Source organism: Crocodylus siamensis, chromosome 7 (genome assembly GCF_052110815.1).
Source record: "Crocodylus siamensis isolate JL-2025a chromosome 7, ASM5211081v1, whole genome shotgun sequence".
NCBI lineage: Eukaryota > Metazoa > Chordata > Crocodylia > Crocodylidae > Crocodylus > Crocodylus siamensis.
The window spans coordinates 16,664,380-16,950,660 of record NC_143401.1 but is presented as its reverse complement, the minus strand read 5'-3'; the positions used below and the strand labels follow the sequence as shown (position 1 = coordinate 16,950,660).

At 46.9% G+C, this 286,281-nt stretch overlaps 6 protein-coding genes across 13 annotated transcripts; 3 read left to right on the top strand and 3 right to left on the bottom strand.

Annotated features, from left to right (window-relative positions):
* Positions 1 to 13,828: 13,828 nt before the first annotated feature.
* On the bottom strand, positions 13,829 to 30,938 carry TMEM72 (transmembrane protein 72). Of its 2 annotated transcripts, none has more exons than XM_090058275.1 (5): positions 30,749 to 30,938; positions 16,685 to 16,751; positions 15,675 to 15,746; positions 15,072 to 15,211; positions 13,829 to 14,710 (listed from the first exon to the last, which is right to left on the bottom strand). In XM_090058275.1, exons 1-5 carry the CDS (start codon positions 30,816 to 30,818, stop codon positions 14,223 to 14,225), a joined length of 837 nt encoding a protein of 278 aa, XP_089914401.1. In that variant the 5' UTR covers positions 30,819 to 30,938; the 3' UTR covers positions 13,829 to 14,222. The 2 variants fall into 2 exon arrangements, with proteins under 2 accessions (XP_089914401.1, XP_089914402.1); XM_090058276.1 differs by having other exon boundaries at positions 13,829 to 14,689; positions 30,749 to 30,934.
* An 8,514-nt stretch (positions 30,939 to 39,452) lies between these two features.
* On the top strand, positions 39,453 to 58,807 carry LOC149859525 (uncharacterized). 3 transcript variants are annotated; one of them, XM_090056699.1, is made up of 5 exons: positions 39,453 to 39,853; positions 40,246 to 40,387; positions 40,903 to 41,029; positions 49,173 to 49,289; positions 51,868 to 58,807. In XM_090056699.1, exons 2-5 carry the CDS (start codon positions 40,364 to 40,366, stop codon positions 53,340 to 53,342), a joined length of 1,743 nt encoding a protein of 580 aa, XP_089912825.1. In that variant the 5' UTR covers positions 39,453 to 39,853; positions 40,246 to 40,363; the 3' UTR covers positions 53,343 to 58,807. The 3 variants fall into 3 exon arrangements, with proteins under 3 accessions (XP_089912825.1, XP_089912824.1, XP_089912823.1); XM_090056698.1 differs by having other exon boundaries at positions 40,205 to 40,387; XM_090056697.1 differs by lacking the exon at positions 39,453 to 39,853 and having other exon boundaries at positions 39,861 to 40,387.
* A 15,648-nt stretch (positions 58,808 to 74,455) lies between these two features.
* On the top strand, positions 74,456 to 114,077 carry PTAFR (platelet activating factor receptor). 2 transcript variants are annotated; one of them, XM_090056701.1, is made up of 3 exons: positions 74,456 to 74,797; positions 104,162 to 104,336; positions 111,618 to 114,077. In XM_090056701.1, exons 2-3 carry the CDS (start codon positions 104,322 to 104,324, stop codon positions 112,764 to 112,766), a joined length of 1,164 nt encoding a protein of 387 aa, XP_089912827.1. In that variant the 5' UTR covers positions 74,456 to 74,797; positions 104,162 to 104,321; the 3' UTR covers positions 112,767 to 114,077. The 2 variants fall into 2 exon arrangements, with proteins under 2 accessions (XP_089912827.1, XP_089912828.1); XM_090056702.1 differs by lacking the exons at positions 74,456 to 74,797; positions 104,162 to 104,336 and adding an exon at positions 110,067 to 110,198.
* Positions 114,078 to 123,604: 9,527 nt separating this feature from the next.
* On the top strand, positions 123,605 to 242,264 carry EYA3 (EYA transcriptional coactivator and phosphatase 3). 4 transcript variants are annotated; one of them, XM_090056749.1, is made up of 18 exons: positions 123,605 to 123,756; positions 167,722 to 167,820; positions 178,328 to 178,371; positions 179,587 to 179,666; positions 183,943 to 184,009; positions 185,165 to 185,307; positions 199,112 to 199,249; positions 209,078 to 209,163; positions 211,572 to 211,755; positions 214,021 to 214,160; positions 214,800 to 214,883; positions 216,146 to 216,235; positions 217,237 to 217,295; positions 224,418 to 224,578; positions 235,151 to 235,265; positions 236,982 to 237,103; positions 240,222 to 240,322; positions 241,040 to 242,264. In XM_090056749.1, the coding sequence occupies exons 2-18, from the start codon at positions 167,788 to 167,790 to the stop codon at positions 241,118 to 241,120; spliced, it is 1,728 nt and encodes a 575-aa protein (XP_089912875.1). In that variant the 5' UTR covers positions 123,605 to 123,756; positions 167,722 to 167,787; the 3' UTR covers positions 241,121 to 242,264. The 4 variants fall into 4 exon arrangements, with proteins under 4 accessions (XP_089912875.1, XP_089912877.1, XP_089912874.1 ...); XM_090056748.1 differs by having other exon boundaries at positions 123,614 to 123,858; XM_090056751.1 differs by lacking the exon at positions 199,112 to 199,249 and having other exon boundaries at positions 123,612 to 123,858.
* Positions 242,265 to 251,484: 9,220 nt separating this feature from the next.
* On the bottom strand, positions 251,485 to 262,899 carry XKR8 (XK related 8). Its single transcript, XM_090058327.1, has 3 exons — positions 261,823 to 262,899; positions 255,853 to 256,046; positions 251,485 to 253,365 (listed from the first exon to the last, which is right to left on the bottom strand). The coding sequence occupies exons 1-3, from the start codon at positions 262,122 to 262,124 to the stop codon at positions 252,629 to 252,631; spliced, it is 1,233 nt and encodes a 410-aa protein (XP_089914453.1). The 5' UTR covers positions 262,125 to 262,899; the 3' UTR covers positions 251,485 to 252,628.
* A 5,416-nt stretch (positions 262,900 to 268,315) lies between these two features.
* SMPDL3B (sphingomyelin phosphodiesterase acid like 3B) lies at positions 268,316 to 284,733 on the bottom strand. Its single transcript, XM_090058074.1, has 8 exons — positions 284,522 to 284,733; positions 278,652 to 278,865; positions 278,138 to 278,235; positions 277,398 to 277,541; positions 274,279 to 274,451; positions 273,946 to 274,126; positions 273,055 to 273,188; positions 268,316 to 272,559 (listed from the first exon to the last, which is right to left on the bottom strand). Exons 1-8 carry the CDS (start codon positions 284,580 to 284,582, stop codon positions 272,182 to 272,184), a joined length of 1,383 nt encoding a protein of 460 aa, XP_089914200.1. The 5' UTR covers positions 284,583 to 284,733; the 3' UTR covers positions 268,316 to 272,181.
* Between the last annotated feature and the right edge of the window lie 1,548 nt (positions 284,734 to 286,281).

The window sequence follows — 286,281 nt, the reverse complement described above, 5'->3', positions numbered from 1 at the left end:
CTCAAAGAAATTGTCCCCGCGCCGAAGTATACCAACCAGCCCACTCAAATGAGACTGCCCCCTCCTTGGAGCCTGGTCAGATAATCGCTGGCCTTTCAGCCTCCTCAGCCACTGGTTTTGACACTGAGCAAGGGGTCTGTGGCTTCGCTCCCTGCCCGTCGTCACTGTGGGCAGTCCCTCGAGACAAGGATGTTCTCTACCATGGCTCATTGATGGATCTTGAAGTGTCGGGGAAATTCATTTCAACATTTTGCCCATACGCTATAATGGGGAAGCTTGAAACAGCCTATAACTTTGTGATTTCTGGCCTGATTTGGATGAAACTTGCAGGAATGGTAGCCCCTTCTGAGGGCATGAAGCCTGCCATGTTTCAAGGAGATAGGTGCAGGGGTTTCAGGGAAACTGGACTTCCAATGCATGAAAGCAAAAAACTCATGTCATGTGTATGTGTTAATTTCATAGACATTCGGGCTGGAAGGGACCCCAGAGGATCATCGAGTCCAGCCCCCTGCCCCAAGGGCAGGAAGTCAGCAGGGATCACAGGATCCCAGCAAGATAAACATCCAAAAGTGTCCTGAAGGCATTCAGAGTGGGTGCTTGAACCACCTCCAGCGGCAGTCTATTCCAAACCTTGGGGGCTCAGTAAAGAAGTTCTTCCTTATGTCCAGCCTGAAACAGTCATGGAGGAGTTTGTGACCATTCAACCTTGTCATCCCTTGGAGCGCTCTGGTGAGCAAATGTTCCCCCAGATCCTGGTGGTCACCCCTGGTAAACTTATAGGTGGCCATCAGATTGCCTCTGGGCCTGCACTTTTCCAGGCTGAAGAGTCCCATGGCTCTCAGCTTCTCGTCATAAGGTCTGTTTTCCTGACCTCTGATCATGCGCATGGCTCTTCTCTGCACTCTCTCAAGCTTCTCCACATCCTTTTTGAATTGTGGAGCCCAAACCTGGACACAGTGCTCCAGCTGCGGCCTCACCAAGGCCGAGTACAGCGGGAGAATGATGTTCTGGGATTTGCTCGAGAAGCATCTATGGATGCAAGCCAGCGTTTTGGTCGCTTTACTAGCCGCAGCATCACACTGAAGGGTCATGTTCATCTTGTGGTCAATGATAACCCCCAAGTCCCTTTCATCTGTAGTGTTAGACAGCGTAGCACTGCTGAGCCTATAAGCACGCTACAGGTTTTTCCTCCCAAGGTGGAGAACCTTGCATTTTTCAGTGTTGAACACCATCAGGTTCTCATCCGCCCATTTGCTGAGCCTGTCCAGGTCAGCCTGGATCACCCGCCTGTCTTCTGGCATAGATGCTTTGCCCCAAAGTTTGGTGTCATTGGCAAACTTGGCCAGTCTGCTTCTGACAGCAATATCTACATCATTGATGAAGACGTTAAAAAGTAAAGGCGCTAGGACACAGCCTTGAGGGACCCCACTGGTCACAGCGCACCACAACAATTGACTTCCGTCAACCACCACTCTCTGGGTCCTGCTGCAGACCCAGTTCCCCAGCCAACAGATCGTGGTGAGGTTGAGGCTGCAGTTAGCCAGTTTTGCCAAACAGTGATCATGGGATACCAGATCGAAGGCTTTTTTTCAAGTCAAGGTATAAGACATCAATCTCTTTCCCCTTGTTCAGGTGATAGGTCACCTGGTTGTAAAAGGAAATGAGATTGGTCAAGCAAGACCTACCCGCAACAAACCCATGCTGGTTATCCCCCAGGATATTGCTGTCAGCTAGACTGTATAGGATGGCCTCTTTGATAATCTTTTCCAAGACCTTCCCCAGGATAGAGGTCAGGCTGATAGGTCCGTAATTTGCTGGATCCACTTTCCTCCGTTTTTTGAAGATAGGCACCACATAGGCTTTCTTTAAATTGTCAGGCACTTCAAAGCACCAGGAGCAAGTTTGCTTTTTCCTGGGCATTGGTTGTCAGTTGTCCCATCTGGTTTAGCAGGGGTCCAACATTGCCCTTGCTTTTCCTCAGGCTCCCCACATATCTAAAAAAGGACTATTTTATTGTCCTTAATATTTGTAGCTAGCTGGAGTTGCATTGCAGCCTTGGCTTTCCTGGTTTGCTCTCTGCTGGTCCTGACCAGAGCAGAGTATTCCTCCTTGGTGGTGTATCCAGTCCTTCATCCTTTGTAGGTCTTCCTTTTAAAACGCAGGAGGTCCACTAGTTCCCTGGAGAGCCAAGGGGGATACTGTGCCCTTTGCTGCCGTTCCTCCGAGATGGGATGGACTTTGCTTGCACATCCAGGATCGCTCCCTTGAGGAGCAACCACTCATCCTGAACTCCCCTCCGCTTTGGGTTGTGGCGCTTTAGGGCCTCACTGGCAAGCCTCCTGAGCTTGTCAAAGTCAGCTTTCCTGAAGTCGAGGACTTCTGTATTACTGACTGACTTGCCAGCTTTACGGCGGATGGTGAAGGTGATCAGCTCACTGTCACTGTCACGCAGATTCCCTTCAATCATTAGGTCTCTGATTAGGTCGTCCCTGGTTGCTAGTACCAGGTCAAGCAGTGCTTTACCTCTTGTTGGCCCGTAGACTTCCTGCATCAGATAGAGGTCATCCACGCAAGATAGAGGTTAAGACACAGCAGAATCAAAACTGCAGGCTTGCTAGGCCCTGCTGAGGCAACAAAGCCTGCCAGCTTTCAAGGAAATAGATGCAGGGTTTGGGGGGAAACTGCACCTCAAGCTGCTGACAAGCAAAACTCATGACATGGGTGATACTGTGTGTGTGTTAAGGTGCAGCAGGGTGAAAGCTGCAGGCATGCTAGCCCCTGCTGAGGCCACGAAGCCTGCCAGCTGTCGAGGAGATCGGTGCAGGGGTTCTGGGGCCCTGCACCTCTAGCTGCTGACAGGCAAAGCTCATGACACGGGTGTTTGTGGGACTGTCTGTCTTGGTGCACGGGGGGTGAAAACTGCAGGCCTGCTAGGCACTGCTGTGGCCACGAAGCCTGCCAGCTGTCGAGGAGATCGGTGCAGAGGTTCTGGGTTCTGGGGCCCTGCACCTCTAGCTGCTGACAGGCAACATTCATGACATGGGTGGGTGACACTGTGTTTGTTAAGGTGCGCCCTCACCCAACTGACACCAAGGCAGAAAGCAGGGCAGTTCAAACAATGCTGCCTTCTTTGCAGTTTTTTCATCCCTCCCCCAGAGCACTGGGATTAGAGGGGACCTCAGAAAAGGATGACAGTTACTGCCCAGCTACGCAGTTAATAATGAGAGCAGTCCTTCCCCCCACCCTTCCCCGCTCTTCCCCCTCCCTCCCTTTACTTTAGTTTCTGTTTCCCTGTAGTCAAGCCCTTGAGCTTCAAAACTTGAAACATTTTGAAAATTTCAAAACATTTCGACTTGCATCATTTTGTTTCAAGGCTGTTTTCATTTCGATTTTGCTGTTTTGAGCTCAAAACAAGTTGAAACAGCTTCGAAACGAAACTGCAGGTGAAATTCACACAGCCCTATAACTTAAGACTCTAATGCTTGAGCCACAGATCTGTCTACAGACGTTGCAGGTATTTCCACAAGGGAGAGTAGGCTGTAGGCCAGGAATGCTCTCCTTTTCCTTCCTCTGCTCTCTTTTCTATGCTTCAATTGCAAGACGCTTTCCCTTGAAATGGGCTGCTGCTTGGTTGAGCTTGCAGCACCATTGGAGTCCAATGGCAGCCAGCTTTCCCAGCTCTTGATGTTGCATTTGGTTTTTTGAGGTATGCCTTCAATGTGTCCTTGTAGCTTCACCACAAAATCTCAGCCCATTCCTAAGATGGGAGTAGAGTACTTGATTTGGGAGTTGAGGTTTGAGCATCTGCATATAATGTCTGGTCCAGTGAAATTGGTGCCTGAGGATCATCGACTCAATGCTGGTATCATTGGCTTCAGCAAGGATGCTGGCATTTGTGTGGCTATCGTCCCATTTGATGTGGAGGATTTTCCAGAGGCATTGTTGGTGATATTTCTCCAGGCTCTTGAGATGATGGTAGGTCACCCATGTTTCCATAGAGGAGAGTAGGAATGATGACTACATTGCAGACCTGGGTCTTGGTGTCTTTCTGCAGATTGCTATGAATAAAAACAAGCCAAAGCAATTTCTCAAAGGAGGTACTTGCACTCTGTGTCCTGTGCTGGATCTCTTCATCAGTGTTCACTTTCTGAGAGGGAGAGGGGTGGCTACCAAGGTTGGGGAAGTACTCGACTACCTCCAGGGGTCTTTCCCTTGATGGTAATTTGGGGAGGGGAGAGTTACATTCATGGTCCAGGACAGGCTTATAGAGAACTTTAGTCTTCTTACCATTGAGAGAGGCCCCAAGTTTTGCTCCCTCCAGAGCAGCAGGAACCAAGCCAGAACTAAGGTGGGGGGAGAAGGGGAGAAATCTTGAAAAACTGTTTGAAGTGAAGGTTGGGTGGGCAGAGAAGTTATGTAAAGCATTTTTACATAATTACTAAACCATTTTTATTTGAAATGAAATAAAAGAACTGAAAAAATAAAGATCCTCTCAGTTGTTGGTAGAGGGCTGGGCCATTGGAAGCCGCCAGCCCAACCCAGCCAGCTGACCTTGCACCAGCCTGCTCCTATGAGCCCCTAGGCACTGCTCTCTTTGGGGAAGGCTGCGGGGCTGGGATCAAGTCAGGGGTAGGGAAGTCGTGCAGGCTGGGAAGGGGGTTATGTGTTCCTGTCCTGGCTGGAGAGGGTGGTGGTGACAGGCAGCTGGCAAGCACCAGTCACTTGTGACAAACCCCACTGAGCTTCCATCGTCCCATCCCAGGTGAGGGAGTTAGGGGGCCCCAGCTTTCTTCCCTGAGACTTCCACAGTCCTGTCCCAGCCTAGGAGGGATGAGGCTGGTGAGGATAGCTCAAGTAGCTGGCTCCACACCAGCTGCCTGCAAACAGCCATGCCTTATTGGACCTATGTTGGATGAAGTTTAGGGTCCAAGAAGCCACAACGATTGAATCAGGGGTGAGGGCCTAAAGAAGTTCCTCTAACCTCTGGAGGAAGCCTCCCTTATATAATTACCTGAACACAAAGGCTATCTAGAGGGTGCCATGGCCAACCTGGAAGGTCAGGTGCTGTCACAACTGAGTACATGTCTATCCAGAGCACAAGCGCGGAAGGCATTAGGTGGGGATTTTCACAAGTGTATTTGCACTGGTGTTTGCAGATCTAGAAACACCTATGACTAGTAGGAAGGAACAAGGCTGATCTCAAATGTTTGCATATAGTAGGATGAAAAAATTATCTCACCACTCCTCAGAATATCCCTTATCTGGGGACGCTTTCTCATTCTCAGAAGAGGGCTTGGTGTTGGTATAAGGATATACACATGAAGGATGTGCACATAACCACTTGTGGTAACATAGATACAGCTTCTGAATATTTCTTTGTGTATGAACCGCTGCTATGGCCAGGCCCCAGTATGCCAGGCACTGTCCAAGCACAAAGCAAAGAGACAGGTTGGGTGATTTGGGCAGTGGTATTTGTATCTGAAACTGCTTGTTGATCCTGAAGGCTTGGGGACACCACAAGTGCCTGATCTGGGCTTGTACCCAGTTTTAGTTAGTGCACTGAAACAATAAAACATCCAGTGTGAAAGCCTGCAGTGAGATTCCTGCAGGTGACTGCCCTTCCTCCTCTCATCACATCAGGACCCAAAGCCAGCTAGGAGAGCACTGCACCCTGGGTCAGGGCAGTTCAATGGGAGGGGATGTTAAAAGAGTCTGGGACAGAAGTGAGTCAAGTATGTATTTGGGGTTGAGAGGAGAAGGCATTCAGGTTTAACATTGTTTATTTTAGGCCAAAGCAGGCCCCAGCACCTCCCTGTACTGAGCACCAGGGGCTTGCGTGCCATACACAGCCGTTGCCCATGTCACTCCATTTGTGGGTTGGTCACTCCTCTTCTAATGTAAAGGAAAATCAGAGTGCCATACAAGAAGTCTGTGGATGTTGCTGCCCTCAGCCTTGTGGCCTAAAAGTACTTGGTTTATGGCTGTAGGTGTGTAGCTGTGAGTCCCATACCAGTGGGAGTTTGGCCAGGGAACCCAGCTCAGTAGCAGGGGAAAAGGGCCCTGGCCACTGCAGGAGCCATTAAACCTCTTCCCAGGCCCACTGGGTGGCTTGGCGCAGGGCAGAAGCCAGCTGGGCATTGGGCAGCATGAAGGTAACTGCCAGGACCAAGATGGTGTCCAGCATCCAGCGGTCCTCCTCCAAGGCCTACACTGCCCTGGCCACCACGGTGACCTGCTGCTCCTGTGCCTCTCAAGGAAGGCCATGTGCCTCTTCTCAAGGGCGAGGAAACTATCCTGGCAGGTGCGGTCCTCCTTGTACCTCTCCCGCTCAAGCTCCACGTCCTGGGTGTGCCAGACCTATAAGTCCGCCAGCTGCTCCTCTGCCACACTGATCCGCCAGTTCAGCAGGAGGGTGTGGTCTTGCATGCACTGCTGGCAGAGGTGGCACATGCGGAGGGCACTGGCCAATGGCTGTGGTGTCCCTGAAGGCATATCCCCAGCAGTGGCTAGTGTCTTTCCCCCATGGGCAGCTGCTGAACCTGCAGAGCTAGGACAGAGAGGCTCTTTGTGACAGTTTGCAACATTTCAGAGATAACATGCACTGTACCAGGGGCTGTGTGCTACCCAACTTCAGATTGGGATTTGTGTACACACAGGTGCCCAAGGACCATGATAAGTTGGCCGGACAGCCCCTGATACAGGCAGCCGGCAGCCAAGACTTCTGTCCTCTCTCCCTCCATGACAGCAGGCGGCCTGCTTGGTGCTTGCCACAGGCAGCTTGCTTTCCCAATCCCCTACCCAGGCCAGCCCAGGGTTGGCTCCTGGCAGCAGCTGCCATGGCAGCTCTGGATCAATTCCCAGCAGCCAGTTTGCTGCTGTGGTGCGAGGCCTGTGCCAGCCAGGGCCATGGGATGAGACGCTCCCACCTGGCTGAGACATGGAGCTGGTTATGCCCCTGTCCTTGCCCTGTTAGGCCTCTCCAGAGAGGCGGCCAAGACAAGAACCACTGCTGTGTGTGGCCTGCACCTCAAGTGTGCCCCTGCTGAGAGTCCCCCAGGTATGCCGTGACAAGCTGTTCGAGTGCAGTAAGGGGTGCCTGACCCACTACGCCCTGCTGATGATGATTGCCATGGTGCCCCAGGCACAGCGGAGAACCTGGTGCAGGGCCCTGAGCTTTGACAGTGCCCCAGGCAAGCCCACGCTTCTCCACAACATGCGCCATCACCTGGAGGGGAACCTCTGCCCTTGTTCCCTAGTCTCACCTCCGCTCTCTCACTTGCCATGCCCTGCTGGAATTAACTTGGGAAAGGGAGACTGCTAAGGCCTCCAGAGAGACCCCTGGTCTTCCTTGTGCCTTCCTGGCACTATTGGGATCTCCATCTCTCTTCACAAGTCCCAACCCAGCCCACTGGTTATAACTCAAACTAGAAGCGTCCGGGCTACCCATTGCAATATGGCTCTTTGCAAATCTTTAGCGCCATACTTGCTGTACTCCAGTGGGGTTCCTCAGCAGTGTCTCAGCCACAGAAACTTCTATACAAAGATCTTTCCCTGGCCACTTGCAGGGACAGCCCCCTTTCTCCAGACTCAGCCTGGGTTATATATCCACCAGGCCATGCCCCTGGGAGTCATGTGCCTTCCTTTGGTCCACTGCAGATGTCCTCCATTAAGTCCACAGACCAGCCAAACTGCAGTGGCAGTTTCCAACTCCTCCAAGCTGAACTCTGTCCTACGATACTACTCCTGTGCTACCCGCACTGCAGTAAGTACTCTACTGCCCCGGCTACTCTTCCCAATCACCTTACTACTGAGCATCTTGTTCAGCCCTAGATACCTGCAGCTTATCAATCCCCCACTGGCCCAGCTTTCCTAGCTGCTGGGCAGTACTTCCCTGCACCTGGGCTCCCTGTGGCTGTTTGCCAATCTTAAAGTAACAGGGAGTCCCCAGCTCCCTGCTACAGCAAGTCTCCCATGGGACCAGAGAATTCATCTTCCCAGGACTGGGCAGCCACCAGATTCCACACGGTGGTAGACATTTCCCTCCCCCAGCAGGTCATTTTTGCAGCCTAAAGACAATCCCAGAGCACAAGAGACCAGGTGCTCCTGGCCAGGTTGCTTAGAAGAGCTGTGACATGCAAACACGGAGTTTCTTCTGTTCCTACCCAAGGATGGGTTTCTTGTTGCTGATCTTCACATATGGCCTGAGTTGACCCTCCATCATTCAGGCAGGTCATCCAGACACCCGGGAGCAGAAAAAAATCATTGCTTCATCCAACAGGGCACATCACTGCAGTTTCATCTGTGTTAATCCCTCAGAACTGTTCCAGCAGGTGTGAGCCAGGAACCCCCAGAGCCTAGAGAAGGAGCTTTGGCTATTTGCATGAAAGTGGGGGCCCCATTTTGGGGGTACCAGCTGATTTGTATACATCTTGGACACATCTGCATGTGCAAATTAATGCTATATGGGTTTATTCTGCAGTAATTCAGAATGAATGAAAAGGGAACCTTCTGAACAGGGGACCTTCTGTCCCTGAGGAGGTGCTAGGAAAGAACTTCAGTCACATGTACTATTGCTACCCTGGGAGGGGGGTCTTCCTTCTTACTGGGGCTTTTCTCCTACAGTAGCATTTGGGTTCTATTGTATGGCCAGGACTCTGGTGAAGGTGGTGGCTGTGATCACTCTAAAAAGTTTCCTTGGGTCATCAGAGCTTGGTGCCCTCCTGTTGCTGGCGCATGGATTTAACTCTCTCTGGGAGGAATCATGGCTTGGGCCAGACATTGTCTGGAGAATAGACAGGCACAGACACTGCTCCACAGTGATTCTGAGGCTGATATTCATGCCCCAAGCCTCACAGAAGCCCTCCACAGCCAGGCCTGTGAAGGCATTTAGCAGTGCCTGCCTTCTGCTCCTCCATCCAGAGACTAATAAGCTGGGATTTTTTGACCATAGCTGACTTCCTGCCCCTTGGGCAAGGGGATGGACCCAATGATCTTACGAGGTCCCTTCCATCCCTAATGTCTATGAAACTTATGAAATCTATAATAGTGTAATGAAGGTGGGGGCTACTGGGGCACCTGCCCCAGGCAGAGACACTTGGGAAGGGTACAAAATTAGCAGCAGCTGAGCTGCTGGAGCACCCTGCCACCAAACTGTTGGCAGTGTTGCAGTCAGTGATGCTGCCATGTGCACCACTGCCACCCAGGGTACCCAGGTGTCCCATTATACCTCTGCTGGAGACACACCTCACTACTAGAGCAAGCAGCATGCCACACAAACAGCACCCCCCTTTTCTCTGTACCATGGCAGGGCTGGCCAGCTTGCAATCCCTGCCCCACCCAACTATGACACAAATGCCCCAAACTTCCTCCTCCTCTCTGTCCTAAACATTCCCCTTGTCTGGGTAAACCAGTGTCATGAAAAAAGCAGGGTTAAGATCACGGAAGACTGTGTGGTGGCCCTAGTGATAAGATGTGTGTTGGTGGGGAGGAAGGGGGAAAGTAGGCAAGGTACCATTAGCTGGCTTCATTTCTCATGTCCTAGGTTGATGGGATTATGTTGGATAGGTTATGTACAGGGCAACTCACTCCTCTAACTCACACCCCTCATAGTAAATGTGCAGGGGAGGGGTTGGGGAAAGGAGGGGAAAAGCAGACTGAGCAGAGATTGGGGGTCTACAGGGGGATCTGGGGGCAAGCATCATCTGTGGGGGAGATTGGGGGTGCAGGAGGCATTCATGGAGGGTTGGGGGGCAGGCAGGAACCACAGGAGTCATGGGGGATAGGTGGGATTCACAGGAAGGATCAGGAGGATTGGGGGGGGGCAGGTGGGAACTGCGGGAGGGATTGCGGCCAGGTGGGATCTGTAGGAGCGATGGGGAGCTAATGGGATTGGCGGCAGGAACTGGGGGGCAGGTGGTCTCTGCAAGAGGCATCAGGAGGATCAGGGAGGGCAGGCAGGATCCATGGGAGTCATCAGAAGAAAAGGTGGGATCCACAGAAGGGATCAGAGGGATGGGGCAAGGGCAGGGGCAGGTGGGATCTGCTGGAGTGACTGTGGGTAGGTGGGGTCTGTAGAGGGTTGCTGGGGTCTGGGAGGGTTTGGTGGGATCAGCGGGGTTGCAGGGCCTGTGGAGAGGCTTGGGGGGTGGGACCAGAGACTGTTTTAGCACCCCAGTGCCCCCTCAACAAACCTATCCTCCATCCCTCCGCCCTCCAGGACATAATTCCTTGGCTCCTGGCATCTGCGATCACTGATAAAACCAGCTCTCAGAACAGCTTGAGGGATTGGGGGAGGGGTCATGCTGGCTAGTCCATGCAGGGGGTAAGGGGCTGGGGGGATAAAAATAGCCTAGGGTCTATTCCAGGAACAGAGCCACATCCACTTCTCAGGGAGATAGGGGGCTGGGTAAGATGACTCTCCCTGCTGTGCCCCGGCCCCTTGGCATCATTTGCGGGCACTATCCCTGCACTGGAGCTGGGGCCACATTAGGAACCCTCTGCATGACTCTGCAGCATCCTGGTGAGACAAGGGATTGCACAGCAAACTCCACAGGGCTCGTACCCCAACCAAAGAGGGTGCTGGAAATGTTGGATGCAGAGTTTTGATGGAGGAAAGTACTCTCCTCGGAGGGGACCATGGAAAAGTTTCCCCCTCCCTCATCCACACAAGCACTAACCCATGTAAAGGGCAGAACCTCATGGAGTCTGAGGGCTTCCACAAGCCAGCCAGACTCCAGCAGGGAAAGAGTCAACACCAGAAGAGGTCTGTGGCCCTGATGTGTAGGCCTGCCCAGGGACTGGGGCAGTGGTACAGGAGATTGATCTGGGCTCAGCTCACTTGGAGGAGAAACAAAAACCATGCAGCTGAGAGGTCTTCAAGTCCTGGGCACCTGGCTGAGCTCAGGAAAAGAGCCAAGTGTCCACACCTTCACTGCCCAGCTGGTCTAGCTGGCTGCAGGACCTGAGGAGATGGGGGGTTGTGATACCCTTGTGGGGGTAACAATGTGGTTCCTGATGGGCAGAATAGGTCCCTCTCAAGGGCAGCCAGCCATTTGTGGTAAAAGACAGAGGACCCTTTGCATTCTTGTAACAACCAAAAGAGGCACCTGCCCTTGTGCTTGTGGTCTGCCCTGCTGCGACTCCATGGTATCTCTCAGCCTTGCTGATAATTCTCCATGCCATTCCCAGAGCCACGAGCTCTGGGTTTCAGCCTGTCCCAAAAAGGCAGGAGAGCTGGCCCATATGTCAGATGCTGTCCTGAATAAAGGTCCAACCCTTTGGCTGCAGGGAGCCAGCATGGTGTGCTGTGGGGAGTGTGGCAGAATGCCACCTTGGTTTCTCTCCAAAATCTCTGCCCTGTGACTATGTGATTAGATGGGCCAGCACAGAGGATTCACACCTCAGCCTGTGCAAGGGTGGGGGAGAGGGATTTGGGTTTCTAGGGACTAACCAGCTCTTTCTGTGCTGCATGATGGAGACAGGAAGGCCATTCCAGCCACTGGCAGTAGAAGCTCCCTCTTCTGTGAAGGAGGTCCATGTTTTAGCCAAGTTGTATCACAGTGTTCCTCCTACCCTCAGGCTCAGATACCCAATGTCAGCTGGCTCCAGGTAGGCAGGCTGGAGGAGGGGGCAGGTTGGGGGGTTTTATGGGCAAAAGAGAAGAATTGCTCACAAGCAATCAGAGACTTGGCTAGGTATCACTTCTCCAGGCCCCATATATCTGGGTTGGCAGGGAAGAGAAACCAGATGTTGTCACCATCCTACAGATACCAGGTGAGTTGAAGTGGACCTAGCATGAAAGCAGGGAGAAGGCGGAAGCCATGCATGGCTCTGACCTGTGCCACACTTCTGTGCCCCCATTGGTCATGCCCTGCAAGTCCTAGGAACGTACTTGGCCCAGCACACCCCACTGACTCCAATCATGGGTGCATCACATTTTAAAGTTCTGGGCCCATGTGGGCAAGAGTCCTGCCAGGAGTGTCAGGTTGGGCTAGGTCTGGCGAGACTAGGTGAGTGGGTCAGGCTGGGCCAGGCAGGGACAACCAAGCATATGGGGGAGGGAGGGGAGGCATGTTAAGCCAGGTGAGACTTGACATGGGATTGGCAGTATGGCAGCCTGGGTTCTATTTTCCCCATCACTCTGGTTTGGACTGGGGAGCTAAGGGGCCTAGTGTCGCTATGAAGCATAAGGGTGGCTTTGATGTAGCTACCTGTGGAAGTTGTGCCCAGCCTGGGCTTATAGTGGAGGAAGTGACTACTGCCAGGGCACATAGCCATTTACTCCAAGTGGCACCCTGATCTTATGGAGCTGGGCGTTGGAGCTTGGGAATCAGGTCTCAAGAGGTGCAAACTCTTATGCCATCTGTTGGCCCTGGGTAACACACCATAAATCACAGTACTTCTGGGTGAGTGGTTATTGGTGGATAACATTTCAAATGTTTAGAATTTTAGTGCTTATTTAGTGTTTAGTGCTTATCATTCAATATAAGTGTGGCTAACCAGTGTGCTAGAAAGCAAAACCAGGCTCTCATGGCCTACCAGGGGAGAAGCTTTGTAACAAGGCAGTTATCACACATTTCAGAGATTTTTTTTTTATGGGACAAGAGGGTGTCTAACAAACCCTGAAAAGAGAAACAGTCCCATCTCCCATGCATTCAAAAGATAAGAGCACAGCTGCAGGAATGAACCTGTCCTGGTACCTAAAAGTCCCAATTAGGGATGGAAAATTCCAACTATATGATCACATCTTACCAGATACCTGGTACATAAAACACACATGGATAGTACCTCCATTGGCTGTACAAAGTAGGTCAGACTGGCCACCAATGAATGAACACCAGCTAGGTACACAGTGAATGGACTAAAGGTATAACACTTGAAGAGAACAAAGAGATTGTGTATTAATCGCTCAGCAACTTCCTCCAGGCGAGACCACTGCAAACTGAAGCAAGAAACCCAGAGAAGACAATTGCATGCTGGCCAGATGTCCATTTTCCTTTCTGGGCACAGCGTATGGTGAAAGCCTTTGCTTGCTTGCTAATTGTCATATGCTGCTACCGTGTATCAATAAAGGTCTTCAAGTTATCAACCGGATGTGTTGTGGTTGGTCATTTTAGGGATATTGCATCCTGCCCACAATTGAGTATCAGCAGCTGATCCTTAAAATCAGGCCAACAGTTATACCCCCTTGCTATCCAAGGAGGAGAATCTCCTACCACCCTTATAGAGTGAGGACTTACCCTGATGGTGCCCTGGCTACTCCTCCAAGGACTCTGGTCTCTAGGCACCAACAACTCTTATTCCTTCTTCAGAGTCAACAATTTCCCCCTTAGTTCTCGGCCTATAGCCTCTCCTGCCAGCAGCTGCCCATGAAAACCTGCAAACTATCCCCCAGACAGGAAGCTCATCAAATGTCTATGCACCAAACCTATGCTCATGGTCAGTGTGTGATGACTTTTATATGCCCCTGGGACTGGTTTTTGATTGTGATTTCTGGGGCACACTCCTGCTAGGAGCAACTGCAGTCCCTAGGATGTGTGTGTGTGTGGGGTGGGGGCACGCAGGGGAGTTAGAGGGCACCAGCCTGTGACCATAAGCAGCACAACAAGTGGTGTAGTGGGCAACAAGGAGCAGATGGGCACCAGGGGCTGGTTAGCACCAAAGGCTCATACTGTTGGGAACCTCCCCCCCGACTGCAGATCAGCCCCTGAATTTTCCATCCAAGGCCTGCAGCAGGGGGAGGGGAAAGCCATGCACAGGGTCTCAGACACCCTGTGCCACCATGCCAGTATCATTGGACTGGGAGAAATAACTGAGATGATCTGAGGGCTTAGAGCAAAGACTTTACTGTTCTGGAAATACAGTGTGGAAATACAGATGGGCTATGCCATTTCCTGGGCACAGCCCACCAGGGTCTTACAGGGCTCAGGATGCACTGACACATAGCTGGGGTTTCACCAGAACATCTAGATGCCAGTGGTTCATGACACCAGCATCAAGGTTGGAGCCAGCAGTGGGAATTGCAGCCCTGTGCATTCTGTGATAGTAGTGGTCTCTCTGCCAAGTTGTGGGGCAGCTACAGAAACCCAAGTTCTGTGGTCTGTCCCGGCAGGGCTCATGGCAGTCTGCCCAGGTCATTGGGACATTAGGTGTAGCATGTCTGAACCCTGTATTCAGGGCTCATGGCTCACAGGCTGCTGTTACTTCATCATTCCCTGGTTCCCTTAGACGAGCCTTGTGGTATTGAAGGGGGTGAGGAAGATCTGAGTGTTGGGGGGAATGAGGATGGGGGCTGTGTCTGTTGTGGTCTCCTCAGTCTCATTGTCCTCTTCATCCAGGCTCTCATTGACGGAGGGGATGATTTGCACCACCTTCTTCTGGAAATGCACCTGCTTGTGTGGTGCTAGTATGTTGGGCAGGGTCAGGGTTGGCTCAGCAGTCTGGGCAATGCCCCCATCCACGCCACCCTTCAGAATGTTCTTCATGTGTCTGAACAAGGAGGTGTGCTGCTTCTGGAGTGCCCCGCTGAAGGTGTAGGTTTGCTCAGTTTCTCTAGTGCCTGTGGTGGCTGCAGCCATGGCACAGGGGTCAATGTACTGCTCTGGCTGGGCAAATGCTTTCTTGCAGGCTGGGCTCTTCTGTCTCTTGCTTAGCAGGAAGTAGGCCAGGCCAGTGAGCACGAGCATGGAGCCTGGGAAGAGGGGCACATCTACTACGAGAGCCAGAAGGAAAAGGGTTCCTTCCTTTCTTGTGTCCTTGTGACAAGGTATTTAGCAGAATTGGCAGATTCATTGGAATCTGACAGGGACGCACCACGAGTGCTGCTTCTATGGCCTTTCTGGACCTCTGGGCTTCCAGCCACTCACCCCAGTGTTCACACCACCAGAGTGGAGTAGGCAAAAAGTTTGCCAGACCAACTGCCAACAGCCAGTGAGCTTAGCATGCATCAGTGAAGCCAAATAAATGGCGCAGGGGGCCCCTACCGCACCCCTTGCCTCTGGACTGTCCCCCCTGGACATGCTCATGTTCCTCTTTCACCTACATAGTGTCCATGGGACCCACGTGCTACTTACCAGGAATGGTGACATGCCAGATGAGGACAGGGTGCAAGAAGCAGGCCACAGAGAGCAGCACATAACCCAGGAACTTCTGGAAGCTGCCTGGTTGTCTGACTCGCTTCCAGCAGGCATGTGCCAGGGAGCTTGGTCGGCATCTGGGAAGAAAGGGATCTCATGGGCTTGGGTACTCAATTGTATTCCAGGCAGATCCAGATGTCAGATTTCTTCCAACCCCCAGCTTCATAGCTGTGTATCTACTAATGTTTGCCTGAATCCCCTGGGATTCAACACCAGCCAGGGTTTGGAATTGGTTCAAGATAAGGCCTAAGCCACTCCTTAGGGAAGGGAGCCCAGGGCTGTGCCTTCTAGGTGCCAAGTCCTCTCTCATTTCATTTCTTCTGCCTCACAGGACATATGCTAGTACCTGGTGCACTGGGGTCAGGGCAGCAACCTGGTCCTCAAAGCCTGGTCAAAGGATAGGGAAGGTGTTGCCTGAAAGGCCTAGGCTACCCCAGGGGGGGTCTGTGGTTGCAGATACCCTGGTGCGACCAGCCCTGTGCTGTTCCCACCAAGTGTGTAATAGGTGCATGGGGAATGTTTTAGGTGGTGTTTACTCACATGAAACAGGTTTCCAAAAGCAGGCTAACAAAGAAGGAGGCTTCACAGACAGTCACTGCTGCCCCTGAAAAACTGAAGGAGTGAGTCATCAGGCTGCAGAGTCCTCTGATAGCAACGGTGGAGGTCAAAGGGCCAGTTCAGGGCCACAGTGCCAGAAATGAACTCCACCATCTCAGATCTAATTGCCAGGGCACCACACAAGAAAGACCAGCTCTTCCATTTAGGCAGGTCCCCTTCAAATGTGGCCCACACTACCCCGCAGATGAGTGATCTGCCTGGGTTTGCAGGTAGCACGGAATGGCACAGGGGTGACCTACCTCCTGGAGGCCCATCAGGCTGTTGACTCTGAAATCTAAAGGCAGCAACTCTCCATGCCATGCCACATGCTTCTGAATAAAACATGCACTTTTTTTTGTGGAAGGCAGAGTGGGAAAAAAAAGATTTTCCTTCAAAGTGCCATCAGGTATTTTTTCAGGGAAACACGGGCTAGTGCAATGGTAGTGAGGAAAGTGGGGGAAAAGGAGGGAGGAGGAGCAAAAACTTGTGGCTCTGTTAATCCTTCATCTGCAGGATGGGGCAGGTACTTCTCCAAAGAGGAGCTGGGCAATTCAGCTACAGCAGGATCACTCTCAGCTGACTTGGGAGGCACTGATAGCTGAGCTAAAGTGCCTGCCCTTCCATTCGAAACAGATGGACCCCTCAGCTGACTTACAGGTGCTGCTGGCAACCACCCAGCTTGAAAAGGGACCAGGCACTTTGGCTTCTGCATGATAAGGCCATCTATTCCCCACATTGTTTCATTTAAGACATACACCCCAAATTCCAGTAGCTAATTTTCAGGGGGGAGGATGCATGTAATGTGTGAGTAAATACAATACATTCACACAGTTAAGGAGGTCTCTGAGGATTGCTGTGTGGGAAGAAAGGCTATCATGCTATGGAGATCTATGTGTGACATCTCACCTGGGTGCCACCCTTCCCAGTTCCTATCTTTGGGCAGGCATACTCACAGCAGGTAGAAAGCCAGGCTCTTGAACCGTCCTTGCTGCAGAGTCTCTGCTCCCACTCCAAGCAGCACTGGGGAGAGAGAGCAGGACAAGTGATCGCATTGGGGCAGGATTCAGGTTACATCAGCAAGGAGACAGTGACTTCAGTGCACAGCCATAGCATACCATGCGTTGCTCACCACTGCATCTTCATGGCCTGGTCTACAGAAGAATTCATAAATTTCATAGACATTTGGGCTGGAAGAGACCCTGGAGGATCATTGAGTCCAGCCCCCTGCCCAGGGGCAGGAAGTCAGCAGGGATCATAGGATCCCAGCAAGATAAGCATCCAAAAGTGTCTTGAAGGTGTTCAAAGTAGGTGCTTGAACCACCTCTGGCGGCAGTCTATTCCAAACCTTGGGGGCTCAGACAGTAAAGAAGTTCTTCCTTATGTCCAGCCTGAAACGGTTGCAGAGGAGTTTGTGACCATTTGATCTTGTCATCCTTTGGGGCGCTCTGGTGAACAGATGTTCCTTCAGATACTGGTGAACACCCCTAATAAACTTATAGGTGGCCACCAGATTGCCTCTGAGCCTGCGCTTTTCCAGGCTGAAGAGTCCCATGGCTCTCAGCCTCTCGTCATAAGGTCTGTTTTCCTGACCTCTGATCATGTGCATGGCTCTTCTCTGGACTCTCTCAAGCTTTTCAACATCCTGTTTGAATTGTGGAGCCTAAAACTGGATGCAGTACTCCAGCTATGGCTTCACCAAGGCCGAGTACCACGGGAGAATGACATCCCATGGATTTGCTTGAGAACCATCTATGGAGGCAAGCCAGCGTTTTGCTCACTTTACTAGCCACAGCATCACATTGAAGGCTCAAGTTCATCTTGTGGTCAATCATGACCCCCAAGTCCCTTTCGTCTGTAGCGCTAACCAGCATAGCACTGCCGAGCCTATAAGGATGCTGCAGGTTTTTCCTCCCAAGGTGGAGAACCTTGTATTTTTTGGTGTTAAACACCACCAGATTCTCGTCCGCCCATTTCACGAGCCTGTCAAGATCTGCCTGGATCGCTGTCTGTCCTCAGCTGTGGATGCTTTACCCCAGGGTTTGGTGTCATCGGCAAACTTGGCCAGTCCGTGTCTGACACCATGGTCTACATCCCTGATGAAGATGTTAAAAAGTAAGGGCCCTAGGAGAGAGCCTTGAGGGACCCCACTGGTCACAGCGCGCCACGACGATTGACTTCTGTCAATCTCCACCCTCTGGGTCCTGCCGCAGAGCCAATTCCCCAGCCAGCGGATTGTGGTAGACCCAAGGCCACAGTTGGCCAGTTTTGCCAAGAAATGATAATGGGATACCAAATCGAAGGCTTTTTTAAAGTCAAGGTATATGACATCAATCTCTTCCCCCTTTTCCAGGTCACCTGGCCGTAAAAGGAAATGAGATTGGTCAAGCAAGACCTACCCGCAACAAACCTGTGCTGGGTATCCCTCAGGATATTGCCATCAGCTAGACTGTATAGGATGGCCTCTTTGATAATCTTTTCCAAGACCTTTGCCAGGATAGAGGTCAGGCTGATAGGTCTATAGTTTGCTGGATCCACTTTCCTCCTTTTCTTGTTCAGATAGGCACCACCTTCACCTTCTTTCAATCGTCAGGCACTTCACCAAAGCACCAGGAGTTCTCGAAGATCTGTGCCAGGGGCTGAGCTATGATGCCTGCCAGCTCTTTGAGTACCTTCAGGGCTGGCAGCCTATCAAGGTGTTCCTTTACAAGGTCAGCTTTGATGGATGGTAAGGAATCTCCCTCAGCCAAGCCTCCCTGTCCCGCAGTGGGCAGGGGCGTCCCATGGGATTGGTGAAAAACTATGCAAAATACCCATTTAGCAAGTTTGCTTTTTCCTGGGCATTAGTTGTCAGTTGTCCCATCTGGTTTAGCAGGGGTCCAATGTTCCCCCTGCTTTTCCTCCAGCTCCCCATATATCTAAAAAAGGACTTTTTATTGTCCTTATCATTTGTAGGTGGCTGGAGTTGCATTGCAGCCTTGGCTTTCCTGGTTTGCTCTCTGCAGATCCGGTCCAGAGCAGAGTATTCCTCCTTGGCGCTGGTTCCAGTCCTCCATCCTTTGTAGGTCTTCCTTTTAAGATGCAGGAGGTCTGCTAGTTCCCAGGAGAGCCAAGGGGGATGCTGTGCCCTTTGCTGCCGTTCCTCCGAGATGGGATGGACTTTGCTTGCACATCCAGGATCACTCCCTTGAGGAGCAACCACTCATCCCGAACTCTCCTCCCCTTTGGGTTGTGGCCCTTTAGGGCCCCACTGACAAGCCTCCTGAGCTTGTCAAAGTCAGCTTTCCTGACGTCAAGGACTTCTGTATTACTGACTGATTTGCCAGCTTTACAGCGGATGGTGAAGGTGATCAGTTCGTGGTCACTGACACCCAGCTTCCCTTCAATCACCAGGTTGCCGATTAGATCATCCCTGGTTGCCGGTACAAGGCTTTACCTCTCATCAGCCCGTAGACTTCCTTCATCAGATAGAGGTCATCCACGGATGACAGACAGCTTTGTGCCCACTCAGATTTGGCTGAGCACTCCTCCCATGAGATAGTTTCATAGTTTCTAGGGTCGGAAGGGACCTGAGTAGATCATCAAGTCCGACCCCCTGCCACGGCAGGAAAGAGTACCGGGATCAAACGACCCCAGCAAAGTGTACATCTAGCCTCCTCTTAAAGACCCCCAGGGTAGGAGCCAGCACCACTTCTCTTGGAAGTTGGCTCCAGATCCTAGCTGCCCTGACAGTGAAGTAGCGCCTCCTGATGTCTAACCTGAATCTACCCCCTGCCAGCTTGTGACCGTTATTCCTGGTCACTCCTGGTAGTGCTCGGGGGAACAGGGACTCCCCCAGTGCCTGCTGATCCCCCCTGACTAGTTTATAACAGGCCACCAGATCCCCCCTCAGCCTTCTCTTGTGGAGACTGAACAGGTTCAGGTCCCGTAGCCTCTCCTCATAGGGCCTGCCCTGCTGCCCCCTGATCATGCAAGTGGCCCTCCTCTGGACCCTCTCCATGCTGTCCACATCCCTCTTGAAGTGCGGCACCCAGAACTGGACGCAGTACTCCAGCTGCGGCCTGACCAGTGCCGCGTAGAGGGGGAGGATCTCCTCCTTGGACCTGCTTGAGATGCATTTGTGGATGTATAATAAGGTACGGTTGGCCTTCCTGACTGCATCCCCACACTGCCGGCCCATGTTCACGTTGGAGTCAATAATGACTCCAAGATCCTTTTCCGCCTCTGTACTGACAAAAGTGGAGTTCCCCAACCTGTAGGTATGGTGCTAGTTGTTCCTCCCCAGGTGTATCACTTTGCACTTTTTGGTGTTGAATCCCATCCTATTCTCATCCGCCCATCCTTGTAACCTGTCTAGGTCCGACTGCAGCCTATTCCTCCCTTCTAGTGTGCCCACATCCCCCCACATCTTAGTGTCATCAGCAAATTTGAACAGGTTGCTTTTCACCCCCTTGTCCAAGTCACTGATGAAGATGTTGAACAGTGCGGGCCTGAGGACTGAGCCCTGGGGGACCCCACTGCCTACATCCCTCCTGGTCGAAAATGACCCGTCCACCACCACTCTCTGGGTGCGACCCTCCAGCCAGTAGGCGACAAAATTGACTGTGTGGGTGTCAGCACCACAGTCCCCCAGTTCCTTGATGAGAACAGGGTGAGTGACAGTGTTGAAGGCCTTCCTAAAGTCCAGGAAGACTGTGTCCACTGCTACCCCTGCATCTAATGATTTGGTGATCTGATCATAGAAGGCCACCAGGTTGGTCTGACAGATGTCTGGGTAGTTAAAGTCTCCCATAACACCAGGAATGCGTGGCTTCAGCCAATTCCCTGGCAAACTCCTGGTCAAGATCTTGACCCTGGGTAGGGGGTCTGTATTACACTCCCACCATAGTATCCCCTGTGCTGTGTTCTCCACAGATTTTAACCCAAAGGGGCTCAAGTCTACTTCCAGGGATGCATAGCTTTCCTTGCCATAGAGAGCTACGCCCCTGACCCTTTCGTCTACTTGATCCCTCCTGTACAGGGTATAACTGTCTATACCTGTAGCCCAGTCATGAGTGGAGTCCCACCAGGTCTCCGTTATCCCTATGACATCATAGTTATTTGTGTTTAGCTGGAGGACAAGTTTCTCCTGTTTGTTCCCCAAGATCCTGGCACTTGTGTATAGGCATGCAAGTGTCCCCTCGAGGACCCTTTTCTTGCCTACAGTTTGTTGCAGGGCTGGGGCAGGGGTGGGCTCCCTTAAATGCCTTGGCCTGCTGGCTTTGCAAGGGTTGCTCAGAGGGCCAGCAGTGGTGGTATTCCCCACATCTCCCAGCAGGCTTAGTTTAAAGCCCGGTGGGGCAGGTCAGCCAGTCTGGCTGAGAAGAGCCTCCTCCCCAGCGGAGAGAGGTAGGGGCTGTCCCTTCCCAGCAGCTCGCTGCCTCTCTCGCCAAAGAGCGGGCTGTGGTCATGGAAGCCAAAGCCTTCCTGATGACACCAGCGCCACAGTCTTTGGTTGACTACCTGGATCCTCCTCTCTCTCCTCAGCCCATAGCCTGAGACTGGGAGGATCGAAGAAAACACCACCTGTGTCCCCAGACCTTTTAGCCCTGCTCCCAAATCCCTGTAGCGCCTCATGACCTGGCTCGCTGTGCTCCAAGCCGTGTCTTTGGTGCCCACATGGATGAGGAGCACAGGGTAGTGGTCAGTGGGCTGGAGGAGCTTAGGGATCTTCTCCTCAATGTCCCACATACGGACTCCTGGGAAGCAGCAAACTTCCCAGGATAAGGGGTTGGGGTGGCAGATTACTCCTCAGCATGGAAGGTGTGGGGTCCAGTACTCAGAGGGGAAGATCAAGTGCCACAAGTTCTGGCCTCTGTCCCTTACTTTGCCACCAACCTTCATGCTTCTTCTCTTTGCTTCAGTTTTCCCAATGTCCTAAGCCATCCTGTTCCCTCCACCTGGTACAGTGCATTGAGACTCCCAGAGGTCATAGGGCTTCCCTGAGAGCAGAGCAATCTTAGTTCTGTTCACTGGGCACAGATACAGCCCCTGGGCGATCTTCACTGGGGATACCCTATGTGCAAGAGAGGCTCTGCCCTTGTCACACCTGCCCCACATCTGAGCATCTACCTTCTGGATGGGTGGACACCTGACTGGCCACAAACTACTCCTCTGTGGGCAGGGACTTGTCCTGTTGTACCATACCTGGGATTCCAGCTCAAGGCACCAGAGCCCAGTGCCCTGTCACAAGCTCAGCAGTGCTAGGGTGAGGTCCCTCTCTGCAGCCTGGTCTATCTCTGCCCTGCATGCTCACTCTGTCTCCTTCCTCCCTGGCTGCCTCTTCTCCATTGAGTCATTACTAGGTGCGGTAATATGGCAGTTGTGAGAAGTGGGTGACCTGAAGGAAGAGCAAGCTGGGGGGGCACGGAACAGGAGAGGTGTTCTCTTTCTTCTTGCGAAATCAGGGCATTCAACTAGTTACCTCAAATGTCTGTACACAAACACATGGAGCCTGGAAAACAAGCAGGAAGAATTGGAAGTCCTAGCATGGTCAAGGAACTATGATGGGATTGGAATAACAGAGACTTGGTGGGAGCTCACATGCCTGGAGCACTGTGATGGATAGGTAAAAACTATTCAGGAAGGACAGGAAGGGGAGAAGAGGAGGAGGAGGAGGAGGAGGAGGAGGCGTTGCGCTGTATGTAAAAGACCCATATGATTTCTCAGAGCTCCAGTATGAAACTGGAGATAGGCCTGTTGCAAGTCTCTGGCTTAGGGTCAGAGGAAAGAGCAACAAGGATGATGCCATGGCTGGGGTCTGCTATAGACTACCAGAACAGGAGTAAATGGTAGATGAGGCTTTTTTCAAATACCTAGCTCAGTTTTCTCAATCATAGGCCCTGGCTCTCATGGGGGATTTCAATCACCCCAACATCTGCCGGGAGGGCAATAGAGCAGTGCACAGGCAATCCAGCAAGTTTTTGGAGAGTGTTGGGGACGACTTCCTGGTGCAAGTGCTGGAGCACCCAACTGGGGGCTGTGCTCTTCTTAACCTGCTGCTCAAAAATGGGGAAGAATTGGTGGCAAATCTACTAGTGAATGGCAACTTGGGCAGCAATAACCATTAGATGATTGAGTTCAGGAACCTGAGGAAAAGAAGGATAGAGAGCAGCAGAGTAAGGACCTTGAATTTCAGGTAACCAGACTTAGACTTCCTCAGGGAACTGATGGGCAGGATCCCCTGGGAAGCCAGACTGAGGGGGAGAGGAGTCCAAGACAGCTGGCTGTACTTTAAGGAAGCCTTACTGAGAGTGCAGGGACAAACCATCCTAAGAAGAAAGGCTAGCAACTATGGCTGAAGACTAGCTTGGCTTAGCATGGAACTCTTCAGTAAATTAAATCACAAAAAGGAAGCTTATAATCACAAAAAGGGAGTGGAAACTAGGACAAACAACTAGGGAGGAGTATAAGAGTACTGCTAGGGCATGCAGGGATGAAGTCAGGAAGGCCAAAGCACAACTGGAGTTGCAGCTAGCAAGGGATGTGAAGGGCAACAAGAAGGGTTTCTACAAGTATGTCAGCAGCAAGAGGAAGATCAGGGAAAGTGTGGGTGCCTTACTGAATGAGGGAGGCAACCTAGTGACTGAATGGGGGATGCAGAAAAGGCTGAAGTATTCAATGCCTTTTTCACCTCAGGCTTCACAGGCAAGGGCAGCTCCGAAACTACTCCCAAATGGTGGGGGGAGATGTCCCACAGCCAATTGTGCTGACCAGGGGGAGGTGGGTGTCCCCAGCAGCTGATCTCACTGACCAGGGGGAAGAGGGGTCCCCCGTGGCCAATTTCACTCACCAAAAAGCAGCCGCACTGCTTCCAGAAGTCCTGCCACCACTTCTGGAAGCAACGCAGCCGCTTTTGCTAACAGCCCCACTCACTGGCTGGCACTCACAGCAGGGGCATCAGTGCTCCCCCCTGCCCCCCTGCCTGTCACCTAAACAGGGAGTGCGGCCTGACAGGGGGTGCACCAGCACTCTCAGGAGGTGCACGGGCACCCTCAATATGTTGCCACTGTCACTGGGCAGCACGGTTTGGAGAGAAGGTAAGCAGCCAACAGTGGCAGAAGAACAGGTTAGGGGTTATTTAGAAAAGCTGAATTTATACAGATCCATGAGGCCGGATGTGATGCACCTGAAGGTGCTGAGGGAGTTGGCTGATGTGATTGAAGAGCCATTGGCCATCATCTTTGAAAACTCAAGGCGATCAGGAGAGGTTCCAGATGATTGGAAAAGGGCAAACATAGTACCCATGTTTAAGAAAGGGAAGAAGGAGGATCCAGGGAACTACAGACCAGTCAGCCTCACCTCAGTCCCTGGAAAAATCAAGAAGCAGGTCTGCAAGGAATCAATTTTAAAGTATTTGGAGAAGAAGGTGGCAATTAGGAACAGTCAACATGGGTTCACCAGGGGCAAGTCATGTCCGGCCAACCTGATTGCCTTCTATGATAAGATGACTTGCTCCATGGATGCAGGGAGACTGGTGGATGTAGTATACCTTGATTTTAGCAAGGCTTTTGATACAGTCTTCCACAACATTCTTGCAGGCAAGCTACAGAAGTACAGGTTGGATGAATAGACTGTAAGGTGGGTTGAAAACTGGCTGGAGCATCAGGCTCAGAATATAGTAATTAATGGTTTGATGTCTATTTGGGAGGTGGTATCAAGTGGAGTGCCCCAGGGGTCTGTCCTGGGGCAGGTTTTGTTCAATATCTTCATCAGTGACCTGGAAGATGGCATAGAGTGCACCCTCAGTAAGTCTGCAGATGACACCAGACTGGGGGGAGTAGTAGATACACTAGAGGGTAGGGCTAGGATTCAGTGCCCTAGACCAATTGGAGGGTTGGGTCAAAAGGAATCTCATGAGGTTCAACAAGGTCAAGTGCAAAGCCCTGCACTTAGGATGAAACAATCCCATGCACCACTACAGGCTGGGGCTGACTGGCCAAGCAACAGCTCTGCAGAAAAGGACCTGAAGGTTACAGTGGACAACAAGAAGAATATGTGCCAATAGTGTGCTGTTGTTGCCAGGTAGTAGGGGTGTGTGAAGTGGGCACTATTAGATTCAGATTCGGCCCAAATCAGGGACAGGGATTCAATTTGGTGATTCGGATCACTGTCCCTGATTCAATTCAGCTGAATCCAAACCTGAAGATTCGATGCCAATTCAGAGAATCAGTGATTCAGACACAGTTACAGCTTTCAAAGCTTTTTCTACATACCTTGAGGTAGCAGGAGTGGCTCATGATCGTTACGATGCTGGGGCACATGGGACATCCCACAGGAGCATGAAGGTGCCCTCCATGTGCTCAGCGGTGAACCTAGAAGTGGACTGGAAGTATTTCTGGTCCACTTCCGAGTCTGCTGGGGAGTGCGCAGGAGGCCCCACCATGCCCCCCCAACTTGGCATTTGGCTGTGGGGGGACCCTGAGTCCCCCCGCCCACGAGGCACCAGTCATCAAGCTGGAGGGACCCCGGGGGCTCCAGCACACTCCCTGGCAGACCCAAAAATGGACTGGAAGTGCTTCTGGTACATTTCTGGGTCTGCTGCCGAGTGCTCTGGGGACCACCCCCCCCACTCCTGTGGGACACTCCATGCACCCCAGCATCGCAGTCTGCTACCTAGAGGTAAGTAGAAAAAATATTTAAAGCTGTGTCTATGTCCAAATCACTGAATCTCTCCAAATCAATTCATAGGGTTCTGATTCAATTCAGAGAGATTAAAGGGTCCTCTGATTCAATTCAGATTTGGAAATTCGGCAACCAAATCAGGCCAAATCTTCACCAAATCGAATCAGGGATCAAAGCTTTGCACAGCCCTAACTGGTAGGTGTGTTGCCAGCAAGTCAAGGGAAGTGATTATTCCCCTGTACTCAGCACTGGTGAGGCTACGTCTAGAGTACTGTGTTCAGTTTTGGGCCCCCACTACAGAAAGGATGTGGACAAATTGCAGAGTCCAGTGGAGGGCAACAAAAATGGTTAGGGGGCTGGGGCAGATGAGTTGTGAGGAGAGGCTGACAGAACTGGGTTTATTCAGTCTAGAGAAGAGAAGACTGAGAGGGGATTTAATTGCAGCCTTCAACTACCTGAAGGGGGGGTCAAAAGAGGATGAACCTGACCCTGACCCTGCTTGAGCCTTTAACCTGACCCCCTGTGCAAGAATGAGGCTTCTGTACCTCCCCTTCCAGCCTCATCCCACACTGCCTCCACTGCTGCACCTGCGCATGGAGGACACATTGCCTGGGCAGCGCGAAGCTCACAGTGGCAAGGAGATCCTTGCATGGCTCCGCTTTTCTTTGCCGCACCAGGTCTCACACGCTGAGCTGTGGAGACCCTGGGGGAGGGCAGCAGGGCAGGAGCCTGAGTCAGCAGTGGGCAGCCTGCCCCCACCCCTGCCCTGGGCACAGATTTAGGGTGAAACCCCCCCCACCCCATGGGAGTGCACATGGCAGCAGGAAGCTACTCCCACCCCCACCCCCTGAACAAGCTACTCGTGGCCCCATCCCACTCCCCACCAGGGCCCTGTGTCCATGCATTACAGCCCAGGCCCCAAGCCCTATGCACTGCCTGGCTGGGCAGCAGCCCCAGCCCTGCCCAACTGCCCCTGTCCCTCCCTATGGGGGCCTCAATTCCTCCCCCCTCCTCCCCTCCTCCCAGCTTATGTGTGGGAGCTGATCTCCAGGCTGCCTGGGGCCAGGCTGCCTTCAGTACTTTTTTAATGCAATGCATAGTTAACCGGTAGAATTTATTGCCACAGGAGGTGGCAGAGACAGATAGTATGGCCAGGTTCAAAAAGGGAGTAGATCAGTTAACACGTGATACATCTATTAATAGCTCTCATTAACTGTTGGACAGAATGGTTGGAAATGTTTCCTCCAGCACGTCTAAACCAAAACCAGAGAAAGCCAGGAAGGATAGTGAATAGGGGATAAATCACTTTAGATTTATCTGGTTCAATACTCTCTCTCTAAAACATCCACTGTCAGAGACAAGCCTATTTTCTATGATGAGGGGAAACATGGCTCAGACCCACCAGGAGAACTATAAACCTCTCTTATGGGAGGTCACTGGAGGCATAGCAACCGACTACTTGGGACAACTGAAAAAAAAATAGGGATGGGAATGACAGTCACAGGTTTATAACAAGGCTTCCAAGGGGGGACACCAAGTAGAGCACACTGACCAGTGCCCACTGCACCCTGAATGAGTTGAAAGAGCCTGTTGATGCTTACCAGTGAAAATCTGACTAGACACATGAGCAGAGGAATAAAAGGAAAATAGTTCTACAGTTGCCTGGGTTTCCCCTAGACAGAGCCTCTTCCCTGTTCTGGTAGCTGAACAGCTTGGTCAAAGACAGGAGGAAGTTGACCAGGAGGTCATGGGACTTGGTGGGGCCATGGATGGGGAGTGCATGAAAAAAAGGTGCAGCCATAACTTCAGGAAGAGATTTCTGAGGAGGTGGTGGAGGGCCTACAACCTCATGCACTCAAGGTAGGTATACGCAGGGTCTCCTGATGGAAGAAGATGTCAGGGGTGTCCAATAAAAATGCCAGATGCCCAAGGAGGTGGCCCCATGCAAACATGCCAGCTTAGGTCTCCAGTGGCTTGTAGGATTGGTGAAATACAGACTGGTCCACCAGAGACTTGCTCTTGTGCTGTTGGAGAGGCCTATTTGCTATAGCATGAGGGAAAATGTATACCTGCCTTGAGTGCATGAGGTTAAAGGCCAGGGCTGGGGGTTTCCCACCCTTTTTGCAATTGGCTCTTGTAGGCTGGAGCTGTGCCAAACTGCAAGAGCTCTTTGCAAAAGCGGAGAATCCACGGATTTCTCTGCTGAAATCAGAAATCCGCATGTTCTCCGCTAAAAACAGGGAATCCGTGGTTTTCTCTGTTTTTCCATGGGAAACGGAAAACCGGAATCCCTGGTGATTATCGCCTCCTTTTGAAGCCTGCAGTCGTTCCCTACCCTCCAGAGTGTGCACTTCACCCCACAATTTGGTATCCTCCTCAAACTTAGACATCGTACACTTCACACCCGCATCCAAGTCACTGATGAAGTCATTGAAGAGTACAGGTCTAAGGACCGAACCCTGCGGGACCCCACTGCCCACATCCTTCCAGGTCAATACTGACCCCCTACTACCACTTTCTGGGTGCAACAGCTATGCCAATTTGCCACCCACCGGACTGTGTAAACATCTATGTCACAGCCTCTTAATTTATTTATGAGATTTATATATAAATAAGTACTAAATGACTGTGCCGCAACAGGAGCTATTATACAGTAGTGCTGATGAATGGCTTTTTTGTGATGTTGATGGCACAGTAGCCCAAGACTACTACATAGCAGCATCCCATCATGGTTTCTGCCATGTGATGCTACTGCTCAGTAGAATTGGTGCAGTCAGTTTGACTATCACTGCATGGATGGGGCTGAGTGAGAGAGAGGTTTGCGTAGACTTTGACAGCTTCTCTCCATTTGTTTCATAAGGAGCCTCACTGAATGTCTATCTGTCCCAAGGTCTCAAAGAGCACGTAGACTCTTTTCCCTGTAGTTTTTTTCACTGGCACCTTTGTAGCATGGTTCACTGCTGTGAGAATATTTCAGGGCTTTGCATCCAGCCTCAACCTGGGCTTGGCTTTTCACAACGCTCAGCCCTGTGGCTGGGCTCTGCTTTCTTGAGGTGCTTGCTATATGTTTTCCTCTTGGCTTGGACAAGCAGTATCTCATAACCGGCTTCAGAGAATCATACAATAATGAAAAAGTAGGGCTGGAAGGGACTTCTGGAGGCCATCTAGTCTATCCCCTGCTCAAGACAGAATCATCCTTATCCAAACTGCCTCATACAAGTTCTTGGCTAACATATTCTTAAAATGAAATGATCAACCCTACTACACAACTACAAGGCACAGTGCCCAAAGGCACCAAAAGCACCCTAAAGCACTCTAACCTGTCACAGGTAAAGCAGGGGGATGAGAGATATCAGTCACCCATTGTTGCAAGAGTTGTTAAACTGCACTTGAGATCCAAGGAAGAGCGCCTTTCAGGAAGACAAAACCCGCCACAGCCCATACCACTCTGACTATGGGGTAAAATTCCTTCCTGAATCCAAATGTGATAATCAATCTGATCCTGAGTATAGGGGCAAGACCCTCTCACCAGGAACCTCCGGGTTTTAATCCCAGCAGGACCATAGGCACACCCCAGTCAAAATCCCCAGCCTTGGCTGCAGCCAACACCCAGTGCTTCTAAGGTAAGTGAAAAAACCCTGACCCATCCAGCAACTGGAAGGGAAAAAATTCCTTCCACTCTCATGTGGCAACCAGCACGACCCAGAAACGTGGGAAGAACCAAATCCCACATCCTGCTCTGCAACTTGTGGACAGCAGGCACATCTCCATACATCACAACCTTCAACTGGACAGCCAGAACTCCTCTTTCTGTATCACCTTCATAAACCTATCCCTGCTGTTTTAAATTTCTTTCATAACTAAGTTGGTTGGAGCAGAGGTGAGCGGTGCCTCCTGAGTCTGGGTGGGCACAGTTTGTAGGCAGGCCTGGGAGCAGGCCAAAAGCCCCACGTCCACTCCTATACTTCTGAGCTGTGGCTTAGTGCTTCACCCCTCCCCCCCGCCCCCCCAATATGCCACTGGCCTGATGGCAATAAAACTGCCCCATCCTGAGCAATGCCAAGTTGGGGGCCAATGGGGCGGGGGGGAGAATGGGACACACGTATCCCTGTGCCCTCGTCCCCCTACCCCTACCAGTTGCCTGTGGTTGGAGACTTCTGCATTTTTCTCCTGCTGCTGAGCATGGTCCTCTCCAGTATCTACCTGCTCAATGCTACAGAGCTCTTTTTGTTATTTGCCAGTGATCTGTGTGTAGAGGAGATCCTGGGCTTCCAAATAATGATCTTTACAGAGCACTCCAGGCATAGTTACTCCTATACAAATGACAAGGGCATGCAATGACCTAGTCCAGGGGTGCCTAACCTGCAGCACACAGACCACAAGTGGCATGGACGGCCGCTGTGTGTGGCACACAGCAGACTGGGGAGGGAATAGGCAGCGAATTGACAGATAGGGCAGGAAGCAGAAAGCAAATCAGGCACAGAGCGCAGGGCAGGGAGTAGAGCACCAAATTGGGCAGGAGAAGGGAATCAAGGTGGCACTTGGGAAATGTATGAAGCTAATTTGTGGCACACCTGGCAAAAAGACTGGCCACCACTGACCTACTTTTAGACCAGTAGAGTTTTGTGAGGGAGATTTCAGGTTGGGACTGCTGGCTCTAGTGGCCCATTTTCTACTCGCTGCTGACATTTCACTAAGAGCCAAAGGCAGCACCCCCCAGATGGGACAGAGATTTTATTCCCATTTGGTCTCTGGCACTCAGGGAGAAAAGCCAGGTAAACAGATTGGTGTTTGATGTTTGTACTGAGGCTCCAGAGTTAAACGCTCCCTGAGTCCTCTGCTTAGTTGCTTATGAAGGATGCAGAGTTGCAACTCTGGAGTAGCTGCAGCTCTCAGTCCTACTCAGTATACAACACCTTTTCAATAGCACTTTCTATCTTTACATAGGGCTTGGAAACGCTTCCCACTTTCACAAACCTTTTAGCCCAACATATGCTCTCTCCATCCATAAAGGCTTCTTTACCCTTCTCCCCATCCCTGCTGATTCAGATCTACTAACAATGGAAACTCAACCCCGCTCCTGTGAATCTGCCATCTCTGAGAAGAGGAGCCCAGTTTCTAAGTTCTGCCGAGCCCCATCTAAATTTGAGGTGGCCCCAATCTACCACCTGCAACGGTCACAGAATTATAAATCAGAGCCTGTCCAGGCACCAACAGGACTAAGTTGCATATTCCCTATTTGGCAGACGGGAAATGGAAGCACAGAAAAACACAATCAGAAGCAGGAATAAAACCCAAGAGTCTGAGGACCTATTCACTACCTATTTCTTGTCACAAAAGCAGGCCCTCACTCTTACCTGCTGCTGTGGAGATCCCCAGCAGTCTGCAGGTGTACTCCAGTGTCTTCCAGAGCCCTTTGTGCTCCATGGCAGAGAAAGACAAGAAACTTCAACCCACTGGTAGGAGTGCCTTCCCCCACTGCAACACCTACATGGCTTTGTGGCAAGGCCTATCCAGAGGTGGAACTCAGTTCTCCTTCAAAGGGTCCAATGACCTTCCCTAGGGGAATGGCTGTCTCCAAACCACTTGACTTCCAAAGCAAAGCCCTTGAGGGTGCAACTGAAGTGAAACAGGTTGCCACCAAACAGAACCGGCCAATGCTGCTCCTTCCAGTTCCCTGAAGAACTGAGAAGTCTGGTCTCCTGCCAGCTGTTTGTTTCCTGTGCTGTTTGGAGAGCTCTGATGAATGATTGGCAAGGCAGAGCAGCCTGGGATTGTGAAGGAATATGCAGCAGGGAGCATTTTTTTTTCTGCCGGTGGCTGTGGGAGAGCAAGCTGATTAAATGCACACAAAGCTTTTAATTCTCAACAGCTCTCAGCAGATTAACCAGGGATGAGGGGGAGGTGCAGGGACTTGCTCTTCTTTTGGGAAAAGCACAAACCAGCTTTATAGAGTCCCAGGACAGTCTGCAGAGGACAATGGGGAGGGAAGTCTTTGTCTTACAAGCCTTTTGTTCAGGTGATGCTGCACCACTACAAAAGCCTTCAGTTTTGCACTCTGAGGCTGGTCATGGTGGCTGGAGTGCTGAGAAGATGGTAGAATGTGATTATCTAAAGGAAGGCAAGTCGTGACAAGGCTTCCATAGATGAACCTGCAGAAGGATCATTAACAGGGTCTCGTATGCTGTCTTGGGGCGTAGGGTGGGGCCAGATACCCTCATCCCCACCTCCAGCAGCTGCATGCACAGCAGTCACGTCCAGGCCCAGACCCACATAGCCTTGGTTGCTGCTCTGCATGCAGGATAGGTCCCTGGCAGTGGGAGCTTGGTGCTGAGGGGCCCTGGGGTACACCCTTTTTACCCTGAATCCCTTGCCTTGACTCTGAGGGGAGATAAGGAACAGGGTCCAGAGAGATGCTGAATGGGGTTTTCCTCTGTCAGCGCTGGTCCATCACCAGGCTGCCCTCCACATTTTGGCACCCTCTTCCACAACCACATTGCCTCAGTCTCCTCTGGGCTGCCTGTCCTGGCCAGCCCCACCCTTCACACACATCCCTGGGTCTCCTTCTCCCTATCCCTGCTGAGCGGGTAGGAAAAAAGACCTGGGTCTAGTGGTAGGGTGCGGCTGACAGTGGCCACTATGGGTGGGTACTGGATGACAGGGACTGCAGAGCTAGGCAGCTGTGTGGAGAAGGCTTGTCTTGGGGCAGCCAGAAATGTGTCAGCCTCCAGGGAAACATCCAGAAACCCAAGGGAAACCCCAGCATTCCCAATGGGAAGGTGCTGGCTATGGCAGTGAGTCCCCTCCAAGTGAATGCTTCCCCCGCTGAGGGATGCAGAGAGGGCAAGTGCTGCTGGGTCAGTTCCAGCATAAATGGTCTCTCATGGAGGGGAAAGCACTGAGAAGGGTGATCATCTCAGATGCCAAAAACCAAAAGCTTTGTGGGTGCTGGGTCCAGGGAATACCAGGCTGTATTGATGCCCTCCACACACATGCATGCAAAATCACCCCAAACTGAATACAGCTACACTCTGCACCACTGGACAGGGTCTGGGGGAAGAGGACACTCCACATGCCTGAGACCCCAATTTCACAGGAAAGTATGAGGGGAATATACAGAGACGTGCCTTGCAGCTGGAGACAAGGCACTTTCCTGCCCATTATACACAGAATTGTCCTCCATATGTAAGGTGTGCAGAGAGAAGCCCCAGGTCACAAGACAACAGCATTCAGGGTGCCTGCATGTGTGAATGTGTATAAAACAGGGGTGCTCAGCCCCCAGCCCCAGACCAGATCTGGCACCTGGTACCATGTAATCCATACAGTGAGGCTCCCTGAAGATCCTGTGGGGAGTCCCACTGGCTGTGGCCCTGCAAGTTAGATAGGGCACACAGGGCAGTGCAAGGCCCAATCCTAATTTACAGGGACTGGATGGGAGCAATGCAGAGCCACAGGAGCCCAATCCCTGTTGGATGAGGGTGGCAGAAAGTCCCTAGAGCCTGATCATAAGTGGACAATGCCTCCACCTGGCTGCGGTAGCCTCTGGGGCTCTGTGTCACCTCCGCCTGTCATCCTGCATGTGTCATCCCGCATGCCAGGATCAGGCTCCAGCCACATCATAGTGGCTGTTGTCATTGCTATCCTCTTTGGGTTTTACTGTGCTGTTCAGCGCTGAACTACAGTGACAGCAAAAAGTCACAGCCAGGAGATCCCAACACCAGTCTTGTCTTAAAGAATGACCACAGGCTCAGTTCAGTGGCAAAGGCTCTGCCAGGTTTACTGAGTACAAGGCATGGCTGCAACACACTTGTGATCTGACAGACAAGGTGATAATGCATGTATGCCCATGACAGGGTATTGGCACAACACCATGTAGGCTCCCCTAGGATAATACAAAGTTTCCATCATTTCTAATTCTTCTTTTATAAAGGGGTCAAAACAAATTATGTTTGACATTCCACCTGTATTTTGAATATCCTAAACCATCATGTACCATGGGCTTGTTTCACAGCCTGATCTTGGTATTCCCATTCCAAGATTATTATCTTGGTACTGGACTATCCTACGTCCTGTACAGCCATCTCTCCCTCCCATCTTCTGGCAGGAGTGCACATTGAGAGTTTATGTAAGGAGTTCATGCATCAGTCAGGTTTGCCTACTCTGGCATATGCTCTAGCGAAGCCTTTGTGTGAGCAGCATATATATATTTATCAATGCCTTAATGAGACCTATGGTGACTTGAGGCCCCAGGGCTCAATCCTGGCATGTGGGGGTGGTGTTGGGACAGATTTAGCCTGCAGACTGACCCTGAACCATTCATGTGGCCTGTGGAGCCAGTATTGTGAATACCACTGATCTGAGACTCCTAGGTACCCCACCAGCTTTCACAAAATTATTAGATGGGAGCACTGAGGCCTGTGAGAAAGAACCAAGTGGTATTCCCAGGCACTGGGTGATTTCACCTCCCCCCTGAGAGTGCAGTGCAGATGTCAGAGGTCTCTTTTATTCCCTACTGCTGCCTGGCGGGGGGGGGGTGACAAATTTTACTGTTGCAAATTAGTCATTATGGTAACTCCAGGGCAATTTCCACTAGAAAGACCTGTGTGAACATAGTTTCCACCAGAAATACCCATCATCAGTTCTTTATGCTATTTGTGAGTGGGCAGGCTTATGATCTTCAGCCAAGGTAAGTGCTTCCTGGTCAGGACTGCTGAGCTGCAGGTCTGGCTCCCCACATCTTGGCAGGTGAACCATTTCAACTCTCTGTTCATCAGTTTGGAGCGAGTGCTCCAGTGGTGGTTGGGAAGGAGCTGAGTAAACAGATCCGAAGGCAGGAATCATATTGCCGTGTGCAGCATTGCAGGAAAACAGAGCAATGAGCCGAGACTTATGGGGTTTATTTTCTAGGTTGCTAAGAGACCACAGAGCTTAGTCTGGCAGGAGCACATATGCTCTGCTCTGGAGACCAGCACCAGACCCAGTGCCAGTGTCCAGAAATGGTGGCTGTTACCAAGAGTGTTTATTTTCCAGGCTGTGTTATTCCTAGGAGCACAAGGGAACTGAATGCCCAAATCCTGCTGAAAAATGCTGGGCACCTGTAGGCAGTACCACAGCCACAATGTGTCAGAGGAGTAGGTCAGAGGACTAACTTTTCTTTTCTTGGGAATCTTGCAGTTCAGGGGAGGAAAAATGTGTTTAGCACATTTGAAATATGTCTACCATAGAGATCTGTCATTCTGACCAGATTCAGGAGATCAGGCCAGATCAATGAAGCTCAGTTAGTGGGGCGGGAGTGGGGAGAAGGGGAGGCAGGGAGCCAGAGTTATACTCTAAGGCCTCTTCAAACATCTCTATGAGAGTTGTTTTTTACAAACCCACCAATCATTCAAGAGATACTGCCAGGTGAATATTTTCCCAGGGAAATTTTCTGAGGAATCTCTTTGTTTTGGTCCCTGAAAATCATATTTATGAAAGAGATTTGCTAGATGATTAAGTTTTTCATCCACAGGAATTTCACAATGGGGGGGTCTATATTCCATAGAGCCTGCAAAATATATCTATCAAGAAGATTTGATTGTCTATACCCCACAATTTAGAAGATATGGCTAAAGGACTGACTTCTTTTTCTAAGAAATGCAGAAAGGATTTGTACACATTTGTATAGCTGCTGCTAAAAACTTCCATCAGAGAAGCTTGACAATATGAAATAAGACACAAGAGATAGACCATCAGGACTAATTTCCACCCCCACACGCACACATACACACACACCACCCCCCAGGAATCTCACAGTTCAGGCAAGGAATACATTCAGATCAGTGGTCACGAACGAGTCAATCGTGATCGACTGCATTTATCTGCCAATTTCTGATACGCTCAATTTTCTTTATATCAGTGGCAATCTGATTTTGGGCTGATGTATCAGTGCACCTCTAATAACAAGTATGCTTCCTTGGGAGTGACCATTTACCTCCGTCTGCTTCACTTCCCATCCAGTTTAACAAAAAAGTTTGTTTTCATCCAGGGTTCATACCAGCTCTGTCAGATGTAGATCTTTTGTCATTTCCAGGGTCTTGTGGAGGAGTTCTGGTGATTAACTGTATAATAGGCAGTTGCTAGGCTGATGAACACAGCTCTGATGATTTGCCTTCTTTCAAAACCATCCTTTACTGAAAACTGTCTACTGAGAAGCACCTAGAGGAAAACATCACCAGGGAGAGCCAGCATAGATTCACTAAAGAACCTGCCTAATCAACTTTATTTCCTTCTACGATAAGGTGACAGGCAGGTTCTGTGTATGGGGGAGAGCACTGGAAGTGATTTACCATGACTTTAGAAGGCTTTTGACATTCTCCGACAACATTCTCATTAACAAGCTAAGGAAATACAGACTAGATAAAAATACGATAAGGTGGATACATAACTGGTTGGATCATCATACTCAATGATTAGTCCTCAGTGGCTCAATGTCTAGTTGGAAGGAGGTATCAAGTGGGGTTAGAATATAAGAAGTGACATACCTGGTCAGACCAATGCTCCACCTAGCCCAGTATCCTGTCTCTGACAGTGACAGAAGTGGATACCATACAGGGAGAATATTAAACTGGATCTCTCTGGAATGACCTATCTCCTTTTCAATACCCTCCCTGGCATACACCATTTATTGAGTTTAAGAATGCTAGAGAAAACATCTCTGACTATTCTGTTCATTAATAGATCTATCATCCATTAATTTATTCAGCCCCCTATATAATCTTATGGATTAGACCTTTCTTTCTGTAGAAAGGTTGATAGTTCCTTCCTTTATCATGAAGAAGCTGTCTGCAGTTAAAGTGTAGCATTGATTTGAATACTATCTTGGTTTTGCTTTAAAATTGACATTTAACCTTGCTGAAATATTATTTGCTAGAGCAATAATTTGCCAAGGTACCAAATATGACCTGGGTATAGTTGCCCTCCTCCGTACCTCAGGTCTAATACTAAGACATGTTGTCTATAGTACTGGTCCTGTCTCCTCTAACCTGAGAACAGTGTGGTAAAAAATTGTAGCACTTCTGTGGGTGGTGCATTTGCAGAGAACTTCTAGAGAAACATAGTTGTGATCCATTGGTCTGTCAGTTATAAATTGCCTACATTCCATAAATATTTGTGTAATACCGTAAGGTTATTGGCTTACAAGGGCATATTAAGTAGCATAAACAACCCCTTTTTAAAGCTGTTCAGCTTTGTTATGAAAGTGCATGGTGTTCTAAAAGAGATGGGAGTATATTAGAGGTTTTCTTTTACCTAATCTGGATAGTATGTGAAGGAAGAAAGGGAGAGGTTGGTTGTTTTCTTCCTGCCCACCCCCAGGGTCTTTCCAAATTTGGGACAGGGACTGCTTAGTCAAAGAAGACATTTTTCAGCTAGACATTTTTCCTTCTGGCAGAAAATGAGGGTGTTGTAAAAACTTTCAGTGTCTTAACCTTGGAGCAATGACCAAGTGGTGCTATGGATATTAGAAAACTAAAATTTATTGTCATGTATCTTGATAGATGATAATGGTTACATTCAGAAACATACTGCAGCTAGTGATTCGTGATGCATTATTAAACCCCAATCTTAACAATGAACAATACCTACTATATTTCAGTACGAGACCAACTGTTTATCCAGTAGGATTGTTGCTGACTGTACACAGTTATACTTTTCCTATGAAAAGACAAAGCACCCAAGTGCTGAAGCTCTTTCTTTGCCTGGTGGTTCTCAAAAGCACTGATCGGGACATGCCCCATCTTAACACCAGTGGCATTAGGTAAAACTTGGATAATGGTGAAGTTCCAAATTTTTGCTTTCATGGTAACTCTTAGTAGGTGCAAGCTGAATTAGGGCTTCATATTCATCACTGAAGCAAATAGCTCCAGTCCTCAGTGTACAAATAGCCTTGCTAGGAGTAAGCAGAGCCTACAGAGGGGCTCATCAGCAAAGAAAGGTGTATCCTGGTAATGGAGAGGTGTGTGGCACAGTAAGAGCTGACACAAATCAAGCCAAGACAAAAGTTACAAAGGAAATGACAGCAAAGAGCTAAGGACCCAAGAAACAGAAGAAACGGAACCACAATGTAGTGAGGATGGGACAGAGGTGAAAGATGATCTAGGGAAAGCCCAAGAGCTAAGTAGATGCTTTACCTCTGTGCTCAGCACTGATGTTGATATGAATATTGGAGGCAATGGTAGGATGGGCAACAGAGATAAAGTCGCAGATGTTGAAATAGCCAAAACCAGCTGATCAGTCTGAGGTTGACTGACCCCACTATTCTGGGCTCAGTCAGACTCCAGAATGGTTGGGTCCTACCTGACAATCCGAGAGTCAGTTGGACCAAGCTGATCACATGAAAATCAGTCAGTCAGGCAGACTCAACCACCATGGAGTTGGCTGGGCCAACCCAAACACCCTGGAGTCAGCTTGACTGTCAGTTGGACCCTAGTGTCATTCAGGATGGACCTTCTTCCAGTGACCAGCTCTCAGTCCCCTCCTGGACACACTCTGCATAGCCCCTCTGAACCCTGGGTTCAGAGGACCAGATCCCAGCCCTGGATGCAGCCAGCTCAGGGGCAGGACACCTGGGGAGGGGCTACATATAACATAGCACAGGGAGGTTTTGCCCAGTGCTGAGATGCAGCCTCCTCTAGAATAGGATGCACTGGGAAAAGCCACACAGTGATGCCACAGGGGGAGGGCTCACCCAGCACCAAGATTCATCCAGCTCTGGGATGGGGCAACTGAGGATTGGCTGCCTATTATGTCAAACAGGGATGAGATTGCAATAGAATTGCAATACCCAATCTCATTAGAATCCAATAGAGTGCAATACCCAATAAGAGTTGCCTAAGATGTATCCAACTCTCAAGTGCAGTGGTGGGAGTGTGTGTGAACATAAGACTGTATGGGGAGGGCTTCTCTTGTTCCAAAATGCAGTCAGCTCTGGAGTGAAGCAGCTGAGAATAAATAAAATGATGCAGGTGTGGAGGAAATGTAGGGGGACAACGGGGCTGGCTGGGCCAAGTGGACTGTGCTGCTCTGCAAAGATGAGTGATGCGCTCTCTGGGACAGATCATCTGGATATAGTGACCCATAAGCCTTAGCAGAATGTGTGTGGATGGCAACGTGCAACCCTACAGGGAAGGGTCCTGGCTAGGCTGGCATCAATTGAGAGCTGTTTATATAGATGTGCAACAACTGTGACCAGTCCTTTGTAACAAATCAGTGTCTGAAACACCTGCAATTGATGTATTTTATATAATACACGATGTATACGTAGTTGTCACCGTTTTATCATGTGTATAAGTCTGCATTACAAATCATATATCTACCACCAATGTAGATATTGCTAATTATACCTCTCCTGGTAACGTGTATACCTGTTATTGGTAAGATCTTGATTGGCAATAGACATGCTATCTGTAATGTCCTACGTACAAGGCTGTGAGAGATGGGCTGAAGTGGGCTGGGATAAGACAGCTCCAGGAAGTGCCCACATGGAAGGAAGAAGGCAGGGGGAGGGGTCTGTGCAACCAAGACCCGCAGGGCCCCTCCAGCCCATAGTACTGGGGCAGTCTCTGGACCAGATGGTGGCAACTTTTGATCCTCCTGGATCATGGTGTATGCATGAGGGCCACCCAGGCCTTGAATGCATATAGTTGGACAGAAATTTTTGGAGGAGTGCAGGCTGCCCAGCCCTGCCACCCTCCCTTTAGGCCACTGAAACAGAATCCAAAGACCAGACTGAGTCCAGACGTTTGGTGCTTCCATGGCAATAGTTGTAGAAGTGTCTGGGAATCAAACCCAGGTGTAGACAAACCACTGAACCACAACTGACTCCTTCAGGACCAGATCCTGGGCTAGTAGGAATCATCATCGGCCCCCATATATCACCCCTTGATGCATCCAGGCATCATCCCTTGCAGCTGAGGATGATTCCTCTCCCACGACTGCCTTACGTGTGGCTGCATCTACACAAGGTGCCAAGTGCACCGTTGGTACTGCGCCGTCCTTTAGTATTTGCGTTACTGCGCAGTCCCGTCGCCGCACGGTTATGTTCGGCTGCTCCTGCAGCGCTGTTACCGCCGCGCAGTAGCGTCGCCGTCACGTCCGCGTCTCGTTTAGACGCACCCAAAGACTGCTGACCAGGCCGCTCCGGGATGCAGGGGCTCTTCTGCAACTCGGGCACGTGTGTTCGCCCCGACCCCTCTGCCACAGGCTGGTGCCCGCGTTGTCTCCCCTTGCCCCCAAGAGACCCCTGCACTGGGCGGGGGCGGGGCGGTGCCGGGCCGCGGGCTCCCCGCACTTGGCGTCCATGTGTTTTTTCTAGCCGTCCTTGAAGAGCCTCGCCGAGCAACCATAGAGTCGCGGTCCTCCAGGGCCACCAGAGAGGACGCGGCGGGGTCCGGGGAGGACGCGGCGGGGCTGGGCCGCGCTCTCAGGTGAGGGGCCGCGGGCGGGGGTCGCTCCGCCGGGGGCCGTGACTGGAGGCGCTCGCATGTGGCGAGCCCTGGGAGCTTCCCGGGCCCTCCCCGAGCGCCGCCGCCGGCGGGGGCTGCTGCGGCCGGGCCGGGACAGGCCGGGGCTTGTGGGGCGGTGCCCGGGCAGACGGCTTGCTAGGAGCGTGATGGGTTGCTGGAGGAAACGTTGCTGTGTGAATGACCCCCAGGCAGTGAAACGACTCCCAGTCCCGGGCCTCAGTATCGGACTGGCATAACGGATCTCCCTGGCGTCCCACCCCCTGGAGCTGCGACTGTGATGGCAGGAGCCGTGACACTGTTGTTCCTGTGCAGGGAGGTGCACGGTTGCACTCCCCTCTCTCTCCCCTTTCCAGGTTGACTTGCCCGTGCCCCGTGTCCAGCTGCACTGCTCCACAGAAACCCGTGTTCTTCCTTCCCCCACCTCGCCTCGCCTCGCCTCGCCTTCCTGCTCCTCTGTGGGACACAGTGGGGATGGCGACAGCAGTCCCGGCTCAGGTAGGACCTCAGCGGAGATCCCGCATGTCCGGCAGGGACAGCAAACCCCAGAACGGTATAGGCCCTTCAGAGCTCCTGGCCCTCGAGCCATGTGGGAAACAAAGGGGACACTGCTCTGCAAGGCCCCTGGGTTTCCTAAGGAGGTGTTTTGTAGGGAAAAATAATTTTTGGGGGTTGCTCATCCAGGCAGGGGGTTGTCCACTTTCATCACACTTTCTCTTGGTGCAATGGCAATGGGAATGCCCCCAGTGTAGAGGCAATCTGTGACAACAGAGAGAGTAGCTGCACCACCTCCCTGGGATGAAGTGGACAAATGCACTCCTTTGTCAGCAGAGCCCACCCCCCACACTTTGCTGGAACAGCTGTGTTATCTGAGGGATACACAACTTCCCACCTCTGTCCAGGGTAGCCACACTGGTACATCTGTCTAATACAAAGTAAGCCTTCAAGCGAGTTGTGGGGGGTGGAAGAGAATAGAGCAGAAGGGGCTAAGTGGGTAATGCTTGTCATTACAGCTCTGGGAGGCCTTTGAGGATGTGGCAGTATACTTCACCCGTAAGGAATGGGAGCAACTGCAAGATGGAGACAAGATGCTTTACCGAGACCAGATGCTGAGGAATTACCAAGCTCTTGTTTCCTTGGGTAAAGTCCTGTTTCTTGCTTCTCAGCAGAGCTGCGAGCTCAAAAATGTCCCCTTCCTCTTCCTCCCCTTGTTCCTCTCCATACTTCTTTTGAAAGTTGGGCTGGTGGTATAAATCTGCTTTCTTCCCACTGTTTTGTCACGGATCAGCCCTGTGTTCCATTTCATATTTTCAATGCAAGATGGAGCCCAAGTGCATCTAACAAGGAATTGCTGTAAGGTTCTGCCCACGTGCCTTTGTAACATCTCCTTTTGCCACAGATCACGAATTGTGTCTTCACTGTATTTACTTTAAAACTAACGCCCTCAAGTTCACTCTGCTGTTCTATAAATTTTATTATGGTGTGGCTAAGTAACACTGTGCTTCCTTCAATGCCATATTGGTGGTTACTAAATTCAACATCAATATTCTTGTTAACACTAAAAGTTAGTAACCAGGGACGTTTGTACACATGCTTGTGCTGCAGCACCAGGCAGTTTTAAAACACTGCCATGCATGCATTTGTATAAATGGTGAAATGTGTGTCAGTGCTGGAAAAATGGCCGTGGCACACTTTTTGAACTAAAACGCATCAAAGCTGTTTTAGTTCAAAAGTGCACTGCTGCCATTTTCTGCATGCTGGCACGCATTTTCACCGCTTACACAACTGCACACAACACAACGCAGTGCACATCAGCTCACTTGCAGTGTAGACTCAATTAATCTCGCAGCATAAAAATGTATGTGTATAAATGCTCCTGTTGTCTGGAATCTCTTCTTAAAGGATCACTGCATTTAATTTGGAGAACTCTACATTTCCTTATGCTTTGGGAACTTCTTCGCATTGGGCATATGACCTGGCCATTTTTTTTCTATTTTTCATCTTGCTTTCATCTTTCCTGATTTCCTCTGCACCGCCAACTGGAACTTCAACTTCATTTTTCAGTGTCAGTGGATACAAAATTCTTCTGGGATATTCTCCTTTCAAGAAAATCAAAATTCATTCAGGTGTGGAAAATTTCTTTCAAGGAAGATGTTAATCCAGCTTTAGTATCAGGATATTATCCAAGCCCTTTGTTTGCACCTAGTGGATTTTAGTCAGCATATCGGTAGTTTCTCATCCTATCTACTATTTGTTTTTTTATGTATGTCACTTAATGCTGCTTTTCATATGACGGCCCCTTTTATGCAGAAGACAAGAGTGGTGAAATTACTTGGTCCAAATCCATTTTTGGTGCATATTAAGATTGTGATTGTGATTTCATGGAAACCATGAAACTTGTGATTTCATGGAAACCGCAACATTGGGCATTGTCCACGAAAGTGAGCATTGTCTGTGGAATTCACAAAATAAAAGTAGTGCTGGCTCCCTGGTGGGGTGGGAGCCAATCAGCAGTGAGGGGTGGGGCCGCATGACAGACAGCCCCCTCGGCTAATCAGCAGTGACGGGGGGGCCTCACTGTGATAAGTCCTGAAAATAGAAGCTGGCCCCATGATCAGCCCACAAAATTGGCTGCCTGCCTCCTTGATTTTGGTAGGTCCATAGTTAAAGGAAAGCCGCTTTCCCTATATCCCACAGTGTATCTGCATCCAGCTCTTTATTACAAGGAGACTGTAGTTTGACTTTGAGAAGAAGCCAGGCTTTTGGTTATGAAGTAACTTTCATCGTTTCATCTTTTCTCTTGACATTCCTTTTCTTTTCTGCGGGGAAAAACTTAGCAAGTAGGACACTGTGTTAGAGTACTTTGCTCTAACAGGATATCAACCCTTCCATTATATTTCCCCTTTTAGTCCTTGTGAAATCTGTCTTTATTGAATGGCCTTCTCTCTTTTGTCAGTGGTTCTGTACTGGCCAATTCCATGCTTTGAAATGTCTTGCTAATCTTTTTTCCATACCCATAACTCCAGTGAATTGTATCCTACATACTGCATTATTAACTAACCTGTGTTTTCATGTGCATTGTTGTGATGATTCTCCCATTGGGTGAAAAGACTGCAAATTGTAGAACTGAGGAAGCATTATGCTGCTTAATAGAAGTAGACTAGGCTAAGTCATGTTAAGCAAGGAGGCTAAGGGAAACAGAACTAGAAACAGTCTTGGAAATTTCATAGGTGAGAAATCTGTGGAGCTAGGAAAAATCAAGACTGGGTACAAGGACAGGGAAAGATGTTTAGTTTAGTCTAACCTGGTTGTACATAGCCTAACTGCAAAATAATAGAATAGTACATAGAAGGCCTGCTTTCAGATTGGCATTAAGACCACTTTATATTATCAACTGGCTAATGAAAGGTTAATATCCATGTTGTTTCTTACCTTTCCAGGCTTTTAACCATTCTCCTTATTTGCAAACATTTATTTTCTTTCTTTACTGTGTCTGATTCCATTCAATCTTGAACAAACAAAGAAAACAGTTTAAAAAAATTCTTATTGTGTATGACAGCAATAGCAAGAGTTTGAAGGAGTTTCCTATTGTAGATTACAAATTAAGAACTTTATTAAAGCCTTCATATAATCATCTGTTTAAATTACTGTATTTCCTCACATAGAATATGCAATGCACTCAGATTTTCAGCACCTTTTTGGGGAGAAAGATGTGGGTTATATTCAAGAAAAAAATATATAATGTCATTCAGCTGCCTGCCAAGGCAGAGTTTGTTTAGCAGACTACTAGCCCTGGGTGCTCCTGGGGAACCTGCAGCCCATGGCTTCTTCAAGGGAGTCTGTCCCCAACTGAAGTTAGAGAGCAGACTGGCTGGCCTTGGCTTACCAGCTGAAGTAAATAAGATTCTGCCCTCAATAGCTATCACATGGTGCTTTATTTCCTCCCTCCTGCTCTGTCTAGGGCACCAGAGGAGGTCACTTCATCTCTGATTCTTGCCTACTCCTACCCCTGCACTTTGAGTTTAAAGAGCCACTGCTTCTGTCAAGCAGAGCCTGCTGCTATGTAAGTAGCAGTATCTAGGGCAGGGGTGGGCAAAACACACCCCACCAGGTGATTTCTTTTTTTTTTCCAGCCTGCCGGTGGTGCATATCAGTTCACTATATCCAGTCTGTCCCTGAGCTGTTCCTGCTGTGCTCGCATGGGGCTGAGCCCTGTTCACTCCCATGGGGGCAGCGCTTGCTGCGCTCCCACCCTTACCTGCAGTGAAGAGGGGGGAGTGGTGGTGGCGGCTGTGCTGGGCAGGTGAGGGCAAAGTGGCAGCTGGGCAGGAGCATGGGGCCTGTACCAGTGCCCTGGGGTAGGGGCCGGAGCCAGCAGGGACCAGGGTGGGGCAACAGGAGCACAGAGGAACTGCAGGGAGCTCTGCGCTATAGAGACAAGCCAGCTGTGCCCCTCTCCCTACCACCCTGGCCAAGCCCCATAACCTCCACCACTGGTTTCATTGCACAGGACTCCCCTGGCAGCGTGCGTCTCGCGTATGTGAGCCTTGTGCAATGGAGTCAGAGACCCGGTCACACTTAGTCCTGGGGCTTACCAGGACCACGTGCCACCTGCTGCTGCTGCTGGCAGCAGGGGCAGTGCGCAACGCAGGGGGAGTATGCTACAGGGAGAGGCCCACACACACCCGCCCCCACACACACACACATACCCACAGCCCCCCCACACTATACAAGAATAAGACTTCATTTTGAGCTATTATGCAATCACCTCTATATACACGATGCAAACATGCACAAATAAGGACAAAAATATTTTTAAAGTAAAATTTAAAATATCTTATTGTAGATGTTTGATTTTTATTTTTTTTTTAGTATATAATTTGTGTGTGGGGTTGGGGGGTTCTGGTTCCAAGATGACAAATCCCCCTTCCCCAAAAGGAGTACTTCCAGGGGCAAGGGGAGGGACTTCCAGTGCCGACCGGGTGGCAGGGCTATCCTTGTGGCTGTCAACATCACACCAAAACTTGTTAAGTGGCCTTCCAACTGAAATAATTGCCCACCCCTGAACTAGGGGATAATGAAGCAATGATAGGCTCTCCCGTCCTTTTTGCCACTACCAGTGTTTTACTGCTGGCTACAGTAGGGGTGTTCAGGAGTGCAGCTGCCCTGTTAAATCTGCAAGCATGTGCAAAAATGAGGAGGAAAAGGTGGTGTTCTTTCATTGTTGTTGAGAAACTTAAAGTTCCGAGAGAAGCAGAAAAAAGCTGGAAACTATGCTGCTGGAAGAAAGTATGGCATCAACAAAACGCATAGACGGAAAGAAGAAGAAAGAGAAACTACATTTTAAGCAGTGATGATAAGAAAACATCCAGAACTTAACTATTTTGCGGCATATGTGTGAGTGAGATTGCATATCTGAATTGCCATGTCCACAGGAACGTGCTAGTTAAAAAGCAAGTGAAATCTGCAGGGAACTTGAATTAGGTCTTCAGTTCAAGGCAAGCAGAGGTTGGATGCAGAGAACTTTATAGTAGAAATGGACTTTCAATAAGAGCATGCACAGTAATTTCCCCAGCATTTACCTGAAGTATATGAGGAGTTGATAGCAATGATATGTTATCAGTGTGCAAAAGCAGAATTCATAGTTACCATCACAAATAGGGAATGCAGATGAGACACCAGTGCATTTTGAAATACCATCTGATACCACAATAGATGAGTGGAACAAAATCTGTTCATGTAAGAACAGCCAGATATAAAAAGTTGCACTGCACTGTTAAGATTTTCTAATGGAACTAAGTTGCAAGCCTTTGTCTTTTTTTTTTTTAAAAGAAGATGCTCCTTAAGGAGAAGTTGCCACAAGAGATAATTGTCCATCCACCCTTTTCCTTGTGCCCTCTCAACATACTAGTGATGGGCTAGATTAAGTATGTATAGGAATACCAACGTGGTGTTCTTTTGAAATTAAAATCATGCTTGTATAGGATAGTACAGCGTTCCCTAAACAGAGGAAGTGAAGAAACAGCTAAAAGATGGAAACATTGACCAGATAACAATATTAGGAACCATAATATCCATAATTCAGCCCTTTAATGTTAGCATTAATCATCCTTTCAAACCAAAACATGAAAACAGCTATATACAAAATTGATGGTGAGTAATGACCACATTTTGGTGCCAGCTGGAAAGCTCAAGTGGCTGGAAATAGGGCAACTATCTAAGTGGATCAAGGCTATGTGGAATCTAACCCCAGCAGACTTGATAGTTAACAATGCTTCATTTTTAGCTGTCTGGATGATAGTTAGGATTGTGCCATGATGTATGGTAATACAGATGACTGAGGTACTTGGGAGGCAGCAGCAACAAAGAGTAAAGATAAGTACCAGAATATTTTTCATCTTCCTTGTTTTAATCTTCTTATCTCTTGTTATATTTGGTGTTCTTTTTTTTTCTTTTTTAACTTTATCAGCTTCTAATATTTCACTGACATTTCATAGACATTAGGGGCTAGAAGGGGCCTCATGAGATCATGGAGTCCAGCCCCCCTGCCAGTGGCAGGAAGTCTACAGGGATTAGATGATCCCAGCAAGATAAACATCCAAATGCCTTTTCAGTGAGTCCAGAGTAGGTGATTACACCACCTCTGCGGGGAATCTGTTCCAGACCTTGGACACTTGGACTATAAAAAAGTTCTTTTTTAAATTGAGTCTGAGTCGGCCTTCTAGAAGTTTGTGGCAGTTGGACCTACTTATCCCTTGGGGACCCCTGGTGAACAACGGTTTTCCCAGATCCTGATGTACGCCTCTTACATACTTATAGGCAGCCACCAAGTCCCCCCTGAGCCTTCTCTTTGCCAGGCTGAAGAGTCCTATGTCCCTCAGCCTCTCCTCATAAGGCTTGCTCTCTTGGCCTTTGATCAGACAGGTGGCTCTCCTCTGGGCTTTCTGGAGCTTATCCACATCCCTTCTGAAGTGGAGGGCCCAAAACTGGACACTACTCCGGCTGCAGCCTCACTAAGGCCAAGTAAAGTGGGAGGATGACATCCCTGGTTTTGCTCGAGATGCATTGGTAGATGTATACCAGAGTTTGGTTTGCTCTGCCATGGCATCACACTGGGGGTTCATGTTCATCTTGTGGTCAACCAAGAGCTGCAGGTCCCTTTCGGTTGCAGTGCTAGCGAGTGTAGCACCATCAAGCCTATAAATATGATGCTATTTTTTTCTCCCAAGGTGAAGTACCCTGCAATTCTCTACATAGAATGCTATCAGATTTTGGTCTGCCCACTTTGCAAGCGTGTCCAGGTCAGCCTCTATCTCCAGCCTGTCCTCCAGTGTGACTCTTTCCCCATAGTTTAGTGTCATCCACGAACTTTGTCAGTTTGCATCTGACGCCCGAGTCAAGGTCATTAATGAAGGTATTGAAGAGTACTGGCCTGAGCATTGAACCCTAGGGGACTCCACTGGTAACCTCGCACCATGTTGATTTGTTCCCATCAACTAGTACCCTTTTGATCCAACCCCAGAGCCAGTTCCCCAGCCAGCGGACAGTGAGATAGTTGTGGGCATAGTTCCCTAGCTTGGTTGTGAGGACAACATAGGAGACCAAGTCAAAGGCCTTCTTATAGTCCAGATAAATGGCATCAACCTCCTCTCCCTTGTCCAGGCAATGCGTCACCTGGTCATAGAAGGAGATGAGATTCGTCAGGCAAGACCTTCTAGTAATAAAACCATGTTGGCTGGCATTCAGTTGGTTGCCTTCTGTTAACCTGTTGCAGATGGATCCCTTGATCGTTTTCTCCAAGATCTTTCCAGGGATGGACATCAGACTGATAGGTCTGTAATTCCCTGGAATTGTTTTTTGTTCTGTTGTAGAGACATGACACAATCTGGAATAAAGGGAAGTGAGGTGTGTGCAAAGCTCACGTGGATTTTTGTATTTTATAATTTGTTATATTACTGTTATATTCAATTTTTTTTTTCATTCTGCCATCATAAAATTGTGTGTGTGTTTGTTTGTTTTTTGGGGGCATGTTAAACGTGAGAGAAGAGTGTCATTTTTTCTGAGGTAGATCCTTGGAACAATCTTGGTTCCTCAGGCTGTTTGTGGGGGGTCTGTATATAGTTTCTTTACAGTATTATAAAATCCTCCTTTTTGTGTACCTACAATTGTGAATTACTCCCTTCCCCCATACAAAGCTCCATTGTTATCCAATTTTCATTGACTTTCTTTATTTCCAAAACTTGTCAGTGCAAAAATTCATCAAGAATACGTACAGTTCAAGTTCTCTGCCTGGAATTACCCTAATAACATAAGTTGTATCTATCCATTAGTGTTTCTGCTCTTTCTTTTCAATTTTGTATCTTGAATGTAAAAAGAAGGGTAAGAAAGTTTTTATACTACATAAAAGCATAGGAAGTTAGGGTTGGAAGGGACCTTAGAAGGTCACATCTAGTCCCATCCCCCCTGCTCAAAACAGGACCAGCCCCAACTAGATTGTCCCAGCCAAAGTGGGGTTTGTCTAGCCAGGTTTTAAACCTGCAAGGATGGAGATTTCACCACCTCTCTGGGTAAATTGTTCCAATGTTTTACTACCCTCCTAGTGAGAAAATTCTTCCTAACATCCAACCTAAACTTCCCTTGCTTTAACTTGAGACTGTTGCTCGTTGTTCTGTCATCTGCCACCACTGAAAATAGCCTAGTTCCATCCTCTTTTGAACACCCCTTAGGTTGTTGAAGACTGCTATTAAGTCTCCTCTCAGTCTCCTCTTTAGACTAAATAAGCCCAGCTCCTCCAGTCTTTCCCCATAAGTAATGACCCCCAGTCCACTCACCGTTTTTGTCACCCTCTGCTGGAGTCTCTCTAATTTGTCCACATCTTTTTTGTTTTGGGCCCCCCACTACTGAACACAGTACTCCCAGATGTGGCCTCACCAGTGCTGAATAGAGGCGAATAATTACTCCCTTCTACCTCACAAATCACTGCACGTCTACCTAACTTCCATGCTTCCAACTGGAGTTGTATACCATTTACATACTTCTTAGTGGCTGATGCTTTATTTTTCATAGAAACATACTTCTGTTTACCTTGGTGAAAAGGGCTATTATCAGTACAAGGTTTCTGCCTACAGTGTCCTCTTCTTGTTGCTATATGTCCACATTCCCTTTTCCTTCATGATCCCCTTGAAATGTTTTGAGTCCTTTGTATCTGTTCTCTAAATCCCAAATGGGTACTGGTTGGAGAGTAACCAAACAAAACTGCCCTCTTTGCATTTTTTCCAAACAGGATATCAAGGTCCCACACCAGACTTAATCGGCCGCATTCAGCAAGGGGAGGTGGAGCTCTGGGTCTATGATGATGAGGAACCTGGAGAATGTATATGTTCTAAGGGCCTGTCTCCAGGTGAGTCATGGCAGTTCCCTCTACCCCACATCCTCACATATCTTAGTACCCACAGTGACAGGAGGAGCTGGAACTGCAGACTTGCCCTGAACTGCTGCCCCAAGATACTGACCTCAAACAGTTACCTTGATCTGTGTTGTCCAGGCAGGTGTATGTTACCATTCTGTGTAATTTAATGATGCAGACACAGGTAACTGTCCCCTTCTTCCTCTCTTTGGGCTATTGGGATACAAAAAATAAAATCACCCCTTAAGCAATGTCTTCTGTTGCCTTCACCTTCTGGAGCTTGAGCCTCAGTCACCTTAGCAAGAAGTTCTGTCATAGAAAAGGGAGACTTCCCACAGGAAAGCACTACAAAACCCTAGCATGATGTCTCAATATTAATGTAACAGAGAGCCTGGGGTTCCTATTACTTTAAGGAGATAAATGACAGCAGATAGAGCCCAGACAGCTGAGCAGGGCCTAGCCACAAGAAGGAAGACAGCAAAGAAACATCACTGTCAAGGCAGAGAGCTGCCCATGAGAGTGAAAGGGTGCACCTACAGCCAGTCAGGAGAACTCTGATTGCAGGGAGCTGGTTGTAAGGGAATAGGCAACTGAGGAAATAGCCCAGTAGGCCAGAGCCTCACTTGTACATCAGGGAGGCTGCTAAAGCAGCAGTCATCAGCTGCCATGGCTACCAGCCTTCAGGCCCTAATGAGAAACTCCTGTTCAGCTGGAGTGCCACCTGTCTGGAAGGGACAGGGCTTAGGCAGCATATATGCCTAAGTCTGATCCAGATCAAGTAATCTGGCCTAGCAAGATGTAGATTGAAGGCTAAGGCTAGTACGCTCAGCTAGAGGAGAAGGCTGGAGGCCAAGAAGGCTGAGGTCCCAACAAGGGAGAGATGGTATAGTAACACCTGTGAGCTATGAGCATGGCTGTAGAGGAGGTCAAAGGCCATGAGCAGCCCTTAAGGCTACAGGTACCCTGAAGGGCACAGACAGGTCAGGAAGGCCTACTCAGCCCAAGAAGGGCAGAACTGAGACCAATGGAGTCCAGGAAGGACCTGCTGGCAGCCAGAAGAACTGCAGTTTGCTCTAGGACCCTTAGGTAACTTCCCTTTCAATCAAACAAATACATCAAGGTGTGGCAGGTGAGTGCAAAAGGAAGGGTACTCTAGAGCTGGAACAGGACAAGGTTTGCATGGTCACCAGGGGGCATCGTGACTGCCCTGATGCACCGAACGTGCTACATTTAGATGCAGATAGGGGTCCTATGGGCTAGAATTTCCATTCTTATTCAGTAGTGTAAGAATTGATACCTCAGGCCAAAGTGGTCATACCTCTATAAAACTCTCTGGCAGGGCATGATGAGACCTGTATTGCTCTATGGCAGTTCTTATGGTGAGAAGTTATCTTGGGACCTATCAGGGACTGTGCTATAGCAAGACTGGACCTCTCCTATTTACTGTTGTTAGTTCCTCTTGCTTAGTTGGAACTGGAAATTCCCTTCATAATAGAGAGTGGAATAAAGGCAGTTTTTAATCAGTACCTTGGGCTGTATTATAGAGCTTTCAGGTGAGGGTGAGATTCACATCCTCTCTACTTTGAGAGATATAAACTTATAATTGTGTATACCGGTATCTTCCTCTTTCTGCAGCCCTGGCCCTGAGACCTGGGGTCTGTGTGTAGGTTAACCCAAAAGCCTTTGTCCTGGTACAGGTTCCACTGACATCTAGGACTTGTCACCAGAGGAAAGCCCTGTGGGCTCATTCCCCAGACCAGAAAATTCTCTGCCATCAGGTAGGAAGCAGAGTTCTGCTCCTTCCAGAAAAGATTAATAGACAGCGAACGAAAGAAAAGAAAGTTGGAGGGCTCATTTCAGGCCTGGTTCATCAGCTGCAAATTGTCCTCTCCCAGAACTTTTCCTTGAGGCACAAGGTCTGGCAAACTTTAGCTCTTTTTTTTTCTATTTCTAGCAGCCCTTATGCCTTGCTTATGCCAGAGCTGTGATCTGGCCCAGTGAGCGCAGTGCTTGACAGCCCCATATACCCATACTAGCCAACACACACTCCAGACCTGGAAATTGGCCAGTGAGGCTGTTTTAATCTTGTCCTCGGGTGCTGTTCTCAGAACTGCTAGAGATGGAGAGCTTGAGAACAAATATTGGGGATGAAGCCCAAACAGTCTCTCTGGTAAAGCTGTAGGTCTATAATACAACAGTGACCTTGGGAGAGGGAATGCTCAGTGGTGGCTGGGGCCAGGCTGGCTGCAACCTCTGGGCTGCCCCCTCTAAATGAACTGGTGGGCACAGACCTTGGCTGTTATACCTCTGAGTTCTCCCTGGTCAGATGAGACTTGGATTTGGAACAGAACCATTGGGAATCTGAATCTGAAATTTGTTAGGGAATGCACAGTACACTGACCTCCATCCCCAGCTTTGAGACCAGTTGGAATTAGGCTTCTTATACGCACAGTGTACCCAGGTGCCAAGATCTGGCCCTGCTCTGGGGCCTATCTGAGCTGGGTGGAATAGCAGTGCTTCCCTTTTGCCAGTGGCACAAGAACTAATTTCTGGGTTCCTTTTATCCATCCAGCACATACTGGGATGGTGAACAGAGCTGACCAGTGGCCTCCTGGGGAAGATCCTGCAAATCTGGAGGTGGTTTCAACCAGGAACCAGCTACCTATGCCATGGGAACAGACAGCAGCTGAGTTCCAAAAGAGTCTGATATGTAGGGAAGGATTCAAGAGACAGAGAGACTCCAGGAGCTATGAGAGCAGGACTCACAGAGGGGAGGTGTTGTATATATGTGGAGAGTGTGGTGAGAGCTTTGGGGACCAACAGGAGCTCAGGGCGCACCGGGAGACCCACAAGAGGGAGACAGTCCACCCCTGCACAGAGTGTGGGAAGAGCTTCCGTTATAAATCCTGTCTCATCAAGCACCAGAGAATGCACTCGGGGGAGGGCCCCCACCTCTGCCTCCACTGTGGGAAGAGCTTCATCCAGCTGTCCTGCTTCCAAGTGCACTGTCATATGCACTCTGGGGAAAAGATGTACCAATGTACCAATTGTGGGAAGCGCTTCAACAACCCATCCCACCTCCAAGTACACCAGCGTATCCACACTGGGGAGAAGCCATACCGCTGTGGCGACTGTGGGAGGAGCTTCACACAGAGCTCTGCTCTCACCACACACCAGCGCGTCCACACTGGGGAAAAGCCATATCATTGCCCTGAGTGTGGAAAAAGCTTCCGGCAGAGCTCTGCTCTAGCCCAGCACCAGTATGTCCACACCGGAGAGAAGCCCTACTGTTGCCCTGAGTGTGGGAAAAGCTTCAACCACCCATCCCACCTGCGAGTCCACCGGCGCCTCCACACGGGGGAGAAACCGCACCTCTGCCCTGCGTGTGGGAGGAGTTTCAGTGATCCATCCTATCTCCGAGTCCACCTGCGCACGCACACAGGGGAGAAACCCTACCACTGCCCTGAGTGTGGGAAGAGCTTTGCTCGCCCGGATCTCCTCCGTGTCCATGTGCTCACACACACAGGGAAGAAGCCATATAGCTGTGCCCAGTGTGGAAAAAGCTTCACCCGCCCAGCCTTCCTCCGAGCCCACTTGCATGTCCACAGTGGAGAGAAGCCATACCGGTGTGCCGAGTGTGGGAAGAGCTTCCATGATCCATCTCACCTCCGGCTCCATGGGCGCATACACACAGGGGAGAAGCCATATCACTGTGTAGAGTGTGGGAAGAGCTTCAACAGCCCATCCCACCTCCGTGTCCACCAGTATGTTCACACTGGGGAGAAGCCATACAGCTGTGCTGAGTGTGGGAAGAACTTTGGCAGCCCGTCCTATCTCCGTGTCCACCAGCGCATCCACACAGGAGAGAAGCCATGCCACTGTGCCAAATGTGGGATGAGCTTCAGGGATCACTCAGCTCTCAACAAGCACCAGCGAACCCACAGACCAGACCCTGGCCCTTCGACAGGGGCCAGTTTCTGCCAGCTCTTGCCTCATCCTCTTCCCCACAGCCTGTGCCCTGAACTGGGGGTGGGAGAAATGTCCTGAAATGTCCCCCACCTCCCCATTCACCAAACACTGGGTTTCCATGGCCCTGGGCACAGGGATGTTCTCTCAGAAATTGAGGACCCAATAGTGGGGTTAATGGGCTGAAGCTGGGATACAGGAGATGACTGGACTCAAGGATACACTTCAGGAGCTCTGGTTTCTCCCAGTTCTGTTATCCATATTGCAACATCCAAGGACCCTTCAAGTCCCACTACTGCAGGGTTGAGGAAGAGGAGGAACAAGAAAGACTTTATTCACTTTCTTTGGCTGATCAGGCCACTACTGTTCAAGTTGTGTCCATAGTAATGCTATGGTCCTTTTCACTGTGTAGTAGTCCTCCTCTCAGTGGTCTGTTACTGTGTGTAATGCCGTGCTGTATTCAGGCTTTCTTGTGGAAGGATCTCAGGTGGGCACCATAGGATTAAAGTATGGGTGATCTTTCTTACCCAATTTAATTTCACTGCAAGATAGATTAAGGGGGAGGTGGGGGTAAGGCTGCATTGAGGCTGAAGTAAGAGAAGGAGAAAACTTTCCCACAGTAACTATGTTCTGCCAGAGCGTGAGAATCTCTCCAGCAAACACCATCCCAGGAGCCAACTGCAAAGAGCATGGAGCCATTCATATAGTAGCATGCACAGCCCACACATCTCTTTCCCCCTCCCCGCCCCAAAGGGTTCAAGGTGATGTAGTTCTCCCAACAGACTTTGTGGGGGAGGGGGACATGAACATAAATAAGAGCCATTGCCACTGATGTATTTGGGATAATTGCTGGTTTTGTGGACATAAGTATGGTAGTCTGGGAAGGTTTGGCATATGGTGGTTTGTAGGGTGCCATCCGAAATATGAACTGCGATTATCTAGAAAGTTAATATTAGTGTAAAAATATTCTGGTGAAAGTTTGATCAAGGGGTGTTAGTTGTTGAACCTATAGTGGAAGTCAGTGAGTCCAACTGTTCAATTCAGGTGATGAAAATCATGTTTACCTGGTTAGAGTGCAGGTTTGATAGTTATAAATGAAGCTGCTCTGGGTGAGGATTAAATGGACATGATGTTGCAGATCTAACTGTAGTCTGTTTTCTTGTAGATCTTTCAGGCAGGCAGCTCTGTGTCTTCATGGTGTGGGATATTAGTGTACAGGGTGCTGACATCCATGGGTGCAGATATGGCCAGGAAGGTAGTTGATAATCTCGGTTTTGTTGAGGAAGTCTTGTCTTGCAGAAATATGGTCTTTGGGCGACAAGTGGTTTTAGGATAGTTTCTGTGAACCCGGCTACTCTTCAGTGCGGGTATCACGGTTGGATCATATAATGGTCTACCAGAGTCATCTTATTCGTGGATCTTTAGGAGTATATAGAAAGCTCGTGGAGTAGGGGATAAGTGGAAGTAGTTTTTCCTTAAACTGGTACAGAAAGGGTTTAATAATACTTTTCAGTTCCAGAGTAAATACTGGTGGGAGAACCTCCTGAAGTTCTTCATAGTAGCTGGTGTTACAGCTCTGTTGTCCAGTGGTTTGATTTACTATTTCAGTGATGGATCTTAGGAACTGTATAACCTTTCTCTGAGAGAGAGAGAGAGAGGTTATCATTATCCTGGCTTTTCTTCAGAATTTGCTGTTAGCTTTCTTCCAGAAACAGTCAATTAAATTGTCCAGCATGTGATTCTCTCTGCTGGGAAGTGTCCAGTCCAATGTGATGTTATTGTTGTTGTTTGTTTTTATCTGTTGTGGCAAGAAGGTTTTCAGAGGTGGTTCTGTCCTAGTTGTAGAAGTATTTTCAGGCAAAGTCTGCAGAACAATTCTTCTAATTCTCCAAATATTAGTATCTTGTCAAGTTGTTCCTTTGGGCAGAAGTTCAAGGCCTTTGAAGAGCACAGGTATTTCCAAGTGAGATGAGGGTGTTAATGATGTAGGTGTTCTAGGTGACACAGTTTTGATTCTTCCCTGCTTTGCTGGTGTGGTGCCTATAAGGGCTTCTTTTGTGGTAGCCAGTTCGCCTTTTTTCTTCTTATGCTGGATGGCTGTCATCAGGTATTTTTGGTGGTATGTTTGGGTCTGGGTCTGCTGTACAGTAATCATTTATGTCTCTAGGTTGATCTCTCTTAAGTAGCATAAGTAAGTATTGTTACCAGACTTAATGTTAGACTTCATAAGAAATCCTAAAATGCTTAGACAGCAATAGTTTGTTCTCTGAAGAGAGTTTGAGCACAGCGATTTACAATTTCAAACATGCAACAAACAACAGAAAAAAATCTCCCTAAGCTAAGATACAGCCTAATAAGACACAGAAACAACATACAGCTCAGCCTAACTTCAAATGTAACATAAGCCAAAAAGACAACAGAAAGCCTTGCATAGATCTTATATAATCCTGAGGGAAGAATGTCCCCTTGCAGCCATGTATTTGGAAGGTCTTTCTGGGAATCTGCAGATCTGGGCAGGTGAGGAAGAGATCCCACAGACCTCATCTTTACCTGGGTTTTTATAGGTGATCTGTGCCACCTCCTCTCCATTTAGTGCCTTGACAATAGCATGCTTTTTACATCTGCCATGTATCACATACCTCTCATGACTCACATGTTCAGCGTCTTTGTCTCTTCTCAGGTATTCCAGTCTCTCACCTCTTAAAGGTTCCACTTTGAAATGTAAATGTAGCTGCCTGCATGTAGCTTAAGAATCAGTAAAAAGGTTTGCAATCATTATGATTGTGCCAGGCCTTTGCTAACATATCCTGTTTTAAGTTTATCCCTTTTAGAGTAGGTTAGGTGAATAAGATGGTTTCTCAGTTTTTCTGTGCAGGAGAACCTCAGTTGTGTTGCATATATGGTGTTGTGAGTGTTAGGTAAAAGTTGCAGCTGAGTCTCCTTGGAATGATGTTAGGTTTTGTGTACAAGCTTAAGAAAATGGCATGCATTCTGCCTTCTCTTTTCTTTAGGTTTTGGATTTTCTATGTGAGCAGCAGATTTCTATATCTTCCATGTTACAGTAGTGTTAAAGTGATGATGTAGCCATAGTAGTTGAGAAATTATGTGAGAGGCAAGGATTTTTGTGGGTGGTATCTTCTGTTGGACCAACTGCATGGTCGAGCTTTCCCCCCAGACCTGACAAAGAATGCCTTGTATTCAGAAGCTTGTCCCAAGTCATTAGGGAAGACTTTATTACTGCCTGCCACCTCTTGCCTCCTGGGATTGCTGCTTGGCATAATTGCTGCTCCATCGCTCAGTGGTCATGCCACCCCACTGCTCCACAGCCTGGATCAGTGTGGAGGTCATGTCACCTGCTGCTGTCACCGCTACCACAACTTTGGGGATCGCAACCTCAGGTTTGCCAACACTGCTGCTGCTCTGGGGAGCACCACTGGACTTGTCTCCTGATTCATAGGATCACCACTAGGTTAGCCGCCCTGTGGCCACCATGGCTGTCACTGCATCACACGGGAGTTCTGCTTTTGGGACCACTGCTGCCAACCTGTAGAGCAATGCTAAGATGCAGCCTTTTGAAATCACTGCTCTGCTGCTTGCTTTGAGAAGTGCTGCATGGGGTTGTCACTTTTGCTGCTCACCACTCTGGGTTGTTGTCTGCTGTTGCTTTGTAAGTGCTTCTGGGATCTCTAGCTGCTGGTACAGAGAGCACCCCTTCTGAGATGTTAGCTTTTGGTCTCAGTGCCACAGCTCAGTTGTCTATTACTATTGAAGTTCTTACCAGCCTCAGTAAGAATGCCTTCAGAGGGGGACTCCACAGTTCAGTCTCCTTGGGCTCTCTCCCTTTAAAAAAAAAAATTGCGTGTTGTTGGACTCAACTCAGGGTACAGTGTGTTCTGACATCCCCATGATCCCTGTGCAGCTGAGATCAGGATATACACATGCTGACTGACCCTGAGATCAGGATTCCCTTTGTACAAATCCCACATGAGAACCTGCTAGGGAGCCCACTAGAAGATGTGCCAGTGCTTGGGAGGAGCTGGGAGAAATGTGTAGGTGCTTGGGTGATAAGAACCTTGTGGGAATTGGGTGCCTGGATGGGGCCTGGATATCTGATTCCATTGTGCCCAGTTAAAAACTGAACTGAACTCTGCTGCACGTATTCTGGGTGCAGAGAATGAGTGGTGAGGGGGTGGGAAGGATCAGTGATTGGGGGAGATAAAAGGGCAGCCTGAGGCCAGACAAAGGGCCAAGGGTGTTGGGATTAGGGGTTAGGGGATGGGATGGAATTGGTGGGTGGGCATGGATGTGGATGTTGAGGTTGCAGTAAAGGGGTTAGGAGTTAAGTGTTAGGAGTAGGGTTTCCTCCTGAATATTTGGGACCAATATAGAATATTTAGATATTGTATCCTTTTTATTAAGTTTATAGATACCGACAACTTAATTTTTGCAGTAATTGCCTAATTTTCTTTGTGTGTATGCATATACTCTCCATCTTTGCTAAATGAACAAAATCGAATCTAAGTGTCTTACCAGGACCAGCCACTGGCTGTCACTGCTGCTCCTGGATGAGTAAGCAGCCCTTTGCAGTACCTGAACCACTGGATGTTACTACTGCTCCATGTAGGGATTAAAATGCAGCCTTTGCTGTTTTCTAAGCGGACCTCAAGTGTCACTGCTGCCCCACATGGAGGCAAGGATGTAATTTACTCTGCCTAGTCCAACTAGAAGTGGTGCAATCACTAGGAAAAATTTGTTTATTTATTAATTTGCAATAAAGGGACTCAACACCAAGGTCAAAGATCAGTCACAAGTGTTTCAGGCCCCAGTCTCTCTTTCCCCAACACCACGTACTTTTAACATGCTAGTTTCTCCAGATTCCTTATCCTCTTTGTGTGTTTGGTTTGGGAGGGGACTCACCTGAGTGAATCAGGGTTGTGGGAGTGAACAGGGATAGGAGGGAATACAAGGGAAGGCATAGGCATAAGCCCCTGGGCTATAGCATAACAATAACAATGGAAACAGCCCTCTGCCCCATTTGAATGGGCAAACCTTTTCTCCCTCATACAGCGTACCTCCTAGCCTGGGTACCTTGTGAGATCCTCAAGTCTCACTACTCCTATGAGCAGCAAAGCAAGCAGTCAAGCATCCCTGGGTGGCCCTGTAATCTACATGTGGGCACCAACTCCTTTTTATGGAGAAGGTGGTTGGGTGTTATAAAGTGAAGTTGGATTGGGTAGAGGGCGTGTTCTTTTAGATCAGAGGCAGCAGAGTAGGATGGGAGCAGCCTGGACTGATTTTGAATTTGGGGGATTTGGAAGCAGATTGTTTTGCTGTACATTCTTTTTAAATTGTTTGCTTCTGTAACTTTTGTCTCTTATTGGAACCTGCCCTGAGCCTTTATTGGGCAGGGTGTCATATTAATCAAATCAAAAATTTCTCTCCAGACGGGACTTGAATCGAGGCTCCCAGATTCCAGAAGCCATTTCCTTGCCCATTAGACAATTAGGGCCGGGTGGGAATCAATAAAAGTGTGTAATTATTTCTCAGCTTCAAGCCTCTGCTGATGTGCCTCCTTCAAGTCTGGGACTTTTGCTGGGGGAGGGAGAGCAGAAGTTTGTTGGTCACTTGCTGTCACCAAGGACACTCAAGATTTTCTTCTCTTTGCAACATCAGTGGGAAGAAGAAATAATTCAGTGAGAGACTTGCTCTGTAGTTCATGGTTCTGACATGCTGCTGGCAACCCTAAGGGCTGGTTCATTATGGAGGTAGACCCTTGAATTACTAAATTGCCCTGTCTTGGCACACCATGAGGAGACTTGGGAACGCTAAACTTCTGAGCAGCAGAGACCTGGGGACTGGAGGGGAAATAAGGGCTGGAGCTAAAAGCTCAGGAGGTGGACAGAAAACTAAAGAGCAGAGACCTGAGGTAACATCCCTCAACCCTTTCCAATTTGCCCTGCTGCAGCCCATGGATTTCCATTTTTTTTCTTTTTTTCCTCTGCTGTTTGTGAAGTTAGTCACTACTGGGGCTATGAACAGTGTATACGACAGTGAACTAAATCCCCCGATACAGGCTGGCTGCAAAAGGGAGTAGTTCCAAAAGTAGCCACATATGGGCAGTGTGTTGGGCAAGGAAGTAGGCTAATTTTCCCTGTCCTTTGGTGATGATAATTAATGCATAGAGCAAGCTAAGTAGCACTATCCCTTGACAGTGCTGCTTAATCTGCTGAAGTGCCATGTGGGCAGGTGCCCTTTATGTGTTAGAAGACAGTCTGTCCACAGTGCACTTGGGGATGCTGATCAGGAACAGAGCTTTCTGTGGAAGCATGGGCAAGATGTGTTTGGAAAGAGGGGAGCCTCAAAGGTAGAGGTTATTTTCTCCTAGTAATGGATCTGGATAGTTCCCAGTGCATTTCTCTGAACCTTTTTGAAATGAGTCTGAAGGGCAGAAACCAGGAGATCTCAATGGCTCATGGTAGGCGAGCTGGCTTCAGCTACGGGATGTGTTGCTTGCAATAGTGGGGGGCTGCATTCAGCACCCCATGAGGACCCTTCTAGCCTTATGCCAGCTGAGACAGGAGCCTGAGCCTCTACTCTGCTAATGTATTTGGAGCCAAGAAGTCCAATTCAGTGTCTATTGAGATCTGCATGAGTTGAGTTAGTAAGAACAAAGCTCCAAGATTACCCCCTGGCCTATATCACACTTGCATTACCCAGTCAGCTGCTCCCCACCCCCAGCCTCTGAATGGTGGAGCTGAGCACATGTCTAGCACCCTGGCTTGTGTCATACTTGTGTCTCTTTTGATGGTTACTGTTAGTGTAGCTATAATCCCTACAAGGGTGCTACTTGAGAGTGCTATACAAGGGAGGCTAATGTCATTATCCCCACTTTGCTACTGGGCAAACTCAGCCATAGTGAGGGCAAATGCCACGACTATGACAATGTAGTGACAAAGCAGGACCTAGAACCTGCATCTCCTGTACTCAGTCTGATGCTCTCTCCATTGGACAGTTCTGGGAGCACAAAGAAATCATGAGATTATTTTAAAATTCAATAACGAAGGTGGGAAGTGGGCCAAAAGAATCCTGATCCATCTTCCCCACTGAAAATCCACACTAAGAGGGCTGAAGAATAAATTTGGAAATCTTGGCTGCTGTCAGTTCTGCAGTCTGGCCCCCAACAGACAGCTGTATCTTTGTCGTTAAATAGGCCTAACATCCACACGGATGCAGATTATGTATACAAATCCCATGACTGATAACTCAGCGGGGGCACTGATGAATACATGAATATTTGTCCAGAGCTCCAATCTACTAGGCCAAGGACCTAAGTATCTTCACAGGGACCACACAGTCTCCTTGCTCTGGGTCCTCCCTCTGGACCTCAAAAATCCCAGTTTGCACATAGCTGTAACCTACCTGTGGGCAATCCCTGTGCCTGTGGCCTGATTGTACACTACTGTAGCAGGGCACTGGGTGTGTCTACTCCTTTGAGGGAGCTAGCAGCTGGTGAGGCTGCTTGCAGATGGGGAAGGGAGCTCATGAAGCACATGACTTGGAAGGGGACTCGGACTGAAGCTGTATAAACCCAGAGCCTGAGCCAGTGAAGAATGGCTGAGCTCTGTCCTTGGCAGCTGAAGGGGAAGGAGCTCCTGCCCAGGAGGGCCACCCAGGGATGCTTGACTGTCTGCTTTTCTGCTCATAGGAGCAGTGAGGCTCAGGGATCTCACAGGGTACCCAGGCTAGGAGGCATGCTGTACGAGGGAGAAAAGGTTTGCCCATTCAAATGGGGCAGAGGGCTGTTTCCATTGTTATTGTTATGCTATAGCCCAGGGGCTTATACTTATGTTGCTGTTTGGACTGGCAGTTTGGGTTGGGACTATGGTGGTTAAGGAGGTCCCATTAGTGCCTGTGGGGCATGCAAATAGTCTTGAGCCCTGCCAGGGGATAGGCTTAAGGCCTGAGCAGCTTTCAAGCCTGGAGTGGGTTGAGTGTAAGGCCACAAGACCAGATATCAGATGGTAACGCCTGTGAGGCTTGGTGTGGTATAGGGCAGGTTAAGGAGCCATGCAAGGAGCCCTTAAGGTGACAGGCACAGGCAGGCTGTGAGCCTGCTGATCTGGGGCACATGACTGTTACTAAGGGGACTCTGGGAACCCAGTGAGGATCAGCACAGGTTCAGGTTCATGTACAGCTCATAGGCAGCTTCCCTTTTATAATCTTTAAGATCAAGGTGTGGCAGGTGAGATCCAATGGAAGAGCTGTAGCCAAGCCTGAGCCAGGCAGCACCTGCACAGTCACTGGGGAAGAGGGACTTGCTGTCTGACCCAGTAAGTAACTGTTCTTGTTATGTTACAATGAATTACTAGACGTAGGGAAGTCTAGTAGTTACAGACTTGCTATAACTACTAAAGCAGACTAGGATTTCACCTTTTTTCCTTGGCTTGGCACTAGCCCCAGGAGGGGATCCTCTTCTCCTGAGTCTGGACCTGGTATTGTTGAGCCTGTCCTTGTTTCCTGGGAGATCAGGGCAGGATTCCTAGACCAGATGAAGGGTCTCCCCCCAACAGCTCTCTGGTTATAGGAGGCCCTCCCCACTTTGAATTCATGTCTATCTGGATCTGTTCCTTTGGCCCAGCGAAATGCTTCCCACATTCTAATTTGGTCTCAAGGAAACTCTTGATAAGGCATGCTGCCTCCTTGAGATAGTCAAAACAATATCAACAAACCTACTTCCAGGGCCCACCAGCAATATCTGCTGCAATTGCTCCAGGGTTATCAGTTCCATGACTTCAGGGGCTTAGCAGGACTCTAGTTTCAGTCCTCTAGGTGCTGTGCCACTGCTCAGGATTGGGAGCCTGGGTTAAACAGCTTTTCCCAGAACCGGTGCCAGTCTGCCTCTTCATTGAGCCCTATGCAGTTTAAAATGGTGCCTGTGAGGGTGTCAAGTCTCATGTGGCCTCAGCTCATTTGGTATGTCCCAGCCACCTACTCAAAGGTCTCCAGAAAGGCTTATCCGGCTCCTCTGAGGGTCCCATCCCCTTTGCTTGGGTGGGGGCAGCAGCAACCTGGGCTTTCCTATGTCCAATAATTGAATGTAACATAACAAGAACAGTTATTTAGTGGGTCAGACCCCAGGTGCCTCTTGCCCAGGGTCCTGTGACCACACAGGGGTGCTAGCACTACGCCTTGGCTGCTGCTGTGAAGTAGTGCCTTCGGATGTCTAGTCTAAACCTACTCTCTAACAACTTGTGGCCGTTGTTCCTTGTTACTCTGGGAGGCGCTCAGGGGAACAAGGTCTCTCCCAAACCCCACTGGTCCCCCCAGTAAGTTCATAGACCGCCACCAGGTCCCCCCTAAGCCTTCTCTTGTGAAGGCCGAACAGGTTCAGGTCCCATAGCCTCTCCTCATAGGGTCTGCCCTGCTGTCCTCAGATCATGCAAGTGGCCCTCCTTTGGACCCTCCTTTGGACCCTCTCAATGCTGTCCATATTCCTGAAGTGCGGTGCCCAGAACTGGACGCAGTACTCCAACTGTGTCCTGACCAGTGCTGCATAGAGGGGGAGAATCACTTCCTTGAACCTGCTTGAGATGCATCTGTGGATGCATGACAAGGTACAGTTAGCCTTACTGACCGTGACCTCGCATTGTCGGCCCATGTTCATCTTGGAGTCAATAATGACTCCAAGATCCCTTTCTGCTTCTGTGCTTTCAAGAAGGGAGTTCCCCAGCTTATAGGTACGCTGCTGGTTCCTACTGCCCAAGTGTAGCACCCTGCACTTGTCAGTATTGAATCCCATCCTATTTTCATTTGCCCACCCCTGTAACCTGTCCAGGTCCTGCTGTAATCTGTCCTTCCCTTGTAGCATGCCCACCTCACCCCAAATCTTGGTGTTGTCTGTGAATTTAAACAGGCTGCTCTTCACCCCATTGTCGAAGTTGCTAATAAAGAAGTTGAACAGTGCAGGCCCAAGGACCAAGCCCTGAGGGACCCCACTGTCCACTTTCCCTCCAGGTTGAAAATGTCCCATCCACCACCACTCTCTGAGTGCGACCCCTCAGCCAATTTGCAATCTATCTGACTGTGTGGGCATCAATGCTGCAGTCACCTAGCTTTTTAATGAGAATGGGATGGGAGACAGTGTCTAAGGCCTTCCTGAAGTCCAGAAAGACTACATCTACCATGACACCTGTGTCCAGTGATTTTGTGACCTGATCATATAAGGCATTCAGGTTGGTCTGACAGGACCTGCCCCTAAAGAAACCATGCTGGTTGCTCTTGAGCATCATTCCTGCTGCTGGCCCATCACAGATGTGCTCCTTGATAATCTCAAAGAGCTTCCCCAGGATTAAAGTAAGACTAACAGGCCTATAGTTGCCTGGGTCCTCCCTCTTCCCTTTTTTAAAGATGGGGACCACATTGGCCCTCTTCCAGTCATCTGGCACCTGGCCAGAGCACCACAAGTGCTCATAAAACCATGCCAGGAGCCCCGCGATAACCCTTGCCAATTCCCTCAACACCCTGGGCTGAAGAGCATCTGGACCTGCTGATCAGAACACATCCAGCCCCTCCAGAAGTTCTCTAACCGGTCCTCCCTGACCCTAGGCTTGGCAGAGTTTCTCCCGAGTCCATCCTGAATCTCAGTAGGGGAGTCCTGGTACCTGCACAAGAAAATAGAGGCAAAGAAATTGTTAAAGAGGTCTGCTTTCTCCTCTGGTGTGACCACCAGACTGCCAAGCATATCCTGCAGGGGCCTCATATTACTCAGGGCCTTCTTCATTCTCCCTATGTATTTAAAAAAGGACTTTTTGTTATCCTTGATGCTAGCCCTAACTCTGTATCTGCTTTAGCTTTCCTAACTTGGGCCTGCAGCTTCCACGATGCCCTCTACATCTACAGGAAGGTGGTGGGATTGCTGCAAGGCCTGAGCCTGGCATTGCTACTTGCAAGACTCCCCAGGAATGAAGTTGCTCAGCATCACAGCTCTTATAATGTCTGCAGCTGCATGACAGATCCATGAGGACATTCCCCATAATCCCATGACTACCTGACTTGGTTAAGAGTCTCTGATGGGGGACATCGTCAAAGGCTTTTTTGGAAGTCCGAATATATTATGTCAACTGGATCACCCCAATCCACCTGCTTATTGACACCTTCAAAGAACTCTAGTACGTTGGTGAGGCATGATCTCCCTTTGGCAAAGCCAAATTTATCCCTAGGGTGAATGCCTCAGGTCCTGGTGACTTACTACTATTTAGTTTATCAATTTTGTTTAAGACTTTATCTACTGAACCCTAAATTTGGGTCAGCTCCACCAACTTATTCTTAGATCTGGTGAAGGGATCTCTCAAACATCTTCCACAGTGAAGACAGATACAAAGAATACGTTAGTTTCTTGGCAATGGCCCTGGCATCTTTTAGTCCCTCTTTTATACCCTCATCATCCAAAGACCCAAGTGACTCCCTGGCAGAAACTTCTGTTTCTAATGTACTTTTTAAAAAAAATATTGTTACCTTTTGGGTCTCTAGCAAATTTCTCCTGAAATTCTTTCTTATATTATTACAGTATTACATTTGATTTGCCAGAGCTTATGCACGCTCTCTTTTTTCATTTTGTTTTGTTTTCCTCAGTAAAATTTGACTTCCACCTTTTGAAAGAAGCCTTTTTTTTCCTGCTTATTGTCTCTACAGCTCCACCCTTAAACCACGTTGGCTTTCTTTTGGTTAAGTTTACCCTTTTTTTATTTTTATTTTTTTTTATTTGCAGTATGCATTTGCTCTGTGCCTCAAGTATGTTTTTTTTAAGCAGTTCCCATGCTTAATGAAGTAAGGCAAAAATAAATAATTGAAGCAAAATAAGGGAGAATCCTCAGCGGATTACACGGATCACTTAAAACTAGTATTCGAAAGACATTCAGGTATTGAAGAGGCAGCTGAAACTGCCCCAGAAGCAGTTGCTGCTGCTTTTGTTCAAGGACTCCTTCCTAAAGTCCAGGAACAACTGCGCGCAACTGCTGTAGGCTGGCAAACTAAGACGCTGGCAGAACTAGTCACCATTGCTAATCATTGTACAACCTGTCAAGAAAAGAAAAAGGAAATCACAGAAACTAAGTTAATGTCATTACAAATGCAGACTTTTAGAGGCAGAGAGTTCCTTCAGGGACAATTTAGAGGCAGGGGATGTGATTGTGGGATGGGACAAGGAGGGTTTCAGTGCCAAATTAGTGACAGTTGTCACTATTGTGGTCAGCCAGGACACTGGCCAGCCCGAGATGACAGTTAACCTGTCACCACCTCCTCCAACTCAATTTTCTGTCCCCAATCAAAGAGGCTCCTGTTAGGACAGCCTGAGGAATAGTAACGTCATCCCAGCCCCACTTTTTTCACTTAATGAAAAAGACCCCTTCATTTCTTGCGTGATAAATGGCATCTCTACAAAATGTTTAGTAGACACAGGTGCAAGTCTTTCTACTCTCCGAGTCAGTGCATCATAATTGTGGAAGAAATCAAACTTTGTGTTGTGTTTGGTATTAGAATTCACAGACTCAGTCTGAGTTTATTGGCAACCATACCATACAACCGTAGGGAGGAGATCTAACAGAACTCCCCCACTCTACAAGTTAACATACCTTTTTATACCTAAAATTGTTTAAACAAAGCATCCTTGAAAAGAAAGGGGTAAATCATAACAGTTGCTTGCTCAGCAACACATTTTGTTTTGAAAACTTATCACCTTTTTTTGTTTTTAGGAAGGGAAGAATATTTGTTCCAAAAGAACTGTGCATGGAGTCATAATAAGCAGAAGAGTTTTTCTTATCTTAAAACATTTTAAAATAGAAAGCAAGACCATTTTTTTTTCTTCACTCTTTTTCCTTAGTTAAGTTAGAGGCCTGGATTGATCTATAGTCAGATAGAGGCCTGGATAAATTTATAGTCAAGTTAGAGGGGCCTGGACAAATCTACTTCAACACCTGCCATGGCAGTGAGGGAAGGAGCGAGCCAGGAGCAGGCACAGCACAGCCAGGGTGGGGGGTGGTACGGAGCAGCAAGTGACTCATCTGTGGGGTGCCCGGCATGAAGGGCACCCCGGGAACGGGGCAGTGTGTGCCCTGGATCTGTCTGCAGGGCAGTGTGGGCTGCCACTGTGGGCTGGGGCTAGAGGACTGTGCCGTGCTGTTCCCAAGGGGGCAGGGGGCAGGGCCATGCTGCTCTTGTGGCACGTGGCAGCAGCAATGGAAGGGGAGGTTTTGGGGGGTGCTATGGCAAATTTTTGGGTGGCTACAGCACCCCCCCCATAGCCTCCCTCCCGGTGCCACCACTCCCTGCCCTGAGTGCAGCCCGGCTCAGCCGCCTGCCGGAAAGAGTCTGGCGTTGCCCCGGCCCCTGCTTACAGCGACAACCTGACCTCGCCCTGCGTGCAGTTCTGGGGGCACAGGCCCTCCAGGCCCTCCTGGGGTGCATGTAGCAGCAGGAGCGGCACCCCCCCAGACCCAGCCCCTCTCCCTCACTGCTGCGTACACACCCCTTTGCACCCCTGCTGCATCCACCCAGAGCCCATGGCCCTACACACTGCCCTGTGTTTGGGGAGGCTAAGCCCCATTAGCCCTGGCCTTCTGCCGCCTAAAGGACTAGGTAAAGAATGGCTTTTCCTCTTGTAGGTTCTAGGACTAGCTGCTCCAGGATGCAGTCTTTTATAATGTCAAGAAATTTGGTCTTGACCTAATGGCCTGATTTTTAGATTGGCCCAATCTATTTTTGTATAGTTGAAGTCACCCATTATTACTGTGTTTTCTGCTTTCGCAGCTTCTCTCAACTTCCTTAGCCTTTCTAGGTTGCTGCTGTCATCCTGGTCTAGGGGTCAATAATATATCCCTAGATGTACTTTTTTTTCCTACTGAAACATAAATTTCTATCCAAAGAGTCTTTGTCACCTCTTTTATCAGTTGAAAAATCTAGCCTATGTAATTCGATGCAGTCTTTGATGTAGAATGCCACTCCTGTATGACCTGTTCCATCATTCCTGTATAATTATATCTTGATATTACAACATCCCATTGATTTCCAGCCCCCACCACTCACCCCTCCCTCATTCCAGCATGTTTCAGAGATACCTATTATTAGGCCTGTGCAAAGTGGCTAGTATTAACTTCAGATTCGGATTCAGCCAATTCGGGGGATAGCGATTCAGTTCAGTGATTTGAATCACTGTCTTGAATCGAATTGGCCGAATCTGATTGGGAGATTTGGCTGCTGCTGAATCGGACAAATCTCCAAATCACACAGGCCCCTCCACTCTCCCAGCCCCGCCCGGCCCTAGCTCCTGGCTCTTTGAGAAAAAAAGCCCCGACTCACCAGCTCCTGCCCAGCGGGGAGCAATCCCTGCTGCCCCATGCTGCATTTGGGGGCTATCACGAGCCCCCTGACCCCTGCCCTCTGTCCCAGCCCCACCAAGGCTGCCCCGCTTGCTGCTGTTCCTACAGCATGGGGCAGTGGGGGACAGCGAGGATCGCCCTCCAGCCTAGCTGCACTCAGTGAGTGGGGCTTTTTTTTAAACAACCGGGAGCTGAAGCAGGCAGAGCAGCCAGGGGCAGGGCTGGGGGAGCAGGCGGGGGATGGGGCCTGGCAGGGATCCCCCCATGGTCTCCTCCCCCTTCTCCTCCTCCAGCCTCCCTTCCCCCACCCCTACTTACCAGCATGGAATCCAGGTCCAGCTCCCTGCTGCAGCCAGCAGGGACTGCCCAAATTGCCAAAGTTCTCCAAATCCTTTCTGAATCGATTCAGAAAGCTTCAAATCAATTCGGACCTTGTAATTGGTCCCCTGATTCGATTTGGTGGCCGAATCTCTGAATCTGAATCAGCACCCAAAGCTTCACACAGCCCTACCTATTCTGTCAAAATCATTATTTACTGCTAAGCATGCCAGTTCCCCCACCTGTGATCTTCGATTTCTAGCATTAGTATATTACCCTGGCACACAGCACTACCTGCGTGCCACATCCAAGCGTTGGAATTCTGGGATGCCCAGTAGCATAAGCCTCACTTAGCTCTCCTAGCAGGGCCCTTTTACACTTACAAACCCTTTGCAACCACCAATATAATTATTTACAAACATTTCATTATGTACTATTCAATTATATACAGAATAAGATGCAAGTAAAGCAGATACAAATTGCTATTAAAATAACACTATATATAGTACACTAAAGGTGGACTGGTAGTATAGAGATAGTCACTTGGGTGCCTGTGGGGTTCACAAACTGTCTGGGACAGCTTCATTTTGCTCTGAGTGGATATATTTCCTTTGACCCAGAACAGCTTCTCCACAGAGACAAGCCTCACTGTGGTGCACCTCTGATCAGGTAAGCAACCCTGCCATGTCTGTTACAAGTATAAAAGCACATGTACTGGAGCATAAAATGCTGGTCCTCCTCCTGCAACTTCTTCTGAGACCGCTGTTGCTGAAGCTGGAGCTGATGGAGCATTCACTGTTTCTGGCACATTCCAGGCATTTTAGCACAGCCCCAAAATCAATTTCTAGTGGCTTATGGCTAAAGCCTCCCTCATTCTCCAACATCTGTAAGTCAGTTGTTTAGCCTGCTGACTTCCTCAGGTGGGTTTTTCTTTCATGAGGAACTCCTCAGCCTGTCCTCCCAAATAAAACACCATCTTTAAGCAGCAAACAAAGCAACCAGCACACAAAACTAAACTCTCCTGGACTGTCCTGGGCACTAGGGGCATGTCTACAGTGCACTTTAATGCACATTAGCCTATTTTAATGCAGATTAAAGCATCACAAAAAAAACATGCTCTTTAGCTAATGCACATTAAAGCTAAGGACAGACATTACACACAAACCAGTTTAAGTGATCAGAAACTGGTTTAACCCTGTAACAAAATGTAAGTTCAGGGCACATTAACCAGTTTCAGAAAGGCTGAAACTGGTTTAAGATTCATAGATGCTGGGGTCAGAAGGGACCTCAACAGATCATCGAGTCTGACCCCCTGCAATGGGCAGGAAAGAGCACTGGGGTCAGATGACCCCCACCAGATGCCTATCCAGCCTTCTCTTAAAGACCCCAAGGTAAGGGAGAGCACCACCTCTCTTGGAAACCCATTCCAAATTTTGGCCACCTTTACTGTGAAGAAATTTTTCCTGATGTCTAGCCTAAATCTGCTCTCTGTCAGTTTGTGCCCATGGTTCCTTTTTACCCCAAGAGGCGCCCTGGTGAACAGAGCATCTCCGATTCCTTGCTGCACCCTCCTAATGAATTTGTAGGCAGCCACAAGATCATCTCTCAGCAGAGGCTGAAGTGGTCCAGGTCCCTTAGTCTCTCCAAATAGGGTTTGGCCTGTAAACCCTTAACCATATAAGTGGCCCTCCTCTGGACCCTCTTGAGGTTGTCCACATACTTCTTAAAGTATGGCGCCCAAAACTGCACACAGTACTCCAACTGCTGTCTAACCAATGCTGCATAGAGGGGAAGTATCACCTCCTTGGTTTTTTTTGTCACACATCTGCTGATGCACGATAAAGTGCGGTTAGCTTTGCTGATGATTTTGTCACACTGACGACTTATGTTCATGTTGGAGTCCATTATGACTCTGAGATCCCTTTCTACTTCTGTGCTGCTGAGAGGGTCATTTCCCAGCCAGTAGGTAAACCTGGTTGAATGTAGTATCAGACTTAACTGATTTGGATCAAACCGGTTTATGCAATATCTCTCTCAGCCCCCTTCCTGGTTTAGGTTAAATCAGAATTCCCTGCCTCTATCCTCCTTAGCCAGAACTGTGGGGGAGACTGCAGGCACCACAGGATCTGCCTGGCTTCCTCTCTGCTCAAGCAACAAAAACCCTGTGGTTTTATCAGCCCACTGATGGTTTGCAGCCCTGTCAGATTTGCAGATAGGGAGAGGGAGATTAAAAAGCTCAGTATTATCAACAAATGTATGCACTGCACTTCTCTACCTTTGCCTCAGAGTGCTAGCCTGGGGCTGGGGTCTGGCAACACTCCCACCCCTTGAGCAGCAAGAAGGGGAAAAGCCTGGGAGGGTGCAGGCAGGGTAGGCGTTTAAACCCCTCCCTAATCAGAGCATCCTCCTGGGGCCTAGTCATGCCCTCCCTCAGCTCAGCACTATAGAAGGGAAGGGAGGGCTGGTCTGGAGTCCCCTGGCTTCTAGCCTGAGCCAATGCAGGCATGTGTGTGCATTTCTTCAGTTCAAAGGGGATATCTGTATGCTTACAAACTGGTTCAGCCTACCTAGATTTGACTAACCTGCAAAGATTGAATCAATTCAAAGACTGAATATCTGTCCCTAGCTTAAAACAGGCTAATGCACGTTTTTCTAGTATGTCACAATGGAGGGCATTTATACACATGCCTTTCTGTCCTGCACCGCGTCAGAGATCCGCCACTTTGAGCAGACTCAATTAATCAAGTTTGCTCTGCATGCATGCTGATATGTACTGTACTGTGCCATTGTATAAGTGGTGAAATCTGCGTCAGTGTGCAGAAAATAGCAGTGGTGCGCTTTTGAGCTAAAGCACCTCCGAGGTGTTTTAGTTCAAAAGTGCACTGCCACCATTTTCTTCATGCTGACCCACATTTCACCATTTACACAACTGCACGTGGCACAGTACCGAGTGCTTTTCAAAGCACCCAGTGCAGCGGAGCTTACACATGTAAAAAAGCCTGGAGGTACTAGATTTAATGTGCATTACCTAAAGTGCATTAATGAATATGTCAAATACACTAGAGGGGAATTGTTTGGCTTTGGTCCCAGAACAGCAGCCTGGCCCCTACTCACAGCTTGCTTCCTCCACTCCTGGGAGCTTTTTAAAACTCCTAGCAGAACACTCTTTGCCTATCCAAATGCCTCACAGCTGAGCCCTTTCAACATGGCTGACTGTTCCCTCTTTAAGGGACAGACTGCCCTGTTACAGAAGGAAACTTGAATGGGAAATCACAGTGGATTAGCTTCTCCCCAGTAACTGCCCATGTGCCTCATTTTACTCCAGGGGCAGCTGCCACAATGGCACTGGAAGCAGCCGATTCAGAAGCATTGATCCTCACTGGTCCACACTGGATCCAAGATGAGTTGATCCAGCCCACTTCTGCAAAATCTTGCTGACTGCTATCTAACTTCATATAACTCGCTTAATTGATGATAATTCATTTTATAATTGCTGTGGTGTCACCATGCACACAGATTTCCTACACACAGCTGAGGCACTGTACATGCCACTTTACTGTTCATTGTGCTGACCTGTTCATATGCCCATACCCTTGAATGAGTTTAATTACCCCCTGTAAATTACAATATCAAGCTGAAGTGCTGTAAGGGAGATTAAACTTTAAACTGATAAGTGCATACCATGCAACTGTGGTTTAAGTATCATGGTTTGAAATGATATTGGTAGTTAAACTGATACAAGTTTGTGAATAGATCTGGGCTAAATTGACATTGTTATTCACTTTGGAGACTTAAGAAAGATTTCCATAAATATTAGTGATTCCACTGTGTGCCTTACATGTATGTTCAGTGGAATGATGGGATGGGCAAACAAGCAAGTTTCTTAAGTTTCTTTTCTCAGCTACAAGTGTGTGTGTGTGTACACATGTGCATGCACACAGTCCCACAAACCTGAGCACTTTTCTCCTTTAGAAACAGTTCTCACTGCAAAATATGTAAAAAGTTCCTATGCGCCTATCCTGAGTAAGTCAACTGCAGGAATTTGTGGTCTGTTGTTACATCTGAGAGACAGAGCTGAACAGTTTTCCTGTGATTCAAACATGGTGTAATCCACAACATTTCACAGGAATTTTGAGAAACATGCTTGAGGTCAGCAATGTGATTCCAGAGCAGAAATTGTCCATGACTAAGGAAAAAAGCCCCGCCTCAGCACAGCTGAATGGATCCTTTTTGAGTTGGGATGTGTGCATGCTTCATAGTTTCATAGTAGCTAGAGTCGGAAGGGACCTAGGTAGATCATCTAGTCCGACCCCCTGCCTTGGCAGGAAAGAGCACCGGGGTCAGATGACCCCGGCAAGGTGCTCATCTAACTTCCTTTTAAAAATCCCCAGGCTAGGAGCCTGCACCACTTCCCCTGGAAGCCGGTTCCAGGCCCTAGCCGCCCTGACTGTGAAGTAGCGCCTCCTAATATCTAATCTAAACCTACCCTCCGCCAGCTTGTGACCGTTATTCCTGGTCACTCCTGGCAGCACACGGGGGAACAGGGACTCTCCCAATACCTGCTGATCCCCCCGACCAGTTTGTAGCAGGCCACAAGGTCCCCCCTTAACCTTCTCTTGTGGAGGCTAAACAGGTTCAGGTCCCGTAGCCTCTCCTCATAAGGCCTGCCCTGCTGACCCCTGATCATACGAGTGGCCCTCCTCTGGACTCTTTCCATATCGTCCACGTCCCTCTTGAAGTGCGGCGCCCAGAACTGGACGCAGTACTCCAGCTGCGGCCTGACCAGTGCCGCGTAGAGGGGGAGGATCACCTCCCTGGACCTGCTCGAGATGCATCTGTGGATGCATGACAGGGTACGGTTGGCCTTCTTGACTGCCTCCCCACACTGCCGGCCCATGTTCATCGTGGAGTCAATGACGACTCCAAGATCCTTTTCCGTCTCCGTGCTGGCAAGAGGGGAGTTCCCCAACCTGTAAGTGTGGTGCCGGTTCTTCCTCCCCATGTGCAACACCTTGCACTTATCAGTGTTAAACCCCATCCTATTCTCATCCGCCCACCGTTGCAACCTGTCAAGGTCAGCTTGTAGCCTATTGCACCCTTCTAGTGCACCCACATCCCCCCACATCTTAGTGTCATCAGAAAACTTGAACAGGGTGCTTTCTACCCCCTCATCCAAGTCACTGATGAAGATGTTGAACAGTGCGGGCCCGAGGACCGAGCCCTGCGGAACCCCACTGCCCACGTCCTTCCAGGTCGAGAAGAACCCATCCACTACCACCCTCTGGGTGCGGCCCTCCAACCAGTTAGCGACCCATTTGACTGTGTGGGCATCGACACCACAGTCTCCCAGCTTTTTGATGAGGACAGGGTGAGAGACAGTGTCGAAAGCCTTCCGGAAGTCCAGAAAGACTACATCCACAGCAACCCCTGCGTCTAATGATTTGGTGACCTGATCGTAAAAGGCCACCAGGTTGGTCTGACAAGACCTGCCACTGATGAACCCATGTTGGTTGCCCCTGAGCATGCATTCCCCCGCAAGGCCCTCCTGGATGTGTGCCAGGATAATTTTTTCAAAGAGCTTACCCGGGATTGAGGTCAGACTAACTGGCCTGTAATTTCCCGGGTCCTCTTTTTTTCCCTTTTTGAAGATAGGGACCACATTGGCCCTCTTCCAGTCCTCCGGCACCTCACCAGGCTGCCCAGCTTCACAGGCTGCCCAGCTGTTATAGCAAGATGATCCAATGCGGCGGGGTGGGACAAGTGATGTCAATCACACCAGACACAAGTGTGTGAAGAAAAGTAACTGACAGAAACCAGGAATCCATCTGCAGGCTAGTCACTAGCAGTCTGGTCGTGTCTCAGGAGTCCAGGTTCAAAAGCTTGATCAATCCTAACACTTTGCTTTTCTGTAGGCAGGATCCCAAAGGCTCCTACAGACAGCAATGGGTCATCTTTTGCTGCTACCCCTTACAGCAAGGGACTCTCCTCAACCTTAATCTATGGAAGGGAAAGGGGAGGCCCAAAGAAGTGACTTGTCCTCAGATCCATACTGGGTCAAGTAGATTTCATAGATTTCATAGACATTAGGGGCTGGAAGGGACCTCGGGAGGTCATCCAGTCCAGCCCCCTGCCCAAAGGGCAGGAAGTCAGCTGGGGTCATAGTACTTGGGGTGTGGCTGTGCTTCAGCTAGTTCTTTGGTTCCTGTTGCTACTGATCATAATTGTGACATGTTAATGACAGCTTGGTTGGCTCTACAGTACACTACTTAAGACCTTCCACAGCAGGTCAGACTTTGTTACGAACATGCATAGTGCCCTGCTGATAGAGCTTAACCCTTTAGCGCTCTCTCAGAGGTGCGACTGCAGTGCAACTAGTAAATACAAATAGCAACTACAGTACGCATCCAGTGTCTAATCTGCAAAATGCTATTTATGCCCTGTCTTTGCACAACCCCTTTGCTGGGGGCGGTGGGAACAACACACACAACACTTGGCTCCTCAGCAGTTTCTGCATTCCTTAACAATTGCTGGAAAGACTAAATGGTTGTAGGAATTATTGCCAAGTTCCCAGATTCATTACGTGTAATCCCTGGAATCTGATCTGGGTGGGGCTTCGAGAATGCACCTCTTGAAAATGTTGCAAGCACTAGAAGGAAAGTGATGCAAACACTTGTGAGTCTGCCGTCCCTTCCCCTTCCCAGCTCTCTCTCCTGCTCACTTCTTGCCAGGAGAGCGTTCTGAGCAGAGAGAAGGCAGACTTCATTCTCAGGCACACCTTGGAGGTGGTCCTGTTGAAGGGTCCCCAGTGGACCAAGCTCCCAGTGTTCAGCTGCTCTGTTCTTCCAGGTAAGACCTTTTCCTCTATGTTCTCTCAGCAGCCAGTTCTGTGCTGACCTCCAAGCTCCCGCCATACAAAGCTGCCTCTAGAGCCCCTCTGCTTCCTCTGTGTGCCTGGAGCACAACCTGACCTGGGCATCTAGCAGCTTCACAGAGACAGGCCCTGAGAGCTCCTTCTGCATCTGGCTGCAAGGGGTCTGTCCCTGGGATGCTCAGCAGATAGCCAGGGCTGTTGGTGCTCCCCACAGCTTGCTGACTGAGGCTTCATGGAGTGCTGTGTTGCTTCTCTGCCTTTCCTCCTGCCCTCATAATCGCTCTGCCCTGCCCTTCAGCTGGAGGCAATCAAGCTGTCTCCCAGTCAGCCTGTATGGGTGCATGCTTACAAGCCAGGACAGAAATCAGTGGGAGGATTAGGACTTCCTGCCACAATTAGCCAAAGCACGTTCAGACATGCCACCCTTCTCCTGAGGCTGTTTGACACATTGACCAATGGCCTCCACAGTTCTCAGTCTAATGTCATGTGAAACTACAGCATACTTGGGGGCAGGGCAGGCTTGTTGTCCCCATTGTGTGGATGTGAAACTAAGCTCAGAGAGATTAAATGACCTGCCCAAGGTTACATAGAGAGTTGGTGGCAGAGCAAGGTACTGAATCATGTCTTTATGACTCTGGCTAGTTTCTTTACTGCTACATGATCCTCCCTCTCCCTCTTTAATTACTGTTCTCTGTGCAACATGAACTGCTCGTTAAGGCAGACAGCATGAATGCCACACTCTGTATCAAAGTGTGCTGTCTTGGGAGTCCCAGGTTTGGCTCAGAAAGCCATAAGTGGTTGTAGCCAAGCCAGCCTCCCTGTGTGATACTAAGGATTTGAAGTGCTTATGCTGGAGCCTTTGGGTTAAAAGAATCTCACAATTGCCTCTGCTTTGGGGCTTGTTCCTTGCTTGGTCTCAAAAAGCCTGTGTGATTTAACCCTCAGCCTGCCTTGTAGGGATCAACCCCGTACCTGGGCCTTCGGTGAGAACAGGCCTGCTGCTGTGCTTCCATGAAGGGGTGAGACTGGATTGCTGTTTCGTGTCAGTCAGTTGTTCCTTGGTTTGCTTCGGTGTTTTGAACATGAGGCAAAGTTGCCAAGAAGCAAGGGCTAGTACTTTGTGAGACCTTGTTATTTGGATTTACAACAACTTTCAGTCCCCAGTGCAGTGGGGAAGTTACGTAAGCAGGCTGAAGCTCACCACTAAAGAAGCCAAGTGCCACAGTATGCTTGTATGGAGCTGATGTAGGCAACCGTGGTCCTAAAGGTTTTATCGCCTATTCTTCACCCAGCAAACTGCATGGTATGTGTGTTGTACCCGTAATGGGTCAAGTGGATGAGTTACTTAAAGTAGATATGCAGATCTCTAAGGCAAGCTTTGTTTTATTTAAGAGAGAAAGAATAACTTAGAGTATACTCACAAAATCTAATATAGCATGTTTAAGCCTTGTTACTTCTTATGCACAATTTCTAAAGATGATGCTTGGAGCAGATCAGCTGAGCTGTTGGTTCTGCAGCACCCGCAAAGCTTCTCAAGTCATCTCTTCCCCCAGTAGTACACTTCTACGGGAACCCAAAGAGCTGCACATTTTGCTCAAATTTTGCCTCAAATTTATTCGCATTCAAGCGGAATTTAGAACCAAATTTCGATTAACCCTTACTGTGATTGGCTAAGTGGTTTCTTACCTGTGGTTAATAGATCTTGCATGCTTTGTGCTAACGAGCTGATATTGTATTTGTTGTATCTTGTTGTGGTTAAGGATTAGGTGGGTTGCACTGAGCATCTGCCTTGTGGGCGAGCTGCTCACTTTTTGACACAGTTTTGTGATTTGTCAGCACAGGTGTTTTACTATTTTGACAATGTCATGAAACCACATGTTTCCCTGTTTCGGCAGCTCCGTAGCAACCATGCAGTCAGAACACTTAGGTTTCTCTTTTGTCAACTTGATGTCTGATTTCTGTACTGTTAGCAAAACTGAGGATTTGGGTGTCACGCTGAGAGCACTGAACTCAGAGCTAAGAGCTACTTTCCCTACCAAAAGAAAAGCCATTGTTTTCCACAGGAGCACAGTTCTTTCCAGCAGGGAGTCAGGGTCTGTACTGACCCACTGTCATCAGATGTTCCTGGCAATCAGGAACCAACAATTTCCATCCAAAGTGTTGAGAGTAGCTCATGTGGCAGAAAAGGGGGTTGCACTGGCGATTCAGGAAACAGCCTAAGACAGCTGAGCATAAAATTTATGGAGTCAAAGAGTTAGTTAAGTTTGTTATTCCAGAATTCCTGGCAGCAATCAGTAACATGACTGGGGGAGGGGGATGAGAGGAGTACCTGCCCCAGGTGCAGACTTACAGGTGAAGGCAAAGTCTGTGCTGTATCAGAAGCAGCCCTGCACTGCCCGGCTGTAAAAGCCGGGCTAGAACAGCCCTTGCCACCCAGCTGCAGGAGTGGAGTGCATGCGCAGGGCAGAAGCAGCCCTGTGCCACCCAGCAATAGGAGCTAGGTGCGGGGACCCAGCAGGAGCAGCAGGGGTTTTGAGTCTTTGGGTCATAGATTTCATAGATATTAGGGCTGGAAGGGACCTCGGGAGATCATCGAGTCCAGCCCCCTGCCCAAAGGGCAGGAAGTCAGCTGGGGTCATAGGATCCCAGCAAGATAAGCATCCAATTTACTCTTGAAGGTGCTCAATGTAGGTGCTTGAACCACCTCCAATGGCAGGCTGTTCCAGACCTTGGGGGCTTGGACAGTAAAAAAATTCTTCCTTATGTCCAGCCTGAAACGGTTTTGCAGGAGTTTGTGACCGTTCGACCTCGTCATCCCTTGGGGTGCTCTGGTGAACAAACGTTCCCCCAGATCCTAGTGGTCAGCCCTGATAAACTTATAGGTGGCCATCAGATCACCCCTGAGCCTACGCTTTTCCAGGCTAAAGAGCCCCATGGCTCTCAGCCTGTCATCGTAAGATCTGTTTTCCTGACCTCTGATCATGCGCGTGGCTCTCCTCTGGACTCTCTCAAGCTTCTCCACATCCTTTTTGAATTGTGGAGCCCAAAACTGGAAGCGGTACTCCAGCTGCAGCCTCACCAAGGCCAAGTACAAGGGGAGAACGACGTCCCGGGATTTGCTCGAGAAGCATCTATGGATGCAAGCCAGCGTTTTGGTCGCTTTACTAGCCGCAGCATCGCATTGCAGGCTCATGTTCATCTTGTGGTCAATGATGACCTCCAAGTCTCTTTCTTCTGTAGTGCTATCCAACGTAGCACTGCCAAGCCTATAAGGATGCTGCAGGTTTTTCCTCCCGAGGTGGAGAACCTTGCATTTTTCGGTGTTAAACACCATCAGGTTCTTGTCTGCCCATTTGCTGAGCTTGTCCAGGTCAGCCTGGATCACCCGCCTATCTTCTGGCGTGGATGCTTTGCCCCAAAGTTTGGTGTCATCGGCGAACTTGGCCAGTCCGCTTCTGACTCCAATGTCCACATCATTAATGAAGATGTTGAACAGTATGGGTCCCAGGACAGAGCCTTGAGGGACCCCACTGGTCACAGGGCACCACGATGAGTGACTGCCATCGATTACAACCCTCTGGGTCTGACAATGGAGCCAGTTTCCCAGCCAGCGGATCGTGGTGGAGCCAAGGCCACAACTGGGCAGTTTGGCCAAGAGGTGATCATGGGATACCAGATCAAAGGCTTTTTTGAAGTCAAGATATATCACATCAATCTCTTCTCCCTTGTCCAGGTGATAGGTCACCTGGTCATAGAAGGAAATGAGATTGGTCAAACAAGACCTACCCGCAACAAACCCGTGCTGGCTATCCCGTAGGATGTTAGCCTGGGCCAGTCCCTCAAGGATGGCCTCCTTAATAAACTTTTCTAAAATCTTCCCCAGGATAGAAGTCAGGCTAATGGGCCTGTAGTTAGCTGGATCCACTCTCTTCCCTTTCTTGAAGATCGGCACCACATTGGCCTTCTTCCAGTCTTCGGGCACTACACCAGAGCGCCAGGAGTTTTCAAAGACCCGTGCCAGGGGCTGGGCTATGACGCTCGCCAGCTCCTTGAGTACCCTGGGGTGCAGATTGTCAGGGCCGGCTGACTTGAAGGTATCCAGCTTCTCAAGCTGTTCCTTCACGAGGTCAGCATTTATGGAGGGTAGGGGATCCCTATCACCCGGATCTCCCTGTCCCATAGCAGGCACGGGCATCCCATGGGACTGATGAAAGACTGACACAAAGTACCCATTTAATAGGTTGGCTTTTTCCTGGGTGTCAGTTGTCAGTTGCCCCATCTGGTTTAGCAGGGGTCCAACATTGCCCTTGCTTTTCCTCCGGCTCCCCACATATCTGAAAAAGGACTTTTTGTTGTCCTTGATGCTTGAAGCTAGTTGGAGTTCAGTTGCAGCCTTGGCTTTCCTGGTTTGCTCCCTGCAGGACCGGACCAGTGCAGAATAATCCTCCTTGGAGGTGAATCCCATCCTCCATCCTTTGTAGGCTTTCCTTTTTAGCCGCAGGAGGTCCGCTAGGACCCTGGAGAGCCAGGAGGGCTGCTGTGCCTTCTTGCTGCCTTTCCTCTGTGTTGGACTAGATTTAGCTTGTGCATTGAGGATCGCTTCCTTGAGAAGCAACCACTCTTCTTGAACTCCCCTCTCCCTGGGGTCATGGTCCCTGAGGGCCTGACCAACAAGACTCTTGAGCTTGTCAAAGTCGGCTTTTCTGAAGTCAAGGACTTCTGTGTTGCTGACTGACTTGCCAGCTTTATGGCGGATGGTGAAGGTGATCAGCTTGTGGTCGCTGTCACCCAGCTTCCCATCGATCACTAGGTCGCCGATTAGGTCGTCCCCCGTAGCCAGTACCAGGTCGAGCAGCGCTTTGCCTCTCGTTGGCCCATAGACTTCTTGAGTCAGGTAGAGGTCATCCACGCACGAGAGAAAGCTTTGCGACTGCTTGGATTTTGCTGAGTGATCTTCCCACGAGATGTCCGGGTAATTGAAGTCACCCATGACAACCAAGGTCCTGGAGCAAGCGGCCTCAGTCAGTTCCCGGGCGAACTCCTGGTCAAGCTCAGGACTTTGAGTGGGAGGTCTGTAGTAGACTCCCACTGTTGTGTCCCCTGTGCCGTTTTTTCCACGAATTTTTACCCAGAGGGTCTCTAGCTGTCCATGTCGGTCGCCAACATCAGCTTGCAGGGACATATAGCTTTCCTTCACATAGAGAGCTACATCCCCGCCCCTTTTGTCAACACGATCCCTCCTGTACAGGGTATAGCCCTCTATACCCGTGGTCCAGTCATGGGTGGAGTCCCACCAGGTCTCCGTTATCCCAATAACGTCATAATTCTTTGCACTGAGCAGGAGAATGAGCTCCTCCTGCTTTTTACCCAGGCTCCTGGCATTAGTGTACAGGCAGGCAAGTGTGCCCTTAGGGGCTCTTGCCTTGCCCACAGATTGTGCCAGGGCTGGGGAAGGGGTGGGCTCTCTTAAGTGCCTTGGTCTGCTGGCTTTGCAAGGGTCGCTCAGCAGGCCAGCAGAGGCAGTAGTCCCCCCGTCCCCCAGCGGGCTTAGTTTAAAGCCCGGTGGAGCAGGTCAGCCAGCCTGGCTGAGAAGAGCCTCCTCCCCAGGGGAGAGAGGTGGAGGCCATCTCTTCCCAGCAGCTTGCTGCCTCTCTCGCCAAAGAGCGGGCTGTGGTCATGGAAGCCAAAGCCTTCCCGATGACACCAGCTCCGCAGTCTTTGGTTCACTGCGTGGATCCTCCTCTCCCTCCTGAGCCCATAGCCCGAGACTGGGAGGATCGACGAAAACACCACCTGAGCTCCCAGACCCCTAAGCCCCGCTCCCAACTCCCTGTAGCACCTCATGACCTGGCTGGGGGTGCTCCGAGCCGTGTCTTTGGTGCCCACGTGAATAAGGAGCATGGGGTAGTGGTCTGTGGGCCGGAGGGGCTGCGGGATCCTCTCCGCAATGTCTCGGATGTGGGCCCCCGGGAAGTAGCAGACTTCCCAGGGGTCAAGTAAGACCCTCCTCATCCCTCAGCACCCCCATCTCCCTGCCCTGGGAAATTTTGCCCAGGGCACCAAATTTGATAATTATATCCCTGGCACCAGTTACTAAGACTTTTCACTCCAGCCACTGCCTGGTCATCCCAACCCCTAAACCAGTCAGATCCTGCAAAAAGGGCATGGAGCAAGGATGCCCTTGGAGATGTAGCTCATTAGCATGGTTTCTAGCATACTGTATCAAATCTGTGACGTGATCTTAATATTTGAACAAGACACTTCAACAAAACCTCCACCTTGGACTGCAAGAAAGTCCACAGTTGTAGGGTGCAGGGGGAAATATCTGCTCAGTAGTTTAGCCCTTGGTATTCAGTGGCTGAGATGCTCTAAATGTGCTGATATTGGTGGCTAACAATATAAGCTTGCCTGGGGCTGGAGAGTTTGTAGGATTAGGGGCAAATTCCTCAGCAGTTCCTTCTGCAGACTATTTGGCACAACAGGCCAAGATTTCCAAACGTGCTCTTCAATCCTATGCTAGGTGCTACTTTCAGCAAAGATGATGGAGCAGAATCCCTTGTTAGAGTCAGGGAAGTGGTACCAACCTATTCTTCATGTTCCAATCTATAGCAATCTTTACTGGGGCCCTGAGACCCCCTCCTCTTCCAGCTCCAGGCTTCCTTGCGTATGCTTAGAACTTTGCTGTTTGGTAAATTCAGCACCAGACCTGTAGTAGTGCTTGAGATGGTGAGGAGCTTTTCCCTTGTTGCTGAGATGCATTTCATTCTCAGCCCAGAGCAGGATGGAGTATGTGCAGTTCCAAAGCCACTCCCAAGAATTTTCTGTGGAGATTAGGATTTGCATCTCTGTAGATCATCCACCCTCTTGTGCCACTTGGAAGTGTCAGTTTGCTTGATGAGGCTGCATGCAAAGAACTGAGACTTGGCTTTATTCATTGTTTGGAATTAGTTGCAAGTAAGTAATGGGATGATTTATTGTTTCTGGTAATTAACTGATTTCCTTCGTGTGCGTGGTTAAAAAACACCTATATTCTTCTCCAGATAAGTGGCCTGGGAAATGTAATGGGAGTCACTTATGCAGTTTTTCACTTATATTTAAAACAAGACATACATTTAAGAATTAAAGATACCAGCATGCATACAGATATTCTGGCAGTAAGACTTTCTCAAATTCCCCTTTTTAAGATGAATAAAGCACTCCTTTGGCCTAGAAACCTGTTTGTGGTCAAAACTATAAACAACAAGAAGCCATTACTAGACTGAGATTCACTCTACTGAGACTTGCACTTGTGTACCAGCATGGGCAGACGGTCTTAAATGACATATAAAGAAAGAATATGTTCTTGTGGGAAGAAAGATGGATGACTTAAATCACTATTTGTGGTCTTGTTTGTTCTTTGAGGCAAATGGATTGCTTTATTCATGAGAAACTAAATACTGGGGTAACGAGGGAAAAACAAGCTGGGTTCTTGCTCGTCATATATTCCTTACGTGTGTTTGCATTACTTGCAAAAAGAATAAGGACCAAAATCATATAGAATTCCTCTGCCTTGTTTCACTGTCTACGTCTTCATTTTATCTTTTTATACCATCATGTGCTATGTTCTGCTTTAATATTGTGTAAACTGGAATAATGGATTAACTTATTTTATGCTTTTAGCAAAAATTCTAAATGATCTAAATGTTATTTTATTATATATCACTTTTACTGTTCATTTTACTGTATTGTTTTAGCAAAAGCTGTAAGTAAACTACTGGTACTAAAACTGACTTTCAAATTGTGCTGATTAATAGGCAGAAAATCACAAAGATAATTATAGAAATGGATTAACTTACAGACTCCATGCATATCTGACATGCACAGGAAACTTTCATAGTTATCATTATATTTAGAAATCTAGTGATTTTACAACATCCTCATTTTTTGTTTCACTTTTCATTAATTAATATTAGAGCAGAGGCCTGCCATCCTGGATCAAAGGTACCCCTCTAGCTCTTCAGCATGCAAGTGCTGGCTCAGTGAGTGCCAAAGGCTGAGAATCCAGCCAGAAGAAAAGCTCAGGCCTGATGGAGATGTGTTTCCTGGCAGGATAGGGAAGGAGACAGCAGGGAGAAGTAGGTGGCAGAACTTAGGGGAAGAGGAAGAGCCACTTCCTTTCGTTACAGTACTTGAGGCTGGGGAACACCCATGTTTTGTTTCCTTTTTAGGACACCAGGCCCTGGAGCTGCCAGTCTCCCCCAGTGCAGGCAGAAGGTGAAAGAAAGGACGCACTTATTCTAAGAGTTAGTTCCAGACACGTCATTCTGGGGGTGCTACTCCAGGTTGTGGAGGCAGGGAAGCATGTGCATAGGGCTGGGAGAGGTTAGCTCAGTCCTCACTGCAAATCAATTTCATCATTGACTCCAGGATGAACATGGGCCGGCAGTGTGGGGAGGCAGTCAGGAAGGCCAACCGCACCTTGTCATGCATCCACAGATGCATCTCAAGCAGGTCCAAGGAGGTGATCCTCCCCCTCTACGCGGCACTGGTCAGGCCGCAGCTGGAGTATTGCATCCAGTTCTGGGCGCTGCACTTCAGGAGGGATGTGGACAACATGGAGAGGGTCCAGAGGGCCACTCGCATGATTAGGGGCAGCAGGGCAGGCCCTATGAGGAGAGGCTACAGGACCTGAACCTGTTCAGCCTCCACAAGAGAAGGCTGAGGGGGGATCTTGTGGCCTGTTATAAACTAGTCAGGGGGGATCAGCAGGCACTGGGGAAATCCCTGTTCCCCCGAGCACTGCCAGGAGTGACCAGGAATAACGGTCACAAGCTGGCAGAGGGTAGATTCAGGCTAGACATCAGGAGGCACTACTTCACTGTCAGGGCGGCTAGGATCTGGAGCCAACTTCCAAGAGAAGTGGTGCTGGCTCCTACCCTGGGGGTCTTTAAGAGGAGGCTAGATGAACACCTTGCTGGGGTCGTTTGACCCCACTACTCTTTCCTGCTATAGCAGGGGTTGAACCAGATGATCTACTCAGGTCCCTTCTGACCCTAGAAATTATGAAATGGTGGCATGGGAGGTAGGCAGGATTGCCCTGAGGATTTACCTCTGTTTACCCAGTGCAAGCTTCTAACCACCAAGCCATAGGCAGATTTAGCAATTTGAAAAGGGGTGTCTGTGTGGTAGATGTGACCCCCATTGCAGCTCAGACACTGGGGTGTGGGTGAGATATAGCTGGAGCCCCTGGGATGGTGAGGGGAAGTTGCAGGGGCAGGAAGGGGGAACCCACCTGCTGATGCCACTGTCCCCTCCCATGACTGGAGTTGGGGCAGGAGCAGCTTTGGGGTCTCCCCCCCACCTGGTTTGGGGACAGCAGCAAGGGCAGGCAGATCTCCCCTTCCTGCATCTACTTCCTGCCCATATAACGTTTATACTCTAGGCCATTGGGTTGCTGGGATGGGGCACTCACTCAGACCTCCATGCCCCTGGGGTTCTGCCTTCCAGCCAGCATTCAGGAGAGACAGGTGGGATGATAAACAGCTTTGTCTTTGTTAGGAAACAGGATACTATAGCACGTGCACTCGCAGCTTGCAGGGAGAACCACCACACATCGACAAACTGCATCCACAGGGCATCAGGGGGAAGAAACAGGACCGTTCCACCACAGGCCCTTTAAAGGTTCCTTCCATATACCACATGCCCCTTTTTTGCCGTGGGAGCTTCCTCTTAAGTACAGGCAGTTCTCAGACTTATAACACAATTGGTTCCTGAAAACCACGTCTTCAGTGAAAACATTGCAACTCAGAACCGATTTTCCTATAGGAAACAACGTTACAAATGGGGATTGGTTCCTGAACCAAGGCCTGATACCCTATTTTCACCAAAAAATAACCCAGAATTTTGTACTCAATCAATTATAGATGAATAATACAGCTACATTAATGTATTTATATTGTAAATAGCAGTCATATTGATTTGGAAAGACTTCTTTGAGGTGACTTTGGTGGACTTTTTGAAGGGCTCTTAGCTGGAGTCTTGGCTGCAGGTTTTTCTGGAGTCTTGGCTGCTTTCTTAAAGAAAGTGTCCAAGAAAGTTTGGACGGGTTCTCTCCAGGGAGATGGGTGATGCAGCAAACTTGTTCACTGGCATGGCGTGGTGTCAGATCAAGTGTTGTAAAAAAGTTGAAATGGATGTCAGAAAATTGTAATGGTGTCAATTTATAAATGTTGTAAGTGCGAAATGTTGCAACTGAAGACGTTGCAAGTCGAGGACTGCCTGTAGTTGATGTTCATCAGTAGCTATTTTAACTTGGAACATTTAGGGATCGTGGAGGCAGAGGTTGCTAGCACTTGGCTCACCAATGGGGTCTAGCCTTTACTGCTAATCCATGACGTAGTCCTTGTGCTTCGTAGGCAGTTTCACCACACGTCCACTCTTAGTTTGCATGGTGTCATCAGGAGTCTCTGTGGTTTTACTTCTGATGTTTGTTCTGCTGCTGTCTCTTGAGGTCCATCATAGATTTCATAGGTTTCATGAACATGTTTTGCTGGTACTGATGAGTGATCCTTTCTTAAGTGTCTTCTGTTTCTCCTGTGGACATTACTGCAGGGGTTTTTTACCATGTAGGAACGTGGTTCATCCCTTTTTGCGATAACGGAAGCTGGTCTCCAACCTGTATTTGTTTGCAGCCTGAATTTCTCCCCCAACTCGTAGAGGTGGCAAGAATGCAACTGTGCAGTCATAGTGCTTCTTTTGGCACCTTTGAAGTTTCTGCAACTTGTGGGAGGCATTCAATGGTAGTCTAGGTGTCAGCACCACTGTTATAGCAGGAAGGGTACTGTGCAAAAGTCTCCCCATCAGAAGTTGTGCTGGAGCATACTTAAGACTTATAATAGGCATGTTCTGGAGATTGAGTAAAGCCAGGTGTAGATCTGAGCTATCCTGCAACATTTCTTAAACATTGATTTGATGGTCTGAGCTGTACATTCAGCCTGACCACTAATTGTGGATAACCCGGACTAGAGTGGGTGATGGTTATGTCCCAGTCAAATCGGATTGTTTCATCATGTGGCTTGCAAATAGCATGTGATCACAAACTATTTCTTTAGGTATGCCATGGCGAGCAAACACAGACTTCATTTTGGCTACTACTATGCCAGCTGTTTTGTCTGGCAGGTGCAAAAATTGAGCGTGCTTGGAGTAATAATCAACTATTACCAAATAAGACTGTCCCCGTAGGTCAAAAACGTCCACTGCCAGTTTTAGCTAAGGCAGGTCTGGGATGTCATGTGAGATCATGGGTTCTGAGTACTGGGTTAGAGCTCTTGACAAGGTGTGCAATTTGTAATCCCTTGCTCGATGTGGGCATTCATCATAGACCAATACATGATTTGGCACGCTCGTGCCATCAACCTTTGTATACCTTGATGGGGCGAGTGAAGCAATGTCAATATGTTGGTCCTTACACTGTGTGGAATGATTATTTTCAGGCCAAACATGAGCAAATCATCCTGAATCCAGATTTGGTCTGAGAGACCAGTAAGGCTTTAGTTCAGGTCTAATTTGTTTTTGCCTGCTCGGCCATCCATTAAGATGCTGGGCTCTAAGTACTTGTAGTCCCGTGTCAGCCTTCGTGTGCTCCTGTAACTGCTGGAGTAACTGGCCACTGAGTGGATCCATTGCAGTCAGACCACGAACCACCTTTGCTGAGTGGAGAAGATCAGGCTCAGCGGGAGGGGCAAGCATTGTGGCTCTAGAAAGCATGTCAGCCACCAACTTGTCTTTGCCTTAGTATAGAGAATCTGGATGTCATGTTTTTGGAGCTGCAACAGCATCCTTTGCAGTCGTGCTAGAGCCTTTCCTTTGGGCTTCGCAAAAATTGCTTCCAGGAGCTTGTGGTCTGACTGCACCCTTACCTGGGTGCCATGCACATATTGGTGGAACTTCATCGTGGCGAAGACAAATTGCCAGAAGTTCTTTTTCAATCTGCGCGTAATTTCTCTCAGATTGTGTTAGAGCCCTCAAAGCATATGCAGTTGGTTGCTTCTGCTGAAACAGACATGCTCCCAGGCCATCTTTGGATGCATCAGCTTGGATTTCCATCTGCTCTGCTGGGTTACAGTACCTGAGTAGAGGTGTCCTTGTGATGGTTTGCTTGAGCTTATCCAGGGCTTTCTGATGCTTAGGTTCCCATTGCCAAATAACGTCATTCCTGAGAAGTGCTTTCAGCAGGGCCGTCAGGCTGGACTCATATGGAATATATTGCGCAAAGTACTGAATGGTTCCGAGGAGTCTCTGAAGGCCCTTGTTGTCTGTTGGAGGGGGCATCCTGCTGATGGCTTCTACTTTGTCATAGTCTGCTTTGACACCATCTTTTGGGAAGATATGGCCCTAATGGTATCGACTAAAAACTGTATTTCATCCTTATTAACTTTACTCCTTTCAAATGTGCTGTCTCCAGGACTTGTTTCAGGATAGTGTCATGCTCCTCTTTGGTAGCTGCCACAATGAGCATGTCATCCAAAATTATGTGGATTCCCAGAATGTCATCAAAGCACTCATGATTCTTTTGTTGGAATAGTTTGTTAGCCAACTTAATACCAAGGGGAAGGCGATTGGAATGAAACCATCCCCATGGGGTGTTTAAGGTACACAGCTCTGCTGACTCCTTGTCCAGTTTGACTTGCCAGTAGCCATCCTTTTCATCAAGAATGGTGAATAGCTTTTTACCTGACAAACTCTTATGAACATCTTCTACAGCAGGAATAGAAAAGTGCTGCCTCAACACTGCCTTGTTGAGGTCTCATGGGTCTAGACCAGGGGTGGGCAATTATTTTGGGCAGAGGACCGCTTACTGAGTTTCGGCAAGCTATTGCATGACAGGCAGCCCAGGGTAGATTACTATTACTTTTCTAAATGTTTTAGGGGCCCTGCAGGCTGGATAGAATGGTTTGGCGGGCCACATCCAGCCCCGGGGCTGCATTTTGCCCACCCCAGTCTAGACAGAATTGTAGTGAATCATCCTTTTTTTGTGTGTGCTCACAAAGCTATTGACCCAGGGTGTGGGATTAGTCACCTTCATAACGACTCCCATAGCTGCCATCATTTTGAAAGTGGTCTTCAAATCCCCTAGGGTTGCATAGGGAATTTTTCTGTACCCATGCACAACTGGTGGTATCACTGGGTCGACATAAATGTGGTGGGTACTGGGAAACTGGCCCCCCCAAACCTTTGAAAACGTCCAGGTATCATTTGAGAAGATCTGCCTTGGTTGCAGGTACTGTCAGGGCCATTCCATGGACTTGTCTGATAAGGTCTAAGGTGGTGCATGCCACCCTACCAAGTATTGGTGGGTCACTATTGTCTGTTATATACAAAATTAAATCGGATTCATTAGCACTGGCTTTGCAGCATGCAATAATTGCACCTTGTGGTTTGATGCATGCACTGCCAAACGCAACCAACATAATATGAGCTTCAGTGTTGCTTCTACTCCAGTATCTAACTTAAAATAGACTGGCAAGTCAGCAGTCATAACTGCTATACCAGGTATTCAGGTTGTCTAAGGTCTGTGAGTGCTGCTTTGCTGACATTGCCCATTTATAGGATATTGACTCCTTGGCAGGATCTAGGCTTGTGTGTCCTTCCACCCCTTTTGTAAACGGAGCAGCTTGATAGCTCTCTTGTAAAGCAAACTTCAATGGAGGTTTATTTTGGTAGTTTTGCTTTTGTTCAACTGTATGTTATGTCTGCAGAAGCACCCTGGAGGGGTTCTCCAGAAGCCTGTCCTTGAGTCTGCGGTCAGTTATGCTGAAGACAATTTTGTCCCTTAACATAACATCCTCAGTTTATCCACATTCACAATGCTGTGCTCTATTTCTGAGCTCTGTAAACAAAATCATCTATGCCTGCAGCCCCATTGTATCCGTTTTGGCAATTTAGATGCCTTTAAAAGAAACAGGGTTTTCCTGGGTTCACAGTAGCTCTTCAATGCTGCAAGCACCTCTGTAAGGGTTTTGCTATTAGGGTCTGCAAACACCCCTGGCATGTTGTAAATTTCTGGGGCTTTATGGCCAGTGCAGTGAAGCATGACTGCAAGTTTATAATCCTCTGCCTCTTACTCGGCCTTTGATTGCAAGGTATAAATCGGAGCTTCTGTTCCCATCTCCTCCAATTCTTCCCAAGATTTCCAGTAAAGGATAATGCTGGCAGAGGTTTGAAATGCTCCATTTGTATTTATTTATTTTTTTTAGTTGCGGGTGAAAGCTGTAACCCCTTCAATCAGGCTGCTGGTGACTCCACCAAGAGACAGGTCACTGCTGACACCAAATAGCGTTTACTGTAGGCCATTGGGTTGCTGGGATGGGGCACTCACTCCGACCTCCGTGCCCCTGGGGTTCGCCCTCCAGCCAGCATTCAGCAGAAGCAGCTGGGATGATAAACAGCTTTGTCTTTGTTAGGAAACAGGATACAACAGCACACACACTCGCATCCTGCAGGGAGAACCACCACACTCAGGGCATCAGGGAAAACTGGACCATTGCCCTGCAGGCCCTTTGAAAAGGTACATCCCATCATATACCACAGCCCAGTCCCTCGGGGGCCCAGCTGGCCCAGGACCAGAGGGGAGGCTTTAAGTCTGGTGATCCAAGCTCATAGTGCTGCACAACAACAGAACGGTGGAGTAACCACATTGTCACAACCCACCCCCCAGATCCTCCCCTGAGGCCACAAGTAAAGCATCATCAAATCCCCTCTCCAGTGCTCCTAGAGCAACAGTTCTAAACCTTTTAGACCCAAGGCACCCCACTCCATAATTTAGTGGCACCCTATTTAAAAAACTAATTTCAGTCCTTTTTTGACGATAGAAAAATACTAAAGCAGTTCTTCTGTTGCAAAGGGCTCAGAAAGACCATAACAAGTCAGAATGTTTCTGACACTATGGATTCCTATTTAAAGTTTCAGGGTACCTGTACACAAGCATGGAGGCTGCTTCGATGTGCTGCAAGTACATTATGTCAGAGTGGACTTGATTAAGTCACAGGAGTGACCAGGAATAATGGTCACAAGCTGGCGGAGGGTAGGTTTAGATTAGATATTAGGAGGCGCTACTTCACAGTCAGGGCGGCTAGGGCCTGGAACTGGCTTCCAGGGGAGGTGGTGCAGGCTCCTAGCCTGGGGATTTTTAAAAGGAAGTTAGATGAGCACCTTGCCGGGGTCATCTGACCCCGGTGCTCTTTCCTGCCAAGGCAGGGGGTCGGACTAGATGATCTACCTAGGTCCCTTCTGACTCTAGCTACTATGAAACTATGAAACTATAATTGAGTCTGCCAGAGCTTGAACTAAAGGTCACTGAACAAGCTTTAGTTCAAGTGCCCCCACTGCCATTTTGAAGCACAGGGATGCTGGTACATGAGTGCACTTTCCACACCTGAGAAGGGTTAATGAGACCTCTGGGTATGTAAACAAGGAAATAATGAATAGGGGATATCGGGTGAATTTACCTCTATATGTGGCATTGAAACCAGTACTGGAATACTGCTTACGACCTGGTTTTGATGTTTTCAAGAGGATGTTGAAAAACTGGAGAGGGTACAGAAAAAAAATACAAAAATAATCCAAGTGCTTCCAAAGCTTGACAGCAAATAACTTATAAGGATAGGCTTATTGCCTCCTTTGTCAGAGAGCCTGTGGGTGCTCAGCTGGTATAGGTGTCTACTTTGCTGACACTGTCCGAAGTTGTTGTTAGCATTATATGGCCATTTTTTTCCTCCATTAAACTTTTCCTGCTGTGCTTGTGACACATACAGTTGCTGGTAAAGGAGGTGATTTGGCCTACCTGGGCCTGAATTAATTGAGCCACTGCATGGCAGTCTGTCAGATGAATGCCACATTTCCTGCACAAAGTGAACAATGAAGCTTTTTAGACCACAAATGCATTTTATTTGGCCACAAGTGAAAAGCTGAGCAATGCAAACTTTGGTACTGCTTCAAAATTTGCTTGTTGTAGAAGTGCAACACAACTGGAGTCCTTAATAATAGGGGAAAATGCTAAACAAGGGTAAAAACACTACACACAGAGTCAAGAGGATTTACACATTGTGCAGTAGGTTCTAATCTGCTTAACGGTGGCGCAGCATAACATTTGCTTGCATCTGTTTGACCAGAATTTCGGCAAGATGAACAGGAAAGGGAAATAGCGGGTGAGAAAATGTCATAGACAAGAATAGTTCAGAAGATGAGAAAGGGTATGAGATGTTGTCTAAGGGTCACTTATAGTCATTTAGTGGATTTAGAGTAGCTAGATCTGGTTTAGGGCCCATACAGCTTATATAAAATAGTTGAAATGTTTTGCTTGACAAAAAGCAAGATGCATGTAAGCAGACAACTTGGAGTTTATATTAATATTAATGATTAAATAACCTGGCAGGTGCATTTTCATATCTTTTCTAGCTTTATCTAGATAGCATTTGGAGTTGGACCAGGTATTCAAGTACAAAAGTCTAGGTTAACCTCAATCTTTGTGCTCCACATTTTCAGATGAACTGCTACTTCTGAAACTTCTAAAGCTAGGTTAAAAAAAAAAAAAAAAAGCTCTTGACCCAGAATGCTAGCCACCTGTTAAAGCCTTTTAAGAATTTAAGATTTAGTAAATTTTAAGATTAATCTCTTTCTAGTTCAGATATTTAAAAAAGTATTACTAATTAATACATCATTGCTTGGTTTGATTCAGTGGTACCTGTATCACTTCATCATTCATATACTATTTGAATTCCAATATTAATGTTATATAGATTTATTTAAATCTATTCAAATAGATTTGGGTAGCACAGATTTCCCCAAACCTTCTTTGGCCCCCAGAACATCTCTGGTGGGAGTCAGCAGAGACTGGGATGGTGAAAGTCTACTCCATCATTGGTGGAGTCACAGCAGTGGTCTTGCACAGCCCTACCACAGGAGAATGTTGCTGCCTAGTGTGCTGCTGGAACGGGGTGGAAGTTAAGGAAAGCAGGCAACTGCTCTTCGCTCCCTGCTTCACCTGAGTGCAGATCTAAATCATTGCGCAGACTTGCTATACAAAGCAAGATCTGAATATTGTTTCCGATTCAGTTTCCCATGGTTTTGGTTTTTTTTGAGGGAGGAAGGAATTCACACAAGGACAATTTCTGCCTCCCCAAGGGTCTGGTGCTCTGGATTGCCAGAGTACCCTGCTTGTCAGCCAACAATAGCACACTATGGAGGGACAGCACATAGTACCAAAAGTGAGGAAAGGAATTGGGGATGTGAACAGTTAAATGATTTATTGTTTAACTGGTAAGCCCAGTGATAGCCAGGTACAGCCTAACAGTGATCATTTAGCGTGGGGCAGGGAAGAAAAGCTGCACAGTGCCCCAGCAGGAACTGGAAGGCAGCAGGGCAGGCAGGAGGGAAGGAGAGAGCAGTGAGGAGGAGAGGAGGGGAGGGGAAGAGGGGTCTAGTACCTATAACTAGGCTTCCCAGATCCCAGTGCAGCCACCAACAGCCTCCCCACCACCTGCCATGAGCAGCCTGGCACAGGCTCTGGGCAGGCCTTTGCTGCCCTTCCCAGAGCCCAGGCTGCTTGTGGCCATCAGTGGGGAGGCTACAAGCAGCTGCAGTGGGGTCCTTGGAGGCTAGCTATTAGGTATTGTTCCCCCTTTCCCTCCCTGCTACTCTGCTGTCTACAAAGAAAACAGCTCAGCTCCCTCTCTGTGGAGCGTGGAAGTCAGAGGCCCATGGCAGCTGCACGTTCTGGCAGGGGCAAGGTGGGAGGTAAGGGAACATGGGACAGTTCCCTCAGCCTTGCAGCTCAGCCCCATGGTGCATCTCCTTCCACCCCATGCCCCAATCTGCACCCAGGCCTGGCATGTCATGAGGTAGAGCCCTGGGGAGCCAGGGCCCCAAGGAACCTCTGAGTTTCTTCTACATTTCAGGGGGCTGGAGGCACCCCGCTGGTGCCAGCTCGGGAAGGGGCACCCTGAAGGCTGGGTCAGAGCAATCCCATGTGGGCCAAGCCAGGGGTTGCCATACTGATTAATTGTTTAACTGTTGTAATTACAATAAGTTAAACAGATATTTTTTGTAATTGGTATTTATGCATGGGAAGGAAACTGCTGCTCAAAGTACCCTGAAGCTGACGGGAAGTGCACTGACCTAGAAGCCAAATATTCTGGTTTCATATTTACTCACTGCAGCATCTACTAATTTTGTCTTTCCTAAACTGTTGAGCAAAATCTCATACTCTCCAAAAACAATACAATACCCCCAATTTTCCTATCAGTGAACTGAGTGCTTGCAAAGGGTCCTTTTCAAGCAGCCATGAGGCTAGACGTCAGATCTCATCCACTCTTTCATACTGCCATTTGTAAAAGACTTGCCAGAAATGTGCATCTCCTTCCTTCCTCTGATTGGTTGCTGCTCTACAATCTCATCAGCAAGGAAAAATTCAGGAATCCTGATCTCCCAAATTTTATTTTTCTGTAGTAAGTAATTGTGTAGTACACTGTCAAAGGACCATAAAAAATTGTAGTTTCCAATGCTTCAGTCCTCATCTACTGAGAGCCTGACACTGCCAGGCATTGATGCTCAGCATAGCTCTGCCTCCTCATTAAACACCGAGGGTGTTTAGACACATACTCCAGGAGATGGGCTGGGTGCTTTAAATTAGAGTAGCTCTTGGAGTTGCTGTAATTAAAGCACACCCCCCACCCAGCTGTTTCCTGAGAGTTGCTCTAATTAAAAAAGTTAAAAAGTCTAATTAACAGCTTGAATGAGCTTTAGTTAAAGCACCCCCGCTGCCATTTTTCAGCATGGGGATGGTGATACACATGACACTGGAATCTGCTGGAGAGTGGTCATTAGTACACTCCAGTAGACTCAATCAAGCCTGCTCTGACATGCTGTAATTACAGCGTGTCGGAGCGGCCTTAATGCACATATATAGGTGCCCTGAAATCCTATGGGGAAGAAGGGGATTGCTGGAAAGATGCTGGACTTCAGAAAAGCAGACTTCAACAAACTCGGGGAACTGGTAAGCAGGATCCTCTGGCAGGCAAGTCTGAGGTGAGGGAAAGGCATCCAGGATAGCTGGCTGTACTTTAAAGGAGGCCCTTTTAGGGGTGCAAAGGCAACCTATCCCAATGCAGCAGAAGAAACAGAAGTGCAACAGGAGACAAGCCTGAAAAGACAGCAGTCTCTTCAATGAGATGAATCTCAGACAGGAATTGTACAAAAAGTGGAAACTTAGTCATGTTTCTAGGGAAGAATTAGGATGTTGTACGGGCATGCAGGGAGAAAATTAGGGAGGTCACAGCATAATCTGGGATGCAACTGGCAATGGACATAAAAGATGAAAGGAATTCTCTAAGTATGCCAGGAGGAAAAAGACCAAAGAGACCATAGATCCCTTATGAAATGTAGAAAGCATTCGAATTACGGATGACAGAGAAGGCTGAATTATTTTAATGCTTTTTTCACGTCTGGTAGTTGACCTTATTCATGAAGACTGAAGTTGGGCACAGCTGGCAGCAAAGGTAGGGAAGGAGGCAAACAATCTATAGCAGTGACAGAACAGGTTGGGGATTACTTAGAGGAGTTAGATGGTTACAAGTTGGCAAGGCTAACTGGGATGCACCTTGGGGTACTAAATGAATTGGCTTAGGTAATTTCAAAGCCATTAGCCATCCTCTTGAACTCACAGAGGTTGGGTGAGATCCCAGATGATTGGAAAAAGGGCAAGTGAAGATATTAAACATTACTGGACCCAGTGAAAACCCCTGGGGAACCTCAGTTGATACCTTCTCCCAAATAGACATTGAGCCTTTCATGACTACAGATTGAGCACAATGATTCAACCAGTTATGTACACACTTTACAGCGCTTTCATCTGGTCTCTTTCCTTGGCTTGTCAATGAGAATGTTGCAGGAGACTAATGTCGAAAGCATTGCTAAATCAAGGTAAATCACATCCAGTGCTGCCTCCCCATCCACAGAACCTGTCACCTTATCATAGAAGAAAATCAGTACCTATCTTTAATAAAGGGGAGGAGGAGGATCTAGAAACTTACAAGGCAGTCAGCCTGACAGTGGTACCTGGAAAAATCATGGAGCAGGTTCTCGAGGAATCTATTGTGAAACACTTAGCAGAGAAAATGTCATCCAGAACAGCCAGCATGGAGATACCAAGAGCAAAATCATACCTGACCAAACCTGATTTCCTTCTACAATAAGGTGACAAGTTCTGTGAAGGGGGGAGGAAGGGAGACAGAGACAAGTGGGTGTGATATACTTTTATTTAGCAAGGCTTTTGACATTGTCTCCTAAACCATTCTCTTTGACAAGCTAAAGAAAATATAGACTAGATGAAGGTACTGTAAGGTGGGTACATAACTGGCTAGATCATTGTGCCTAGTTGGGAGGAGGTATCAAGTGAAGCTTCCCCAGGGGTCTTCATTACATCCAGTAATGTTTTAATATTCTCATTAATGATTTGAATGATGTGACTGAGTGCATGCTTAGCAAATCCATGCATGACATCAAGTTGAGTGGAGTTGTAGACACTGGAGGATAGGGCAAGGATCCAGAATGACCTGGAACAATGGTCCTCAATCAATCAAATGAGATTCAACACAGACAAGTGCAAAGCCCTGCACTTGAGACAAAATTATTACATTCAGGAATACAGACTATGAAATAACTGGTTAGGCTGTATTATTACAGAGAAGGACCTAAAAGTTACTATAGACCAAGGGTCAGCAACATTTCTGGGCAGTGCCAAAAACACCCACAACTACAACTTGTAAGATGTTGGTGTGCCAGGGGTGGGTGATGGGGGAGCCACAAGGGACCCAATCCTTGCTATTGCCATGTAGCCCCAGCACCTTCCTTGCCATCCACCCAGAGGCACATGTGCCAAGCAAAATGCCTTCAACTGCCACACGTGCCAGGGGTTGCCTACTGCTGCTATAGACAGTAGTGTAAGGGATACATCTCTTGTCAAACAGGTAAGCCCCACCCTCTGGTAGGTGCCCTGCCACCTGGCTGCAATCTTGGGACCAGAAATCACGTCCCTAACCCATAACTTTTGCAGCCAGAACCAAAGGGTTCAGCCCCCTAACCCAAGGGTTGCCCAAGATGCCCGATACCCAGACTCCTAGAGCAGGTGGTGAGGATTCTGGAGAAGAGGGGCACCTTGTGCTGGACGCCAAATAGGAAGAAGATCTCTTTGAGGGAGCAGAGGCACTGGTGAGTGGCTTGAACTGTGGGTGTGGGGCCCTTAAGGGAATTGGTGGTAGGCTTTTGGCAGGGTCCCTGGCAGGGCAGAAATTAGCTATGAACTCCTTAACTGGTGGCTAATTAGCCTTTGTCCTTTGAAATGCCTCTGCAGCTACATGAAGCCTTTCTAATGACACCAGAAAGACAGCACATCAGCAGACCTGTAACCCCAATATTGGAAAAGATAAACTGTTTTAGTGACAGGCAGTGGTTTCAGGAGAAGGTAATGATTCTTTGGTTTTTAGAAGACAACTAGGAATTGAACAAGTAGGGGAAAAAGGGAAAAAAAGAGGACCCGGGAAATTACAGGCCAGTTAGTCTTACCTCAGTCCCGGGTAAGCTCTTTGAAAAAATTATCCTGGCACACATCCAGGAGGGCCTTGCGGGGGAATGCATGCTCAGGGGCAACCAACATGGGTTCATCAGTGGCAGGTCTTGTCAGACCAACCTGGTGGCCTTTTACGATCAGGTCACCAAATCATTAGACGCAGGGGTTGCTGTGGATGTAGTCTTTCTGGACTTCCGGAAGGCTTTCGACACTGTCTCTCACCCTGTCCTCATCAAAAAGCTGGGAGACTGTGGTGTCGATGCCCACACGGTCAAATGGGTCGCCAACTGGTTAGAGGGCCGCACCCAGAGGGTGGTAGTGGATGGGTTCTTCTCGACCTGGAAGGACGTGGGCAGTGGGGTTCCGCAGGGCTCGGTCCTCGGGCCCGCACTGTTCAACATCTTCATCAGTGACTTGGATGAGGGGGTAGAAAGCACCCTGTTCAAGTTTTCTGATGACACTAAGATGTGGGGGGATGTGGGTGCACTAGAAGGGTGCAATAGGCTACAAGCTGACCTTGACAGGTTGCAACGGTGGGCGGATGAGAATAGGATGGGGTTTAACACTGATAAGTGCAAGGTGTTGCACATGGGGAGGAAGAACCGGCACCACACTTACAGGTTGGGGAACTCCCCTCTTGCCAGCACGGAGACGGAAAAGGATCTTGGAGTCGTCATTGACTCCACGATGAACATGGGCCGGCAGTGTGGGGAGGCAGTCAAGAAGGCCAACCGTACCCTGTCATGCATCCACAGATGCATCTCGAGCAGGTCCAGGGAGGTGATCCTCCCCCTCTATGCGGCACTGGTCAGGCCGCAGCTGGAGTACTGCGTCCAGTTCTGGGCGCCGCACTTCAAGAGGGACATGGACGATATGGAAAGAGTCCAGAGGAGGGCCACTCGTATGATCAGGGGTCAGCAGGGCAGGCCTTATGAGGAGAGGCTACGGGACCTGAACCTGTTTAGCCTCCACAAGAGAAGGTTAAGGGGGGACCTTGTGGCCTGCTACAAACTGGTCAGGGGGGATCAGCAGGTATTGGGGGAGTCCCTGTTCCCCCGTGTGCTGCCAGGAGTGACCAGGAATAACGGTCACAAGCTGGCGGAGGGTAGGTTTAGATTAGATATTAGGAGGCGCTACTTCACAGTCAGGGCGGCTAGGGCCTGGAACCGGCTTCCAGGGGAAGTGGTGCAGGCTCCTAGCCTGGGGATTTTTAAAAGGAAGTTAGATGAGCACCTTGCCGGGGTCATCTGACCCCGGTGCTCTTTCCTGCCAAGGCAGGGGGTCGGACTAGATGATCTACCTAGGTCCCTTCCGACTCTAGCTACTATGAAACTATGAAACTATCACATATGAGGAACGCAAAAGCCTCATGAAATCTCTCATCCATGTTTGTTGTTGTGGCATACTGAAATATTGCTTGAGAAAGCCCAAGCAGTCTTCAAAGGGTCCCCGTCTCCTAGCTGCACCAGGACAAGGAAGCCATGAGTGTGTGAACTGGACAGATGAAGGTATAAACCGGACAGTTTGGGGACCTTGTACTGAGCTGTGTGTGGAAAGTGTTGTACCAGCTATTATTGCATTGGGGTACTCTGTGGATCATCTGCACCTCACTGAGAAACATTTAGCTCAGGGTGTAGTGATTATAAACCATTCATTTTTCTGAAGACCCAAATTTTGCTTTGTATGGAGTGATCTATGAAGAGAATAAGCCTCTGGTACCCTACACTGAAAGCTTGAATAAGACAAGAAATTGTAAGTTCCTGCTCCAAAGAAAAGCTTAGCCAGGATATAGTATAAAACTAACAAAAGTAGTAAATTTTGTACAGACTTCCATGGAAATAGCCTGCTTTAAAATGAATTAATCACTGAGACTGGAAAGGTCAGAACAAACATGTAGCTTTCACTGCAGGGTAAAGACATGGAGGAACATTTTTTAAAGGAGAGAGAGCGTGAAAGCAAGATTCATTTTCTGTAATCAAACTTTTGAAACTCTGTGTGTGCTTTGAGCATGGGCTCTTCTAGTTTTGGGTGTCTGGTTGTGAGGTTTAAATTTGTTAAGCACTTTAAAGCATGGGGTTTCATTTGGACTTGTAACATTTATATGAAGTTAAGTTTCAATTTTGTTGAAAGCCAATTCTTGATGATGAGATGCCAATTTCCTAACTGATCTCACCCAACACGTCTAAAGAAGGAAGGAGTGGTTTGGAGAATTAGTTCCTAGAAACACCAGAGGGATGGGAACCAGACCAAAGGTCTCTAACAGCACAAACACAGCCAGAGAAATGCTCACCTTGAAGATCAGAAGGCCAAAAGGGCAAAGAAAACACACCAGTGAACCCTGAGAAAACCATGTGTAAACACAAGAGTTCAGAATTACAAAGCTGGTGCTTTGGAGCCTGTGAATAAGAAACTCGGGACTGGTTGAACACACACTTTAGAGAAGTCTCAGAAGATTTTTCATCTGTTTTTGAAAGATTGTGAGTCCTATGACAATAAAAAGAGGAACTAAAGTGTGGGGAGGGGCAGACAGATGCATATGTTGCAGGAAGAGTGTGCAGCGTGTTTGGAAACATGTTTATTGTTGCAGCAGAAGGGCAGATTCTGCCCCAAAGACACTGAAGCAACAGCACATGACACCAGGGAGAATTTGTTTTAAAGCAGGCTATTTTCATGAAAGTCTGTACAAAAATTACTGCTTTTGTTAGTTTTGTACTATATCCTGGCTAAACTTTTCTCTGGAGCAGGAACTTATAATTTCTTGTCCCAATCAAGCTTTCAGTGTAGGGTACCAGAGGCTTTTCCTCTTCATGGATCACTCTATATATACAAAGCAGAATTTGGGTCTTCAGAAAAATGAATGGTTTATAATCACTACACCCTGAGCTAAATGTTTCTCAGTGAGGTGCAGATGATCCATAGAGTACCTCAATGCAATAATAGCTGGTACAACACTTTCCACACACAGCTCAGTACAAGGTCCCCAAACTGTCCGGTTTATACCCTCATCTGTCCAGTTCACACACTCATAGCTTCCTTGTCCTGGTGCAGCTAGGAGACGGGGACCCTTTGAAGACTGCTTGGGCTTTCTCAAGCAATATTTCAGTATGCCACAACAACAAACACGGATGAGAGATTTCATGAGGCTTTTGCGTTCCTCATATGTGATGGGACCTATTTGTTCAATTCCTAGTTGTCTTCTAAAAACCAAAGAATCATTACCTTCTCCTGAAACCACTGCCTGTCACTAAACCAGTTTATCTTTTCCAGTATTGGGCTTACAGGTCTGCTGATGTGCTGTCTTTCTGGTGTCATTAGAAAGGCTTCATGTAGCTGCAGAGGCATTTCAGAGGACAAAGGCTAATTAGCCACCGGTTAAGGAGTTCATAGCTAATTTCTGCCCTGCCAGGGACCCTGCCAAAACCCTACCACCAATTCCCTTAAGGGCCCCACACCCACAGTTCAAGCCACTCACCAGTGCCTCTGCAGCCAGGGAGCAGTGCACCTGTCAGGGCGGGGAAGGGGTGGGAGGGCTTAACAGTTTGATAAGAGTTATACCATTTATGCTACGGTTTTGCTCTAGCTTTAAAAAAGGTTAATAGCATAATGAGCTGTATTAACAGGAATGTAATGTGCAAAACAAGGGAAGTTATTCTTTCATTCTGTTCCTGACTTGTGAGGCCTTACCTGAAGTACCATGTTCAATTTTGGGCCCAGACATTTCTCGAAAGACGTGAACAGATTGGAAAAATTCCAGTGGAGAACAGCAATGATGATTAGGGGTCTGGAAAGCATGACTTACAAGGGAAAGCTAAAACAACTAGGGTTATTTTAGCCTGGAGAAGAGAAGTCTGGGGTGATTTGATACCGTCTTCAAATACCTGAAGGGTGATTATAGAGAAGATGGGGATGGGTTTTTCTCTGGGGCTGTAAGGGACAGGACTGGGAACAATAGTCCTAAGCTGCAACGGAGGAATATTAGATTGGTGATATGGAAGAACTTCCTGACTCTGAGGGTGTTCAAACATTTGAATAGGCTACGTAGAGATGATGTAGAATCTCCTTCCTTGGAAAATTTCAAGAGAAGGTTGGACAGACACTTGACCAAGATAATTTAGTCAGGGATGGTCCTTCCTTGAGCAGGGTGTTTACAGTATACAACTTTGGGGTCCCTTCCAGCCCTACTTTCTTATGATCCTATAAAATATTCTTGCTCAGCTCATGAACTTAGCAACTTAGTCCCTTCCCTGGCAAACCTAATGCTAGGTGTTATGCAATGACCTGAAGGACAGGAAAGCAATAAGGACAGACACTCACAGGGACTCAGGTTCTGCATGTGTGCATCTCCTTTTTGAATATAGCTCTCCAGTCTCCTTTTATGACCTCTTCCAGACAGTGCAGCAGAGAGGTTGCGACAGGCCAGCTGAGGTAAGGAAGTGGGTGGTGAACGGCACACAGGCAGGTCATGTGCAGGGGTAGCACTGAGGCACAGAGGTTGGAAGATCCAGAGTTCTGGCAGTGACACATGGGAAGGGACAGATGTTAGTCAGTGACAATACAGGGAGAGCACCCAGCTCCCATGGGGCTCATCTTTCTCTTTCTGCAATCTTTCTTGCTTTCAGCATGAATGTAGGATGGCTCTGCCTCTGTCCCCGAGCTGCCTGCCTTGCCTTCTACTGCTGCTGTAGCCCCAGGTTGCAGACTATCAGAGCACATGCATGTGCCCAGTAGGGCTGTGCGAAGCTTTGGCCCCGATTGGATTTGGCCCGATTCGGTGACCAAATCTCTGAATCTGAATCGAATCAGAGGACCCTTTAATCTCTCCGAATCGATTCGGACAGATTTGGTGGTTCGGATATAGATACAGCTTTAAATGTTTTTTCTATGGACATGTAGGTAGCAGGGACTCTGAACGCTGTGCTGCTGGGGCAGATGCAGCATCCCACAGGGCTCCCCAGCACACTTGGCAGCAGACCCGGAAGTGAACCAGAAGCACTTCCAGACTATGTCCAGGTCTGCTGTGGAGCACTGGCCCCACACACCTCCCTGGCTCGGCACCTGGTGCCTCCTGGGTCTGGGGGGCACCCCAGGTCCCCCTGTAGTTGATCGCTGAGCTAGGGGAGGCGCAGGGGGGAGGGCTCCCCAGCATGCTCCCTGGCAGACCCAGAAGTGGACCGGAAGTACTTCCAGTCCACTTCAGGGTTTGCCACCAAGCACGTAGAGCCCCCCCCGCCCCCCACACACTCCTGTGGGACGCTTCATCTGCCCCAGCACTGCAGTGATCATGAGCCATGCTGCTACCTCCAGGTGCGTAGAAAAAAACTTTTAAAGCTGTGCCTGTGTCCGAATCGCTGATTCGCTGAATCGACATTGAATCTTCAGATTCGGATTTGGCCAAATTGAATCAGGGACAGTGATCCGAATCAACAAATTGAATCACTGTCCCTGATTTGGGCCAAATCCAAATTGAATAGGGCCCATTTTGCACAGCCCTAGTGCCCAGTGTAGGGGGAGTAAAGAGCTTTCAGTCTCATAAAATCCTTTTAAGGGCAGGAATAACAGCAGCTGTTTGGTTGCAAGTTCCTTATTTGTTATGGCTGCTTGCAGACATTTAAAAAAACAAAACAAAACACCAAACAACCAACAGCCCCGCCCCCCCAACTGCACTGCACTATACTGAAGAAGCAGTGCATTACTTCAACCCAAGTACTTTGCTGCATCTGTAAAAGAGCGGGCGCATCAGCAGGGCTTTTTGGCACTTTTAGTCAGTTCAGTCAGCTCTTAGATAAAATCACGAAAAGGCTCCCCTGAAGTGCCCGATCTTTACAGATCTTTACAGACGTTGGGTGAGCCAGGTTGAAGTAGCGTGCTGCCTCTTTTGGGCATACACAGGGCTCAGCATAGAAACACACCACGTCGAGTATAAAGCGACTTTTTTAGTTTGGTTTTTTTTACATCTGCAAGCACACTCTGCCTTCTCCCAGAGTGTTTGGGTACTACTGTGGTACTTTATCTCAGACTGCTGCCTTAATTACTGGTATAACGAGGTTGTAGTAGGTGGCTGGCTAGTGGCGAGCCCAGCCCTACCTGGCTTAAATCAGTCCTCGAGCCTTTCAATCTGGTCCCAGTAACAGTCTTTTTTCTGGGCTCAAAGCCACGGGCTGTAATGCCCTGGGTTTCTCTGCTTCCCAGAGCTCAGGCAAAAGCAAAACAATCCAGATTAATGTGCCATTAAACTGGCCCCAGCAACACAGGCTTCAAAACCCCAGGGATAGCCTGTACCATAGGGTTCAGTTACAAATATCAAATAATCCAATGGAAACACTCCCAGTATCAGTTAGGTCTCACCCTATACTATTTCTTCAAAGACTCCTCCCTCAACAGCCAATCCTTTACCCCTCTTCCACTTACTTCCTTGTCCTGTTCTTTTATTTCTGGTCAACTAGTCTTTTCCCATCATTATTGCTAAATGACTGCCAACAGAGGCCCCTTACTGAGTAGCTTTTTGCCATCTGGCTAATAGATCCAAGCGGCCAGCCTACAGCCTGTTACAGGGGGAAAGAAGACTTCCTTGTGTTTTCCTAAGAAAGGGCTGAGCTGATTTACAAATCTAAGTCCAGCAGTAGATTTGAGTACATATAAGTGCCTCCCTCTACCTCAGCATTAGCTGTCTAACAACTCTGAGAGGCCCTGCCTCTGTCATCAGCAGTTCCTGTTGGCCAGTTTAGGTGACCCCTTGCTCAGGTTGTTAGCTGCTAGATCCTATTCATTGGTTCCCAACTCTTCTCATGCACAACATAATCTGGATGCCTAATTTGAGACTGTTGATTCTAGTAGGCAGATCCTTTGTGGAATTAGTTCATAGTGACCTATAGTCATAGTGAGCTTGGACAACTTGAGTTCACTGCCCTGAAGCCTGTTCTGGAGAGACTCTAATATTATCCTATGTGTGAGCATTACGACCTGGTTAAAATGGCTGGATAGAAACCACCACTTTGGATTTACTAGTTCAGATCCTGGTCGCATCAGGGGAGGTGTCTAGGCACATGTCCCTCTGCTCCTCTGATCCTGGGGCCCTGTCTACTAAACCAGTTCATAGGAGTAATGCAGAGTGGTCTTCAGGCTGCTCTAGGTTGCACCAGCTGGTAATGGGCCCCCAGCTATGTTCTAATGGATGTGTATTGCAAGGCATAATATCATCTCAGACCAAGTCCTCTTTCCTCCAGCCATACTTCCTTTAGTGGGTCGTTGGGCAGGAGCGGTACAAGAGTTGTTGTAGTGGCTCACTACCCCTGAAGATCCCTTTACACAGCAGTAGACCTGAAATGGCTGGATTCTCAGCCACTGGCTAAAGTTGTAAAGGAGACTGCCCTAGAAAACTAGCCCAGTTGCCTTTGGAAATCTGAGCCTTTATATGGAACAACCTATTTTTTTGCCTCTAATTTGTTTGGATTTGTAACGTAAAAACAGTTGGTTAAACATGCTATACATGGAAGAGAACTTTTCAAGCTATGGCTGATTCTCATTCAACCAGAGACAGGCAGTCGAGTCCTACTTGGCCTCCAAAAGACACCTGTGCTTCCTCACTCTGTTTTAGGAACGAAGTTGTTAGGAGCCATGAAGTGCTGTTCTAATAATTTATCAGGGTTTCCCTTGTGGTTAAATTTTTTTCTCTCCTATGCATCGAATTTTCTCGGTAGTGCTGTCACAATGAATTTCCTGTTCTCTAATGACTTTGCAGGCAGCTCACAAACTTTTTACTTCTGCAATTCTGATGAACTATACAAGAGGGGAGCTTGCAGCCCCAGGATGAGATGGATGAATATGGATATGAACTTGCCAAATGAAATATGTTGCAGACCACTGTTCCACAAAGCCTGAGACCATAGAGATCACAATGAATGCACTTGATTCTGGTAAGTAAGGACTGAGTTTTGATGGTACTATTCAGATGGAATTCTTTACTGCAGTTGTCCTGTATTTCTTAGCATGGCTTCCATTCCTACAAGCTTTGAGCCACACCACTTAAATGGTATTTCTATCCTTTATGAGGTAACGTCCCAGTGGAGAGAGTATTGGAGTGGGAATCGGGCTGTGGGGCTGTTACCAGCTTTTCCATTATTCTACTATTTAAACTCAGAAACCATTTTCTCTGTGTGTGCTTCTATCCCTCCATGTGAAAATGGACCTTTGTTAGCTGCTTGGAGATCACTGAATGGGGCATTATTTCATAGATTTCATAGACATCAGGGCTGGAAGGGACCTCGAGAGATCATTGAGTCCAGCCCCCTGCCCAAAGGGCAGGAAGTCAGCTGGGGTCATAGGATCCCAGCAAGATAAGCATCCAAGATAAGCATTAGGAGTATTGTTTGTGGTTATATAGGGCTACATTCATAACGGAGACTTAAATAATGCAACATGCAGTCCATTTGAAGAGGACTGGAATCCATAACCATCTCATGAAGCTAGGAGCTTTAAGGATTTTTTTTTAAAATGGGAGTGTGGGAGCAGTGACTAGTACTGCAAGGGTGGTTCCGGCCCCGCACCAAGATACGCAGAACGCTCCATAGTAGCAGCAGGCAGAGCAGGAAGAGGAGTGCAACGTGCAACTGCACCCCGACAATCCCTCTGGATCGGCCCCAGCCTGAAGAGTATCCTAATCACTGGCTATGTCTCTCTGCCCCAGTGAGTCCTTAAGGTTTTTATACAAAGTGGAATGACTTCCACAGGGAAGAGTGAGAGTTTTGCTTCAAAATACCTGGTAACCCAGCTGTGGAGGGCATGCTGTTAAGCCATGAGGAGGAAGTGAATTCAAAATACCTAAGACTGAAGAGTTAATGGAACTTGGGTCTGACAGGCCCTGGGCAAGTGCTCTAACCCTTAGGCTAATGAATAAAAGGCTCTCCTGCTATGGCTTGCTTCCAAGCACTTTACCATCTTTGGTCATTTCTTTCATAGATTTCATAGATTTCATAGACATTAGGGCTGGAAGGGACCTCGGGAGATCATCGAGTCCAGCCCCCTGCCCAAAGGGCAGGAAGTCAGCTGGGGTCATAGGATCCCAGCAAGATAAGCATCCAATTTACTCTTGAAGGTGCTCAATGTAGGTGCTTGAACCACCTCCGCTGGCAGACTGTTCCAGACCTTGGGGGCTCGGACAGTAAAGAAATTCTTCCTTATGTCCAGCCTGAAACGGTCTTGCAGGAGTTTGTGACCGTTCGACCTCGTCATCCCTTGGGGCGCTCTGGTGAACAGACGTTCCCCCAGATCCTGGTGGTCACCCCTGATAAACTTATAGGTGGCCATCAGATCACCCCTGAGCCTGCGCTTTTCCAGGCTAAAGAGTCCCATGGCTCTCAGCCTGTCATTGTAAGATCTGTTTTCCTGACCTCTGATCATGCGCGTGGCTCTCCTCTGGACTCTCTCAAGCTTCTCCACATCCTTTTTGAATTGTGGAGCCCAAAACTGGACGCAGTACTCCAGCTGCGGCCTCACCAAGGCCGAGTACAAGGGGAGAATGACGTCCCGGGATTTGTTCGAGAAGCATCTATGGATGCACGCCAGCATTTTGGTCGCTTTACTAGCTGCAGCATCGCGTTGGAGGCTCATGTTCATCTTGTGGTCAATGATGACCCCCAAGTCTTTTTCTTCTGTAGTGCTATCCAACGTAGCACTGCTGAGCCTATAAGGATGCTGCAGGTTTTTCCTCCAAAGGTGGAGAACCTTGCATTTTCGGTGTTAAACACCATCAGGTTCTTCCTCCATCTATATTTTGTTTGAGGTTAGGGGTGATGAAGATTTGAGTCCCTCACAAGTGTGCACATGGGGAATTGCATCTTGTGAATGCCTATCTTGTGAATTCTGTGATGGGGTCCCCCTTACACCCCCGACCCCCACCCTGCCCCCAGATCACTCCTCTGCCAACCCAATCCACCTGAGAGCAGTGGTGGTAGAAGTGATGGGAGAAGAGTGGGGTTCCCCCACCCAGCCTGTTCCCAGGCTCTCTGTAGCTTGTGCCATCCCTATGCACCCAGATCCAGTCCCCACCAGGCCTGGCAGCTGCCTGGAAGCTCCTTGTTCTCCCAACCTTTTCCTCTGCCTCCCCTTCAGTTGCAAGGCATGGTGAAGGCTGATATGGGCAGCGTGGTCTGCAGAGATCACTGGAGCAAGCAGAGAAAGGGAACCCCCCCCCCCCCGCCAGCACCTCTGTCAGTTTTAGGTGGATCAGGGAAGTAGGGCAGTGATCCATGGATGGAGAGGCTGATGGGGGGCAATTGGGGTGACAGGGGAGCAATCTGGGGGTGGGAGGGGAGATTTGTGGGTTGGGAAGAATTTGGGGGGCAGACAGGATAGCAGCTTGGCAACTCCCCACAATCTGGTCAAACACCACCCAAATACGGGGGCTGTGTACAGAACCAAGGTTATGCTATGGCCACATGATTGGCCAAATTAATCCCCACATGCCCTTGTTGCCTACATTTCACACTTCACTACCCTTCACTCATCCTGGCTGTTTGCACACGCTCACTCCAGTTGCTGATAGGTACAGTCCCCACTCCAGTTCCACAAGGTCTCCTCTTTCTTCTGATGCATGCATTCTAATTGCTTCACATGCAGAATGAGAAAGGAAAATGGAGTTAGTATAAAGAGGTGCAAACACCAGTCCAGTCTGGTTTAGCCGTGCAGCAGCAGCTGGAAGTACTGTGCCAGCACTGAACGCACTCTAGCACTGTCCTATGGCACGGCCTTTTCTTGCTTGTTCCAGGACCTGGCAGATGGAGTGCACCCATCCTTGGCCAGCAGATAAATCCTCCAAGTCATGAGAAAGGGCATAATGGGGAAGCCTCTCAGAATTCTTTGAGAAGAGAGAGAGCAACAGGTCCTGAGCCAGATCCAGCTTCCTTATTCTGCAAGGAGACTGAAGAACCTAAGCGTCTAAAGCAGACCCAGATGTCCATGGGCACAGAGAGTGACTGGGGGCACAGAAAAGGCTACAGTGAGGAAAGCAGATTTTATGTAAACACTTTAGGAAAAGTCACAGATAAATCTAGGGTAAACACTTGTTGGGTCAGCCAAAAATCTGTGGAGGAAAGTTCAGGTGGCTCCTTGTGTCACTGACTGAGCCATGATTAGGCACAGCTCCCGCTGTGAGGTACCTCCAGGGCGTTTAATTGGTATCCAGAGTGCTTGTGGCACAGCCTCTGCCTTGCTCTGTCTTCAGCATCTACAGTGAACCTCACAAGATACAGATGAGGGTGAGTGGAGTGAATTTTTTCTTGGGTTCAGTGTATAATATTACCTGTTGTGTTTTCTAAGGAGTTTACAAACAGAGGGTCCAGCAAAGGGATCAGGCCCTTGGTTAGCTCAAGTTTTAAGCTATCAGGACTAGAAAATTAGGAACCTCTCAAACAATGTACTATACTAACACCATACTGACTTTTCCAGCACTTTCAGTGGAGGCTTTCAAACTGTTTTAACTTATTTCATCTTTTTTCTTTCCAGTGCTGTGAAATTTAAATATTATCCCACTGGAGGAAAGTGAAGGGCAGAGAGGCAGTCCTGGTGTGTCATCCATGTCATTTTATAGAATCATAGAAAACACAGAAAATCATTAGGGTTGGAAGAAACCTCAGGGGGTCATCTAGTCCTCAAAGCAGGACCAACCCCAATTATATTATACCAGACAAGGTTTTGTCTAGCTCGGTCTTAAAAACCTCAAAGGATGGAGATTCCACCACCTCTCTGAGTAACCTGTTCCAGTGCTTTACTACCCTCCCTGTGATAAGGTTTTTCCTAATATCTAATTTAAACTTCCCTTTCTGCAACTTGAGACAATGGCTCCTTGTTCTGTCACTTGCACCACTGAGAACAGTCTAGTTCGTCTTCTTTGAAACCACCCTTTAGGTAGTTGATTAGGAGAGTCCACAACTTCCCTAGGCATTCTTTTCCTGCTGCTATTAAATCCCCTCTCAATCTCCTCTTCTTCAAATTAAATAAGCCAAGTTCCCTCAGCTGCTTCTCATAAATCATGTTCCCCAGCTCCCTCACCATTTTTGTTGCCCTCTGCTGAACTCTCTTCAGTTTGTCCACATCCTTTCTGTAGTGTGTGCTGGGGAGAGAAGGGGGCGGGGGGTCCAAAACCAACCACAGTACTCCAGATGTGGCCTTACCAGTGCGGAAGAATCACTTCCCTCAATCTGCTGACAATGCTTCTGCTAATGCAGCCCAGTATGCCATTAGCCTTCTTCACAACAGGGGCACACTGTTGTCTTATTCACCTTATTGTCCACTGTAACCCCCAGCTCCATTTCTGCAGAGCTACTGTTTAGCCAGTCAGCCTCCAGCCTATACAAGGGATTGTTGTGCCCTAAGTGCAGAACTTTGCACTTGTTCTTTTTGAACTTCATGAGATTTTGTTTAGGTCCAATCCTCCAATCTGTCACGGTCTCTCTGAATCCTAGCCCTATCCTTCAGTGTATCTACTACTTGCCCCAGCTTGGTTTCATCTGCAAACTTGCATTCCATCTCTTCTTCCAGGTCACTGATGAAGGTATTGAACAAGACTCCCTCCAGAAGTAGTGCAGGCACCTACTCTGGACTCATTCAAGAAATGTTTGGATGCTTATCTTGCTGGGATCCTTTGACCCTAGCTGACCTTCCCTGCCCCTGTGGCAGGGGGCTGGACTTGATGATCTTCAAGGTCCCTTCCAGCCCTAGTGTCTATGAAATCTATGAAACAAAACTGTCTCCTAGATTGACTTCTTGATACCAGCTGCCAACTACGCATCAAGCCATTGATTACTACTCTCTGAGCCCAATAGTCTAGCCAGTTTTCTATCCACCTAACAGTCCATTCACCCAAGCCATACTTCCTTACCTTGCTTGCAACAATGTTGTGGGAAACCATATCAAAAGCCTTGATAAAGGGTTATCTAGTATATGGGGCCAAAACCTGGAGCACCACTGGTCTAGGTCAGTGGCCCACCCCTCTGGCCTGATGGGTCTAGGTTATACCACAGGCCAGGCCTCATGTAAGGTTGGCATGTGGGTTTGGTTCATGATTACAATCCCACGTGCTGGCCTGACCTTGTGTACCAGGCCAACCAGTACAACTGGATCTGGCTGCACATCAGCCCAGCCACATGAGCTGGTATGATCTAGCATGCAGGGCCATGTTATTGAGATCACATAGCTCCTCTTGGGTCCAGAAATGTGGTAGCAAAGGAACAGCAATTAACGCTGCCACCACTCCTCCTCTGCCAAATTTCCAGACTCACGGGGAGCCCTGCAAGTCAGAAGACACAGTTCCATGGGCCAAATCTGGTCTGTAGGCCAGAGGGTAATGGACCTAGACCAGTGGTGCTTAACAAGTTGAGTGGATCAGCTGCCAATTAAGATGCATAAAAGTCAGAAGTTAAATATATTTGGGAAAAAACTTGGATGACACATTCACATTTAGCAATGCTAGTGATTGGTTTTTCAGTTCCGCCAGTATTAGGGGAAATGATAAATAGAAATTACTGAAGATTATAAATGAATCTGTGTCAGAATGGGAGTGAATTCCCACAGGGGGCTGTATTGGGCCCAGTGTTGTTTAAATGTTTTATTAATGATTTGGATGCTATTATAGTAAGCTTTTTGAACAAGTTTGCAGATTACACTAAACTGGGAAGGATGGGAGTGCAATTCAGAAGAATCTCAACAGATTGGAAAGCTGTGTAGAAGAATTGTGTAGAATTGTTGTGCCTCAACACTTTTTGGAATCCTGTGCAAAGAATGTAAGCCATATTCGGAAGATTAGAGGTTGTATAATGAAAACTTGAGACTCAAAAAAGGCCTTGAGGACCATAGTGACCATGAAACTAAGCATAAATCCTCAGGGCAGCATGGTAGCTAAAAGAGAACATGATTTTTGCTTGTTTTCAATTTTGGGGTATTTTAGGGGGTATTTTACCACTGTAACTCAGAGCACTGAGGGTACTGCCTAATCAAAGTGGCCATCCAGAGTTCTACATAGGCCACAGATCTGAATGTACTTTAACCAGGGCCTTTTCTTTAAGCCAGTGTAAAAGGCAGTGGAAGGCTTCAGCAGCCTTCCTAGTTCATGATGAAGAACAGGGGAAGTGCTTATACAGTAAAGCCATATTCCAAGGACCCTAGTGCAGGGGTAGGCAACATGAAGGCATTTTGCTTGGCATGTGTGTCTCAGGGAGGGCAGTGGGGAAGAGGTCAGGGCTACACTGCCATAACAAGGGTTGGGCCCCTCATGGCTCCCCCACCATCTGCCCCTGGCATGCCAACATCTTACAAGCCAAGATTGCAGGTGTTTTTGGTACCCTGCCCAAAAACATTGCCGACCCCTGCCCTAATTTGTTCCTTAACAAACATATCCCTTCCTCCAACAAACAGGTGAAATCAGCACTTCAGCCTTTGCCTGGCTCTTCAGAAACAGGCTCTAGCATGCTTTTCTCAGGTTCTCTGGGCCTGTTGCTATAGACATGCTGTTACACAGAGAGCTGTTAGCAAATTTTGAAAATCTTTCTGTTATTTATGTAGCAACAGTTTTGCTTGCTCAACAGGAAAAGAGTAAGGGGAAGAAATAACTCATACGAAGATTGAGAGCAAGTCAGATGACCTAGGAGCCAATAAAAGGCAGCTAGACTGGAGGGGTAGGGGAAGTTGCCAGACAGAATCTTGTAGGATGCCAACCCAGTCTGTATCTTAAAGGTTATGACTCATTTGATGCCTAATGTCTTATGATGTGACCAGCAGTAGTCCATGCAGATGCCAAGATACTGCACAAGCCATGTGGGTTTTGTATCAAAAATACAACAGCAGGGTTAGAATAAACTGCCCCATGCTTTAGAGATCTCTCTCTCAGTTTCCTAGAAAGGCAAGGTAAGGAAAATGATGGAGTGGGTGGGATAGCATTTGTTCGTGATGCTGAAGAGGTGAGAGAAATTGGGTGAGAGAACAAATGTATGTAGGTATGGAATGGGAATAATACAGAAGAGAGGGAAGAAGGAGAGGGGCTGGGTGGATGGAGGTTTAGGGAAGAGGTGAGATCAAGGTGCGAGTGGGTGCAGGAGAGGCAGAACTTCTGCGGTCAGAGTGGATAAGAATTGAAAGCAGAGAGGCAGCATTGGGGTTGGTGGTGTCCCTCACCTCATAACTTTATTTTTGTTTTATGTTTGTAGCCTAAGAAGAAAAGTAGAGCACAGGAAATTCTGCACTGGAGGACTCAGTTTGGTGGTATAATGTTCTCAAAAGATGAACCTATTGCTCTCTTATCTGATGCTACTGCAATCATGACCCATAACACCTCATGCCACATAGACTCAGAGTTCCGATACACTCTTTTTACCATCTTCTACAGTGTTATCTTCATTCTGGGCTTCATTGCCAACTGCTATGTGCTGTGGATTTTCAGCCGTGTTTACCCTGCAAGAAAACTCAATGAAATCAAGATAATCATGGTGAACCTAACAATAGCTGATCTGCTCTTCTTGGTCACACTGCCCCTATGGATCATTTACTATTATAACCGAGGGGACTGGATCATGCCAGGATTTCTGTGCAATGTGGCGGGCTGGTTATTTTTTGTTAATACTTACTGCTCTGTAGCCTTCTTGACAGTCATCACATACAACCGATATCAGGCAGTGACCAGGCCAATCAAAGCTGTTCAATCCAGCACCCGAAGAAAGGGTATCTACATGTCAGCAGCTATCTGGATTGTGATAGCAGGCAGTACTTTGTACTACCTTTTTGGGTCTGGTGTTACAGAAGAGAAAATTGGCTCTAGCAATGTCACACGGTGTTTTGAGCGCTATGACAGCACTGGAGACAACAAGGCCATCCTTGCCATCCACATGATCATATGCATTATATTCTATATCATTTTCCTGGTTATTCTGGGGTTTAATGGGATCATTATCAGGACACTGCTTTCCAAGTCGGCACAGCCTCGACGGAGTGCCCGTGTCAAGCAGAGGGCATTTTGGATGGTGTGCACGGTCCTGGCCGTGTTTGTCATATGCTTTGTACCTCACCATCTTATCCATCTCCCTTGGACCTTGACAGTCCTAGAAGTGTGGCAGAAGGAAAACTGTCCACTCCGCCAGCAGCTCAATGATGCCCATCAGGTGACGCTGTGCCTGCTGAGTACCAACTGTGTGCTGGACCCCATCATTTACTGCTTTCTTACCAAGAAGTTTCGGAAGCATCTTTCAGAGCATTTTAAAAGCATGAAAGGGAGTCGCAAGTGTTCCAAACAAACCACTGAAATTGTGATTGAGGGCACGATACCCCTCACATACATCCCTGGCGCAACTATCAGAAACTAATGGGATCCTACTTTTGACCGAGCCAGCTGAATTACTGAGATCAGCAGCTACCTCTTTCCCTAAAAAAAAAGAAAAGAAGAACTGAAATGCCCTGGGAGCTGGTGGAAGCACCTTCTGCTATGAGCAGGCATTTCATAGTTAACTGAGCAGAGCTCAACCACTTTGTTTTTCTGGGAGCTCCAGAAATCTGAGCATTTCTGGAAATACCCATTAACCCATCTCAAGTTCTGGCACCACAGACTGGACCCATATCCGTGTAGATATGAGCATACACGGGGTGACTCAGCTTGCCCCTGCCATGGAACAATACTTGAGTATCTGAAAGACAGATCAATGACTGAACAGAAACCTTAAAATTCATGTGATTTTCACTACTGGTGCTTTTTGTATGTCTTACTACTCAAACGGGTAATGTTGCTATGTGCTGCTAAGGAGCTGCTGCATTCCTCTAAGGTGCTTGCATCTCTCTGTATTGTAGACTGAATGTAAACTTTTAACTCCATCCAGCACCTTAAACTGGCAATACCTAACTGTCCTTTTCATAGTGCACCAGGTTAAAAAGGGCTGAGTGGGGAATAATTTGGAACCAGGGACTGAGACCCAGGTGTTCCTCAAGATGCTACGAGATGAGCGAAACTTGGAACTTTAAGGCAGGACAACCCCTGAACTGCTGGATACAGCTCGAGGTGTAAGCTCAAGCACTGAGTCAAGGGTGAAAGTGCTCCTGGCCTAAAGAATATGGCTATATTCTGTATGGGTCCACAGAGAGCTGGCTCTTCTGTAGGTGGCAGACTGTTGCAAATCATGGGACACTTCAGTCTTATGGGCTAACCCTGGATTGCTTAATAGTGAAATTCCCCCTAGCAAAGGAAGTGGAACAGGGTGGGGAACATGGTTTAGGTGGCACATGAATTTATGGTTTCTCTATTTTGGAAAAATCTCTGCAGCTGGTAACAGGGAAACATTATGTACCACATTGGAAATAAGAAAAGGTATTTATACTCATTAATAGTGATTTGGTAGTATCAGCCAGAGGACTGCTGACAGATAAGTTTGAGTGGCAGACTCCAAACCTTTCCAAATATAGGGTCACCACTGGTATCTGATTTTTGTAAGTAAAAAAAGCTGAATAAAATAAGGCATGCCTTTACTTCCTCTAAGTTAGACTTCTGTAATGAACTGCTAAATAAAGGCTACCAATAAAGAGTGTGTTGATGCTTTTTCTAGAGTTGATATGGCACCTAACAGGTTAGCAGGGTGAACCATTCTGAGTTCTTAGCAGTCATGCCCAAAGCTTCCATGTTCATGTGAACTGAGATACAAAGCAACAGTGATGAATGTCGCGGGGGACTCCCGCGCCCCGCTTCTAAGGAGATGCCCCAGGAAGAGGAGAGGTAACAGGGCACCAGGGTGTCTGCTACTAGCAGGAGGAATAGGGCTGCTGAAGCACCCTGGAGCAACACAAATGGGGGTTGCTAGGGCAACCAGGCAGATCATGTGGCCAGGAGGGGGCAGGGCCAGGCCCTTATAAACAGCTAGGCCAAAGCCTAGCTAGCAGTACCCTTCTGGATGCCACAGGAGCAGGAGCTCTGTGGCTGAGCTGAGCGGCCAGAGTCAGGGGTTGCAGCCTTACCTTACTGACTGGCTGCAATGATGCTAGGGACGAGAACACCCTGACAGGAGGTAGGGCTGGGAGCCCGAGAGGGGCTGAGAGTTGGCTTTACGAGCGGGTAGCTCTTTGTTGGTTTTGTTACAGCCGTTCGGGCTTGGCTTGAGTTATAGTTAACCGGAGGACCGGGTGAGGCTGTAGGGGAGCGAGGAGGCCTCAGCGGGGCTCCCCAGCAGTTTGGGGGCTCCGGGCGCCCAGTAGGGGCACAGTGCCAGGGAGGCACAACGGTTTGTGCCGGAGTGGCACGGAGCCTGGGGTTGGACCCCGGCCCGTAAGGACGGCACTTTGCCCAGGTGGGTGGCGAGAAAAGACCCAGGAAAGGGTCAAGGGGGCCAGGCACGGCTACGGCCACCTGAGCCCCAAGCGCGGGAGGCGCGCAGCGCGGAGAGCGCGGTACAGGCCCCAGAGAGGGCGAGGCCCCGGAGAGGGCGCAGCGCGGAGAGCGCGGTCCAGGCCCCGGAGAGGGCGCAGCGCGGAGAGCGCGGTCCAGGCCCCGGAGAGGGCGCAGCGCGGAGAGGGCGCAGAACAGAAACGACCCAGGAAAGGGTCAAGGGGGCCAGGCACGGCTACGGCCACCTGAGCCCCAAACACGGGAAATCCGCAAGTGCGGAGGACGCGGCAGAGACCCTGAGTGGGGCCGCAAGCGCAGAGGGCGCGGCGGAGACCCCGAGAGGGGTGAGAGGAGCTAGGGAGACCCAAGGGCGTCAGGAATAGGCCGGTGGGTGAGAGCCCGGCCCAGGGGCGCCAGGTGGGTGACGAGCCCAGGGTGCCAGAGGGAGAGCACCAGAGGGGCAGGGGACCAGACAATGTCCCCCGGGACAGCTGCGAGGCTTGGGGCGTGCTAAAGGGGGGGTTTTGGAGGCACGCATTTGCCCATAAGGCTGGGGCGAGAGTACCCCCACTTTGGAGCGGAGGTGATACCATCAAGGTGCCGTTAGGTATAAGTAGGCAGCCTCCCATTCTGAACCTCAACAGCAAAGACGTGGCGGGCGAGTAGAGGGTGTCAGACCACCCTAATTGGCACGGCAAGGGGGCGCTCGCGAGCTCACGGCCGCTTGCGGGGCCATCCGTGACAATGAACTTTAACTCTTCAAGGATCTGAGATCTGTCTTCTGGAAGAATATCCTCTTATATCTATGATCCATTGGGACAAGGGAGATTGGTTAAGAAGCGCTTCCAACAGGAAGATGAAATGGAAGTCCTCAGTTTTTAAAACTTTATTTATTTAATGAATCCAACTTTATCAAATAACACATTTAAGATTTAAAAATGCATCCAATTCCCTTATTTATACATAAAGACATATTTTGTTCATCTGCAGTGTTCCGTAACCCAAATCAATGTCCACAGAGGAATCTTCTTTTCTTCTTTCTTTCGGTCTCTGATGGGTACTTTACAGTTTGGTTGATTTTAAGCCATGTGGTTTCTTCAACTCTGTATATAAAATTTGCTTAATAATTTCACCACCTCCTCATTATCTCAGAATTCTGCATAATACAAAGCTCACCACCTCCTACTTATCTAAGATTTTTAGATTTTGAGTTTGTTTCAGACTTGTTCTTAACTGTTAGCTCACAGAACTTGCATTTTTCTCCCAGTAGAAATAAATGAGCTGAGCCAAGAAGATTCCATAAGATCACAGGAAAGTAGGGATGGAAGAGATCTCACAAGATCATCCAATCCAGCCCCTGCTGATTGTCCCCAACTAAACCATTACAGTCAAGTAATGTAGAGAGTCCAGAGGAGAGCCACGTGCATGATCAGAGGTCAGGAAAACAGATCTTACGATGATAGGCTGAGAGCCATGGGACTCTTTAGCCTGGAAAAGTGCAGGCTCAGGGGTGATCTGATGGCCACCTATAAGTTTATCAGGGGTGACCACCAGGATCTGGGGGAACGTTTGTTCACCAGAGCGCCCCAAGGGATGACGAGGTCAAACGGTCACAAACTCCTGCAAGACCGTTTCAGGCTGGACATAAGGAAGAATTTCTTTACTGTCCGAGCCCCCAAGGTCTGGAACAGCCTGCCAGCGGAGGTGGTTCAAGCACCTACATTGAACACCTTCAAGAGCAAATTGGATGCTTATCTTGCTGGGATCCTATGACCCCAGCTGACTTCCTGCCCTTTGGGCAGGGGGCTGGACTCAATGATCTCCCGAGGTCCCTTCCAGCCCTGATGTCTATGAAATCTATGAAAGTGTCTGTCCAATCTTGCTCTTGAAAATTAGTAAGGATGGAGAGTCCACAATTTCTCTAGGTATTCTGTTCCGAAGTTTGACCACCATCATAGTAACTTCCTCCTAATGTGCAGCCTGGATTTCCTCTGCTGGAGTTTGAGGCCATCGTTCCAAGTCCTGTCTCCTATGGCTACAGAGGAAAGCCCATCACCCTTCAAATCCCCCCTTAGTCTTCTCTTTTCCAAACTGAATAGCCCTAGTTCTTTAGCTTTTCCTCACAAGTCTTGCTTTCCAGACCCCTAATCATTTTTGTGGCTCTCTGCTGAATTCTTTCCCATTTGTTCACATCTTTCTTGAAGTGTGGGGCCCTAAACTGGGCACGGTATTCCAGGTGAGTGCTGAATAGAGTGCCAGCCAGTGCATCACTCAGCAGGGGTTAGGAAGGTCTGGAAAAGGCAACAAGGCTCACCCCTGTGTTGAAAAGCACAAGGGAAGCCCTCTTTAAAGGGACTCTTCAGAAAGGAACCTTGGCCCTGGTGCAGCAACAGGTGTTGTGAGGCTACAAGGTCCAAACCACCAGTACACTGCCACAGTACTCAAGGTGGGGCCTCACCAATGCTGAACAGAATGGAAGAATCACTTCCCGTGAATTCCAAAATGAAGTTTGTTAATACAACTCCATATGCTGTTGGGTCCTTTGTGTAACAAGAACACACTGTTCATTCACATTTAACTTATGGTCTACTGTAACCCCTGGGTCCTTCTCAGCAGTATCATAACCTAGTACAGGGGTTTTCAACCTTTTTTAAGGAGTGTACCCCTTCTGGGAGGTGGGGAAAAGGGGCTTGCATGTGGTGGTGATGGTGGCAGCAATGGCGCAGAATAGTGGATTGCAGCAGTGGCTGGTGCATGCAAGCTTCCCTGTCCTGTCTCCCCGCCCCCGCCAAATCCCCTATGTTGTCCAGCCTACAGAGGGGAGCTGCTAACCTCACCCCCGCCCCTGCAGTGGCGTGGGGTGGTGGGTGGTAGCACTCCATCCCCACCCACCTGCATGTACCCCCCTAGCCTTTTTCCAAGTACCCCCGGGGGTACTTGTACCCCTGGTTGACAACCCCTGGCCTAGTCTATCATACCCCAGTCTATATTTGTGTATACAATTATTCCATCCCTCGTGCAGGACTTTGCACTTGTCCTGTTGAGTTCTAATTGACTAATTGCAGACCATTTCTCCAGTCCATCCATGTCATTCTGAATCCTAGTTCTACCCTCTAGTGTTTCTGCAAATTCACCCACTTTGGTGCCATCTGCAGATTTGCTAAGCATGTACTCCAGCCTATCACTGAAAACATCAAAGAGTTAAACAGTACTGGATCCAGTGAAGAGCCCTCCTCCCAACTAGACATTGAGCCATTCATCACTACTCATTGATCATGATGATCTAACCAGTTATGTACCCACCTCACAGGGCTTTTGTCTAGTTTCTATTTCCTTAGCTTGTTAACGAGAATGTTGTGGGAGAACATGTCAAGAGCCCTGCCAAATCAAGGTATATCACATCTACTGTTCTCCCTGCATCCAGCCTGTCACGTTATTATAGAACAAAATAGAGTTGGTCAGTCATAACTTGCTCTTGGTGATTTCTCTAGGTGCTTTACAATAGAATCGTTGAGGGACTGCTTTAGGATCTTTTCAGGTATCTAGGTCAGGCTGACTGTAATTCTCCAGATCCTTCTTTCTCTTTTAAAGATGGGAACTAAACTTTCCCTTTTTCTATCATCTGGGATCTCACCTAACCTTCACAAATTCTCAGAGGCAACTAATAATTGAAATTATCTCAACTAATTCCTTCACTATCCCATTTGGAAAATGGGATTTTTATACCATTGAAAGCATCTACATTGTCTAAGTAATCCCTAACTTTGCTCTGCTGCTACCCTAAGTGGTTTGTCTCCTTCCCTACCTTCACTGCCAACTATGCTTATCATCAGGTAGCTGACCTTATTTATGAAGACTTAAGTAAAAGAGGCAATAAATATTCTAGCTTTCTCTGCACCTTCCATAATTAGAAAGTATCCTACAAAATGCAGAAGACAGTTACAAGATGGGCACCACTCCAGTCTTTCTTCCCACCCTGGAACTCAGCTTCCACAAGGTTCAGGTCCTTTGTAGTGCCACCACACAATATAATTCCTATTAGGTATTAATTAAGAAGGGAAGCTGCTTACAGCTCACGAGGATGTTAACATGGTACTCAGTTCTCTCTCAATTTCTGTTCTCTTGCCTTCAGTTTGGATAACAGTTGTTAGGCCTTCCTGCTCCACTGTCTCCCACCCTCTTGCTTCTCTTGGTGTGCTTTGCATTTCTCCAGGCTCATTCTGGCTTTCTTGCTCACTAAACCTTCTCAAGCCCCTTTTCCTCTATACTCATCCACCCTCTGTTGCTTTCTTTCCTTATATCGGACCCCGTCCTGGCTCCTGCAGGGACCTCTTCACCCCTTTGCTAGTCCTCTCTGGTCCTCTGGGTTAACTGAACAAAACCAAGCTGCCTCAGCTCTCGCAACAAAAAGAAAACACATTTCCCTTCCCCAGGGTAACTATGTCTTTTTAAGCCCTGTGCCCAGGCTTTAGTGTCCATCTCTCTTACGGCTGTTGTTCTTCCCCTCCTTCCACCAGACTACTAGCTTTGGGGTAATTCCTTACATTTCTTTCTGTTGCAATGCTAGAGCTGCTGCAGCATTTCCTTTCAAAGGCTCCTTGGTACCATCAACTTACTGTCTTTAAAGCTATCCATTCTACCATTGGAAGTTCATGCCTGTAATTCCAGTACAGTAATCACTTTTGTACTCTGGCCAAGATTGAACTGTAATTTCTTTCAAGTGACCCAGTAAATTGTCTTTCTCCATTTCTATTTTTATTTGCTGCAGTTTCATATCTGGTAAAGGAAGTAACTTGACAATTAAGTTTATATAAGCTTGAACCTCTGTCTTAAAGGTCTTTTCTGATTCCATAGCTGGATGTACAGCTCTAGAGAGTACATCAATAATATAATGTATCATTATATAAACAATATTCTTCTTTTCAAGCTGTGCATATCTGGTTTATATCTTGGCCAATGACTAAATGCAAAGGCCACTGGTTGCCAACTGTCAGTATATTTTTGCAAAATCAGTGCACCAACCCCTAACAGAGATACATCTGATAATTTTTAATAGGTTTTCTAGGTGTATAGAATTGAAATAGTGCCTTTTGCATCAGCTTTTTCTTCAAAGCAGGCCATAATTATTCTTGTTCTAATCTAGCATAATTTGTTTTCATTCTTGAGGAGTATCCTCACTGGTGTTGTTTTTGCTAATGATTTAGGTCTGAATTTACCCACATCATTTAACATCCCAAGAAACCACTGCACTTCCTTTTACTGGAGATGTGGTATAATTTCAATGGTTTTAATACTTGTGTGGTCAGGTTTCACTCCTTCAGTAGAGAATACATCCTCTATAAAAATCAGTTCTGTGATGCCCAGCATGCAGTTCACTCTATTCAATTTCAAATTTACAGCTCTAGTAGCTTCCAGCAGCCTCCCAGAGCCTGTGATCATGTTTTTCTTTGGTGGAGCTTTGGTTGATATCATCCATGGAGATGTCCACATCAGGAATATACTCATAAATCATGTGTATGGTTTTACAGAGCACAAGCAGCACGAAAAGGTAGACACACAAATCTGTACCTTCCAAAGGGAGTACTAAATGTACATAATTTCGAGTTTTCCTCTGTGTAATTCAACTGCCAAAAACCTAAAGAGGCACCTGGTTCACTGAAAAATTATATATTTGCAAATTGAGCCAAAATCCCTTCCCTATTTGGCAATTTAAAATGTTATAATTTGATAGCCTTGTTAAGGTTTCTCAGATCCAGGCACACACATAACTGTCAGTTATTTTTCTCCATAATATCTACCGGGTGTACCCACTGTGAAGGTTCTGGATTCTCTGTGTCACTTGAACCACTTGTAAGCTTCCCATTCTTGCTAACTCCACCTTCAGTCTATCGTGGAGAGAAAAAGAACAGTTTTCTGCACATCTGACTAACGGGTGGCACTTGCTTATTTATCTGAATTGTATATTCACCTTGGAAGCAACCTAGCCCTTCAAATAAAATCTTGACATGTCTCATATTCTGGCCCTGTGTCTCATTGTACTGCAGTCACACACTTAATGAGATTAAAATTTCACAAGCTACTAGACCCAAAATTGTTGTCACCTCCTCCACTATCCCTGATTGCACTGCTCCCCATCCCCAAGAGCAGCCTGCAGAGGTAATGGTAAGCTATGACTTGTCCTGGAGGATAAGAAAGTGCACGGCTGGAGCCTTTGTGGGAATGAGGACCATGAGGCTGGTTTGGATCCATTCCAGGCTCAGAAAGAGGGTCTGGGGAGGTGGGCAGGTTATGGGGGCAATGAGAGAGGACATATAGGGGTTCTTGTTTCAGGAATTTAAATACAATTTCAAGCTACTGCTCTTCCAGTGTAGTTTGCCAATCCTGGTGGGCAGGGGAGTGAGGAATGGGGGTGCAGCCATTCCTGCAGCATCCATATCCCCTTTACAAAATTCTGGTTCCACCCACGACAGCATCATGGCTTTGCCAAGAAAGTCCAGGCATGTGGGGGTCTGGGAAAAAGGAGTTAGTCCCCCAGACAGCCAATCAGCAAACTGCTCTGCCTTGGCTGTCCTTCAGGAGAGGGGGGTGCCACAGGGCTAGAAGTGCACCAATATATCAGTCCCATATTGGATTGGCACCAATATAGGGAAAATTGACAGTATTGGAAATTGACTTTTTTGCCTGATATGGCCGATAACATGGCCAATAAGTGGCCTGTGCATGGAGCCTGGAGCGTAGCCCGGTGACTTGGAGGGCAGTGCCAGGCTGGTAAGTCTTGTGTGGAGGAAGGGGTGGTGGGATGGAAGGGGTATGTGGGGGGCAGATGAAGGCCCCTGTGGTGAGAAAGAGTGGGGCTGGGGCTGAGGCAGGTGCTGCAGGGCAGGGCTTGGGACAGAGGTGCGAGCAGCTTGTCTGGGGAGACTGGGGGAGGGAAGGGGAGGCTGCTTCCGCTGCTGCACACACCCCGGGAGGGCATGGGGGGTGCATGCCCCTGCATCTGCATGTGGGGTGGGGCAGACTGCTGCTGGGGCTGGGGCCAGAGCTGTACTAGGCTCTTCCTGGTGGGGGCGGGGCTGGTCCAGGGCTGCGCTCAGGGTGGGTGGCGGCAGCGCTGGGAGGGCTACAGCGAATTTTGGGGTGACTGCAGCCCCCCCATATCCCCCTCCCAGTGCCTCTGCTGCCTGCCCTGAGTGCAGCCTGGCCCAGCCACCCCGCTGAGAAGAGCCAGGTGCAGCCCCGGCCCCAACAGCAGCCTGCCCTGCCCTGTGTGCAGATTCAGGGGCACACGCTCCCATGCCCTCCTGGGGTGCATGCAGTGGCAGAAGCCGCCTCCACCTTGCACCTCTCAGACGATTTGCTCATGGCTCCATCCCGCTTCCCACCCCAGCTGAGCAGCACCTGCCCCAGCCCCCACCCCACTCTCTCCCTCACTGCAGGAGCCTTGATCTTCCTCCCCACCCACACCCCTTCCCTCCCCCTGCCCCAGCCCCTCCCTCCACCCCGACCCTGCACCAGAATTACCAGCCTGACACTGCTCTCCCAGCTGCCTGGCTGCATAGCGGTTCGGTATCGGCCCATATGGCTCCTTAAAAATTGGCCAACAGTACAGGCCCAGAAAATCTCTGTAGCACATGCCCAGCTCTCCCCACTAGCAGTGCAAGCTCCTGCATCAGCTTTCTCTCCATTCAGATCATCCGACATTGCACAACGCTCCATGGATTATCCGATGTTGCGTAACACGCAACAACGTTCCCTCCACAACAAAATTCCTGGTTTCCATCACACTGCACGGGTGCATGGTGGGTCACGGGGCCTCCTGTGGGTGCTCTCTCTGCTTCCATGACAGCTGTGGGGGAGCAGCAGGGCCTCTGAGGACCAAGGAAAAAAACCTTCAGGGTGTGATTGGAGCTCTGACAGCTTGGGCTTGGGTCACTCTTTAAGGGCATTCCTGCTGAGGCTGGTTAATCCTCGCTAGTAAACAAAACCTGAAGATGTCTCACTAGTAAGCTTCAGAGCTGAAATCCTAGAGGGCTGTGCTCAGCGATCCTCAGCAGCGGATATGCCCCCACCCAGCGCTCCCAGAAGCAGCAAATCCTGAGGGGAGACCCCGATAGGCAATCCCTAGAGGTGGCAGAGCAGCTCTCCCAGGGCAGCAGCAGCAACTCCACATGGCTGTGACCTCCAGCCTGAGGTGACGACCCCGAGGCAGCAGAGACCCCAGGAACACACTGCAGCAGGGACTCCAGCAACCCAGGAAGAAACTCTTCCCCCTCCAAACTGGGCACCGTAGCAACCCCCGCACGAACAGAGCTTGCAGTTAAAAGCGGCAAAACCTCCAGAAGTCGAATACTCTAAGTTTAATATTATAGAGATTTGATCATTGGAAGCGTTGTTTAATTGCTGGGTTATTTCATCCTTAGGATGTTTGATAAGGTTTATTTTGCTCTTCCATTTAATAGCTCTTGCACTCAGCTTCGTATCCAAAACGCTTGCGTGGGAGGGCGCTGCTCGTTTTGCGCCCCCAACAAGGGTGATTTTCCCCAGGTTTCTGGGTCGGGGCTGGAGCCAACCCATTTGAACCCAGCCCCTTACTCCCCCGCTGGGGCCCGGCAGCAGCGTTACACGAGTAACACGTGTCCGCGCCCTGCAGCCGCTTGGGGCGCCACACACGTTCCGCCGGGCCCTGCCCCACGCAGCTGCCGCGACATCTAGCGGTGAAGCCGGGTGATGGCAGCTGGCTGCAGCGGGAACGGGGAGTTTGCGCGCGCACCAGCCTCTTCCCGCCCCGGCCGGAAGGAGCTCTGCTCCTCTCCCTTCCCGTGGCCGGAGGTGAACTCGGGCTTGTTAGTGTCACTTCCGCTAGCGCTCTCGTTCTGGTTCCGGGTCGCGCCGCTCGGGCTCCGAGTCGGGCTCGCTTGGAGCCGGCCCGCAGCCGCCATGTCCCCTGCGCGACCCGCCCCCGGGGCCAGCTCCGGCGCCGCCGCCTCACGGTAAGAGGCCGCTCCGCCGGCCGCGGCCCTACAGGCTTCTCGTGGCGCAGAGCTGACGGGCCTCCCGCCCGCCACGACCCCGCCGCCGGGCCGGGCCCGCAGGTAACTCGCCAGCTCCGCGCGCGCCCGCTCCCCCGGCCCCTGCTGTGAACCGGGCGGGACATTTGTCCTCACCTCCCGCTTCCCCAGGCAGCTTACGGGCTCGACGCCGGCCTGGTTTGCTAAACCTGCTGGCAGATCGGTTTCAGCAGCAGCGCCTGGAGGTGTGTGATGCGTTGCCCAGTTTCCAAATAGAAAGCCCTATGCTGAGAGTTTTCAGCGTAGGGGGTACCTGCCTGTTGCTGTCAACAGCTCAATGGACAATTTAGTTTTATGTATAGCAGTCTTAAGAAAAATGCAACCATGATGTTCATGTGCACAAGTAGGAAGAAGAATAAATGGCCAAATGCTGCATTGTTATAGTAATCAACAAGAGTGGTTTCCGCTGGAGTTACCTGGGTACTTTTGTCTCCTAAATAATGTGATAGGATGGAGTTTAAAGATAATGGTGATGGTAATAATAGGCCTAAAAAGGCTGGCAGAAATTGGAAGACTTGGTTTTATTTTAGGAGAAGATGACACCAAGCTGGGGGAAGTTGTAGAGATGCTGGAGGGTGGGTGTGGGATTGAGAGACCTAGACAAATTGGAGGATTGGGCCAAAATAAATCTCATGAGGTTCAACAAGGACAAATGCAAAGTCCTGCACTTAAGACGGAACAATCCCATGCACTGGGACAGGCTGGGGGCTGACTGGCTGGGCAGCAGCTCTGCAGAAAAGGAGCTGAGGGTTGCAATGGACAATAAGAGAAATATGAGACAACAGTGTGCTCCTGTTGTGAAGAAGGCTAATGCCACACTGGGCTGCATTAGCAGGAGCATTGCCAGCAGATTGAGGGAAATGATTCTTCTGCACTGGTAAGGCCACATCTGGAGTACTGTGGTTGGTTTGCACCCCCCCCCCCCCACACACACACACATACACACTAGAGAGAGGATGTGGACAAATTGGAGAGAGTTCAGCAGAGGGCAACAAACATGATGAGGAAGGTGGGGAACATGACTTCTGAAGAGCAGCTGAGGGAGCTGGGCTATTTAATCTGGAGAAGAGATGACTGAGGGGGAATTTAACAGCAACTTTCAACTCCCTGAACAGGGATTCCAAAGAGGGTGGAGCTGGACTGTTCTCAGTGGTGGCAGCTGACAGAACAAGGTGCAATGGTCTCAAGTTGCAGCCAAAGAAGTTTAGGTTAGATATTGGGAAGAACCCTTTCATGAGGGTAGTAAAACACTGGAACAGGTTATCCAGTTGTGGAATCTGCATCCTTGGAGGTTTTTAAGACCTGGTTAGATAAAACCTCATCTGGGATGATTTAGTATGGGGATCTGGTCTTGCTTTGATCAGGGGGTTGGACTAGATGACCTGCTGACGACCTAATTTTCTTTGATTCTATGATAAAAGGGGGTATAATGAAAAGGTTAGAGGTTCATTCTTAGCATAAATGACACTCTGGGCAAGCATAGAGTTTTTCAGGTTCTGTGACTAACAGGGTACAAGAGAATGATGTGGCTCCCATCCTTTTGGCCACTGCTCCACAGTCCTGACTGCACATCTATTTAGAGTTGATCAATTGAAGACACAGTCCTTGGTGTAAATCCAGAGTAAGGCCTGAATGTGTGCCTCTGAATCTGTAGCAAAATACCTTGGGTGCTGTACTATTTTAACTCTGAACATGTCAAAGGTTGTCCAGTGAAGGTAGATAGGACCTGCTATCCCTGTCATAAAATATGAAAGCAAGGAGACATTCAGAAAAAGTAAAGGATAGCATATTCTAAATTAATTAAAGGAATTACTTTTCTGCACAGCATGTAGCCTGTGAAACTCATTGCTATAGGCTGTTATTTAGATTGAGAACATGTCAAGATTGAAAAAGAGATGGGGTATCTTTATCCAGACTTAATAATTAATGCTACCTTTTTTGAAGGAATAACAGCTTCATGCATCATGGGTTATGATGATCTCTACCTAGCAGGGATTAAAATGAGATTGCTATGAAGCAGACTGTCTTGCATCACCTTGTGATTTCTTGCATCTTTCTTATGTTAAAGATGGGATGCCAAACTAGACAGACTTCTGGCATAATCCATTATGGTCAGTCATGGTTTATTTTCTTTCGGTGACTTCTTTTTGTAACTGTATAGAAAAATTAATAGTTCTATAAAGAAAATTTGCGGATCTGCCAAGACTCAGTTGTGCATTATCAGAGGAAAGTGTTTTGGAATACAGCTGGGGGATGCTCTCCTACCCATCCCCTGTCCCTCTCTCCCTCCCTGTCCACGTTTCCTGCAATGGCTCTGGCAGCAGGGAGGGCAAAACAGCAGCAGCAACCACCAGCAGTTCACTATGGTTGGAGGGAGAGGTCACCTCATTTTGGAGGTTTTGTTTTTTTGTGGTTATCTATCTCCCAAGGCTATCTAGTTCAGCCCCCCTGCTGAAGACAGGATTATTTCTGAGCAACTCATCTCAGTAAAGTGTCTGTCCAGTCTTGCTTTTGAAAATTAGCAAGGATGGAGATTCCATAATCTCTCTAGGCAGCCTTTTCCAAAGATTGACCACCCTCATAGTAACTTCCTTCTAATCTGAAACCTAAATTTCTTCTGCAGGAGCTTGAGACCATTACTCTCAAGCCCTGTCACCTGTGGCCACAAAGAAAATTCCATTTCCATCTTCTTTATAATCATCCTTCAGGTATTTGAAGAGTGTTATCAAATCTCGCTCTGTCTTCTCTTTTCTGACTAAATAACCCTAGCACTTTCAGCCTTTCCTCGTAAGTCTTGCTTCCCAGGCACCTTGTCATTTTGTGGTGCTCTGCTGCACTCTTTCCAACTAGACTCATTCCAAGAGTCACCTAAGCTCATTTGCTCGTTGAATGCCCTTGCAATACCCTTATACCCTTCCCTAGGGATATGATCACATTTTCCCCACCCCCCCTTTTGTAGGATTGCTTTTTGAGTTTTGACTCCTTGAAGAGATTGCTATCCAGCCAGGCTGATCTGCTACACTTCCCAATTTTCTATGACATCAGGATAGCTTGCTGCTGTGCCCTTTAAAAGGGGCTCCTTAACGTACAGTCATCTATCTCTCCTGGAATCCTTTTTCCCCTCAAACTTACCTCCCAGGGGATCCTGCCTACCAGTTCCCTACAGCCACCCCAAAACGTGCAGTAGTCCCCACTCCCAGTGCCACTGCTGCCTGGCCCAGCCCCTCCTCCTCCACCTCTCACCAGGAAGAGCCCAGCACAGTCCTAGCTTGCAGTGGGCAGCCCGCCCTCACCCCATGCATGGGTCTGGGAACACATATCCCCCATGCCTCCCCCATGTGTATGCGGAGTGGCCAGAGCTGCCCACAGCTCTGCCCTGCACCCTGCCCTGGCAGGGCAGAGCTTGCCCTGCTCTACTCCCTTACCATGGGGGCCTTGATCTGCCTGCTTCCCCGTGCCCCTTCCCCCCACAGACTTACTGGCCAGCTGTTGGTCTCCAAGCTGTTGGGCTGTACTCCTGGCCACGTGCATGCACATAGCTGCAGCATGCATTTATTGGTGACATTATAGGTCACGTCAGCAAAAAAAAGCCGATTGCTGATAATGTCAATTTTCCTTTTATTTGTGCTGATACAATACGGACCAGTCTATTGATACATCTCTAGTTCTTAGTCCCTCAGTCTGTCTTCTGGCATTTTGCAGTACTGGTTGTAGCAAAACTGGATAATCGATTACTATCATTCTTAACACCTTTCTATATTTCATCTTTAATATCTAGTTTCAGGATAATTGGGTTCTAATATAAAAGAGACAATGATTCATTTACAAACTGGGTTTTGCTTGTGTGAATTATAGGGAGGTTGCAGATCTTCTGAAAAAGAAAAGGGAGGCTTACCAACAATGGAAGCTAGGAATTGGCCCCAAGGAGAAGTACATAAGATTGGCCCATAACTGTAGGGTGCAGTTTAGAAAAGGAAAGGGAGGGACCTAAATCAAGGACAATAAGAAGTCCTTCTATAGGTACATAGGTAACAGGAGGAAAACCAGTGAAAGCATGGGACTGCTGCATAGTGCATCTGGACATCTGATCACTGACACCAAAGAGAAAACTGAACTTCTAAATGAGTACATCACATTTGTATTCCACCAGTCTAAGAGTGATAGCCTACCAAATGCAAATATAACACAGAATAGTCACAGTAGGAATGATCACCTACCAATAGTCAATGTAGAGCTAGTGAAAGAACAGCTGAAGTGGCTGGATATGTATATGTCAATAGGACTGGATGAACTCCATCCAAGAGTGCTGAAAGAACTGGCTGAAGTAATCACAGGACCGCTGGTGAACATCTTTGGGAATTCGTGGCACTCAGAAGAGTTCCAAGAAGACTGGAAGAGGGCCAGTGTTGTGCCCATCTTCAAGAAGGGGAGGAGAGAGGACCCAGGGAACTACAGGCCAGTCAGCCTGACCTCAACCCCAAGAAAAATCCTTAAAAAATTTCTCAAGGAGTCCATATGAGATACGCTAGTAGAAGGCAAAATTTTGAACAACAGCCACCATGGTTTTGTCCAGGGTAGGTCATACATGTGTGGAAGAAATCAAACTTCGTGTTGTGGTTGAATCAGAACTGACAGAGCCAGCTTTTCTTTATTTAAGGCTATACTGTGATCACAGGGAGAATTTCATACAGCAAGGGGAATCACCCACTTGTCTGTTTCAAAGGATTTCTCGGACTCTCTAAGTTTACAAGCGTATTTATACTTCAGACAGAGAAAGAGATAAAAAATACACCTTGGAGAAACAAAACAATAGTAAATTACACAGAAATTTAGGAAGTTTACTTAAACAAACTATCTATGCACAGGGCAAGATATCAAGATAACCCAAGGTGTGCAGGATTCCTTATCTCAGAACATTTAACTGAATTAAGCAGTATCAGCAGTTCTGGTCTTCGTCTGTTTTTCTAGTCAAGTAAGCTAATTACTTCTACACATGACTAATCTCATCTCCCCCTATGACCAGGTTATTCACTACCTGAATAAGGGAGATGAGGTTAACATCATTTACTTAGACTTTAGGAAGGCCTTTGACTTGGTGTCCCATGAGGCTGTCATGGTAAAACTAGGGAACTGTGGGCTCAACAGTTCAATGGTCAGATGGGTGTGAAACTGGCTGTGGGTTCAGACCCAGAGAGTACTAATAGATGGATCTGTGTCAACCTAATGGAAGGTGGTAGCCAGTGGGGTCTCCCAGGGTTTGGTACTTGGACTGGTGCTTTTCAACATCTTCATCAATGATCTGGCACACTGGCAAAATTTGCCAATGACACTAAGCTCTGGGGAAATGTGGCTATGCATCAGAGCAGGCTGATAATCCAGGAGGACCCAGACAGATGAGTTAGATGGGCGGACCAGAACCAGTTGCAGTTCAACCCTGAGAAGTATAAAGTGCTCCATCTGGGGAGGAAAAATCCACAACAAACTTACACACTTGGTGGTGCTACGCTAGTTAGCACCACATCCAAAAGGGACTGGGGGGGGGTCATAATTGACCATAAAATGAATATGAGCCACCAGTGTAATGCTACATTTAGCAGAGCAAACAATACACTGGCATGCATCAACCAATGCATATCAAGCAAAACTAAGGAAGTTGTTCTCCTGCTCTATGCGGTATTGATGAGGCCACAGCTGGAGTACTGCGTCCAGTTCTAGGTGTCACACTTCAAGAAGGATGTGGAGAAACTTGAGAGAGTTCAGAGAAGAGCCACTCATGATTAAAGGTCTGAAGAGCAAGCCATACTAGGGAAGGCTGGCAGATATGGAACTGTTAAGCCTAGAAAAGAGAAGACTTCAAGGGGATTTGGTTGAAGTTTACAACTGTATCAGAGGCTAGGTAAACAGCTATTCACCAAAGCGCTCTAGGGGAAAACCAGGAGCAACAGTCATGAACCTGTAGAAGGTTTCAGACTGGATACAAGGAAAAACTTCATGGTTCGTGTGCCCAGACTCTGGAATAGACTCCCAGCAGAGGTGGTGCAGGCACCTACCCTAGAGGTTTTCAGAAGGAGACTGGATGCATACCATGCTTGGGTTATTTGACCCCAGTGGTGTTTCCTGCCCAGAGCAGGGGGCTGGACTTGATCTCACCAGGTCCCTTCCAGCCCTAAACTTCTGTGAATCTAAGAGTGTTTGTGTTAATGGATTTCATGGAAGTATTTCTATAATGCATGAATAGTCCCCGCCTCCATGTACCAAAGGAAAGGTTAAAGGGGTGCACCAATACAGATTTTTTGGGCCAATACATGTAGCTGATTATTAGTGAGCCACATTGGTTTGTTAATTGGTTCAGCTGATTATTAATGAGCCATACTAATGGCCAGTATGGAAGTACAGCAGCATCCAACTGATAAATCTGTTTTGGGGGAAGAGGTGTGGAGGGGTGCAGATTGAGCCCCCCATAGTGAGGGAGGGCAGGAGGACGAGCTCCTCCTGCTTGTTCCCCAAGCTCCTGGCATTTGTGTACAGGCAGGCAAGTGTCCCCTTGGGGGCTCATGCCTTGCCCACAGATTGTACCAGAGCTGGGGCAAGGGTGTGCTCCCTTAAGTGCCTTGGCCCGCTGCCTTTGCAAGGGTTGCTCAGCGGGCCAGCAGTGGCAGTAGTCCCCGCATCCCCCAGTGGGCTTAGTTTAAAGCCCAGTGGAGTGAGATGGAGGCCATCTCTTCCCAGCAGCTCACTGCCTCTCTCGCCAAAGAGCGGGCTGTGGTCATGGAAGCCAAAGCCTTCACGATGACACCAGTGCCACAGTCTTTGGTCGACTATGTGGATCCTCCTCTCCCTCCTCAGCCCATAGCCCGAGACTGGGAGGATCGATGAGAATACCACCTGTGCTCCCAGACCCTTTAGCCCTGCTCCCAAATCCCTGTAGCACCTCATGACCCAGCTAGGAGTGCTCCAAGCTCAGTGCCACTCTGGTCCCAGCCCGCCCTTGCCCCGCATGCAGAAATGGGGGCATGTGTCCCCCCCCATGCCCTCCCAGGTGTGTGTAGTGGCGGCAACCACACCCTCCCTAGGCCTTTCTGGGTAAGGTGCTTGTGGCTCCGTTCCCTGCTCAGTCCTGGCTGTGCGCTGCCTGCCCAACCCCTGCTCCCTCACCGTAGGGGCCTACATCTGCCTTGCCCTCTACGCCCCTTCTCCCCTCTCATCCCCTCTACCACAACAGGCTTACCAGCTGGATGCTGGTCTCTGTGCTGCCCAGCTGCATATCAGAATCAGATTGGTATCGGCCCAGATATTTTCTATTGGTGCACCCCTGTCAATTTTCCTTTTATAAGTGCCAGTATGATATTGACTGATGATATTGCACCTCTAGTTATAGTTAAACATAACCAGAGACCAGGCCCATTGCTCTGAACACAGAGCAGCACAAACACATTGTGATAGTAACTTAATTAAATTTATAGTTTCTGGTGATTAGGTGAATTGTTAATAGGGTTAATAGAAATGTATGCAGTATGTGCATGTGAAACGGATTTTGGCAGGCCAGAACTGACTCTGAACTAGTATTTGAACAAATTCAAACTAATATCTATAGATTTTTTTTTCATTTATTACCTTGTTAGGCAAGAGCAGGAGAATTTGAAAGTAAAATCAAAATTTTCAGTTTCCCAGCTGAGAGAATTGTGAACAAAAAAACAGTAATGGTGCAAAGTGAATTTGATTTTTTTTTTTAAGCCTACCTGCCTCATTAGTGTGCAAAATTTAAGCAACCATTCTACACAGCGAGAGATGCGTGTAGGAGCATCAAGATAGTGTCAAGCTTTGCTTTAATAATCTTTGTGTATGTTTCTCCTTTCCCTTTTATGGACAGAAACATATCGGTTTCAGGGTTACTTTTAAAGACTGCTTATTTTTATTACTCATTAAGTACTACAGTGAATAGGACAATTATGAGAGTTAGGACCTTTGGGACAGAGGCACAGTCATATCGGTGGATCTGTGCACATCCCAATGTAACAATTTTAAGTTTGCTATTATAAATTAAGCTTGTTATTGTACTTTAATATCTTGTTTTGCTATATAAAAACACAATAACAAGTATTCTTTCTTTCTTTTTGTATTTTTTTTAATGATACTTGGATGTCTGGATGAATGAATGTAGAGTGATTGGTAAGAGCAGAACTAAGATACATATCAGGAAGCAAGTTACCAAATGGTGAATCATGGTGGAGTGACTAAAGAATTCAGTCTGTACCAGGCAAAGAATAAAGATAAGCAGACGAGACAAGATTGAAGACAAAGTCTGCAACATCTCAGAGCTAAAGACTCCGGACACAGCCCACACCAGCAATAACGGAACAACGTTGTAAACAGAATGATTGAAGAGTACCACCTAAAGACAATTATGCATGAGCCTAACTGCTTGTTAGGATGGAAAAGTACTGAGATTTCAGACAAAGGAGCCACAGAATCAGGAAAGGCAGACCAGTTACCCAACACCAACTTGATAACCCCTATAAAGGAGAGAGACTTAGCAGCGAGAAGTGGGAGGACACTCTGAAAACTTTCCTGGAAGCACAGATGTGTCTACATGCCCTGGTTCTAATCTTGTACTCTCTAGGCTGGCCACCTAGTGTAGTACTGAGCAATGGATTTTGGTAACTATAACATCTGCAGAGTGATTGAGAGTGAGTATGTGTGTATGTATGAGTGCTCTTTTGAATATTATAATCAATAAACATGGCATTTTGCCTTATCCCCCTCATTAGGTCATAGTATTGTAGTAGCTAGGATCAGGAAGGACCTGAACAGATCATCTAGCCTGACCCCCTGCCACAGACAGGAACGAATGCTGGGTTCACAAGACCCCAGACAGGTGATCATCTAACTTCTTTTTGAATTTACCCAAGGTAGGGGTGAGGACCACTTCCCTAAGAAGTTGGTTTCAGATTCTGGCCACCCTAACTGTAAAATACTGCCTCCTGATCTCTAACCTAAACCCTGTTCTCCATCATCTTATTACCATTGTTTCTCATCACCCCATGTGGTGCTGGGGAGATTAGGGCTCTTCCTGTTTGCTGATGGTCTCCCCTGATGAGTTTGTAGGCAGCCACCAGGTCCCCCCCCTCAGCCTCCTCTTGCCAAGGCTGAACAGGTTCAGGTCCCTCAGTCTCTCCTCATAGGGCCTGTCCTGCTGCCTTCTCACCAAATGGATGGCCCTCCTCTGAACTCTCTCCAGGCTGGCCACATCCTTTTTAAAGTGTGGCTCCCAGTACTGGACACAGTACTCCAATTGCGGCCTGACCAATGTCACATAGAGGGGGGAGTATCACCTCTCTGGACTGGCTTGAGGTGCATCTTTGGATACACAACAAGGTATGGCTGGCCTTGCTGGCTGCGGTCTGGCATTGGTGGCTCATGTTCATCTTGGAGTCAGTAATGACTCTAAGATCCCTTTCTGCCTTAGTGCTTTCAAGAGGGGAACTTCCCAGCCTGTATGTATGCTGTGGATTCCTTCTCCCAAGGTGCAGCACCCTGCATTTGTCTACGTTGAACCCCATCCTATTCTTCTCTGCCCACTTTTATAGTCTGTCTAAATCTAGTTGCAGCCTTTCTCTCCCTTCAAGCGTGCCCACCTCGCCCCACATCGTAGTGTCGTCAGCAAACTTGGACAATGTGCTTTCAACCCCCTCGTCCAGGTCACTGATGAAGATGTTAAACAGTGTGAGCCTGAGGACTGAGCCCTGGGGGACCGTGCTACTTGCATCTTGCCAGGTTGAGTACGACCCGTCCACTACTACTCTCTGGGTGCGCCCAGTCAGCCAGTTTTTTACCCATCCAATTGTGTAGGCATCAATGCCACAGTTGCTTAATTTATTAATGAGGATGGGGTGAGAGACAGTGTCAAAGGCCTTAAAGTCTAGAAAGACTACGTCCACAGTGACACCATCATCTAAGGATTTAGTTACCTGGTTATAAAAGGCAATCAGGTTGGTCAGGCAGGACCTGCCTTTGATGAACCCATGCTGGTTGCCCCTGAGCATAATCTTCCTTGCTGGCCCCCCACAGATGTGCTCCTTGATGATTTTCTCCAAGATCTTCCCGAGGACTGAGGTGAGGCTTACAGGCCTATAGTTACTTGGGTCCTCCTTCCTCCCTTTCTTAAAAATGAGGACCACAAGGTCTCACTTGTCATTTGAGCAATTGGTTATTTGTGCAACATCTGTGTCTGTGAGGAGCCCTACTGTCCACTCGTGGTGCTGCACATGAACATAAAGTTCTATCGGTATGAGACAGTTTGCAGTGTCTGGAACCAGGGTGGTCAATAAAGAGGCAGGTGAAAGAGACCCAAGTTATAGCAATAAATACATTACGTTCAGGCTTGGCAGGATTCTGTTTCTATTGGTAACCGTTGGTTTTGCCTTTTGCTCACAGGCGGATGAAAAAATATTTCCATCTTCAATAAGCAAAATTTATAGAAAGGGGATATAAGAACAATGACGGTTGATCGTACTGACCATAGTTTGGACTGCAACTCCCAGAAACCCCAGGGGACTGGGAATAAAGGACGAGGAAGGGACAAAGTGAATAAGGGAGCTACCATAAGCGGAGCCAGGACTGATGGCAGCTCTGCTGCCCAGGTGGCAGCAGTTCTACAATAGTTACATTTCTCAATAAATTGTCTGCCTCCACACTACTAATTTCACATAACTCTGAAAATTTAAATTGATAAAAATCTAAATAAATCATTAAAAATAAACAATGATATCTGTCAAAATTATTAAAAAAATAAAAATTGAATTCTGCTAAGCCTATTTATATTCCTTGTGGAAAGAAAATATAGGCACACTTTTTTCAGAAACATCAAGCCTCAGGAGGTAACTAGAGCCAGGGACTCCTTGGGGATTTTATTGCTGCAGATCAGGGAGTCCAGAAGTCTTGAGAGTCCTAGTTCAGTGCCATAGCTTCCATCTCTTTCCCTCCAGGGCAGAACACCTTAAAGCTCTGACGTCCAACAGCAGTCCATGTTAGCGGTATTTTCCCACAGCCAAGGGCCCTAAATAGCCTGAGATATCTGAGTAAAGGGGCAGCTTTTGTGATGTGGGCTCAGAGCCACAGACCATTGCAGTGGCCCAGCCTAGGGACATTCCTCATGTCAGGGCTGCCCTTGCATATCCAGGGCAATCCACATAGCTAGAAGCCTGTATAAAAGAGATGCCTATCATGAATAAGAATGCCAGCAGTATCTTTCTTCGCAGCAGCTGGAGGTAAGTGCCATTCTTCTCACCCATAGCCATCGTTGATGGCTGCCACAAAGTTTGAAAGCCTTTTTCATTTCTATTTTTTTCTCTCTTTTAAATAGCACCCCCTACCTCTTGCTGTGAGTTTTCTGGAATAGTTTTTTCTATTTTATTTATTTGTATGGAATACAGCAACCGAATGCCAAAACAACCTATAAACAATGGCACTGAGATCCTGGGTGGAGGACCATAGCCCCTGCTACAGAGGAAGGCAAAAACCCTCACAGTCCATACCAATCTGACCATGGGATAAAATTCCTTCCTGATCCCAAATATGATTGGTCTGACCCTGAGCGGAGGGGCAAGACCCTCTAGCGAGGAACCTATGACTTAGATCCCAGCAGGAGCATTGGCACATCCCAGTCAAAATCCCCAGTTTTAGCTGTAGAATACCCAAAGTCTCTGAGGGAGGCTTAAAAACACTTTGATTAAAAGTCTGGGGTAGGGGAGGCAAGTGCAACTAGCAAAGCCCAGAATCATGAGACATACTCACTAGAACATAAGCATAGCTATGCCAAGATCATCCCTAACCAGTGGCTATCCAACCTCTTGAACACCTCCTGTGATGGAGAGTTCATGACTTTCCTAGCCAGTCTGATCCTCTGCCTCACTATTCTAACAGTGAATAACTTTTTCCAGGCATCCAGTCTAAACTGACTTGGCTGCAACTTGAAGCCACTGTTCCATGTCCTATTCTTTGCAGCAAGAGAGAAAAGGTGCTTCCCCTCTTCATGGCAGCCCTTCAAGTATTTGAAAACTATTATCATGTCTCTTCTTAAGTGCATTTTCTGCAAGCTGAACATGCTTAGCTCCTTCAGCTTCTCCTCACATGACTTGTGTTCCAAGCCCTTTATCATCTTTGTTGCCCACTTCTGTCCCCTCTCTAATTTCACAGATTTCATAGATGTTAGGGCTGGAAAGGACCTTAAAGATCATCAAGTCTAGCCTCCTGCCCCAAGGGCAGAAAGTCAGCTAGGGTCAGAGAATCCCAGCAAGATAAACATCCAAATGTTTCGTGGATGAGTCCAGAGTAGGTGCCTGCATCACTTCTGGATGGAGTCTATTCCAGGTCTTGGGGGCTCGGACCGTAAAGAAATTTTTTTCTTATGTCCAGCGTAAAACGGTCTTGGAGGAGGTTGACTGTTGGTCCTTGTTTTCCCTTGGGGCACTCTGGTGAACAGAAGTTCTCCCAGATTCTGATGCATACCCCTTGTGTACTTATAAGTAGCCACCAGGTACCCCCTGAGCCTGCACTTTCCAGGCTGAAGAGTCCCATGGCTCTCAGCTTCTCTCCATAAGGCCTATTCTCTTGCCCTCTGATCATGTGCGTGGCATCTGATCATTCTCCATGTCTCTCTCTTTTTTTTTTTTTTTTTTTAAATTTGGAGCCTTAGAACTACACACAGTAAACCAGATGAATTCTAACCAGTGCTGAGTAGGGTAACAGCATCTATCACGTCTCATGTCTTGTACCTAATGCTTCTGTTGATGCACCCCAAAATTGCATTCACCTTTTATGCAGCCGCATCACACTGCAGACTCGTATTGAGTCTGTGTTCTACCAGTACTTCAAAGTACTACTTTCATAGTGCTGCCATCCAGCCAGGTGTCACCCCTTTTACATTGTATTTTCTGTTTTTTATTATCATCTTTCCTGTGGTTAGCACCTTGCATTTGGCTGCATTGGACTTTATCCTGTTAGCTTTAGTCCAACTTTCTAATCTGTCGCAATCTAGTTGAATTGTGCTTGCATCCTCCAGTATGTTTGCAGTCCTTTCCCTGCTTTGTCATCTGCAAAATTGCTCAAGAAGCTTTTTTTATGCCAGCATCCAAATTGTTACCAAACACATTGAGCAGTACTGGGCCCAGGACCAGACCTCTGTGAGACTCCACTCAAAGCCTCCTGCCATTTTGACATGCACTTCTTAATAATTACCCTTTGCCTGCAGCTATTGAACCTCTTATCTATCCACCTTATAGTAGTTCTATATAACCCACATTTCTCTCAGTTGTTTATGAGGCAGTTATGTGGGATCTTGTCAAAAGCCTTGTTGAAGTTCAGATGCACTATATCCACAGGATTACTGTTATCAGCCAAGTAGTTACTCTGTCAAAAAGGGACATGGAGTTTGTTTGACGCAGTTTGTTTTTCATACATCCATGCTGGCTGCTTGCGATCAGCCTTTCTTCCTCCAGATGCTTGCAAGTGAACTTCCTTAGCATATGCTTCAGTTACTGCCCAAGTATTGAGGTGAGGCTAACCAGTCTGTAGTTCCCCGGGTCCTCCTTTTTGTAAAGAGATGCACTACGTTGGCCCTTTCCCAGTCCTCTGTACCTCACTTTTTCTCCAGCAAAGGGAGATAAGTCTGACTGTGGAAACTATTGAGGTATCGTCCACCTCTCCATTGCTGGGAAGATCCCTGGTCAAATTGTGCTGACCCAACTGTTTCTTCTTGCTGAGGAAATCCTTCCAGAGATTCAGTGCGGTCTGAGACCATCGAGAGGAGACGAGAGGAGGGAGAGGAGGATCCACATAGTGAACCAAAGACTGCGGAGCTGGTGTCATCGGGAAGGCTTTGGTTTCCCTGGCCACAGCCCGCTCTTTGGTGAAAGAGGCAGCAAGCTGCTGGGAAGAGATGGCCTCCACCTCTCCCCCCTGGGGAAGAGGCTCTTCTCAGCCAGGCTGGCTGACCTGTTCCACCGGGCTTTAAACTAAGCCCGCTGGAGGGTGGGGGGACTACTGCCACTGCTGGCCCGCTGAGCAACCCTTGCAAAGCCAGCAGACCAAGGCACTTAAGGGAGCCCACCCCTGCCCCAGCCCTGGCACAATCTGTGGGCAAGGCAAGAGCCCCCAAGGGCACACTTGCTTGCCTGTACACTAATGCCAGGAGCCTGGGCAACAAGCAGGAGGAGCTCATCCTCCTGCTCAGTGCAAAGAATTATGATGTCATTGGGGTAACGGAGACCTAGTGGGACTCCACCCATGACTGGACCACGGGTATAGAGGGCTATACCCTGTACAGGAGGGATCGTGTTGACAAAAGGGGCGGGGGTGTAGCTCTCTATGTGAAGGAAAGCTACATGTCCCTGTAAGCTGATGTTGGCGACCAGCGTGGACAGCTAGAGACCCTCTGGGTAAAAATTTGTGAGGAATACGGCACAGGGGACACAACGGTGGGAGTCTACTACAGACCTCCCACTCAAAGTCCCGAGCTTGACCAGGAGTTCGCCCAGGAACTGACTGAGGCCGCTTGCTCCAGGACCTTGGTTGTCATGGGTGACTTCAATTACCCGGACATCTCGTGGGAAGATCACTCAGCAAAATCCGAGTGGTCGCAAAGCTTTCTCTCGTGTGTGGATGACCTCTACCCGACTCAAGAAGTCTGTGGGCCAACGAGAGGCAAAGCGCTGCTCGACCTGGTACTGGCTATGGGGGACGACCTAATCGGCGACCTAGTGATCGGTGGGGAGCTGGGTGACAGCGACCACGAGCTGATCACCTTCACCATCCGCCATAAAGCTGGCAAGTCAGTCAGCAACACAGAAGTCCTTGACTTCAGAAAAGCCGACTTTGACAAGCTCAAGAGTCTTGTTGGTCAGGCCCTCAGGGACCATGACCCCAGGGAGATGGGAGTTCAAGAAGAGTGGTTGCTTCTCAAGGAAGCGATCCTCAGTGCACAAGCTAAATCTATTCCAACACGGAGGAAAGGCAGCAAGAAGGCACACCAGCCCTCCTGGCTCTCCAGGGACCTAGCGGACCTCCTGCGACTAAAAGGGAAAGCCTACAAAGGATGGAGGACAGAATTCACCTCCAAGGAGGATTATTCTGCACTGGTCTGGTCCTGCAGGGAGCAAACCAGGAAAGCCAAGGCTGCAACTGAACTCCAACTAGCTTCAAGCATCAAGGACAACAAAAAGTCCTTTTTCAGATATGTGGGGAGCCGGAGGAAAAGCAAGGGCAAAGTTGGACCCCTGCTAAACCAGATGGGGCAACTGACAACTGACGCCCAGGAAAAAGCCAACCTATTAAATAGGTACTTTGCGTCAGTCTTTCATCAGTCCCATGGGACGCCCATGCCTGCTATGGGACAGGGAGATCCGGGTGATGGGGATCCCCTACCCTCCATAAATGCTGACCTCGTGAAGGAACAGCTTGAGAAGCTGGATACCTTCAAGTCAGCAGGCCCTGACAATCTGCACCCCAGGGTACTCAAGGAGCTGGCGAGCGTCATAGCCTAGCCTCTGGCACGGATCTTTGAAAACTCCTGGCACTCTGGTGTAGTGCCCGAAGACTGGAAGAAGGCCAATGTGGTGCCGATCTTCAAGAAAGGGAGGAGAGTGGATCCGGCTAACTACAGGCCCATTAGCCTGACTTCTATCCTGGGGAAGATCTTAGAAAAGTTTATTAAGGAGGCCATCCTTGAGGGACTGGCCCAGGCTAACATCCTAATGGATAGCCAGCATGGGTTTGTTGCGGGTAGGTCTTGTTTGACCAATCTCATTTCCTTCTATGACCAGGTGACCTATCACCTGGACAAGGGAGAAGAGATTGATGTCATATATCTTGACTTCAAAAAAGCCTTTGATCTGGTAGCCCATGATCACCTCTTGGCCAAACTGGCCGGTTGTGGCTTTGGCTCCACCACGATCCACTGGCTGGGAAATTGGCTCCGTGGTCGGACCCAGAGGGTTGTAATCGATGGCAGTCACTCATCGTGGTGCCCTGTAACCAGTGGGGTCCCTCAAGGCTCTGTCCTTGGACGCATACTATTCAACATCTTCATTAATGATGTGGACATTGGTGTCAGAAGCAGACTGGCCGAGTTCGCCGATGACACCAAACTTTGGGGCAAAGCATCCACGCCAGAAGATAGGTGGGTGATCCAGGCTGACCTGGACAAGCTCAGCAAGAACCTGATGGTGTTTAACACCGAAAAATGCAAGGTTCTCCACCTTGGGAGGAAAAATCTGCAGCACCCTTATAGGCTCGGCAGTGCTACGTTGGATAGCACTACAGAAGAAAGAGACTTGGGGGTCATCATTGACCACAAGATGAACATGAGCCTGCAATATGATGCTGCGGCTAGTAAAGCGACCAAAACGCTGGCTTGCATCCATAGGTGCTTCTCGAGCAAATCCCGGGACGTCATTCTCCCCTTGTACTCGGCCTTGGTGAGGTGAGCTGGAGTACTGCATCCAGTTTTGGGCTTCACAATTCAAAAAGGATGTGGAGAAGCTTGAGAGAGTCCAGAGGAGAGCCACGCGCATGATCAGAGGTCAGGAAAACAGATCTTACGATGATAGGCTGAGAGCCATAGGACTCTTTAGCCTGGAAAAGCGTAGGCTCAGGGGTGATCTGATGGCCACCTATAAGTTTATCAGGGGTGACCACCAGGATCTGGGGGAACATTTGTTCACCAGAGCGCCCCAAGGGATGACGAGGTTGAAATGTCACAAACTCCTGCAAGACCGTTTCAGGCTGGACATAAGGAAGAATTTCTTTACTGTCCGAGCCCCCAGGGTCTGGAACAGCCTGCCAGCGGAGGTGGTTCAAGCACCTACATTGAACACCTTCAAGAGTAAATTGGATGCTTATCTTGCTGGGATCCTATGAGCCCAGCTGACTTCCTGTCCTTTGGGCAGGGGGCTGGACTCGATGATCTCCCGAGGTCCCTTCCAGCCCTGATGTCTATGAAATCTGTGAAATCTGAGAGGTACCATGGACATGATTTTTGCAGCCCAGCAGATCCAGGAAAAATGCCAAGAACTGTATATGGCCTTTATTGATTTGACCAAAGCCTTCAACTCTGTTTACTGTGAGGCTGTATGGAAGATCTTACCAAAGTTGTTCTGCCCATGGAAACTTATCGCCATTCTAAGACTTTGTCATGACCAGAAGGCTGCCTCCATCCTATGCGGTGGCTGCGCTTCGGAGCCCTTTGCCATTTGAACTGGCATCAAGCAGGACTGCATTATCACACCATTTTTGTTTTCCATCTTTCTTGTGGTCATCAAGATTCTCGTCCATGACAGTCTACCACATGGCAGCAGCACTGAGTACAGGATGGACGGGAACTTTTTCAATCTCTCCCACCTCTGGGCCAATCAGCCTCCCCCGCAAAGATACTCATTGACAGACAAGAGCTGGAGGATGTTGTATATTTTGCATTCCTTCGGAGCCGTCTCTCAAAGAAGGCCAACATTGACAAGGAGATCCAATGTAGTATCCAGTGTGCCAGCTCTGCCTTCAGAAGACTGAATCATTGTGTTCAATGATTATGACACCAGGACTTGAACAAGACTCCTACTGTATAAGGCTGTGGTAATCCCAGCTCTTCTCTGTGGATGTGAAGCTTGGGTTATCTACAGGGATGTGCCTGCAAAGCTCAGAGCACCATCACCAGCACTACTTCTGGAAGATCTTTGGCATAAAGTGGTAGGATCATCACACAAATGCCAGTGTCCTCAATGATGCTGTCACCACCAGTATGGAAGCATTGATTATTTAACATCAGCTGCAGGGGACAGGGCACTATGTTCACATGGCTGATGTACGTTTGCCAGAACAACTGCCATACTCCCAACTCAGCCAAGGACAAAAGACATGCCAGATCCAAAGGAAATATTTCAAGCACGCCCTTGAGGTGAACATTAAGAAATGTAGCATTGATACCACAACTTGGGAAAAACTAGCCTGGGACAGAGCCACATGGTGACAGCTTGTGAGAGAAGGTACATCTTACTTTGAGGGAAACCGTCTCACCCAGAAGGCATAAAAATGACAGAAACAGAAGGAAAGGAAACAAGCCCAAGAAATCTGTGGTCACACATATAACTCTCTTCAACCACCACTTGTGGCATTTGCCAGAGAGTCTGCAGCTCTAGGATTGGCCTTCTGAGCCATCAGTAGATGGCATTTACAACCTTTTACCTGACCCGTGGGAGTGATCATCCTTAACTCTGAGGGATTACTGCCGCCACCCCCAATCTTTCCCATCTCCTGTGACTTCATGAAGATCATTGCCAAGAGCTCTGAGATCTCCTTTGCCACTTGTTTGGGGATGCTGGGATGAAGTTCATCTGGCCCTGCTGTCTTACATTCATTTAAACCCAACAAAAGTTCTCTGTCTCTTTTTGTTATCTCCTCCCTCAGCTTGCTTCCTTCCTTATCCAGATAATCCTTATTAGGTGTCTGGCTGGTGTCTTAACTTTTTTTTTGAAGATTGGGGCAAAGTAGCTGCTGAGTAGTTTGGCACTATTTGCTTCTTTAGTTATGGGTTTCCCCTGGCTTGTTAACAGAGGACCCACAGTTTCCTTGGTCCTTTTTTCTGGCCAACTTATTAGAACCTCCTGTTGTCCTTAACCTCCTTTGCCAGGTGCAACCCATTCTTTATCTTTGCTTTCCTGATTTTGTCCCTGTAGGTTCTTGCTATTTCGTGGTACACTTCTTTGGTAACCTGCCCATTCTTCCATTCTCTGTATGTTTTTGTGGCAAGGCACTTGATGTGCCTGCCACTTTAAGAGGTCAGGTATCCTGCTGAGCCACCAGTAAGTGAGGGTCAGGGCTAATTGCAGTCAGCTGACCCAAGGGGCTTGCAAGTGAGGCTAGGCCTGATCAAGAGAGTTACCTGATTGGAGGAGGGCTGGGTTTAGACAGGCTTATAAGCCCAGACCTGGAGAGTAGGGCTAGCAGACATATCTTGGGAGCTGGTATGGGGATATCACTCAGCTGGAACGCTGCCACTCTTGAATGTCAGCAAGTAGAATAAGATCTGAAATGTCTGGAGGTTTGGGTAGGAACTAAGAGGATGGAGGAGGGGCTAAGAGTTGATGGGCCTTGTGAGGGGCCAGGCAAGCCCTGGGAGAGGAACCAAGTGCTTGAGAGGTCTAGTGGAGCGTCTGGGTGAACCCAGTGAGTGGGGCAGAGTAGAGGGGCCTATTGAGGGGTCCAAATGAGCCCAGAGAAGGAAAGGGCTGTGGAGGAAGACCTATGGAGAGAGAGAGGAGCGATCTATGAAGGGGCCTGAGAGGGTAGACCCATGGAGATGAGAGGGCTGACAGCTGGAGTTACTGACCCTGGGAATTTCAACTGGCCTGTGTGGGGACAGGGCCCAGGAGGGCTGAAGGGTGAAATAATAGACCATGGCAGAGACTGCCAGAGCCAGGAAAGCCTGAATTTCTTGACCTGGCCTGAGGTGGGGCCAGGGACTAGGAGAGGCCAAAGGTCCTTGTGGGGCCACAGCTGAGAGAAAAGGGTAAAGGGACATACAGCCTGGGATGATGATGGCTGGTATTATGCCATCTGATGAGGGATCAAGGAAAGGGGTCTGAGAGTGAGCTGGGGGCCAGAGATGGAGGACTCGGATTGAAGATGGAGCCAGGGCCAGGAGACTTGATGGCCAGCAGCCAAGAGGGGTATATGACATCTTAAGAGGGAACCCAGAGAGGGACAAGTAATATCGGGTAGGCTTTGAAGACCGGTCCTGGGTAAGACCTGACACTGTACCCTACCGGGACTGTTTAACATGGTGGGGGCTGCCTGTGGTAGGAAAACCTCTAGGAAATGCCATGCATGGGCCACTCTGAGGAAAGGCAAGGATGGGGCACTGGAAAGCCTCAGCTCCCACTGCCTTGTGGGTTACCCTGTGGAAGGGAAAAACTAGGGGAGCACACCCTAATAGAAAAGCACTTGGGAGGGAAGGTTGGGACCATGTGGGTCCAGATGCCCAGCAAGGGGCCGGGGAATAGAGTCGACGACCAGATGGGTCCAAGGGCCTAGATTGTGAGGCCCAACAAACTTAATGGGACCAGAAGGGTCTAGAGCCCTAGCGAGGGGCAAGGAACTGAATGCAGGACCAGATGTGTCCAAGGGCCTGGATCAGGGATGGGGAAAATACAGCCTGTGGGCCAAATCCGGCCTGCAGAGGGACTTTCTCCAGCTTGTGGCAGGTCCCTTTGTCCCATGTGGCCCAGGTGCTATCTGGCCCATGGCCCATCCTACCAACCCCTGGGCATGCAGCGGGGTTGGGGCAGCTCTGCAGCTGGATTGCCTTTCTAGACAGCCCAGATGGTGGTGGCTCCTTCTGGCTGCTGCTGCCACTGTCCCCAGCTCTGTGGTACTGGGAGGGACCGGTGCACACAGCCTGGAACCCAGCCTGCCACACGCCCACTCCAGACTCGACCCAATGGAGTGGACCAGCTGCAGACCAACTGGAACCCGCGCGAACAGCCTTGACCCCAGCCTGCCCCATGCCTGCTCCAGACTCACCTGCCCATGCTGAGCAGCAGCAGGAGTGGTGGCCAGGCAGAAGCTGCTGCTTGCTATGGGGGAAAGCCAGACCCTCCCCTTCACTGCTGCCAGACCCTTCTTTCTGCAGCCTCCTGGATCCCATGTCCAGGCTGCCCTGCAGCTTTTCTTCACTGCCCCTTCTGTCCTGTTGCGCAGGCTGGAGGTGGTTGTGATGGTGGCAGAGAGGAACTGTACAGCAACCTGGGCACAGACTCTGGGTAGCTGCAGCAAGTGTAGGTCCCACTAGTGGGGGCGGGCACTTTTTTCCTAGGCCCAACAGCAGCTTCTGCCTGGCCACTGCTACTGCTCAGGGTAGGGGTGTGGTCTAGAGCAGGTGTGGAGTGGGCCAGGGTAGAGACTATGCAGCTGGTCCATTCTGCTGGGCCAAGTCTGAAGTGGGCGCAGGATGGGACAGTGTTGGGGCTGTGCACACAAGTCCCTGCCAGTACCATGGGGCTGGGGCTAGCAGTGGTGGCAGCCAGACGGAGTCGCCGCCACTACCTAGAAAGGTGGGGTGGGCCAGGGGCTGGGCTGAGTCTGTGTGCTGTTGGCGATGGTGCATGGGCTTCTGGCCGTTGCGAGGGGTAAGGGGGTGTTGACCAGCCCATGACAGGTCCCCAGAACTGCGTATGTGGCCTGTGGGCCCAAATAATTGCCCACCCCTAGCTTATATAGTGAGGCCCAGCAAGCACAGTGGGACCAGAGGGATCCAGCAGCCCAGCAAGTGGCCGGGGTACAGTACAGGACTAGATGGGTCCAAGGGCCTGGATAGTGAGGCCCAGCGAGAGGCCTGTGGTATACAGTGAGACCCAATGAATATAGTGGGACCAGTAGGGTCCAGTGGCTCAGTGAGGGTCTGGGAATAGAGTGCAGGACTGGATCTCTGATCCCTGTCACACTGGGTCACAGGGCAGGGAAGCAATACAGAGTAGTGAGCAAGACTGCTGGTTGCCTCCCCGGTGCAGATCTCTGCTCCCTGTGGAGCCAGGTCACGTGTCAGGGCAGTGCTGGTCCCTGCTGGATGACCTGGTTCCTCCGGGAGCAGAAATGTGGGGCTGCATGGGGTAGGCAGAGGCAGTGAGGAGACCCGGGCACAGATCTCTTCTCCTTGTGGAGCCAGGTCTCACGGCAGGGATTCCTGCCCTGGCTTGATTCCCCAGGCCCCGGTTTGATTCATAGGTTTCATAGATATGAGGGGCTGGAAGGGACCCTGTGAGATTTCATAGATTTCATAGACATTAGGGCTGGAAGGGACCTCGGAAGATCATCCGGTCCAGCCCCCTGCCCCAGAGGCAGGAAGTCAGCTGGGGTCATAGGATCCCAGCAAGAAAAACATCCAGGTTTTTCTTGAAGGCGTTCAAAGTAGGTGCTTGAACCACCTCTGGCAGCAGGCCATTCAAGACCTTGGGAGCTCGGACAGTAAAGAAGTTCTTCCTTATTTGATAAAAGTTAGCTGCCTCCAAGAAAATCCCCAGCAGGTAAAATAAATACCATCTTCCCCATTTACAAGAGAAAAACAGACAAGTTAAAGCTGGAATGTAAAGGATTCAAGTCTAGGGACTTCAGGCTTTGTGCGAGTCAGCATCAAGTGAAAGATGTAAACATTCCCATACTGTGCCAGGCCTTGTGCTCATTTTGTCTGATTTTAGCGTACAGACACATAGCATTATTATGAGACTTAACAAATAAACGTATTCGCTCTATAGCTATAAAAGCTGAGTAAGCAACGATTCATAACAGCAAATTCAGTGCCACAACTCAAGGCTCAACTCCCACATTGCCTTCACATACACCCTATTACTGGCAAGGTATACATATTACCATATAAAAGGTTATTTCATGCTTACACTTTGTTGATAAGTTGTTTCAAAAATATAAGTAGCATCCAATTGAGTCAGAGTGCCTGGACAAAGCTGTAAGATGCCTCAAGTCCAGCCCCCCTGCCACAGGAAGGAAGTCTGCAGGGATCCAATGATCCCAGCATGGTAAACATCCAAATGCCTTTTGAATGAGTCCAGAGTAGGTGCTTGCACCACTTCTGGGGCGAGTCTGTTCCAGGCTTTGGACATGTGGACTGTAAATGAGTTTCCTTATATCAAGTCTGAATTGGCCTTCTGAAAGTTTGTGGTTGTTGGACCTAGTTATCCCTTGGGGTGCCATGGTGAACAACTGTTCTTCCAGGTCCTGATACACCCCCCTTATATACTTTATAGGCAGCCACCAAGTCCCCTCTGAGCCTTCTCTTCTCCAGGCTGAAGAGTCCCGTGTCACTCAGCCTCTCCTCATAAGGCTTGCTCTTTTGGCCTTTGATCATACAGGTGGCTCTCTTCTGTACTCTCTCAAGCGTATCCACATCCCTCCTGAAGTGAGTGGCCCAAAACTGGATGCAGTACTCCATCCTCCTGCTTTACTGAGACCGCAGCTGATGTCCCTGGTTTTGCTCAAGATGCATCAGTAGATGCGTGCCGGAGTTTGGTTTGCTCTGCCGGCCACAGCATCACATTGGGAGCTCATGTTCATCTTGTGCTCAGTCAAGACCCCCGAGTCCCTTTCAGTCATGGTGCTAGTGAGCGTAGCGCTGCTGAGCCTATAAGTACGATGGTGTTTTTTTCTCTCAAGGTGGAGTACCCTGTGTTTCTCTATGTTGAATGCCATTAGGTTTTGGTCTGCCCACTTTGCAAGCATGTTCAGGTCAGCCTGTATCCCCAGCCTGTCCTCCAGCATAACCGCCTTCCCGCATAGTCTAGTGTCATCCATGAACTTTGCCAGTCCGCATCTGACACCCGAATTGGGATCATTAATGAAGATATTGAAGAGTACTGGCCAGAGCACTGAGCCCTAGGGAACTCCACTGGTAACCTTGTGTCATACTGATTTGTTCCCCTCAGCTAGTACCCTTTGGGTCCAACCCTGGAGCCAGTTCCCCAGCCATCTGACTATGGCCACAGTTTCCCAACTTGGTTGTGAGGACATCCTGGAAGACCAAGTCAAAGGTCTTCTTGAAGTCCAGATAAATGACATTAACCTCATCTCCCTTGTCCAGGCAGTGCATCACCTGGTCATAGAAAGAGATGAGATTGGTCAGGCAAGACCTTCCGGTAATAAATCCATGTTGGCTGGCATTCAGTAGGTTGCCTTCCGTTAGCCTGTTGCAGATGGATCCCTTGATAAGTTTCTCCAAGATCTTTCCAGGGATGGACATCAGACTGTAATTTCCTGGATCTTCTTTCTTCCCTTCCGTGAATATTGGGACCAAGTCGGCTCTCTTCCAGTTGAGCTAGATGTCAATATCAGAGCAATCCTTCCTCCCCCTCCCTCTCCCCATTCATCTCCCTCTCCCTCTTGTTAGTATTTGTTTCCCTGCAAGCCCGACTCTGGAATTCTCTGAAACATTTCCAAAATGTTTTGGAGCCTTCCAATTCGTAGAGCACTTTTGTAGTAAGTCGAGAGTTGGGCATCTGCACACAATGTCTGGTCCAGCAAAGTTGGTACTTGAGGATCACTGGTATCATTAGCTTGAGCAAAGGTGGTGCCATTTGTGTGATGATCTTACCTCCATCTTCAGAGGCAGGGTCAACCTCCAGGCCACTGCACCAGGCAACACAGTATGGGCGAGAAGGTGAGCAGTCCTCAGTAGTGAAAGAACAGGATAGGGACTATGTAGAAAATCTGGACTTGTACAAATCCATGGGGCCAGATGCAGTACATCTTATAGTGCAGAGTCGCTGGCCATTATCTCTGAAAACTTTTGGCCATTAGGGGAGGTCCTGGACGATTGGTAAAGGGCAACTTTAGCGGCCATCTTTAAGGAAGGGAACAAGGAGGATCCAGGGAACTACAGATTAGTCAGCCTTGCTCAGTCTCCAGAAGAATTGTGGAGCAAATCCTCAAGGAATCCATTTCTAAACATTTAGAGGAAAAGAAAACGATCAGAAACAGCCTGGATTCACTAAGAGCAAAATCATGCCTGGCCAACCTGATTGCCTTCTGTAATGAGATGATTGGCTATATGGATGCAGAGAAAGCAGTGAATGTGATATAGGTTGACTTCAGCAAGGCTTTTGATACCATCTCCCACAGCATTCTTGCAAGCAAGCTAAGGAAATATGGTTTGGGTGAATAGACTAGAAGGTGGATAGAAAGCTGGGTGGATTGTTGAGTTCAACAGGTAATAATCAATGGTATGAGATCTAGCTGGCAGCCAGTATCAAGTGGAGTGTCCCAGGGGTCGGCTCTGGGGCTGGCTTTGTTCAATATCTTCATTAACAATCTGGAAGATGGGATGGAGTGTACCTTCAGCAAGTTCGCAGGTGCCACCAAGCTGGAGGGAGTAGTGGATATGTTGGAGGGTAGGGCTAGGATTCAGGGTGACCTAGACAAATTGGAAGAATGGGTCAAAATAAATCTCATGAGGTTCAACAAGGACAAGTACAAAGTCCTGCACTTAGGATGGAATAATCCCATGCACCACTACAGGCTGGGGGCTGACTGGCTGGGCAGCAGCTTTGCAGAAAAGGACCTGAGGGTTACAGTGGACAGTGAGATGGATATGTCAGCAGTGTGCCTTTGTTGCCAAAGTGGCTAACAGCATACTGGGTTGAATTAGTAGGAGCGCTGCCAGCAGATTGAGGGAAGTAATTATTCCCCCTTTTGCCTTGGTGAGGCCACATCTGGAATATTGTGTTCAGTTCTGGGCTCCCTGCTACAGAATGGATGTGGACAAGTTGGAGGGAGTCCAGTGGGGGGCAATGGAAGTGGTTCAGGGGCTGGCATACATGACTTCTGAGGAGAGGTTGAGGGAACTGGGCTTATTTAGTCTTGAAAAGAGAAGGCTAAGAGATGATTTGATAGCAGCCTTTAACTACCCTGAAGGGTGGAGCAATGGTCTGAAGTTGTGGGTTAGGTTAAATATTAGGAAAAACTTTTGTCACTAGGAGTGTGGTGAAGCACTGGAATGGGTTACATACAGCGGTGGTGAAATCTCCCTCCTTGGAGGTTTTTAAGGTCTGGCTTTACAAAGCCCTGGCTGGAATGATCTAGTTGGGATAGTCTTTCTTTGAGCAGGAGGTTGGAGTAGATGACCTCCTGAGGTCTCTTCCAACCCTCTAATTTCATACGATTACTAGGCAATTGCCTGTCATGAATGAGGGATTTAAAATAACAAAGGAATATTTACATGACCCCCCCCCCACTTTGGGGCTGGCCATGTAAACACTCCCTGTGCTACCGCCTCCAGCCCTCGCTGTGGGGGCTCCCTCTGCTCACCCACCTCCGTCTCCTCCCCTGAGCAGCGGGGCTTCCCCCTACCTCCCTACCCCCTCTCCTCTCCCCCCCCCCATATTTACCACCTCCCCCTCCCTGCTAGTAATTTGGGTGCGTGTGTGCCCACCTCCACCTCCTCCACTGAGCAGCGGGGCTTCCCCCTGCTCCCCGCCCCCCCGCCGGCTGTTTAGTGTGTACACATCTGCTTCTGCCCCCTGCTTTTCTCCGCCTCCTCCTAGCCTGGGCCCACACAGCCATTAGCTGACCACCCTGCTGCGCATTGGGCAGTTGACCAAAAGCATTACAGACAGACAGACACGGACAGATAGACTAAGCCCTTTGTCATACTAGAATGATTCTATGATCTTCCCAGCTGATGCAGAGGATTTTCTGGAGGCATCATTGGTGATACCTCTCCAGACTCTTGACTAGGCTTTTGACTTGTGACTAAGGAAAATGCTGATTTTTTTCTGCCTCCATTGACATCCAAGAGAAGTAGAAAATAAGTTATTTTGTTCCCATTAATTTGCAGGCATATGCCATTACACTTCTTCCTCTTTATAGTTTAGTCCTAACGTTGATTGCTTATCAGCAGGGATCTGGGTTTTTCGTTCACCACGGACAAATGCAGAAAAACTTGGATGTTTTAATTTTAAGGGAAAAAACACAGATTTTCTCTTTTAAAGGAGAAAAATGCGGGAAACTAGTTTCCCCTTGCAGGCTGGCAGAGTTCCAGCCCGCAAGGGGCTGGGAGGGAGTGGGAGAAAGGCAATCAGACAGGGGTGCCACATGCATGCGCACCCACACACATACACATGGCAGCCAGGCAGCATGGAAAGCAGCTCCCCGCATGTAAGTTTGTGGGGCGGAATTGAGGCCCCCATAGCGATGGAGGGAGGGAAGGAGAGGGACAGTGCTGGGGGGGCTGCCAAGCCAGGGCAGTGCATAGGGCCTGGGGCCGGGGTGGGAATGTGCAGCTCCAGGGCCTGGGCAGGGAGCAGGATGGATCCGCCAGCAACTCATCTGTGGGGTGATGGAGGGGCTGGTTCCCTGCCATTGTGCAGACACCTGGGGGAGAATATGGGGGGTATATGCCCCCATATTTGTGCTCAGGATGGGGTTGGATGGAGGCTGGCGGCTGCAGTTTCAGGGCTCCCTGCTTTGCTGCTCTCCCCCTGGGTGTGTCTGGTTCAGCAGGCAAGACCCAGCATGGCAGGGCAGAGTGGGGCAGGGAAGCTTGGTGCTGTGTCCAGTCCTGCACCCCCCCCCCCAACTGCTCTATATCTGGGCCCATGGCCCTCCCTCCCCATCACTTTGTGTCCAGCCCCACCCCCAGAGGTGGATTAATGTGTACTGAGGCCTGGATAAACACAAAATTGGAAGCCCCCTCCCCCCCATGGGAGCTGTGCTGCAGAGGGGTGGGGACCCTCTTGGTGCTGGTAGAGGAGGCTGTGGGGACCATGCTGGGCTGGGGGTTGGGGGGCACATGCCCACTTGTTCTCCCTGCTTCCACAAGCTTGGCCAGATGGATGCTTCCTGTCTCCAGAGCCCCCTGGCTTGGGGCTGGGGCAGGTCAGGCCAGGCTGGGGTGGGGGGGTGTGGTTGCTTAGCAACTGGAGCCATACCTCCTGCAGGGATGACCTGGCTTGCAAAGGGGTGGCCCAGGGCCAGGACTTACAGGGCTTATGAAGGGGCCCTGCAGGCTGGAGGGAATTGCCTGGTGGGCTGGATTTGACCTGCAAGCCATATTTTGTCCACCCTGATCTTCACACTTCTCTGGGCACAAAAAATCAGCTTCCTCCTTAAGATGTGCGCCCTAATTTTGGGAGGCTAATTTTGAGGGAGAAAAGATGTGTGTGGTATTTGAGTAAATGTGATATTTATGCCATCTTTATGTTGATGAAAGAAACAGAAAAATCCCTTTCACGATGGCTCAGGACTTACCTTTGTAGCTATGGGAATGAGGAAATGTAAAGTCCCAGGCTCCAGTCTTCAGTACTAATACAGTTGTGCACTTCTGTAGATGAAAGACTAGTTCATGTAACTACAACTCGGACCCTGTCCACTCTCCACACTTTAAGTCTAGATCCAGCTGCCCCCGCATACTTTTGAATATTTCCTCAGGTCATTTCTGTCCCCTGTGTGTAGAGTCCGATAAACTGCAGTCTTGCTGATTATTCAGTGTTGCCAGTGGTGAGTCTAGAAGAAGCAACCTTGTCCAGGAAGAAATCTTGTCTAGCTGCAGGCCAAAATGACTCGCCCCAGGTCAGATCTGGCTGCCACAGGTGCTTATCTCCATGGTGGCACAGGAAGGGCGGCCACTGCTGAATGGTTGCCAAATCCATAAGTTGCCAGTCCCTGGTCTAGCGGCTGACCAGATGCACTACCACTATCTCAAATTACTGCTGAGCCTGTCTGGGTCATTTAATGCAGTTCTTTCCTATAGTGAAGATAAGATTTTGACATAGTACCAAGTAACAAAAAAAAGTCTGTCTGGAGTGAGGAGGAAGGAAGGAACAAAGGAGTGGGAATAGATGTGTGTAAAAATCATACTTTATATCCATGTGCACTTGCAAAAGAGAAGCAGCAGTGTGGAGGTGCAGTTGTTACCTATAGGATTATAAATCTGGTTTGTCAGTGAACAGAGTCAAAGGAACTTTAGTGATGTATGCTTTTAAAATGGTTCTCCATGAAATTTTACTTGTTCTGTAAGATGACTAGATGGGCATTTTAAATAATCTGACTTTTAAGGACAGAGAAAAATAAAGAGGTGATTCCAGGATAAGGGGAAAAGGAGGAAAAAATAAATGTCTGTTTTTTCGCTGGGGAAAATCTTGTTACCATAGCTGCAAGCCTTTTGCTAAATCTTTTGAATCCCTTTATAGGTGCTTTGTGTTATTTTATACCTCATTGGTAATCTTTTACTGATTACTTAGCTGGGAGAGTAAGTGAATTAGATGCATTTAAAGTAAAAGAACTATGCCCCTTTTTCTTCAAAGACCTCCTCTGGTCATACTCAGATTTCTGGGTTACGTCTAAATCAGTCATTAATTGTATGTGAACTATGAGTAAGTAATACTTGTATTTTAATTGCTTATGAAAGAGGCAGCTAGTCTAACAGGAGAGGGAAGCATGAAGGAAAAAAAACTTATTCTTCTCTTGCATTGAACCCAGAAGTTCTTTAGGCAGGACTTGAAATACTTACTAGGCCTTGATTTGTCAAGAAGGTAGACCAGCAAGACGGATTAAAAAAAAGAAGAAAGAAGAGGGCCCAACTTTGCAAGACCAGTGTCAACTGTAACAACCTGTGAACTTCACTTTTCCTGCTTGCATCTGCTGAAAAATAATCTATCACTTGGTTGCCATGCTGTTTACATCTGAGAATGACTTGGCCATCCCCAAGTGCTTGTAGGGAGGAGTTTTGACTCTCCTTCTGAGGCTTATGCCTGCTGCATGGGGAAAGGGAAGATTTCCTATAACAATACGAGCCACACCCTTTTCATAGGCATGCCACAAATTGGCCCCACTCCCTCCTTGAAAGTCACTCTGATCTCTCCCCTCCCCTCTCCAGCTGGCTGCATTACTTTCTGTTCCCTGTCCTGTGCTTCCTGCCTATTTTGCCTCTTTGCTGCTTGCCCTTTCCCTGGCCTCCCATGTATTGTGGCTTGCCTGTGTGCAGGTTGGCCACCCCTGTCCTACAACTTATTTTTCTCTTTTATCAAGCTTGTAGGTGGAGGGCAGGTACTGTTTTTGGGGTAGATTATGGTGGGTTGATCTTATTTTGTGAATGGCTTTGCCTTGCTTCCACAGCTCTTCCTAGCTTTGTGAAATAGCAGCAGAAAGAACTTGCCTTTCTTTTTTATCCACTTGGTTCTGAAGAGCAGAGGTGACACTGATTAGTTGTTAATTTTATTCTACTTTTTTCAAGTATCATTTATTAATTGGATTGATTATTTAGATCAAACTCTTTGCCAACAACTCAGGAAATTGGTTATTTGACTTCAGTTTTTCATTTTGTTACAACAGCAATGTAATTTTATGATTATAATATTTATTAATGTTTGTATTATAACAATAACATAAAACCAACAAAAACAGTGAAATATAAACTAATAAGTAAAATACAATAAGAAAGCAAAACCAGAGCATTAGTAAATAAATAATTAAACATGCATACTATAATTTTGGTAGAGACTAGGGGAAGGGGAGAGCTTGACATTATATAAAACCAGATAACAAATATGCATACATACACTGGGGATGTAAATATCATTAAAAAAAAAAATTCCTTTAACCTCCTCTCATTATACCAGTTAAAAAATTAACACATGACACAGTTGCTGCTGGGAGCCACTCCTGCCTCTTAGGTCCCATTGACTGGGGGGAGGGGGAGAAGATCCAAGCCCAGTCAAGCAACACAGTCCATGTGAAGCCCTGCATTCGGGGGGAGGGAGCACCTGTGAATAAGTAGCTAATTCCTTATGGGTTTTTTTGTTATTAGGCTGCTCCCTGTTTCCTCTTGGGGTGTGGGTACTAGTAGAGGTGGACTGATGCATCGATCCCATATTGGATCGGCACTGATATAAGGAAAATTGACAGCATCAGCAATCTGGTTTCTTTTGGCTGATGTGGATGATCATGTCTCTAATAAATGCCCTGTGCATGTACGCAGCCACAGCGCAAAATGCAGGTAGCCAGGAGCACAGCCCGGCAGCATGGAGAGCAGTGTCGGGCTGGTAAGTCTGTTGTGGGGGAAGGGAGGTGACATTTCGGGGGCTAGATTGAGGCCCCTGCAATAAAGAAGGGAGTGGGGCAGGGGCAGGCGCTGCACAACCAGCATGGAATGGAGCATGGGACAGAGCTGTGAGTGGCTCATCTGGGGGGTGCAAGAGGGGCAGCTCTTGCCGCCACGTACCCCAAGCTTGGGGGGCTTGTGCCCCCAGATCTGTGCATGGGGTGAGGGTGGGCTGCCTCTGCAGGCTGGGGCTGGGGCTGCACCAAGCTCTTCCTGGCAAGGGAGTTGGGCTGGGTGGTGGTGGTGCTGGGAGGGGGGAGGGTTGGGGAAGGCTACAGTGAATTTTGGGGTGGCTGCAGCCCCTTCCCCCATAGACCTTCTCCCGGTGCCAGCACCACCTGCCCTGAGCACAGACCAGCCCAACTTCCCTGCCGGGAAGGATGCAGCCCCAGCCCACAGCAGCAGCCTGCCCTTGCCCTGCATGCAGATCCAAGGGCACGTGCCCCCCATGCCCTCCCAGGGTGCATGAAGTGGTGGGAGCCCCCCCTCCCCTGCCTGCCCTTCCTCCTCCCCTGACGAGCTGCTCGTGGCTCCATCCAGTACCCTGCACCTGCCCCAGCCCCACTCTCTCCTTTACCGCGGGGGGCCTTGATCTGCCCCCCCACCATCTCCCTTCCTTCCCCTCACCCCTTCCCCCACAACAGACTTACCAGTCAGACGCTGCTTTCCAAGCTGCCGGTCTGCATACTGACAATCGGCCATTGGTATTAGCTCAAAAAATCTCTGTCGGTACACCCCTAGGTACTACTTCCGCTCCTCTTTGCTTCTCCTTTCCTCCCTCCTACCTGCCCTGCTGCCTTCTGATTCATGCTAGGGCATGCTGTACTTCTCTTCCCCGCTTCCCTGCCTGACTGCACCTGTCAGGAGCTGAAGTAAGTTAACTGGTTATCACTGCACTTATCAGTTAAATGATTAATAATTTAACCTTTCACATCCCTAACATATATACACTGCTTTTTGGCTGGCCGGAATTCCAGTTAATAGAGTATTCTGGTTAGTAAAATGCTGGATAACAAGGCTTTTACTGTACATTTAAAGGATAACAAACCACAAACAAACCGACATATAAACTTAACAGAAGATTCATATTGCACCATATTTCCTCATATTCAGCCCAGCTACGTGTATTTGCATATGCAATCTTTCCTATTAACTTAACATACATAAGTCCTTTTAACCATTCTGCGAATGAAAGTACACTGATAAATAAAGTTTTATATTCTGCAGAGATTAGTGGTGTAGACTTGATGAACAAGCATCCCAAATCCAGTGATTAGCCAGATGCTTGCGTCTTAATGAGCATTTAAATTTGCATCTTGGCAGTTCACAGAAATGAGTTAGGGGCTGTTTTGTGTGGTTTTTTTTGCAGGGAATTGGTAGTTGTGATTTAGAGGGAAAGGCTCATATAATTCAAGGAATAAAGAATTCAGTAAATAGAATCAGAAAAATATATCCAGCTTTTCAGTTGTTTTCTGTTGTTATCTTTTAATAATGGAAACTTGTTTCATAATAGCCAAAAAATATCTGAAAAGACTTTTGATTTCTGTAATGTGAAATTAATGTATTCTGCTCTTAATAGCAGTGAGCCACAGTTCTCAGTAGCAGATAGTTAGTTAATAAATGCTGTAAGATGTTTTTAGAAAGACAGAATGTAATTAATACATTTATCCAGTAGCCTAGCTTACAAAAAATCTGGTTTCAAAATAAGTGTAAATCTATTTAATTTACTGTAAACCCCACTCAGAAAAGCAGAAGTTAAATATCAGTTCATATTTTTTTTTCATTTAAAATTAGGAGAAGCACACCTTTTAAAGTAATACTATTTATTTATATAAACAACTTCAGGAAGTATATTTAACAAATAATAGAAATCTCAAATAAATCCATGGTTTAAAAGAGTTTTTGGGGGGAGTTGTCTTTTTATCAACTGTTTTCTTCAAAATATAATGTACAAAGAGAGAATACTGCGAACTCAGAAAATATGGCACTAATAATACACCTTAGTCAAGTTAAAAGATAATCTGTAAATTTTTACTATGGTCAGATTCCCATTTAAGGTTTATCTGTAACAAGAAAAGGCCTTTGTTATCACAGTATTACTTGTAATTTAAAGTAGGTAGTAGAATTAAATTATACACACTTAAGAAACTGTTAGTTCACATGCTAACATAGATGGTCATAGGTGAATCAAATAGATTTAAGAAGTACTTTAGGGGCATGAAGTTTATGCTACATAGAAGGACAGCTATGAACTCTGATATTTAATTTGCTTTTTTTCTATCAAAGGTTTAATTCTTTCTTTAAATTGTTTAGTAAGTTACTGTAACAACCTGTAGTTGCTAAGATACAAATTGCTACATACACGCTGAGACCTGATTGCGGGGCGATAAGTGTGATGGCTGTCTCTAAAGCAAAATAATAATAGAAATCAGTAACTTTACCATAGTTACAACCTTCTAGATAGATGTGTGGCATACTGCTGAGCACTGAAATAGGTTTTGACTATAAAAAAGATCTAGTTAGAAATTAGTTTTTCCATGTGTTATATCTTGTCAGCCTTAAGTGGTCATGACATGCAGTTACAAAATATTTTTTACTGCTGAAAGTAGGATTGTGGGCAACTTCAACCACAGAGAACAACTTGAATTTATTTTCTTAGTATGCTGCTGCTTTGATTTGACTTATTAAATTCTGAAAAGGTTTGAGTTTCTTTCATGGTAACTATTGGCAGCTATGTCTGCCATATCTGAATGCATGCGATACTAGAAATTATAGGCCAAGGTCTATAATTTAGTGGTGAATTTTAAAAATATACTTAATTGTTTTATACTTTTTACTTGGAATACATTTTTTCTTTAAAGGTGCACTTGCAGAAATGTATATACTGTTTGTATAAAAAATACACAAGAACTACAAGAAACTTGCCTGTTTATGTGTCTGGATGAATAGCATAAATACATAAATATTCAGTCTTCTAGTAGGCAAGATTTAGGGACCTGAGTATTATACAGTTACACTTGTGACATGCAGTTTATTCAGCACACTTGTTACTAGTATGTTAATTTAAAATTACATCCATAATTATGGTATAGATTCAGTTGTTATGCCAGGAGCCTTATTTTTACTTCATATAATATGTTTCAATAAACAGGGCCATTCTTTTTATGAAGCTAAGAAGAAAAATGCTGTATACGTTCTTTTTTGAATATAGGACTTGAAGGGGTCTCCTGGGCTATTGAGTCCAGTCCCCTGCATTTGCAAGCAGTTTTTAACTGAAGGAATCCCCAAAATCAACCCTTCAAACCCTTACATATCTACCAGGAACAGCATACATTTCTGATCCAATTCTGTACCACACTAAATTGATTTGAAAGGAACCTGCCATATTGTTTTTAATCTCAAGATAAGTTTTATTTTTTAAATGGTATTACAAAACAAATATGGAAATAGAATATTTCCATATATGTTGGGTTTTTAGATTCCAGTGCAAACAGATTTTTCTCTCCATTAAAATTTCTTCTGTTTGAACTCCAAAAGTTACTTTGTATTGTATTGTATTATATAATATTGTATTGGTAGAGAAGATCAATGAAAACATTTGACATATACTGATCACTTGCATTTTTCTGAAGTAAACTACAAACAACATTAATGACAAAAAAGAAGATATTTTAACATTTTCAATTTTTGATTTTTGGAGAATTAATGTGTGTAAATATACTGCATCCAGTGTTTCTAACCTAAGCAGCACAATTATAACGTTTAAATATGTTTACATTTAATGAAGTTGTAATTTATATTTAATTAAAAAAAAGTCTAAATATAGTGGTTAGAAATTGTTAGTTGTACTAACTTTAATTTTTAAGATCCAAAAATGCATTCAAACTGGCAGCCAATGGACCTTCTGCTCAGATGTAGTTATTATGGCTGTTCATACCTTCCAAAGTAGTGATAATGTGGATTCTATGCATGCTGCACTAAACAGTTTTAGCTTCTTAACTCTTGATTCTTCTTGCGTTTAGTCAAGGAGGAAGAAGGGACCAGGGATTAAGGTTTAAGTAAATGCAGAGCTCAGGGTGAAAATGTTGCTGATACTGTCAATTTCCTGGAAGTTAACTCAATAGATCGTTTTCTTTCTATATGTAAGATGCTGAATGGTTAACCAAATTTGACATAGTTTAAATTTATTCTCGTTATTGTATTTTTAATGATTGTATGTTCTTTAAAAAATGAGAAAATATTACAGAATAGTGCTTATGAACAGGGAAAGTTGAACAAAATTGGTTCATTGATGTAAAGCAGCGGTTCCCAAATTTTAGCAGATTGCACACCACCTATTTAAAATGTTACACCCTTAAGTACCACCAGCACATTTTTATCATCTAAAGTAACTGTAATAAATCTGTTAATGCATAACACTGACAGGTTGTCTGTGTACTACTGGTGGTACCTGTACCACAGATTGGGAACCACTGATGTAAGATATTCTATAATGTACATAATAAAATGGAACTTTGTACAGAAACGTAACATTATTGTAGAAACTAGGGCATTTTAATGAGGGGGGCACTACTGACAAGGTTAGAAAACTCGCAGTTTCGAAACTACTCATTTTGTAGCAAGTTCTGTTCCTTGCTCCTCAGACGGCTTATGCACATCAGGTAAAGTCCACCAATAGCATTGGAAGGAAGGGCTGGAATCCATGACTTTTCTAGCGGGAGTGCCTTTTTCACTGGGCTACTGTGCCAGTCTCCCTCTTTCTTGTCCTCTGGATCTGCAGCTTTCATTCCTTTTTGAATAGTGACCCAGCTTCAGTAGGAGTAGATTGTGCCCTAAGCCCATCTTAAATGATAGCTGGTGGTTGGGGCACTCCTGAGAAGTGCATGACGTGGGTTGGAGCCCCCTCGGGTATGAGGAGGACCTAGAACTCCGACATTCTGCTTCGTGAGGCACTGCCATTTTGTCTTAAAAGAGAAGAGCCAGGCAGGCAGTCACCTGTACTCAGAAGGCCGGCAGTCGACACACCTAAATCTGAGGGGGAGAGGAAGTTTTAGGCTGCGAATCGCAACCCCGCCTTATGTGCTTTACTGCTCTTTGAGGTAGGAAGATAGGTACTATTTAAGATGTGTCTGGTTTCACTACTTCCTGTTGACTGGCTTAGGTGTCCCTCCTCAGCATATTGAGCATTGTGATTCCCAGTCCTAGAAAACTTGAGTTTCTCCATATAATACCCCGGGACTGTGGGCACCAAACTCAGGTGCTTGTCTTGGGGAATGGAATTCACAGCCCTGAGACTTGAGCATCCCCACACCTAAGTCCCTTTGTGAATTTTACCTGCTAATGCGTGGAGCCAGTATCAGATGGAAGTGAGACTTGGGACTTCTTGCTCTTTAGCTGTACAGTCGGACCACTCCTTCCTTAGTATCTTTCACCTGAAATAAACATTTGGGATGTGAGCGATGTTCTAACTCTCAGTAAAACTTTGCATCTGGATGTTTAAAAAGTTATTAAAAAATTAAGTACAGTGCCTGGTTTTTAAGTGTTTTTTTTTTAATGTGTGGATTCAGTATTTAATAGCAATATTTAATATTTACAATCCAAAGTCCAGTTTTTACTCTACAGAGTTTTCAGTTTGGGCTTCAGTGTGCTTGACCATGTTCCTTTCAGGGATATGGCTAACAACATGTTTTTGTACTTTTGAGATTAAGATGAATGCACTTTTGAGAAATGGGTGTGCAGGAGATCCAAGCTGATTTTCTTACCACTCCCCTCCCAATATTTAGAGCCTAGATGGCTACTGTTTTCATTATTGAGGTGTGTGATACCACACCTAATTTAAACACAAAATGTTTGGGTATTAACTGATTCAAAAGGGTTATCTTCAGCTGAAGGGTGGATCACCGTGACCTTTAGGAATTAATACTGGAAACGGGCATGCGTATAAATGTTTTAATAGCATTTTTAATTAAACAAATTTAAGAGGTTTATTCTTGAGCGGTGCCCAGAAATGTTGTAAAATAACTCTACCTTGGAAGAAAGGACAGATTCAAGGTTTTCCCTGTACTAACTTAAACAGTTACACCACTTCAGAAATAATAGTTGTGAAGTCATCTTTGTTTTGTGACTTGGTTTTCTGTCAACTATTTTAGTACCACAGAAGAATAAGTACATACTTATCGCTGCAGTGACTGAGCATCTTCCAGTAGTGCTAGGAATTTATAAATGAAAAGCACTGTACCTACCATCTATCAGATGTTCTCTCACCCTCTTTCTAAGAAGAAAAATATGTAAAGTAGAATGCATTGTTTTGAAATCTTTTTTCAGTAACATACCCACACATTGTATGCTCCTATATCTTTAGGTCAAGAATGCAAGGTCACAGAAGTATGAATTTCACTTGGAGCAAAAGGTGATGAAACTTGTGTTGGTGCTTAGTTCCTGTAAGAGTTCAAATATGCAATCTTGGACAGGCTATCTCTCTCCTGATCTTGATGTTTTCTTTTAGAAAACATGGCAATTTGAGTAACAATAAAATGTTACAGTTTTTCAGTTGTACCAGGATATTATAATTGTTACATTTACTTTCCAGCTGGCTATTCCAATTTTTCCTTTAGTTAATGTTTCTCTTCGATATCAAAGTACTTTTTGAAAAGAGGGCTGTTATTGATTTATTTTTAATGAGGGATATTATGCTATCATCTTAATGTCCTCAGACTTTGTTAGGCAACCTAACTGCTTTATATTTTGGTGATTAGTGATTGTCTTGGGCTGCTAAAAGGCACTTTTCATTCTCTCCTACTCCCATTACATTTCTGGGCCAGAAGTTTAAGGATTTTTTTTATATCCTTAAGTTTTAAGACATAGGAGCTTGAATAGAAAGAATGGTAAATAGCAACTTGTGAAAAAGCTATAGGCTCTATGTGGTCTCACAAGTGCATGATTTCAGAAGAAGGACCTTTTGTTTTCAGTGCGTAGTTAAGGCAGGAAAAACTAGCACTGTTAATAAGACTGCTTTCATATTAATATATTGCTCTTTGGTTAATCATATAGCATGGAAAGGAAATTAATTAAAACATGTCTGTGTATTATACACATGCTAAATAGATCCCCCCACCTTTTAATGACCTATTTAAATATAAGACTATGTTTGCCATTACCAGGAATGCTACAAAGATCTCCATGTCTCTTCATTGGTTTTACTTTGCCTTCATAATCATTTTAAATGGTCCTTATTTCCAGTTACTTATTTTCTATGTTTAATACCCAAGTCTTCCATTTTATCACTTCTTTGAGAAATGGGCTTTTTGAGAAATGGACCCACACAAGGGTTTCTTCTTAAAAATATGTCACTCAGCTGAGCTGAATTTTGGGTGTCCTGTCTGTATATAGTCCAACTAAGTAGACTAACTTGTTTGTGTGGGGTTTTTTTTACCTGATAGAATAAAGGCTTTCGTTAAAATTGAGATATTTTTAAGGGATATTCCTGAAGCAATTAGGAACATTTTAATCATATGAAGTTACCTCAAGAAGCTGGGCTGTTCAGTATTTTGGAGTCCTCAAAATGTTGTATAATTTTAAAATAGAACTAAATTTGTATGTAGGAAAACTACAGCAAGTAAAACAGAATCCACAACTTTGAAGTTTTAATAACAAGGAAAAGTCCCAATCGGGGGGGAGCAACTGTTGCGGGGCAGGTTGTGTTTTTCTAATTCTTCCTCACTTCCTGCCCCCACTCCAGAAATGTAATTTAAAGAGTGTTTGTTGGTTCCTAGTGATGACAGGCTTTTAGGTAAACTACAGGGCTACCTAGACTGATAGTCTCAATTCATTTTATATAATCCTGATACCTGCATTTTGTAAACAAAATGAAAAAAGATCTCTAAGGTCACTCTAGACTAAGATCCCTCATTGCCTGATTTCAGGAAAAACATCATTGAGCCAAGGGGACAACTTGTTTCATTTCCTGGTAAAATACTGTTTTGAGTAAGATTTGCAGCAAGTTTAATGAAAAATGGAAAAACTCTGTCAGCAGGTTAATAAAGCACTAGATTCCTTAATCTTCCTATCTGAACTGGACTTTTAATTAAGGGCCAAGACTTAATGAAATACATCCTTGGATCAAAAAGGAGGCTTCATATGTATGTGTATGTGTGCATTTAGCACGTAAGTCTACTTGCATTCTGACATGGAGGAGCAGAAAAGGTCCAATGCATGGGAACTGAGAGTTTACAAAATCTTGGCCTTAAATTTAGATTGGTAAGCTAACTTACAGTGCAGATGCAGAAAAAATTAATTTCTGTTTGCCTCTTTTATATGATTTTACTGGATCCAGTATGAGTGGTTGACAGGTGGAGGCTGGGGAAAAACTGGAAACCCTGTCTTGGCATCAGTTCTTTGAGTTAGTCTAGTTACTGATATTCTGGAATCCATCTGTTTAACCAGTTAGGGGTGTATTCCTAGTTCCTTGGCACAGAAGCAAGCAACTCTTATTCAGACTTTTTACTTTGCAGCAAAAAGTGTTGGATTGAGCAACTGATAGTTTTAAAATATGCTAGTGTAACATTAAGTTTTGTGGCTTAGGATAATGTATTCCATCCTTTTAGCTGAAGGTGAATTGAAAACATTTTGAATAGTTTTTTCCTTGATGATATTATAATTAACTTAAATTTGCTGTTGACAACAAGTGTCAGATTTGACAAGTGGTGTTGGGTGAGGACAGCACAGGTACTTAGTGAGGCTTGAATAGCACAGCCTTGCAACACGTTTTCCTGTGGTCAGCATTATCATTATAAAACAGGATATATACATTTGTCAAAGAGATTTATTGTACTTTTTTTGTATTCATTGTTATATTGTGATGGAAGACATGGTGTTTGCTAAGAAGCAGCCTGAGAAGATAGTCTTTTATAGGTCAAGTTTTACTGGTTTCCTTGTTTGTAACATCTTATCTTGATATTTTGTCGTGATCCTTTATTTTGCCCATTGGACCCTCTCCCATTTGATAAATATGGATACTCATCTCCCTGTAGTAAAAAAATGAGTTGATAATATGTTTTTAAATCATAACAGCTTTTAACGTCCATGTATACCTGGAGTCTACTGCATATATTAAAGGGGAGTAGAAGCCTTTGCAGTGTTTGCTTTATCTTGGCTTGATGCCAGAACATAAAGGTTATCTCGGTTTCTGCTTGCATCATTTGCCAAGACTGTTGTATCATTACTGGACATAGATATACTAATCTAGAGGGCTCCGTATATATTGTAATTTTTTGGGGTTCTTTTGGTCTTCCTTTGGCATGCTACAGATTGAATGTATTATAATGAAACTGATGTTGTTTGTATAGAATCCATTAAAAGAATAGATTATTGTAAAATGAAAATTTGAGAGCAAGATGCATGAGTAGTTTTTAGATTCAGCTGTAAATATTTTACCTGGGGGGAGGGAGGGGGAACTGGTATCTTAATGCATTGTGCACCAACTCATGAAAAATGCAGGCACATTTCTTAATATTAAATAATTGTATTTAACATTGTGATAATGGTTCTTTGGGTTTTTAGTTGGGGAGAGTGCAAGGTTTGGCTTTGCTTTTTGCTTTGTGGGCGCATTCATGCTTTTACCATTATATTAGCATACATTTGCTCTATGAAAATGTCAGAACAGTAAAATTAGGTCAGAGGATTTGATATCAATGTCATATGTCATAATAATCCAGTGTTCTTGTTTTGCCTCCATTCCCTGTGGTTTTTTAATGTTATAAACGGTCTAAAGGAAATAAAATACAGAACCCAAATACAAAAAATGGCTTTAGGTATTTGCCATGTCCTATTTTCATGGTCTCTGAATGATGAGTTTGGGAATATACTGTAAGAAACAATCCTGCATTGGTTGGATGTTGGACTACTCTCCAATTTCCTATGCTGATCATGTAGTGTAATGGGCCAAACTATTCAGTAGAAGCTTATGCAGGGAGTAGAAGTTTTTGAAGATACAAGGCTATGGTTTAAACAGTATAACAGTTTCTAATTGGAGGTGCTGGAAGTTTTCCTATCTTTTAAGTTATGCTTGTACTGTTTCCTAATTTTTTTTCTATTGGAAATTATTTGAAAAAATTATTGAAGTGAAGTTGAATCTTCCATAGCTTGCAGAAAGAGAGTTGTTTTTTTTGTGATTTCTTAGTTGGCCTAATAAAAGGTATCACCTCTGAACCAAAAGTTCTAGTTTTACATTTCGTCATAGTTTCAAATACTGATTTTGATTTGTTTGCAGCCAAAAAGATGTAAATTATTTTTCTCCATTCTTTTTAGCCAACAAAGATGGGCATTTGCTAAATAATGTATCACCCTTCATCCATCTTCTGTCCTAGCAAAGATTAAATAAAATGTTAAAGAGACATCCTAAACTATAAACCTGTGTTGCTTAGAGAACTCGTAATCCACTATACAGCTGTACTACAGTTATCCCTTTCACTATCAGGTACACGCTCTTTTCTTCTGATTGCATTCTCTCTTCCTTTCCTATAACTCCAGCGATTTGCATAGTTTCTTGATAGCATGTCCTCTGTATGCGTGAGTGTTTACTGCAGCCGTAGCTTATATTTCCCAAAGGAAATGAATGTGTGACAGCTGTGACTGAAGTTTTCATTTGCTACCTGAAGAAGTTTCTTTATTTTGAGTTTTGCAGGGTGGAGTGTGAAATCTGCATTTGTTGATAACAAGATGTCCCATCTGGCTGAAACAAGAGTTTTCTGATTAGATTTTAGTCCTGTTCATAAACTAGGTGTTCCTTAATCCTAATTTCAGTATTCGTGAGAACAAATTTGCCCTTTTCCATGTATGCACCTTGTTTTCACTCTTCCTTTCCATGGAAGCCAGTAAATAAAAAGGTGTTTAGGTGAGAACTCAAACCAGAACAGGTTTACTGCTTTACTTTCTAATGTAGCCTTAGATTCAAAACCTTCCCTGAAGATTTCAGCTTTGAAATTTTCCAAGAATTTACACTGTAGTTCTGAAACTGCTTAAGAAATCAGAGGAATATAGGACTTCAGGGGACGGGCTGAGTCATTAGTACCATCACAAGCAACCATGGCATACAGTCCCATTCATAATCTTTTCAATTTCCATTTTTTTCCTTCCAGTCTTTGTTTTTTAAAATTGAATGAGTAAGTTGCAAACATACATAGATATATAAATACATAAGAAAGGAAATTCACTTTTCAGGCTTAAGCAGGAGGCAGGGCAGTGTGGCACCTTCAGGAACTTGTTTTGCGTGACAGTTTATTCTCTCTGAATGAATTAGTCTCAGACTACTATGGCTAACTACCTCCCTTTAACATTTAATCATAGAAATTAGGGTTGGAAGGGACCTCAGGAGGTCATCTAGTCCAACCTCCTGCTCAAAGCAGGACCATCCCCAGCTAGATCATCCCAACCAAGGTGAATTGTATTGAATTAAGGTGGAGTATAGATATAAGCTGACAAAAACACAAGCTCAAGCTATTGTTCATGACTTCATCTGTTGCACTGTGTGCAGTATACGTCAGGTGAATTTGTGTGTGCGCTTAAATTATTTAGAAGGCTTTGCTTCATTGTAAGTCAAAATAATTTAGGAACGTCAAGCCTTAATTACTTTTGAAAATGGAAATTAGATTCCTTAGTCACCAAGAAGCTTTAAAAAAATTGACTTGCGCCAAATAATTGTTTATTTTACTGACCCTACAGTGCTTCCCACTGATGCAGATACACAACCAATTGTATTTTTTTTCATTTAGTATAAATTATGAATGCATCTCAAAAGCTCATTCTGAATACAAGGTTTTTCAGCTATCATCATGAGTGAAGGACAGAATAATTATGAGAACTATGAATGCAGGCACAAGTCTGAGGGAGAGCAGTAGACGGCAGCTGTTTGGAGTAATGCCACAACTCAGACTTTTTCTTTGAATAATTTCATAGTATGGAAGGTGTTTATATACCAAAGGCAGAATATATATATCGAAGCAGAGAGAGAAAGAATAAGCAGCCTGATTTGATACTGAATTAAAGGATGTATTGTATTTCCATTGCCACTGAAATTTTTCACAGATTTCAGTGAGGCCAGAAAAAGTTTCTAACTCAGTAGATAAATTACCAATATAATTGTTATATTTATGTATCCCCAAATTATTCTGTGTACTTTCAGGGTTTTTTGTGGTTCTGTAGCAGTAAAATGACCATGTATCTGTTTGAATGTATCCAATTTTTATTATGTTTTGGGAAGCTCAAGAAGTTATAAACGTTAGAGGGTATGTGCTTAGAGAAGTGTCTTTAAAGCAGCTCATGCAATGTATATTGTTTTTAGTGTAGCCTGTCTAATGTCAGTGATAACAGCATGCATGCTAGAAGAGAAATAAACTGATTCATATTCAGAATTTGACCATTATGATTTTAACCTCTTGCATTTTACTTTCAGTTGATACTATATACTGCTACTATGTTGTATTTTTGTTTGTTTTTTAGCGTTGAAAAGCCCCTAGAGAGATTGTTTTTATTGAAGTTTTTTTGGCAGACTCTCTGAATTCTGCAAAATATTTCTGAAAATAGTCTTCTTTCTAACTAACTTTCCTATGGTTAATGCATTACAGAATTCAGGTAGGGTTTGGTGCTAACGATTTTGAGTTTGTTAACTAACTTTTTGTTTCAAAATACAAAGTCATACTATTTATTCTTAAATGTATAGTTTAAATAGTAAACTTGTTTTACAAACTTGGTAATAGCCAATACTGCTTGTTTAAAATAAGGGGTGGGGGGGCGGGAAACAACCATCTAGTTCATCCTTGTCCTGGTTTAAATGTGTGTGTAACAGTTATGTAAATGTTCTACATTAAAGCAGGTTAAGTTGAATCATTGTTTACTGATATACTGGTAGTAGCCCAGGCTTGATCACTACTCATTTTTCAAATTGCAGTGCACGTGTACAGTTAAAGTGTTTAATACGCTGTCTTCCATAGCAAATATCTGTAAGTGAAGTGCTGTCAAGAAGTGCCACGTGCGCACTAAAAAAAAAAATCTATTTACATCTTGAGGCTTACTGGTAAATCCCTTGTTTTTATAAAAGCCTTCCATATGTGAGTTTTGTTTTCTTACTTTGTGGATAGCAACGCAAATGTATGAATCCTGAGATCCAAGGATATGAATATTCTCTGATAACCTAAATGATAAGCACCCCAAAAAGTACATAAAGCTGTGAACACCTTTTTTAACAGGCTTTGAAGACTGCAGACGAAGACACGCATTCTAACCATTTAAGTATATTAAAAATATTAACACCAATGGAAAAGGCACAAGACTTACCAGAACAACCAGTAAGTACTTTTTAAAAAAAATGATTGTGGAAAAAGAAGTTGTTATTTCAGTTTCAGTTTCTCAGGTCAATTCTATAACAGGTAATGTGTCTCATTGCATAGTTCTGGGAATGGAAATTGGTTTTGCTGTTAGTAATATAGGCTGTCCACTAGCCTTATTTAATATAATAAAAATGCTGATAATAAAGTAAGGGTATTTTTGAACTTTTTTTATATTTTGTTTTAAAATCTTTAAAATGAGATTTTTTTTTTTTAAACAAAGCAAAGATCTACAGTAAAACTGATAGTTTCAAATTGTTTTTAAAAATGAAAAAAATGAAAAATTACTATTTACGGTGGCACTTCCGCAGTGGTTACCCTTCACTTTATGCAGTTTGAATTATTTGAATTTACAGAAAATTAAAAATTGGTTACTATAGTTATTATATTATATAATTATTTGAATTTCTTGAATATTAAAAATAAGTTACAGTAAAGAGATATCTTTCAGTGATATATATTTGAAATGCTGTCATCTTATAAATTATTGATAATAACATTTCACAGAAGTTTGCAGAAGGATAAATAGTAATGTGGAATAGAATGAAAACAGATGTTTTCATTTGATACAGGAATTAATAAATGTGTTGCACATAATTTGATGCATATTAATTCCTGTATCAGGTTCATGTGTAACATCATACTAGTTAAACATTTTTTCCTTACATAAGCTAGTGACAATTTTGTATTTGGAATTCAGTCAAGCTTTACCAACTGGATAGCTCAGAGAAAAGTGTTATACAAGCTCTCTTTGTGTTTGAAAGCTTGTCTTAACATCTTTCCCAGTCTAGTAAAAGAGAACCCTTACTTCTCTTTAGGATTGGAGATGTTATCAAATGCATATCCCATGTATCAGACTATGTATTTGGCATCACAGGATGATATTGATATCCACATCTTTTTGGAATTCTAATTATACGGGTTATGAAAGCATTTGTGTTTACAACATTAGGTGTGGGGAGAATTTTATTTTTTATAAATGCTTTTGAAGTAGGGCATAAGCCAACTCCTAACTGATGGAAGGTTAGGAAGAAACTCTCCATAAGTGCAGGTTTATTCCATAAGTAACCATGGAAGACTTTCTCATAGTAGTCACTGTTAGAGATTAGAATGCAGAATTAGACCTACTATTGTTCTAATCTAAAGTAACATTTTTATATGCTTATAAAATTTGTCATCAGAGGAAAGGGGAAACTAATAGAGAATCATAGAAAAGTAGGGCTGTAAGGGACCTCCATGTACTCCAACCCCCTGCCTGAGACAGGATCATCCCTATAAATATAGTTAACGTCTGTTTTCATAGCCAACTTTGATTTTAAAAAAATGTATTCATATCATTTAACAAAAAAAATGAAATCACTGTATTAGCTGTGAGCTTATATTGTTTACACTTGCTCCCCTGCCAGAATTAATTATTATTATATCTCAAAGTTGCTCTTTTATGTATAAAAGTGAAAAGTAATGCATAAGTAATGTATGCTTATTTAAGGGCTTACTTCCACATAATTTTGGTTGAGTGGCGGGGAAAAATGAAGTTATTTAAGTCTGTCATTTGTTATCCTGGTCATGACGGCTGGGGTGGTGTGGGCACTAAGGCTCACGGTTGACGGCCCAGAGGTTGCAAATTCAAGTCTTTAGCAAAAGCAGTCATAGAATGGTCCTGTCAGATTCCAGCGAATCTGCAAATTCTGCTAAATACCTTGTCACACAAGGACACAAAAAAGAGGAAAGGAGCTGAATCACTATAACTCCATGATGGAATAATGAGGAGTGTTTGAAATATATAGGAATTGTCACTTATAAATGAGGCATGCTAGGATTGCCCACACCAAAACATTCTGCCATAAAGGTTGTGTGTTATATCCTGATACACAGCTTTAGTTGGTTCCCTCTTTGACTGTCCCTCTTCCCAGGTTCTAGTAAGAATTCATTTTTGCATCAAGATGGTTTCCTGCTAGATTATATGAGTTTTTTCTATTCTCTCTTGTGTGGGATTCCCAGGGAAGTGGGTAAGACTGGGAGACCAAATAAAGAGAGGTATCTTTCAAAAGTCACTAGAAGCAACCCAAATAACCTTTTGTCATAAAAAGTAATTGCATTAGTTATCAGGATTATATTTTTCAAAAGCAATCCTTTACTATGACCTGTTATCTTTAAAAAAAATATATATATATATAATTGCATGCAACTGATCTGTAATATTCACTTAAATCCTGCACAGCTGACAGTATATACGTAGAATTTGTTTCAAGGTAGGTACAAACCTTCATAGCAATTTTACAAGGTTGCAATGTCGCAATTACTAAAAACATCTTACTGGCATAATCAGTATTTTAAATTACTTTTTCCTCCAGGAAAAATGCAATATTTATCATTATAATCAACCACATTGCGGCCTCCCTTGCATAGGAACCTCACACTATACCTTCGTCACCCAGAGAGGCTGATAAGCATTTTAAAAAGCTGCTTCTTCCAAGAGACTCTTAATAAGTCATGTGTGGAGCAATGTCAAAAAAGAAGAAAAAAAAGAAAGTGTGTGTCTGCTGTCTGTTTTTACAAGCATAGTAGTGAAAACTGGCTTTCAACAAGCCAGTAGGGTTTGGGTGTTGCTGTGGCCTTATGGTCAAGAAAATGGAAGAAGCAGCAAAGGATTTTGTGATATCTTTTATTGGATATCTCCAAGGTTGGAGAGATGTTGAACAAGCTTTTGGGCACCGTATGCTCTTCTTCAGGTTAGCTTGAAGATGAAACGTTTTGCTTTCATCAAGCAAACGTTCTCAGACATTCCAGAAACTTCTCTAACAATTCTTAATAAGACATTGAAATATTGTCTAACTCTTGCCTATAGAAGCCATCAAAGAAGCAAAATTTAAAGTAGCGTGAGCTTTCAGGGGCAGTGCAACCGAAATGGGGCGGGGGGGAAATGTGAGAACTGAAAAACCAAAAAGCAAAAGACCATGAGTTTTCTGTATGCTATGGTGGTGTCTCTGATTTCATGAACCTTCTGGAAAATGACATATCTAACTCTGTGAAGCCTATTGTTAATCAAGTAATAGAGTTTAAGAACTACTTCTAAGACCATGATGCCTCAAAATACCACACTAACAATTATAAGGGATTTATTATGACCCAACTGCAAAGATGGACAAGGTGGAACAGCCAAGTGGCATACCTTCAATATTTTCTGAAAAACAGTATTTTCCTAGAAATTGTAGATGAACAAGAGAGTGGTGTTTATAGAACCGTAGAAAAGTAGAGCTGGAAGGGACTTCCAGATGTCATGTAGTCCAACCCCCCTGCCTGAGGCAGGAAGATTCATATCCAAAACCATGTCTAACCTATTAGCAAAACTACATAGTTAACCCTGATGCATCCAAAAGAAATAACAGCTTAATCTGCCAGAGGTAAAGTGGGAGGACCACAGCACCCAATGTCCTGTTGCTGCAAATATTGTTAAAATTTACTCAAGGGTTGTGTCCAGACGAGCATGTCTGTGTGATATGCAGTGCAGCAGACATTTCTGTGGCACCACATACCACATGTTCAGTTGTTCTCTGCGCTGCAAGGAAGCAGCATGGAGGAGTTTTTTGACTCCTAGATATTCAGCGGTCAAAAAGATCCATAGAAAAAAAAGCAGAGTGGGGCACATAGCAGCAGTGTGCACTGCCCAAAACCAGAGCCTAACCAGCCAGAGCCGCACTCCGCCCTTGGCCAGGCTCCACACAGTAGGAGCAACACAGCTGCAGTCCTAGGAGGCCCCCAGGTAAGGCTGTCAGGGCCAACCCAGTGTTGGCCTCAGCCACCTGTACCCCACTCGGGGTAACTTGGTCGTGCACCAGAGCTCATGTAGCACAGGCATTCCCTGGGGATACAAGGTGCGTTGCTGCTAGTTGTCCCTAGGGAACCAAACGTCTACACATGTCTGGATTCAGCCAGGTCTTCCAAGGAAAGGACCACTCATCCCCAACCGCATAGGAAGGCAAAACACCTGACAGCCTGTACCAGGGCGACCATGGGGTAAAATTCCTTCCTGACCCTACATATGGTGATCATTGTGACCCTGAGTGGAGGGACAAGATCTTCTAACCAGGAACATTCAGACTTAAGTCCTAGCAGGAGCATTGGCACATACCAGTGCTTCTAAAAAGCACAGTATTGAAAGCCCAGCAAGTTATTCTGACCCAATGGAAGCATGAGAGGAATGGCAAGAAATCCATGTGGCTGCACAAGGGGCTTCTAAAATGCCTCGAATACTAAAGGAAAGCTTACACGCAATGGAAAGGTGCTTTACTTTCAGCTCAACATGCCCCACTGTCTTAGGATGAACTACTGGGTTCAGAAGATTTTCTGTGCCTGAACAAAGGACGTATTCAACGGTAGTTTTCACTCTTGCAGATCTTTATTTAAGGATACTCGCAGAGGCAGATGATAGAACAGAGCAGAGAGGATGGTCACTTCACATCCGCCTTAGGCGGCAGCTGCCACCCCGCATGGTTCTCTTGGCCCCTGAGTGTCTTGATTCTGGGGATGCGATAGCCTGCGCCAGGGCTCCGCGCAAGTCAGAACTCTTGTTAGAGCCGAGGAACTCCTTGTAACTTAAGAATGTACAGCTTATATAGTCTGGAGAAACATTGTTATTTCGAGCTAAGGATTTGGTTATTTCAAGCTAGGAATTTGGGGATGAGTCGTGATTTAACACACTTGGTGTTTACTACATTCTGCTGTATTACCACATTGTACTATCTAGGTTCATGGTTCGGTCACGCTCACAGAGCAGGAGACCACATGCTGCTTCACCGGTCTACTATGGAATCAGCGTGCAAAATCCTTGCTATTAACAAAGCTTTTCATAGATTTCATAGATTTCATAGACATTAGGGCTGGAAGGGACCTCGGGAGATCATCGAGTCCAGGCCCCTGCCCAAAGGGCAGGAAGTCAGCTGGGGTCATAGGATCCCAGCAAGATAAGCATCCAATTTACTCTTGAAGGTGTTCAATGTAGGTGCTTGAACCACCTCCGCTGGCAGACTGTTCCAGACCTTGGGGGCTCGGACCGTAAAGAAATTCTTCCTTATGTCCAGCCTGAAACGGTCTTGCAGGAGTTTGTGACCGTTCGACCTCGTCATCCCTTGGGGCGCTCTGGTGAACAAACATTCCCCCAGATCCTGGTGGTCACCCCTGATAAACTTATAGGTGGCCATCAGATCACCCCTGAGCCTACGCTTTTCCAGGCTAAAGAGTCCCATGTCTCTCAGCCTATCATCGTAAGAGCTGTTTTCCTGACCTCTGATCATGCGCGTGGCTCTCCTCTGGACTCTCTCAAGCTTCTCCACATCCTTTTTGAATTGTGGAGCCCAAAACTGGACGCAGTACTCCAGCTGCGGCCTCACCAAGGCCGAGTATAAAGGGAGAATGACGTCCCGGGATTTGCTTACACACTGAGTGCAGCATGTGCCCAGAAAAGAAGCTATGTCCGTTTTCTGCTATTAGATAAAAGCACCAAAAAGCCCCGCTGAACATGCAATCTGTCCAGATGTCGGGTGAACCAGATCAAAGTGACGTGGCTCCTCTTCCGGTGAGGTGCCATTTTTTTTCCCTATGTCTGCTGGCAGCCCTAATAAGGAAGGGAAGGGGACAAGCTGGGGGGTGAGATAACAAGAGACAGAGCTTTGTTGGGTCTGAATGAATTCAGATCAGCAGAGTCTAATGAACTTCATAGCAGAGTACTGAAGGAACTGGCACAGGATATTTTGGAACCTTTGGCAATAATATTTATAAAGATATGGGAGACTGGTGAGGTATCAGAGGACTGGACAAGGACCAACATAGTGCCCATCCTTAAAATAAGGTAGAAAGGAAGACCTAGGGAACTACAGGCTGGTTAGTATTACTTCACTACCCAACAAGTTATTGGAGCATGTCCTAAGGAAATTCATTTGCAGATATCTGGAGAAGTAAAGACTGATCACAGGTAGCCAGCATAGGTACACTAAGAATAAATTGTGCCAAACTGGATCTCTTTCTTCAAAGAAACAACTAGCTGAGTGGATGAAGCGTCATTGTGGACATAGTATATCTGGACATCAGCAAGGGGTTCCACATGACCTTCACATGCACAAAATAGAGAAATGTGGGCTGGACAGGACATATGTAAGGTACATAGACAACTGGATCAATATCAGCAAGCAAAGGGTAATTATAAATGGGTCTGTGTCAGAACAGCCAGAGGTTTCAAGTGGAGTCCCACAAGGGTCTGTCCTGGGCCCAGTGCTGTGCAATATGTTTTTCAATTATTATTTGGTTTTTGAGCACATTTGCACGTGACATGAAACTGAGGAAGTATGACGAACATGGTACAGGACAGGAGTACAATTCAGAAGGACCTTTACAGACTGGAAAGCTGAGCTAGAGCCAACAGGATAAAGTTCAGTGCTGGCAAATGCAAGGTGCTACATCTTTGGAACAATAATCCAAAACACAGATACAAAATAGGTGATAACGGGCTAGATGGCAGCACTACAGAAAAGGACGTGGAAGTCTTGGATGAACAGACTCAATGAGTGCAGAGTGATATAGCCACCCAAAAAGCAAATACAGTTTTGGGCTGCATCAATAAGTGTTAGGTGTAAGGCATGGGAGGTGATAGTGTTTCTGTACTTGGCATTGGTTAGGCTTCATCTACAATATTGTGTGCAGTTTTGGGCTCCACATTTTTGAAAGGATGTGGAAAATTTGGAGAGGTTCCAGAAGTGGGCAAGAAAAATGATAAAGGACTTGGAAAGTAAGCCACGTGAGGTGAGGTTGAAAGAAATAGGCAAGTTCAGCTTGTGGGAAAAAGCTCTTAAGAGTGGACATGATAGCAGCTATTAAGTATCTCAAGGGCTGCCATAAAGAAGAGGGAGAGCACCTTTTTGCTCTCTTACTGCAGAGAGTAAGATATAGACTTGAAGTTGCAGTAAAGTTTTGACTGGATATTGGAAGAACTTCGCTGTTAGAACAGTGAGGCAGTGGGATAGCCTGCCTAGGGAAGTTGTGGATGCTTATCACTGAAGGTGTTTAAGAGGAGGTTGGATTAGTATTGGTCAGGGATGATCTGGGAATAGGTACGTCTATGCTATGGTGTTGGTATTTCCTGTGCTTCTGGGCTTTTCTTGCCACATTGGGCTGGGAAGGATTTATTTTTCCCCTCCTGTTGCCACATGCATCTGTAGAAGGAGGCATACAGATCTTGAGAGATTCTTCTTCCTTGGATTTTTTTCAAGCAAATTGTAGCAACCCAGTGACCAGTGTCTTGTTACTGTGTATTGTCCCTCTGCTTTACCTGTGGCAGGTAAGGTTGCTATGTGTTGTAGTGGTGCATCAGGCTTGATTTAGTAGTTTTAGTAATAGGTTGGGCAAGGTGTAGCATGGAATGATTGGGGTAAGGATGATTCCATTATCATCCTTAGTGGGACTAGATGCCTTCTAGAAGTCCCTTCCAGCCCTGATTTTTCTATGATTCATACCCCATCACCAAGTTTTCACTTGCCTCACCAAACTCCTATATGTTAAATTGCTATGGCTTGTAGAGTGCCACCTGGAATAGTGTACATATGCTGTAAGCCTTTATTCCTGTGCTCAGGGCCAGAGGCATCGAGAATTCCTCTAGAGTAGTGGTTGGTAATGTTTCCGCTGGCAGTATGTAATGGCCCAGCTTGGGCCCGAGGTGGGCAACCGCTAACATTTAGTTCCTGCTGCTGCTTCTTTCCACTGCCTGGGTGTGATGTAGCATGGGCAAAGCTCCCCTATGCCTGGCTACCCAGCTGCAGTGTGGGCCAGGCAACAACCTCACCCCCAAATGTTGCTGAGGCTTTCTGGATCCATCGACTCCACTGGCTGTAGTTTGCTGTCCCTTACTCTAGGGCCGGGGTATCAAAGACATGGCCCACAGGCCAGATTTGGCCCATGGCACTATATCATCCAGTCCATGTTGCTGCCTGTAGATCTCAGGCTGGCACTGTATGCTGCATGCAACACATGCAGCTCCAGTCCCACACGCTGCATGGAGCTGCAAATGTAGCTGCCAGAAAACACCATACTTGGGACAAAAATACCATTTTTGGGACTTGTTCTCCAAAGACTTTGGGGTTTCAATAATATTTTTAAGTGACTAAAATGCAAACATCTTTCAGTTTCTTGTTGATTTAAAATTAATTGGATTTAAATCACTCTAGCCTGCTAGCCAGACACTGCATAAAGAATCTGGCTATTTTAAGCTGGATGAGATATACAGCTACAGCCATCTTTGTCTATGAGAATTCATTTGCCAACCACCTAAGAAGCCTGTGCAGATACCAAACAGAAGCAGAGAAAAGACTACACAATCCTCTGTTTCTTCTCTGCTGAGTATTCAAAGAGCCACCTTATCTATGATGTACAAATGGACCATTACTCCTTATGGGCAAGAGCCACAAATGTGAGACGGCTAACAGTACTGGCATAATACATGGGTCTTGCATACATTTCAGGATTACTGCTACCTTAACAATGGTGGCAAATTTATAGTGGCAGAATCCTGTGACACAGATGCAGTATATACCAGCAGTAAGAGTTTTTCTGCTGTGTCCACCTCAGATCCTTTTTTTTTTTTTTTTTGGTATAGCTACATGTACAAGGCATTGTGTTTTTTCATCCTTTAGCTGTATTGGCAGAACTTTGTATTGCAGACAGAGCCTTAGTATTCTCTTGTTTGGATGATCTTTGAATGAAGTGTTTGTTTGTTACAAAACTAGGTTCAGGTACTGATAAAAAGTTATAAAGTCTGTTAAATTACCCCTAATATATCAAAGAAGTTGTATTGATGATGATGATGAAGTGAGTGTCGCCACACTCATACGTTGGAAGCATAAAGGCCAGAAAACCAGCAACAGGTAGAATGGCCAATGTCACTAAAGACCTTGACCACCTGAAGGATGTGCGGTAAGGGCATTTGTAGATAGTGTGGTTGGATGTCTAAGTTTGAGCTCCACAGCTGCAGCCAGCATTGTTGGAGAGGCCCCAGGAGCGCATGCTTGCCTTAAACCGTCCAACACCTGTTCTGAGATGTTAATGAACTTGTATTCGTGTGTGCTAAAGGACCTTTGTTGTAAACTGTCTTTACCATTTTCTTTAAAAATGAAATGTCATTTCATGTACTATTTATGTATCTGACCACTGTGCACAGTATTCTAAATTAAGCCACTACCAATTGTAGGCAGATGTTGGGAGAGGACCATTCTTAGCAGCAGGAGAACAAAGCAGAGCTCTAGAAGCAGCTTCAACATAAGAACTTAAGTAATGCCTTATTAGAAGGGATCCTGGTTTTCCTTGATTAACCCCCCCCACAAATTCTATGATAAAAAATCGCAAATTCTGATTAAAACCCCCAAAATCCTCAGTTAAAAAGAAACACTACTATATACATCAGAGAGAGAGACCAGTTGAACACAATGCTTTATTGACATATTTACCATTTCAAAGCTATTTGGAAGCCTACCATTGCCTAAATCACTATAAGCAAAAAAATTCTAAGTACCTATAAATTTTGGGGTTTTTTTATCATGGAAAATCAGAACTCCCCCTGCCCCCTTTGCTCACCAGGACACAAGTCCAGGCCCCTCACTCCCCACCCATGGCCCCCAGGCTCTGCTGCTGCCCCTTGCCCCCCCCCCCCCACAGTCCTGCCAGAGGGGGGACCCAGCTGGCAGGGCCATGTGCAAGGGACCCAAGTCTGTGGCCCTCTGGAGCAACAGCCAAGCCCCTGCTGCTATCCACAGGAGGTTGCTGTGGCCCAAGAGGGGAGTCCAGCTCCCCCTCCCCCACAGGTGGCATGGCCAGTGGAGCCCATGGGAGGTGGGTGCAGGTTGCAAACTGCGGGTTTGGGCAGGGGGGCAACTCCTTGCTGCCATGCACACTCCAGGGGGGGTAGGGGGACACATGCCCCCCAGATCTGTGCATGGGACAGTGCTCCCTGCTCTGCTGCCCTCCCCTGGGACTTCTACGGTCCAGTGGGTGAGACCCACTTTAATTAGAGCGGTTCTAAGTGCTGCTCCAATTAAAGTGCCTGGAGTATCAAGTGTATGAGCTCCCCTGCCGCCATTTTTCATGGCGGGGACGCTGATGCACTTGACTGTGGACATGCTAATTACCATGCTGTAATTACTGAGCATTGGAGCAGCCTCATTGCACGTCTGTAGGCACCTGGCAGTCCTTTTCCTGCTTTACCTGTGACATTGTGGGTGCTTTTGATGTCTTTAGACAATACGCCTTGTAGTTGATTGTGTTTTTTTAGAAATAGATGAGACAAGGAATTATATGGGATAGTTTAGATAGGGATGATCCTGGCTGGAGTAGGGTGTTGAACTAGATGACCTCCAGAGGTCCCCTTAAGCCCTATTTTTCTATGAATTATGGATAAATTAAAAGTCTTTGGACGTTTTTATCTTTGCAGGTGAAAAAAGTAAAGATGCAGGAATCTGGAGAGCAAAGTTTAAGGTATTTAATACAGAATTTGATTTCTGTATAGAACAACTGTCTGTTTCCTGTTTTTATTGTTGATTTCAACTGAGAAAATATGTTACTATGAGAAACATATACAAGACCAGAATGCCTATCTTTCTTTAGGTAATTAATGTACCATAATTTTCAGACAAAACTATTTTAAACAAAAATATCTCCTTTAGAAACTAAGTTTAATTTTTTTTAAATAGAAATGCAAAATGTTGCTGAAAACTTTGAGAATGGGTGCATAAAATTCAAATTGTATCCACTTATTTTGTTTGTAATATTTAATTCTAGTGATTTAGTTTTAATACGCTTCATGGAGCAGTCTTGGGGTAAAATGTTTCACATGTAGCACACAAACATATTCATACAAAACTTACAAAGCATTTGAACTGAGAGTATTAACAAGATTCTCTGGATTATTTTGGAATATTACATATTACTCAAATGATAGGATCATAATTTAAAATAAATATTGTACAGTTTTTGTTGAGTAGCTGTTTTCAAATACATGTCTTTATTTTGAATTGCATTTAATCATTACTACATTTACAGAGAAGCATAACTTTGAAGGCTTTTCTGGAAGGTATTTCATAAAGAAAAATTATTGAAATCTTGAAAACTAACTAGATGAAACTTTATGTTCTGTCTTAAATCATTATGTTAAGTTAAATATAATATCTTTAAATATTCAAATATTTGAACTATATTAAATGCAATGTTGTATTCCAGTGGAAAAGTTAGTCTTTGTCTCCTTGGTTTAATACTTCTTAAGAAGTGATAAACTCTTAATAGAGTAGCATTATGAAACCCTTAGTGGAATAGTGTTATGTCTTTTCTAAAGATCCAGTCAAATACAGAAAGATAAATTGTGTCCCTTTGATTCTTCACATTTGCATATTACAATTAAGTTTATATTAGGCTTTTCTGTTTTATGACAAGTGTTTTATTTTGAGAGTAAGACCAATTAGTGAGCTAACCAATTTTTAAAGTTGTGAGAAGTTGGTGTTTGCATGAAAACCCTCAAGAACGGACTCCAAAATCCATATGTTGGTATATGTGAAACAGGAGGATGTAGAGATAGTTTCCATGAGCACATATTGTGCCTTTGTGCACTAAGATGAAAAGTAATTGATTGAAATTTCTGGTGATATAAATGCAAAGTTTACTAATATTGTTGGTTTACATGCTTGTTCTTCCTTTCAGTCAGGTGAGCAATACAGAAGTCAGTGATCAGAAATCTGAATCTTCAAGCCTTGATCCCAACCTTCCCATGTCAAGTGAAAGTAAGTGTTGTCCTTTGTTATGACCTGATCATTCCCTTCTTTGTGTTTCTCCCTGCATTTCCATTACAGCAATTACAAGGTTCTTGTTTTGCCCTTCATATTCTTTCATTGTTTTTCCCTACTTTTCCTTTCAAATCTAAAAATGTATTGTAAGAACAAACCCTAATTTTAGTCCACATACCCCATTATGTGAAAAGTCACCATCAGAATTTACAAAGCTGGCACCATAGTCTCCTAAATTCCTATTAAAAACCCTATGGTTGATGTGATGCCTATGAGACATACTCTGGTTTTGGTTAAGCTGGTGCCTAATTGTGGCTACCAATACACTCATTTGTATAATGACCTCATTTTCTCATACCACACACTCTCAAATAAGACAGGCACCTTATTTTGGGAAGGCAGAATGAAGTGAAAAAAGATTCTTCCAGAGTCATTGCTGAAAGCTGATCATAGGGAGCAGTTCACTTGCTTTCAGCCTGCTCACTGATAGTTTCAGGCAGAAACTAGTCTCAGCCCTTTCAAAGCCACTGCCAAATGGGCAGCAGTTTTTGGCTGCCATTCAGCCAAAAGCTGTTGTGCATTTGGCAGGTCTGAGAGGATTAAAAACAGGACTCTGCCCCTGCTGAATGCTAGCTGGAGAAGAGAGAGAGAAGCAGAAACCTTGGAGCCATTACAGCCTCTCCATGCTTCTATTCTAGTGCAGAAATCAGATTCTCTGCTTATGACACACACTCCTGTTTTGAAAGGCTAATTTTTTTGGAAAAGGTGTATGTGGTATGCAAGTAAGTACAGTATAGTGTCTTTCCCACTTTTCTCAAATTATCCATTTATTTTCTGTTGCATGTTGTTTAAATCCTGTGTTGTAATTCCTCTATGGAGGGAAGTTTCTTGTTCATGTAAGGTAGGTCATTACTGAATAATGCAGTTCCCTCCATAGAGGAATTACAACACAGGATTTAAACAACATGCAACAGAAAATAAATGGATAATTTGAGAAAAGCAGTAATGACCTACCTTACATGAACAAGAAACTTCTCTTCATTAAGTTGTCATTACTGCTGTACAAACTGTATGAGTTATAATATAATACACATTGCAAGAGCACAGTTAGTGTGAGGCCTTCCAAAAGCTTTACAGAAAAAGAATCTTTTAGAATTCCCTGTGACAACGGAAGTATTGCACCTATTTTACAAATTGGGAAACTGAAATCTGGAATAAACGACTTTCAGATTAGTGGCAGATATTGTCTGGAAGATGCACTCCACTGCCCATATATGAGGGGATGTAATACTTAATGTTTTAATGTACAGGTGGCACTGCTTTTCAGCCCTATACACTGAGGGCTTCAGGACAGGAAAGGTGACAGATTTTTGTAGAGTTGTATTAAAGTATTTCAGGGTGGATACATTTCTAAAACCTGTGTTCCCCATTGTTGTCTTCACTTACAGCCTGCAAGATAGATATTCAGCAGTTTGCTATAGCTGGCCCTGGTATTCTGAAGCAAGGCAGACAGTATTAGCAAGGGGGTATCTTGTAGGCCAATGGTTCTCAACCATTTTAGACTCAAGGCATCTCTCGGAAAATGCCAGCTCTTAGTTTTCACTCCATTTTTTTGACCATGGAACAATAGTAGAGCAATTCTTCTGTTGTGAAGAACTCAGAAAGACCACAGCAGGTCAGAAAGTTCTTAACATTATGGGTTCCTGTTTGAAAACTCTGGGTTTCATTTTTTGCACATCTCACAGTGCTAGCATTGCATGGCACCCTGCAGCACCCTTGAAAAGATGTCAAGGCACACAAGGATGTCATGAAACCCTGGTTGAAAATCATGTTTATAGACTAACTCATTCAGAGTGGCATCTCTAAGTCTATAAGGTTAGTCTATATCAGTGATTCTCAACTTCTTTAGATGTAAGGCATCTCTTCCATAACTTTTGCAAACTGAACTGAATCCCATTTAAAAAAAATGAATGTAATTATTATGCAGGACAGTGAGGGTGGGTTAAGGAACAGTCAGGCAGGGATGAACTTTTGCTTACTTCCTTGCAGAGGTGTCCAACAGTGGAGGTGGGGAGTGCCAGGCAGGGAGGAGCCTGTGCTTATCTTCTTATCCCCCTCACACCTGGCTTATCTTCTGACACCTCCAGGCATTCTGGTTGAGAATCTTTGGTCTGTATCATAATCTGTAAGATGTCACCCTGCCCTGCCTTCTGCCTAACTTCAAACTAACATTGTGAACTACCTGTCTTTGTATTTAACTTTCTTTTTCAAACCCTTTCTTTCTGCAAGTTCGTTCGTAGTGTCTGATAAAGTAGGCTGCCTATTGCAGCTCATGCCTCTCTGAAACAGTCTCTAAGACAGTAACTCTCAACAGGAGTGGTGCAAGACCCTTCCAGGGTGCTACACTGCAGCTGCCAAGTGGAACTGCACCAGGCACCTTGGTTTTGAGAAGATGCTTTGCAGGGCTGGACCAGGGAGTGGCTGATGTAGGAGGGAGCGCCCTGCTGCAGCCCAGCCTGACAGGAGTTCCTGCTGGCTTAACTATGGAGGGTGAGGGGAATACAAACCAAGTGGGACTGGACCAGAAGTGACTGTGTGCAAGCAGAGCTTCCTGTGTTTCCAAGAAGTGCATATGGGGACAGATTGGGAAGTGGTTGAAACAGGAGGGGTGCAGATAAAACCAGCGTAGGCATATTCACTCTCTCCTGCTGAAGCCACTTTCTTGTCCAGCCCATACGCACTTCCTCCAAACTCAGGCCAGCAGGGTAGTTTAACCTGGCCATGATGGTGCTAGTGCTGTGGTGTCCTTGGCTAAGTACAGACAGTCAGAAAGCCTGAGGCTGAATCGATTCAAACTAGGCAGCGTCCTCTAAGCTGCGGTTGAACTGATAACCAACTGAACTGACATTCAGGTTTTAATTGGGAAAGGCATGGGGAGGTCTACACTGACCCAGGCCAGTAGGCAGGGGGTGCAGGAGAATTTCCCTCCATTCCCTGGGGCTGCCTGAGACTTGCAGGGGCTAAGGCATGGTTTGGGAGGGGAAGAATTCCCCTGAGCTCCCCGACCCTACTGCCCCATGGGCTGACAGGCACAGGCAGGAAGCAGGCAAAGGAGCAGAGGGGTGAAGCAGTTCCTGCTCCAGTGGAGCAGGCAGCAGAGCCCAGGGCTGCAAAGCATCCTGGGATGCTGGGGGAATGAATTAGCTTGAACCAGGAAGGGTTCTGGGACAGAAGTTCCGTAAACTGGTTTGACCTAAATCAGTTAAGTCTGATACTACATCCAACCACATTTATCTTAAACTGGTTTTGGTCATTTTGAAAGCAGTTTACATGCACTGAACTTCTGTTCTGTTACCTTTCCAATTGCTTATACTGGTTTATGTATAACTTCTGTTCCTAGCCCTTGAAAGGGTCTTGAAGTATCCCAGTTGAGAACCACTGATCTAGACCATTCAGTGAATACACAGTTAGCATTTCTTTCTGGGCTCCTCAATTCCCTTGGGAGATGATCTTTATGGTTTCAGTTCAAATGGGGGAACTGAGAAGTACAAAATAAAGAGAAATGAGAGCACACAATAAATCAGTAGGAGGGCCAGGATTAGAACTCAAGGATTTCTGACTGCCAGTTCCTACACGTACTGTTCCACACTAAACTGCCAGATGTGCGGAGCAGCTGCAGCTCTCACTGATTTGACATGTAATCTTGAGCTCTGACATTCAGAGCTTCTGCCCATCTTGTCCCAGGATTCTCATTCTGGGTACCAGGAAATGAGGAACACAGTTAGTAGCCATTTACAAAGGATTTTGGTTTGAGACATGCCAGACTTCTTATAGAATATATTAGTCTGGGACATGAAGGAAAAATATATAATGATGTAATTAAGAGCCCCCACCAGTACAGATTGACAGGTTCTTTGCTCCAGGGGGTTCCAGCACAATGCTTGTAGAAGTGATGTGCTAGACGTATATGAATATGTAGAGCTTTTAAAATGTTCAGGGTTTGGGGCATAGTGCCAAAATCAAGATGTTATAAAAAAAATTAGAGAAGTAACCAGCCTGCCAAGGGGCATGTTGTTGCTGGGAAAGTGGGGCGGCACAGAGAAAGGAACAGAGAGGAAGGAAGAGGGGGGAACAGAGCAAGAGGGGAGGGGGAACAGCAAGAGAGAGGAACAGAGCAAGAGAGAAATGTCCATAGTGTTTTAAAACCAAAATAAAAATAAACTAGCCTTCTCAAGAAATAAGTTTTTAAAAAATATTCTGTCCTTTTTTTCAGTCATGACATGCACTGATTACATCCCAAGGACATCCAATGATTATACCTCACAGATGTATTCTGCAAAGTAAGTTGAGCTATTGGTTCTGAAATCTCTCCCTCCTTTCTCAATACCTTTAACTCTCCTGTTACCATTGCAAGATTAAAAAAAATGAATCACAATTAACCATGTGATTAAAAAAAAAAAAGAGTTGTGATTAATCACAATTTTAATCGCGCAGATAAACAATAGAATCCCAATAGAATCCCAATTTATTATAAATACTTTGGATGTTTTTTCTATATTTTCAAATAAATTGATTTCAGTTTCACCTCAGTGCCATAAGAACAGAGTAGAACTGTGCGAAATTCTGCCTAGTGGTTAAGTACAGTAAGTGAAAAGTGTTAAAAGTTTAGAGTTACCATATTTCCAATTCCAAACTTGCACCCATTAACTTAAGGCTATTAATTGACAGCCCTGTTCCTAAGTAAACAGACTGGTTTGTTGTGTATGACACACAATTCAACACATGTTGAGAGTGGGCACATCTACATATGCATTAATATGCCTTTGCTGCTGCGCAGTAAGTTTAGTACCTCTAATATGAGGTACTACATAAATGTACAGTAGCTGGCCCTACTGCATAGTAGCAAAAGCCTGCAGTCTTTGTGACGCCAAATGCACAGTAGATTAATTATACTGTGCTTCAGTGCATTAGCACAGCTGTTGCCATGATGTCCTAATGTACAGTAAAATTAGTCTACTGCGCATTGTCTCATGTAAACGTACCCGCCATGTCAAAAAATAGGCCTAACAACCTTTGTCAACTGGTGTAATACCTACTAGATCTCTGTAAAAAGTATATGTAAATATATTTGTTACTGTTGTTACATCTTTCTAAAGTACACTTTCAAGTACATTCTTTGCCTTGGGATTAGAGATGCTCTATAACAGGGTTTGTCAGCTGGGGTACTTTGAAAAGTTCCAAAGAATACGCAGGGCTGGTGGGGATGGAGCATCGCCACCCTGTGCCTCTGCCTCACAGGAGCAGGGCTAGGACAGGATGAGAGCAGGGCTTCACAGACGCTCTCGCCACACCCCCACTCCACATCTGGCCACTTGCCACCCCTCCTCCCCTGGGGGGTACACTTACTAAAAAGGGGCCTGCCGGGAGTACACTTATTAAAAAAGGTTGAAAATCCCTGCTCTATAAGAACACTTTTTTTCTTTTCTTTTTTTAAGGCCATATGCACATATCCTTTCTCTACCTGTATCAGAAACAACGAGCCCTTATTCTGGTCAGACTCAGTATCAAGCACTACAGCAGGCTCAGCCCTATGCCATCTACCCTCAGACCACCCAAACCTATGGACTACCTCCTTTCGGTAAGAGGGAACTGACTGAAGAATTGCTTGTTCTGAGCTGTCTTTTCAAACACTGTATATAATTGTTCTTTCCAGTCTCCTTAAAAGCCAGTGAGAAGCAAACTTCTCAGGAGGTTAGGGCAAGAGTGTAAACAAATGTTGCACTTGTCCCTAAATAAATCCTAAAATTGTTCACAGGATAAGTATGAACAGTTCATCCCAGGACATCACAAAGAACTTCTGACCTGTTATCCTGGGATTGCATCATTGAATCAGTGGCACAGTACATTCAGCCACTCACTAAATCCTGATTAGAAGGGTGATGTGTACATGCCAATATTGGCATATTTCTGTTGCAGAACACCTGCAATGTCTGTTCCTAGCCAAAAGGGCTTCCAGGAAAGCACAAGCTTTCAACTGTAGAACAATTGGAAATGAAGGACTAGTATATTTATTTGAGCAGCTGTCACCTTTCAAGTGTATTATCTTTGTGGTTGGGGCTTCATGTTAAATAGTTTTCTTTTAAAAATATGGTAGCTGAGTAAACTAATGCAGAGACATTTGATACCTGGTTCACTTTTTTTTTAAGGTTAGTATGCAACAGGGTTGGTACTGATTAGTGTACCACTTAACTGTATGCAGATTGCCTTTCAACTGTCTCCAAGGTTACTCATCTCATAACAGCAAGCACCAAGGAACTAAATATTATGTATTGAGTCCCGAAGCATTAAGTTGCATCTTACTGACATTTAAGTTCCATATTAGTCATTTCAGCTTTTCATTCATTAGTTATTGTACCTCTCAGTATTCCTTTATATTCTTCCAATATTGACAAGCCCAAAATTTTAAAAATAATGATCGGGAAACCAAGAAGTCAAATAACAAACTTTACCCTAAAAATAATGGCTTTGTCTGTGTTCTGATTTTGAACTTCCCTTCTAGCCCCAGTATTTGTCCTGTAAGTACAGTGTTGTCAACTCTCCAAAATTTGTAGAAAGAGGCAATTTTATCCTCTCGTAGAGGAGCTTTGGTCAGAGTGAAAGCAAACTGTCCTTTGTGGACCAACATTTTTAAAGACATACAGCAAATATATTTACAAGAGAACAGTGAAAACATGGTCATTAGGATTCTTAGTTAGATAACAGCCAAATGGAAAAAAATCTCTTCTGGAGTTGCCTGTGAGCAACGAATCTTAGGCTATAGAGGCTTATACTTTTATCACTTGAACAAAATAATCAGGTCCCTTAGATTGGAAATAGTGCAATATGTAATATGTACTCTGCTAAAGGATAACAGAGCTACACTTTTTATAATATTACAGGAATGCCAAATTTAACGTGTTGCTTCTGAAAAACATTGTGGCAAAGTGAATGAGACTTAGGCCAGTTTTATTATAAACTTCATTTTTGTTCCTAGCTGTGCTAGAAGTAGTCTAATGGAATGACAATACTGTTTGAAATCAAGATATACATTAAAATATGGTTGATACTAATGAATAGTGTAGCAGGCTGGCTGGCAGAGGATTGCAGTAGACTGCACACCTCAGGATGTAGCACTCTCTAGGCCAGCAGGGGCTGCAGCTCAGCTGCAGGCAGTAGGTGCTAGGTGCAGGCTGCCTAGGAGGTCTGGGCCAGCTACAGAGGATAATTAGCTGGCCCACAGGAAGCTAAGAGACTCCCAGAGAGAGAGAGAGTGCAAGAGCACTTGGCTGGTGGCTGGAACACTGGTCGAAGGATTCTCCCAGAGTCTGGCAAAACACCTGGGGCTGAAAGACCTGAAGCCTTGGAGAGGGAACTCACATGATCTGAGAGAAAAAACTGTATGTACTGTGGCACTGAGGGAGCAGCATTAAGTTGGCAGTACCTTGGAGTCTAGGAAGAGCCCCCAGGCCTGTGAGCCCCCCCTTTTAGAAACTGTGTTTATGGACTGCTTGAGGTACTAATAACTCCAAACCCAATGTACTACATGATATGCTGTTCTGCAGTAACAGGGCACAAGGATCAGGAGGTTCCTTGCTTTTGTTCCTGCATTTGTATTCTTCAACCTGCCTTATTTTCCACACTAATATTTAGAAACTTTGCATTTTCATGACTAGCTGGATGAAAGATCTAAAAGTGGGAGCTTGGAGGGCTATAATTTTGGTGGGGAATGATGTTACAAATTTAGGCTTTTTGGAAGATAGAGGAATTAGGAAGCTTTGACTGTTTACTACTTTAGCAGTATTATCTGTGTCAATAGTGTCCTGAAGTCATTACTGTTTTGGAGATATCCATTGAAATAAATCATTATAATTGCTAAGGGAGAAGTACTTACATTGTAAGTACTTTCTAACGGAGTCTTTCATATTGAAGTTGGGTCAGCATGGAGAAGCTTATTACTGCTGCTCTCTTAATGTACTGTATTTACCTGAATCCAAGACAAGTTCCAATTTAAGAAGACCACCCCCTCCCCCCAAATAATTTGATTCTACACATAGAAAATTTATAAATTAGTTATAATTTTCCAAGTATATAATCTAATTATTGGAGGGGCATCTTAAATTTGTACCCCACACTGCTGTAACATGGAAAGCAGTAGTAGCAAGGAAACATTGGCAGCAGAGCAGGCGTCAGGGGAGTCAAGCAGCCTGACACCCATCCATTGTTCCCCACAATTTGCCCCCTCATACCTTCCCCTGCCCTTGTGGAGCCTATGCCCCACCCAGTGCCTGTCCCCTCCTACCACTTGCACCCCAGCACATACACCTGCCCCCCTTCCCTCTCCCCTTCCTACCTCTACTTACTCTGTGTCATGGTTCTGGCTTCAACTCTGGCTCCAGCTCTAGTTGCTGCCCAGCTCAACAGCAACAGTGCTGTGCAATGGCAACAGCTCTGGCCAGAGCTGCTGCCACTGCTGTTTTGTGGCTGGAACAGGCCTGAACCTGGAGCTGTGGCTCAGGGTAAGTAGCAGTGGTGTGGGATGGGGGGCAAGGCAGAGCTTGGTGGCAGGGAGCGGAGGCAGGAGGGCAAGCAAGGAAGGCCGAGCTTGCTCAGGGTTCAGTGCAGCAGTTGGAGCTCCAACTCCGAGTGTGGGTCAGGGACAGAACTGCAGCAGCCACATGCCCATTCCCCCTCACTCCTGTACTTGAATTCCCCCCCACTTCTATACTTGAGTCCAAGGCAAGGAGCTTTTCTCTGCATGTTTGGTGAGGGAAACCACTTTGTCTTGGATTTGAGTAAATTATAGTACTTTTCATGAGTGCTCTCCACTGAAGAAGAAAAAAACCAGAATGCACTCTTGTGCCATTTTGTTCAGTTGGTATGGAGCAGGAGTGAGCAATTATTTTGGCCAGAGGGCTGCTTAATGAGTTTTTTTTGGTGACCTACAAAGGACCGCAAGGGTAGCCCTGCCCCAGGACAGGTGCCCCACCTCCTGGTTGCCATATTGGGATGGAAAGTCCCACCCCCTAACCCTGACCTTTACCACTGGACATTCCTCCCCTTTCCCCAGGGGCAGGGGGGCCATCTTGGAACCAGAGAATAACCAACTCATATACTAAAAGTCAAACATCTACTATAACATTTTATTTCAATAAATATTTTTGTCATGATTAGTGTTTGCATAGTATACATAGAGATGATTGCATAATAGCTCAAGAATAAAGTCTTACTCTTGTATATTTTATGTTGGGGAATGTATGGGTTGTGGGGGATGTGGGATTTGTGAGGGGTTGTGGCTGTGTGTGGGGGGGTGTAAGGATGTTGCAGGGTGTGTGTATATAATATGTGGGGGGATTGTGGGGACAGGGTGTTGGTTTGTGGGGAGTGTGGGGACTCCCCACACTTTCTCCCCCTCCCCCCGATGGTGTACAGCCCTCACAGGCAGGAGCTGCAGCAGACGGGGGCCCTCGGGATGCTCATAGTCCGTGCAGGTGCTACTGCCTGGCAGTGCATGGCTTTGGCCAGTTCTTGGCGGCAAGGAGCGGAATCAGGCTGTCCCACCTTTATCACATGAGACTTCCTGCAGTGCCCGTGCAGCTCCCAGCACTTGTGCACCTCTGGGGAGAAAGCCCCGCATGATGGAGCTGACTGCCTTTTCCACTCCTGGCTACCATGTGCAGCTGCCGGGATGCTGGTGGGAAGCAGGGGCTGGGGCTCCCCTCCACTTCTGGTGGAACCCTGTAAGCTGCACGTGGTGGCAGGGAGCAGGGTCAGGACACCAGCTCCATCATGCGAGGCTTTCCCCTGGTGGTGCGTGAGTGCCAGGAGCTACATGTGCACTGTGGGGAGCCCAGCACAGTAGAGGCAGGCTAGCCTTGCCTCCATGTGCAGCTCCCAGAACTGGCTGGAGCCATGTGCCGCCAGGCAGCAGGGCCTGCATGGGCCATGAGCACCCTAAGGGCCCACCACCTGCTGCTGCCAGCTGTGGTAGTGTGTGTGTGGGGGGGTCCCCACCCACCCTCCTTCACCCTGCCCACTGAAGCTCCATGCTCGTGCTGGACTCCCATGGCTCCTCTGTGCTCCCGCCCAGCTGCAGCTCCTCCCAGCCCCCACCAGTTCCCTACCTGCTGCCTGGAGTGAGAGCTGCAACTGAGACGCAAGGAGAAGCCACTGGAGGCTGGGGAAGCTGGTCAGATCCCCCAGCGGCTACAGCAGTGGCAGCAGCAGGCCTGCCCAGCACTGTGCGTGCACAAGGGTGGAAGCGAGGTGCACGGGCTGGGTGGGGTACATTTAATTAGTGGGTGCTTGGAGGCCAAATAAAATTGCCTGGCAGGCTGAGTGTAGCCTGTGGGTCATATTTTTTCCCACCCCTAGTAGAGAGTAATGTCAGAATGTTTCTAAGGGCTTCCCCTGCTATGGTCACAAGTGCATTTTTGTTTGTCTCTGTGCCTGGTGTTTTATTTTATTAGTTTTCTATTGATATATGAGCACTTGCCTATGGAAAGTACCGTATTTACTGAAATAGAAGACAGCCCTGATTACAAGCCACACCCCCCAGTAATTAGATTCTGTATTTGAAAAAATATGTAATTTATTATAATTTTCCAGGTATAGAATCTAATTATTGAAGGTTTGCCTTGAATTTATCCCCCTTCCCTCCCTCTCTGATGTCAGACCCTGCTCCCTGATCACAAGGAAATGAAGAGCAAAAACTTTGAAATTAAACATGGCTGTAGCAGTTTGCATATAGTGTGCATGTATTTAGTTCATCCAGAATTAATGCATGTTATCTTTTTTTAAACTGCTGCAAGTTTTAGCACAGGTTCTCCATAAACACAGTTTTTGGAGTACTTTGGCACCTACTTATATGTAATACAAACTATGCATGATATTGCTCCTAAACCACACTGTTAGTTGGGCTGGGCCCCACCAGAGTCAACAGTTCAAGCATTTCAAGATACGGTGACCCTACAGCTCGGTGCTGCCCGGTATGCGTGAACTCCAGGTAGGACACCCCCTTCCCCCCAAAGGATCCATGGGCTAATTAGCCCACTCATGACTGGAACTAGGTGTTCTTGTTAGAAGTCCTGAGAAGCTCCAAAAAGTTGTATGCAGATGAAGTGCAGGGCAACCTGGTATGGCTTCACTTCATGGAGGGGAGGACCACACTAATCATATGCGACAGAGGGCGAGAGAGAGGGCGACAGAGGGATTCTGTGTCGGGGGCCGTGTTTGGTGATGTTTGTGAGGCAATAAACAGGAAGTCTTGGAAATGGGAAAGAAAGGCACAGCTCAGCTGTTGGAGTAAAGAGGAAATTGAAATATAGTCAAAGTGATGGCTCACCGTAACTTCGAAGAGTCAGCGGTGAGGTGGACTGTGCTTAATGGACATTACCATATTTCTTATTCAGAAGGGCTGCATTGACCTGTTCTTGTGCTATGTTCTAATCATTGTTTTTGGCACCAAGGGAAGGTGTTGAAGCTTGCTGTGGCTTCTCCAGGTGCTGGTCTGGCATTGCAGCACCTTCAGGCCTGGTGCCAGTTACCTGCAGAAGGAATACCTCTGTCTCTCTCGGGTCTCACACATACACACACACAAAAGTTCTCAGCAGCGTGTTTGCCCAATGTGGGCCATGCTCAGTGTTGGCTTCATTTAATTGGTTTCGTAGCTGGTTTTCATTGCTGAGCACAGCTACTTTTGGCACCAGTTTAATGACAGACAGTATATTTAGTGAAATATCCTTGTATGCGATTATTAAGACTAGGAGCTTTTTTCCCCCCATGGGGGAGGTGGGGTGGGGTGCGAAGTTTGTCTTGTATTTGAGTCAATTCAGTAAATACAGGGGAAATGCTGTCTACTTGCAGTGTTCTGTGTGCTTAATAACCTTGCTCCATTTTTAAAATTAGTTTAACTGATTATGTTTTTTGTTAAGTGTCTTGGTTATGGTTCTTAAAGTTCCCCCCTCAATTCATATTTAGGCATCTAAATGAGTGATCTCCTTTGAAAGGTACTAAAGGCTTGATCCTCAAAGATACTTAATTCTCACTGAAATCAATGAGAACCAAGTCCCTAAATATCTTTGAGGGTATGAGCCTAAGTGCCCAGAAATTTCTCACTGGTTTCAATAGGAATTGTCATATGCTAAGCAACTTTAAAAATCTGACCATGTATTTCAGTATATAAATAATGTGATGTAATTAATAATTTAATTTGGTGCCTAATGTTAGGATCCTGATTTTAATTTTAATCTTAACCAGTATGAAGCTTAAACTGAAGATACATTTATATTAACATATTATATATTAAACAAACAGCACTGGAATGGTGTGTACTAACTTACTCTGGGGATGGTCCGCTCAGTTGTCTTGACAGTCAGAAGCTAGGGGACTGAGAACTATGTGTGAGCCTCCATCAAGACTGTACTGGAAACGTGCAAATATAGTCAAGTTTGGGCCCAGAGGTTTTTGTTTTTTTTTTTTAAAAACCAGTACCTGAAGTAATTTTCTGGCAAAGCATAGAAAATTTCAGCTTAAATGGTAATGCTTACCAAACTTACAAGCAAATGAAAGTGGGTCATTTATGGTACAGGTTTTAAGCAGCCATAAATGGAGGTGGCATTTAACAATGTTAGCTATAGTAATTACGTTAGTGGCATTAAAAGATGATGCACTACATCAGTGCTAGGGGTGCACTGGTAGAGATTTTTGGGGCTGATGCCAATAGCCAATATTTAAGAAGGCATATCGGCCGATACTGATCCGATTTTCAGTACAGCTGTGTGTAGCTGGTAAGTCCGGTGTGGTGGAAGGGGAGACGGGAGGGAAGGGGCAATGGGGGGGGGGGGGGGGGGGCGCAGATCAGTGTCCCCCATGGTGAGGGAAGGGGCAGGCACTGTCCAGGCAGGGTGCTGGGAGCCAGAGCTGCGTCTCGTGGTGGGGTGGGGAGGAAGCAGCACCTGCTACTGCTTGTACCCTGGAAGGGCGCAGGCCTAGCCCCGGCTTTTCCTAGTGTTTGGGTGGAGGTGGGGTATTGAGCAGGGGCTGCACCAGGCAGCTGGCAGTGCTGGGGGAGGGCGGTAGCAAAATTTGGGGTGGATGCAGCATCCTCTCAGTGCTGCTGGCACCTGCAAAAGCCCAGCCCCCGCCAAGAAGAGTCCCATGCAGCCCTGGCTGCAGCCTGCCCTGCCCTGCCCTGATCCAGGGAGCACCCCCTCCTCTTCCCCCCCCCCCCCCCCCCCGTACCCTTCCGAGGTGCAAGCAGTGGCAGGAGCCACCTTTCTGCCCCCCCTACCCCTACGTGGGCTGTGGCTCCAGCCCAGCCCTCCACCTTTCTTGCCTGGGCAGCGCCTGCCCCTGCCCCCTCCCTGACCATGGGAGGCGTTGATCTGTGCCCCCACCACGTCCCTTCCTTCCTCTCTCCCCTTACACCACAACAGACTTACCAGCTGAAACAGGAGGACCCATGTAAGTGCAAGGTTCAGCTGGGGAGGGGGGGGCACAAGTACATTGTGCACTCCCATGCGGTGTAGAAGTGGGTGTGGCTCCTACATGGTGTGGCAAAGGGCAGTGTGAGTACATGGTGTAGTGGGGGGACATGCTTGCAGCATGCAGCCCAGATAGCCCATGGCTCACTCCAGGGTGGCCTGTGGGTGTGTGGCCCCCAGAGCATTCAGCTTTCACTTAGAAGTTGCACAGTCCTGCACAACATCATGATAAACTACATGGGGCTTTTTGTAGTAATTATATGTAGTGGAGTTAAGCTTGAAATAGAGCCCCTAGTGTTACACAGCTGTGAAAAGGCTAATGTATTTCTAAGGTGCATTAAGAAGGCTTTTTTCAATTAAGACAAGGAAGTATTCGTACCTGTGAGCCATCCAGGTACTCATGGCCCTGGAGTGGCGTTGCTGGGCGTCTTGGCTCCGGTGTACCGCCACCCCTGACCTCTTTTACTCTAGCTGCAGAGGGTCGGCCAAAGATCCACCGATCGGGACCCTGGCCCTCTCAGGCCTGAGGCTTGCCCCCTGAAATTATGGGCTTTTGCCCAGGCCTGGGGTTTCCTGCCCAAAGTCTGTAACTGTTAACTTAGATCAATAGTAATGATTCAAGAAGAGATATTGCACATCTCTTGTGCTTACTGTCTGGGGTTCCTGCCCTCCACTCTGTGTGGTGGGTCTGGTGCTTCCAGCAGCCCAGTCCTGGGCATAAGCTGGTGGTAGTACTCCTGCCAAGGTGAAGGGAAACCTGCCCAGGAATCATGCCATCCATGTGTCCTGTTTAACAGCCTGCTGTCCCACCAGAGAGGCCTCCTTTGCAGCCATTCCTGGCTGCTCTTAACCACTCACACCAGCAGGGCAGGCCCTTGTGCCCTGTCTGGGTGGCCCGGCTTTCAATAGCCCACAGCTAGGGGCTCTTCCCCAGCTGGGGCTGTTTGTTGCAGCTGTACCTGCCATGCAGACTTCCTGCAGGGTTGTATGGCCACAGCACAGCTGCATTTGTTTTTTGGAGGGGGGACAAGAAGCCACTCTGAGCCTGAAGTGGCTTGGATGTGCTCTTCACCGCAGTGACGGGGTGTGCCCCATTGCAGTGCCATTGCAGAAGGCACTGATAAAACCCCACTCAGAATAAATACACTGTATGCAGTTCTGGTTATCAGTGTTCAGAACAGGTAAAGTTAAATGAAAACAAATATGAAGAAATGTCACCAAAATGGTTAACAGAATGGAAATCATTTCTTAAAGGAGCTTGGCTCATTTAGCATAACAATGGAGGCTGAGAGGGGATGTGCTTATTTTTATAAATGGAGTCATAGAATTAATTCTAAATAGGGAGAATAGCTTGTTAGTTATTCAAATACTTACTGGCTACTGAAAAATTTAGACTGGAAATTAGAAGATTTTTTAACTGTGAGGAATGAAGTTCTGGGGCCAAGTATTGGGGGGGAAGAAAGGGCATCACTTCAAGACTGAACTCAGTAAGCTTATGGAAGGGATAATATGATACACTGTTTGGTTAACAATCACTGTGTGTGGCACATGGAATCAGGAATTTGTAATTGCTGTATTGGGATCTAGAGGCAACTCTCTTGCAATATAGCAGGTGTCTGGCAATCCCATGCACCAGGGTTTTTGCTGGTATGGGCCAGAAAATAATTTTTGTTCATCAAATGCCTACTGGCTTCTGGCAGGGGTTTTGGGGTTTTAAATGTCCTCTGAATTATTGGGGTGTTGATCATAACTAAGGATATTTTTCACTAGTGTGCTGATGCTCCTGTTCATACTTTAATTTAAAAAACCAAAAACCTTCCTGGTTGAAGGATCTTGTTCCTCTGCTTAGGGTCATACTGGCTGCCAAATCTTTGAAATCTGTGATTAGGAAGGAATTTTTTCATTTTAGGTCAGATTATCAGAGACTGGGGGTGTTTCACCTTCTGCTGTAGCATAAGGCACATTCCTCTTTCTAGGATCCTCTGACCATAAATTAACTAAGTACTTCACTGTCTTTGCAGTGGTAGGGGGGCTTTGATACTGCTTTCATTTCTCCTGGCTTTGCTTGTGATATATTATGGGACATTTCTATTTTTGTGGCCTGTATTTGGGTGTGAGGGTTTGAAGTGGTGATTTTTGGGAAACCTTGGGTTAATGATTGCCTGTGAATGCAGGAGACCAAAAAATGCTTCCTGGGCCATCATACCCAGTCTTATGTTTCCTATTTTAAAAACTGGTTTATTTCACTCTAATGACTTAAACCCAAATGAGCAGTGAACGTTCTTTCATAGACTTTGCACAGATACTCATATCTACCTGCAGTTTCCCTGTGAATATTAAGGGACATTAGTTGCCTTTAGACTGACTGCTGTTTTTGAACCAGGCAACTGGAGACTGTTTAGCCACTTGTTTCCCCTCCTTTTCAAACAGACTGATAGATGTCCTCCTACTCTTAAGATTGTCCAGTTTCTGAGAATAGCAGTCATAAAATGCAGAAGTTCCTCCATCAGTCATATCTCTAGTTACTTGGCTTTTTTTTTTTTCAGATCATCCTTTAAAAAAAAACTTTAAAATATTCCTTAATGTCTTCTAGTCATCAGCTTTTAGGGTGGTCTTTTGAGCAGACTTAGGAACACTACCTTAAGATATATGCTGAGGAACCCAGCTCTGTCACCATCTTCCCCGTGATTATTCCTGCAGCCTCTTCAGTTTGTTCCTTGCTTTTATTTAGTAAATTCCTTTTTTTCAGAATTAGAGAAAGGGCATGTGCCATCACAGAAAAATGTGATTGACATTACATAGAGTACAGCTAGGTACACTAGAGAGCCAGAATTGTGCCAGTGTAGGGCTGGAAGGTACTTCAAGAAGTCATCTAGTCCAGTGGTTTTCAACCTTTTTTGTACCAGGATCCATTTGTAAACATTAACGGCCAGTCCCAACCCAGTGCCCCTCACTCCCGATCTGCTGTTCCCAGCACCCCCATGTGTGGGGCAAGGGGATGTGTGTGGAGCATAGGGGGCCCCCAAGCAGCCTGCAGTGGAAAAGCCACAGTTTCCCACATAGATTCATAGATTACAGAGTTGGAAGGGATCCAGTGGATCATTCTGTCTGACTCCCTGCCCCTGGCAGGAAAGAGGACTGAGGTCAGATGATCCCAGTCAGGTGATTGTCAAGCCTCCTCTTGAAGACCTCCAAGTTAGGTGATAGCACCACCTCTCTTAGAAGCCCATTCCAGACTCTGGCTACCCTTACTGTAAAAAATGTCTTCCTAATGTCTAACCTAAATCTACTCTCCACTAGTTTGCACCCATTATTCCTAGTTACTTCCTAGGGTGCTCTGGTAAACAGCGCATCCCCAATTCTCTGCTGTCCTCCCCTGATAAACTTATAAGTGGCTACAAGGTCACCCCTCAGCCGTCTTTTGTAAATGCTGAAGAGATCCAGATCTCTCAACCTCTCCTCGTAGGGTCTTTCATAAAGACCTCTAATCATGCGAGTGGCCCTCCTCTGAACCCTCTCCAGATTCTCCATGTCCTTCTTGAGGTGCAGTGCCCAAAACTGGACACAGTACTCCAACTGTGGCCTGACTAATGCCACATAGAGGGGGAGCATCACCTCCCTTGATCTGTTGGTCATGCATCTGCTAGTGCACGACAAGGTGTGATTGGCCTTGTTGATGGTCTCATTACAGTGCTGGCTCATGTTCATCTTGGAGTCAACTACGACTCTAAGATCCCTCTTAGCTGCTGAGCTGCTGAGGAGGTCATCCCCCAACCTATAGGTGTGCTGGGGATTCCTCCTTCCAGGGTGCAGTACCTTACATATATCTTTGTTGAACTGCATCCTATTTCATTCCGTCCATTGATCTAACCTGTCCAGCTCAGCCTTTATCTGCTCCCTGCCCTCCGGTGTATTAACTTTGCCCCATAACTTGGTATCATCTGCTAACTTGGAGTGGGTGCTTTCCATATCCTCGTCCAAGTCACTGATGAAGATATGAAATAATACCAGTCCAAGGACCAAACCTTGCAGGACCCCACTGCCCACCTCCTTCTAGGTCAAGAACGACTGTCCACCACCATTCTGGGTGCGGTCCCTAAACCAGTTGGCCATCCACCTGACTGTAGGCATCCACTCCACAGCCCATTATCTTCCCTATGAGAATAGGATGCAAAACTGTCGAAGGCCTCCCTAAAATCCGGGTAGATGACATTGGCCTCAACTCCCATGTCAAGGCAGTGTGTGACCTGGTCATAAAAGGCTATAAGATTTGTCAGGCAAGATCTACCTGTGACAAACCCGTACTAGTTTCCTTTTAGCATCGTTTCCCCTGCTGGGCCCTCACAAATGTGCTCTTTGATTTTTTTTTTTTTTTTTTTTTTTCCCCAGTATTTTCCCAGGGATAGGTAAGTCTGACTGGCTTAAAGTTACCCGCTCATCCCTTCTCTCCTTCTTAAAAATGGGCACCATGTTGGCCTTTTTCCAGTCCTCAAGGACCTGGCCAGATCACCATGAGAGCTCAAACAGCTGTTCCAGCAGCTCAGCAACGACACTGGCCAATTCCTTCAGCACCCGTGGATGGAGGTCATCCGGGCCGGCTGACTTTGTACCCATCCATCCCTTCCAAGTGCTCTTAGTTAACTAAGTCAGCAGTAACCCCTGGCAGTCTGGTGCCTTTTGGACATCTGTGCATGCTCAAGGTGGGGAATTGTCTTGGTCAGTATTAAGGAACGAAGGTTAGTTCTGATTCATGTTACCTGGATTACTCATTTCCCTTGCTGTTTCACTGGTCTGGATTTCCCAGCCAAGTTCAGCTGCTTCCTGGGTTAAACTCCTTTGTCTCAGTTTCCTACTCAGTCCAGCTATCCCCTTCCACTGCAGCTCCTGACTCATTTCAGCTGTGTTACTCCGTCAACATACAAAACCAAACCCCCCTCCTTCCCCCCCTTAACTGAAACAATATACTTTTGAGCCTGCAGTTTCAGCTAGCTGGATGCATGTCACCTGGGTAGATCCTGTTTTCCAGTGAAAATTGCATCTTTGAAAACTAATTTCTTGTCTTTGAGTATGATATTCCTGCCCAAGAAAGCTTTTTTGTTCTTATCTTCCATCACACATCCCTCTGTTTTGACATACCCATCCACAGGTATGCCATTCCTGAGTACCCCAGCAGCTCCCTATACTATGAAGACATTGTGGCATATAAGGCCATTCTTATTTTTTATATATATATTGTAGTGGTGCACACCTGTGTCTACATCACTCTCAGTGAGTCACATTAGCTGGGGAGAAGGAACCCCCCTGTGCTGAATATAGACAGATATAACAGTTGCATCGGTATCAGAGGATAACAAAACCTCCAGCCGTTCACTGTGCTTCAAACAGGGTCAAATTTGAGGTGATTTAGCTTACTTGTATCCCCACAAGAAGATGTAACTGTTAGATTGTAACTGCTGATGCAGTCTCTCAAGCAGCAGCAGCTCCCCTTCCCCATTTAAAGCACCTAAAATATGTGCTTATCCATATCCTTAGTCTCCTTATGGGAGAACCAGCATGCAGACAATTCCTTGCCCTGAATCCCCTCTGGCCAAGGGCCAACCTCTAATATTTCCATTTGAAAGGAAAATCTTATTATATCTTCCTGCCCCAAGTGCTAAAAAATGATGAGTTGCTCCTTTTGGGCCAAGAAACTAGCCTTGTTCATCTCTAAGCTTTATTTTTCCAGCTAGCTTTATCTCAGCAACTCTGACTTGCATACAGCCCTTCAATCTGGTATTTGCTACTGTGGAGTAAAATTATACTTCTTTATATGTGACTTTGCCATTTGCTTTTGTAACAAGCACATGAACTAATCTCAGGTAGCAAGCTTTTGTTTTGATCCCAGTGTATTTGTTTATAACTGGTCCAATTTATCTGATTCAGGTGCACTGTGGCCAGGTATGAAACCTGAAAGTGGTTTAAATCAGACTTCATCTCCAAGTGAGCACAGTGTTCTTACCTGCACTACAGGGTTAACCACAAGCCAGTCCAGCCCAGCACATTATTCTTATCCTATTCAAGGTAACTTGGCATGGTTTTTATCTGCATCTCTCCCCACCTAATTGATTCCAAATTTGATTCCACAAATAAGGAGGACAGCATGTATTTTTTTTATTTGGTTTGTGCATGCTTCTTTATACCTTGCAAGTTGCATTTTCTTCTCCTTACAGCTGTCAGAGTGTGTGTGTGTGTGTGTGTGTGTGTCTGTGTACATGTATGTTTTACACAGCTCTGCCTGCATCAGTTTGGCTTATTGTGCCATGCTGACAAATTTTAATAGGATTAAGGGTAGAATAGTATTTACTTGCATGCCACTGCTCATAACATCCTTTGCAGCTCAGGCTTTTCCAGCAGTCCTTGGCTTGAGTTTGAGAGAGACAGTAAAGTTCATATGCTGCTTGTGGAAGAAGATGGTTCTGTGTGCGCCAGCTAGAGTGACTGAAGTCTCCACTGTCTGCCAGCTTGCTTCGCAGTGGAAGAACTCTGGCTATATGGATCAGCTAAAAAGTGAAGCAGTAAATGAAGAGACTGGTTGCAAACATAGTGCTCAAAATGTGAGCACTAAGGGATCACATTTTAATGATGTGGGAAAGTAAAATTCTAATTGTTGTGAAACTTATTCACTATATTGCATCACCCTATAATACAGCTTTCATAGGCCTAAAAATATCACAAAATATGTGATATCATTCCCTAATAAATAGGTGAAGATTTATTGTCTTGGGCTGAATTGCTATTTTTAATGGTAAATTAGAGGTGCACTGATATATTAGTCCATGTCACATTGGCACTGATAAAAGGAAAATTGACATTATCGGTAGTCGGCTTTTTTTGGCTGATGTGGCCTATAACGTAACTGATAAATGCCATGTGCATGTGCGCAGCCTCAGCATGCACCTGACCAGGAATACAGCCCGGCAGCTTGGAGAGCAGCATCTGGCTGGTAAGTCGGCGAGGGGGAAGAGGCATGGGGGGTCCCGACTGAGGTCCCCACAGTGAGGGAGGGAATGAGGGCTGGGGCAGAGGAGGGACAGGCGCTGCCCCACTGGGGTGGGGTGGGCTGTGGGACAGAGCCGCAGGCAGCTCGTCCAGGGGATGTGGTGGCTTCTGCCACTGTGCGCACCCCCAGGAGAGGCATGGGGGTCATGTGCCCCTCGAATTTATGGGGTGAGGGTGGGCTGCCCACTGCGTGCTTGGGCTCATTGCTCGCCACTGCCTGTCTACCCCAAGCACAGCCACAGCCCAGTCCTGTCACCAGGAAGAGGCCGGCACAGTCCCTAGGCCCAAGCCCACAGCAGGCAGCCTGCCCTTGTCCTGTGCCCAAACCTGGAGAGCCCCAGATTGCCTCCCTGTGCCCCTCAAATGAACCACCCATGGCTGCAGCCACCCGGTCCCGGCTGGGCAGCACCTGTCCGAGTCCCAGCCCCCACTCCCTTTATCACCATGGGGGCCTCGATCTGGCCCCCCTCACACTCCTTCCATCCCGCATGTCCCTTCCCCCCAACCGACTTACCAGCTGGATGTTGCTGTCCAAGCTGCCGGGCTGCGTATTGGTAGTCGGATCAGTATCAGCCTATATGGCTGGTTAATAATTGGCCATTGGTATCGGCCAAAAACTCTTTATCAGTGCACCCTTTTGGTAAACGTATTCTAATGAAAAACTGTGAAAATTCATATTTAGACAAATCTACAGATTGTTTAGAAACTTATCCAAAATTGCTTTCACAAAGGAGTTTTAGGGCGTATTAATCTGTTCCTTCTGTTTAGTTTAATGAGCTTTAGCATGACTATAACTGGAACATTGACTAAAGGACTTGCAGTTATATCATGATGGCAGATGCTTTCTAAGTTCATTTCATTGTGATCATCACTCTGTTACATTTATTTCTATTTCTCTTAACTGAAGCAAAATTGGAAAAATGTCTTTCTAGAAATGGCACTTTCTCTTCAGTATAGCCACATCCTGTGTTTATTTGCTGACAAAAATAAGCTTTAACAGGAATGAAGAAGTTGTTTTAAAACAATAAATGACACAGAATAGTTTGCTAAACACTATTCTTCTTAGTTCATAGTTAGCTTTAAGTTTCATTTGCAGAATATGGTACCACTCATACATAATACATGATGTAAGAGGCAGAAGGGCTCTGGCTTCACTTTCAGATTCTAGGAGGCTTTTGAGACTTTTGACTCATAAACTAAACTTTTTTTTTATTTTGAAATTACTGCTTGAATGTAAATCTGGAGCCTTGTGCTAACTTTTGAACAGAGTCACTTTTTTCTGGGTGCTTTCCAGAACATGAGAGCCTTCACTTTGAGTTTCAGCATCATCATCCTTATCTCTTATTTATATAATGATACATAGTCAAGAGGCTGTCTTACACATAGGAGACTTGTGTAAGCATGTCTGCACACTCACGGACACACATGGACAAATGATACAGTATCACGATTCAGGAAAAAAGAAGTGTGGAAATTATTATTGAGAAGAAATAACGGATTATTTGTTTTGTGGTAGCACCACAGAGCCTTAGTTGTGTCTAGGACTTTGTTGTGATAGGCATTATGTAGACAAGCTCTAAAAGAGCTTATTATAACACCAGCAAGATGGCTACATCTGGCAGTTTGGGGAAACACTAACAATAATGATTTAATAACCATCGATGGCAGCTGTGTGAACACAGCTATGCATTACTGTTTCTGTAGATATCATAGTAAGGGAGAGGTATAAGAAAGGATTTTGAAAGAGAATAATGAGGTAGCATGGAGGATGGTTTCAGGAGGCTTTTTCTAAGCATGAGGAGCATCCCAAAGACAGAAAGCAAGGAAGTTTTTGTTTGAAAGATTAGTAACTAGATGCCAAAGGAGGCTTGGTTGTTAGAGAAGAAGCAAAAGTGAGCTTCTTAATGACATGTGGGGAGTTGGGTGGAGACAGGCTGTGAAAAGCCTGGGAAATGGAAACAAGTACTTTGTGTTTGATATGATGAAGAATGATTTTTAGCAAGGTGTTTTGGCCAGACAGAGGTTAAAGGGAGAGATGAAAAGTGATTTTGCTCTGGGGACAGAGAGAAGAGCGAGTTTAGGGGACATTAGACAAAATTGCAGGATCTAGTGAATCCCTAGATACTGAAAGGAGGAAAAGTGCTGAGATTACTGTATTCCGCTGAATCCAACATGACTTCAAATTTAAAACAACCATCCAATAATTTGTTTCTATACATTGAACATTTATCAATTTGTTGTAATTTTCATGTACGGAATGTAATTAGTGAAGGCTGCAGTGGGGCGAGCAGCAGTAGGGGGGCAAATGGTGGGGCAGTCAAGTGGGCTGACCCCTTCCTCTTGCCCCCTGCTGCCTTCCCCCCCTCTACTCTACCACCACTTACTCTTTCCTGCTGCCTTCTCCGTGCTTCTGGTACTTGTGTGTCCTGGTCCCTGCCACCCCCGTCTCCCCCCTCCGCCTGCCACGCTGTACCTGGACTCTCCCAGCACTTGCCACTTCCACCTGTCCCCCACCCACTGCTTACCTCCAACACCTCTGGCTCTGGCCTGGAGCATAGAGCACAGGGCTGCTCCAGCCACCACCCAAATACAGCAGTGGTTGTGGCAGCAGCAGCCCCAGCCCTTATAACCTCAATCAAAACTAAAAAAATACACTATGTGTTTGCGCTACAGGGAGAAGCTGTCACTGTAGATAGAGAGAAAGAAGTTGGGAAGAAAAGTTAATTCTGAAGATGCAGTAAGACAGGAGGAAGTAAGCTTGGCTATTCTGAAGAGAAGAGAGTAAAGGATGAGAGCATGACCTTTGAAAGTAGCAGAGGGCAAGAAGGATGAGGGCAGTGGATATCCCCTTAGATAGCTGTATGAAAGACAGAAGTGATATTGGAGAAAGGGCAAAAACTGAACTGGAAAAAGTCCAGAGTAGAGCTGGGGTACAGAAAAGCATGCAAGTCGAACAGGATTGTTCATACTTCCTGAGTCAAAGGAAGACAGAGGCAGTTAGAGAGTCTTGACATGGCTTAAAAAGTTGTTTGGAATAAAAGTTCTTTGAAACAAATCCCATAATGGAGGTTTATAAAGCACAAATTTATTCATAAGGCTGAATTCTTAAGAGGATACTTAAGTCAGTTGTATGTGGTTCCATTCTGTCATTTGTATTAAAGTGTTGCAACTGGACAAATTCTGCATGTTTTGGTCTGAAGACTTTCCTTAAGTAATGCCACAGCTCAAAATTCTCATAAATGCTCAAATGCACTTGTTTTGCCAATTTACATTTTATACATGCAGAAATATGAAAGTTCCCATTTTAAAAATCTGATGATTTTGCTAATACTGAGGTAATAAATGTAGATCGGGAGCTTACAACCCTGCTTATGTATGGCAGAGTTCATCTGCTCCTTGCTTTACTCCTTGTAAGAGCAAAGCATCCAAGAAAAACATACAAAATCTGCCACTTCCATTTCTTTGCACCCTGCTGTTAGCAGATCAGGCAGTGCAGGGTAGGGTTGGTTGAGGATGGTAGAAGCAGAGCAGGATGGGATGAACAGAAAAATGGAAGGGAAAAAGGAGAGAAGTAAGAGAAGCAGAGGAAGTAAGTGATGTTGGAAGCAAGGCAAAGATCTCTTTGCTATTTAAAGGGGGTTTTGGGATAGTTTGTTTTAGCACATCTTTATCAGAGAGATGGTTTTATATTTGTGGCACACTTGTGAAAAATTTGCTGACCCTCAGCGTAAACAGTGCAAGGTTTGATGCTTGTTGTAATAGTGGCAGAAAGAATATTACTGAACTTTTTAAAAGATCTGATAAATATATGATGAGTAGAGGACCTTTACAAGGAAATATCTTGAGGGCAGTATAAATCATGTAAATAAAATGGGTGTCTTTATTGCCACATGAATCCCAATATATTTTATTTTTTTTCCTTTTTGTGTAATGTCTTTGAATTCCTTAACCAATTTAGTAAAGCAGAAGCCTCCCTCCCATAGCTAAAATTGAGACTGACTTTCCATTTGTAAGCTTGCAGAAAACTTCCCCTTTTAAACCTAGATTTCCCTAGTCCTTGCCCAAATATGAGATACTACTTTGATACAAGGGCACAGTAAAAGGAAAGTCAGATCACTTAAGAAAAAGATTGTGAATATGTTCTTACAATTCCTTTGGCTTACTAAGATGAGTTCTTTCAAAATATTTATAGAAATCTGGTTCTGGATTGATGAGTAGTTTCACTTTAAGAAATATTCACAGTTATAGAAATTAAACGTTGGAAGGGACCTCAAGAGGTCACATCTAGTCCAATCCCCTGCTCAAAGCAGGACCATCCCCAACTAGATCATCCCAGCCAAAGCTTTGTGTAGCCAGGTTTTGAAGACCTCCAAGGATGGAGCCTCCACCACCTTTCTGGGTAACCTATTCCAGTGTTTTATGATGCTCCTAGTGAGAAAATTCTTTCTAATATTTAACTTAAACTTCCCTTGCTGCAACTTGAGACCATTGCTCCTTGTTTTGTCATCTGCCACTACTGAGAACAGTCCAGCTCCATCCTCTTTGGAACCCCCTTCTGGTAGCTGAATATTCTGAAAAAGGGCATTTACTTAATATAGCAGAGACCTTAATTGCTCTAGAGCAGTGGGGGCAACATTTTTGGCAGGCATGCCACAGATTAAGCCCCACACCCTTCCTGAATGCCACTCTGATCCTCTTCCAGTGCCTAATCTGTTTTGGCTTTTTGCTCCCTGCCCTATTCTTCCCACCTGAACTGATGCTCTGTTTTTTTGCTCCCTGCACTATCTGCTGCTCTGTTACCTGCCCCCTCAGTGGTCACTTGAATGCCATACATGTAGGCCTCCATTGCTACTTCTGGTACTTGTGCCGCAAATTGGCCACCCCAGTTCTTGAGGAGAGGTCAGCAATTTACAGTCCCTGGGCCAGATCCAATCCATAGCACCACAGGACCTGACCTATGGAGCCAAGAGCCTTCTGTGGAGTTCTGGTGGCTGGGAGGTTTTGCCTGCATTGGGGACAGGCATCTGAGAGCTGTGCCTCTGCCATCACTGCTTCTCCCTGGTCCTGTCTGGCTGAGGTGCAGACACAGCTCCCAAATGTCCATCGCTGGTGGAGCTCCTCACTGCCTGACTCCAGCCCTAGTTCCTGCATGAAATGGGCAGAGGCAAAACCCCTGTTGCCAACATGATCTCAAAGCTTTCCAGCCCTGGTAGGACTGGAGCTGGCTTGTTCCAGGTTAGAGAGAGAGCGAGTAGAGCAGTGGTTTTCAACCTTTTTTCATATGTGGGCTCCTAAAAAATTCAGAAATTTTGAATGGAGGTGCAGACCCCTTTGAATTGTAAGTGTGAGTATTCGCATACTTTGGATTGACCATAGTAATCTTTTGTGGACCCCTTAGACATAGTCTGCAGACCCCCAGGCGTCCAAAGACCACAGATTGAAGACCTCCGCTCTAGAGCATCATTTGCTCTTGAAAAGGAGAGTGAATGTCTTGGGTATTTTTCTCTTGTATCCACTGTTTCATTTTCTGCACATCCTGAATCAGTTCTCCTTGCCTCCCCACCTTCATTGCACGCACCCCTCCTGAAGACTCACCTTCTGCTCAGGCTAAGGAAGTGACTAGGACACTCAGATGGCAGCATGTGTACATGCCACCGCTTTCCTCAGTGGTGGATCAAAAACCAAACCCGTTAAAAACAGGTTGTCCTTCAGTCTTTCACTGAGAATTCTGTATAGGTGGACTGTAGCTGGGGGTAACTTGGATTATACTTTAAGGGTCTTATGAAGATTTTTCCACAGGCTGTTAGTGAACTTTTGTACTTACTGAAACTTGAGAAAGTAGAGTGAATAACCTTTTCTTCACTTCTCTTGGCACCTAACTTGAAGCCTAATATTTCTGTTGATCTGTCACTTATTTTCAGTATTATTTGGGTGTCCTGAGACCTGAAGTAGGGCACAGTTTAAGCTGACTTGTGCCTAAAAACCGAAAGGCTCCTTAATTATGTGTTCCCAGAAAGAGGTACAGAAATGGTCTTTAGTAAGTCGAGTGATCTAACCTTGGCAACAAATGCTGTGCTTTCCTGCACTAAGCTTGCTTTGAGGAAGGCTTCAGAAAATAAGCCTCTTAATCATACTGAGAAAACTCTCTTTGTAAAATGTTGTTCATTAGGGCTGCGCAAAACTTTGGTCCCTGATTCGATTTGGTGGAGAGTGGCTTGATTCATTGGCCGAATCTCCGAATTGAATCAGAGGACCCTGTAATCTCTCCGAATTGAATCTGAACCCTCCTAATAGATTTGGAGAGATTCGGAAAGATTTGACGATTCGGACATAGAGACAGCTTTAAATGTTTTTTCTACATATTTCTAGGTAGCAGGGGCTTGTGATTGCTGTGATGCTGGGGTCCATTGGAGCAGTCCACAGGAGCGCAAGGGGCTCTCCAGAGCTCTCGGCAGCAGACTCAGAAGTGGACCAGAAGCACTTCCAGTCCACTGCCAGGTCCACTGGGGAGCGAACAGGAGGCCCCCCCCCAGCTTGGTGACAGGTGCCGCCGGGGGGGTGAGGGGGGAAGGGCAGCATGCTCCCCAGCAGACCTGGAAGTGAACTGGAAGTACTTCTGGTCTGCTTCCGGGTTCACCACCGGGCTGGCAGATGGGCCCCTCCGCGCTCCTGTGGGATGCTCCATGCGCCCCAGCATCGCAGCAATCATGAGCTGCACTTGCTACCTTGGGGTATGTAGAAAAAACATTTAAAGCTGTAACAGTGTCCGAATCACTGATTCTCCAAATCGGTATCAAATCTTCAGATTCAGGTGAATTGAATCGGGGGCAGTGATCTAATCCAATCACTGTCCCTGATTCAGGCCAAATCCGAATCGAATAGGACCCACTTCGCGCACTGCTACTGTTCATCTCTCTGTTATTGAAAGTATAGTTTCTAGGGTCGGAAGGGACCTGAGCAGATCATCTAGTCTGACCCCCTGCCATGGCAGGAAAGAGTACTGGGGTCAAACGACCCCAGCAAGATGTGCATCTAACCTCCTCTTAAACACCCCCAGGGTAGAAGCCTGCATCACTTCTCTTGGAAGTTGGTTCCAGGCCCTAGCTGCCCTGACAGTGAAGTAGCGCCTCCTGATATCTAACCTAAACCTACCCTCTGCCAGCTTGTGACCGTTATTCCTGGTCACTCCTGGTGGTGCTCGGGGGAACAGTGACTCCCCCAATGCCTGCTGATCCCCCCCTGACCAGTTTATAACAGGCCACAAGATCCCCCCCTCAGCCTTCTCTTTTGGAGGCTGAATAGGTTCAGGTCCCGTAGCCTCTCCTCGTGTTGTCCCCTGATCATACGAGTAGCCCTCCTCTGGACCCTCTCGATGCTGTTGACATCCCTCTTGAAGTGCGGCGCCCAGAACTGGACACAGTACTCCAGCCGCGGCCTGACCAGTGCCGCAAAGAGCGGGGGGATCACCTCTTTGGACCTGCTTGAGATGCATCTGTGGATGCATGCCAAGGTGCGGTTGGTCTTCCTAACTGCCTCCCCACACTGCCGGCCCATGTTCATCTTGGAGTCAATGATGACCCCCAGATCATTTTCTGCCTCCGTGCTGACAAGAGGGGAGTTCCCTAACCTGTAGGTATGGTGCCGGTTGTTCCTCCCCAGGTGCATCACCTTGCACTTGTCTGTGTTGAAACCCATCCTATTCTCGTCCGCCCACCCTTGTAACCTGTCTAGGTCTGATTGTAGCCCATTGCATCCTTCCAGTGTGCCCACGTCCCCCCACATCTTAGTGTCATCAGCAAATTTGAACAGGGTGCTTTTTACCCCCTCGCCCAAATCACTGATGAAGATGTTGAACAGTGCGGGCCCGAGGACCGCTGCCCACATCTGTCCAGGCTGAGAAGGACCCATCCACTACCACCCTCTGGGTGCGGCCCTCCAGCCAGTTGGCAACCCATTTGACTGTGTGGGTGTCTACACCACAGCCCCCCAGTTTCTTAATGAGAACAGGATGAGAGAGTGTTGAAAGCCTTCCGGAAGTCCAGGAAGACTATATCTACTGCTACCCCTGCATCTAATGATCTGGTGATCTGATCGTAAAAGGCCACCAGGTTGGTCTGACAGGACCTGCCACTGATGAACCCATGTTGGTTGCCCCTAAGCATGCAGTCCCCTGCTGGCCCCTCCTGGATGTGTGCCAGCATAATTTTCTCGAACAGCTTGCCTAAGATTGAGGTGAGACTAACCGGCCTATAGTTTCCTGGGTCCTCCTTCCTATATTTGAGGATTTTCATTCACAAAACATACTTAATTTGGAGGGACATCAAGGGTTAAGTATTTAAGCCTTCCTGGTTTTATGAAGTAGGTTTTATGTTTGAACTGTTGTTTTTTTAACATTTCCTGAAGTTGCTGGACACAGTGATACACTATTTTTATTTGAGCTAATTTAAAAATACCAGTTTTACTGTTCAACTCATTTATTTTTATCTGTTTTTATTTAAATTGTATATTCTGTTTTTTGCCTTTCCAGAATTTAAATAAAAATATAAACTTTGGTAGACATGGCAGGGAAAATCTTTTTGTAAAAAATGATTTTAAGATAGAGATATGCTTGTTGTATATTCTTAAATGTCATTTTAAAATTGTCGCCTTCCTTCTCCATTGTATATGCAAGCCTTGTTTAAACTGTTAGTTGATTTGTACTTTAAAACTAGTTTTCCTCTTGAGTTTTTTCAACCTGTGTGTATTTGAAGCCAGAAATACTTGAAACATGCTTGTTTCACAATGTTGATCTTCTATGTTGTACTTTTATTAAAATGTATAACACCCAGTATTTATTTGATTTTTTTACAGCATCAACTACCAATGCCAGCCCAGTCTCTACAGCATCAACTGTTGTCAATATTTCTGCATCAGCCGTAGCCAGCATCTCTCACCAGGTAAAAGTCCCCACTAACTTCTACTTTTCTAAAGTTTATTTAGTGCAGCTTCATTTTCAGATTTTCTGAGGTCATAGTATTTAAAACTCAAGTGCAACTGCTAAGTCATTTTTCAATTTGATCTTGAATTTGATCTGAAACAATTCAGTTCACCTCCTTTTATCACGGTTTTTGCCATTTAGAGAATTCTGAGATTAAAGCAGGGGTATGAAAAATAGCGGATCTGGCTGGGGGCTGAACTCCATTTCCCAGCAGCCCCCACCCACGTGGCTGGGGCTGGTTTCCATGAAGACTCGATTAGCAGCTGTGCTGTGATAGCGGGAGGCCAGGGTTTCCATGCAGATTAGCCCCAGCAGTGCTGGGAGGGCACAGAGCTGCTCTGGAGCCTGGCTGGGTTCTGCGCAATCCAGAGCCAGGGCAAAGCTGCGATCTGCAGCTTGCATGCTCCAGGCGGGGATGTGCAGGCAGCAGATCATGGCTCTGCCCTGGCTTTGGACCACGCTGTCACTACTGCAAGGAGTTGGGGCAGAGCCATGATCCGCTGCCTGCATGCCCTGCTCTGCCTTGGCTCTGAATCATGTTGTCACTGCCGCAAGATCTCAGCTGGAATCTAGAGCAGCTCTAAGCCCTGCTGCACATGCACACACTGCCAGCAGAAGTGGTGCTGAGGGGGGTGTTTGCAGGGGCTATAGCCACCCCAGAATTCCTCATAACCCTGTCATGGCCAACTCTCCCAGTGGTGCTGCCACTATCACTGCCTGCTTTGTACAGACAGCAGCAGCTGAGCCCACCCTGCTCCGGCCACAGTACAGCCCCCCTCAGTACACCCACCAGGAAGAGGCTGGCACTGCTGCTGCCTTCCAGCGCCTCTGGGGCCAGTCTCCATGGAAACTCTGGTCCCACACTATCACAGCACAGCTGCTGTTGGGGTCTCCATGGAAACTGGCCCCAGCCACATGGGTAGGGGTCGCTGGGAAATGGAGTCCACTGCCAGCTGGATCCAGCCTGCGGGCCAGACTTTGTCCACTCCTGGATTAAAGGATCATAAAACACTGAGATCCTTGCGTGTGAGGTGCCAGGGAAAACTAAGGGCCCTAGCAGACATTACACTTAACCAGTTAATCATAACTTTAAATAGTTACCCAGCCACACATTAATACGGTTAATGGTGTGATAAAACAAGGAATAAGCCACAAAGTTATTACACAAAAAATATATAACAACTTTGTGGCTGTTTACTATCGCATTGTAAATAAAATGTGTGGCTAAGCATCAACTGATCCGGGCTTCCGGCCTCAGGAACACATGGGATCTCTCCATTCCCATGAGCTCCCCAGGCTGGGAGCACTCATCAGCTGACTGCCACTCCTAGTCTCTGGGGCACATCAGAGTCAAGGGCTCTAATGTGCTCCTGAGGCTGAGAGCACTGATCAGAACTCCTGACTCCTCTGCACTCCAGAGGCTAGGAGCGTAAACCGTGATCTGTGCTCCCAGGCCCATGGCTGCAGCTGAGCCCTTGACTCTGCTGCACCCTAGGGCCTGAGGAGTTCAGTGATCTGTGTTCCCAGCCCCTGAGGTGCAGTGGAGCCCTTGATTCCAGCCAAGCCTGGAATCCTAAATCAGCTGCTACTTCTAGCTGCCAGAGCGCAGTGTAGTCAAGGGCTCACCTGTACTCCAGAGGCTAGGGGAGGCAATCTGCTGATCTGTGCTCCCAGCTTCCAGGGCACATTGGAACCCTTGATTCCACTATGCTCCTGGGGTTGGGAGCAGGGAAGCTGACTAGCTCACTGGCTTCCTAATTTCTGGTGCAGGGGCACAGGCAATATGGGACGATGGGGATCTGATGCATAATGCCACAGTTGCACCTGTCATGCATGTATAGCATGGCAGGAAGTACAATTGTTGGGATTGAACATCAGACCTCATGATGCCTTTAGCTGAAGCTCTGCCAGAGGCCTAAGTAGTGTATTACTAGCTTGGTCCCCACACAGAGGGTAAAACACTGTGTTTTAATCATTTCTAGCTTTCCATAAGCAAGTAAATGAAAATGGGTTGTATCCAAAGGCATGCTGAGCAGAGTGAAATGGTTAGAGTTCAGAAACTATTGATTGGCAAGCTATACCTTTTTTTTTTTCTTCTTCTCTCTTAAATCTATTGTGGGAGGTCCTCTGCTGGCTGTTTTTGGATGCTTCTACTTGAAATACAACATCTCCTGTCTTTTGAACCAAATCTGGTTGTGCAGTCCCTCACTTGCACCAGATGAAAGAGCATGCAGCAAGAAAGCCTGCTCTTTGGGACAGAGAAGCTTCAGCCAAAGACATTCTAGGCTAACCCCCCCTCCCTTTTAGTTTAAAATGTTTTCTCAGGAATAGGAGTTTCCTGCCTTATTTAATCCTTTCTTTTAATAGGAATATCCTACATATACAATCCTTGGCCAAAGTCAGTACCAGCCATGTTACCCAAGTTCTGGCTATGGGGTTCTAACGCCAGCAGACAGCAGCACGGAGAGTACCACACTAGCAACAACCACGTACCCGACTGAAAAACCAAAAGCCATCGTGCCTACGCGGACAGTGCAGAGACATTCATCTGGTAACTGCTGCACCCTTAGCAGGGCAGATAGCAAAACACTTTTTATATGCAAGTTGGTAGGGAAATGCCATTCAGAAATGTAATGAGGAGCAACTTTATGCACTGTTCTATGCAATGTATGTTCTTTCCATCTTCAGGGAAGAAGGCTTGCTATTTTGTTTTCCCTCTGCACCTGGATATGGATTTAAAACCTGCTGTACAAATGATACTTCTGTTACAGACCCTTCAATACAATATGCAGGGTTATGGGGAAAGATGTCATCTTGTAGTGAGAAGCTTAACTAACAAAATGTTCTCTTCTCTGGCCATTGCTATTTAAAGTAAGAATTAAAGATCTTTTGAAACATCTCCAGTAAGAGTTGCAGGTAATTCTGGTGTCATGACCAACTTTCTCTCTTAGTAACACGTTCAGAAGTCTGCATGGGCTATTGCTACTGCGTCATTACTGTTAGTATATTACTCTTGAAATACCTGAGAGAAAAATTCTCCCCCCAGCATTCCTTATGTAATTTTCCTTGTCTTCCTCCCTTTATTATATTAAATCGCAGTGATGAAAGCTGCTGTATGTCTTTCATATGAAAATTAATCTGTATATACATAGTAAAATTATCCCATTAAAGTATCCCCAGGTCTTTCTTAGGTGCATAGGATTTTTAGTTAGTGGCACAAAAGATTAAGGAATAAGAACCAATGCAAAGGATTTCACTAACTGTTTTAAACAAAAAAGTCTTTTCCTCTTGGTTGGCTGGCCTTTCCTGCTGATGTCATGCTATGCATCAACTTACCATGATGTATGAAGGGCATGTTGCCAGCAAAAAAAGCATGTATCCTCTTAACAGAACAGAGCAAAGAACTCTTACTCCTAAGACTCATAGAAGGACTAAGGTAGCTAATGACTTCTGTGTTGAAGTGCATCTGAAGGAGAAGTGCTAAGAAGGCTTTTAAGTGAAGTTTCTACTGTGTGCTGCAGTCTGGCTAATCTCCTTAGCAAAACTTGAGAAAATTGCGGAGCTCAGTTGTTGCTTGAAAGCTCTGATTTCAGAGTTGGTTTAGGGCTCCCTTTCAATTCTTAAAATATTTTAAAGAGAGAAATGTATTACCTGATACTACTTCCTACCAATTTAAATTAGCTGTCTGTTTAGTAGTGATCTGTTGACCTTTTTAAGAGGATATTTAAAATTCCCTGTTGAGTCTTTGGCTGCTGGCAGATATTATTCCAGTTGCATCATGATGATTACATACTTTTTTTTCACACAGTCCAAACATTGTGCAGTATGCATGGCTTCACATGCAAAGGACGGGCTGTCTAGAGGTGAAATGTGCTGCCTTAAGCTGCTGTTACCATCCAGTTGCGGGAGCTCTCTGAGCACAACACTGATCAGGAACACAACTGTAGGAGTACCAGGATTAGCACTAAGCAATGTGTGCAGGGGAGGAAGAGGAGGAGGTGGTGGAGAAGAGTACAGTCCCAGGGGCATGAGGCAAAGCTCACAGAGGGATTCCCTCATCCTCCCCAACCCCACCTTTCATGTGAAGGGAGGGGGGGATGCCCAGCTTTCAGGGAGGGGACTTCCCCAGCACACACTACTCCATGGGGAGGGAGGAAGAGAGTCACAATAATTTCTTTGCATGTGTAACATGTCAAAATGTATTGCACAGTTAACACAATTGTGTCAGAAATATACCATTTGCCAGGGCCTTTGTGTAATACATATTGAGCTGAAAGGAGTACAAGTTGCATAGTATTGCATGGTAGGTTCTGATGGACCAGGAAACAAGAAGTTTTCCAATTAGGCCAGGCTATCTGGGGAAAACCAGATCCGAATCTTCCATGAGGTCCTGTTCCCAGGGCTAAGGGTGTTTTAGGAACCCTCTTAAAATTTTCAGAGTTAATATTTTTGTAAATTAAATTTAAAATGAAAGAGGCAAATAAGAGGTACCTGGAGGAGTTGCCCCTGTAATTCTCTTAACCTGCATCATTCATCTTGGAATGTGCCTGCTGCTGAATTGTCAAAGATGAAGCTGGGGTGACAGGTATGCATTGAGATGGCTGTGTAAAGAAACTTTGCTTTCATTCTAACGAGTGGTACAATTTCTACTAAAGTAAAGTAACATCTTCTTTTTCCTGAACATATGACCAAGTGCTGTAAGGAGGAAAGGTACATCAGAAATGGGTATTTACTTTGTACAATGAGGAGTTGAGAACAGTGTTGCACATGTATGTTTGTGCGCATGCGTATATGCATGTATATGTGTTTCTTCTAGGAGATCTGTCCACAAGTCCATCTTTGTCAAGAGCAACAGCAAGTAAGGAGTTAGATGAGCAGACTAAGAAAAACATACCTGGGAAGAACAGGGGCAAAAGGAAAGCAGACACCTCCTCTTCACAGGACAGTGAATTGGAAGTAAGTGAACTTGTCTGGTTTTTCTGTACAGTAGCTTAGAAGAACAGAAAGACACTGCATCTCCTCTCACATTCTGGTAGCAGAAGAGAGATTGGGATGCTTGGGTAAAAACAAAGAAGAAAGCTGGAATCCCAGAAATACAGCTGTTCCTATTAAGCACTCAGAAAGCTAAGACATAGAGGCTGCTTTGCAGATGTTTAAAAAATATGGTGCTTTACTTTATACTCCATATGCTCTTGTGCGGACCCAGTGTATGCCCAGAAATTAGTTGGACCTGGCTTGTCTAGAGTCTGTATAGATTGGGTGTTTTAGTGGGGCTTTTTGGTGCTTTTATCTAATAGCTGATTGACTCAGATTTAGATGAAAATGCCAAAAAGCCCTGCTGAAGCGCCTGATCTATACAGATGCTGCAGAGCCAGGTTGAAGTAATGCACTGCTTCTTTTGCAGGGCCCCCCGCTTTTTTTTTTTTTAAACGTCTGCCATATGTAGCTTGCTAAAGGGTAGGCTGTTCTTATAGAGCACATTGTCCCTAGCAACGAAGTAGTTGCAAGAGCAGGATTGTTTTCCTATTTATTGTAGCCTGGCAATCGGGATGTCTCAAGATTTAATTTTCTTTTCTTTTATAATTCCTTCCCCAGCGAGTGTTTCTGTGGGACTTGGATGAGACCATCATAATTTTCCATTCACTTCTCACGGGGTCATATGCCCAGAAATATGGAAAGGTAATATTGCTCTGCTGCTTTTTTGGAAGTAAAATGCAATAAGTTATCAATATGTAAACATTAATTCCAGGTGAAGAAAGTAGAAAATGCATGCTTCTACCTGGATCATAGTTTATTTGGCTATTCCTCCCCCCCTCCCCCCTCCCGGGGGGGTAAGTTATTTAAAAAAAAAAAGACAATACTATTTTATTAAATGCACATAGCGCAAGGATATGGAGGTTACCAGAATTTTCATTCAGAGTACAGACCTTGTGAACTGATGTTTTTTCTGAATTGCAAATGCAATCATTAATGAAAATCAAGATCACATACTATACAATACCAGCTCTTTTACACTGAGAGCATACTATGACTTCTATTTGTAGATTTAAATTTGTCAAATATTTTGAAGTACTGGTATTTAAATTTAAAAACGTAATTCTTTGTTCTTTTTGAGTTTGCTAATAATTACAGATACAATATAAAAATAGGGACTGTATACAAGCTTTGCCTTTTAACACAAGAGACAAGAATTCTCGTGGGTGACGCATCTTATTGAACTGACTGCGTGGTTGGGACCAACTTGCATGATAGACATAGGCAAATTTCCAAGTTGTACATTACCGTTCCTTGGGCAGAGTTAAGTAGCAGACAGCAAAACACTTGTTTAAAACTCCACATGTAAATAAAAATAGGGTATAAGAGAAATTATCAAGTTGCCTTTTAATAATGTTTGTTTATTTTTGACAGCCTTAGGAATTCCAGCAATTAACAAAGAACACTCTTTATCACTCAGATGAATTAGTGACTGTCTACCATATCTTGCAAATAAGTATTTTTGCTTCTCTGAAATACTCTGAAAAATAACACACAATTTCTCTCTTCTACTACTGGGCATATATCTCTCCAAACTGTACTGCACTAGAGTTTTAATTACTGTTTTGATGCTTTAGCAGTTTTTTGCTTTTTCTTCAGTTTCTTACAATATTACAAGCAGAAGCAGGGTAGGGTGGCACCTTAGTTGCAGGCTAGAGATGAACTGATTCAGAGTGCCACCTTGCCATTTCTTCCATGTGACTTCAGGCCAACTACATCTCTTTTTACAATATTTCAGGGATTTTGCAGACCACGCTATAGAATATTATAATAAAATACTGTTACAACAAATCCTAGGCTTTGCATGCAGTGGGAACCCTGGAAAACTTCAGTGGCAACAAGTTTACCACAGCTAATATTTAAGATAAAACAAAGGGAAAACTACCCATTTCACTCTTCTTTTTCAGGATCCAACTTTAGTGATTGGCTCAGGTCTGACAATGGAAGAGATGATTTTTGAAGTGGCTGATACACACTTATTTTTCAATGACTTAGAGGTATGTGGCATTTGTCTTGTAAGAAAGCTTAACACCAAAACCTTCCTGTTAAGAGCTGTGCCATTTACCTCCACTGATAAATATGATTGAGAACCAAAAAGTTTTAGAAATTCTACTAAAACTTTTACCAGAACTAAAGCTGTACAAGAACAAAGCAAAATCATACAAAATAAGCATGCTTAGCTAATCTGCTTGTGGCAGCTGGTGTTATGAGTCTAGAAAAACCAGGATTCTGAATTCCTCAAACAATTTTATTTGCTTGTATTTAGATAACCACATAAATAATAAAATTAGTATTTGAGTATTTATAGTACTTTGCTTCCATACATGAAAAAACACTTTAAAAAGGAGGTCAGTATCATCATCCCCATTTTAACCTGGAGAAACTAAAACATGGGGAGGGAAGTGATTGATTTGTGGTCTCACACCCGGCCAGTGGCAAAGGAAAAAAAAAAAAAAAGGAATCCAGATGTCGGACTGTTGTAATTGTCTATAGTATGTAACAGTGGTCTTCAATCTTTTTTATGGTGAAGATCACGTTTTATAAGTAAAGGGCACCCTAGGATCTACCCCCCCTTCCCCCCAGCGTCCTGGACAAGCCGCCCAGGCTCTGACCCCACTTAGCCAGCCCAGCCCAGGCGGCAGGGGACATAACTCAGCTCAGTCGTGTACGTCCTACCACTCCCAATTGTGGAGCCTGTGACGGACTGAGATCAACTGTCAGAGGCTCCATGATCTACCAGTCGAATGAGATTGATTGGTTGGTGACCACTGGTATATAACATAAAATATATCTTACTTAAAGAAGTGTGGAAAGAAATAATAGTGAATGAAACAAAATCTGCTCACTTCACTCACTTTAAGTACTAATCTGCATTGTGCTGAAGTTTACAGTGCCATTTTCAAAGATGAATGTTAAATCTGCAAATGCTGGAAAAATATAATCAGGGAATTTCTCAGAATGGTTTTTAGGTTGTTTTGTTTTTTTTTGTCTCTAACAGGAGTGTGACCAGGTGCACATAGATGATGTTGCTTCTGATGACAATGGACAAGACCTAAGGTGGTGGTCTGCTGAGGAAGGGTGTGGAATTAATGACAGGCTTAAAGCTGCTCTGGTTGGGATGGTCTGGTGGGCAGCTTCACAGCTAAGCATTTCAGCATGACTCTGGCAGGATCCACTTCTGGGCTCTGTCATTGTTTGGGACCTTAAAGTGGGTAAAGTGGTCAGTAACTTTCCTTTTGAGTTATGAGAGCAGTTAAAGTTTTTGAGATGATGGATATCTTCTCATATTATTATAATTATTTCATTAAGCTTTGTTTATGTGTTCAATATAATACAACTTTTAGAAAAAACAATGGTCCCAGCCTCCTAAATCGTGCCCTCTGAAAGCTTTGCAGAGGCCTTGACCAGATCCCATGTTAATACAAGTAAATTGATGAATTGTCTTGGAAGATGAACAAAATCTGGTTCCAGATCTTTGTTGTCATTCTCATGTTTTATCACAAAGGTACAATCTCCTAATTCCAGTTTCATGCTTTTCCTGTCTTGGGACAGCATAAGAAGATAAGATGGAAATAGTCATTCTGTAAAGCAGGGGTCATCAAACTATGGGCCATGGATCAGATCTGGACCATGAAGTGCTTGCATCCAGCCCATGGTGGCATGGAGGATTGGCAGCATGCATTTTTGGTCTGGTGTGTTCTTCCTCTCTGCACTGTATTGTGCTGCCAATTCATCTGCAGCACCCCTGCCCCCTCTCCGTCTCTTATAGCACCCACCACTCACTGTCATGACTAGATTTGGCCCTCTCCATGCTATTGGGGATGGAGATCAGTAAAGCATGATAAAGGCAATGGCAGACAGTGGAGGCAGCACCAGGTGGCCTGGGTACAAAGGATGGAGGTAATGTGGAGAAGAGTGGGAGCCTGTCACTCTAGAAAGTTGCCAACCCCTGCTATAAAGTGATGAATGCAGTTATACCCTTGTTTGGTATCTATGTTGTTTAGTCCTTTGAACTTCACTGTTGACAATCATAATGTAATGCACATTGAAAGGCATAATTTAAATGGGCTTTCATTCAAAATTAACACCTGGGGAAGAAAGACTACATTATGAATGTGCAGATATCTATGAAAGCATCTTAGTGGAAAATTAAACCAAAAAACAAGGTTAGGTTTCATTTAAAAAGTTGGAGGATTTATAATATCATGCTGAGCCTTGAATACTGTATTCAGTTCTCATTATATGTGACCTGACAGTAGAAATAGTACAAGCATTTTAAAGGGGAAATAAAAAAACACATTAACAGATTAGTTTGACTGTGGTACAGTACCTGTAGACCTTTGGTTAACTACTTAATGAATCATAAATACACAGGGGAAAGAACTATTTATAGTAAATAGCACAAGTTCCAAAAACCAGGAGTATGGATTTATGACTCGTAGAATCATAGAAATTTAACTTTGGAAGGGATCTCAGGAGGTCATCTAGTCCAACCCCCTGCTCAAAAGAGGGCCATCCCCAACTAGATCATTCCAGCCAGGCTTTGTCAAGCCAAGCCTTCACAATCTCCAATGATGGAGATTCCACCGCCTCTCTAAGTCAGCCATTCCAGTGCTTCACGACTTCCCTAGTGAGAAAGTTCTTCCTAATATCCAACCTAATCCCTCCTTGCTGCAATTTAGGACCATTGCTCCTTGTTCATTTGCATCTGAGAACAGTCTGGCTCTATCCTCTTTCAAACCACCCTTCAGGAAATTAAAGGCTGCTAATAAATCCCCTCTCAGACTTCTGTTCTGCAGACTAAATAAACCCAATTTCCTCAGACTTTTCTCAGAAGTCATGTGCCCCAGCCCCTGAACCATTTTTGTTGTTCTCCACTGGACTCTCTCCAGCTTGTCCACGTCCTTTCTATTGTGGGGGGTCCAAAACTGGACACAGTACTCCAGATGTGGCCTCACCAGTGCAGAATAGAGTGGAATAATTGCTTCCCTCAAGCTGCTGGCAACAAGAACACGCTGCTGACTCATGGTTCTTATTGTCCACTTTAACCCTCAGGTCTTTTTCTGCATAGCAGCTGCTTAGCTAGTCCATCCACAGGCCATGGGATTCTTCCATCCTAAGTGCAGGACTTTGCACTTGTCCTTGTTGAACCTCATGGGATTTCTTTTGGCCCAATCTTCCAGGTTGTCTAGGTCACTGTAAATCCTAGCCCTACCCTCCACTCTGTCTACTAAACCCCCTAGCTTGGTGTCATCTGCTAACTTGCTGAGGGTACAATCCATCCCATTCTCCAGATCATTAATAAAGATATTAAACAAAACCAGCCCCATGAGCAACCCTGAGGCAGTCCACTTGATACTGGCTGCTGGCTAAACATTGAGCCGTTGATTACTACCCATTGAGCATGACAATCCATCCAGCTTTCTATCCATCTTACAGTGCATTTATCCAACCCACACTTCCTCAGCTTGTTGGCAAGAATTCCATGGGGGACCGTATCAAAAGCCTTGCTAAATTCAAGGTATTTTATGTCCACTGCTTTCCCCACATCCCCAGAGCCAATTATCTTATCAGAGAAGACAGTCAGGTTTGTCAGGCATGACTTGTCCGTGGTGAATCCATGGTGACTGTTCCTAATTCTCCTTCTCCAAGTGCTTAAATGGATTCTTTGAGGACCTACTGCATGACTTTTCCAGGGACTGAGGTGAGGCCAAATGGTCTGTAGCTCCCTGGATCCTCCTGCCCTTTCTTAAAGATGGGCACTATATTTGCCCGTGCATGCCAGTTTCTGGTTGTCTGGGAACCTCCCCTGATTGCCACAAGTTTTCAAAGACAATGGCCAGTGGCTCTACAGTTGCATCAGCCAACTCCCTCAGCACCCTCAGATGCATTGCATCTGGCCCCACATACTTTTACACATCCAGCTTTTTTAAATGGTCCCTAACCTGTTCTTTGACCACTGAGGGCTACTCACCTTCTCCCCAAACTGTGCTGCCCGGTGCAGTAGTCTAGGAGCAGACCTTGCATGTGAAGACTGAGTAAAAAAAGGCATCAAGTACTTCAGCCTTTTCTTCATCATCTGTTCGCTAGGTTGCTTCCCCCATTCAGTAAGGGACCCACACTTTCTCTGATCTTCCTTTTGTTGCTAACATACTTGTAGAAACCCTTCTTACTGCCCTTCATGTCCCTTGCTAGTTGTGCCTCCAATTGCACTTTGACCTTCCTGACTTCATCCCTGTATGCCCTAGTAATACTCTTATTTATACTCCTCCCAAGTTGTCTGTCCAAGCTTCCACTTACTGTAAGCTTCCTTTTTGTGTTTAAGCTCACAGAGGAGTTCTCTGTCAAGCCAATCTGGTTGCTTGCCACATTTGCTATTCCTCCTGTACTTTGGGGTGGTTTGTTCATGCGCCATCAGTAAGTTTTCTTTAAAATACAGCCAGCTCTCCTGGACTCCTTTTCCCCTCAAACTGCCCTCCTAGGGGATCCTGCCTATCAGTTCCATGAGGGAATCAAAGTCTGCTTTTCTGAAGTCCAGGGTCCTTACACTGCTGGTCTCCTTTATTCTTTTTGTTGGGATCCTGAACTCAGTCATCTCATGGTCACTGCTGCCCAACTTGCCATCCACTTCTGTATCCCCCACCAATTCTTTCCTGTTTGTGAGCAGTAGGTGAAGAAGAATATGGCCCCAAGCTGATCTCTCCAACACTTGCCCCATGAAGTTGTCTCCAATACTCTCCAAAAACTTCCTGGATTGCCTGTGCACTGCTGTATTGCCCTCCCAGCAGATGCAGTGACTGAAGTCCCCCATAAGAACCAGGGCCCGTGATCTGGAAATTTGTTAGTTGTCTGAAGAAAGTCTCATCTACTTCATCCTCCTGGTCACCACAACATCACCCTTGTTTCTCTCCCTTCTAAACTTAACAGAGAGACTCTTAACAGGCCTATCTCCAGTTTCATACTGGAACTCTGAGCAATCATACAGCTCTTTTACATACAGTGCAACTCCTCCTCTTCCTCTTCTCCCCTGCCTGTCCTTCCTGAACAGTTTGTGCCCATCCATGACAGTGCTTCAGTCACGTGAGCTATCCCACCAAGTCTCTGTTATGCCAAGCACATCATAGTGCCATGACTGTACAAGGACTTCCAATTCTTCCTACTACAGTAAGCCCCGGCTTAATGCTGTTTCACTTAGTGCTATTTTGCTATAATGCTAATTTTAAATTGATACCTGATTTCACTTAGCAAGTTTTGTTATAATGCTCACGGTCGCGATCTTGGGTCATTAAAAACCATTGCAGTCGCCATCTTGGGTCATCAAATACTATCGGTTTCACTTAATTCTTATTTCATTTAATGCTCAGTTTTTCAGGAACTGATTAAGAGCACTAAGTGGGGATTGCCTGTAGTTTCCCAGGCTCTGTGCGTTTGTGTATGGGCACCTGAGGTAACTAGTTGATTGCCCTGATTTCTCAGGAAGTATGAGAGCCCCTCCTGCTTGCTCTTCTTCCAGGTCTCCCACTTCCCCTCTTACCTTGGGGCTTTGTTCTCCATCCCGTGGTGAACCTAATTTAAAGCCCTCCTCACTAGGTTAATGAGCCTGTCTGCAGAGGCACTCTTCCCGCTCTTCTTCAGGTGGATCTCGTCTCTTCCTAGCAAGCCTTCTTGGAACAACATCCCATGGTCGAAGAAGCCGAATCCCTGCTAGCGACCGCCGGCACAGCTGTGCATTGATCTGCAGGATGCATCTGTTCCTGCCAGGGCCTTCCCCTCGACCGGAAGGATTGAGGAGAACACGATCTGTGTCCCTATCCGCTTCACTCTTGCACCCAGAGCTCTGTAGTCACTCTTGATCTGCTCAGGGTCACCCCGGCAGTATTATTGGTGCCCCCCTATCATGGGGTAGTAGTCAGAGGGCCGGACAAGTCTCGGTAATCCTTCTGTGACATCTTGGATCTGAGCCTCCAGGCCAGCAGCAGATCTCCTGGGACAACAGGTCAGGCCAGCAGGTGGAGCTCTATGCCCTCTGTAGAAGGGTGTCTATAACCACCGCCACCCATTGCTTCCTCTTCATGGAAGTGGTCTTGATCCTCCCCACCTTGGGGATTCCTGGCCTGGCCTCTTCCACCAATGGAATATGCTCCTCCTCCTCTGTTGCTTACCTTCCATATCTGATCTCCAAGCAACCCACTGCACATGGGGATGACAACTTCTTGCTTCCAGAAGATACAAGCTTCCACCTTCCTGGGACCACACATGCTCCAAGCCCTTCCTGTTCTAGCACCACCTCAGGCAGTGCTTCCTCCACAGTCCTAGAGGTTTTCTCCAGCATGGAATCGATGAAGTCCTCATGGTGGAGGATGCTTCAAAGCCTTGCTACCTTCTCTTGTAGCTTTCTTACCTTCTCCCTGAGGGATGTCACCAGAAGGCACCACTCACGCTGCAGGCACTCCCCCACCTGGCTGACACTGGAATCTACAAGCTTCAGTCTGCACAGCACAAAACCAGGACCTGGGTGGAAGCCTCAGTGGTGTGTGGTCCTGCCTGGACAAACACCTCACCAGTGGAAGCAGAGGAAGAGCTGGAAGGTAGCAGCGGCTCTGGTATTGCAAAATCCTGCAGTCTTGCCTCTGGGTCTTCTAATTTGCAGCCTCGCACTTCATGCTTCTCTTTCCAAGCAGGCCTTCCCTAGCAAACTCCTCAGTAGCTCCTGTGTAGCTGGCCTGTTTGCTGTTCCGCAGTAAAATGAACAATTTACTGTGGGGTAAAATGTGCAGGTTTACTGCATGTAAGCTGCTCTGTGGAATGTCCCTGTATGCCCATTCGTACTGTGTAGGAGGTAGAAGCTAAATTGCAGAAGCTTGCCCTCATATAAATCCTTCATTTACTTTGGGTGACTGCTGGCCTAATCCACCAGTTGATGGAAGAGAAACAGCACAGTAAATGTAAGTTATGAAAATGGGGAACTTGGATTAAAAGAAATGGACTGTGGGTGAATTGTTGGGTGACAGGCAGCAAGATCTTAGAGAGAATCATCAAACGTAGCTTGTGAGAACCTGCAGGAAGCTGCAGTTTTTGTGTACTACTTAATTCAGCGCCTCCCCCCCCAACGCACACAATGATTAGGGGTGTCTATAGGGCTAAATCAGACTGAGTCTTAGATATCCAGCTTCAGCATTATTAGGTTCTAAAAACATATTTGTTAGTTTAAACAACCTTATTAGGACTTTGTAGGTTAAAAAATAAATATCTCAAAACCCCAAACATCAGCATAAAAAACAAGTGTGTGTGTGTGTGTGTGTAAAGATTTCAGTAAAATAGTGTCATCTCCTGCCTTGCACTGGGAGATGGTGCTGGTAATGCTGCACATACTCCTGCTGCCCTTGCTCAACGAAAGTTTGAGAAATGAGTGTTCAGAGGAGGAAAAGTCCAGTTAGAGGATGTGCAAATGTCCAATATAACTTCTTTAAAATGGGAGGGGAAATTGCTTGCGTGAGCCTGTAGCTAAACAAGTTAGCCAGATCATCTTAATACTAACCCTAAAACAGAGTTAAAGTTGTAGCAGTGTTGCATCCCTATAGAACCATGCATATAAGAGTCGCATCTCACAGCTTGTATTTAAAGCTATCCTTTGCTATTGATAAACTCATTGGGTCTGATCTAGAAAGGATGAGACATGAAGAGAGTGATGATACTTAATTATTGTAAGTGGTTGAAAGGGAATGTAATGCTACACATGTATAGGAGGTATAATTAGATAATGACAGAAAGTTTACTTGTGGTGGAGAGGTGGAATAATTAAAATGTTCTCTTGCTATTTCACCTGCAAGAGAAGTATATTGTAGGTGAACTGACTGAAGTACATTACTTGACTGAAGTGTATTGCCAGGAAGCGCGCACGATCTCTATCTCCAAAGATGGCATGTGATGAAGTAGGCTGTCATCTACAAAAGCTCATGTTTCTTTGAACCAGTTATTCTCTAAGGTGTCACTCTGGCCTACTTTTCTGCCTGTCGTCAATAATGTAAGACTAGTTGCGCTAAGGAAATTCCTGCCTGTTGCACAGGGAAAACTTGATCAGTTATGAACAGAGTATGAAACTAGAACATCCCCAGTTAGGTGGCTTTAAAGCCAGCCTGTCACTACAGCATGCATAACAGGTTTGTTTTTCTGATGTAGCAACTACAGTTTCTCCACGGATGGGTTCACTGGCTCAGCAAGCAGTACAAATAACAGCTCGTCAATGAGTGTCCAAGGTGGAGAGGACTGGATGAGAAAGCTGGCTTTCCGCTATCGCAGAGTGAGAGAAATCTATAACAAATACAAGGGCAATGTGGGAGGTGAGTACAGAGACTGCACACATGCACAGAAGGCCTAAAAAATTTAAATCACTAATTGATTTAAATAACTAAGCAAAAGCCTCAGTCTAAATAATCAAATGTGTAATCAAGTTTTTCATTTGTACATCAGTATTTTCTGAAAAAAAGTTGTGTTCTCGTTTGATACAGCTTTTATTTTAGATTTGACAAATCTTTTTCCTGTCAGAGAGGGTACATTGTAACAGTATACATGTATTACATCAGTTATATAGTTTAATATTTTCAGGTTCTTACTAATTTTCTTACTAATTTTCAGTGTTAGATATTGGTGAATTATATAAATTCCTTTTTATGAGGCAGCTATCTCTTTTGCCCATTATCTTAATCAAGCAGCTGCATCAGGATTGTAACTGGAATTTAATTAAGCACATGAAACAGCATATAAAATAAAAAATTAAACTATAAAATAAAATAAAATGATCCTAAATATTTGAGTACATAAACTTTTTGTCAACATTTTTCACTCCTCCAAATGATGCCTTGAATAAAGGAATTAAATGTAGTCAGTGAACTGAGCTGATACTTACAAGCTAGCCTGAGGCAAGGATTTTTGTGGAAGATGTCTTTTAGTGGACCAGATGCATGGTTGACGTTGCCAAATGAAGTGGGTCAAGCTGTGGCAGGGTGTGTCGTTGCCCAGCTGATCTACTTTATTGGGCAAAACATGTCACCTATTGTCCTGCTTTGGGCAGAGGTCCAATGCACGACCAGTCAATATGTTCCTCTTGCCCAGAATGTCCCAACATCCCGTACTGCCCCATGCCTCCTTGTTGGGGCCCTTGATCCCTCACTGACCTGTGCCTCACATGGAAGCATACATGGCTCCACAAAGTATTACAGAACTTGGGGAGTCCTACACCTCCATGCCTCACACATCAACCCACATATGCCTTTGCATGAAGCATGGGTTGATGTGGCTCCTGGCATGGAGGTGTAGGAGAGTACACACACAGCATCACACAGAGGTCCTGACATGGAGGCTTGGAGCACTAGGAATTTCCCAGGTCCTGTACCACCCCATACCTCTTTGCCTGGGACATGGAGGCAAGCATGGGTCAGCACAGGATCCAACACAGAGGCATGAGACTCTGGGGATTCCCTGGTTCCTACTGACTTGCCCCTTGCAGCAATCCATGCCTCTGAGTGAAGGATGGGTCAGTGTGGAGTCCGGCACAGGTCCCAATGCATGGGCACTGGACATTCCCCAGGTCCTGTGCCTCAACACAAAGATCTTCATGGGCTTTCCCTGCTTAGAGAAAGACATCCCTGGAGATCCCAGGGTAGGTGGGTGTCTGTAGGCAGGGAACACCTTGAGATTCCCTACAGTGCACCTTTAAGCAAGGAAAGCTGGGCAGGTGTTCCTGAAGCTTGAAGGGGCCCAATCCTGTGTGGGAATTTTTGGGGTACAGACGATCCAGGCCCCCTTGAGTGCCTAGAGCTCCCATCCAGGGCAGCTCTGGGCAGCTCTCTGTCTCCTGCTGCAGAGCAAACAGACCTCTGCCTCAATAAAGCAGAACTATTTAACACTGCCTTTTGTCACATCGTTGATTTGTCTGTTTGCTTACCATTTGTGCCAGCATAAAAATGTTTATGACAGCACAAATGAGACATCAGGCAATGTTTGTTCCTACCCTTAGGGTGTGTCTACACAAGACGCTACTGCACAGTGGTGACTGCGCATTTATGTAGTACTTGTAAATGCTGTCATGGTGTGGTGAAGTTTCAGTATTTCAAACATGTCTACGCGATGTCAGGTGAAAATCAGTCTTCGCATGAAGTCTCATAGTGGGCTGAAGTCCAGTACTGCCTTCCAGGTTACTGAAGAGTTTGTAAATGACATGTACTCAAGCGCTGTATCTTCTAATGTTTTTAAAATGGCCACTTTTTAAATTCATTTTTCTCATTTTTCATACTTTTTGTGATTCTTGAATTGTGTGCAAAGCTACACGCTGTAAGTTTCATATGATATACAGTAAGTGGGTGTCCAGTAAATGCAAGTACCTTAAAATGTGCATAAACCATCTTTTCCTTAGATGATTAGTAAATAGATTGTTTTTAAAACACCACTATTTCAGTAGTGCAGGCAAGCTGTTGTAGCCATGATGGTCCAGGAAATTTGTGCAAGGCAAAGATTTTTGTGGGTGATATTTTTTACTGGACAAACTGTATGTTTGGAATAGGCATAGACAAAATTTTTAAACCACTTGAAACATAAATTTATGGGAGTAACCTTAAATTAGTATTTTCTTGCACAGCGTGACATAGAAAGGTTAAAAAATAAATTTACTAATCAGTTGATTCAGATTACTTAGTTTTATCCCTATAGAATCATAGAAAATTTGGGTTGGAAAGGACCTCAGGAGGTCATCTAGTCCAGCGGTTCTCAACCTTTTTTGTACCAGGACCCATTTTTAAAGATCAATGGCCAGTCCTGACCCACTGCCCCCTGGCCCTGCTGGTCCCCTTCACTCCTAAGCCACAGTCCCCTGCCGCCACCCCCAGCCATGCCTCTCACTCCCAACCTGCAGCCCCCTGCCCCCCTCCAGCCCTGTCAGAGGGAGATCCCAGCTGCCTTCATCCCACTTGGGCTGGAGTGTGGTACCTGCAGTGGCTCCAGCTCATGTGGGCAGCAGTGGAGCAAGTCCTGCCCCAGCACAGCCTGAAGGGAGGAGGGGAGGCCAGTGGCACCTTCCCTGCCCCACACTGGGGCTCCTGGCCCATGCCAGGCAGCCTGGTCACAGCCCCACCCACCCCTCAAGCAGCGTCTTCCAGCTGCTCCACCCCTGCGAGTACAGGCAGTGGCCCTGGTGCCGCTGGCCCACTCACACATCTCCCTACCACCCCTGAAGGACTGCCCCTCCATCCCCTTCCTCCAGTAGAGAGGCAAGTGCCTTCTCCCCACCCCCCTGCCTTGATGCAGTCTCAGTGCCCGGCCACCTTCTCCCAGTGCCAGCAGGCATCACCCCACACACCCATCCCCCCCCAATGGACAGACCCCAAACCCTGGACCTCCAGCCCCCACTCCTCATACGCTTAGCTGCATCCAACTGCTGGGACTGCTCCCACAACCCTGCCTGGCTGCATGCCGGCCTTGTGGATGTGTTTGTGGGTGTGTGTGCACGTACAACTGCATGTAGTGCCTGCTACATCCAGTTGTCCCAAGCAGCGCCTTGCAGGTTGGAATGTCGCCAGCCTGCAGTGAGAAACCCTTGCTTTCCTGTGTTTTCTGGGACTTGCTTATGACCCTTTCAAATACTCTTGTGACCCACTTTTGGGTTACAACCTATGGGTTGAGAAACACTGATTTAGTCAACCCATCTGCTCAAAGCAGGACCATCCCCAACTGGTTCATTACAGCCAGGGCTTTGTTGATCTGGGCCTTAAAAACCTCCAGGGATGGAAATTCCACCACCTCTCTGGGTAACCTGTTCCAGTGCTTCACCACCCTCCTAGTGAGAGTTTTTCCTAATAACCAACCTAAACTTCTCTTGCTGCAAGGAAAGTTTATGGTGTTTACAGTCATTATCTTCTAAGAAGTATGTTGCATACTGTTTCATTCTGACAATAAGGCCTTGCACCTTTTTGGTGTACTGTTTACATTTGGCATGTTTTTCTTTTTTTCTGTGAAATTACAGGAACTTGAAAATATTCCCAAATAAGTCTTTTTAGGACCTGCTGCCAGGGCAGTTTTTCTTCAGCTCTCTGAAGCATGTTGTCCCTTTGTACCATAGTGTCCTGCTTCTCAAGCCAGTGTTGCTCCTTTCTGGTTGTGCTTTCTATCTGTACCTCTTAATTGTTTGTCCAGGCTGAATAAGTCAGCATTGTGCTTCCCCCTTCCTTCTGTGTGTGCCTGTGTTTGTGGTTTTGTTTTTATCAGGCCCATCTTCCCCTCCCTGCAGAGTAAAAGGACCTCCCCTCTCACCCCCTCCTCCTCTCCCAACTGTTACCCAGATTATAGGTAACCTTGGGAGTAGGCTCTTGAGAGAAGAGGCAGACATAGGTCAGCAGATGAACCTTTTATTTGCTTGTACATTAAAATGTGAAAACAAACATTTATCTAAAGTCTATCTGGCTACCCATAAAATCACACTATAGATTCTTACCTATATCAGCTGGGGAGATTCGAGAGGTGGAAGGAGGATGGCACACAGATTGCCAGCAGGTCTTCTTGAAATTGCTGAGTTCTCCACATTTCCTTCCAGCCTATGCCCAGTATTTCTAGATGTCTAGTAAATGATCTCTGATAGGTTTTATTTCAGTTTCTTTGTTACACTGAAACTTTGGGAACTGGATTGAATCAAATCCTTCGTGGACTTGGAAGGTGTCAATTTGTTGGGATGTATATCATTAGGAAAGAGGAAGGGTTTCTTATCTCCTTTTCTTCTCCATTGTGGAATGCTGTTCCTGTTTTTTACCTTAGTGTTTGGTCTTTTCTGAGGCTGCTTTTGTTTTTACAAATTATCTAAGCATTTTAAGAAAAATATATCTATTGTAGTAAAATAGCATCAATCACTCCTACTAGTATTTTTAAGATAAAGCTATGATATACACTGATAATCCAGTGTATATGGGTTAATTAATGTGTGGTCTTCCTTTGTCTTCTTTCAGGCCTTGTACTTTGTGTAATTGTGCTTGATAGGTTCTTTTACTTGCTGACCAAGTTAGTTGTCATATCTGCCAAGGTTCACACTGTGGTCACTCAGACTTCAGGCCTTCTGCTTAATAATACTTCTGCAGTTCAGTGTCGGCCCCTTAAAAAGCGCCAAGATTGGTAACACCACACATACCTGCCCTACTAGGTAGCTCCCCCACTTTTTGTAGCCTCTCCTCTCTCCTACAACTTTCTGACAACCAGGTGGTAACCATGGACGCAGTCGCCCAGCTAGTCCACTCTCCCTCTTCTAAACAGAAGGGAGAGCCCAGTGCTCACCCTCCCTGCTTCCACCCACTTCGCTCCAAGCTGCTTTGTAAGGGCAAGAGCCCCAGCAGCTTCTAGCAAAGGGGCAGAAAATGGCACTGGGGATGATAAATGGAGGAACACAAGTCACTCCCTAGCTAGTTTTCCCCCAGTGGGGCCATGATGCCCCCAAAACCGAGTGAAGGCCAAGTTTCATAAGCTCAGGAGGCTGGTTGCCAAAGCCCTGAGAAACCATGATTGGATAAGAGGGGAGTCCACAATGAGTGGTCGCTCCTTAAGGACGTGATCCTTGAAATACAAGGAAAGTCCATCCCAGCATGTAGGAAAGGTAACAAAAGGACTGGGCGACCCCCATGGCTAAATAGGGGACTCTTGGACCTCCTATATCTGAAAAGAGAAGCCTGTAAGGGATGGAAGTCAGGTAACATCACCAAGGAGGAGTGTTCAGCACCGCACCTGTAGGAAGCAAACTAGGAAAGCCAAGGCTGAAACTGAACTCAAACTGGCTTATGGGAATCAAGGACAAGAAAAAGTCCTTCTTCAGATACATGGGTAGTCAGAAGAAAAACAAGGGCAACATTGGACCCTTGCTAGACCAAATGGGGCAGCTGACAACCAGCACCCAGGAAAAAGCTAATCTCCTTAACGATTACTTTGCATTGGTCTTCCACCAGCCCATGGGGACCACCCTGCCAAACAAGATGCAGAATTGCCAGGGTAGGAGCAAACATACGCCCATCATTGGCGAAGATCTCACAAGGGGACACCTTGAGAGGCTAGACATCCACAAATCAGCTGGCGTGGATGGGAGTGCACCTAAGAGTGCTAAAGGAATTGGCTCACATCATAGCGTAGCCAATGGTGAGGATATTTGAGAACTCGTGGCGTTTGGGAGAGATTCCTGAAGATTCCAGGAGGGCCAATGTGGTGCTTATCTTCAAGAAAGGGAGGAAGGAAGATCCAGGGAGCTACAGGCCAATCAGTTTGTCTTCAATTCTTGGTAAGATATTGGAAAAATCATCAAAGAAACTGTCAACAACAAGCTAACAGAATGCAGTGTTCTGAAAGATAGCCAACATGGCTTCATTGTGGGTAAGTCTTGCCTGACCAGCCTCATTTCCTTCCATGACCAGGTGATGCATCACCTGGGCAAAGGAGAAGAGGTTGATATAATTTATTTGGACTTCAAAAAAGCCTTTGACTAGGTCTCCCATGAAGTCCTCATGGTAAAACTGGGGAACTGCAGCAACCTTACAGTCTGATGACTGGGGAACTGGCTCCCTGGTCGGACCCAGAGAGTGATAGTCGATGGAACCATGTCACCGTGGTGCATGGTGACCAGTGTCATCCCACAGGGCTCTGTACTTGGACCAGTACTCTTTAATATTATATTTATAAACAAACTGGATTCAGGTATCAGAAGCAGACTGGATAAATTCGCTGATGACACCAAATTATGGGGAAGTGTGGTCACACTGGAGGATAGGCTGGTGATTCAAGCCAACCTAGACAGGCTTGCAAGCTGGGCAGATCAAAACATGATGTCATTCAACAAAGAGAAATGCAAGGTGCTCAGGGGAAAAAAATCCACATCATACTTATAGGCTCGGCAGTGCCTATAGGACTCATTAACACCATGACCAAAAGAGACTTGGGGGTCATGATTGACCACGAGATGAACATGAGCCACCAATACGATGCTGCAGCTGGCAAAGCCACCAAAACCTTAGCTTGCATCTATTGATACATCTCAAGCAAGACCCAGGAAGTCATCCTCCCTCTTTACTTGGCCTTGGTGAGGGTACAGATGGAGTACTGCATCCAATTCTAGGCACCACACTTTAAAAAGGATGTTGAGAATCTTGAGAGAGTCCACAGGGGAGCCACGTGCATGATTACAAGTCAAAATAGCAGGCCTTATGAGGAGAGGCTGAGAGACATGGGACTCTTCAGTCTGGAGAAGTGAAGTCTCAGGGGGGACTTGGTGGCAGCCTATAAATATATAAGGAGTGTGCATCAGGAACTGGGAGAATGTCTGTTCATCAGGATGCCCCAAAGGAAGACAAGGTATAATGGTCACAAACTCTGGGAAGACCGTTTTAGGCTGGACATAAGAAAAAACTTCTTTACTGTCTGAATTCCCAGAATCTGGCAAGCACCTACTCTGGACACTTTTAAGACACACTTGGATGCCTATCTTGCTGGGATCATTTGACCCCAGCTGACTTCCTGCCCCTTGGGCAGGGGGTTGGACCCAATGATCTTGCGAGGTCCCTTCCAGCCCTGATGTCTATGAAATCCATGAAAGGCAGAGGCAAGAGCCAGGACTCCTCAGCTGTCTCCTGTAAATGGTGTGGGAAGAGCAAACAGCCTGCAAAGGCCAAAGCAGTGCCATCTGCTGTGGCCAGGTGCACCTCATCAGCTGACACCCTGACCACTCAGCCTACTGCAAGCTCTGCAAAGGGGTCCTTTTTGGTCCCCATTCAGGGGATCATGTTTTAAAATATATAGTAGAGGAAAACAGGTTCTTCCAATGCTGAGTACCATTGCATCTCCACCAGGAGTCCCCCATAGGCCAACAGAAGAAAGCACCATGTGCTGCTGCTGTAGGGGTGGGGGTACCAATAGTACTGGCACCTGCAGCCCCAGCACCCAGATCCTCCACCCCAAGTACACAGGACCCTACGCTGCACCACAGCAACCAGCAGGGTCCCAAAGCAAAGGGGTAGAGGGCAGGAGGGGGAAATGAGATGGTCACTACTGCCCCCACTACCACTGCTCCCTAGTCCAACCCTCGTCCCCTTCATCCAGCCCATTCCAAAGCCAAGTGGGTGCTGATTTCTACAGGGTGGCAAGCAGCCACCCATGCCAAGCTGAAAGCTGATTCAAATTGATTTATCTGATTCAAATAACTATTTTAGTCCCCTTTTAATGAATCCTGGCTTTAATATTTCCCTTAAATATATAGTTTCTTATTCATGCTCCTTTTATACAAACCAATTCCTATTGTGTACCTTAGAACAGTGGAAAACAAATCATTTTGTACTTCATAACATGTATTTTCATAAACTTGAACTTTTTGAGACAAACAGACAGACAGTACAGCAGTTCAAGCTGTGGCATGAAGCTCTGTGGCTTGTGTGGTACAGAGAAGGCCTGGACCATAACAGCAGAGATTGATAAAAGTTAGCATCAGTTTGCTTTGCCCAAACTCAATATATGTTGGTATGGCTACAAACTAGAATAGAAGGAATTTCTGGAAGTAAGGGTTGAGATGAACTTGGCACAGAGTGTTGGATAGTTCAGAGCATTAAAGTTACATGTCATCAGTCTGCAGTATCCATCTGTTTCTTTCAGTACAGTTACCTGCACCTTAAAGTGAGGATGGCAGATAAGTAGTATTATCCCCTGTGTTATGATGAAGAACTTTGATACAGAGAGGTACAGGACTTGTCAAAGTTTTACAGTCAATTCATGTTAGAGCTGGATAAAAAAACCCAGGCATAAGCTCTTATTGCAGAGCTGTAGCCAAATGTTTTATATGATCATTATGTATATACATGGGAGATTGTACGTACGGAGGTGACAGCTGCTGTTAGAATCCTGTGTTCACTTCTGGATTGCACACTTCCAGAAGAATGTCAATAAGTAAGAACAGGCTCAGAGAAATATTAAAGTTTGGAAAACATGCTTTTGAATACCTGTTGTTTCTCTGTCTGTTTTACTTTAAAAAAAAATAAAGCTAAGGAATGACTGTATTGTAGTCAACAAATACCTACCAAGGGAATAGGAATTTGATAATAGAGCTTTTCAGTTGGCAGTCAAAGGTGTAATACAGCGATCAGCAACCCCCAACACGTGTGCCAGAGCAGGACATGAGGTCATTTTGCTTGGCACACCACAGCCAGCCTGGGCTCTGAGCAGCTGCTGCCAGCCATGGAGCGTGGGCTGCTTGCAGGAGGTGGTGGGGAAGCTGCAAGCCCTGTTGTGAGCAGCCCAGGCTCCATAGCAGGCAGCAGCTGCCCAGAGCCCAGGCTGGCTATATCAAGCAGCCAGTGCACTGGGGTCCAGAGCCCTGTCCTGGCACTGTGGCTGGTGGTGGCTGCATGCGCACTTCAGGGCATGTGGCGGAGAAGGGGCTGGGGCAGCACAACCTCAGCCTCCCTTTCTGTTCACCTGGAGGCATGCATATATACCTGCTGCCAGCAACTAGAATTGGGCCCCTTGTGGCCCCCCCCCCCCCAACCCCGCAGTCTGCCTCTGGCACACCAAGTCAAGGTGTGGTTTGAGGTTGGGGTTTTTCAGGCACTCCAGGCAAAAATGTTGCCAACCCCTGTTGTAATAAGTTCCAGCGGCTCAAAGCTAAAGTTAGATTAAGGCAAGCTTGAGAAAAAATGGACAGATTTTCACATTTGTTGGGTGAAAACAAGTGAGAGATCATTCTCAGCCTTGCCTCTGCTCTGGGATTTCCACAGGCTTTCAGCAGGTGGGATTAATTTTGGGACATTATCTGGGCAGTTTGTATTACATTTTATTTTATTTTAATATTTTTGCCTGTCTCTTTCACTTGTCTGGCTTCTTTTTTAAGCCACTCTGAACCTCTTTTGGGGAGGGTGGCATAACATTCTAATTAATAACTAACTGAAGTATTTTTAACCATGGATACTGCAGGCTGATGGCATCCAACTTTTAATGTTCCTAACTAGCCAACAGTCTGTGCCAATTCATCTCAACCCTTACTTCCAGAAACTCCTCCTATTCTAATCTGTAGCCATACCAACATGTATTAACCACTGAAACAACTGATCAAGACCTGGATTACACATCACTGGCCATTTTTAGATTTTAGACATGTTGCACTTCAGCCAGTGAAGTATTATGGGCTGTGTTAAGTAGATCAAACTAGATCATTGTGGCATCCTGGGGTGCTCTGAGATCCTTTAAGGGTGCCATGGGGTGCTGCCCAATATTAGCACTGGTCAGTGTGCAAATACATACATATGATTCACAAGATAAACACAAAGATTTCAAATAGGAATCCACAGTGTCCAAAACATTCTGATCTGTTGTGGTCTGACGTCTTTGCAACAGAAGAATTACTTTATTATTTTTTCACAGCCAAGAAATGGATGAAAGGTAAGACCTGGCATTTTCAAGGATGGATTTGAGTCTAACAAGGAGTGCTTTGATCAAATGGTTCCTTCTGGCCTTGTAATCTTTGAAATCTTAACTTCTAGTCTATTCCTCTCCTGTTGAGTTCTTTGGAACAAAATGCAACATATTTCATGGTCTTTACTTCAAGATATGATTTTAAACTGGTATATATCACAAAATACATACAGCATTTTTTGTTAACTCTTTCCTTAGGGTTCAGGGAGAAAATCCAAGTTTTGGAGCCTTGTCTCCAGTGTATGTGGAAGCTGAACTATAGGTGATATCCTTCTAATGCCATTCTCAGGTTGTAAATAACCTTCGAAAACATCTTTCAATTAAGCATTCAGGAAAGCGTTACTGATCTCTTTAGTGAAGATAGTCTTGTCATTGGACACTGGCTCTAGTTGAGGAAAAATATGTTTCTGATGACATTTTCTTCTGTCTACTTGCATTTCTTATAGGCCTTCTCAGCCCACAAAAGAGGGATGCCTTACAGAGACTAAGGACTGACATAGAAGTGTTAACAGATTCCTGGTTGGGAACTGCATTAAAGTCCCTACTTCTCATACAGTCCAGGTATGTTTGGGTTGGGGGTAGAGAGAGTGTGTGGCTTTAATAGTAATTTTCCACAGTCAGTTTTCCAGTCCCTTCTGCAACTTTGGAAAAGTGTTGAAGCTTTTCATAAGGACAGAATGTTGTTTCTTAGCAGCAGCTCAGGAGAATGCAGAAGATGAATACACTCATCTTTTCATTTCTACCTGCTCATTTTTGCATCCCACACAAAAGCAAAGCAAAGGGGTTAATGAACACCAGCCCTGCAGAACTAACTGCTGGTTATAGTGGCCACATATAAAAGCTGGTTAGAAATTTTCCATTCAAAACTGCCATCTTATTTGCCCCTCCAGAAATGAAAATTTTCTTCAGCAGTCTCCATTTGCCAGAAAACTCTGATTCTTCTATCAGAAGAATTAAAAAAAAAAAAACAGCTTCCCAGAAGGTGCAGTTGACAAGAACCCTTCACATGAGCTGATGAGGCTGAGCACTCCAGCCTGTGACCTGTCATAATCCCAGTTGTAACTGCTAGTGAGGCAGAAAGCCAGAGCACTCAGCATTCCTGTCCTCACTCTCCCAGAAAGAGGAGCCAGAGACTTGGAGGTGAGGAATAGGTTGGATAAAAGCAGCACACTGGCAGCTAGGCTTGGAGGACTATGCAGGCAGGGAGAAAGTAGAAAAATAAATAGTCCTGTTTTAGCACCCAGTTAGAAAACTCATTTCTATAAATCTACTTCTGCACCATGCACAGATTTCTACTACATGCTTAATTACCAAAAAGATTTTGGAGGATATCCACTGAGATATCCCTATTGCTTCTCATGTTCTATTTTTGTCCCATCTTCAGAAACCTGGTAATAACATAAAACCCACTTTTGGCCATGGTGAGCTGGGCACAGCTCCTGCTGGTATCAGTTACAGTCACTCCAAATGTTGGTCAAAAAGGTTAATTCAAAACTGAAATAGTGTTCCCACCCAGAAAGCCAAATGAGCTGTTTCAGCCCCTGCAGAATAGGGGATCCCACCTTCAAGTTCTGCATGTTACTGAGTCAATTTGAGGCTGATTCTGTAGCCTCATGTCAGCAATTTGGAACAAAAGATGTACTGAAAGGCAAAAACCAAGGCTACTTTACAAGGCATTAAATATAGTTTTAAAGGTTAGAAATGCACAAAAATAATAAAGATAAGAAGAGAGAGGAAGGTCAAAAAAGAGGGAAGTCAAATCAAGACTGCAGCTTTTTCTTAAGTATCAGCCAGAGAGAAACTAAACCAAGGCTGCTTGCAGATGTTAAAAAAAAAAAAAAAAAAGTGGGGGGGGCATTATGAGAAGAAGCAGCATGTTACTCAACCCCAGCTCTGCAGCAACTGTAAAGATTGGGCACTTTTTGGCACTTTTAGCTAAGGCTGATTCAAGCAGCTATTAGATAAAAGCACCAAAAAAGCCCCACTAAAGCTCCAAATCTTTACAGATGACAGGGAGCCAGATTGAAGTAACGCGCTGCCTCTTCTGGGCAAACCTGGGGCTCAGTGTGGAAATGCACTGCCAAGTTTAAAGCACCAGATTTTTTTTTTTTTTTTTTTTTTTATATCTGCAAGCACCCCAGATCAGTGTTCCAAAAAGGCTTTGAAAAGTAGTGTCCACATAGCCCCTCCAAGGGGGAACATTTGCAACTCTTGAGCCATCCCCAGCACTTCTGCCACAGGTATGCTTTTCAGAGTGTGTTTCTTTTTTATCTTTAGAAAAAATTGTGTGAATGTCCTGATAACAACGACCCAGCTGGTGCCAGCTCTTGCCAAAGTTCTCTTGTATGGACTGGGAGAAGTGTTCCCCATTGAAAATATTTATAGTGCTACAAAAATAGGTATTGTAATTACTCCAAATAACTTTTTGTTGCATGGAATGCCTGTTTGGGGTCCAGCCTTGAGGGGAGAACCTAGGATCTGTAGTGGGAGCTTGCCTGTAGTCAGGGATTTTGTACCAGTGCTAACCCTTATTGTAGATATGTTGAATTAGCATAAAGTAGAGCTCACACTTGCATAATCTACCACTATCTAACTAGTCTGAGTTTTAAAAAAATACCCCAAAACCCTGATGTGTCCAAGCCCCCAAAGTTACCAACTGAGTTTGAGCAGCCCTACCAAGGACTTTTGCACTTTCTTTGTCACTGCAGATAGTTGCTGATCAGTCAATACAAAATGGCATTTTCAAAATTAATTGTGAACTGAAACAGTTTTCATTTGGAGAAAATGATACTGTTGTATGGCTCGCGAATTCAATATACTTTCAGTTGTATGGGCTCTATGCATATCCTTGTTACCCATATTATCACTCTGATTACTAATCCTATAAAAATAGGGCTGCAAGTGCTCCAGAGATTCATCTAGTTCACCCCCTGCTCAAGACGGAATAATCTGCTCAACCATGCCAGACAACAGTTTATCTAACCTGTACTTAAAACTTCCAGTGATGAAATAATGATAACAAACAGTACAGGCAGAGAAGTGGCCTTTAATTGTGATTATCCTCTTAATTCTTATTATTCTTTTATGTGTAGCAATTTCTGTAAGGAGCCAAGACTAAAGTCTTGTGGTAATAAAGGCTAGAAACAGACATCACTAAGTGAAGCGGACCGGTTGTTCTGTGATATGTTCCAGCACAGCTTATTCTTTGCATTGGATAAAATACTCTTGGCTTGTCAATGCTAAGGGACAATGGACAACTTGTTTTCCCAGAGCTTGAGGGGTGCACAAAATCAGGGCCCCCAAGCCAGTGGTGGCCAACATTTCTGGCAGGCAGAGCACAAGTTCTATGGCAGGGGGGCTGGACTTGACCTTGCAAGGTCCCTTCCAGCCCTAATGTCTATGAAAGCTAAGTTAAGCCCCAATCATCTGTGATTGCTGCTCTGATCCCCAGCTCCCAGAGGTCTGACTGATAGAGCTTGTACCCTGGGGCATTGGAATGAAGTTAGGAAGACTCAATCCTCCTGCTGCATGAAGGAGAACTGAGAACAGGATACTACTGTAAGAAAGGTGTCAAAGAGATGTTACTGCTGCAGTTTTATATAGCAAGTGAGGACACAAACTCCTGATTTTGTAGTGGCTGCAGGGCCAGAAAGGATTAATCTGGTTCTTGGCAGTGACACTTGACACCTCTTGGAGCTGTGGTCCTGCCCTCTCTCTGCTGGAGGCTCTAATCCCCTCTGCAGATATTCCAGAGCCTCCCTTTACCAAGCAAATGGGGACTGAGGCTAGGGCTCTGTTGAGCTTGCATACCATACAGAGCAGCTGCCCATGCCACTTGCAGTTCATGGCCACCAACCACTGCTCCAAGCACATTCAAAGTATTTTTAACCTTGATTTTTAACCAAATGTACTGGTGAGATGAGAGGGATTGAACACATCTTTATCAGTAACTGTTTTTGAGATGTGAACGTCATCAGTAAAGTCCTTTTACCTTCTAAACAAATGGCAACAGGCATGTGGAATAACACCAGTAGGAAGCTAGCTATGGCAGGGGGCTGGACTTGTTGGCAGGAGATCTTCTGTAGTCCTGCATCCTGTGTTCCTGTTCCCCGCCCCACCCCACCCCACCCCACCCCACTTCACTTCCATGGCCCACAATAAGAATGAAAGCTCTTAGCCATTACTGTGGTGATTAAAAAGACTTTGCTCAAACAACAGACTTTCAGTGTCCTCTTTAAAAGACAGTGGTAAAACTTCAGGGCCTGTTTCTGGTCATCCCATGTGTTGAATATGTCTGGGATAAAAGAGGATTTCTAAACCTGGCCAGAATCTGCTGGAGAGGTATAGGACATGCTCCCTGCTGGAATGCCTATAGGAATTAAATGCCTGTCAGAGTGAGGGTAAAGCCATAGCTCAGAACGAGCTGGGGGAGGGTGCTGTACCAGCTTGATGATGGCATAAGTAGCTCCGAGTCAGGGCAGGGAGATAACATGTTTACACCAGCATAAAATAGTAGTGGACAGATGATGCAAACCTGTATCGTGAACTAAATTTGCCAATTTTGGTGCAGAAGTATCTTGAAAAGAATTGGGGTAAAGCTCTCTCAGTGTAAATTTAAACTGGCTTAGGTGTTGTCTGCCCATATCCTTCCTAGAATATTCATTTGCTAAAGGCAAACAAGTTCTTATTTGTTCCTCTACCACCTACTGGCGAGGACAAAGTCTCTCAACTTTAACTGCTTGTTTTTTCTACTTCTTGTTGCTGGCACAAGGTGCCCGAGGGAGGCAATAATTGGGTTCGTTGCCCAGTGTGCGTCGCGCCAAATAAACACACTGGGGGAGAAGCAGACAGAGTTTATTTGAGCTCAAGTAAAAGGCACAGGGAGACTGTATTGTCTCAAATCCTGCACGCCTAACCCTGCAACAGTGAGATCTTTATACCCTGGTCAGTTTCACTGTCAGTGATTTTTCCACCGGCTGGCCCCCCCCTTTCTCCCCTTTCTCTCCTCCTTTCTCTCTCCGAGCCGTGCCCTTGCATTCCACAGATAACAGTTTTAGCTCGCCTGTTTTCCAGAAGGACAGGAGATTGCAGGCACCAAAGAAAGGGTTACAAAGGTTGGGCAAAGGGGGGTTTTGGCTCTTCTGAGCCTGGAGCAGAAGGACTTCCTCGACACTCGTGGTCTTCCATCCCTCTGAGTTACCCAGGGTTATGCCCAGTGACACCAACAAAAATAATGGGATTTGAAAATTGCCATAATTCTGTCCTGTCATGGGAAACTTACCAAATGAGAAAACCCTGACATGTTGCTTTGGAACAAATAGCGGTGTGAATTTCAGTGATTTTTTTTTTTTCTTTTTTTAATTGTTAGACTCCATTTGGAGTTGTTCTCCCATCCAGTGAAGTGGTAGCCTTGTGAAAGGAAACAAGAGCTTGCCCTTGCCCTTGGGAAAGGAGGCATGCCCAAGGGTCTCCTGTGCTCCTCCTATAAGTGGTTAAGAGGGAAATTTATTTTGGCAGGTAAAGAGAGCTGTTTTGAAAGGATTGTGTCACGATTTGGAAAGAAAGTAACATATGTGGTGATTGGAGATGGGCGTGATGAAGAGATTGCAGCCAAACAGGTGAGTGTCCAGGACTGCAGTTTAACATGTGGGATCGTAGAAATGTGGGATGATGCTTGTGTGTGTAGGGCTGGAGTATCCTAATGATGGGGTTGTTTGTGATGCATCCCCAGAGTTCATTTATCAATTACAGGTGTATACAGTATGATGTCCAGTATGGCAGATTTAGGGGACTTCCCAGCACTTTAATCTGGGGAATTAGCTGACTCCTGAATGCCTGATTTCTCATTCTTAGCATCTCTGCTCATAGATATAGATATATACAGGCAACCATAACAAATGTGCATGTGTAACACACACTCACTCACTCACTCCGAAGGAATGCATTGTACTTACAGATTAGGGAATATACAGTTGCCTTTAACAGTCTCAATCTGTAAGTGGAATGCATTCCCCTAAAACAGTGCCCTGTTGTGATCACAGAATGTAATTGTTGCATGTATTTTAGAAGATACAAGTTCTTTGAACAATGAAATGAGAAAAGAACTTGATTCTTAAGTCAAGCCACTAGACAGCTTCTGGCATATCTTCTGGATTTTATCATTAAAAATAGAAATGTGTCTATACCTCTGGTGGGGTAAGTTGAAGGCTCATCCTCAACTACTTCAAGCCGCATAGTCTTGGACTGCATTGTAGAATTCCACATATGTACTTTGGCTATCCTCATGTTGGAGTTAAAACCTATTTTTACATTGACTTTATAACTATCTGTTTCAGCACAACATGCCCTTTTGGAGGATCACAAATCATGCAGACCTTGTGTCCCTTCACCAGGCCCTTGAACTCGACTTCCTGTAAGAAGTTCAGGAGAGGAGTGAATGCAGCTCCTCATAAGCCCCTCTCTATTTATTTGGAGAGGCAGAAATCATGTCATCTGGATACTTTCTTTTCATCTTGATGGAAAAAAAATGTAGCTAACAAACTTTACAGTAGAGTGTCACTTGGTCATTTCCTCAGGAGCATGGTACTACCAAGTAGAAAGTGTTTTACCCAGAAAGCTGCAGACTCAGCATAGTCCAGGTGTTCTCTCTTGCCTACAGAAGGGTGTTGCTAGGGCCAAGAGACCTCTTCAAGCAGGTAGTCTTCAGAGAGCCACTGTATACAGGCTTGCGGTAAAAGCAGCAAACTTTTGTAAAATCCCTCTCTCAATTTAGTTATGGAACCCAAAGTAAATGGGTTATTTTTATTTTTATAGACAAAGGTCCAGTGTCTAGAGCTTGATAAATCTTTCCCTTCTGGCAAAACCAAAATGAGCGGTTGATTTTTTTGATTTTTTTTTTGTGGTTGAAAATATTAATGAAAAGATGAAGAACGCCTCTGTGTTGCTGTAAAAATCTCTGCCTTTTCTCTCCCCCTGTTCAGAGCAATTAATTTATTGCCAATTTTTAGATAATTTTATCCCAATTTAGGTTTATTGGATATTAACAAGGGAGAAAGAAATGTGTCTAGAACTTTCAGTTTTTCATTTAGGAAAATGTCATTCCTAGTGAATAACTGACTTCCTGTTCAATGTGTGGATCTCTCACATGTGTTTGTGTATGTTGTACACACCACCCTGTTTACAAACCTGAGGGTTACTAAATTCCACCCCAGCCAATGACTTAGACTGAAGCATGATAGGCATGTTAAGAATAAGGAGCTGAATCTGAAAATTAAAGTGCTAGCATTAGCATTATTGTATTCAGTGCCTCCACCATGAATAGGAGAGTCTTCACTTGGTCTGGAATAATTTAAAGGACTTTTACACCATATTAATAACCTAAGGAAAAAAAACATTTACTAGCATTCACTTCTGTTCTCCAAACACCATTTATGTCCAGTAAGTCTTTGTTAGCTGGATCTAGTTCAATATGATGGGTATTCCACTTTCTGTTACAGTAAAGACATAGTTGAAAACAAACAAAACCTTCTTTGTGAGAGGGAATCTATCTAGGAAACCCATCATTCAGCAATCCAAAGCACATCAGCCACAGGAATTGTGGGTATGCTAACCTTTCTGTTAAGACATTAGATAATGAAGCTGATGACAGTGTGAAGTGAGGTGACCTATACTCCTTTAACACAACTCTTCTCTATACTAGCAATATTTAGATTGAGGAAGCAGGGGGCCTTGCCAGTCACATAATCTTGCAACTCTTCAGAAGTTCTTGATATGGGATAGGACCTCATGCTCAGCAACTGTATGCCCACTCTGCTTTTTGTCCTAAGATGGGATAGAAACTACCTAAGCATCTTCTCAAGTTGCCTGGGTTCCAGGGCGGTCCTTGGTCACCCATCTGGAACCTGAAGAGGGGATGGTTAGGAAAGCTCACTGTTTTCATTTAAACAGCTACTGGCTGAGTAGGATGTTGAGCAGCTGCATGTTTTTGGCTATAGATGTGTCTGAAGTATAACCACATGCCCTGCAGGCTCTTGAGTTTGAGGCAACGCACTGGCACTGAACCTTGTCTACACTAAGAATGCTCCTTGAACATTGGTGCCAGGGTTGCCATCAGCCCAGTTTCATGGAATATTCTAATATTTGTCAATTACTTGCCTGGAACAGGATTAAATGAAATTACAATTGTAATGTTGGTAGCAAGGGATGGCTTCATACTCAGGATCCCCATGCTGCTAATACTACCTTTAACAACTGTGGGAGAGTTGTAAAAACAGTCCATAATGTAGACAGCCTAAGTTGTGAGAACTAGGGAAGCACTGGGGTCTTTGGATTTGAAACACGTTTTAAATTTTGATCTTAATAACACAGCAAATAAGGAATGTGCATCCTTCTCCCAGACACCAAATGGAGCATCAGACCAGTACCATGGAACTAGGAGCCTGGCTTTTCCATCCAGTCTGCTTGCTAGACATGCTGATTTTACACTCTGACCTTAGGCAGATGGACTCCAGAGCTGGATGACTCCCAGGAGAGCTTTCAATTTATGGAATACTGTGTGGATGGGAACAATTGTATTCAGTCTGGGTATCATCTTCCTGCATTAGAGACTCTGCAGATCTGGGTTTTGTGGTGAGTTGTTACTCTCTGGCTTATTCAGTGGAAGTCCTCTTTTGGAATTTGGAAAAGTAGCTGTACTTTTAACTACTGCTAGAGTTCCTGCCTGTTGGCTGTAGGAGACAACCTAAAATATGTCTTGCTCAGAGGAAGCACAGCAGAGTTTATCCACTGGCAATGACAGGAGACTTCATTGCTCCTTGTGAAGCAAGCCAAGAGCCTGCTCTCCCATACATAAACCGGGCTGAGAAAGACCATGAGGCTGGGAGAATATTTACTGTAAATTGTGGTGCTCACTGGAAAGGCTCACAATCTCTTGTGAGCTACGAAAGTCATCAGAAAGCAAGATAGGTCTACAGTATAGGAAAGGAGATGAGTGTTCAATAGGTGCCAGAAGGTAAGGGGTTTTCTTGTTCTTGGTTCCTACAATAGTATCTCTTTAAAATAAAGCCCCTAGAAGGGTGAGTACTACATTTAACCTTTAGAGATGGTCCAGCAGGAAATAGACCACATGAAAGTACATAATTTCCACCGGTGGGAAAACTTTGCATCTGAAGATAAGGAATCTTTCTACCTTGGAGTTACAAAACACAAACCAGTTCTGGTTTCCGTTACAGTTCTGTCAGAGTTGAGGATCACTAACCCTTCAGAATTTTTCTTGTAATTGTACCTATGAGACACTTCACCTTGTGGAACTCGAGATTATTTGGAGCATGTCTCATACTTCAGTGAACTTTAACTTTGGGATCAAAACTGGTGCCTTAACCTCCCACCGTCTAACTTGGACAAGCTTCCCCTTTGCTTCAGTAATTGTACAGAGAAGAACTTCAGGGGAGAGTTTGACTGCCCTGGCTTTTTTGATTTTTTTTTTCTCTGTGTGTTTCTGGCACATGCTGGAAGCCAAGGTACTGGGCACACAAATACCTGCCAGGTTTTGCTTTGTGTTTGTTTACTTTAGATGTTTTAAAGGAACTTTTAAGATATTGGCAAAACTTAGGCTGAATGTGAAACTATTGCAGCCAGTGATATTTCATACTAATATTTATATGATGTTTCCTTGAATGTATGTAAAATACTTTTCTAACAGGATGTTGATGGTACATTTCTGTGTTACATTAATAAAGGTTAACCTGGCTTCTTTATTTTTTTTCCCCTGGTGGCTAGGTTTGAGAATGGTCCCTTTCCTAATGGACTGGCAGTGAGGAGTTCCTCTTTATGCAAGGAAATTTATAGCTGCCTTCCGCATGATTTCATTGTTTTCCCATTATTTCATGGATAAATGCCACACCAAATTCTAAAGCCAAAAATCTGGGAGGAAAATACTCTGCATCACTAAAATGCTCCCTCTAAGTATTCCTGTTTTTCCATGGCAAGTGGGTACTTCTGTGTCCTCAGCTCCGAGTATCTTTCAGCTCACCCTGCAGTCTCAATCCTTTAAATCAGCCAACCCACTGATATTTGCTAGTTCTAGACACCCTTGTGCTTAAGTATTTTAGAAAGCATAACTTGAGTCAAGTCCCTCTGGAACTTCCAGAAGCCTTATCTAGCAGCAAGGTGTTGGTTACAGTATATGTATGAGACTGAGGGCATTAATGGCTGCAAATTCCTTGATTGTTCATGTTCTGTGTAATGGGGGCTGTCCTATGAACTGGAAAAAAATAAAGTTTCTATTTTCTGTAATAATTGGTATGGTCTGTTGGCTGTAACACTTTCGCTATATTTGTGCCATTCTCACAACGAATGGGGCATTGTGGGTTTTGAAGAGTAGGTATCAGGGAAGGAATCAAGCTGTCTTTAAAATCTCAGTTTGACAGCCCTGGAGCCTTCTGCAGCTGAAGCTAACACAGTCAAGACACAGAAGCAAAGGAAATTTCTTTTCAACCTTACTTTGGGATGACTAGGGAGTTGGGACCCTGGCTCATCATCGGAGACAGACAGTGTGTAGTTAGTATTCACTTGCTACAAGCTGCTGAGAGTGTGAGCAGAAGAGAAGGCATCCCTTGCTTGTGTGCATCTCCTCTCATGGCCGGTTATGTAACAGTGCACCCACCTGGAACCAGCTCTAGCTAGTGGGAGGGTGAGTGCGGTGATGGAGGAGCCAGCCACAGCAGAAAAGCCTGGCTGGGTATTTAAAGGGACAGGCAAAGCTGTGGCACTGGATAAATTGTCAAGGTTGTGAGAGGGTAGCTCCTTGACAGGTCAGAACCAGCAGCTGGCAAAACTTTATTCAGATGTTGTACTGCAGGTGTCAGTAGGGACTGATTGTGGAAGCTGCTGTAGAGCATCATAACTCTGAAGAGTGCTTAGGACTCCGTTGTTTGAATTTCAATAGCACTTGCAACAGCAGGACACTGGCAGCCATCATCCCGCTGCTTTACCTGGGACAGGTTAGGGCCTTCTGGGTGTTTTATGGCAATGTATCTTGAGGTGGTGTGACAGGGTTGATTGTGTAGTTTTATGAATGGGTTAGACAAGGATTTGTATGGGATGATTTAGATAGGATCCTGTCTTGAGGAGGGGGTTGGACTAGATAACCTCTAGCAGTCCCTTTCAGCCCTCCTCTTGTGCTTCCGTGACATCCAGAAGGGAGGATGACAAAACCCAGGTAGCCTTCCCTCTGCCTGCCATCCACAGATCCTGTCATGGGCATGCTCTCTGCCCACATTGCCACACACAATGAATCAAGAAGAAAGTGTGGAGTTGACCATGCTGTACGAAGCAAGACTGTGGATGAGATGCATCCCAGAGTTGCATTGTAAGAAACCGGGAGAGTGTTGAACAAAGCCTGGGAGCTCGGCGTGGCTGCAGGCAGAGCCCTGGAGAGCTGAAGCCTGGAGGCCCTGCCTGGCTAGGGCAGGGCTGTCCCACTGGGGGCCCACAGGTCGTGTGGGTTAACTTGTGGCCCCCAGGCTCCTGCCCAGCTGCCACTTAGCATCTGGCTCCCCCTTCCTCTGGTTGCTGATTCCTGTTCTGGCCCAGAGAGTGAGACAGCGTGCGGAGCTAAGGGTGAGCCTAGGACATGCATTGCACTGGGAGGGAGAGAGGTCAGGGGGTTCCTGACATGCAGTGCAGCAATGGGGTGTCCATATGGTGTAGCTGGGGGGAAGGTTGCAGGCACACAGCATAACGTGGGGGGAAGACTCACAGATGCACTGCACTGGCAGAAGGAAGGCCTCAGGCACACAGTAGCAGTGAGGGGGTTGTCGGCACATGGTGCAGTGAGGGGGAGGTCAGGCATGCAGTGCAATAGTGGGGGAGACTCCTGTGGGGTGTGTAGCCCACTGGTGTGGCACCTGGCCACTTGAAAGTTAGACAGTCCTGGGCTAAGAGCTGACCAAAAGCAGAGAAGGGAAAAGCCTAGCAGGGAGGCAGCTTTTGGGCCAAAAGCGGGGCGCGGGAGGGAGAGACAGGAGATCCCCTGCCAAGAGATCTTCCCAGCACTGCTCAAGAAAAGGCAGTGAAGCATTTAACAACCTAGAACATTTGCTGTGATATGCCTGAGGATAGATGGTCTCGCTTACACCTAGAAGCAAAGAGGGTGTTTTCCTAGCATATGACTTTCAGGGATGCTGCCAGGGATGGTCCAGAACAGTCGAGGTGGAGTTGAGGCCTGTAGGACTCCAGAACCCCAAAGCTTTCCCTGCCTCTGCCAGCAATGCACTGCTTGCCTTCTAGACCGAAGGATCAGGGCCTGCCTCCATGGGGAAGGTCTGTCATCATGACAAAGCTGCAGGAGGGGAGGGGAGGGACTTCAGGGGTGTTAGCAATGTATGTACATGCTTTGTGCTAGTTTTACCAACCTGAATGGCTTTAGCAGCATGAAACAGCAGTACCTACACCCCCACAAATTATGTGAACTTCGAGTTCATTGTGTACATGCTCGCTCTCTCTCAATATTATGTTAACACTTTTCCCATTAATGTACAGGCAAATTACTACCGTTTCCCCTCTGGCATCTGCCCCTCTGGTGTGACTGCACTGGCAGTAGCCATCATAGAATTATTTTGTTACAAAGTACTGTGCAGACCACTGTGGCTAAGTGCCATGTTACATGTCCTATACATGTCTCAGGTGCACATTTGCACACAAAGCTGGGTTTCCACATTACTCTTTGCACAGTGTTCCCCTTACAAGAAAGTCCCACTCCTGTACTTTGTTCTTATTTCCAGTTGGGGATTCTGCCCAAATTTTCCAGTGTTTGCAGATTTTAAGGCTAAAAGGGGCCATTCTGATTGCTACTATAACACAGACCATAAGGCTTCCTACATTAATTCCTTGTCAAATTCCAGCTTCTCTTTTAGCAAAGCATCCAGTTGTGATTTAATAATTGCCAAGTATAGGAAATCCCCAACACCACCCTCTTTGGTTTAGTGTTCCAGTGGCTAATTATCCTCCTGGCCTGAATTAATCCAGTTAATCCAGCTTCACCGTCCAGTCTGGATCTCAGTTTTAAAACTCTCTTCTCTAGGAACCTGAGGAAGGGCTTTTGGTGCTCAAGAACTTATTCAACATTTCTCCCATCTATATCATTAGTTCAGTAAAAGGTATTACTAAACAAATCTTGCTTCTCACACATTATCTGGACCGTCGCAGTGACAATACTAAAGGCTTAGGAACAAACTGATGGTTCAAGTTCATTCAAGAACATAACATATCTGTGGGCCCAGTCCTATTCCCAGACATCTGTGATCAAGCTTGTTTGGTGCTGTACAAACAGAGCAAGAAATGGGCCCAAATGCCTGGGATATAGGACCAAGTGAAGGTTGATGATTGTGTAGAACAGCCATTCCCTGAGTCCCATATAAGCTTGTGCTAGTCCTGTTACTAATACCTATTAACATATTTCTAGCTTCTCATGTAAAAAAGCAGCCAGCACCACTGAGCCAGTCTTCAGCTTCTGACTGCCATCACGGGGTCACTCAGAGCCGAGATATGTTTGGCCATTAATAGAAAGTTTAGTTGCAGCATAGTTATCGGTCTGGGGCTGTTTGCAAGACTATTTTGAAGGCTATTCGTTTAATTTTAAATATGGTAATAAAGCAGTTACGCAAGCTAGATCACTGGGTGCGTTCCTAGTCTCTCCGCTGCTGGCTGAAGGCATCCCAACTGCTGACATTTATACAGATTTTTATTGCTGAAAGTCATTTGCACTTTTTTGCTCTGCCAGAGTTATAAAGCCACTGGCAGCTCTCATGCACTGTGTTCTTGAGCTCCCCACTTCCTCCCAAATTGCAGGATTGCTTTTTTGTTGCCTCTTAATTTCTAGAAGGGCCAATATCCTACGTTTCTAACCTGGTCATCACAGTACCCAATAAGACTTCTGATGCATGTTATTTTGACACCCTTTGCCTAAATGATAGAGGGCAGCCCTCTGGCCTTTGAATGTCACTTTGTAAATGATAAAGTGGTCTTTAACAGGCCTTTGAAGACTTCTCTGTACTGCAGGCTCATGTTGGTGGAATATTCAGGCTGGCTTGTTCTCACACATTTGGTGCTTTTCGCAGTGCAGAAGGAAGCCATGTGATACAAGTATGAGAAAGTCTTGGAAGACCCTATTAAAGGCAGAATAGACAGCACTTTTCCTAGGAGACTGTGAGCACACTTGCACCCAACCTCATCTCTAAGCAGACTGAATTCCTTTTTGCCAGGGGTATGTGCACACCTTAGGGCTCTGGTATCCAGGTTGTAGCCATATTGGTCTAGAGGAAAAAGCAATCAGGGCTCATAGGGATGATATCTAATAATAAAAGATATCATCTCTACTACAAGCCCTTAGGGCTCTGGCACATTTGTTGTGCGGCAACAAGCTTGTAGCCACCATCTTAGCAGTTTGGCACTGGTACCTTTCAGCTGATTTAACTAGGCCAGTAGTGAATGAGCTGTGTACATCATGAACAGTCTCCCAGACAGATAGGGATGTAACATCTTGAGAGGCCATGCAATGGTCATACATTCCTTTTCATTGATGTGGTTTTTCTCCCTCGGAAGCAAGGGTCTCTCTCTTCTTTCTCTGTGACATCTGCCTACATTTCTGAGGCATTGGTGTAAACCACAAAGGATTTATCAAAGTTCAGATGAGCTAAAGTGGGGTCTTTGCTTAAGGCTTCCTTTAGGAAGCAAAAAGCTCTCTGGCATTCTGTAGTCCAGATCACCTTGTCTGGCTTTCCCTTTTAGTACAGCTCAGTAACGGGGGCTGTTAGGGTATAGAAATGGGGTACGTATCTCTGGTAATAAAGGACTGGCCCTGACTTTTCATTTGGACCGGGTTGCAGCAGCACAGCAAAGACTATTTGGAGCTGAGTGGTCTGCTGCACTGTTTGAGATGCAGCACTCGGATCCTCCTCCCCTTTCCCAGGAGCTAACCAAAGAAGCTCCTGAGGCAAGGGGTGCTACAGATTGCTGGCGAAGCCAGAGATGAAGAGCTGAGGTCTTGAAGCCAGAGGTCTGCCCCTTGTGAATCTGTGGTAGGGATGGTTTCAACAAGATCTTTGAGGATAGAGAATTGAATAAGGCTTCTTCTTAGGGACTCCTGAAGCAGAGCTTCCCATCTAAAGAGGTGTGATCCACAACCACCACAATTTTGCTTCCACTTACCTGTGGAAAAGTTACTACATGTGTTTTAACTCTTGAATAAAATGCATTTTTTTTAAAAAACAAGCAGCTCAGCAGCTGTATGCTAGCTAAATGCTTAGTGCCTCACCATTAAGTTGGAGGTCGGACTGATACCCCAGGGATCATAGTTTCATAGTTTGTAGGGTTGGAAGGTACCTGAGCAGAACATCAAGTTTGACCCCCTGCCATGGCAGGAAAGAGCACTGGGGTCAAACGACCCCAGCAAGGTGTTCATCAAGCCTCCTCTTAAAGACCCCCAGGGTAGGAGCCAGCACCACTACCCTTGGAAGCTGGTTCCAGATCCTAGCCGTCCTGACCGTGAAGTAGCGCCTCCTGGTATCCAACCTAAATCTACCCTCTGCCAGCTTGTGACCGTTATTCCTGGTCACTCCTGGCAGTGCTTGGGGGAACAGGGACTCCCCCAGTGCCTGCTGGTCCCCCCTGACTAGTTTGTAACAGGCCACTAGATCCCCCCTCAGCCTTCTCTTTTGGAGGCTGAACAGGTTCAGGTCCCGTAGCCTCTCCTCATAGGGCCTGCCCTGCTGCCCCCGATCATACGAGTGGCCCTCTGGACCCTCTCCATGTTGTCCACACCCCTCCTGAAGTGCGGCACCCAAAACTGGACGCAGGACTCCAGCTGTGGCCTGACCAGTGCCGCATAGAGCGGGAGGATCACCTCCTTGGACCTGCTTGAGATGCATCTGTGGATGCATGACAAGGTGTGGTTGGCCTTCCTGACTGTGTCCCCACACTGCCGGCCTATGTTCATTTTGGCATCAATGATGACTCCAAGATCCTTTTCTGCCTCTGCACTGATGAGAAGGGAGTTCTTTAGCCTGTAGGTATAGTGCTGGTTCTTCCTCCCCAGGTGCAGCACCTTGCACTTGTCAGTGTTGAAAGCCATCCTATTCTCATCCGCCCACCGTTGCAACCTGTCTAGGTCTGATTGCAGCCCGTTCCTCCCGTCTAGCTTGCCCATATCCCCCCACATCTTAGTGTTGACAGCAAATTTGAACAGGGTGCTTTTTACCCCCTCATCCAAGTCACTGATGAAGATGTTGAACAGTGCGGGCCTGAGGACCGAGCCCTGGGGGACCGCACTGCCCACATCCCTCCAGGTCGAAAATGACCCATCCATCACCACTCTCTGGGTGCAGCCCTCCAGCCAGTTGGTGACCTATCTGACTGTGTAGGTGTCAACACCACAGTTCCCTAGTTTTTTAATGAGAATGGGATTAGAGACAGTATCGAAACATGCAGCTGTCAAGCAAAAGCCAGAACCCCAGTGATGACAGGCCCTTTACAAATGGCTAATTTTCAGCCTCTGAAACTGGCAGTACAAGTGCTAGGTCAGGGCAGAACTTCAACTCCCTTCCTGCCCATTATACTGAGAAACAAACATCAAGGAGGCTACCTAAAGTGATAGGAGTTAGTCCAGGCAAAAGTCAGAACTTCAGAGAAGTGGTCTCAGGTGTGTGTATCTCTTCAAATAGCCTCTCAATTTGGAAGCTGCAGCAGACCAGGAACTTCCCTGCTCCTCTTCTTCAAGGATTGACCACAGCCAGGGCTTCCATAGAAGGATAAACCTACAGCACTTCCTAATTTCCACAGAGCAGCTTACTAATACACTGCAGTAGCAGAGGACTTGGCAGGGACAACAAGCCCAGTGATTTTTTTGGTAACAACAAATCAATATTTGAAGGAGCTTTAATCTTTGCTTTGAAAAGGACAAGGGGCTTTCTGAGCTCTGAGTAGCCTCATCTGGTCACAAGTTCTCCACCCACTTCCCTTGTTTCAATGGAAACACTGCGGTTCACTCCACATTAATTCATTTATTTAGCATATGTAGTTGTGGCATATTGCTTCAACCATCTTAAGGTGATATCATCACCATTGTGATGAACTTGAAGGCCACCAGGTAGTGTAGTAAATGGGCACATGTCAACAAGGTGGGACATGGTTTGAATTCATCCACTTCTCCACACTGTGCTTATGGGATAGTGCATTCTGTTACCATGACATATTTAGTTAGATCTAATGTGGTACAGTACAAGCTCAAATCAAATAACCCTCACAACTGAGGCCAAGATATTTGGCATGAGCCCCAACCCTCCCCTGGCAAAATGACAGAGTGGGAAACCCAAGTGCAAATGGGAAATCCAACAGTTCCTGTCCATGTCCTGCCAAGAAGAAAAAGTCAACCCAGTTACCACTGCTCGGATAAAGGGGAGGCTGGTGAGGAAACGGGAGGTGGAAGGGACAACCTGCAAAGTGAGGCCATGAGGCTAGCATACTGCCTAAATAAAATGGCCCAGAAGAGTTCCCTACTGTGGGTCTGAGAGGGGGAACTTGAGAACTGTCTAACAAATAACAATAAAGATTTTAACTTGCTCACTGCCTCTCATATCCACCAGTGGGCTGTTCAGATTCAACAGCACAGCATACTTCATAGCTGTTTTAAATATCTGTCCCTGGCAGAGTACCAACTTGGAGCAGGATGTGGCCTTTTTGCAGGCCCAGCTGTGGCAAATCTCGCAACACAGCCACCGCCCCTCCCAGCTTTGTGCCAGTTCCCTTGGAAAAATAGCACGTGAAGCTGAGAAGGAACTGGCTGGAGCATTGCCTGGAATAGGGTCTCCTCCACACATTTAAAGTAGACTCCGAAGGCAGAAATCTCCAGTGGAGCAGGGACAGCTGGATCAAAGTTGAACATCCACCTGCACTCCATTTGCCAAGCTTTGCCCAGCCAACGAAGACGCTGCGAAGTGGCTCTGCACCAGTTGGTACATCCGTTTGTTTGTAGTGAAAGATGCTCGGCCATGTCGGAACTCGACAGTGCTGACACTTTCACCAGTGTCCACTTCATCGTACTCCATCTGATGCTGGGTCTGCACGGTGGGATGAAAGTACTTGTAGTAGATGACTTTCAGCAGAAGCCCAAGAAAATAACAGACTAGGGCAGCAGGAAGCACATAGCACAGGTACAAATGCTCACCCAAAGGGGAATTGTACCAAGCCCAGAACGCAACAAGCAGTACACAGTCCACCAGAATGAAGATGTGATAGATAATACTGCGGTATATTGTCCTCCCTTTAGCCACATTAAACCAGCAGAAATACAGTATCATGCCCACAGTTGCCCTGTAAAACCACTCCAAGCCAGGGGAGTCCATGAAGTTCGTATTTTGCAGCCAGACCCAGAGAACCATCACAGCCCAAACACTCAGGACGTGCAGGGCAATGAAGTGTGGGAAGAGCGTGGCGAAGAGGGCAACTGAGAAGATGCGGGGACAGATGAGAAAAAAGTTCCACATGAAGTAGACAAAGGAGGAGAGCAGGCCCAGATTGTGTTTCTCCCGCAGGAAGCATCGCAGGGACTGGTGATAATCCAGCAGGGACCATGCCACACACAGGAAGGCAGTGCAAATCCCAAACCCTACAAACATAGTGGGAAAGAGGGTGAAGAGGGACAGGCAGGAAATCAGGCACTAGTTCAGGCTTTGGACTTCCCCTGGAGAATGTGATCAGAGACTGAAACTGGCCCCATCCCAAACAGAGTCTCTTCTCCTGGCCAGGCATCACTGTACGCAGGCCCCTCCAGTGACAAACAGAGCACAATGCCTCAAAGGGTCAGCAGAGAAGTATCCCCTGCTCCCTGTCCAGCTCTCTTTTCCTGCTCTGCCAGGTAGGGAAGATGCCATCACTCTGGTCACATCGGCCATTTCTTATTCCCTTGCAGGCAAGTTGCTAACAGGAAGACAGCCTGCCCTGTGCTACTTTCTAAACGTTTCTGAGGTCCCTCTGAAATAGGAAGTGCTCAGCTCAGGGGGTGGACCTGAATTACACAGGAAATGGTACCGTGCAGAGAGGGGCTGAGAGTCGATCAGGTTCTAAGCGCTATGCCAGAGAGCCTGTTCCAGCTAGCAGTCCCACAAGGCCACATAGGCAGAGAGCTGCCAACCCACTCCCTGCCACAGACACAGGTCTGTGGGCTCAGTGCACCCCTTTTCCTACTGAATAGTGTCTGGGCTCAGTACAGGGCTCTGGTACGATTCTCTTATTGCCCAACCCTTGTTAAGAGCTCTGCCTTACTGACGGGATCCTTCCCACACTGCTAGTCCCTCCCACAATCATCAGTACAGCTAGATGGGAGTAACTGGGCCTACACCAGGGGTGGGCAATTATGCCAGGGGTGTAGATATGGGAGTCCATGTGGGTGGGTGTGGGGGTTAGTGTAGGTATGGGAGTCTGAGGTGTAGGTATGGGAGTCCATGTGGGTGGGTGTGGGGTTGGAGGTGAGGTTTGTGGGTAGGTGTGGGCCCCCTCCCACCACACACCTCCCTTCCCTTCCCTTCCCTTCCCCTCCCCTCCCCCCAGTAGCAACAGCAGCAGCAGGCCCTCACAGTACTCCTGCCCATAGCAGGCAGAGCCCCTCGTGGCATGCAGCTCCAGCCAAATCACAGGAGCTGCACATGGTGACACAGAGATAGCCCAACCGGACCCGCTGGCATGTGCCTTCAAACCAAACCGTGCTGGCTCCATGCCAGCACTCGGGGCTCCCAGCACTGCAGGCAGGCAGGAGCTGTGCACCATCAAGCCGGGCCGGGCCAACTCCATGCCTCCACACAGGGCTTCCAGCACTGTAGCGGGGAGCCACACGTGGAGGCACGGAGCCTGCCTGGCCGATGCCATGTGAACCAGGAATCACGTACCAGGCAAGTTCTGTGCCGCCATGTGCCGCTCCCCACTGGCATGCTCAAAGCCCCACGCAGAGGCACAGAGGTTGCTGGTCTGGCTCAGCCTGGCCTGATAACACATGGCTCCTGCCTGCAATGCCAGGAGCCCCAAGTGCTAGCACAGAGCCAGCTTGGTCTGGTTCAAAGGTGTGTACCAGCGGGCTGGTCTAGGCAAGCTCCATGCCACCACATGCAGCTCCTGGGATGCAGCCACAGCTGTGCACCACTGGGGACCTCTACCTTCAGCAGGCCAGGAGCACCCCGAGGCCAGGAGCACCCCCTACTACCTCTGCCCTCCACTCAGGCAAGTAGGAGCTCCCCTCCCCACTTACCACCTGTCTAGTCACGCACCATTACACTCGGTGTCTCCACACGGGGCTCCCAGATGGAGTGGAAGGTGGAAGCACCATGGAGGTGGAAGCACAGAGTCCACCCAGTCCAATGGTGCGCAACCTCTGAAAGTTCACCTCCCACCGGCTTTCAGAGTGGCAGCCCTGGGCTGGTAATAACTGTCTCTTGGAGGCACCCTGTGGGCCAGACAGAATGGCCTGGCAGGCTGGATCCAGCCCACGGGCCATATTTTGCTCACGCCTGGCTTACGCTCTGGTGAAAGCATAGGGTGTTTTTCCATAGCCAGAGTCTCCTTCCTCCCAGCACAGTAGCGTCTCCATTTCACCCACAAGAACCAGCCAGAGGAGTGTCTGAGGCACAGAGCGAGAGGGCTGAAGCTATTTATTTGCCTTTCTAATCCCCAAAAGGATGAGAGATGGTTACAGGGCCCTATGGACTGATTCAATGGGGCAGGAAGAGGCAATTCACTTACAAGGCTGTTTCTTCAGCCAAAAAGTAAGACTGAAAATATTTCCACATCTCTGTCATGCATCCCCAAACCCAGAGGTCAGAGGAACCTACAGATGTCTACAGAGCTGGAGGGGCTAATGACACTCCACTGCTCAAAAGTGACAGGGGGCCCCATCCATCTCAGCAGAAGCACTGAGCAGCTTCCCTGTCCAATGCACCCCTCCCTCCCCACATCCCCAACCTGGCTGAGGCAGCTGTGAAGAGTGAGGCTTACTCCTATTTTCTTTAGAAGCAGGAGTTCAAGGGATCACACCACCATCCTGTCAGCCCATAAAGTGGGCTCTCATAAGGAAGGCCTCCCCACTCCTGCCAGCAAAGCCACTCACCTTGGAAAAGCTCTATCTTGTTGGTTTGTAGAATGACATAGAGCACAAATGTGAGCTGGGGGGCAGTCTCCAGGAAGGTCTCAAAGAGGCGCAGCATACTGATGTCATGGGACAGGAATAAGGCGTAGGCTTTGTCCTCCTCGGTAGCACCTGGCTTGCGCACTTGCCACCCGACTTTCAGTGCATGCAGACACCTGCATAGGCAACACAGTTGTGTTGGGATGGGTTGTTCTACACAGGGAAGCATTTTGGAGCAGCTCAACAGTCATCAGCCAGCTACAAGGAACTGTGGGCAAGAGGGTGCAGGGTTCCAAGATCAGCCTACTGTCAGGATGGCAGCTAAACCCAACCCATTCTGTTAGGGTAGGTTGTCATATTTAATGCTTTAAAGTTGCACCTGTTTATAGAGTGGTGAATTATACTATTGTTTAAAGTTTTCTTTTATATTTAGCTTTCTTTAATCATTACTTAAGTTCTGTATAGCCTCATTGTTATCTGAGCTTTTCTGCAATATCAGCTGGCCTTGCCTCTTACAGGCAGCTTATGGCCTTGAGTTTGCTCGCATGATGTTTCTTTCATTTTCATAGTTTCATAGTTTGCAGGGTCAAAAGGGACCTGAGCAGATCATCAAGTCCAACCCCCTGCCATGGCAGGAAAGAGTACTGGGGTCAAATGACCCCAGCAAGGTGATTGTCCAGCCTTGTCTTAAAGACCCCCAGGGTAGGAGCCAGCACCACTTCGCTTAGAAGCTGGTTCCAGATCCTAGCCGCCCTGACACTGAAGTAGCGCCTCCTGATATCTAGCCTGAATCTACCCTCTGCCAGCTTGTGACGGTTATTCCTGGTCACTCCTGGTAGTGCTCGGGGGGACAGGGACTCCCCCAATGCCTGCTGGTCCCCCCGACTAGTTTGGAACAGGCCACTAGATCCCCCCTCAGCCTTCTCTTGTGGAGGCTGAACAGGTTCAGGTCCCGTAGCCTCTCCTTGTAGGGTCTGCCCTGCTGCCCCCGATCATACGAGTGGCCCTCCTCTGGACCCTCTCCATGTTGTCCACATCCCTCATGAAGTGCGGCGCCCAGAACTGGACGCAGGACTCCAGCTGCGGCCTGACCAGTGCCGCATAGAGGGGGAGGATCACCTCCTTGGACCTGCTCGAGATGCATCTGTGGATACATGACAAGGTGCGGTTGGCCTTCCTGACTGCATCCCCACACTGCCGGCCCATGTTCATCTTGGCATCAATGATCACTCCAAAATCCTTTTCTGCCTCTGCATGGACTAGAAGGGAGTTCCCCAGCCTGTAGGTATGGTGCTGGTTCTTCCTCCCCAGGTGCAGCACCTTGCACTTGTCAGTGTTGAAACCCATCCTGTTCTCATCCGCCCACCCCTGTAACCTGTCTAGGTCCAATTGCAGCCTATTCCTTCCTTCTAACGCGCCCACTTCTCCTCACATTTTAGTGTCATAAGCAAATTTGAACAGGGTGCTTTATACTCCCTCGTCGAAGTCACTGATGAAGATGTTGAACCCATTTGACTGTGTGGGTGTTGACACCACAGCCCCCCAGTTTCTTAATGAGAACGGGGTGAGAGACAGTGTCGAAGGCCTTCCGAAAGTCCAGGAAGACTATGTCCGCTGCTACCCCTGCATCTAATGATTTGGTGATCTGGTTATAGAAGGCCACCAGGTTGGTCTGACAGGACCTGCCTCTAATGAACCCGTGTTGGTTGCCCCTAAGCATAATCTCCCCTGCTGGCCCCTCGTGGATATGTGCCAGAATAAGTCTGTCAAAAAGCTTACCCAGGATCGAGGTAAGACTAACTGGCCTATAGTTCCCCGGGTCCTCCCTCCTCCCTTTTTTGAAGATGGGAACCACATCGGCCCTCTTCCAGTCCTCTGGCGCCACACCAGAGCACCATGAGTGCTCGTAAAGCTGTGCCAGGGGTCCCACAATGACCTCAGCTAATTCCCCGAGTACTCGAGGGTGGAGATCGTCCAGGCCAGCTGATTTAAATATATCCAGTCCCTCCAGAAGTTCCCTGACTAGATCCTCACTGACCCTTGGCCTAAGTGTGCCTCCCCTGGCACTGAGAAGTTTTTCTAACACAACATAGTAATAGTTTTGTTACTAGCTCAAATTAACTGAAGTTGGCACTTATCAGCTGAATCAGAGGGATGAAATGATTGGATATGTTAATAAAAGTTGATAAGGGAGACCAATGGAGAATGCCCAAAGTAAGACACCAGGAAAAGGCCAAATTAAGAGGTGTGCTCGTGATGGGTCTGTTGAACAAAGCAATATGCTGACAGGATAAATTATGGAAAATATGTTGACTGCATAAAGACCAATTGAAAAGTAAGGAGCCATCGAGGGAGTGAGGTTAAAGAAAAGCATAAAAGGAGGCAGCAAGAAAGTTAAGTGTGTTGTCATTGTTGTCATCATCGTTATCATAAATCCAGCCTTCAACCCCTGTCTGGCCCATCCCAGCCGATGATGCAGCCTTTGCTTTAGGAGCTGAGTAGCCATCTTTTCTGTTGAACAAAGGAACATCTGGAATTGGGTGAGATCATTGTACTAGGTGTTTTTTTCTCTCTAAATATAGAAACTGCTAAGATAATACTTGTACTAATAAAGTTAGACTTTGATTTTAGGACACTGGGTTGCCTGTGCTCATATTTCACATTCCATTGAAGGGTTAATTGTGCTTTAAGGATCCCTAAGCACTATCTGGTGGACAGTGGTGCTAACAATTCCCATACATTTGGTTAGTCTAGTCATGCAAATCACTATACTGATGTGAAGGGATGCTCATTCATAACACACAACTACTCATTTCAAAGGATATCTCCTTTTAGTCTTAAATTCATCTGACTTCTGTTAACTTCTGCCTGAAATTATTTACATCGGCAGTCACAACTCTCAACACTAAAGCAATGGAGAACATATCTCGTGTGAACAAGGGTCTCACAGGAGATTAAGTTTCCTGAATGAATCATTTTTGAGTGTTTCTCATTTGGGAGTCATTATCCAATGACACATCTTTATCCAGCGTCACACTTGGCAGGCAGACACATCAATATTCACTTGTCAAGTCACATTGTCTGCTTACAGGCATGGAAAAAATGGTGCTTTAAACTCAGCCTGCTCCTGCACCAAGCCCAGCAGATGCCCAAAAGAAGCATCTCATTAGCTGGACACAGCTCGTTCAACATCTGTACAGATCAGGCACTTTAGTGGGGCTTTTTGGGCACATTTATCTAATAACTGATTGAATCAGCTTTAATTAAAAGCGCCAAAAAGCCCCACTGAAGCGCACAATCTATACAGACAATGTAGAGCTGGGTCCAAGTAACGTGCTTCTGCTTCTGGTAAAGCACGCTTTTTAAATTTTTTTCCACATCTGTCAGTGCCCTAACGCCCCCAAACTTAGGTTACACTGATAACCTGCCAGCAGGGGAAAGAAACCAGGGGGTTAACATAAAATTTTTGGTTTGGGTTCCAATGTCCTGCTGTCTTTGTGATCCAGTGCAGTTTCACCATGGAGCTAGCTGCAGCACTCTGGTGTATCTTGAAATCCAAGGGTGTTGTAGAGTGCCACACAATGTTAGCACAGTTAGATGTGCAAATATGATTCACAAGATAAATGTAACAACAGCAAACATTAATTCATAGTGCTAACAACATTCTGACCTGTCGTTATCTTTCTGAGTTCTTGGCAATATAAGAATTGCTCTATTTTTTGTAGTAAAAAAAACAAGTGAAAACTAAGAGCTAGTATTTTCTGAGGGGTGCCTTGAGTCTAAAAAGGTTGAGAACCACCAGATTAAGTTGTTTTCATTGTCTCTGCGGTGAAGTGCAGCTGAAGTGTTGAAAGTACCAAGTGGCAGGGAAATCTTCAAGTCACTTGTTTGCACGCATGGGCCCTGAGCCCTCATGAGACAGAAAAATGAAAACAGTTCATCTGAACAAAGCAGCCAGTATTGGAGAGAAGCAGCCTCCAGAAGTCAGAGGCCAGCGCAGTGATGTGGCCACATCTAGCTTTGCACTACCACCTAAGATAGCAGTAACTAATGTATGTGGGCCACCAGCAGGAGAACCACCTGCAGAGAGGTGATTTAAGTAACTACGTAGGTTGATGGTGGCCACCTGAGTTCTCACTGATCCTTGCGACGAGGTTAGTAAAACACTGGGACACATTACCCAGAGAGGCTGTGGAATCTCCATCCTTGGAGGTTTCTAAGACCCGGCTAGACAAAGCCTTGGCTGGGATGAGATAGTTGGGGATGGTCCTGCTTTGAGCAGGAGGTTGAACTAAATGAACTCTTAAGGTCCCTTCTGAACTCTCAGGCCCAGGCACATGCCTATCCCCAGTGCACCAGGCCCCTTCACCATCTCCTCAAGGACCTCTGGTTGCACTTCTCTCTGCACTTTCCTCTTTTATGCATTACCCTACTATGCCCCTACTAAGTCACAGGACCTCCTGGCTTCAGCCACATCTAACCTGGAAGGAGGCTCTCTGGCTGGGGCAAACCTGGTGACTCTGGGGCTGCCTTTCTGTCTCTGATCTGCACACATTGCTGGGGACAGTTTTACTGGGCAGTGACTGCTGGCTCCTTGGACTCATCTGAGGGCCAGTGGGCACTGGCCAGTGTGCTATGCTCAGTGTCCCCCCCCCTTGATATACTAGTTATTACCCTTTGACCAGCACTCTGGCCCGTTTTTTGTCCCCAGTAATTAATTGTCACCTTTTCTGTAGCCTCCCCATCTGAGGGAGGCCAATAGGTTACTTGGTAGCCCTAGACTCATGCCCTTCAAGGTGATAAATAGGCCTGTGTGTAACAAACAGGCCTGATTCTCAGGCCTAGTCTATACTAGAAAAGGTTTGCCAGTAAATCTAAGCCATTAAAAGTTTTTATTCTAGCAGCCCTCTTACTGGAAACAACCAGGACCTACAAGCATCCCATATATTGGCTCCCTGCACACCCCAGTCTATCTCAGCAAAGGACTTTTAGGCCTTTATAACTGCAGTTAAACTACAGCTTTTCTTAGCATGCAAAAGCTGAAAAAAATCTACCTCCACTCCCATAACCAGCAACACCTAGGGTGGCCATTGTAGAGGACAGTCCATTTTTCTGCTACTCTGTCCTCTGTCTTCTATTGATATGAAACCAGATGCCTTTATGTCCTCTTCTTTTCTCTTCAAGAAAAAAATAGAGGATATAAGAACTTTTTCTTAAAGAGAAAAATAGAGGTAATGAAGGTATTGGGTTTCGTAGTGATGGAGGACAGAGCAGCAGAAAACCGGCCTGTCCTCTGTGATGGCCACTCTAGCAACACCGCTTTCCCAGCACGGTTTTAGCGGCGGCCCAGCCTGCACAAAAGCAGACATAGGCTACTTTCTGCACATGAAGAACTGGAGTCTCCCAGCCCAGGCGCACCCACATGCGGTCACCGTCGGACCTGCTGGGGTGCTCTCAAACAGCGGCTCCCAATCTGCGGAAGGGGGGGCACTGGTGGCGCTCGGGCGACCTGCCGGCGTAGGCGCTAGGGCCTGGATCAGAACTCCTTGACACGACAACAATTTGCTGTAAGGTCGCACTGTTTGCAGCTGGCGGCACGCAGTCCCTCAGAGGTGGAACCGCCGCTCTACTTTTTATGTAGCAAGTGCCCCCTAACTTCTGAACATTTGAATAAGTACCCCAACACTTAATTTTCCAGGGGCTGAACCTCTTAGCTTTGAACGCCAAAGTATTACTGGGGGATTTGCACATTTTTTGCCATGGTTTTGAGAGGAGGAAGGGGCGAGAGGGAGGAAAAGAGGGTGAGAGGGAGCGAGCGCTGGGGTCCCCCCTCCCTGTGCTCAGCTGAAGTATCCCAGGCGGCCCAGCCCGCTGGCCCGGGGAAGGGAAGCAGCAGGGCGGCTCCGGGCAGCCCCGGGCTGCGGAGCGGGAGGGGCGCCCGGGCGGCCTCACCTGTACAGGTAGCCGAGCTGCAGGAGGTGCAGCAGCGCCAGGCAGGCGCCGGGGGCCAGGCGCTCCCGCAGCGCGGCCGGGTCCGCCCGCTGCCAGGCCCAGCTGAAGAGCTGCGCGGCCAGCGAGGACAGCGCCAGCAGCGCCAGCACCAGCGCGCCCCACAGGCGGTGCCCGGCCCGCAGGTAGCCGCACACCATCCACAGGTCCGTGCCCAGGTCCGCCAGGAAGGCGGCGGTGCCCAGCACCATGAGCAGCAGGTCCCGCCTCCGCAGCCGCGCGGGCCAGGGCTCCGGCCGCGCCATGCCCGCGGCAAACTTCCCGGGGCCGGAGTCCACGCCGGATGCCGCCGCCCCGCCCCGCCCCGCGTGTCACCGGGGGCCCGGCAACGCCCCAGCCGGCGCGGAGCCGCCTCGTCGCGCCATCGCCCGGCGCCCCTGTCTGCAGCGGACACACGGCAGAGCCGGCCCGCGGCGGGGGAGCGGCGAGAGACACCGCTGCGTCCTTGGCGCCCCCCCCGGGCCAGGCAGGGTCGGGCACCAGAGGTCGTCTCCCTTCCCCGAGTCCTGCCGCCCTTCCCATGCCGTGGCTCTCTTTCGCTTTCCGGTCCGCGAAGAGAAAGCTGGGCCTCGCGGACCCCGCGCGCTGGCGGCCACCGGCACCGGCACCGGCTCGCGGCCGAGGGCGCGGGGCCGCGAGGCGGGAGCTGCGCTGCCGGGAGCGGCGAGGGGGCGGCAGAGCACAGCCAGGGTCGAGCTGCGCCCTTCTCTTCAGCAGCTGAAGGACCGGTAGAAGGAAGAGAGGGGCGTTAGCGCGGTTTAGCAGGGCTCTGATAGATGATAATGAGCCGTGAAAGTCACTGGATTCTGGCACTGCTGCCTGGAGAGAAAGGGTGCTGCCACTACCGGCCAGTTGGTTTTAGACTAGAGCGGCACTTTTACACTGCTCTGGGGGTGGAAGGGAGCAGGCTTCCACTGGAGCCTTGGCGACACACGGGGTGTTTGCAGGTACACGTGCACCCCCGGAGAGAAGCCCCCCGCCCCAATCTGCGTGGTGCCACCTCTGGTACTATCCCACCTCCAGACTCCTCATTCTGGGACTCCCTGCTGCAGGTAACAAGTGATGGCATAGGGGGCTGCCAAGGGGCCAAAAACACTTCTGGGATTTGTTCCTGGAGGGAAGGGGAAGCCTCAGGGTGAGCCTTGTGGCAAGCTACCATCTGCTCCCCACTGCACGGGTCTAGGTGTGTGCAGACCACCTGAACTCAATTTGGCGGTTGGGCCTGGCATTGTTTTACAGGGGAGGGTGCGGGGACCATCTGGGTATGCTGTGTTTTCCTCTCCTTTCATAGGTGCTAAGGTGGGAAGGGACCTCAAAGGATTGAGTCTGACCCCCTGCCGGTGGCAGGAAAAAGTGCTGAGGTCTTGTGACCCCAGCCAGGTGCTTGTCCAGTCTCCTCTTGAAGACCCCCAGGGTAGGGGAGAGCACCCCCCCCCACCTTGGGACCCAATTCCAGGTTCTGGCAACCCTGACTGCAACGACCTCTGATGTCCAGCCTAAATCTACTCTCCATCAGTTTGTGGCCGTTGTTACTGGTTATTCCAAGGGGTACCCTGGTAAACAGAGCGCCTCCTATTCCCTGCTGCCCTCCACCCCCCAGGTGAATTTGTATACTGCCACGGGATCCCTCTTCAGTCTTCTCTTGCGGAGGCTGGAAAGGTCCAGGTCCCTCAGCCTTTCCTCATAAGGCCTCTAACCATACATATGAGTGGCCCTTGTCTGGACCCTCTCAAAGTTTACCACAACCTTTTTGACTTGTGGCACCCAGAACTGGACGCAGTACTCCAGCTGCTGCCTGACCAGCGCTGCCTAGAGGGGGAGCATCACCTCTGTGGGCCTGTTTGCAATGCACCTACTAATGCATGACAAAGTGAGGTTAGCTCTGCTAATTACTTCATCACATTAATAACTCATGTTCATTTTAGAGTCAACAATGACTCCAAGATCTCTTTCTGCCACTATGCTGCTGAGAAGGTCACCCCTCAGCCTATAGGTGTGCTGGTGATTCCTTCTTCCTAGGTGCAGGACTTTGCACTTGTCCTTGCTGAGCTACATCCTGTTGTTCTCTGCCCACTTCTCTAAGCTGTCCAGGTCCACCTGGATTTGGTTTGTTCCCGTCAGTGTGTTTGCTTCGCCCCATAGTCTGATGTCATCTGTGAATTTGGACAGAGTGATTTCCACACCCTCATCCAGGTCACTGATGAAGATGTTGAACAGCACCAGCCTAAAGCCCAAGGGGGGCCTTGGGGGACCCCACTGCCCACATGTTTTGAGGTTGATACCGACCTGTCCACCACCACTCTCTCGGTACTACCCTTAAGCCAATATGCCACCCACGTGACTGTATAGTTGTCTATGGCACAGCCATTCAATTTATGAGAATAGGATGGGATACCATGTCAAAGACCTTCTTAAAGTCCAAGTAGATGACATCTACCTTGACTCATGCATCTAAGCTTTAGTGACCTGGTCATAGAAAGAAACAAGATTAGTCAGGCACCTGTGAACCTGTGCTGGTTGCCCTTCAGCGTTATATGACCCACTGGCCTCCTACAAATGTGATCCTTGATAATTCTTTCAAGTATTTTCCGAAGGATAGAGGTGAGGCTAACTGGCCTATAGTTACCTGGATCCTTCTTCCTCCCCTTATTGAAAATAGGGACATTGGCCCTTTCCCAGTCCTGTGGGACTTCACCTGAGTGCCACAAGTGCTCAAACAGACATGCCAGTGGCTCTGCTGTGACACTGGCTAATTTTTTCAGCACCCTTGGATCGAGCTCATCCAGTCCCGCTGATTTAAACACATCTACTCCTTCAAAGTGCCTCTTTACTAGGTCAGTGCTGACAGTTGGTGGGCTGGTGTTTCTCTTGCTTCTGTCAGTAATTCATTTGGGAGATTTGTCTAGATCTGTGTTCAAGAATACAGAGACAAAAAACTGAAGAGCTCTGCCCTCCCTCCTATCTGTCACCAGCTGCCCTTGTCTGTTCTGTAGGGGTCCTATGCTGCCCTGCACCTTCCTTTTGCTCCCTGTATACCTGAAATAAGGGCTTTTTGTTGTCCTTAATTTTTGTTGCTGGCTGGAATTTTAATGCTGCTTTGGCCTTCCTAACTGATTCCCTGCAAGTGTGAGCCAAGGAGGTATACTCCTCCTTGGTAGCTACCCCGGCTTCCACAGTGTATGCCCCTTCTTTTGCCCTTAGGCTTTCCTGGATTTCCCCGTTTAGCCACAAGGGTTTCTTGGCCCCTTCGCCCCCTTTTCTATGCAGTGGGATTGCCTCCTTCTGCACCCAAAGGATCACTTCCTTGAGGAACAACCACCTTTCCTGGACCCCCGTTTTGTCAATGCTCTTGAGCTTTAATGCTCCACTAATTCATCTCCTATGCACATTGAAGTCAGCCTTTCTGAAGTTTAGCGCTTCTGCCCTGATGGTTACTTTTCCCACCCTTTGCCAGACAGTGAATTCAGTCAATTGGTGGTCACTGCCCCCTAAATTGCCTTGTACTTGCAGATTCCCCACCAGGTCAGCCCCCATAGCCAGGACCAAGTCCAGCAAGGCATTTCCCCTAGCAGGATCATATACCTCCTGCATTAGGTGGAGGTCCTGTGTGCAGGTTAAGAACTTACGGGAGCAATTAGTTCTGGCTGACTGCTCCTCCCAGCAGATGTCAGGGTAGTTTAGGTCACCCATGACAACCGTACCTCTTGACTGTACGGCCTCTGAGAGCTGCCTGGAGAATTCCAGGTCAAGATCATCCTCCTATAGTAGACCCCCACTACCAGTCCCTTTCCCCTTGCCTCCCTTTTATCGTAACCCACAGTACCTTTGTTTGGCCCTCCTCTGATCCCATCTTGATTATGGAAGATGTAAATAGCTCGTTAACATAGAGAGTAACACCCCCACTGCCTTTTTCCCCACTCTATCCCATCTGTGCCACCTATAAGCTTCAATGCCTACCGCCCAATCATGAGTTGGTTCCCACCAGGTTTCAGTTAGCCCAACCAGGCCAAAGTTGTTGCCTGCAAGCAGGAGTGCAAGTTCCTCCTGCTTGCTCCTAGCGTTAGTGTAGAGACATACAAGCCCCCCAGTGGGTGCCCTTGGTTCCCCTTTGTACCAATGTTTATCGGGCCCCTTAGTGCTTCCCTGGGCTGATCCACCGCATGGCTCATGGTTCTCGTCATCCATTGCATCCCTGTCTCTCGATGAACCTAGTTCAAAGCCCTTCAGAGGAGATGAGCCAACCTGTAAGAGAACAGACTCTTACCTTTAGAAGAAAGATAAAGACCATCTCATCCCAGGATACCTCTCATGGAAGTACGGGTTGTGGTTGTAGAAGCCAAAACCCACACGATGGCACCAACTCTGGAGCCGCAAGTTGCAGGTGTCTTGGTGTTGATGGCGACCGCTGACCAGGAGGACTGATGAGAAGACCACCTGTGCCCCCAACTTCCTGAGCACACCCCCAGAGCTTTGTAGTCACTCATGATGTGGGTGCACACCTCCTGGCTGCACCACTCCTCACTCTTCAGTTGAGGAGTGGTTATGACAGGTTGTCAAAGTCCAGCCCACAGGCCAGATTGGGCCCACAGTGGCCTCCATTTCCCAGCAGCCTCTACCTGCATTGCTGAGACCAGTTTCTATGGAGACTCCAGGAGTGTCAGAGCTGTGATAGTGTGGGGCTAGGGTTTCCGTGGAGACCTGCCCCAGCAGCACTGGCAGGGTGAGCAGCTGGGCCAGGAGCTGCTCCAGGGCTGGTACCTTGTGGCAGTGACAGTGTGGCTCTGCCCCAGCTCCAGACCACACTCACCGCTGCAAGATCCTGGCCTTGGAGCAGCCCCCCAGCCTAGCCACATGTCCTGCCAGCACTGGAAACCCTGGCCTGGCGCAGTCATGGCCCTGCTGCTGTTATGGCCCCACCTGCTGGATCCACCATTTTGCCCACCCCTGGGTTATGGTAATGGCCCAAACAACCCCTCATGCAGTGCCTGAGCAAGAGTTACTCTCACTGCCCAGCTGTGCCTGGTTTTACACCTGGAACTCAAGATAAGGCCAAGACATCACCCCAAGGTCCATGGTGGCTTGCCCAACCCCCCATCCCACCCTTCTAATGCACAACGTGGTGCTATCCAGTCAAGTCCCAGGATTACCAAGGCCCATCTTCCCGACCAGCCCTGCCCCTTCTCCTCATTCTCATCATTATGAAAAAACTGATTCTATGACCTTCACTCAGATGTAAACTACTCATTAGGAAAGATAAATGCACTTTTTTGTGAACAATAGCAAGCAGGTTGGCAACAGAGGAGGAGGACCTGGAGTTAGGAAATGAAGCAGAGAATTGGCTTTTTCTCTCAGTACAGATGAACAGTGCAAGTCCATGTTCAAGGCCTGCTCTCCCCTCCTAGCCCCTCAGAGCACCCCCAGGCCTTCTCAGCAAACAGAGTCTGTAAACCCAGTGTGGTGGGTGGTGATTTTCTAGGAGCATGAAGGGCAGAACCTCATGCTGCAGATTCTTTGCTGCTGCTGCTGCCCTCCTCCTCATGCACACACAGCTGGAGGGAGTTGGCAGGTGGTCATAGCAATCTCAAGCCATGTGTTTCAAGGGGTTCTAGCTAGGGGCAAATATTTGTCTGCTTGTGCCAGCCCTTGGGTGCACATCAGGTGAGAGCAACGTTGACGGTGGCCTTGATAGTGAGCCAGTCTGTCAGAGACAGGTACTTGTAATGGAAAATCAAGTATCTCATGGGCTACTACCTCACATTCCACACCATGGCTGTTTAAATAGAGCCACCACATGCAGATACCTCTACTGCAGGGGTAGGCAAAATACAGTCTGCAGGCTGGATTCAGTCTACCAGATGATTTCATCCAGCCTGCAGGCAGGCACCCACGCAGGCACCCACCAATTAATTGTATCCGGCCTGACCCCCAGCTGCCCCTGCTGTACTCTGCATGGGGCTAAGCCCTGCCCACTCCCAGTGGGGCAGTGTACTGTGCTCCCACCCTCCCCATGGGAGGGCTCCAGCCCCGGCCTGGACCTGGCCGACATGCACAGCTGTTGGGTGAAGCAGCTGTTGCCACTGTTGCAGCCACCAGGGAGCTGCTTGGCTTCCCTGGTGGTTCCTCCTCCTGTCCTTGCTGCAGGGCTTCAGGCAGCAGGTAGAGAAGTGGTGGCGGATGGCAGGGAGGAAGCTGCAGCTGGGCAGGAGCACAGGGCCTGCACCAAGGCCTCAGTTGGTGGGAGCATGGAGCCCAGGCTGGCTCAGCTCCATCGCATGGAATGTCCTCTGGTTCATGTGCAGCTCCCAGGACTTGGCCAGAGCCATGCATCACCGGAGGGAGCCCCACATGATGGAGCCAGTAGCCTGACCCCACTCCTTGCTGCCATGTGCACACCACATACATGCGTACCCCCCCCAGGGCACCCACACACACACGGTACAAAAGGAAGACTTTATTTTGAGCTATTATGCAATCACCTCTATATATTCTATGCAAACACATACTGCGTACAAAAATACAATAAATTTGTAGTGGACAAAATATTGTATCAGGACAAAAATATTTTTTGAAAAAAATTAAAATATGTTATAGTAGATGTTTGAGTTTTAGTATATGATTTGGGTTTTTTTCTGATTAGGAGATGGCAAACCCCCCTCTCAAAAGAAGTACTTGCCGGGAGGGCCAAGGCAGGGATTGCCAATGTCAAAAGGTCAGGGGTTAAGGGTGGGACTCTCAGTTCCTAGATGGCAACCAGGGGGCATGCTGCCTGTCAAATGCATGGGCTACGCTTGCGGCCCTCGACAGCTCACCCAGACTCATTATTAAGTGGCCGTCTAGCTAAAATAATTGTCCATCCCTGCTTTGATGCATGCCTTTAGATTCCCAGAAAACATACACTCTTAAATCTCCTTTTGGTAATATTAAGAGACCAGGTTTCAGACTGACACAGGCTGATCATGGCTATACTATACTATAAGGTCACTGGATATAAGTTCATAGAGCCAGATTCTACTCCACCTAGTAGGCATCTAGCAGACTTAGCCACCTAAATAAGATCCTCTTTACATGGCTTGAGCCCCTGCAACATTTTTCGCACAAAAGGTAGGTAGATCCTCCTCCTCCTGGGTGCATTTGTACAAAATATGTCTCCAGGCTAAGATGATGGTACATCACAAGGATTAAACAAGGTAATATTTTTTCAGGAACTTGAGCAAGGTGAAATAGATTTGCACTTAGGTGGCAAAGTCTACTTAGGTTCTATTTCATCTATTACACACCTTTCTCAGTTAGGACACTTGTACACATCATAAAAATTGCCCATTTACCATGGGAGAGGTGGGTTAAAGGCAGAAGTGGCATGGGGCCTGATCCCTTTTTTTTTTTTTTTGTGGCGCCTGTCCACATCTGTCCATGGCTGGGGGGCAAGCTGCTGGCAGGCTGAGAAGCCCCTGGGCTGCAGGGAGCCCTGGTCCTTCTCCCCATGGTGGCAGCACCCTCCCCCCCCGGGCCACCCGGGCAGGTGGTTAGCGGGCAGGTGCTGCTCCAGCTCAGACTCAGGGAACAGTTGGATTGGGCTGGGTCCTGCCTCTGAGCTGGAGCAGCACCTGCCCACTAGCCACCCACCCTGGCAGCCTGGGGGGCGGGGGGGAGGAAGGGGCCGCCACTGCCGCAGAGGGAAGGAATGGGGCCCCTGCAGCTCAGAACCCGCCTGCCAGCACCCTGCCTGGCCAGCCCCAGGGGGTGCTTCTGCTGCAGAGGGAAGAACCGTGGCCCCTTGCTGCTCAAGGGCCACTTGGCCCCCCAGCAGCTTGCTCCCCGCCACAGGAGATGCAGGCAGGCTCCATGAAAGGAAAAAAAAAAAAAAGAATTCCGTAGCAGTGATGGAAGCCCCTAAATTGAAACGGTGGGTTTTTAATCATCACAACTGAAAACCCACCATTTTGATTTTGGGGGACTAAACCCCCATCACATATACAAGTGCCCTTAAGCTTTTTTTACTTTCACTGTGTGTCTCGGTGTCCTGGGAGATATCCCACTAAAATAGGACTAGGACTGAGTATACTGCTACTGTATAGCAGAACCCAGACTCTGCAGGGTGACATTCCCAACACTCCTTCAAAGAGGTTTAGCAAACTAGTCATAGGTATACTAGTTTGTAGCAAACTGGTGCTTAATACTGCAGAGGTGCTCTAGCTGTTTGCTGTGGCTTTTATTTCAGAGGATGCTGCTTCTCCAGTCAGTGGTGTACTCCAGCTGAAGTAAAAGCCACAAGACAGCTGAGTGGTATGTTCTTAATTCTGCAACCTCATGCAAACTAAGCAGGTTGTGAATGATCATCGGTATGAAAAATCTGTTTTCTATTGTAATGCTATTTCCTGTTTATATGCCCAGGGCACCAGAGAGCTACGTGACTCAAGGGAATGGGGCAGCATTCACCCAGTGCACATATCCTGTAGAGCACCAGTGCCGCAAATCTTGCCTGTTACAGATTGCATCATGCGTTCTTGCAATGACAGCACTCACTTCTACTATAACAGAGCTTCAAGGGCTAAGCAGTGGTCTGAAAAATCCATACAGTAAACTCTGTATATAAGTATCAGGATCACAGAGCTCTGAGCCAACTCAGCCCAGAAGTGAACTGATTGCACTAGAAGGGAGTTAAGTATATCTGACTGGGTGTTTAAATCCCTAAGCCAAGTGTTCCCAAAATGATTATCCATGGTCACAAGTGGCTGTCCATGACAGAGGGCTCCTCCCCCACATCTCCATGTGTTAAACAGCACTGAAGTCAAGTGAAGGTAGATTCAGTCCTTTTTGGACAGTTCCTTCCCAAACAGCAGCTGCTGCATCATAGAATCATAGAGAAGTATGGCTGGAAAGGACGTCCATCATTTAATTTTACCCCCTAGGTTAGGGGTGGGCAAAATGTGGCCTGTGGGCCAGATGTGGTCTGCCAGTCCATTCTATCTGGCCTGTGGGGCCCCTAAAAATTTAGAAAATTAATTTTCATCTGCCCTGGCTGCCTGTCATGTGGCCCTCAATGGCTTGCCAAAACTCAGTAAGTGGCCCTCCACCCAAAATAATTGCCTGCCCCTGCCCTAGGTAAAGCAAGCATCTACATGCATGTGAATGGAAGGGAACCTGAGGTGGGACATAACAGATGGGACAGGGCGATCCTTGTAATGTTGGACAGAACGGGAATTGGGATGAATTGATCATGAATGGGAAGGGAGGTGTCCACAGACAGTTAGGATGTTGCAGTTCATTTGTGTGTCTCAAGGTGCTTTACATGGTAAGCAGTCAGGCTGGACACAGAGCAGAGGTCGGTCAGGAATAGGGTGACCGTACATCCCAGTTTGACCAGGACAGTCCTGGATTTTGTGGGCCATCCCACTGTCCCAACTGATTAGTGAAAATGGAAACAAAGGTCCCAGACTAAGGCCATGCCATCCCCACTGCTTGGCCCAGCTCCTCCTGAACTGTGGCTGGAGGCAGGGCAGGTGGGGTGGAGTGAGCACCACTCCTACTGCCAGGGGCAGGGAGTGGCCAGGCTAAGGCAGGATGGGGCAGGGGGAGAGTCATGCTGTGGACAAGGGCTGCTTGTGTGCATGTGTATGGCGCCCTGGGCAAACTTGTATTTTGGCGCTCTTTGGTGCCCTTCTGAGCTGTGGCAAAGGGCAGGGATCAGCGTGGGATGAGGGGGAAGCAGTGCCCCAGGTTTCCTTAAAAATACCCACTAAGAATCAAAAATTTAAAATGAGTGCCTTAAGTCATGCTCTGCCATCCATACTTAGGAATTTAAACAAATGATGTGCTTTCAGGAGCGCTGGCCATGCACTGACCTAGGTTAGAGTTGCTGGGTTCCCAGCATTTGGAAATAGACCACCTCTAATATAGCCTAAGTTTTGGCACTGATATTGGAAAATCTTAGCCCAAGAGACTTACCCAAGTTCCCACAGCAAAGAACTGAATACAACTTGCTTGATTGATAAACCATGCTTAACTTGCTGCTACCTCGTACCACTCACTTTAGCTGTGTCCTTGTTAGGAAGTATGCCCTGATTTTTGGTTGCCTATCTGGAGGTGAAATCCTAGATAAGAAAAGACAGTCTGGGGTTTGCACATGTCAGCAGGTCAAGCCTCACCTTTTACTTAACCTGCTATCTCATGAAGTGACCTCTGCTACCACTACAGTGGGGACATGAATGCCTTTACCTGGGTTTTTAGCTAGGAACTGGAGAGGCTGACATCAGGCAGGATACCATTCCTTACTGGGGACTAGCTGGGGACTAGTCAGGGTCATCAAGAGCTCCTGTAGAAACTGAGGAGTCCCAAGAGTAAGCAGAGGAATGCAAGAGCTTTGGCTGGGATAGCAGATGCAGAACCAAAGCTCCTAACTTTAATGCATTCATCATATTTCATAAAATCAACCTCCCTAATTGCACATACATGGTCAGTCTGGCAGGTCTCATCACATTCCGTGAGGTCGTACTTGACAGAGTTAAACTGATAGTATTGTTGGAAGAAGTTTTTGTCCTTAGAGATCTTCTCCAACACCATATGCATGGAGTGTACAGAGGCATCAGGGACCTGGAAGGCTTCCGTCAGCTGATACTCTTTCTCCCATCTTGGGGCCACCATGTTAGCATGGGTGAGGTTTAAATAATAAGTCACCATATCCTGCAGTAAGAAAGAGGAAACCAAGAATAGCTTTAGGACAAAAAGGAGAAAAACAATGCTCCACTGTTCGTTTTAATCCAACCAATCTAAGGACTTAGCTATAGAAGCTTTCCCATTCAGAGGCACTGGCGTGAGGCATTTACTACCTCTTTACACCTATGATGCATAGAGAACAGAAAGCAGAGGTATGTGGCTGGGCAGGTATTGAGTAGAGACATAGGAAGCCACCAGAAGTGCCTGTGTATGCATGTACTCCTGTGGCTTGGTTCAGAAACCTGTTGTCCTATATCCCCCTTCCCCAGCACTTCCACTTCCTGCCTTTGCCCTACTGAAATCAAACCTGCCTGTGAACTGTGATGCTGGAATATTTTGCCTCCAACTCCCCTGAATCCCTGGACTTAGCCTGTCCCTGGCTCTTCATTAATACACTGTGAAGGCATTAATCAAATTATCCCCCATGTTGCTGCACTACAGAATGTGGGAGGTATTTCCTACCTTCACTTGCAGCGTGTCTCGCTCATAGTCAAATACCCGGATCCCTGGGTTGTTGGCTCCATTGTGCACACCAGGTAACGTTGTTTTCCAGGGAGTCACTCCAGGGGCTAAAAACAGGCTGTTGATTGGGGAACCTTTACCAGAAAGGCAAAAGAGTGCATGAGTGGATAGAGCCCAGTCCACACTACAACCACCATGCAGGGTCACCAGCATGTGGTCTTTCTGTCTGACCACCCACTACACACAGTCACTTTTTTTCCCAACACAATCATCTGCCAGCCATGTTAAGGACTGCCTAGCTACATTCACAAAGCACAGCCAGCCATCATCTTGGCTGATACTAGGGGCCAAAGTGGGGACCTCTTGAGCCAAATGTACAGCACTTATCTCTGCAGCTTGAGATAAAACAGGAGGGGTGTAACAGGGAAATTCCCTGCAGATCACACACAAAAAGGGAAAGAGAGAGGTGTATAAGTTAGCACACCAGCCTAAAGGTTACACATGCTGGAAAAATCTGTGCAGCTATCCCACTATGCTGCAGGAGAGAAGAGCACACCTGCAGAGAACTGTTCTAGCCGTGCCAAGGGGTGGGAGGAAGGAGGTCTGGACAAATAGTTTCATAGGCATGGTTCCTCTGGCTGACAGTGGTTTGCAATAAGTATCCCTCTGCACAGTACTGAAATAATTTCTATGCCAGAAAAAACTAGAGCAAAGGCCGGCCCATGCCGCTTCAGGGGTTGTGATTCAGAACAAGCCTTTCCAAGAATGTCAACCATTTCCAGGAAAATGCATTCAGAGAGTGATCTATGAAAATCTTTATCTGCAATGTGCACTCTGCTGGTGTGGACAAGGCTGTTGGGGAAGACATTACATGAGGCTGAGGACTGGTACCTGTATTGCTGTAAAACATTCGAAAGCTGTCAGTGTGATGGTGTCCAAAGAACTGGGCAGCTATCACACTGTGGTGCTTCTGCACAATCTCCACATAGCGCTCATTAAACTGCTTTTGGAACCAGGGCTTGCTTCGCTTCTTCTCAAAGATGCCAGGTGGAACATGCCCCACAATATAGACCTGCCAAAATGAGGAACCAAGCTGAGTACAGACTAACTTTAGGTTTCTAAGCAGAGGAGAGGCTATCCAGACTTTCAGATAAAAGGGGGCTCAGAAGTGGAAGAGAGACTGCACGTGGCAGGTGGGGGAATCCCTTAAGAAAGCATTTTTACCACTTCTCCCGCTTTTGAGGCATTATTCAGCGTATCTTCCAGCCATTGGAACTGCCCCCCTGGGTCTTCCATACCAGCAGTCTGATTGTTCTGGGTGTAGTACAGATTAGTGTTGAGGACAATAATTCGCCCTGCTGAATTTGGGCTTACCAGCTTTTCACTGTAGAAAGCACCTGCAAAACATACCCAGCAAGAGAAGGACATGAAGGAACGGCCAGGAAGATTTGTGCTCTCAACACCCCGTTTCTTCTTCTTGTTCAGCAACACGTGTGCAGAAATGATGAGAGCCCTAATCTGGATAAGGTGCCAGCCGCTGCCAATACTTTGAACACTGTGCGTTATAGTTCTCTAATTGTAACAAGATCAGATGACACCGTGATTTGAGTAAAATCGTAAGACCATAAGAACATAGGAAAAAAGGGATGAAAGGGATACACACCCTTATGGGGTCAGCTAATCTAGCCCCCTGCTCAAAGAAGGATCATCCCTGGCCAAATCATCTCAGCCAAGTGTCTATCCAACCTGCTCTTGAAAATTTTTCAAGATGAAGCTTCAACGATTTATCTAGGTAGCCTGTTCCAATGTTTGACCACCTTCCCAGCCAGAAAGTTCCTCCTGATCTCCAACCTAAATTTCCTCTGCTGCAGCTTGAGGCCTTTGCTCCTAGTCCTGTCCCCTGCAGCCAGAGATAAACCCACATCTATGCTCTCCATAACTGTCCTTCAGGTATTTGAAGACTGGTATCAAATCCCCCATCAGTCTTCTCTTCTCCAAGCTAAATAATCTTAGTTCTTTCAGCCTTTCCTCATAAATCTTGCTTCCCAGGCCCCTAATCATCCTTATGGCTCTCCTCTGGGCTTTTTCCAATCTGTCTGCATATTTCTTGAAGTGTGGGGTCCCAAACTGGGCACAGTACTCCATGTGAGGCTTCACCAGTGCTGAAAACAGCCGAAGAATCACTTCTCTTGACTTGCAGGTGGCCCTCCTATTAATACACCCCAATATACTGTTGCCTTTTTAGTTTTTTGTTTTTTCTTACAAGAGCAAACTGCTGGCTTATATGGTCCACCAGATCCCCCGGGTCCTTCTCCACAGTACTGCAGCCTAGCCAGTCATTCCATAGTCTGTATTTGTAAATACAGTCATTTCATCTATGAGTTTTCAATGAGGATAGCTAATGGCTCTGAAATTTCCTTAGACAATTCCTTCAGTACCCGAGGGTGCGTCCAATCCAGCCCTGCTGATTTACTTCTCTAATTCCTAATCTGTTCTGTCACTACTCTACACTGTTTGACTCCTTCCCTATCTTTGCTGCCAGCTGCACTTGTCATCTGGTAGTCTGCTCAGATCTTTCTGCACTGGTGCTCTCAGAGCTTCTGCTAGGTCACGCAAAGGTTAGGATATGCTTTGTAAAGAAGTCCAGAGTGAACCCAGCTCAGTGTGGTCCTGCACATGTCTGAGAGTTTTCTGTTCATTTGATAAATACTGGCTAAGGGAACAAAATACTTGCAGTATAGCCAGCAATTCTTTCCATGGCTGCTTAAGTCAAGCAAGGTTAAGGAAGATCTAGTGCAGGGGTCGGCAACACCTGGCACATGTGCTGAGCATGGCATGCAAGGCTATTTTGCTTGGCGCAACCCAGCCAGCCCCAGCTCTGGGTTGCTGCTGGCAGCGACGGAGCCCGGGTTGCTCCCAGCAGGGCTTGCAGTGTCCCAGCTGCCTGCTGGGAACAGCCTGGGCTCCTGGCCCGCAGCAGCTATGCAGAGCCGGGGCCGGCTGCAGCTGGGAGACTGCAAACAGCTGTGCCAGGCTCTGGAGCCCAGGCATCAGCTCTGTACCAGCGCACGCATGCATGCCTTGGAGTGGGTGGTGGGGGCAGGGCCTGAGGCAGCACAACCCCGGTCTCTCCCCCGCTCCTGGCACAGAGCTGGTGCCTGGGCTCCGTAGCCCGGCGCAGCTGTTTGCAGCCAGCCTGGGCTCTGGGCAGCTGCAGCAAGCAGCGGGCAGGCTGCAAACAGCTGCACCGGGCTCCACAGCTCTAGCATCAGCTTCATGCTGATGGTGACTGTGAATGCACCTCAGAGCAGACAGCGGGGCAGCGCAGCCTGCCCCGAGGTGCACACGCAGTTGCCACCAGCATGGAGCTGATGCTGGAGCCGTGGAGCCCGGTGCAGCTGTTTGTAGCCTGCCTGCTGGTTGCTGCAGCTGCTCAGAGCTGAGGTTGGCTACAAACAACTGCGCAGTCACCAGCTCTGTGCTGGGAGTTGGGGAGAGACCGGGGCTGTACTGCCTCGGGCCCATCCCCTACCACCTGCTCCGAGGCACGTGTGCACTCTGGTACAGAGCTGATGCTGGGGCTCCAAAACCCAGCACAGCTGTTTGCAGCCTTCTGGCTGCAGCTGGTCCTGGCTCTGGGTAGCTGCTGCCGGCCAGGAGCCCAGGCTGCTCCCAGCACACAGCTGGGATGCTGCAAGCCCTGCTGGGAGAAGCCCAGTTTTCAGCAGCTACCCAGAGCCAGGGTAGCTACTGACAGCCACAGAGCCTGGGCTGGGGGCAGGGGCACAAGCAGGATGTCCTGCCATGTACCCTCTGCCCTCATTTTGTTTTTCTGGCATGCTGGCACTCCAGCATCTTCCAAGGTAGGCATTGTGGTGTTTTTCAGCACTCCGGCCAAAAAAACATTGCCTACCCCTGATCTAGTGTGATGATGACAGTCTGTAGACATCAGTCTAGGCACTAGAGAGCCAAAAAGAACTTGGTGCATCTGGATCCAGCAGTATTATTAAAACATCCCCTTTATATTCATTACAATGCAATCCTCCAGTTCCTCTATACTGAGGCACAGCACTGGGACTTTCTTTTATGTGGTAGTGAGAAAAGAAAACATGAGGAAGTGGCTTTTCTTTTCCCCAGAGAAAGTGAATTCAGCACATGTCAGTGGTGTGAGGTTAGGCCCTTCCCCCAGGTACAGATATGGCCCCAAAACTGCCATCTCCATGGATGGCAACACTGCTAGCAGCACAGCAAGAAAAGCATGCCCCAAGAATAGCCCAGGGACTTTCCTTCATCTCAGCAATGCAGACAGCATGAGGCAGCAGTACCAAAGGTTCAGGGCTTGCCTGTTATGAACGTTGAAAGGGAAGCTTTGCTGAGCCAGGAGTGCCACAGTTCAGCTGTTTTGGTGTAGATCGTGTGCCTCTCCCCTGGGAACTGGTTCTTGGGGTGGAAGTCATGATTGCCCATTGCAGAATAGACTTTAGTGTCTACAAGGAAACAAAAGAGGAAACATTAAGAAATGTCTGCCTGTTTCAGAATACCAATGCTTAAGAATGCCAAGTGAGCTTACAGCTTTGTAGGTAATAAAATGGTGCAGGGGTCTGACAGTGGGATACAGCACTGTTCAGAAGAAGGCCCCATATTTGTGCTGCCATGAACAGGGGATGCAGTACATTTAGACTCTGTACCAAGACCAAGATGCCATGGAGCTGGTAAAATGCTTTTCCCCCACTGTTGACAGGTTCAAGCAGCAGCAGATTTGTCAGATTTTTCTCCACCTTGAATTTTTTAAAAGTTGCTTGTTTTCAAAGTTCCCCTCTTGCAGTGTGTCTTTCTTTTCAGCAGTGAAGGTAACTAGGAACAAGGAGGACAAGCCAGATACCCTCCTTACTTCCTCTATGTACAACCTATAGGAATGAGATAAATAACTCTAGTGCTTGCTGCATTTATGCTCTGATCCCTTAGATGGCCCTCCTTTTCTAGCTCTCCTGTCTCTGCATACCCAAACTGCTTTTTCCTCCCAGTGAGGCACTGCAGTGAGATAGTCATTACACTTCCCCCTTCGTTGTTTGCCAGATCATACCTGGAAATACGTGTTTTATCAAAGCAGTCAGATTTCCAATTATTTGCAGCACCACTTCTTCTCCGAGTCTCTCACTGGGGACATGAGGTGTATCATCACTAGAAAACAGCACAGATATCAGATACAGCTAGCAGTGGATCAGAACAGCCTGTGTAGCACAACAGGGACAGCCTTTTGTGGTGCAGATAGTGGTGTGCATGGCAACTCAGACTTTATAATCTTTAAAATCTCATGGTTGTACACCCAAGCCAGTGGGGATTCTTTTGGGAGAGAAGTATGAACAGTTGGCATTTGCAATAGAAGATAGTTGTCTTCAAGAACAGAAAGGAAGATGTGACTACAATTATTTGTTTGCAATTGCTGGCCACAGAGCAACAGCACTAACGCTAAGCTATTGACATTTCCCTGGGAGTGGAATTGAAAGTACTCCTGTACATGGCATCCCAACAATGACATTTATAAGTTTATCTTGTGATCACGTCCTTTCTGCCACTGCTGGGCATGGCTTCCTTACCCAGTCCAAAGGATGAAATCTGGAGCAGGCAGAATGTTCTTCATGGCATAAATGGAGGAGTTTATGAGACTCCAGGGAGAATCACACAGGTAATTTCCCCACATCCCAGCACTGGATACTGGCTGGGATCCAGCAGATGGGCACACCTTGAGAGGATCTGTTGTCATGGTGTACTCAGGATCCCAGTGGAGGTCTGTGACATGCCAAAAGTGACCTAACAAAGACAAAGAAACATGGTAGTGCAGTGAAAACAGTCACCTGGAAAAGCTGGCCAGTGGGGGAGTCATGAGTCATAAAGTATTATGATGGTAGACTCACACTGCTATAGTTTTATTGAAAGAGTTCACCACGCAGTGCCAGCTATTCCAAACTGAAAGCATCTTTTATGGCAATTTACCAGCATAGCTCTAAAGCCATTGGTGTGACACAGTGTAGCCCAGCACAGTGCAACTCAACACAACAATATAAATATCACAATGCAGTGCAGTGTAAATCATTTCCTTAGTGGAAACATTGCAGAGCAGCACAACCCACAGCACAGTGCACTGCAAGGTTGAGTGTTTATGAGATGCTAATAATCCAATATCGCAGAATTTAGGTGGGCAATCCATAACCTAGCTAATCTCCCACAATAAATCAGTCATATTTCACAGCTTGAATAAACTCAGCAGCACTTTATCAGAAGTGGGTTTGAGGCCTTCTACTTCCATCTGGGAGACACTAGACTGTAGGTGAGCAAAAAAGCCACAGCAGGTAGCTCCCTGCAAGCCTGCAGAGCAACTAAAATCTCTGATGGGTTTTGAGACTAGAAGACATCACATTTGTCTTGCAATAAATCATTTTATCACAGGACAAAGTACAGTCATTCAGATGTCCATGTTTATCTTCTGGGAATGAAAAGGTTAACAAAATTAGAAGTACAAACAGTTAGGGCCGTGTGAAATTTTGCCGGCAGTTTTGTTTAACGCTGTTTCGACTTATTTCGAGCTCTAAACAGCAAATTCAAATGAAACAGAGAGCTTCAAAACAGCCTTGAAATGAAATGAGGAAAGTCAAAATGTTTTGAAAATTTTGAAACATTTCAAGTTTCAAAACTCAAGCTGGGCTTGCCTGCAGGGAAACAGAAACTAAAGTAAGGTGAGGGAGAAGGAAAGGGGGGAGGGTGGGGAAAGGACTGCTCTCATTATTAACTGCATAGCTGGCCAGTGACTGTCATCCTTTCCTGAGGTCCCCTTCTATCCCAGTGGTCTGGGGGAGGGATAGAAAAACTGCGAAGAAGGCAGCATTGTTTGAACTGCCCTGCTTTCTGCCTTGGTGTCAGTTGGGTGAGGGCGCATCTTAACACACACAATGTCACCCACCCATGTCACAAATGTTGCCTGTCAGCGGCTAGAGGTGCAGGGCCCCAGAACTCAGACTCCCCTTGCACCTACCTCCTTGACAGCTGGCAGGCTTTGTGGCCACAGGAGGGGCTACCATCCCTGCAGCTTTCACCCTGCTGCACCTTAACACACAGTGTCACCCATGTCACGAGTTTTGCTTGTCAGCAGCCAGAGGCACAGTTTCCCCCAAACCCCTGCACCTGACTCCTTGAAAGCCATCAGGCTTTGTGGCTTCAGCAGGGGATAGCAAGCCTGCAGCTGTGACTCTGCTGTGGCTTAACACATACACGTGACATGAGTTTTTTGCTTTCAAGACTTTGAGGTGCAGTTTCCCTGAAAACCCTGCACTTATCTCCTTGAAACTTGGCAGGCTTTATACCCTCAGAAGGGACTACCATTTCTACAAGTTGTATCCAAATCAGGCCAGATATTACAAAGTTATAGGCTGTTTCAAGCTTCCCCATTATAGCTTACGGGTGAAATGTCAAAACAGCTAAACTGTTTCGACTAAACGAAATGGAACAGCAGTTTCAAATCGAAATGAAATTTAAAATGAAATGCTATTCTGTCAAAACGCAAGTCAAAACAGAACAGTGCCATTTCGCACAGCCCTGCTAACAGTTTATTCTGGAACACTGCAAAGTGTGTCTGAACTCTTCACCTGGGATTGAATCATTGAATCAATAGCAGGAAAGTGGCAATACATTCAGTCACTCTTAAACCCCTGATTAGAAGGGCAATGAGTGGGATCAATCCTGAGATGTTTCTGTTCCAAGACAAACACAGGCACAACTTGTCCAGGAACAAATGCAATATCTACTTCTACAGTCAAAACAAGGAACTGCCTGCACTCATTTAGCCTGGGCCTGGGCTTCTCTCATCAAAGAGAAATGGGGTTAGGGTAGTAGCTCTCAACCTTTTAGGCTCAAGGCACCCTTCAGAAAATGCCAGCTCTTAGTTTTCACTTTTCACTTCCAGAATATAGCATTTTTTTCTATTGCAAAGAACTCAAAAAGACCACAAAAGGTCATTTTTAACACTATGGATACTTATTTGAAATCACTGGCTTTATCTTGTGAATCATGTTTGCACACCTAACAGCGTTAACATTGCATGAGGTCTCATGGCATCCCTTAAAGATTAGGGGCTGACAAGGGATATATTTCCTGTGCATGTCTCCGGATTGTATGAAAAGCAACGTGGCAGAGACCTTGTTGGCTTGTACGCTGGTGGAAACCTCAGAGAATATTTTGGTTTTGCTTAACCAGAGCCTCTTGTACATGCTCCAGCTGCTCAGACTTGGCCTAGTCATGAGCTCTGAAGTGAAAACCATGGAACTTTGTTTTTTTTCTGTCACTCGGGTAATGGTGATCCCAGCAGTCCTGTTTACATGAGAGAGGAGTGTGGTGGGGTTGTTTCTGGCTGCTCAGCGATAGCCACTGCTCAGAGATCTGTGAAAGCATTGCTGGGTGAATCTATAGGTACACTTTAATGCACAGTAGCCTATTTTACTGCACATTAAAGCATCATGTAAAAAACTATGTTATTACACTAATACACTGTAAAATAGGCTACTACACATTAAGTGTAACCAAAAAGCGTGCATTTGGGCTACTGTGCATTTGCGCATTAGGCCGCCCTTTAATTTAGTACCTCACACCGGAGGGCATTTATACACATACTTTTTGGTCCTGCGATGCACCAGAGATCCCCTACTTCTAACCAAGCTCTGTATGTGAGCTGAGGCGAACTGTGCTGTGCCATGTGCAATCGTACAAGTGGCAAAATGTGTGTCAGCGCGCAGAAAATGGTGGCAGTGCACTTGGGAATTAAAGCACCTCTGATGTGTTGTAGTTCAAACGTGCACTGCCACCATTTTCTCAGTGCTGATGCACATTTTGCTGCTTATACAACTACAAGTGTTGCAGGGCCAGGCACTTTTCAAAGTGCCCGGTGCTGTGACGCTTGCATGTGTAAAAATGCCTGGAGGTACTAAATTTAATGTGCATTAGGAAAAGTGCATTAAAGCATGTGTAGACAACCACTCAGGGTCAGTCTGTGTCTCCCTGCAGCACAATGTGGGGATTTTGAGATGCATTTTCTGTTCCCTGCTTGGTTAGACCAGTAGAATCAAGCCCCAGTGACACACTGGGTAATCTACACACGCAATTAAAGTGCCTGAATTTTCTGTGCAGAAAATTCAGATGCATTAAACTGTGCTCCGACATGCATCTGAACATGTGCGTGTCAAGAGCAAATTTGCTCCTGATGGGAGTTCAGTCTAGGGCTGCTCCTGCCCCATTCTGCCCCCCTGCACCAGCCAAGGGGAGCTCCAGGCTCCCCCAGGTGCCAGCCCTGGGCTGGCAGGGGTCATGGGAGCTAGTCCCGATATCTGCAGGGCAGAGGAGAGCAGTCCTGGTTGCTGGGCAGCTGCCTTCCAGCCCCATAGAGAGTGGGGCCCAGCAGCCTGGACAGCTATCCCAGCACATGGAGATCGGGACCCATCCCAATCTCCACATGGCTGGTAGGCAGCATCCTGGTAGCTGGGACAGCTCTCCCTGCCCCCTATGGGCCTCTGATGCCTAGGCTGACCAGAAGCAGTTTGCTACAGGTCCTAGAAAATGGCACATTAGTCTAATCTACTTTGCTACAGGTACTATCTACAGGCATTAGACTTTGCTACAGGTAATATCTACAAGTACTAGAAAATGGCACATTAGACCAATCTACTGCATAGCAATTGCACACGTGTAGATGGTGACACTACTTTATTAGATTAGTACAGTGTGCAGTAGAATGTCTCACTGTCTTGCTGGGAGAGGCAGGAACAACACCCTGGGATGCTGGAGGACTGTGCTGTTACTTCTCTTAGAAGGAAAAGTACAAATATTTGCTCTCCCAAGAGAAAATCTCCTGGGAGCAATTTAACCCTGGCGGTTCCCAGTTTCTTTTTTCTCCTGAAGTGGCTATATTTGCTCTAGGGAAAAAATCTTGAGCATTTGTACACTCATGGTTTCTAGTGGAAGAGCAGCAACTGTCCTGGAAAACTTGACAGCTATAGCCTGAAGATGGCATGGAAGCTCAGGGTATAAGTTCTGGTGAGCTATTGGGCTGCAACTTTCTCCAACCTGCCAAACCACAGGTATTATGCTGCTGGGAGATGGGTGTGCTGCCAGAAGCATGCAAAATCATGTCCTGATCAGCACTACTTTAGCTTATCAGTCATTCCAGAAACACCATACACTGCTGCAAGCACCATAAAATCCTTATGGCAAAGTTCCTGGCCTGTCTTAGGCTTGCTGGAAGAAGGACAAATGACCAGACAGACAACTTCCTAAGCACTACAGCACAGTCCTGGCCAAGTAATCTGGCCTCACACCAAGGATTTGTGCTATCTTAGAGTTGCACAGGCCCAGACCCAAGACTTTTGTATGTTACCAGCAGGGAATTGCTGAGAGTGCAGATGGACAAAGGAACCTGAATCTAGCTCTTGCCATGCCATTCCCACCTCTTTACAGTGTACAGAGTCCAAATCTGTCATCACCGGGGGGGGGAGGGGGCAGTTCATGATGTCTAAAAGCAATAATAATTAAAGGAACATCAGCTTAGAGTCCGATTCATAAATGACATCCTAGCCCCACTTTTGCCCTGAGGACTCTAGCTGTTTGTTGCTTTATAGATGCATTTCCTGTCTTTTAAAATATTTTCTTTTCCCTGTTGCCCCAAAACCCTCTCCTTTACTGACCATACTCAGCAGAGCTACTCAACCTACAGAAAGCTGTTCACCCTCTTGTCTATTATAAGGATTTCCTGTGTTGCTCAGAGTACAAACAATATGCATATAGAAGGGAATCTTTTTAAGTTCATGATGTTTCTGCAGTAATTGGAGCAGAGACTGAGCCACTGTGTCTCATTTTGTGTTTCCTGACTGGGCTCAGTAGCAAAACTAAGGCAGGGCAACCAGGAAAACAACCCAGGCACTGAGATGCCACTGCTGCAGATACACCAGCAGTATGGGGGCAGCTGGAAGTTGCCACTGCCTCTGCATCACTGCTGCCTTGGACGCCCAGTTGCCTTGTTCCGCCTCGTCCTGTGTGTGTTATTTCCGAGGCCACTGGAATAAACCTTGTGAATGCCGAGACAGTCTACCTCAGCCTGATGAAGGGTGTTTGTGCCCGAGAGCTTGCTAAGAAGAATTTTTTCAACTATCTGAGTTAGTCTAATAAAAGATACCAGATTCACCCAAAGAAACTTGTCTGCCGATGTCCTTAGACCAACACAGCCGCAACCTACGCCCCTGAAGACAGGCCACCACATTCTGCCTCAAAAGTCAGAGGATTATAGCATTTCAATAGCAAGCCACACATTTGGCTTAGAAAATCAAATGCTGAGAAACCTCCTCTCAGCAAGAACACATCTCTCAGCCCTTGAAAAAAATCACACAGCTATAAGAAAAATTGAAAACAGCAGCACTATGAATTGAATTACCTGTAGTGGCAACGGTGAACTTGCAGTGCAGCAGGAGTAGCAAAACTTTCAAAGGCTCCATCTTGAATAGGGAATGTTGGCAGCAACCATTTGCCAATTAATTACTTCCCGTATAACCTGCTTCAGCAAACCAATCCCTGTGCCTTCTCATCCCAGCCTAGCCCCGTGACATGGAGAGTTTGCTGTTGGAGCATTTCCCCCTTGCCTCAAGTTATTCTCTACCAGTAGGTGGCTTTGAGTCCGCTGCTGTTTGGGAGGTTGGATCACAGGTAGTAGAGAGACAGACCCTTGTTCCTAAAGAAACTGGTAAGCAGCCTGAGCTGGTACGCTGTGAGTAAGGGACATGAGCTAGCGAGTGCGCTTTTTTCAAAAGGAGGATGCATTGTGTGTCCAAAATCTTGACTAAAAAGAGCACTAGACAGCAGGTTGATGCAGAAAGTAGAACCAGTCCTTTTCAGATCCTACAAAGGCAAAGCCTGGCTAGGGAACAACAGACTTTTAATATATCACACACATCTAATGGGGGAAGGGGAAGAAGCTGGAAACGATCTAGTTTCCCCTTGCCCCTGCTTTCCTTGCCTGCCCTTCTCGCCCCCAGCCATCTGCCAGCTGGCTGGATCTAAGTTTCCAGATGTCATAACCTCGAATTATGAAACCTAAAGTGGTTTGTGTTGGAAAAGTCTTTGTTGTAAGTTGTCTCCGCGAGGAGGGAACATGGACCCTGAGCATCAGCAGTTACATATAGCAAACCTAGCCCTTCTCATTTCTTGGTCTAGTGATCCCTAGGCTTTGAGTGATCCAGTCCCCCAGCTGGAAGAAGCTGGGGTAACCTGCTAGCAACCTGTTAGGAGAGAAAAGGGGCAGTTTTTTGGGCAGAGAGGTCCTGCTTTTTAATAAGAAATGCGGAGTGAGATCTTACTTCAGTTTGGGGACATTCATTTCTCATATTCAGTCTGTACAATCTGCAGCTACTTGTTTATGTGATTTTTCTTGCTTGTGTAATAAATAGGGATCCTGGTTTTCTCTGTTTAAATATTGCAACTTCTCTGATAAAAGTGCAGATTCTTTGATCAACCCCCCCAAAATCCATAATTAAAATGAAAGGCCACCATATATATAGGTATCAATTGAACACAATGTTTTATTGATATATTTACCATTTTAAAGCAATTTGGAAGCCTATGAATGCCTCAATCACTGTAATAAAATAACTTCTAAATACCTATAAATTTGGGTATTTGATTTTGGGGGATTTTTATTATGGAAAATCAGAGGTTCCCCTGCCCTCTCTGCTCACCAAGACTCAAGTCCAGGCCCCTCACTCTCCACCCACAGCCCCTGGGCTGCCTTGCCAAAGTGGCGCAGGTCTCACAGCAGCAAGGAGCTCTACCAGCCTCCAGAGAGCTCTTTGCAAAGGTGCAAAATCCACGTGTTTCTCTGTTAAAATAAGAAATCTGCATTTTTCTCAGTTAAAAGGAAAAATCCATTTTTTTCCATTTTTCTGTGGGAAATGGGAAATCCGGAGCCCAGGTAACAAAGGTTTTTTGATATTGTGTTTACTTTAATGATTGCCTGTGGTTAAGGTGATTTTCAGAGCAACTGATAACTCTTGAGTCTGCCTCTTTCATAGAACCTATACCATACAAACTGTAGGGATACATCATAAGCTGGCAAAACTTTCCCTGCTGGATCCACAAAGCTCAGACTGAACCAGGTTAGATTAAGATTCACTGTGGTAAGAAGTTATTTTAGGGGCAAAT

Coding starts and splice junctions, on each gene's coding strand:
- TMEM72 (XM_090058275.1), bottom strand. CDS start 30,818: ATGGAGCACAAAGGGCTCTGGAAGACACTGGAGTACACCTGCAGACTG. Junction 15,747..16,684: donor AGCCTGGCTTTCTACCTGCT/GTGAGTATGCCT, acceptor TCACTCCTTCAG/TTTTTCAGGGGCAGCAGTGA. Junction 15,212..15,674: donor CTTTTGGAAACCTGTTTCAT/GTGAGTAAACAC, acceptor CTTTCTTCCCAG/ATGCCGACCAAGCTCCCTGG.
- LOC149859525 (XM_090056699.1), top strand. CDS start 40,364: ATGGCGACAGCAGTCCCGGCTCAG. Junction 41,030..49,172: donor CCAAGCTCTTGTTTCCTTGG/GTAAAGTCCTGT, acceptor TTTTCCAAACAG/GATATCAAGGTCCCACACCA. Junction 49,290..51,867: donor TTCTAAGGGCCTGTCTCCAG/GTGAGTCATGGC, acceptor TTATCCATCCAG/CACATACTGGGATGGTGAAC.
- EYA3 (XM_090056749.1), top strand. CDS start 167,788: ATGGAAAAGGCACAAGACTTACCAGAACAACCA. Junction 167,821..178,327: donor AAGACTTACCAGAACAACCA/GTAAGTACTTTT, acceptor TTATCTTTGCAG/GTGAAAAAAGTAAAGATGCA. Junction 179,667..183,942: donor CCTTCCCATGTCAAGTGAAA/GTAAGTGTTGTC, acceptor CCTTTTTTTCAG/TCATGACATGCACTGATTAC.
- XKR8 (XM_090058327.1), bottom strand. CDS start 262,124: ATGGCGCGGCCGGAGCCCTGGCCCGCGCGGCTGCGGAGGCGGGACCTG. Junction 256,047..261,822: donor CAGCTCGGCTACCTGTACAG/GTGAGGCCGCCC, acceptor TTGCCTATGCAG/GTGTCTGCATGCACTGAAAG. Junction 253,366..255,852: donor CAAGATAGAGCTTTTCCAAG/GTGAGTGGCTTT, acceptor CTATGTTTGTAG/GGTTTGGGATTTGCACTGCC.
- SMPDL3B (XM_090058074.1), bottom strand. CDS start 284,582: ATGGAGCCTTTGAAAGTTTTGCTACTCCTGCTGCACTGCAAGTTCACC. Junction 274,452..277,397: donor CCTTTCAACGTTCATAACAG/GCAAGCCCTGAA, acceptor TATGTTTTGCAG/GTGCTTTCTACAGTGAAAAG. Junction 273,189..273,945: donor AATGTTTTACAGCAATACAG/GTACCAGTCCTC, acceptor TTTCTGGTAAAG/GTTCCCCAATCAACAGCCTG.